The 288358-nt window shown below is 38.1% G+C and overlaps 2 protein-coding genes and 1 long non-coding RNA gene across 3 annotated transcripts in view; 2 read left to right on the forward strand and 1 right to left on the reverse strand.

Moving 5' to 3' along the window:
- The first annotated feature begins 27674 nt into the window (after nt 1–27674).
- Nucleotides 27675–206506, forward strand: csmd2 (CUB and Sushi multiple domains 2). The gene is made up of 72 exons (XM_088404647.1): nt 27675–28420; nt 46148–46364; nt 64093–64205; nt 82802–82996; nt 88002–88209; nt 110987–111099; nt 113738–113815; nt 114432–114519; nt 114640–114764; nt 117291–117412; nt 118243–118346; nt 118811–118923; nt 122143–122325; nt 123439–123629; nt 123701–123836; nt 125749–125943; nt 127609–127747; nt 130029–130216; nt 130775–130963; nt 131861–131977; nt 132310–132525; nt 132602–132790; nt 133385–133554; nt 133640–133796; nt 134913–135104; nt 136528–136654; nt 143461–143663; nt 143803–143994; nt 144656–144794; nt 145016–145203; nt 147597–147791; nt 148616–148732; nt 150156–150269; nt 153770–153865; nt 154556–154759; nt 155401–155525; nt 156523–156619; nt 157046–157150; nt 157248–157366; nt 157673–157742; nt 160315–160431; nt 161940–162149; nt 163654–163842; nt 164756–164933; nt 165882–166027; nt 167110–167190; nt 167275–167388; nt 174732–174920; nt 175977–176123; nt 179080–179268; nt 180082–180267; nt 180353–180547; nt 180614–180787; nt 180883–181056; nt 181132–181305; nt 184863–185051; nt 185179–185352; nt 187669–187851; nt 189987–190163; nt 191166–191345; nt 191429–191602; nt 191711–191884; nt 192967–193040; nt 193729–193840; nt 193953–194132; nt 196392–196457; nt 198145–198306; nt 198629–198741; nt 198941–199028; nt 202248–202380; nt 203726–203903; nt 204119–206506. The coding sequence occupies exons 1-71, from the start codon at nt 28264–28266 to the stop codon at nt 203883–203885; spliced, it is 10788 nt and encodes a 3595-aa protein (XP_088260773.1). The 5' UTR covers nt 27675–28263; the 3' UTR covers nt 203886–203903; nt 204119–206506.
- Nucleotides 206507–238382: 31876 nt separating this feature from the next.
- LOC148406221 (uncharacterized) lies at nt 238383–253598 on the forward strand. Its single transcript, XR_015863944.1, has 3 exons — nt 238383–238426; nt 250846–251069; nt 253331–253598. It is a non-coding gene; the product is annotated as an uncharacterized LOC148406221 (long non-coding RNA).
- Nucleotides 253599–270522: 16924 nt separating this feature from the next.
- angpt2b (angiopoietin 2b) overlaps nt 270523–288358 on the reverse strand; it is a 17860-nt gene continuing 24 nt past the window's right edge. The window contains exons 1-9 of the mRNA XM_088404949.1: nt 287754–288358; nt 281303–281458; nt 280972–281093; nt 278487–278719; nt 277441–277565; nt 275840–275941; nt 273555–273721; nt 271088–271218; nt 270523–270994 (exon numbers count right to left, since the gene is read on the reverse strand). The exon at nt 287754–288358 is cut by the window's right edge and continues 24 nt beyond it. Of these exons, the coding sequence (XP_088261075.1) occupies nt 270819–270994; nt 271088–271218; nt 273555–273721; nt 275840–275941; nt 277441–277565; nt 278487–278719; nt 280972–281093; nt 281303–281458; nt 287754–288059 (1518 nt within the window). The 5' untranslated portion in view covers nt 288060–288358 and the 3' untranslated portion in view covers nt 270523–270818. The remainder of the gene's footprint in view (nt 270995–271087; nt 271219–273554; nt 273722–275839; nt 275942–277440; nt 277566–278486; nt 278720–280971; nt 281094–281302; nt 281459–287753) is intronic.

The raw sequence follows: 288358 nt of genomic DNA on the forward strand, positions 1-288358 counted from the left end.
GCGGTTGGAAACAGGTGAAAAAGAAGAGACTGCTGTTTTAAAAAGAAGATTTTGTGCTATGAGAAGCTTTTGAGTGAAAAATGTTTGGGAGATAAGTGCAAAATGCAGTTTCAACTAAGGTTTTTTTTTTTTTTTAACCCCAAAAATGGATCTGGTCTCAAAATATGATTGTTTACACGACAATAAAAGTACAAAAAATACAAATAAAACATGGACAAATACCTCTCAGATTAAAGCGGTACTTTTCAAATAGAACATCGAAACTAGAAAACTAAAAAAAAAAAAAATGCTGCTTTAATGGATTGCCAATATCCTGCACCTACACAGAAGAGTCACAGATATTTCATTTTAATGGATTTTGAAAGTGAAGTTTTCGGCTCAGTTTTTGGCTTAGTTTGTTTATGGAAGTCAGCCAGGTTGAGGAAGTGTTTTTTTTTTTTTTTTTCTTGTGCAGAAAAGAAGATAGACGGCTAAAAACTCACATTGCCGGAATGGAAAAAAAAAATTGCCCTCCATGTTATTCCCTTTAATTGTTTTGTCTTAAGACTTGAATTAGAGGGGGAAAAAAAAAAGATGAACTGCCACAAACTTGTAGATGTCAGAGAGGTGCAATTACTTTGGGACATTTCCACACAGAGGACTGGATATTGCACCTGTGCAAACCTCCGTTGTCAGATGCTGTGTGATTTGTCTAATTTCCCAGGATGTCAAACTCAAAGCTCCGCAGAGGAAGCCTATAAGCCAGGGGCAGTTGACATGGCAACTGTCACTGTACAAAGTCTTACAAAATGAAACCCTGCTATTTTCTTGCCTGCGTTCAGACATTCACTGCAGAATAATGCATGTGAGCGAGTAAATAAAGACCGATGCTAGTAATGTTGTTTTGGTAAATGCCAAATAAATAACGCGACCTTCGTATTAGATTTTATTTAAAAAGTGGCTTTATAAGGGAAGCGAGAAATATTTTTCTTACTTTTGAAATGATAATAAAGAAGCTTATTAATGAGAAACGAAATCCAGAAAACACATTGTGTTTCTTTTATTAATTATTTAAAAAAAACAAAAAAAAAACTCTTTTCAAACTTCCAACCTAAGCTATTGAATTTGCTGAACATCTGCTTTTTTAAATAAACATTTCAACCTTCATTAAATATCTTCATAACGCTTTTTAATGAATAATCGACTTACAGCTGGTTGCTTCCGACATCCAAATTCTACATTGCCACGCAACAAACTCAAAAGTATGATGTATGTAATTAAAAAAAGTCCATTTTTCAAGCATTTAGGCTAATTGCATCATGTCCTCAAGTTTCTTAAATGTATATCTCGAGATTTGTAGTGACGAACGTCTGTGGCGTGGGCGAAGTTTTTCCAGGCTTATACTATGGCCCTCGCTTGGGACACGGGCAAATTCTTTTTTTTTTCCTTCTTTTTCCCCCATGTCTTTTCTCATCTACGATCTTGTGGCACTTCTTAACAAATACCAAGAAGCTGTTCCGTCGTGTACCCGTCTATTGGATTTTGTCTGTTTATTTTTCAGTGGTTCAAGCCCGTTATGTAACATTTTGTGTAAGGACAAAGAAACCTTGTAAGTTACTTTTTTTTAGCTAACTGAAATGAGTTGAATCTGTCGCTAATGTAGTTATTTTTACAGGGTAATGATTTCACACTCAAACAATTTTGTATCATAACTCATTCCAGCCCAAAGGTGTATTCTTACGTAAGAGTCTGCAACATTCAATCACAGGTTATTATTTTTGTTTGTTTGTTTGTTTATATGGCAAATAAATGGCCTTGAATGACTTAATATCACTCTAATATTTGGAGGACAAAAAAAAAAACAAACAAGTAAATTAGGAGGTGGCGTTGAATGTCTGGACTCTTTAAAGACGTATAAATACGTCTTTGGGATTGAATGAGGTAAGTTTGACAAGTCATCCACAGGCCCCGATAAATGAATGAAGAATCTTCTTTACGATCCCCCACAGCATTGAAATCATGTAAGCATAGAGTCTTGCCTCATTTGCACAACCTCTCTTTTTGTTCCATTACTCATCAGTGTTGTGATGCTTTGAAATCCTGAGGTGAGAAAAAAAAAAATCGTTTGATGCTGTTGCTCAACTTCAAAGCTTTGCATTTAATCGACCTTGAAGTAATTAGGTGCTGAATTGTTGATCCCGACATCATTTTTTTTTCTTTTTTTTTTTTTTTTTACATGACGAGGTCCTACTGCCTATTGTGTAGTTTGGAGTCATGCGACGAGCTAGCGGTTAGGCGAATCGCCGCCATAAAAGCGAAACAAACATTCTCTTGATGTAAGTTAAATCAAAGGTATATACGTGCGGAATAGCCATGAATATATATAGCGTATATACTGTTGTTTCCCATGTATGGAATCATTAAAGCGTGTGGAGAATTGTGTGGCGGCGGCGGTCTCAAAGTGCATCTCCTATTGAAGTAACTTCAGTGTCACTAATGAACCTCCGGGCGCAACGACAGGCGCTATCGCCCGCTGTTTTGTGCGCGGATCGCCGCGGCGGCCGCCGGTTTATACGAGGGGTCGCATCCAAGGCTGTAAGCGCCAGAGCTTTCCGCACGTGTCGATCCGTGTGCGGTAGCATCGCCTAGTACGGCCCGTGGGGGCTAAGGAGGCTGCGAGATGGCGATAGCGCCGGCCTCCGTTGTGCTCCAGTTAATCTAGTGAACTGCGAGGCGGGCGGCGAGGTCAAGGAGAGGTCTCGTCCTCTGGAGGAGCTCCGCACGGCGATCGAAATCGCTCCTGAACTTTGCGCCCTCCCCCTCCTCTTCTTCTTTGTCTTGGTCTCCAGCGCCGAGGCGCAAAAACATCGGGGCTCTAAAGCCAAATAAATACGGTGAACTTTTTCAGTAAGCACCATGCGGATAAATATTCCGCGCGCCCTTTCCGGAACCCGTTTTGTTTTCAGTGGTCGAAAACCATTAGGCCAAATGTGATTTTGAAAAGTTTCAAGATGGAAAGGGGTCACTCTCCTTGAAAAGTTAAAGACAACCGCAGCAGTTATCAGGAAGCAATCAAAATTTGGTCCACAGTGACCCTCACATATACTGTATGACTCACTGGTCTAAGTTTAGACAAGTTCTGATATCACAAAACGGTCGTAAACTTTTGCTTCCGCCCTTGACCCGACTACAGTTAATGCCTTTAGTCTCTTGAATATAAATATGAGCTTTATATCCCACTGAGAACCAGCCTTTTAATTTGTGTCCACTGTTGAGTCCGTTTTGTCTCAGCAAAGCAGAAAATGTAATTGTATCCCAAAAAAATACATGAGACATCGGAAAAGCCACTTTGTATGTATGTCCTCTACTAAGCACACCAGGACTTCATAGGGTAGTTTCAATGAATCAATATACAGTATATAGAACGAAAACAAATGTTCAGCGATAAAGAATAAAAAAATAACAGATAAAAGTCTTTATATATTAAATAATGAAAGAATAAATAATATTCCCTGGAATATAAATATGGTCTTTATATCCTGCTGAGAGCCAATCTATTAATTTGTGTCCCCCGTTGTGTCAAATTTGATTCAGCAAGGCAGCAGGTTTATCACCCTAACACATGAGACATCCGCAGAAAAGACGTTACAGTATGTCCTCTTCTAAGCACACCAGGACTTAGTCAGCTAGTTCCCAAGAATCAAAGGATAGAGATAAAAAACAAATGCCCACTGTAGTGAACACAAATGAATAAATAATAAAGTATAATGTGGTCTTTATATCCCTCTGAGTACCAGTCATTTGTGTCCACTGTTGTGTCCATTTTGTCTCATTCACTTTCAGTGAGTCCAACTTCCATCAACTGGGCTGATGGTGAATGAGTTAATAACGTCACAAGTACAGTATGTGGGGAAAAAAAGTATAGCGTTAATAAAAGTTTATATTACACAATTTGAATTTAAATTATACCAGCAAATTTAAGTTTTTTTTAAGAGATTTTCGAGTGATTTTGGGAGTGCATACACAAGTACAGTTCCTATAATCGCTGAATTGTGCACTTTTTAAATCCCGTTCAATTTCTTCCACCTTGCCAATAAAAAAAAATATATTTTTATCGTCCGCATGCGTCGAAAGATGAGGCATCAGAGGCGAGGATGAAATGAGTCAGAGAAAGACGCTTCTTGACCGTTTTCTGCGCCTGCAGTCATTTAAACGTCGGTAATTACATGTGTCTTGACCGGTGTGTACAAGAGAATGATAATGCTGTTAGCTAAAGGACACCTTCAATAAGACATGTTTGACTCCCCCACTGGTTTTAAGCAGGCAACCTCAACAATTTATGCACTTTCATCCAGCTTAAGCTGTATGGTACACGCATTTACTTTAATTATTCACCACGAGTGTGCGTAAACAGTACATCATTGTTGTAGTTAATTACAACGGCGGTTCTAAAATGGAGGGGCTAGAACCCCTAGGGGTACTTGAAGGAACTTCAGGGGGTACTTGAGATTTGAAATAAACATACATGCAAAAATCCTTTAAAAATAATTTTTCAATTATTGAATTCATTGTTTCAGGAAGATAGAAGGGCATTGAACATATTTTATGTTCAGTAAGTTAATTTCATTGTTGTAAAAAATTTGATTCTTCCTCTCGTTACCTGTCACGTTAATGATTTATTTTTGTGAATACATCTCTACTACGATCACACGAAGTAGAAATATTTTTCTGTGGGCAAATATGTATTTATTATTATTTATTTTTAAGAACAGGTCTGACTCTTTATGTTGATTTTTTTTTGAGGTGGGGGACAAATATTTATTATTAAATCAATAATCTATTTTTGTGAAGAGATCTCTACTGTAATCCTAAAACAGGTCACTTTATGTTGAACATTTTTCAGTGGACAAATTTATTTCATTTTTTTTTGTTGACAACCTGATCTGACACTTTATGGTGATTATTTTTGTGTAAAAAAAAACATATATAAATACATGTTGCTACAACCACGAAAACATTTTGGAACATTTTTGGAATCTTGAGTTTTTTTTGTTTATTTGTTTTTTTTAAAACATTTCTTGGATTGGACCGCATTAGACTCACCAGGTGGTCATAAAGTTGTTCTCAGCTTCCCGAAATATTCAAATTGAAATTATTACGCTTAATGCATCCTTGGAAACTGGTATGTCGCTGCCTTTTTAAACCTTCGCAAATCTATAAAGACGATGCAGAGACATGAAAAAGCCTTGATTGAAGAGTGGGAGCAAACACGGGCACGTTGCGAAGTAAAAGGCATTGTGTCAAAACTGCTTGTTTGTGTCAGGACACATTAAGATAGCGGTTAACGCGCAGGGCCCGCTTCTGTTGTCTGCAAAGCTAAAATTATCCCCAACAGCTGTGTACGTGCAGCGGGCCAACAAGCGCGTTCTTCTTAAGTCAAACTGACACAGCCAACGTCACGACGGCTGGTTATCGCGACGCAACATCATCGTCCTCCGCTTGCAGGGATTTCTTTGAGTGGCAACGCGGAAATCTTTGCAATCTTTTCACAATCTCGGCACGCAAACACATCATTTACATAATGTGCATATAATGTGCATCCATTTGGCACTATTGCAGGTGTGTGTACACTGAAATGACATTAGCATGTGCAATGTGATGATTAACTGACTTGTACACTAAATCCATATATATATATATATATATATATATATATATATATATATATATATATATAATGCTGGAATGAGCCTTGGTTAAATGTATTGATTACATGCCAATCATTGCAAGATCCTTTCATTGTACATGTCTTGTTGTGCGTGCCTGGAATAAAGAATTAGCTTTCACAGACAATTGTAATTGACTTTTCACATCACTTTCCATCACTTCTGCTGTCAACATGGTGCATCCATTAACACCATTCTTTGCACATTTCAATCCCTTTAACAGACCCACGTTCATGTATGAATAGCATTCTTTTTCTTTCCATGATTGCCTATTATAGTAGCGTTCAAATTACGTTGTTTTTTTCTGCGGCCCGTGCCATACAATAGAAATGACATTTGAAACGCCCATATGAACAATCCCGAAGTGACTATATCTGTCTATCTGTCTATCTGTCTATCTGTCTATCTATCTATCTATCTATCTATCTATCTATCTATCTATCTATCTATCTATCTATCTATCTATCTATCTATCTCTATCTCTATCTCTATCTCTATCTCTATCTCTATCTCTATCTCTATCTCTATCTCTCTATCTCTATCTCTATCTCTATCTCTCTTTCTCTCTCTATCTCTATCTCTTTCTCTCTTTCTCTCTCTATCTCTTTCTCTCTCTATCTCTTTCTCTCTCTATCTCTTTCTCTCTCTATCTGTCTATCTGTCTATCTGTCTATCTATCTATCTATCTATCTATCTATCTATCTATCTATCTATCTCTCTATCTCTCTATCTCTCTATCTCTCTATCTCTCTATCTCTATCTCTATCTCTTTCTCTCTCTATCTCTTTCTCTCTTTATCTCTTTCTCTCTTTATCTCTTTCTCTCTCTATCTCTTTCTCTCTCTATCTATCTCTCTATCTATCTATCTCTCTCTCTCTCTATCTCTCTGTATATCTCTTTCTCTTTCTATCTCTCTCTCTATCTCTCTCTATATATCTCTCTTTCTATCTATCTCTCTGTATATCTCTTTTTCTCTCTCTCTCTCTATTTATCTATCTATCTATTTATCTCTATCTATCTCTCTATCGCTCTATCTCTCTCTCTCTCTCTCTCTCTCTCTCTCTCTATCTATATCTACCCACCTACCCATCCATCCATTGCCTTAACCTTATGGCCCTTATAACCTGATGCACCTTACAGCCCGGTGCACCTTATAACCCAGGGGTCCAAAAGATGGAAACTTCCAAGTTCTTACATGTTCCATGAGCCTGCACCGTATAACCCGTTGTGCCCGACATATGGAAAGTTCTAAAAAAGCTCCTTCATGGAAATGAAACCTTATAAACCTACTGGCTTCGGGCAGTAGGCCTGGTTGCTAGCCAATCACACCTATCACGCACCCAATCATACCTAAGGACAATTTAGTATGTCCAATACACCTGCCACGAGCGCCTTGAGAGAACCCGCGCGGACTCAGGGAGAAAATCCAAACACCACAGAAGAAGAATAGAGTGAGGTGGATTTGAACTCTGTTCCCTGAACTGTGAGGCAGACATGCTAACCACTGCCCACCAAGCTACTTTCTGTGTAAATCATGTCTTTAATTTACATCGCATTATACTAATTTCCTGTATATTTAGAAGTTCTTATTCATGCTAATGTTTATTAGCTTCATGCTTTGAGGGGATAAAAGGAGCTCGTAAAGCTCCATTGTCACGGTATTGCCATTTTTCTTTTCTTTCTCTGATGCGCCATCGCCCTCTATGCCCTCACTTTCATCTCCCCAACGCCGCGTCGTCTCTATTTTTCTCTCCTGATTTCATTGCCTCCCTCCTACGCCTTTTTTTTCCTTTCCCCTCATTAGTATAATGTCCAGGTTCTGTGCAACAGAGGAACACGGGAAACATTTGAGCAGTGACCGACAGCAATTAATGGCGCTGACCCGCTGCGCCAAACTCTGCCCTTGACCAGATTTCAGCATGCTGCGCGGGGCATCGCAAACAAACAGCAGATGGAGACGAGATGTTCACCATTGCGCGTCATGCGCAAAGGTTAGCGTTTAACAACGTTTTCCCCCGATTTATTTGGGGAGCTTTAACGCACACGTGCACATAAGCGGACGTGTGCTCAATGGAAGTCGCGGAGCCACCAGCGTTGCATTAGCGAGCTGACAAAGCTCATTTAGGTCTGCGGGTGATGAAAGGAGTGCAGAGCCCCATCCCACTGAGCTTCATGAAAACGTTGTGACAACGCAGAGTGATCCACTTAAGAGGTGCATAGTGCCCCTGGGGGGGTGGTAGCCTTCTTTGGTCACTCTCCCATCCGCCGTGAATGTGTACGGGGCACTGAACACTTGAGCCGTGTCCCTCCGTGGTGCTCAAGGCTTAAATGGAGGACAACACTCTCTATAAGCTGAGGTTGAAGTGTGGTGACCGAACTCAGTGATGGTGGGGGGAGGCTGAAAGAGCATTAGCTATACATTTCATTTAATGCATGCTGTAACCCGCCATTATAAACAAACGGGAAAACTAGAGCACTTGTAGAAACCCGCAACTCCACGCCACCGCTTCTGTGGCATGCTTTTTGACCTTATCTCAGTAATATAGAACCTCTTCGGTAACTGGAAATGGAAGCATTTACAAAACAGCAATTTGGATTAATTACCTGAAGGAGTGCTCTTCAAACTGAATGCCTGTTGGAACTGGCTGATTGGTGGTTCATAATTAGGCCCGCTCGTTACAATGGCTTCTAATGGCTCATCACGATGACTTGAAGGCAAATTGCAGTCCTCGGTCTTAGTCATACGTTCAAACTTTGCCATCAAATAAAATGTATTTGCAAGCATGTAGGCATCAACACATTGTGCTGTTTTGAATTTATAGTCGTTTTTAACCTAGTGTTTTTTTTTTTTTTTAATGCGTTTAGTTAGACGTTTCTAGGTCAAAGGTCTCAAACTCCCGTTCTTGCAATGTTTCTGTCACATGATGCAAATTATTAGCTCATTAGCAAGCTCCGCAGGATCTTGAAAATGACCCTAAACATTTGAATCAGGTGTGTTTAATGCATCGAAAACGTGCAGGATCGCGGCCCTCGAGAACTGGAGTTTGAGACCTAGTAGGTTCTAGATCGCTGGCCCAAATCGGGTCGAAATAGACGCCAAGGGGTCAAAATGTGCACCTTTTCTAGTAATCCTTTATTTTCACACATTTATTTTTTTTTAAACTTTGAAACCCACGGCTGGTGTAAAATCAAAAAATTGTTATAAATTTTGTGAGTCTTAATCTCAAGGAGACATCTCATCACCTTGCATCTCTATTTTGTCCCATCCCTAATATACATACACACAAAACCCAGTACACTGTGTTTTCCACAAATACTGAACAATAGGAATATTTTTTGGGGGGAAGCAATGCTTGTCCTAAATGAGTACTCACACAATCTGGGTCAAGATGTTGCGCAGAAAAAAAAACTACCATCCTCGAAACACTTGGAATTGTTAAACTGCACAGTTCTCAAACCACTTAATTGCTTAATAACCAGAAACTTGCCCTCCATGATTAAATATATCTCGCTATATATTAATTGTCTTGGCGGCTACAGTAGCCGAACATCTACAGAGAAGATGCGGCGGTGTAAGAATCCGATTCTTGCCTCTGCTTCTTTCCCAGCCTCCATCTACTTTGTACCACGGGCTTTCAACCCCCTCACTTTATTCTCTCCGATTCATCTCCTCACTTGCGTCTCTGCTCTATCTGCGTCTTTCTGTATACACGCTATATGTACAGTAGCGTAGAGTTATGCCTGCATGCTTATTGAGCTTGTGTGTGGGTGTCACATTGCAACGGCGGAAAGCACTGAATTTATGTTTGTGCTTTAAAAAAGAAAATAAGGTTATATTCCTGGAAACTGGGCGAGTCGGTTTGAGAGTAATTTGAGTTCGTACTTTCATTATAATGAATAAAATCTTTGGCTTTTATTTTTGTCTCCTTTCCGTCACCAATATTAACACAGTCATCATCATGAAATCATGTTCTATTGCTCATGAACTCATTCAGTGCCTCGGATGAGATTTCTCATCTTTTAAAATAGTAATTACAGTAATAAATAATAAAATTCTGGTCAAATACATTTTTTTTATGGAGGGTAAATGACACCCTTGACTTTTGTTTATCGAATATTAGTCAATTGAGCACTGTAGTGCTAACCATTGGATGGCAGTGTTTCCACACTTACAACACAGCTATTACCTACATCATTTCTTACTGAGGAATGGAAGTCAATCTTTCATTTGGCAGCACCCATATTTACATAGAAATAGCATATAATATTTTGTTGGCCTTGAAAGGTCAGGTAAAATGCGAAATATACTGGCTCTCTTGAGATTTCCTTTTCCAATAATGTTTGGCATTGAAATAGTTAAGGACTATCAAAAAAAAAAACACAGACTTTGTATTCTATGATTCCTGCTAGCAGCTTGCAGCTAGCTAGTACATAAGAACCCATTCTTGTGCTCGGTACAAAGCCAACAGCAAGTTTACTGGTTCGTTGTCTTTTGTGACACACTTCAATGGGCGCCTCCTACACGCCGCTGCGAAATTGCGCTGTCTTCAAGTAACGTGAATATTAACGACTGTTTATGTGACCATCAAAAGCTTTCCTCCCTACAGGGCGATCTCCTCTGCATCAATTATCATCATGGCTTTCTTGATGTTCTTCTGTCTCCAGCCAGATAATTCTGACCCCCCCCATCTTTCCCCTCCTCACCGAGCAACATCGATCGCTTCGATTGCGGCAGACCATGGAAGAACGTTGTTTGCCATCAGGTATTTGTCCTATCTTTGGCGCAGCGATGAAATATCCTCTTCCACTCGCCTATTCGGTATTACTAGTGACGCGTCTCTGGAAATGTGTTTATCCAAAAATGGAAAATTGTGGAAAATTCATATTTTTTGCCAATAACTGCCAATAACTCACATAAATATAATTTGCCTTTTCTACACTCGTTGATCTAGTGTATCGTTTCATACAGTGATGAGACACCAGCAACCCAGTTTAAGTAATTTATTTGGAATTCTGTTTAAATTAATGACAGTTAAGGGTTGAATTATTGATGTCATCTCAAATAGCATTAACATTCTGAATGGTCAAACCCCAAAGTGCCTGTAGTTTATCAGTGTGGAAAGTCCAAGGAAATTCAAACATTTCTTCAACTTATTTACCATTCAATTAATAATGATTCTGCCTTTTTTCCTCAGACCATATTAAGCAAAGTTATTTTTTCCTTCAGTGCGATGAAAAAAAAAAAAAAAAATCTGAAAATGCTTCCACTTAATATTGTGCCTCAGGTCAATGTATTCAAGAAGTTTTCAGGCAGCATTGAAGCACTTTGCTCACTCCCAGTGGGAATGCTTAGTCTCTGCAAAGGGAGAATTTTTTTTGATTGTGAGTTTTGTAAGGTGATAAAAGATCCAATTCAGGAGATTGCAATAAAACAGGCACTGACAATATGAGCATAGTCTTCCCAGAGAGACATTTACTGACCAATAGTCAGGTGTACACATGCTGTACTTATATTTGATATGTAATAAGGATTAAAAGCATATTGTAATTGACAATTACTGTATTTTCAGCACTACAAGGCGCAACTAAAAGCCTTAATTTTTTGAAAAAAGCTGACGGTGTGCCTTATAATCAGGTGCGCCTTATAAATGGATCAATATTGAGATTGGGATTGGTAGATGGCGAATGAACTGATAAAGTCAGATTTACCAGGTTTTTTTTGTGTGTGTTTACAGTTGAACAAGGTTGCTCATATTGACATTGAGTTCTTATGCTATTGAGAGTTTAGAGTGATTATTTGAGTTATTATTGTTATTACTTTGAGTATTACTATATCGTGATTGAAAAAGTTGTAAAATATGTCATTAATTGAGAGTGCGCCTTATAATCCGGTGCGCCTTATAGTGCGGAAAATACGGTATGTCATTGATTTATCGAAAGGGCAGCTATGATGAATTTGAATGGATATTTCAAGGACTCGGCTAAAGGGCAGGAATTAGAAACCACATGCCCGCGCGAGCTCGAAGCATGTAAGCTGCCATTCAAACTCCAAACAGTGCACTTAGTTTCAGTACATGTGCAAAATAAATTGTTTTGCAGGGGAGAAATGCAGATTAGGTGAGTGTGACAGTCCCTTTGTGCTTCAAAATGTCACCGATGAACGTAATTAAATGCCAAGTTTTAAGAGGCTATTTCTAACCCCCATAGCCTGTAATACAGTACAAGGCACCTTGACACCAACAACCAGAAATCAATTTTGCAGGGTGTCAGCAAAGTTTTGAAAAGTCTGAGTGGTTTTAATATGGTTTTAATATCTTGCAAGATATTGGTCATTTACAGTAAAATTAAAAGTAATTTGCTAAAGTGCACACATTCACTGTGTATGTTTGTTTAAACATTTCCATTACTGACGTTTATTACAGATGTTTATATATAAAAACTTAATTCTAAGGTAGGGTAATGGGGCAAGAGAGTGGGTGGAAGCCGATGGAATCAGCCAATAGGGGTTAATTACAGCTGTTTTATTAGGTTGAACCACAGTATCATGAAAAGAAGCAAGCAGACCGAACCAATGTCTGAATCTATCCAAGTTCCAAGTTCAGAATACACAGATATACGCACAAAAATGTAATAATCGATAAATGCAGTCATTTGGCTGATCAGAAAGTAAAATTTGTGTTCATGAAAATAATCTTCCAGGTCAAGGGAAGGTCTCTTTAAAAAAAAAAAAAAAAAATCTCTTCTAAACTCTTTTCTAGTTACAGAACAAAATCCAACTTCCCCACAAATATGGATTTTAATGTTACGTGATTATCTAGGTCACCTAATTTTAGGATGATATCAGTCAACATTTCAAAAATATTTTTATTTCAGTGTCATGGTTATCCTAAGTTAGCGTTTCTGTGCCATTTCAACTTTCTCAGTTTTATGTCTCCATTGCACAAACCTCTCTCATTTGTCTCAACCACTTCACTAATTAGGCATTTGCTGCATGCATCATTTAGATAATTGACTGCTAACACATGATTATTTGTCAACATGCAATCACTAAAATGGAGTGAAAAATTGGTCGTGAGCTCGATACATAAGAGTGCCTTTGCAAATCACGCTAATTACCGGGCATTACGCCATTAAGCAACTCTGCTCTCAAAAGCCCTTTTCGCTCAGCTAAAATGCAGCATTTTTGAGGCCCTCTTAGTGTCTGAAAACGCTGCCTTGCGGCCGCAATGAAGGCATGACCCCAAATGAGAACAAAAAGCAGGTTGAATGTCGCGCTTGGTTGTCTCCCACACAATTATGTTCACGTCTGTTAATTGAGCGCTAAGCAACGGATCTCAGGTGACGGCGAACGTTATGAAAAATCAAGTTTGACGTGCCATAGACATTTTCTCTTTCGCATTGTCATAATTTCGTAAATGCGCAATGGGAGATTGTTTAATTGAAGCGGTGATTTTTCCTGAGAGTATATCGAAGGTGTTGGAGAAAGTTAATTGTGTTTTGAATGCACCATTTTCCGGCGACACGTTTCGAGCAAACAGTATTGTAAGAATGTTGTGTTTTGTTTTGTTTTTTGTCAGGATTTAGGTGAGGTCAGTCAAATATTCTGGAAAACAAGTTGTCTTTTCTTTGAAGCCTCAAATTTAAGTGAAAGTGTCTTTGTTTAGAAAGAAAAAATAACAGGTGGTCAATGAAAAACAAAATGATGAATTATGATGAATTTTTATTTTCCATGACATTCACTAATTGCCATTCAGTAATTGTAGCAGTTGAATATTTTCTGTTATAAATGATTACCGACGTTAGCTATCATATATATATATATATATATATATATATATATATATATGTGTATGTATGTATGTATGTATATTTGTGTATATATATATATATATATATATATATATATATATATATATATGTTTATATGTGTATATATATATATGTTTATATGTGTATATATATGTATATAATATATATATATATATATATATATATATATATATATATATATATATATAGTGTGTGTGTGTGTGTGTGCAGTCCATACCTTTACACTCAATTTGAAGACTTGTAAACACGTTTACGTTTTTGACAGAAAATATTTTATACATTCTAAACGTTCCTTTCCTGCTATCGAGTTGAACCGTTCCGCATGTTGAAACCAAGCGGCGAAATTTGGAATGAAATGCAACATTTTTTTTTTTAAATTAAATGTGTTTCTCTCCAAAGAAATTCAGGAGTTTGACTCAAACTCACAAAGTTGACTTCAGCGTTTGATCTCCTCTGATGTAAACGAAATAACTTGCAGCTATCCTGTCATTCAATACCAACCTCCCTTAAGCCAATTGTGACTTTTTTTTTTAAAGTTGCCAAAAGGGCTTCTATTTTCATACCAGTCGGGTAAAGTGATTAATTTCCCGGTGTTTACTCAGTTTTGTTTTGTTTTTCCCTAATGACGCAGTCTAATGAGATCCACGCCCTCTTCATTTCTGACCCAATGTCTCCACAAAAACTCTTTAAAACTATTTTTAAAAAAAATGTAGGCAAGGCAGCCTCTCGCTTGAAGTTTTCTAATTTCAGTCAAATTAGGTTGAACGCTCCAACCGGCATGAGCCCAGGCCTCCATTGAATCAATGAGCTGGGAGCCTCGCTAATGTCTCGCATTGATGCCTCACCTCATTGATCATTATGCCAGCATTAACTAATCAAACACAAGTGCAGTAAACAAACTAGCAAATAGAGACATCCCCAGAAGTTTGGTCCCTCAGGAGAGACCCAAAATGATGTGAGAAAAAAAAAAAATATATATATCAACTCAAATCCTCTTTGGAAGAGAATATCAAATCATAAGATTGCTTAATATTTCACTGGCTTGATGAAATATGCATTGTAGCCCAGAATGGAGAAGGGAGGAAAAATGCAATGATTTGGATGCATTATGTATGAGAGAGGTCCGCTGGCAAAAAAAAAAAGAAAAAAAAATGACACTGCACTGTTGAATAATCACTATTTCACTGCAGCACAGTGGGATGTTGTTGCGGTTGCGCATCACTCACTTTTTTTTTTATTGTATTGTATTTTTTCTTTTAAGAACTGCGCATTACGCACATCTCAGCTAACTTTCGAAAAATAACAAGTTGGAATTTGAAAGAATTCAGTTCAACCCCCGTGCGGTCATTTGTTCAATTTTATTGTCTTTACCTCAGAGGCATTTTATATGAAAGGGAAAGCATTGAAAGAAGACTAAAGGGAGCTGAAATTTCACCCAGATGGTGAGAGCGGGCCATCGTTCGACACGGCACGATTACTCAGTTGTCACACGGCCAAGAGTGTGCCATATTTTGTCTGAAATTTCGTGGAATTTTGGAAATAATCCGTCCAAAAATGGACGCAATACTGCACAACTGTTAAAGGGGCAAAATGATGAAGCAAAAAAAAAAAAGTATAACTTGCAGTGATGAAATTGGGACGGAAAGTAAAAATTGGCAAGTTCTTCATTCGTAGCCCAAACTTGGCTAGCATAGTCTTCAATTTTGTCTAAACATAATGGACAAGTGGTTATTAAAACTGGATGAAATTTTTCTGTTTTTTGTTTTTTCCTTCCCCTATAGGAAATGCATTAATTTTCCTCAAACTTTCAAATGAGTGCGTATCGATCGAATATATTAGTTACAACCTGCAGTAATTTCTCAGAGAAAATCGTACGACAAATACTTATTATATTTTTATTTGCAAGTTTTTTTTTTTTGTACCATAATATTCTGCACTACATTATTAGCACCATCGTCTGTGTTTGTTGTTTATTGCTATTTATTTATTGCTCAATTTTGGAATTTCGTCTGCTGCTCGTTGAAGTCAACAGAATAAGAATTTCATTGTATCTACAACTACACATATGACAATAAATCTCTAGAAGTTACCAACACGTTCTGAAGTAATGATACCACCGGTACCATCGATACATTACATTTCCTCCAAAAGCAAAGAATGATCATATCAATTATAGATTTCTATCACTATTTATATTGTCTTTACTTTTCAATTTGCAAAACGGCCACAAGAGGGCCGCGATCATTATCGACCACCGTCGCGCGAATCGATACCTCAGAACAAGTCCCGGTATCGGCTTGGCATCTATACCTAGTATGGGTCCCCGACCATCCCTGATATAAGTTAATTTCAAATCAAAGTGCAAAAAAAGTCAAATATGGATAGCTTTCCTTTAACGTGAACTGTAAAACCCAACGGCATCACACACACAAGACGTCAACGTCCTTGAAAATGTACACCGTTCCGATTGAACAAGATTGTAGCCTTCCTACATTCAGACCAGTAGTGATTACCAAAACCAATAATGCTGAGAGCGCAAACAAATGTTATTGAGGCTAAGCGCGGGGAGATGGAGCGTAATTCGATGGAGCAGGTCTTATCCTTAGGCAAGTCCGTTTTCCGGCACGCCTCTTCCTTTCCAACTACACGACTCAATGTTTTACAAGGGTGACTTTTCGACGTCTGATTTCAACTCCGCTGCCCCGACAGAGATGGATGAAGCAAAATGTTCGGACGTCACTTCCTGGTAGCCGGAGATGCCCGGAGAAATGGGATAAAAAAAACTGCAGGGCTGGCAAGGTGAACCTTCGTCTTTTCACACAATCGGAACACTTTTTCAACTGACCTTGAAGTAAGTGTAACTATTTTTTGTGAAGAAAAAAAACGGAATATGACGTTGCCCAGCTTTTGACCTTCAGACTCACACTCAAATAAGACGTAATGCATTGATTCGTAAGGCCAGTGCTGATTTTGTTGCGAATCTCCCATCCCAAAGGAAAGAAAAAACATTTCCCCAAACTCTCGCTAGGTTGATTTGAAATTAGATATTTAGTTCTGAAAATCTTACACCGGCACCTAAAATGTTATACTTTTTAACTTAATAAAAGAATCATCAATTCATAAATAAATAATGGTGTTTTTTTGCAGTGTTTATACAGGTTACAGGTCATTCTGAATCTGAATTAAAAAAAAAAGCTTAAAATGCATCAAAGTGCCTGAATTTAAAAACAAAAAAAAAATTGTCAATCCTTATTCAAACTACGGCTGCAGGATTATGGCCTGAATAATAATCACGGTCATTTTGGTCAATATAAAAAATCACAATTATTAATCACAATTATTCACCATGTTTGGTCAAACAAGTTTATTTAGTGCCCCTTTTTTATAGTATAGTATATAAACACAGCTTCAAGGCCTGATACTTACAAATAATAATAATAGACTAAAATAAATAAAGTAAATAATTCAAACAAAGACAGGGCAACAGAGTTAACTTACTTTCTGAGTGCAAACCAACAAAAAATGAAGCTTACAAGCACATTATTTACTTGAAAGCACATTTTAATCAATTAGCTGTCAAAATGTCATTTATGGTCATTTCAAACCCAAATTATTCCCGTTTTTTTATATTTTTCAAAATGTTACAGTTAGCATTGTGTATATTCGGGAATTAGGAGTTACTGCATGGATTCATAATTTCTCCTTCTTCCTGTCAAGTTCCCATTATTTAGAAGCCTAAACGTATACAAACGTAACTAATGACTTGGCCAGGGATAGTAATGCAATAGAAGATGAAAATGTTGCCATTTAGGAGTCAGACGTCACCTATTTTGATTTACGCTTTTCCAAAAAGTTAGCTCGTCTGTATAAGAACCACGCAAACTTGTGCTTCTGAGGGGAATTATTTCTGACTCATGTTCCGTGCCAGCTCTTTGACTGATCTTTTTTTCTGAATATAGTGATATGTGTGACATTAGCGGGGCTGAGATGTGCCTCATTGACATTCATGTATGCATTTGATGTCACACTGTCAAAAAATTTAAAACACTTGAGGGCAAAACGGAGGGGAAAAATGCGGGAGAAATGACAGGATGCGGGATTATTGATTGATTATCCTCACTGATGCCAATTTGCTTTGTAGTGTTATCCTGCAGCCACTTGTGCACATGTCTGTGGGAGTGATTAGCTCTGTGTACACTCTTGTGAGTCCATGCCTGGGGTGTGTGTGTGTGTGTGTGTGTGTGTGGCAACACATGGATTTGGATGACAGAGAAAAAGAGTGCAGCATCACTGGAATTCAAAAAAAACATAAAGTGAGGATTGCATTTGGAGAAAAAAAAAAATATTGGCCTGGAAGTGATGTGCCTTTTACGCTGTCAGTTTTATGGCCAAAAAATCAAATGAAAAAGAGCCCCTTCTTTGCACGTACTCAAAAAAAGTTAAACGTTTTTTTTTCATTATCAATAGGAAGTTTTTCTTTATTCTATAGTTAATTTGATTGCTGAAATATTTTTCACGTAAAATTAATACCTCTGGGGAAAATGTGGTCCCAACTCAGGTTATTAGATGTTTCTGATGTATCGAAGAGAAAGCTTACGAAAAAACACAAGGAGGATAAAATATTGGATAGGTTGTAAAAACATTTTGACTTTCAATATGCCGTTCTACGTCCCTCCTAATTGCTTCGAGAGGTACACCCTGAATGTCAAATATAGCCCATGTCGGGTTCTTTACTGCCATTAAAATTTGGAAATTTTGTCAAGTTTTCGACATATTGAAAACTTGATGTTTTATCATGTATTTCTCAGATTTTTGCATTAACTCTTTTAAAGGCAGCTCATGAACAGGGTGCAATAATATCAAGACCCTAAAACCACCGGGGGGCACTAGCGGACAATTTATGACATTTGTATCTCTTTCAATGACTTCATCGAGTGGCTTAGCCTGACTCACATAATGCAAGGTTCTTGCTATGCATCGTGGGACTTGAAGTTGACAAAAGCTTCAATCCAAGAACTAAATCTTGCTGCTTTTTTTTTTTTTTTTTTTTGCTGCAAGGAAGCTTTTTATTTCATGCAACATTATATCTGATTATTCAGCTGTTTTTCAGGTTTTTTTTCCTCAGTTTCTTTGACCCGAAACAGCCTTGGAATGAATATATATATATATATATATATATATATATATATATAATACATGGTGTAATAACAAGTCCTGGTTCAAGTGGCGAAATTACTTGAAATCCACATGAGACATCATTAGAACATCCATGTCGTCCTCAACCGAGGAGTAGTGAGTCACAACATATTGATCAAAAACAAATGTCCACAGCAGTGGACACAAATGAAAAGGGAGGGTTTCAAGAAGATTTTTATTCTATCTTCAATGCATGTGAATAGCAGCACTAAATTTCAGCCCACTGGTGTCATGACAACAACCTTGTTGCAGGGGAAGAAAAAAAACAGTAAAAAAAAAAAAATCAAAGCAAAATGGAGGCGCACTCATGGTTGATCTTTCGTCTGTCAGAACCAAGGTTCAATGCAAGATCCATCACATTGTGAACATGAAGTCAATTTATCAGACACCCATTCCACGCCATGATATGTGGTTATCTTTTTTTTTCCCTTTTAGAATGCAGAAATATGCACTGGCCTGTGGCAGTAAACTAACTGACACTGAATCAACTGTCTGCACTTGGATTTATTTCTTTCAAGACCACGAAATCCCTGTGCAGTACAGTAATTATTTGGGACCAGTTTCGTGTTTTGCAGGTCTCCTTTGAGGGAAACACTGTGACCAGAAAATCAGTAGAAGTGCACCACGTGAAAAGTGTCAGATGAAAAGAAGGTCAGCAGGTCTCCGGATGAGGCAACAGAAAAAAAGAGAGGACAGATTGAAAAGGGTCTAATGGTAGTAAAAGGGAAAAAAAAAAAAAAAAGCCCTGTCCACCTTATTCCCTTGTTGTGCTCCCAAAGTGGCACTACTGAACCAGAAAATGCCGCAACACTCACCTCGCACCCCAACACAGATCGGAGGAGTGCAATTTGACACAATCAGTCGCCCTTGCTTTGCTGTTGAGTTTGAATCATCACAGACTTCTTTTGCACCGATGCTCGCTTGGAAGAATTGCACAGCGAGCGTTGGGAGCCAATAGCAATTGCAATTCCTTCGGAAACGCCATGCCGTTGCCGAGCTGATGATAAACTGAGTTAATGCGTCACAGCGTAACATTGAAGTCATCATGTGCCGTAACACCATTTTGCCGTCAAAATTGGTTCCGAAAATCCTGGACGACAGCAGAGCAATTGTCGTGGACCTGGTAAGTACCATTCTGACATTTACGTAAAAATCACTCTGTAAATAGAAATATATCAATTAATATATCAATAACTATGTGTTAATATATCAATAACTATCTTTATATATGTCTAGATTTTAAACAATACATTTAGTTTGACGGCTAGCTATCTAGCTTGCTATTTATTTAGCTCGCTAGTTATCTAGCTAGCTAGCTAGATACATAGATATCCTGCGAGTTATCTCACCAGCTAGCTAGTTAGCAGGCTAGTTATAATCTCATTAGCTAGCAAGCTAGTTATCTAGCTCTCTACCTAGTTATTTAGCGAGTTGTCATCTAGCTAACGGAGTAGTTATCCAGCCAGCTACATGTCAAGCTAGTTTTCTAGCTCACTAACTCGGGAGGTATTTAATTATTGACCAAACGACACCGACCGACCGACTATATACTGTACGTGATTCTTAAAAAAAATTGTGAAAACAGCAAAATAGAAAAAAAAGATTGGAGACTATAAATTGTCTGAGCAGTGTGTACTAGTCGAATTTAATAAAAACAATGTAGATAACATGTATTATATGTTATAAGACGTTGTTTACATTTGCTTTTTATCGCCAAATTCACATTTATATGGAAATTAAAAAAGGTTGCCCCTTTTACTTATCTGTGAGTACTATGAGTCACTATGATTATTTGAGTGACTCATCTTCACTTCCAGACATTTTTTCCCTCAACAAACTTAATGCACTTTCATTTTGGAGTACTGCAAAAATGACAAATGAATGCCTTTTTCTTGCACAGTATAGATGTATTTGCTGTTAATTTTCCACTTTGCATGAACCCTTGAAGTGACGCACTTTTGGACTAAACTTTTTAAAAAGCCTTTTACTTTTGAGAGAGGATTAAATTCAACCGGCACAATGAAGGTGAAGATGCCTTTTTCACATTTTCTGGAGGGGAGGGGGTAGAAAATACTTTGGATAAGCATCAAGAGCAGAGGGACTGCATCTGATGAAGCGTCTTTTTTTCGTATCCTGAACGGCAAAGACCTTCTCTGACTTAACCTGCGCAAAAAAAATAAAATTTTGGTGAGCGATCCTGAATCCGAGAGTGAAACACTTAAATCAGCACAGGTGAAAAACTGAGCTCGTAGCTCACCTTTATTCTGTACCTTAAAATAATAAAAACTTTTTTTTTTTTTTTAATCTAATTGCTCAACACAGTTTTTTTTGCTTTGATTGATCTGTTTATTATATTGAGTGGTTTTAACAAAAATAATATTTAAACAATGATTACATAATTATACAGAAGTGCAATGATAGTGGAGTAAACTTTTTTTGACTGGCAAACATATTTGAATGTAAATACAAGCAGGGAGAACATTTTTAATGTTTATACATATTTAAAAAAAAATAAATGTACTTGCAAATACGTACACTTAAATAATTAAAGCAGATTTTGCTCATAATGCTACCATGTATGCGCATCAACATCCTGTGGCATTATGGGAACAAATTATGTCTTTTTAACATTTAGCCTATAAATACAACCATACATAGTCGGAAAATCCGGTATTGTATGTTAAAACGTTTTCAAATATGTTCGAACATATTTCACAATATTTTTGAATATACTTGTAGGCAATATATTTTGAAATGAGCTTGATTTTGATGTAAATTCCGAAAACCTTGCATTTAAACTTCTTATTCTCTCTCAAATTCAACACCTTGGTGGGTTTTTTTTTTTTTTTCAATTTTAACGATTCATTGGGGACTATAATCCAAAACGATTCCAAACTAATACATGCTTTTGTGTTTCTACTCACTCACACCACCATGTTTCACTTTCAGGAAGAGGAATGTGGAAAAACCAACAAGCTGCGCAGCCGAGGGAATACAATGATGGAGGCCAAGCCGACTGAGTGGGAGGAGAAGTGAAGAATGATCCCTGATTGAGCTTGTCTTATGAGGGGAATCCATCACTAGTGACACAGGGACAAATAATGTTTGTGCAACACATGTGAGACTTGCATTTAGCATGATTTTTTTTTTTTCATTTTCCAGAAATAGTTGAATCTCATACAATAAATTATATTACGCAGCAGTTGAGCGCCAATTGCAAGTTATTGAAATAAAAATAAAATCCAGTGGAGGATTGAGTCCCATCTGCACGAAAAAGAAACTCACATATTGGAAATGCCTGGAAAATTAACGCTGAGGTAAATGTGGCTTTTTATTGAATTTATGATGATAATGATGATTTGAAGAAAGAGATGCTTATCTAATGAATGCATTTTACAAATAAGCAAAAAGTCAAACATAAATCACATACCAATCTGCAAAAATGGGCTTTTGTCTGCGCTGAAGGCGTGACGGGTCGACAAATGACGAAAGCATTTTTGAAAAACAACGGACTAAAACAGAAGCAATAGTCGATTCCAAACATCATTTTAATCCTTTATTGTAATTGTCAATCAGATTTTTCAAAATGGGTCTCAATTAATTATATATTAGGAATCAGGGGAGAAAAGCAACGCCATTTCACACTGGTAAATAATATATAAGGGTGAGAAAAGCAGAAGCTTTTTCATGCAAACGTATGAAACATTGCCCCCTGGTGGTAACAAAGTGCTTGATTTGACATGTAGTTTCGACTTTTTAAAAGTCAATATCGCTGAGGATCGTCTTAATTAATCGTGGCCGCCAATATATGATTAATTATGTGGCCCTAATACATATATATATATTTTTTTCTTTTTTTTTTTTATGTTGAGAACTCTCCTAAAAGATTAACATCGATAAAGACGAGCACGGACAAGATTGCATTAAAGCAGGCTCTTTCTGCTGAAACGTTGTCCAAGTTACCCCTTCTTTCACGGATCGATTTTTGAAGACGAAGTTTCATGCTCCACTCTCGTAAAAAAACTTCATTTGATGAGCCGGTTCCTAATTTGACGGCCAGAAAAGATTAACTAGAGATTAGAAGGGTCAAAGTGATTGAACGTTTAGGAGACGCAGAAGGTGGGGAGAAAAAAATACAAGTAAGTAATTTTCCCAAGGAACAAAAATGCGCCAATCGATGCTTAGCTAGTTCAAAAAACAAGCGATTGTCCACGTGATGTATTTTGAAGGTATTCCTTTTCAAATTGCACGGGGGCTTGTGCAGAGGCAACCCCGATGAATAAATAAAGAGATGAGCTCCCTGGAACTGACTGCGTATTCAGATATAGAACGGAAGCAGAGTGCAAAAACCCAGTCATATTTCCAGGAAAATCCATTTGTGAAAATTGCTTTTGCCAAACACCTACACCGCAGTATTCATCGAAAAGTACCCTAACGCCAATTGTCATTCTGTCAGACCGCCGCGGGGGAGGGGTTTTGCCGTTTTCGTCGTCTCGTCGCTGCTATTTAAACCGTGCTATTCCTCTTATGGAGCCAAATTCGATTTGATCCAAAAAGCCACAATCTTCAACAGTTGGCAAGTCGCTGTTGACTCAGCGCTAATGCATGACAACTAATTCCCTCAAACAGATTATGATAATTTGTGCAGTCAAACTCCCTCTGCTTGTATCCAAAAATCTAACATCTGCTATTTTGTCTATTTTTTTTCCCCCCCGTTTGAAATATTAATGTGACATTTGAAATTGCCTAAGGCATCTCCTAACGCCTGCATGTGCCAAGGTTCAAATACGGTTTCTGAATAAAACTATTGATTCGTCGGCGGAGTCATCCGCAAAGTCATACCGTGCATCTTCCTCAAAACCAATCTTTCTCTAATTGTCTGATTGGTGCATTAAATTCTCACAAGGAACTATTTATGACATTTAATCGTTTATATGATTGTGTTATTACTTTAATGCTAAATGCTATTTTGGATGGAACAATGTTAGACTTAGCCATTGCTGCTCACTGCATTGAGAATTTGTTTAGATTTTTTTAGATTTCTTACTGTATGAGTGGTCGTTGAATGAATGAGTGCAGTACTCTCTTTTGTTTTGCCGATTGGGGGGGGGGGGTTGAAATGCCCATGATTTTTAGCTTACAATAAAAGGAAGTATTTCTACGTTTGATATGCCGCAAACACAAATGTCAAAGTAAACGTGTATTTATTTATTTTTTGCTAGTACAGTTCATTGTATGAGCAAAAAAAAAAACAAAACGGTACTTCTGTTCTCCTTTTATCAAGCCACCTACTTCACCATCTAGCTAGGAGTCCAGCAAGCTAGCGATCGATCTCTATCTTGGTAGCTAGCTAGCTAGCTAGCTACCATTCTATCAAGCTAGCTAGCAATCTGTATATCTGTATCTCGCTATCTATCAAGCTAGGTATTTACTGATTATAGCTAGTAGTATCACCAGCTAGCAAAATAGCTAATTGCCTAGCTCGTGAGCAATCTAGCTTGCTAGCTAGCGATCTGTCATAGGTATCCTAAAAGATTAGCGCATCAGAACAATAAACAGGATTGAATATGTTTTAATGTTTCTTTTCAACATAAATCCCCATCAATTGCACAAAATCTATTCCACCGGTGCAACATTCCAGTGTAGGATCACTGTTTTGTTTGGTATATGCATTAAAACCTCATCATCTAATGATGCTTAAAGCATTTCATACATCTTGCATATCTAGCTAGCAAGCTTCTAGCGTTCTATCTAGATCTCTACCAATCTCTCTAGCTAGCACTCTAGCTAGTTATTTTAGCGTGCTATATCTAGTTAATGTTCTCGCTAAGCAATCTGTGTTCCTAGTTATCATTTCATCTCTCGATGTATCAATATATCTAGCGAGCTTTCGATTTCTGATTCCTCTAATTCGATGTAGGCGCCATCATTTATGCTTGCTTCTGTATATTTTTTTTCATCACCTCTCTAAAAAAATGGCATCATTTTAATGTAGTGTTGAATAGCGATTGCAGTATGTGCCGTTGACGGAGTTCATCACGTTCAGTCGGTGTTTGAGTCAGTGACATCAATATTGAAGATCAACAAACACAAATATCAACACGGAGTCATTCGCCACCTGCTCGAGACCAAAAGAACCTTATGTAGCCTAGCAACAGCTCGCAGACCTGCGTTATTAGCACTGCGAAGAGAGATGAATGTCAAGAAGGAAGATATTTGGCCCATCGTCGCCACTTACTCATTTGCACAAGCAGACGTCAGAAACGACGTCGGCTCAGATGCACGAGTCCAATTTCTGCAAAGCGCCTCCGCTCACGTCCCCGAAAACGAGCTTCCTTTCTGACAGCCTTGCATTTGTAACAGCCCATCGATCAGGCGGCTTCACCAAACAATTTGGCCACTAGCTTGTGTCTTTCTGCCAAGGCTGGAACTTTTTCTTTAATTGTCAATTTGTTATTTGTCCTTTTTTCAATCATTTGGGGATGTTGAGGCATCCGTGTTGCCAGCTGATGTGCGCCAACATTACAGCGCCATGAAAACAGCTTTCTTTTTTTCTTTCCGGCCTTTCTTTCTCTGTTTGTTTTAATATAAAAGATCTAAATATTATACAGTGGACCCCCACTATTCGAAAATAATATATTCCGGGGTTGGGATCGTGAGGCAAAATTGTTGTATGGAGGGCAATAGAAACCTATGCTAAGTAGCTAATGCGTATAAAACCCCAGGTAAAAATGTCAAAATTGTATATACCTATTAAAAATTGGAAACAAGATAGTGCTGCTTATACTATATAATATACACAATTAAATAACATCATAAATTCTATTAAAAAAAACTATAAATGAAAATTGTATTCACCTTTGAGTGACGTTGATTTACGGCCATAATCCGTAGCAAGGGTAGCCTAGCTTAGCGTACCTTAGCCTAGCTTTCTTCGTATTGTATTTCTTGATTATCTCCGGCTTCATTTCCATTCTAATAATCATTTTTCTCCCTTTAACATCACTAACCAACTTCATGGCTAACCAACTTCAGTTTGAATTAAGCACAAAAATGCATAATAAATATGTTATCGTAAGCGCTCGCTCAAGATCGTCTTTAGCATTTGAGAACCGCCTACTATATTACGGATACGTATTTTTAATATTTTCATAAAAAAAAAAAACACATGTTCCCGTGAATTTATCTTTAGCGTTACTTGAAAAAAAAAAATTGAGTAAATGCAAGAAGTCGCAAAGTTGAATCCAGTGTTGTGGGACTGTTTATGATCACAGAGGTTGGAGGCCAGTGCACATTTCATTATCCCGCACGGCGCATTGCGGAAAACTAATCATAGCGGCCATATGCAAGAGATGGAAATGACATTCAGTTTCACCATTGGACGTTCCAGACTATTAAACACCAATTTCACGATTAGTGAACCAGACGTGAACACATCTATGTTAAACTGATTTGGATTGTGCTGACTGAATGATACATCGGTCATAGCCGGAGCCCCTAATATGATTTGGATGATCTTTTCCTTTTTATTATTATGGATGGAATAGAATTATCGCGTGGCGGAAACAACGACATTGACTCGTTTTTATTTTATAACATTACTTTTTCCTTGTTTGGGGTGGTCTGTATTTTTTTGGGGTTTCTCAATAATCACCTGCCAAACAGATTGCTGGGCCGCGCTGGATAAGACGATCATGTGTTGCGCGAGTGGCTTCCAACGTCACCGGGCCTAACTGCTTGTGACCGCTTTCTTTATAGAGCAAGGTTTATGTACCCTTTCTTTTTTTTTTTTTTTTTTTTTTGCAATCCTGAATCAGCTGAAAAATTGTACCACAGAAGCAATATGCATGAACACTCCGGATATGAGCTGGACGCGACTTGCAAAGTAAATGATACCGCACGAAACTGAACGAAACCATCCATCTTGGATTACGCCGTGGTGCGTTTGAGGGTATTGGATTTTACGACGGCAAGATTAATCGTCATCACGTTTTAGCACCCGGCCAGTTTACTCACGGCAAAACTAGATTTAATGTTAACGTTGAATTTTTTATCGCTTTAACAAAGTGTCAAGGGATTAGATCAAGGCTCAGGTAACGGCCAATCACGGCGCAGCATGCAAATGTCACATGACCACCTACTGAGCCCCGATTGGCTCCTTATTCTTCCACAAACATGATGTGAATCAAATTTCTGTTAGTTGATAAATACGAGGCCGTAAAGTTTGAATCTAATGACTATTTTAATAATTGATGGATCTGCCAATTAATTAATTCATCAATAATCTGATGTACAGTATTCAAACTTATTAAATACCATTGACAGCGATAGATATTAAAATTCCCATTTTTACTCGGCTGGTAATGAATTTGTTAAATATTTCCCTACCAATGATGACTTTTTTTTGTTGAAAATCCATTTTGACTGAGCTTGGAGTAAATGAGTTACCATAAATTGATAATTGGTTAGTTTTTGTTTGTTTGTTTTACTTCCCTTTGTTTTTGCTGCAAGTGAAGATTTTGAACGGCTTCTTCTTGCCCTCTGAAATTTTGCCCGCCTGAAAAATTGGTGGATATTTTCCACCAGCCAATCAGCCAAAACGAAATGATAGAATTTCTCTGGAACATTTCTTGCACTTTTTTTTTTCATTTTTCTATTGCTATGATGTAGATTCAAGTCAAATTTTCGGGCTCTCATTTTTGCCGCATCTTTTAAATATATTTAATAAAATGCATGGTTATTTAACATTCTTCCATAGTCGCTTATGAACTATTTTACTATTGAGAGACGCCGGTGGATACAGGGCAAGAGAAAAAAAAGAGAGAGAGCGAGAGAGAGAGAGAGAGAGAGCGAGCGAGAGGAGAGAGAAGGTCTGCAGTCTGATCTTGGCGTCACACAGAGCCGAGTCGACGCCGTCAGACGCCGCGTTGCCCATCCCGGGAATAACTACAAACTGCACATTTTTTCCCCCTCAACCCTCTTCTCATCATTTCTGCACGCAAATGCCGGTCCGAGAACTTTCCGCAACGGCTTTTATTCCAGCGTTCCCGGATCGCAGCCCTCCATCGGCTCATTTGTATGTGAACGTAGTTTAAGGTGGAATATCATGCCTGCAAATGGTGACTGTCTGGATGGAGATTTAGGAGCTGCGCGGCAAGCCGGAGGAGGAACGTTTTGGTTTTGACGGAGCAAGACGAGTGATTGGCGTGATTTTGACTTCCATTATTATTATATATATACATATATATATTTTTTTTTGCTCGTGAGGAGCTTCTTCTTGAAGCGTTTGGTTTGCAGGTCCCTCCTCCCTCCCCTTCCCCATCCCCGCGCACTCTCCTCTCCCCAGGTGTGAAATATATACCCCCGTTCAAACAGACTCTCGGCGCCTGCAAGACATGCTCCAATCCGGCTGCGGGATCCGGAGCTCCTCCATGCATTGGGATTTTTCTCAGCGCCGACACCGAGTCAATCATCCTTTTCTGACCGTCTGAGAACTATCGGCACAGCGTCGACCCGGAGAGGAAGCTTTGCCATGGACGCCGCTTCGAGCCGGGACGGGGCAACGGGATGCGCACGGAAGACGGGGGACACAATTGGGATTTGCGCTGTGGCGAGAGGGGGAGCGACGCGCCTGTGGAGCCGGGTGATGCTCGTGCTGTATTTGGGGCTGCTGAGCGCGTCAGTGAAGGGTGAGTCCCCCCCCCCACTATAGAAGAGCTCAAGTCGTGTGAAATGCGGCAGGCTACGCAAGCACCGAGTGAATGCAAATCAGACGCATAAGGATGCGCCTTGTGATCTCGCGACTATGAACGTATGAGGTGGCAGCTGCGTCGAGATTGGAACTGTTTGCGAGCACGGAAAATGCCTTGCAGTTAGAATGGAGGAGGTGGCTGCCGCTCTGGCTTTTTTTTTGTAACCGTTGAATCGCAACAAGAGGTTCCCTCTATAGCGAAGAGTGGCTGTTTTAAAATAAGTCAACTCGGGAAGGAGTTGTGCTGATTTGGAGGCTACAGCGTATGTGCGTGTGTGTTGTATGTGTGTGTGTGGGGGGGGGGTGCATTAAAAAGGAGTGCAAGCAGGCGTTTGGCATCCATAAGTGCGCATGCATGTGCATGTAGGTGGGGGTGTCTTGCTTTTGAATCCTCCTTAAGACGTCAACACCCCCCACAAAAGCACACACACACTTTCACACATTCAACAGATCGTTTACTTTTCAAATCCCCCTATAATCTCATTATCGCATGTTTTGACATATACAGTACATACTTTATTTTCACTAAAACACAGCCTATGTGTCAGATGAGATGCACTCTACTGAAAAGATTTCACACTTACTTGAATAGCTCGGATGAGTCAAACGATACACTCTAAATCAAGAGAGTTTAACCCTAATTATGAGTTTAAAAAAAGCAGCACAATATTTGGGTCAATGTGACCCACATTTCTGATTCGTTTGACACCAAACAACCCCCGACCTGGCTCGTGTTCCCTAGGACAACCTAAAATCTGGTTGTTTTGGCTAAAACAACCCAAAAAGTTGGGTTGAATTGACCAAACAATGTCTCGGTCCATGTTTCAACCATAACTTGGTTATTTTTAACCCAAAAACATATATATATATATATATATATATATATATATATATATATATATATATATAGCATCGATGGAGTGGATTTGAGAGCTCTTGCCCACTCAAACTTTTGACGCATCATCCACAAGTGAGTGGGAACGTACTTGAGTTTTAACAATATTTTCTAATTGAAACAATCGCCTACCAGGTGAGCCAACTTTTTTTTTTTTTTATGTTGCCGAATGTTGAGTTCCTCTGAGAGGAGCGGATATGGACAGAACGCCTCTGTCCGCGTGAACGCGCGGAGGTCAGCGAACGCCACACGCCGGCTTGGCGTTTCATATAGGAGGCACCGGCAGTTGCCCCATCCCCCCATTGAGGGGCACCAGAGCCCCACTCTCCGCCTATAGCTCACGCGCGGCGTCCCAACACGGACTCGAAACACAAAAGCTTCTTCATCTGCAGGCAACAGTCAACTCGCCTCGGGTGCAGCAAAAGGTATTCATTTGTCAAACAGCGTCTGACTTTAAAACAACATTGTCGTCTCCCGAGAGGTGTCAAGATAGAGACGTGTCAAAGGGAGCTCGGAGCGATCAAAAACAACCTTCCCGGAGGACCTGTCGCTCAATAAGCGGTAATCAAGCTCCCAACCCGCAGAGGAGAGAACCCGAGGGCGGAGTGGGACGCAGGGAGGTTGAGTGAGGATGACGTATGCAGACTGCTAGTGGAAGGAGAAGAGGCGTCTGATCACGCTGCTTTTTTTTTTTTTGTCACGCTGATGTGCTATGATGATGGTGGTGGTGATGCAACACGCAGTAACGCTATACATAGCGTCGCTTTATTTGCACAGTCATTGAGCAGATGGAATTTTTTTTTTTTTTTTTCAAGCTCAGACTTAATTGACAAATGAGGGATCGGATTGTGATTTTTACAAGGACAACATTGATTTGATTTTCTGGTATACCGCACCGGGTTTCTCTAGTTTTGAATTGTTCTTTGATAAAGTTTTTATTTCATGCTTTTTTTTTTAATTTTGGGAGTTTTAATTAGTTTTTGGAAGTTAATTCCTATTTATTACTTCCGATAACGTTTTGATTTTTTCTCAGCATTACCTTGATTGCCAAACAAAAATCACATTTTTTTTTTATTTACAAAAAGTCAACTCGAATTCTAAAAGGTCGTTACGAGTTTCTCGCAAAACGACGACATCCTTAGGCCTTCCTCGTAACTGCAAGCTTGATAGCTAATCACGTCCCGAGTTCCACTGATACCAAGTAGCGATACCACAAGCACTTTTGATACATACATTTTCCACAAAAAAACAACAGTGACTGGTCTAAAATTTCGACCACAACATGTTCTTTTAATTTTCATGAAATTATGATATATTGTTTTTATTCTACTAATTTGTAATTTCCAGTTTGTGATTGTGAAAATACTCAAAGCGCAACTGGTAATCTTTTTGTAGCCTAGCAACAGCTCGCAGACCTGCGGCCATTTTGAGTACCAGTACAACGAAATAAGGCCGTTATTTGGTATGGGGAACCTCCCATCCCAAATAATAATTTTTGTACAGAATTTAGTCATTCTAATACATATTTTCCAAGGAGTATTGACTCACTCATGGAGTTATAGTGTAACCAATATTTTTGTACTATTAATCCCCCAATTTCATATGCGACTAGGTTTTGATTAATTATTTTCAACATTTCACTTTTCCTACGTCCACTGTCATATTTATTGAAAATAATACGCATTATCTCAAAGTACGCCCATGAAACCCTAATACATGTGCAACTTTTTTTGTTTGTCAGGAACCATTTCCAAGTATAATTTTCACTGAAATATAGTTATTGTTAGTCATTTGTGTTGTTTGGAACTGATCATTTAAATGTACATTACTTCCAATGGAAAACAATGCTTCAGTTTTTGTGCACCTCAGTGGTATCAATTTGGTCGATTATTTGGTTGCAAAATGACTATTTTGCAGTGTTTCTTAAAAGTTGATGCATTTTGCATTGACATTGTTGTTGTCTTATTTTCAGGACCGCGGATAGCCTCAACAAAAATGTCAACTTGTCTTTTAGTCAGTCGGTCCCGTTTTCAGGACCATGGCTAGCGCCAGCACTTAATAAGCCCAGCAAAGCAGCTGCAACTCGCAGGATCACAAACTGGCTCTCAAAATTAGGATTTCTCCAATGTTTTCATGGCTTTGCACCCCCAATTAGACACAGTCACACTTTAGAAGCCTATCTGACAAGATCTGATCAGATTCCTGCGTCTAATTTCATACTAAATTAGGCAAATGCGACTCATTTAAATGGAGGTTACGTGTGAGCGGAAGTCCACTGAAGGCAAATCTCGGTCGGACTTGCTGATATACCGTACTTTCGCTACTATTATTAACTACTTACTTACTTTCATTAATCTTGCTGTATCAGCTTCATCAACAAAATATAATATTAACGTGACACTGACTGATTATTATAAACGTTGAGCAATTTCAAAGTCAATATTTCAATGCCGAAGTTAAAATCATACAGTGTGTGTGTGTGTGTGTGTCTAATATATATAAAGTGCAGCTAATATTGGCTCGTGTTAGCTTAAGTTGTTACAGCATCATTTTCAATAAAAGAAGCAATCAGACTGAACCAATGTTCGAGTCCATCCATCCATCCATCCATCCATCCATCCATATCTCTCTCTCTCTCTCTCTCTCTCTCGCTCTCTCTCTCTCTCTCTCTCTCTCTCTCTCTCTATTCCCGCTAATATTGGCTCGTGTTAGCTTAGGTTGTTACATCATTTTCAATAAAAGAAGCGAGCAGACTGAGCCAATGTTTGAGTCCATCCATCCACATTATCTATCTATCTATCTATCTATCTATCTATCTATCTATCTATCTATCTATCTATCTATCTATCTATCTATCTATCTATCTATCTATCTCTCTATCTCTCTATCTCTCTATCTATCTCTATCTATCTATCTCTATCTATCTCTCTATCCATCCATCCATCCATCTATCCATCCATCCATCCATCCAGACACTCCCTAGCTTTGAATAATTACGTTAGGTTAACCGTTTTCCGGCTTTCCTTCCTCCATTTATTGCTCGGTGCCAAATGTGGAGAGCAGATGGGAGATAGGAGGCAACAGAGCATGCGGCAGATTGGAGATTGAATGGAGCAGGAGGACAGGTGGGAGAGAGGTGAGATGAAGCAATGGCAGCGCTAAATGCAGCCGACATATGGGAGTGCTTGTCCAATGTTTGGGACAATATGTCATGCGGGAGGTCAAGAGTATATCCATTTAGGAGCCTGCTTCCAGGAGAATTGAGGTTTTGGACAAATATATATATATATACCTTTCCTAAATCCAGCCTGCTGACGTGTCAGCCCCGCTTTCTTCCTCGGCCGCCGCCCTCTCTGGCTCCTCCCTCCTCTGCTCCCACGTGTTTCCAGATGGTCCGAGCCGGGCGGCCCCGCTTTGTCACACTAATCTCGGCCACGACGGTGACTCACATACGCGCAGTCCCTTACTAATTCATGCACGCTCGCAGACTCTCTCCAAAATATTCATAAATGCATTCATGCATCCATTTGCAAGTATGCGCGGGCTCGTTGACTTTAAGCACACCTCCACAAACACACACACAAAGTTCAATCTTCTGAACTTAAAAGTCTGATGCCCTTTCGCAATTGAGCGATTACAGCGGCACTCACATAGATGGAGGGGACATCACTTACAAATTTTCCGTCAGACGTTTCCCCCATTAAGCCCTAAACGTTGGTATTTGACTTTAATGGCATTTGCGGTTAAAAAAAAACAAAAAAAATATTCTTATATAAAATATTATGCATAACACACTGAGAGCAGGCACTTTTCTGTCTGGAAGCAAGTCAGACAGTAATGGGAAACAAATGGAATAAAAGCTTTTTTTCTTGAGATGTTGCTTTAAGTAGGGCATTATTTTACATACATCAATCATACCCGAGAGAAATGTACTTGGTAGAACACGGACCACCGCCAAGACAGAACATGCCTAATTTGGATCAACACCAAACTGCTCTTCTGAACCAAGCTCTTGCATATGTATGCCCGTTCCCATTTGGAATCGGGATTCTTCGCTGGGAAATCATAAAAGACAGATGCGCCTTGAGATGCAAATTCATTTACGGGACCATGCTCGTATCTCAAATCACCTTTGCCAATTGTAATGAGTAGAATTTTTTTCCCTATTCCTTTCGCTAAAAAAAAAACAGCAAACGTTTGTGTAATATATGATGAAAGTACTGTGGTATTGAATTCCTAAAATAAATAATGAAGGGGCTGTGTTTTGGCCCTTGGCCTTTTTTGGGGTTTAGTGTCATGTCACAAAATAATTTGCCCCCAAAAAATGGTAAGATCATTATGCCCAATTTGTTAAATCCACACTTTTCACATCCTCAAATTACAACGCTAAATGTAACGCTAAACGCTAAATGTTACTCAATGTGAACAGGAGTCATCTGTTATGTGAAAGCTCATCATTGAGGTACTTTCACCAACAACAACAAGAAAAATGTGAGGCAGTGTTTATAAAATAGGGGCTCATCTCAAATCATCATATTTGCTAATAAGGAAGAACCGGAAGGACCTGATTTATGAAACATCTTTCAATGTTTTATCTTTGATTAAACTGACATTTTTTCCAATGCGAAATTTGCCATTTTCACATTCAAGTCAGAGTAAAAAAAAAAAATAAAATACAAAGGCTTACCATTTCCACTGTAAATTTGTCTCTTGCTTGCATCTCACAATTTGATTGGAGCTATTTTTTGTCCAATCCTGCTCTCAGTCACCCGGAGCCAAAATTTCATATGTGGCATTGTATTGCATGGTATTACATGACCTGAGTGCAATCACCTCTGTGTTCTCCTTTGTGCATTTGTACTGGAATTCTATGTTCACCTTTCTAGCACAATCTCCCAGTGGAGATGTTTGCTTGCTGCGGGCAGCTGGCTGATGTCAGCGCGTGCGACCGTTGCAACCGCTCTGCAACTCCTGTCACACTTTAGAAAATTAACTCTCTAGCTTAAGGTAAAAATAAATCAATAGGTACCTTACACTCACCGCACGAGTCAAGAAAGAACACCCAAAGACACCATTTTTTTTTTCTACTCTTTCTGTGCTGCAGTCACTGTCAGACAAGGGAATTTTCCTTAAGTCCTTCCATAGAGGACTGATGTAGATGCCCCGGCTGTCTCGTAAAGACGTAAAGCTCAGGGAAAAGGCTTTCATTGGTTTCCTGACTTTGCCTGGTCTTATCTGACTGCAACGATCCAGGAGATAAGAGATTAGATCCAGGGCGAGTAACTTGTCCTTGTTACTTTCCTCTGCTGTTTCTCTTTATATCCAAGATAGAGGTAATCTGTCTCAGGTCTTTTTTTTGGGTGGAATTGCGCAGTGTAATTGTGTAAAGGTGACTGGCGTTTGGCGGCTAGTTGCGGTACTTGAGACGTCCTATACCGAGACGGTGTCATTTTCTTATCTGTTTGGTGAAGCTACAACAGTTACTTTATAATTGATAAAATGTTTATTCAAAATTCTAAGGCCTTGTCCACATGTAGCAAGAGCTATTTAAACTAGGATAATTCTCCTAAAAAAAAAAAAAATCGGTCCCTATGGCTATGTTTAAGTTTTGTGTGGTACTTTGTCCAATCATTTGATCTTAATTGCACTTCAAATGGAAACATTGGAAAAAAAAGACACCATGGAGCTGAAATTTAACTAAAATACAGTGAGAATGGTTGAAAAAATAATGACCCAAAAATGACCAAATTAAGGCAAAGGGTTTTGCTATACAAATCCACATAGTGTGGTGTTGTTCATGTAATAGCATGCCAAGCCACTAGGTGGCAGTAGTTTTGCTAAATTCTGTCCAATCAGAAAGCTCTTCCATCTCTTAACGCCGATGGCTTCTATCACGGGAAATTGAGTGATGACATAAAATTCCGCTTTATGACTGCTGATTGGTAGACGCAAAGACAAATTCCAGAAAATTTGGGAAATCTCCAATTTGCTTGGAGTTTGTGGAATGCCTTCTTTTATGAGAAAAAATCCTCATACTCCGTCGAGGACATATTTGCCTTTCCAATGATGTCTCGTGTTTTGGTGGGATGCTAATGAGTTAGCTTGAATAAAATAAACACAACAGTGGACACAATTGTATAGAATTTTCCTAATCACTGAGAAAAACACTTGATAAATCAGATTTTCCTTTTGTGCGCTACTACGTACGAAATGGTCACGATTTGTATTCATCCTAGTCGCAAAGCATCTGTATATTTTCATAAAAATGTTTTTTTTTTAGATATCACACTTGGACTGACTCCCCTTTAAACATGTTAAGACATATTACACATATTGATTATGGACATTGTTAAAAAGAAAAAACATGAATTTTTCCGCTATTTACATAGAAATAGAGCTTGTTATTGTAACAAAATCTAGAAGAGAAAAATTGCATGGGTTCACACACGCACACACACACACACACACACACATGAGCCTTCTATTGAAGAATCGAAAGGTTAAAGTGATCCACACCAAGTTGGAGTGGAAGCTGATTGATCATGTGCTTTTGGTGATAGATGGAATGGCTCTGCCGGGCCGGACGACCTGGCCTTTGGATCTCATCTCACCTTTTGCGTTTAATATACATCAAGTACGAGAATGTCCCTGATTATCCTCTCCCCAATGCATTTGGAGTACGTATGTGCTCACAAATATGTGCCTGAAGCTTTTGGTCTCTACATTTGAAAATGATTTTTTTCTGCTTTTACTATGTGGTGTTACATAATTTCCTTTCTTTGTTTCCCATAATCCCACAGGGTACTTGTAACGTATGTTGGACAATCTTAGGATCTTTACATCGTAGGGAAAGTCTTGAAATAAGACATCAGGGATGTTAAGTCAAAAGTTAGATCAAGAAACAATGTCCATAATGTGTTTGTTAAATTCAATGTTTTGACGTCCGCATTCAAATTACTAAAAGAAATGTTAACTGCAATTGTTTTTTTTGAAATACTTGAACACAAAGTCTGGCATCAAATTGAGAAAAAATAGAGAAAAAAAGAGTGTTTACAGGAATAAATATGGCAAATAAGGGCCCGTCTCAAATCGACAGAGGTCAGTTGGAAAGTCACCTTTTATTGTTTTGTTATTATTTCTGCAGGTTCTGATTTCCACGCAGCATTGGCATGCACAAGTCACTGCCCCATGGCATTATGGGAAGAAAAACGTTTCTAGCATTTTGGTGATATTCTAAAAATATTCGTATTGGCAAATCCAGATGGCAGACTGGCCATGAACGAAATATGCGCGAGTCTCTCCCGATTGGCTGAACAGACATCGCTTTACGGTGGCATTTCCTGCGTCGTGTCGAATGATCCCCCTCTAAATAGAACCATAAATCTCCAAACTAAATTTAATGACGTGCCAAACCAAGACTTGATAGTAATGACTGAGACCATAAACTGCGATAGGAAAATGTTTAGTGCTGCAACAAATCAATTGCGCCTCGTGGTCACTTCCTCTTATAGACTTCCACGCAATTAGACCGCACTGAAAGAATTCTGCGTCAAAGCTCATCCGTGCATACAAATAATCTATGGATAGCCCAGAAGAAACCAAGCGCTCACATCGCCTTCTTTGAAGCTATCGGGAAGCTTCTTTAGCATTTTTTTTTTTTTTCCCCCTGATATTCCTTCCCGTTATCGCCGGCGTGATTACACTAAACGTGAGGAGGGTGAAAATGAGCTGCTAATTGACTTCCTCTTTTAACTCAGGTGTCACACCGAATTGGTGGCAGAGAGGAACACCAAACGGTCCGGAATGACGGAATGCGCATTTGCCGGCGCCAGATAAAGTGTTAAGGCGGACTGCGGCGATAATAAATAATTGAAAGAAGGGATTTGTCTTCATATGTGTTATCCGGCTTTTGGGTGCCGTTGCCACGGCAACAACATGCATCTTCAATGAAGGGAGCCGTTAATGAGGCTTCTTGAACCGCACCGTGCATTAAACCCGCGTGTGTGTGTTTTTTTTTTTCCCCTCCTTTTTTTTTCAAGTGGATTTACAATTTGTTAAAGTGATAAAAAAACACTCCCACAGAAAGCGGAGTCTTTGTGAAAGTGGAGGATCATCAAGTATAACGCGGCGTTGACTCTGAAAGGCGTGTTTTTTTTTTCTGTTCATCATCTTTAAGCTTGGCGCGTGGGCCGCCGAGGAGCGCCGTTCGTCTTGGCGCCGCAGAATAAACATGATGCCGCTCAAGTGGGATAATGAGCAGAAATAATAACGCCATTGACTCGTTTTCGCTCCTCAGAAGAATGCTTGAGGAAATTGAGAGATGGGCTGCTTGGCTGGTTAAGGATGACCCAGCTGGAAGCAACCACCAGCCTGCACCTCCCATCGCTGTTTTTTTTTTGTTTTTTTTTTCCCCTCTCTGTTTGAGGGAACACATGCTTCATTTGTGTGGCTTTTTTTTTTTTTTTAACCAGGCCAAACAACAGGGAGAAACGCGTGCAAGCTTTCATGTCACTAATTAATGCTCCTCTTCAAATGACTTTTCTTTAATGTTTGCCGTTTTGGCACACTCGAATGTTTGCGCGGAAGTGAATTTCTGTTATGCGCAAAAAAGAACACTGAAGGACTTTTTTCGGGAGGGCGGGGTATGCACTTAAAATCTTGTGCAGTATTTAGTAAGGATAATGACATTTTTAACCCTTAAGCTGTTTTTTGACCATTTTTGGGTCATTGCCTTCCACATCATTCTGGAAGGATTTTCATGCCACATCATTTTACGTTTCGGCATGATGTCACAATTTGGGCAACGTTTCAGCTACCTAGTGTTTTCTTTTAATGCTTTTCCGTTAAATATGGCTCCCGGCTAAATGTCAGTTTTTAAAACCACCCTTCACTTATGACAGATTTCTGGTTATTTGTGGAATGCTTTTTTAAATGTAATGTTGTTATGTAAACGACCAGTCGTGATTTATCCTGTTTTCTGAGTTTGGTCATGTGACATTCAGAAGATGAGGTGTGATTGGCAGTTACCGGATCAACTATGATTCTGGTTGGCATCATGTGACAAAACAGTAGGCTCTTGAAGTGGGGATTTAGCTGATTCATTCATATTCCACAATACGTCATTTTAATTAGAATATGGTGTAGAGACTAATGCGTTCAGATAGAACATATTACTGCAAGTTTTTTTATTTTTTAAGTTTTAGTTTCTGAGTGGGCATGATATTGATTAAATCTACAAATATGTGTTTGGTTTTTTTTTCGATTATTTACACAATTTTTGTGTTGCCGTTATTTATGAGTACCAATGCTGGTAAAGATAACAACTGAGGACAACAGAGGACTATAACACAGAGCATAGATCACGACCCCAAAATCTTACAAACAACATTTTGTCACATGTTTACTATTCAATTCCCTCCATCCATTTTGCCTTGAGGAATATTTGTTATCGTACAGTTGCGATGAAGTTCACCGAGTTCATTGACGGCACGGAATGCACGTTCTGATATTTATTCCGTCGATTGAACACCGAATCAGCTGTTATAGCAAAGTGGAAGTGTTTAGAAAAAAAAACCAGCAGTCCAATCTGGCATCAAGGGTGTGCACTGCGAAGATTATTGCTTTCCAAGCACAACGCCAAGTGTTGGATGCGTGCCGTCACTGGACTTCCAGTGGAAAGGTTGTTCTGCGGAGTGACAAATTATGCGTCTTTATTTGGCAGTCTAATGGACAAGTCTGGGCTTGGCCAGGAGGATGTTACCTGCCTGACTGCTTTGTGCCCGTTAAGTTTAGTGGGGAGATAAATGGCTGTTTTTGTGGGCTTCTCAATTTGATCCAGTGAAGGGAGACTCTTATGAAGACATTTTGTACGATTCAGTGGGTTTTTTTTTTTTTTTTTTGGAAACGTGTCCTCTATTCCGCTATAACAGGACTCCAATGCGCAAAGCAGGGCTTATAAAAGCATGCTTGGATGAGTTGGGTGTGCAAGAGATCTCAAACTGGGCAAACAGTGCTTACCTCAGACTTCACAACGATTTTTTTTATGAATGATTGCACAAAAGGTGCGGCGGAGTCACATCTCAACTCCACTCATCTTTATCCTGGTAGAACATCACAAGAGCCACTTTGGTACCAAAACAATGTACGCAGAATACAAAATAATAATAATACAAATATACATGACCATGTAACCGTTGTGCGGTGTTTTGTGCAATCCTTTGATATTTACGTCAAAGGAATTTCACATCAAAGAGAAAGCATTGAAAGAAGACATGGATACACAGAACATAAAAATGGATGCTAAAATTTTGATTGCTACCGTATTTCCCGCACTATAAGGCGCACCCTCAATCAATGACAAATATCAAAACCTTTTCCACATATAAGGCGCACCGGATTATAAGGCGCGCCCTCAATTAATGACATATTTGAAAACTTTTTTCAATCACAATATAGTAATACTCAAAATAATAATAGCTCAAATAATAACTCTAAACTCTCAATAGCATAATAACTCAATATGAGCAACCTTGTTCAACTGTAAACACACAAAAGAAACAAGTAAAGCTTACTTTATCACTTCATACCCCATCTACCAATTCCAATCTTAATATTGATCCATATATAAGGCACACCTGATTATAAGGTGCACCCTTTTTTTTTAAAAAAAAAAATAGGCTTTTAGGTGCGCCTTATAGTGCGGAAAATACGGTAATTATTTCATCTAAAAGCCTTCTAAAATGACTTCTTGACTGCGAGACTAAACTACACCAGGCCCCCAAAAAGGAACATAAAGCATATTAAAGTAATAAACGAGGCGCCGCAATAAATGGCAAAGGATTTTGTGTGTTTTGCCCTTATCGTAACATAACACGCATATCTGAGTGCAGTTATCTCCTTTACATCATCTTCAATACCTTCAATGGACCTTTAAGATTGAATCTCAAACAGCAGTCTTACTTCAAATACCACAGCGCTCACGTGCGACCTCAGCGGAGAAGGGCATCACCGTGCCGAAAATTCCTTTGTTTATGTTTTCTTCTTTCAGACTCATTTACTCTTGCCGGGCACCGCTCTCGCCCCCGTTGACCTTTCCGCACGCAGCCGCTGTCGTTCGCTTTCATTTCTTCCAGTCTGCCACTTTTTTATTGCCTCGAGATTGCTCTTCTCATTCAACTCTGTGGACTCCCGTCTCTTAAATTTCTTTTGCCGTTCTCCTCCGCCGCGTCTCTGCTTCGGCGTGTCCTGACGTAGTGCAGCGCGGCAATTGTAAATTCATCAAAGTGTCGCAGCACACCGCAAAAGCAAACACCGTAGCTCTTCTTGCGCACATAACAAACATACAAGTAAAGGCCTGGAGTGCTTCCTGGGCAAGGTCACATCGTTCCCTGTGCACTCATTTGGCAGCGCGCACACTGGAGATGTTTAGTGCCAGCCGCAGAGTAGCCCGCGGCGCACGCAGAGCCCAACGCTGTGAATGATGAACGCGACTATCTGTTGAAAGTTCACATTCACGCTGCAACGTTAACACTGGGATACAAAAAAAGAAAAGTCCTCCTTTGTCGCTAAAGCAGCGTTTTTGCAACCCGAGAAACTATGACGTTGTATTCGATATGATGTTTTTACACTTTATGTAGTTAACCACATGCATATGAAGTACATTTGGCGCATTTGAGTTTTATGGTACTGATATTTTTAACCGGGAAGTAAAGCGGCATACTTCTCGTGGCTGCCACGCCCTCTTTATGATGTCATCCAATTCCCTCGGCCGCGAACTATCCATCCACCCATCTTCTTGACGGCTTATCCTCATGAAAGTTGCAAAAACAGGCGTTTTACTGAACTTATTTCCTTCAGTCCCAAAGACGTCGTTATACTTTTTTTTTTGAGACATTTAATCACAGCTTCCTATTTATATATATTTTTCTATTTTTACTCCCCCAAGTGACTAAAGAACGGTCTAAAAATGGTTGCTACGCTTAACTCTTTCAGTTTGTTTTTGGACTGTATGCTTCCCTGTTATATAAGATGATCCAGTGAAAATGAGCAATTAAAAAAAAAATGTCACCAATAAGCCACACCAATAAGCCAGTTTGTAAGATCAGATATTTACACAGAAAAATGGCATAAGGAAGTTTTATACATATATTTTTTCTACTATTTTTTTCAATTGCCCACCTACAGCAACAGTGTGAACATATGAATACATTACACATGATTGGTATGTATTCATATTCATTTCTACAATCATACATGTATGAAATCACATATAAATGAAATTACATATCACAAACATTTAACCAAGATCTTTCTCATTTTATACATAATCCTGATCTTTTTAATACTGTATTTTATGCTCTTTGAAAACATCTTTTCAGTTATATTTCATCGTTGTTCACACATATTTGCTCTATTGGTGCACTGCCTCCTTGTGGCTAGCAAAAAAATAAAAAAATTGCGGATAAGCCACACTGGAGTATAAGCCGCAGGGCTCAAATGAGAAAAACATTGTGGTTTATAGAGTCAAAAATACAGTGTATTTGGATTTTTTACTTGTATTGCTGTGCAGTTAAAATTGATCTTTGCCTTCTATAATCATCAATGGAAGCGAACGAGTTAAAATGCCAAACAATGTCTATCTATAGCACTCAATCACACACATTCCTTCTATAAAACCCGTCCTCGAGGAACCCAGTATTCATAAAAAAAGTTCCGCCCACGGGTTACTGACATTGATTGTCCTGCTGCGTGTTCCCTAACACACATTTTTACCACTTCGATATCTTCTACAGTAAAACGCTGTAACATTGCTGTTTACATTGCTGACTCGATGCAAAATCTCTCCTCCTCATCTCCGGAACCAGATCAAAACTTAAAAACTTAGATAAGGCTCTTTCACGGGCGGTGAAGGTGAGGTTTAAATTTCTTCTGTCCTCATAAGCGTTTGTCACGTCATGTTTACCTGCTTGGGTGAGAGCGCAGATTAAGCAAAAAATGCATAGAAATGCATCGATTAAAATATCAATTTGGGTGTGTTTAGGGTGAAAAATCAACATTGTAGCATAGTTAAAATCTCCAAAAAGTTGACTTTACATGATAGGGTTCCTTTATCGGCATATTATAAGAGCTAACTGCTGGCTGGGTGCTCGCTTCCCTTTAAATCTGAATTGAGGGGCCTCCGTGTAGGTCAGTAGCCCCCAGCAGCTAATTTCATAATGCACCTTAGGTGAAGTTTCAATTATTCATCCGTGCCCCGAGCTGGTTCTGTTAATCAAAGGCTTTCATAGCGGGATAGATTACCATTGTTACGCCTCGGAAAAAGACCTTTTCTGAAGCATTTGAAATGAGCAGTGTGTTCATTCATTTATATTTTGAAGTTAGTTATCTCCCTTGTTATTGACCTATCAAATCAGAAAATCACTCAATGACGGCCTCAAGCAAGATGGCGGTGAGGATAATTACAGTCCACAGTATTTCACGCACCTTAAAGGAAGGCAGACTAATGTAGATATGAACACAAGTCCATATGTAAAATAAATTATGCTCGTATATTCATTTGCCCCAAATGGAAATTGAGATAAACAAAGGAGAAAACGAATTCCAAAACTGTATGTTATTAATTGTATGAAGGCCAAAAGACAGTCACACACGTTATTCCTGGTTTTTATGACATGGATCTCCTTCCAAATAATGCTTCCGACTCACGTAATTCTAATTTCAGTATATTCCAAAAATACCCACCAAGAGGGCTATTATTTTGATCATTTCAAAAATGTATGGTTTTTCCAAAATTCCGTTTTGCACAACTGTATCCATAACCCGTCAGCAATAGTTTGCAGTTTTGCTCATACGTTTTCATGCGTATGTGCACAAAACTTTATACAAGTAATAGTGAAAAAACAAATTGCAAAGTGACTATGTCATCGTATTAAAAAAAAAACACATTTTAAGAAGGCTACTAATTTTGTCCTTCCAAAATTACAGGCTTTCCCCAAAATCTCGCACCCCAAAATTTCCCATTCACCCTCAATGGGGCCAAGTTGTCCCCACAATTATGATTCACACCATTGGTATATTCAAAATTATACATTTACATTGTTCCTATCTGAAATGTTAAATTGCATTCTTCCATATTTTGCAAAACACCGTTGAATATTCTTCATAGGGCATGTCAGTCTTCAATCCAAAATTTCTCCAGAAATTGCAAATGTCTGGTGAAGCCCATTAACTCATTCAACGCCAGGGACGTATTTTCTCGTTTTTTAATCCCAGATACTTGAGAATGTACGTAAGCCGCATGCTTTTCTGTGCCACCCGTGGAAGCATCCCAAGTAATCTGTGTATTATTAAAGATAAACAAGCCTTATTTTCTTTTCTATCCACGTTTTGTCGCCGTTGATCAAGCGCTGACTTCCGAGCAGAGAATAAAGTTCCTTCTTTTCAGATAAGTGATCAAGCGGCCACTCCAAAAGCACTTACTCACTCTTTAAGCCAACATTGTGTGTCCGTATTGATTCTAAAATTGGCCACTTGGCACATGCTTTGAAATATCCTTACAGCGCTTGTTTAATATTTCTCAAGGACACATGTAGCCTAAATCCTTGACGTAGCAAATACACGTCCCTCTCTGGAATGTTACGGCTGCGTAATATTCATGACTTCTGATTAGAAATGCTTTCGCCTTCAGATCGAGGATGATCTTTTGTCATCGGCACCCCAATCTACTATTGACTGTTTACAAGGGGTTCGGCGCCTAGTCTGACCTCATTAGATCCTCCATCAGACTGCTTGTATGAGCAATTGATTGGTCCGACGGAAGGGAGCTTACGAACCTAACTGGGTGTATAGAAATAAGGTAGAGGTGGATGCGGGGCTTTTACGTGGATATTAGTATTGACCTGATGCTAATGGGAGGGTAGCTACTGACTTGCTGTGCCGATTTCAAAGCTTTAATGAAAAAGCACACGGTGCGTAATTGCTTTGGTCTTTTTTTCCCGGTTTAATAAGAAGCGGTTATATGAAGAGAAATCCGAGTTGCGCGGTTGTCCCGTGACTCTTCGCGGCCATAAAGCAAGAATCAAATCAGGGTCGGTTATTGTTAATTGCGTTTTATGTGAATAAATAGGCTTCCTGAGGAAATAATCGAAAGGGTATTACAGTGTGGCTTGGTACGCTTGGATCGCATTTCACGCACATTAGGCATCTTTCGGATGAGGTCGGACGCACACGCGTCGCCTCGAAGGAGGATCGCTGAGTGTCTCCTGCTTGTTCTTCTCACCCCAAAAAAAACAAACCCTGGGAATGGTATGATAGATCAATTTTAACAATAAGCTATTGTATTCTTCCAGATGCTCAAGCCCATGCGACTGTTTTCATAAAGTGGCTATTATTGCTTTTTTTGAGCATAAGTGGAAAATATTTTTCAAAATTTGGAAAGATCTGTCCGATAAAGTTTAAAGGAAAACACAGAACAGAAGAGCCTAGCGAGCATGTCCACTGTAAATACAGTAAATAGTTGTTTTTTTTATATATCAAAGTGTAGTTGCTCGGTGGTGTTTTGTTTTTATGCTGTCAAATCGTTTTGATATTTACGCACACTGCGTTTACGACAGACATGAGTGCAGGTTTTAGTGGAGCTTCAGAAGAAAGAAAACAGAAAGATCAAATCCGCATTTTGCCGTTTGCTTGAGCTTCTGCAGATAACAGACACCTTCCAGTTATTCTTATCTAATTCCATTTTATGCAGGCTTCATAGCTTTTATTTACATTATTTAGCTTCAGAAATCAAAGAGCTTTGAATTTTATTAATAGCTTGTTTCCTGCGTGGCTTTTATACGACTGCGTACGCTGCTTTCGATGGGCAGCCGTTAGACCGCAATTAAATGTAATTATGGTAAGACTTTGATGCTCTCTTGTTGACTTTGTTTAAAGCAAAAATCAAATTATGTTGAACTCTTGTGCAGTATTTACATCAAATGCATTTCACATCAAAGAGAAAGCGTTGAAAAAAAAGACTAGGGAGCTGAAATTTCACCCAGAAGGCGACAACATGGTTGATAAGGTTTAACATGGTTATCACACCACCAGGAATGCGCCATCCCTTTGCTAAGATACTGTGATAATGATGTGGAAGAAAATGACCCAAAAATGGTCAAAAAACTGCAATACTGGGTTAAAAATGTGCAATTGTATGTATTTTCATAGATAACATTTACCAAGTTAACTCATCACCGGACATTTTAGAACATTTTCAAGACCCACAGGATTGTGTGTTCAATCATATTCAAAATGCCGCATCTGCCATCTACTGGTGATTATGCGTCATTTAAGTCATTAACAAGATCGAAATTTCCTGCGGTGTTCCACGAGAATCTCACGTCCCTCATCGAAAAACATTTTTCTCGTCAGTGAAATGGTCATTATCATTTTCGCCCGTTATTTTTTTGACGCTCAAATACTCACTCGCTTCCTTGTATATCTCGCTCTCTTTTCTGCACCATGATCAGCTCTCTTCTCAATTTGCGCTCCGCATTATGGATATCCAATACTAATGTTGAAAGGCGTGTTGTTGAGCGAAGCTTTCAGATGGAAGTGTTATTATTTTGTTTGTATAATGAAGACCATTTTCCCTCACACTGCTCAGAAAAATGGATTTGGTCGCACATGAGGAATCATCGGCTGTCTTGAATTCTAACTAGTGACTTTGATGTGTTTTATGCGTTTCTCTTTCAACACGCATGCGATTAAAACTTATCCTTTTTCTCTTTGCAGCTCAGAACTGTAGCTACATACTACACGATCCCAACGGGACGATAGAGAGCCCCGGCTACCCTTACGGTTATCCCAACTACGCCAACTGCACGTGGGTGATCGTGGCAGCTGAGCACAACCGGATACAGCTGGTCTTTCAAGGCTTTGCCCTGGAGGAAGATTTTGACATCTTGTCCATTTACGATGGGCCATCCAGTCCTGGAAACCTGCGTACGAGGTAGGTGCAATCAAGAGATTCAAGAGTTTTATAATTATAATAATGGTAATGCCATTATTGCCCTATTAGCTCTACTGCCTACCTTATTATTTGCTCGATTATGGAACGTCGTCTGCTCGGGGGAGTAAACAGAATAAGGATTTCATTGCGTGGTATTACTATGTACGTGACAACATAGTAATACTACGCAATGAAATCCTTATTCTGTTTACTCCCCCGAGCAGACTGCGTTCCATAATCGAGCAAATAATAAGGTAGGCAATAGAGCTAATAGGGCAACAGTGGCATTATTGCCATTATTGTACATGACAACATAGTAATACCACACAATAAAATCCTTATTCTGTTTACTCCCTCGAGCAGACTACGTTCCATAATCGAGCAAATAATAAGGTAGGCAATAGAGCTAATAGGGCAATAATGGCATTACCATTATTATAATTATAATTATATAATTATATTATTATTATAAGAGTGATGTTTGAGAGCGTAAGGGATTTGTTTCCCCTTGTTTAGTGTATAATGATCAGAATCGGTGCTCATTTGAATTAAGTAATTAATTGACCTTTGGAAACAAACTCCAAGTCAGAATTCTCCCATCTGACTGAAATGCATCATGCAAGTCCAGGCCTTACAGCTTAGACACTTAAATTATTTAAAAAAGAAAATGTGGAAAATGATTCCAAAAGTGGCATTAACTCATACAGCATGTGATGAAAAGCTTGAATTCCAACCAAAACAATACATTATTAACAATGCATTTCCATGAACATCTGAACTCTATGCGTAGGTGTACGTAACTATCTTACAATGATGTTTTTCTTAATACCCTTTGAGACTTACTGTAATGACCCATGTGAATAAAAAATATTTGTTTTGTCAGGGAAGCATTGCATAAATAAGCAGATTACAATATCGGATCGGGTCTGCACTCGATGCTGAATGTGTCCCCCTATTGATGCTTGTTCCCGCATTTGCGTACATATTTTTTTTTTCATCTTTGAAATTTGAATAATGGTAACTGCAACTCGCAAGGTCGAAGAAAGTGAAACATGCGAAAGCGACCGAGAAACCAAGCTGCGTGCCAAACTCGGGTGTGCGGGTTCGCATTTGAATCATCATTACGCCCACAAGTTAAAAAGCCGACAAGCCCTTTGCAACATTACCTGTATTTTATTCACATTAGCTACAATTTAAGATGCACCCACGGATCTACTATTCACCGGCATACTAATGCTTTTTGGGCTGTTATTGCTTGCAGAACTGGCAGTACATCATGTTCATGCATTATCTCTAATTAGAGTCCGTTCCTTTTTTCTGATTAGCAGAAGCTATTTTAATGATTTATTTAATGCCTCTAATTCCTCTTAGTTTGGTGAAATATCGACCTTCTATGGTAACACCTCGTTATGATATAGTTCGTTATATGTGTGTTGCTTTCAAGTGATTTCAACAAGTAGTGGCTTTTTATACTGTAAGTCGCTTATAGAAGTTGCTCCAATTGTGATGTAGCCTTAAAAGATGACAAATGCCTTTAATAAAGGGACAGTGTGTATTACATGGGGGGGTGGCACTTCTCCGGTGGCAGCCATGTTTGTTAGCTATGGACAATGGTAAATGCAGCATCTACAGGACCTCCTGGTTTCCGTATTGAAAAACGGTCTAAATAAGTTGCTGCAATTGTGATTTACCCTTAAAAGATGACAAATGCCTTTAATAAAGGGACAGTGTGTAAGATTTGGACTGTTTTTCATTAAAAAGGAATACATAAATGATTCTAAATATCAAAAACTTGCACATGAATGTGTTCTTAATGACCAACGGTATATTTTAAATATAATCATAGGTCCAGTTATCATTAAATTATATTACATGGGGGGTGGCACTTCTCCGGTGGAAGCCATGTTTGTTAGCTATGGACAATGGTAAATGCAGCATCTGCAGGACCTCCTGGTTTCCGTAATGAAAAACGGTCTAAATAAGTTGCTACAACTGTGATGTACCCTTAAAAGATGACAAATGCCTTTATTAAAGGGACAGTGTGTAAGATTTGGACTGTGGCGGCCATGTTTGTTATAGCTACGGACAATGGTAAATGCAGCAGCTGCAGGACCTCCTGCTTACACACCATCCCTTTAAGAAACAGCGTCGACAATTTCTGTCATATTTTTTACTCTAGAAACAAAAAAAAAATGCACTTGGATTGAGTCTGAATTGTTTACTCCCTTCCAAGTTTTAAATTTGCTTTTAAAACAACATGATGAAACTTTTCAATCTTGGTAATACATTTTCAAATTTTTGCATTGGTTCTCAGTGAACCTCAGTGCCAATATTTCCCTGCACTGTTTCTCATTCCTCCTCTCACTCTGTACCACTGGTGCCCTTTGTTGGCTGGCTCTACAGGAACCCAAGAAATTTGAGAAGAAATACATTATGGATTTGTGTCGTGCTGTTGTCCTTCACAGCTTTTCGCTTTAGTCTTGTTTGTTGTTTATGGACACTCCAGTGGGACAAAGATTTCTGCAGTCTAAACAGCTTTGAAAGGTCTGCAGAATGAGGCACTCTGAACATAGATTTGGTCTGCAGAGACCGCTGGATTTTTTTTTCTTTTTTGGGCCATTGAACTTGTAGTCAGTCAGTTGCCTGCCCGCTGCTCTTGCCTTTGGCTTTTTGGTTTCAGTCTCGCCAAGGATGTCATGCTTTTTGTTGTACTCGTGCAACTTGTTAAGGTGAACTTAGCAGAGCGGAATTATGATTTCTAAAAAGCAAAATATTCTCAAATTGTACATGGCAGTAGTTCTTAAATGAGGGTAGTGAAAGTACTTTAAGAATTGTGTGAGATTTTTCTAGGGTTTCTGCAAGGACAAGAAAGCCTTTTTTTCATACACTGACAGAAACAGTAGTTTTATTTTCAAATTAAAAGCAAATTCATTGGAACATGAAACCACATGTTGCTGAATTGTTATAATCAATCATTTGCACAAATTTGTAAACATCTATGAGGATGCACAGTGACATTAGTAACACTTTTCTCACATGTAAGTGAGAAAATAAGCAGATGGTGTTACATTATCTGCGCTCGTTTCCTGTAAGTGCAACAAATTTTCTTTAAACATCGTCCATCACAATATGTCCTTCCCCCAGCTCGATTTGGGATCCCCGGAGGTACAGTTTTAGCATTGGAACGTTCAGACACAGAAATATGAATTTTATTTGGGGAAAAAAAATGCAGTCTAGTGTCGTAGGCCTCTGATCAAATTGCAGCGACAGAAGCTATCAGAGTCAAACAAAAGCCAGTGTTGCTAAAAAGACAAGGTCCCCGACACCTTTTATCAGTCACTTGAACTAAAACATCAGAGGTCCTGTCCCTCTGGCGACTTCACACCCAGTTACACTCTGACTACTGCGACCCTGACGTCTCACGTCAGGGCAAACGGAGGCAATGACTCATATTTGACATTTGTCCCCATAAGTGCTCATGACCCCCAGAAACCAAAGTCATTTTTAAGTCAGGCAAGAATTTTCAGGATTTTAGAGAAATCTAGGGGTACGTTCGAATTTAAGCCACGGTTGCTATTGATGCTTTCCGCAGTTTTGCCTGTTGAGAATATCGTCCGCTGTGCCCAGTAAAAGGGTTAAGGAAGCCAGATATGAATTTCTGCGCCGTTTTTTGTGTTCCCTGATGTGAGTTTTATCCTGGCCATGTGAGTCACACTCACTTCAGAAAACACACAAGTCAGTCTCATACAGAAAAGCTTCACCCAATTGATGTTGTTTTGTGTTTTGCTCTTTTTAGATACAGGTGGTGGGGCGGCCGTGTTCATGTGCACCAGGGATGCCCATTAAGCAGATTGTGAGAAACTAGAAGCTCACGAAGGAAATTTCGGCAGCTCTCATAAACTCAATAACCCTCAGCCCTCCCGGTGTTTTCTTATTGATGGAGCTGCTCTATGAAAAGCAGTGACGCATGTCCCAAGCAAAATACGGCTCCCGATCGTGACTATGCTGAAAAATACATGCTCAAACATATATATATATATATATATATATATATATATATATATATATATATATATATATATATATATATATACAGGTGTCCTTTTTTTAAACAAGCAGTGTTTAAACAAGGCTTCAAGGCTTGTTACTTAACAATAATAATAGTAATAAACCAAAACAGAGTAAAAACTAATTCAAACAAATGGCACACAAGGCAACAGAGCTAATTTACTTGCTGAGTGTAAACCAATGAAAAAAACAAAGCTTACTTAGAACCAAGCACATTATTTACTTGTAAGTACAGTTTTCCGCACTATAAGGCGCACCGGATTATAAGGCGCACTCTCAATTAATGAAATATTTTAAAACTTTTTCAATCACAAAATAGTAACACTCAACGTAATAACAATAATAACTCTAAACTCTCAATAGCATAATAACTCAATGTCAATATGATCAAACTTGTTCAACTGTAAACACACAAGAAATATTGATCCATATATAAGGCGCACCTGATTATAAGGCGCACCATCAGCTTTTTTAAAAAATAAGGCTTTTAAGTGCGCCTTATAGTGCGTAAAATACGGTAATTTGTCAAAATGTCATTTTCGGTCATTTTAAACTGAATTTATTCCAGTTTTTCGGAGTTTTCAAAATGGGTCTCAATTGACAGCTAGCACTGTATTTGTTAAGGATCAGGCGAGAAACTCAAAGCCATTTCATACTGGTAAATAATAGGGTGAGAAAAGCAGAAGCTTTTGCCATGCAAACATGTGTGGAGCATCGCCCCCTGGTGGTAGGATGGCAAAGTACTTGGTTTGACATGTACGGTAGCAGGATTTGTAACTGTTAATATCACAGAGAATCAGCTTAATTAATCGTGGCAGTCAATATGGTGATCGCAATTAAAATTCAATTAATTATGCAGCCCTAAACACAGCTGTCAAAATCAAATCCCTGGGGCCAACTTGCAAATTACCTTCAACTTTTAAAAGTTTTTTAGGGGAAAAACACAACCATTGTGTATTGTGTATTGAACAGTTTTTTACCGGCTTCTGATTTCAAAACTAGCCTGTGACAAAATTGAAAATCGATTTGAAATTTAAAAAAGCATATCTGCTGGCTGTCGTCTGGATCGGGCACGATGCCCTCAGTGTTGGCACGTGTTTTTTTTGGAATCTAGTGACAAAGCGGAAGAGCCTTGTCTGTTTGGTATGGGAAGCGGCAGAGGAGGCCACAGTGGCAGCAACATTGGAACTGACATATTTTTAGCCTGCAGACTGGATTGGACCTAAATAAGGAGGAGCATTGACACTCCAGTCAGCCTTATCAAGCTTTCCGCTGTCAGAAGAAGAGCATGTGGGAGAAATAGATACTATTTTTTTGTTTTTTTTGTCATGGTATCGCAGTCGAGGTTGCGGGCGTATTTTTTTTTTTTGATGATCTGAATCAGCCGATTCACATCTTCTAAGTGGATCGATCGTTTTTTTTTTTTTTTTTCTTTTTTCCCCACACGCACAAACGCCCCTCTAAAACAGCAGCCGAAATAACCAATCACACACGCGTTAAGACTCACACACAGACAATTGGATTTATGGTTCCTTTGAGCTCATGCTATTAATGGAGAGGCTACCACTTATCAACGCCAGCTTTAACAGCAGAGTGCGAAAAACAGAGAGGCGGGGAAGGAGCGATAGTTTGTTTTTCGGCATCTCGCAGCAGGGAAGACAATGCGGAATGATGCAGAGATTTGTGGCTGTCAGCACACGTGTGCGACGGAATTACTGGGCTCAGATTACAGAAATAATCAACTAGATGGACGTGAATTTTTTATAGCCGACGCAATCCTCGTGCGGCTCATCGGCGCATTCCTGTTTAGCGTCTTCACCTAAAACGGTGCTTCTCAATTTTATTTTGCAAAGCCACACCTTGGAAAGAGAAAACATTTCGCACCACCCCCACGCCATAAATAAGATGATTAGCGATAATAATCGTACATCGTACGTAAATTATTGAAAAAAAAACCTTTAAACAACTGTTAACTACTTTTTTTAACAGCAGTTAAACAGGTCAAATGTTTTCCTGAGCGAGCGGTGCCAAACATACGGCCCGGGGGCCAGTTCTGGCTCGCAAATGAGTTTAATCCGGCCTGCAAGATGGTTTTTTAAAGTAAAAAATGAGCTGACTTTTTTAATCAATTACAAACTCGCAATATATTATGATTATTAGTAATCTTAATGCCTTATGATTAACATGATGTTGTGCTTTTACTATTTTGGACAGTAACAAAAAATATGAACACATTTGAAGTTGTGGTTTTAAAAGTATACCATGCTTTTATTGGTCCAGCCCACTTGGGAAAATATTTTATTTCATAAGGCTTGCAAGCTAAAACGAGTTTTTCACAAAAAACAAAGTGCATCAAAAAATGCCAATCCTTATTTAATCACAATTACACTTCACATAGCAAAAACAAATCCTTTTCCCTGGGGTCATCCGCGCCCCCCCTGGCAGCGCCTCGTGCCCACTATTTTTTGAGAAACACTGACCTAAATACATGTGGCACAGGAGTTTTTTTTTTTTTTTATTAGGTCTTTCCAAACTTTTTTCCTGGTCCTGTTTATGCATACAGTAATAAAACACATTTTACTTTGTTACACTTTTATTTTTACATCTCAAAAATCATCTCAGGAGTCTTTGAACGATTTGCTTTTTCACAGGCCTTCATTTTTTCCAGCATGTCTTGCTTTTTTTATTTTTTTTCCTCCCCTTTGCACTGTAGCAGTCACATCATTCCCCTTTGATTTCAATCCTTCTGCCTTTGTGGGCTCTATGAGACATGAAGCATATCCCTCTAATTAGTGATCCAAACACCTTGTGAAATGTGATCATCTTTCAAGTATAATGGCTCTGCCAATACAGCCGCTAGCTTAAGTGTGGCTAAAGAAAATGTCCGGCATGTAATTAGGACACTTTTGGTGTGTCCAAGGTCAAGATCAACACGGCATTTTCTCTTCTAAACACAGCTAGGTATTTTGAAGAACTCCGCCACAAATACTTCAAAATCACACATATCCAGTTTGAGGACTAAAATAGATCAGATTATCTCGGGTAAGTCGCAAAAGTTGCGTTGTGCATGCAGTTTCAAGCTCCAAAGACTTGTTAATGAATGCAAAAGCATTGCATTTCTGTTTCCTTGTTTATTTTTTTTTTACTTATGGAAAAACGCCTGGCTCCTCTCCATCATCCTCATCCTTATCTTCTCCTCACGATTCCTTTGCTGTCTCCTTTTTTTTTTTTTTTTTCCTGCCGCTGTTTGATCAGCTATGCCCGCGGAACTAAAGAAGAGCTCCGCCGCCAAAGTAAATAGCGGCGCTCGGGCACTCCATCGGTCACTGTGTCCCTGTTATCCCCGCCGGATAATCGGATCTTATGGCCAACCTTGTTTGGAGTCTATTATTGGCGTCCCTCAGCGAAGTGAAACTCAACATCACAGCGTGCCGGGTTCCTTATGCTGGAATTCCAAATATCGATTCGTAGCAAGACATTCGCCGGCACATATGCAAACATGCTCTGATTTGATGTCGTACTGGCCAATAACGTTTGCTTCGTTGTTTGCTTATATGACTTTGACACTGAAATGCAAGACCGGGAAAGGGCGTTTGATAGCGAAATAAGATTTTGAAGACTAGAGCAGTGGTTCAACCTTTTTTCAGTGATGTACCCCCTGTGAAATATCTTTTCTGACAAGTACCCCTTAACCAGTGCAAAGCAGTTTTGGGTTAAAAACAATTTAAAAAAAAAATCTGAAAACATGCCATCAGTGTCTTATTTTTTAATTCTAGAGCCTTTCAAACTTAGTTTGTATTGGTCCACAAAAAATGTAATCAACTTAAAATGTCCTCTTTTGTATCAAAGGAGGAATCTTTTATCAAGAAAAAAAATAACCACAGGAAAAATATTATAAATAAATAAATGAATCATAAATATTAAAAAATTAAAATATGTATGATTGTTTATTATTATAAATACATTAATGAATCATAAATATTAAAAAATAAATATTTATTATTGTTTATTTATTTAAAAAATTGAAAAAAATATATTTATTTTGTGGTTACAGTAGATATCTTTTCACAAAAGAAAGCATTAACTAAATATTTGTCCAAAAATAAATAAATAAATACTACTACTACTAATAATAATAATTATAATAAAAATAAAATAAACAAATGTAAAACAAATAAAAGTATAAACATAAAGTGTCCTGTTTTGGGGTTACAGTAGAAATATGTTCACAAAAACAAATCATTAACTAAATATTTGTCCACAAAAAATAAATAACATAAAGTATCAGACCCGTTCTCGAAAAGAAATAGAAAATAGTGCAGTTTCTAGCACTCAAAGTTTCTTTGTTCATACATGAAAATCGGTTTGAGTGAGCCATTCAAATTGGTTTTGCCCACAAATTATAAAAATCACAAACCTGACCCAAAAAAGCCAAACATTTCACCAAAGCTTATCGCCCGACTCAAGAAACGCTCCTAGTCCCAAACAAGTGTCATTTCTTCACTCGCGCGTCTTGCCCGTCTCGCTTTTCATCTCGCCGGTTTTGTCTTAATTTTCACACCTCGCTCACTTGATGAATCATGACGTACGATCGGCGCTCTCCGCCGATGCGCCGACCGATACCCGGGCAATATTGAATAAACAGATGGCGCGTCTCTCGGCATATCTCTATCACAAGCTTTGCCACTTACCTGCTCATATGAGTCATGCGACATTCAATCAATGTTATTTCCTACTTAATTGTTTTCTCCCCAAAGATTATTACCGGGTAATTAGTGCGGAACAAGAGAGGTAGCGCTCCAGACATGCAAACGCCATCTCCTTTCATTTGCCAGACGTTATTTGTTTGCCGCATGATTAATTGATATGCCTGAACAAGGACGGACACGATCCAATGCAATTATTTGTTCAAAAGCTTCACTCCCAAATATCTCATCTTCATCATAACTGATTCCTTATTGACGGTGGATCATGTGTATTATTAGGATTAGTTATGTGTGTTTACCTTTTGACCTTAGCTTTTACCCCATATATACCGGATTTTCCGGACTATAAGACGCACTGGTGTATAAGCCGCAGCAGCAAAATATGTGCAAAGATTGTGTTTTTGTTGTAGATAAGCCGCATTGGACTATAAGCCGCAGGTAATAACATCAGCTCTTTATGCAAAAAGATGGTATATGAAGTTTTTAATGTTTATTTAATCAATTTTTTTGTAATTGTCTGCCAACAGCAACATACTCTCTTTAACAGAGTAAATGTCTGCAATTTTAGTTCTAACATATTTATAGAAAATAGATGTATGTATGTATGGATATCTGTTAGGTAAATAGCGGTTCAAAAATATTTTTTTTGCCTCCCTTTGTTTGATCGTTTATTTTAGTAAACTTAATTCTACATCACTCATATACAATTATAAATACAGAAATAAAATCCCATACACTGTGTACTGTATATAAAATTTACATGTCACAAATTTACCCAAAATTGTATACATTCTCTTATTAAATTTAGACACATTTTTTTTAAGTCCAGCCATTGATTCACATCTTTTCACTTCCATTTGATAGTTGCTCCATAAATTGACACCTCAAACAGATACACACTGCTGATGGCTAGCAAACAAAACAAAACAAACAAAAAAAACAGATAAGCCGCACTGTACTATAAGCCGCAGGGCTCAAAACATGAAGAAAAATTCGCTCGTGGCTTATAGTCCAAAAAATACGGTACCTTTCCCTTTTAATAGCTGGTTTTAGTTAGCCTTTTAATATTGGAGTCCGATGAGGTGAGCAATGGCACATTTGCAGTTGACAAGGCCACCCCCTCAAAACAGACCGAGTTCACTCGGGCTATAAAAACAGGGCGAGTATGCGGTAAATATGATCCCCGGGGTTTTTTGATTGCATGTTATTAAGACAAGTGGGAAGTGCACCATGTGTCACATTTAATAGTCTCCTTCAACTTATAGCATATGCGCTAAGTGTTGCCTTAAAGGCAAGTATAGTGCTGACCAAATGCAGCTGGCATCACGGCAATGCGACACACTGTTCATGGAGCGAAAACACCCCGAGAGGAAACGGCGTGCGACTCAGAGGCTGACCGGCTGACGCTCCGAATTTTATGCGCGTGGCAGTTATCTTCCATATAAATAATTCATTCTTGGGGATAATGCTCATTGTGATGGATGGATGGATGGATGGATGCATGGATGGTGGATGTACGGGTGGGATGAATAGATGGATGCATGGACGGTTGATCTATTAATTAATCAACTAATTAACATGATGGATGGATGAAAAAGATGAAAAAATTGATGGACGATGGATAGATACCGAATCCTTCAGTAAATCCAAATTTTCACATGCAACATCATCCCTCTCTAAAGAAATGTCAACGTCACGGTGATGGAAGCGGTCCACGATTCCAATTTTAATTTGAAAGAATTATGACGAGACAAAAGCAGTCATCTAATTAAAGACTCGCTGGAGAAGTTATCTGGAGTGAAGCCGCGCCATTTGCGCGCAGTCGTCTGTAACTCTTCCGCTCGTTCGCATGCATGCTTGAGTCCATTAATTCAGCCCTTGATGACTTTTACAATTCTGCTGAGCAAATGACAAATACTCAGTAGTGTGTGGGCCACATAGATGAACAGTGCAGATGATTCAGTCTTTTTTTTTTTTTCCCCGACGCAGCGTGCAGTTCACTTGTTGGTGAACTACACTTGTGCTAATTTCACACCTTGGCATGCTTTCTCTCACATGAGCCTTTGCTCAGTTTTTTTTTTTTTTTCCTCATCGTAGCAGCCCCTGACGCTCCCCGTCAATGTGGAGAACCCGGTTCATTAATGACTTCACTGCGGTTTGTCTCTCAGTGGGCGCTGAATGCGGTTGATTATCTCACCACTGACATGGGAGAAACCCGCTTGCCGCTCAACGGCGGTGCGAAAACACCTTATGTCACATAGTTATTTCTATTGACGATCTGCTGCGTGCCATAGTCAGATGTCTTGATGGAGGAAGAAAGGAAGTGCAATCCTTTTCTCAAAAGTTGTTGAAAACATTGATGAGTTATGGATGAAGCAGGGTGCAGAGTCACGCGTGATGTTTACAAATTCCTCCTGCCTCCAGCTACAGTCAAATTTGCCTTTTTTGTGTGAAGCGGATGCCCTCCAGACTTTCTCAATGTCATGATGAGTGGCACCAAACTTAAAACAAATATAAAAACAAAAACTTTTTAGTTCTAGATGAACAGGTCTAGTTTGGGAAATTTCCATACACGCATAGGGCACGCCGGGTTACGAGGTATTACAGGATGCAAGGGGCACTGGATTTTGATGCGTGCTGGTTAATAAGTTTGAGTCGTGAGCCGTCACCTTACCGTGGTGCAGGGGTATGCGTGTCCAAGTGATCCTAGGAGCAAAATTGTCCGGGGCTTTATGCATCCGGTAGGGTCACTCATGACAAACGGGTCCTAGGTGAGGGACCGGACTAAACACGGCTCACAGACCTTTATGATTAATATAAAATATTGGATTGCGTTTTCCCTCGCTTGAACGCAGGTAAGGAAAATGGATGGATAGGTTAAAACACGTATTAGATTATAAGGCACACCGATTTATGAGGTTTGCCAGGTTACAAGTTGCTCCTGGTTTTGAAGCATACCGGTTAATAATAAAATGCACAAAATTATAAGGCACACCAGATTATAAGGCCCGGAATAATGTAGGGTACACCGGGTTATGAGGTGCACCAGGTTAAAAGACACACGGGTTATAAGACATACAAGTTATAAGACACACCGGGTTATAAGGTACACCGGGTTATAAACCGCATGGGTTTTAAGGCACACTAGGTAATAAAGTTCATCAGCTTCGAAGGTGCACCGGGTTATAAGGTGTGCCAGTTTACAAGCCGACCAGGTTATGAAGGGTATCCGGTTATAAGGTACACAGGTTATAAGTCACACTAGGTTATGAGGTGTACCAGGTTAAAAGGCATGCCAGGGTACGAGGAGCTTCAGATTACAAAGCACATGTGTTATCAGGCACTCTGGGTCATACGGTGCATCGGATTATAAGGCGCACCTCTTATAAGGCATACTGCGTTATAAAGTACGTCAGGTCATGTGGAGCATTCGCCTTTAAGGTCCCCCGGGTTATAAGGCACATGGGTTATCAGAACACTAGGTTTCATGGTGCACCAGGTTAAAAAGCATGCCAAGTTATGTGGATTATCGCCACTGTGGGTGAAAAGGTAGACACGTTATAAGGCACACAGGTTATAATCCTGACCTCCATGCATAAGAAACACCTGACAAGGTGCATTGTCAAGGATTTTTTGCGTTTTAAAGACAAAAAATGCATGTCTCAAGACATCTGCTTTACTTAAGGATTCTATAGAAATGATTCTCACTTAAATCCCAACGGTTACATCAAAGCTAACGTCCCGGTCTTGACCAAAGTGACTTTCTACATTACAGTTGCCCTGCCGAAAAAAGATAAGAGGGGCGGAAAGAAAGGCAGTCTAATTGGTCCTGAATTTCTTCTTCTAAGCTGTAGGAATTAAGTTGCGCGAATTAAGCTCAACCTACAACAGCTCCAGTTCCAGTCAAGTGCGGGTCTTGTGATGAGTCACCCAAATGCACTCAAACTGAACTTCAGCTTGTTAAGTCTATGGATAAATCACATCATTTATTTTCCTTGCGTATATTGTCCGTCTGTATTATCTTGACTGAAGGTATGGCGTCCAGGTTACCAAATAAAAAAATGATTTCCCCAACAGGAAGACTAAAATATCTATCTGGCTATCGAACTATGGTTATTGGTCATGTAAAGCTCTGCCACTAAGTGTTTGTACATGGCGCAATACGCTAGTTTCTCCCGAGACAGCGAAAATCCATACCTGCGCACAAACACTCATCGGCAGAGAATACACACCATCTAACCTATCATATATTTGCGAATCCACTCGGCCATCGAAATCCCGCTGCTCTATCTTTTTTTTCTCGTTCCCCTTGCTGAACCTTGCCGGAAAATCAGCCGTTTCAGCACAATGTTCCTCTCTCTTCCATCCTGAGAGCACGCAAGCAGAACACACGCACGCACAGGATGAATGACCCCCTTCACTCTTTGTCTGTTTACAGCCGTTTACGTGCATACATTTACAAGGTAGATCACAAACACACTCGAACGGAGACGTTCCGATGAGTCACGGAAAGCGTGCTGGCGGGATTGAGAAGAGGCGTCGGAGCATGAATCTAAATAGCCGTGTTGCTTAATGAAGGAGATGATGATTCATCTCGCCGTGGCCGCGGCTTCTTTTGCATTCCTGTCCTCCAACTCGCTGCGGCCGTCGTTATTAACAGCTTCTTCCTCCACCGTGTCCTCTTGGTCCGTCTGTCTTGCCTCCATCTCAGGGGTAGCGGAGCGATAATTGCAAGCAGAGGCTCCTCATTGAGATGAAGCTGAAGCAAATCAGGTGGAAAGTTTCTCCTAATGGACTCTTCTTAAACACACATATTGATTGCAGTCATATGTTGCTGAATGGAAATGTCTGTGTATGAATGGAGGATTAGATTTATATATATATATATATATATATATATATATATATATATATATATATATATATATATATATGGACACCCATCCATTTTCTAGAGCCACTTATGCTCACAAGGGTCATAGGCTTGCAGGTGCCTATCCCAGCTGGCTTCAGGCAGTAGGCGAGGGATCTCACTTCGCTCTGGCCTTCCTGTGTGGAGTTTGCATGTTTTCCCCGAGCCTGTGTGGGTTTTCTCTGGGTACTAAGGTTTCCTCCCACTCTTCAAAAAACATAGCATGGCAGGTGTATTGGACATGCTAAAATGTCCTGAGGTGTGATTGGTCTTCTCTGTATGCCCCGCAATTGGCTGGCAACCAGTTCAGGGTGTCCCTTGCCTACTGCCTGAAGCCAGCTGGGATAGGCACCTGCAAGCCTGTGACCCATGTGAGCATAAGTGGCTCTAGAAAATGGATGGGTCTCCATATATATATATATATATATATATATATATATATATATATATATATATATATATATATATGTGCACACACACACACACACACACATAGTTGTACCTCTTCCGAAATTAGTTGTAGAGGTCATTTCGCAACATGATTTCTTATTTTATTTTTTTTTACAGTTGAAGCACTTTTCATGGATAGCATAACCCTTTAAAATAATAACAGAGTTCCAATAAATTAGCGTCAAAACATAGTGCAAATTTGCTACATTTAAACAGTGCAAATTTGCTACGTTTTGAAAAACGGTCAACGAACAATAACCACATATTACACCACTCATAAACTCATATTATAACCTTTCTTTCATCCTTTCCCCTTTTCCCAGTCTTTGATTCTGCAGCCATCTATTCACCAGACACTTGCGATAGCTGTGATCTAAAGCCATTGTTTTGTGTCTCTCGATGGCAATCATGCCGCACATCTCCACTTGGGTAGCAGGCAATCTGCAAGCATGTCCCATATGTCCACAATCCATGATCACATCGCAGTCTTTAATCTCCCTTCTCTTGTCGAGCCAGCTTCTTTGTGTTTTTACATCCACTTTCATTTGTTTTTTTTCGGCTGGAAATGATTCGGGGTCGGCGTCAAGCTCGGGCCGGATGATGGCGACTTTGATGCGGCTCCCTTTCAGTTTCCTCCAACGTTCTGTGTGTCAACATCCCCTCGCTTACCCCGCAGTGCGCCGCTGAATCAAGATGGCTGCCTTCCAATTCCATTTGTGGTCAGCAAAGGGGCTATTTGCATGAACACGTGTCCCATTATTTAGCCGCTGCACCCTACCGCGAGGAATCAAATTATGCATCTTTATGTCTTTTCGCTACTGATTCATCTTCCCCTACTTCCTTGGTGCACTCTTCCAATCCAAAGTGCTACTAAGTGAAACACTGGGGAACCTCGCTCAGCAAGACATAAAACAGGGGCGCTAAGAGATAGGGGACATATTTTCATGCCGACAAGGCAAGCTTGAGGAAACATAAAACGCTAATTTTAAGTAAACCCGGAAAAACGGCGGAAAATGGAGCTGAAAACTCAAATTTACTGGCGAATTGGACGGTGGAACCAAATGCACAATGGGCAAATACATCATACAACGATTTAGTGAGCGTTAGAATAAATCCATAAGCTGAATGCTAAAAACATAGACTTGCTCCCCAAATGCCATGAGATGTGTGTGTGTGTATATCCTGTATATATATATATATATATATATATATATATATATATATATATATATATATATATATATATATATAGATAGGTGCAATTATGGTAGACGGAAAGTATGCTCTGATCCCACAACAGTCATCATTTGGGAAACGATTTAGATAATATCCCAAGTAAGATGATCAGCAAATCATCAAACAAATTGAATGGGTCTGAAGATGACGATAGATGGATGGATGGATTGATGGATGGATGGATGGATAGATAGATTGCGTTTGTCCTGCACACATGAACACATGCATGTACATGTATATAAATAAATGATAAATACAAAATATTTGAAGATATAAATATAGATTATACGTATCTAGATGCAAGATATAGCTATATACATATAGATAGATACCACTTGCATACACTTACATACACCATGCATATATGTATGCTTGTGTTTATTTCTACATGCACATAAACACACACACACACACATATATATATATATATATATATATATATATATATATATATATATATATATGATGGCATATGTGTGTATGTGTGTGTACATGTATGACAAACTGTGCGGCGACCGTGTGAGTGCACGATGATGGGCGACGTGTCCACCTGTCATCCAAAGATGAGCGGTTTACGGTGAAAGGAGAAGAATGACGCCCCGCGCTGTTATTTATGACAGCAGAGCTGGTTGACTGTGTTTGAAAATGAGATCTGCCTTCCTGCGAAGAGGTTTGGGATGGATTGCCCATGATGGACCCCGGTTCGTTTGGGCGCCGAGCTCCCGCTCCTCCCCGAATAAAACGCGTCCGCATTTCGACCTTGCGAATGATGTCATGGATGCAGCTGGCATCACCGGCACAGATGCCGCTACCGCCTCCTTTCACAGTCGAGCTGTGTCATCAGGATAATGATGTGAATGTATCATAATATATCAGTTTAACACTGTATTGTAGCAGCAGCGTTTGCATTAAACATTTATGATATCACCATCTTGTCCAGTCTGTATCAATCTAAATAGAGGACAACCTGCTTTTAACTTCATATGAAAGGAACTTTGTTAGTAAACGCAATTGCCTTTCCAGTGCAATGCAACCTAATTAAAACTCATTATTGAAATTTAATATTCAATTTCTTCTTCCTAAATCACACGCAGTGGACACAAAGCACAACGAAGCAACGCACAATTCAATAAAAGCACAAAAAGTCATCAAGGACTCATAAATGTTATATACTTATTCTAGGAACACAAGGAAAACAAACAGGAATTAAAGATCTATTTTGTGTTGTTACAGCAGCCACATTTTAGTTTATGCTTTTATAATATCCTTTGAGACAAGGCAGCAATTATAAATGATGCTTTATTGTTTTTCACCTTGCAAGAGGCCCATTCATCATTTCGTGATATAATAATGAAATACCATATTTCTGCGGCCAAAAGACGCACTGTATTTATAGACGAGTGTTTTTTTTCAGTATTTAACTCACACAACGTGGGATGTCGAATGTGAGCGGCACCTCGTCCATGTTGGGCCATGTGTGCCTTATTTAAAATTATAAAAAAAGATGTGTATCCATTAATAACTATTGCCCCCTTTGTCACACACACACACACATATATATATATATATATATATATATATATATATATTATATTATATATATACATATATATATCGTAGTTTCCGCACTATAAGGCGCACCAGATTATAAGGCGCCCCCTCAATTAATGACATATTTTAAAACCTTTTCCATATATAAGGCGCACCGGATTATAAGGCACACCCTCAATTAATGACATATTTTAAATCTTTTTCAATCAAAATACAAATCCTACGAATCCCAATCTCAATATTGATCCAAATATAAGGCGCACCTGATTATAAGGCGCACCATCAGCTTTTTAAAAAAAAATTAAGCCTTTTAGGTACGCCTTATAGTGTGGAAAATACGGTAGATATATGTATATATATATATATATATATATATATATATATATATATATATATGTCCTCTGCTTACCTCCAAAATCACAAAGATATTTTCTATCCCAGCTAACTCCCGCATGGAAAAATGTTCTGCGTGGTTATTAGAGATGTTTGTTGACTCGGGGCCTGACACTTTTATGTTTGTCTCCTCAACTGTTTGCTCATTCTTACACGGTGTCTGATTCACTGCATGATTGCCGTCCCTCAGTCTGCGCTGGCGGAGAGAAAAAAAAAAAAAAAAAATCTATCGAGCCGCTCCGTCTTGAGGAATTGTCATTTGAAATTGCTTCCCGATGATTCAGGAGCTCATTAAAGAACCAAAAAGTTCGCCTTGAATGCGTCATGAAGCAGCTGGCCAAACCCGTGACCTTGCAGCGTTGTTGATTCTTCCCGTCTGATTGTTATTGTCCCTCTGTTCATTTGTTTTCAGGTTAACCGGTTTCCAACTGCCATCGCCCATCGTAAGCAGCGGCTCCAGGCTGACTTTGTGGCTGCTATCGGACTACGCGGTGAGCGGCCAGGGATTTAAAGCATCCTATGAAGGTAACATCCCTTCATTGTTTCCCATTAGAACATAAAATGATGCCGTATATCATCCAGGTGAACGTTTTAAAGAGATGGTGCTAAAAAGGAAAAAAAAAACGCTCCTCCAAGGGCGTTAAAAAAAAAAAGACTGTTATCTGAAGATGGCTTGTTAAGGAAAACATTAGGATGAAACGTCCTTGGTTCAAGAGGTTTTCCAGGATGACCTACATGACCGGGAAGATTCAGACGTAGAGTACCCACGTTGTTGCGCGCTTTCATTTAAAACCACTCCATCCGGCCAGGTTATTATCACTTTCTTCGCAGAGCGAGGCGTGAGGCTTCACGGGATACTTTATGACCCGCTCTCTAATGATATTAATGACTTGGCTGCTCAGGCCGGCTCGGGAAGAACCGGAGAGGGGATGGGGGAAATGAGTGAGTCCACTAATTAGGCTAATTACCTGACAGAGGGATTGTCGGTCTTTTCGAGGTACCGCAAATATCGGGATGTGGCTCAACGGAGCGGCGACGAGCCCCGTGGGAGGTTTTAAGACCACCGTGCGTGACGGCGTCAAAGTGAGGAGCCAGGAAGGCGGTGATTCCGCAGGGGCGCGACTTTGTTGTTGTTGCGGCAAAGAGTTTGTTTGGAAGAAAGACTAGAACGGGCGTATTTGTCGGAGCTGAACTCTTGTGCGGTATTTTGATCGTTTTTGGGTCAATTTCTTCTGCGTCGTGTGATAAATAAATGTTAAACTTTGACATCGCCATCTGGGTGAAATTTCAGCTCCCGACTGTCTTCTTTCAATGCTTTCCCTTTAATGTGACATACCTTTGATGTAAAGCTCAAATAATTGGACAAAACACAACACAAGGGTTTAAGAAACGTAAAATTTGAATTTGATATCACTTCGAAACATTTTAGACCCTACTTTAGCCAAACACTATTTTAGCCAGATTCAAAAGTCGGAATTCTTCAAAAATGTAAAAGAAAAAATAAAAACAAACACGTAATGGTATTTAATGACTTTCCAGCTAAGTACTTTAGTAATCTGTGATGATGAGTAGTAATGAATTGCATGAATACTACTGCATTACTTTAAGTAATTCAATAGTTTTTAATGTAATTCTTGCTTTAATTTTGATACAAGACATTTTCAAGAATTCTTCAGGCAAATACTTAAAGAATAAAATTTAAGAAAAAAAAAATACTTATGTAAATAATGTATACTTTAGGATTAAATGGCTTAATTACCTAAAATGATAGATTATTGGTGTTTAAAATGATAGATTGTTTGTGTTTACCGTACTTGTATTTGATCAAAAATGTTTAGGTACTAAAATATTCAAGTATTTCATTACTTTGGTGCTTAGTTACCTAAAGTAATTGGTTACTATCGGTTTTCTTTCAGTTATTACCAGCCGTTTTTAGACCCTTCTTTAGCCAAACGTTTGAAAAAAACAAATAGTCATCAAATACCTTAGTATACCATCATTTTTTTTTTTTTTTTTTTAAGAATTTGACCGGAATTTTGATTTCTTGGAAATTTAGCAACCACTTTTCCCTCTAAATAATTTCAGGACTAATTCATGTATTAAGTAGTCCAAATAGCAAGATCAATCAATCAGTATATCCCAAATAAATAAATAACACAGTTATTAATTTAATTAAGTTTTAATTTAACTGTTGTAGCTTGATTATTCATATAAAGACTTCACACCCTTTATGTATATCATACGTAACGTGCTGCAACTAGGCAGTGTAATTGATTAATTATTGACGCTGACGTGCATGTGTGAGCGTTTGCATAGTTTATTTTCTTACTCAAAAGATGACCGCAACGAAAAGTTTAGTCCACAACGAGTCATCCGATAGTTTGCCAAGTCACAGTATTTCAAATATAAATGAGTTTCTTCAGCATTTTATTTTTTCTCGGATAATCTATCATTCATTCATCTAGTCAAATGCTTTCATTTCATTATTGGTTCGAAGTCCTTCTTAAGGGGATGATTTATTCCGACGGGCAAAAGTGCATCACGGACTCGGTTATAACGCAGCCCGTCAAATTTCTTTTTTGATTGCGCGCATTTGAGCATTTGCATTTTTTGATGGATTGGGACACTCAAATAAAATATCCTCGTAATAATGTTTAGTCTCGGGGGGATTTTAAGGAAAGGGACTGGCGAAGGAGAATGCAGCCAGCACATTTATAATGTATGGTGGGTGATGAATAAAATGCATGGGCGACTTCATTTGTTGTTTTATTGTTATTAATTACATGTGTAGTCATGTACAATGCATATTTAAAAAGGTCTTGCAGGTCAGTGTCATCATTAGTAATTTTTGAAATGAGCGAATCTCCCTCAGGTTCATAATGGGGTTGTGTAGACCGTATGATAGGTTAAGCTTTTTTTTTTTTTTTACTCCTACGCTCGAGCCAGGACAAACTATAGTTTATGTATAACGTTAATGGAATATTTACATATATTTATTTTACTTAAGGGAGAATTAATATTTGCATAATGTACATTATAATGTAAATATATGTTTTGTGTAGGTGGGCATTAGATATAAATCGATAAAGTTTCGTTTAACTTTTATGAGTGTGCTTATCTGAATACTTTATACAACTATAAGTCTTATATAACCTTATAATAGTAACCATGAGTGAGCTGTTCCAAGGATTGTACTGGGTTTTTTTTTTTCTTTTTTTTTAACCCTTGTGGCATTATGTTAGAAATTATGGACATTTCTTTGTTGTTGTTGTTGTTGTTGTTTATATTATAAAAGAATCAATTGGGGAAAAACATACACGATTGAGCTGGAATTTCAAAATCCAACAATTCTGACATTTCTAAGCGATTGCAGCTGGACGTGCGAGGTTTTGTGTACAAAAATAATTCTTGTCCAAATTTTGGACCATATAAAACCATTATAATTACAGTTTTTGAGATGCATTTTAATAGGATTTACTCCATTGATTTTTCTGCAATTTTTGCAACATTCCGTCGAACTATATCAGCAAACAGAAAATTATTTGTTGACTGGTGTTTCACCTCAAAATTGGAGGGGGCGGTAGAAACCAGTTAATGGCTTTTTTTTTTGTCGTCATCAGTCAAAGACTACAATGACAGACCATACCATTTTTCAATTTTTTGTGGGTGTTAATAAATGCATGGATAGAACTCAAGCCACTGAGCAATTTGAGTGGTTGAAGGGGAAAAAATACTCTTAAATAAGGAAAAAAAATGTAATGTGTATAGTTTAAGTGTGTGCACAAGCGGTAAACTTGAATTTGAACATTTGTGACACCAACTCATTTGGCTAACAGTTTAGTGAAAACTCCTTTTGGATTGCAAGTCTGGTTCTAAATTTGTGGAAATGTGTTTTTCTGTTTTCACTGACTGTATGCTCCTTCATTCTCACAAATGAGCTAATTTCCTTTTTTTTTTCTGGCAAAGTCTTGCTTTGATTGTCTGCTTTCCAAGCACTATATTTTGTCGGAGCTCATTTAATCTATGTTACTTTCAGCCCACACATCAAGTAAGCCTGAGTGCCGCAATAGTAAACGACTCCCGCCCCAAAAAAAAAAAAAAAAATGTTTTTATTGGCCGAGCCCATTGGAAGTTCTCCTGTCACCATGACAACCTTCAGACTCCCTTTCCATGCGCTCCCAATTAACTGCAAGGCTTTTTTTTTGTCATTTATAAGAGCCATAATTTATTTTTTGAATCTTTTTCCCAAATTGTGCATGCATGCCATCTACTGGTGAGTGTGCATCAATAAAGTTATTTGCAAGGTTTAAATTTGCAGCATCTTTGTTGAAAAAGGTAATTGAGTAGTATACTAGTCAATGGCAGCAAATGAGCTCATGACTCTTTGTCCAAGTCCACTCTATTATTTTCCTTTCGCCTTTTCCTCTCACCTTGGGGCCTTTGATATAAGATTACTCTTTCCTAAACAGCGCTCCCTGAAGTAATGGCGTGATTATCTAGTTGTGCGTTGCAGACATTGTCTTTCGTCAGCTGCATAGATAAGGCGCCTCCCAAATGGGTCAGCCGAAGAGGAAATTGCATAAATAAACAAACATTGCAGCACAAAGGAAGCAGTCTACTGTATAATGAAGTCATTTTATGGTTTTTTTCAAACCCCTGATTTTGACTTTTGCTTCTGATTTGAAAAAATTGAAGCCTTATAAGTCATTTTCCAAGAAAATGTGTCAAGAAAATTGTCACTCAAAATATCAAAACTTAATTGATTATCTAGTTTCTTAAACGTGGGCACGATTTCTGAAATTTAAGAATTGGGGCTCTTAACAAATACACAATTATAAAAATCGCATGACTCAAATCAAATCCGATTTCTCTAAATTTCTCTATTTCATATTTTGCCGCATGGTGTAATCTCCTAAATGAGTGTATTTGCATAAAACACTGTTAACCATCAAAATCAAATGCGCACACTAGTTTGCAGCATGAAATATCATATTGATAAAAGACAGAAAGAATGAACAAATTACCATAATATATCCCAAAAGGTCAGTCAAGGCCCAGCAGCCATTTACCCTTTCATTGTGTCGTTCTGTAACAATGCACATACACGTTTGTTCTCAAATGTTATTGTCATTCAGAAGTCATATCTCCTGTCCTCACGCTCACTAGAATGTCACTTGCATGCTTGGTTGAATAATATATATATATATATATATATATATATATATATATATATATATATATATATATATATATATATATATATATATATATATATATATATAGGGGCCAACCATTTAATTTGGCCAATTATGACCATTCAAATATTAGCTCAAAATGCTATGAATCGGTATTGGAATTGGCCTTAAAAATTAAAAAAAAAAGAAAAAATGAATCTATTTGGTCAGCCCCTGATAAATATGGGATCTGGCGGAAAGTAAGATGTTATTTGTGTGGATGTTTGACCAGACTATTTGTTCATCTTTGTTTGGGCTTCTTCAATTTTTTACTCTTGCGTCTGGGCTTTTGTTTGTTTTCTGGGTGGGTGGACAGGGAGATAGAGATTTGTTGTTCCGCTCTGTAGCTAAGTACATGTCCACACTGCAGTTGCACCCAGAGCATGGGTTCAAAAAGTGAATGCTTGGCGTCTTGTGTCTAATACACAGTGGCATATGGACAAAAAAGGTCATTTTTTCCTACATGAACTTGTGACTTTGGACGACCAGGTTTGCAGCGCCAAGGGGCTGCGACCATGTCAGAAATGTAAACAGCATTCGCGCTAGGTGAGAACTTCTTCGTGGGATTTGATAGATTGAATGGGATTCAAGATCACGCCGGCTCGTTTTCACACACCGTGTGTGTTAGCGCAGGGGTGGGCAAAGGGTTGGAAAATATAACAAAAGAGCTGGGCCAGGAGCTGATGGGAGTGTTTTGATAATCCACCTCACGATTGGAAAAAAAAAAGAAAGAAAAAACAAGCCTTACACGTGTTCAAGTCCCATGTATTTACGTATTTAAATTACTCTTACAACAACTGAATATTAGAGGAACAAAGTCAAACTTCTTTTTAGTGCTGACATATACTGACCTCTAGAGGGCCTGTGTATTTAGCGTTTTCACTCATTTTTCAAGGCCAACAGAATATTGTGTGCTATGTCGATGTAAATATGGGTGCTGCCATTGAAAGATTGACTTCCATTCTTTAGTTACACTTGCATGTACTGTAGGTAACAGCTGTGTTGAAACATTGCCATCCAATGGTCACAGTTATCACTACAGTGTTCAATCGGCTTATATTAGGTAAGCATTAGTCAAGGGTGTCAGCTATCCTCCATAAAACAAACATATTTTATGACAATATTACTATTTATCATTGTTTTTGCTATTTTAAATGACAAGAATTCTCATCCATGGCACTGAAAGAGATAAAGCAATGATCGTTCCATTATCTTTCAAGATGTTAACATTATCTTTCTCGTCCAAATCTGATACTTGCTTCAATTTCAGCGGGCCGGGTTAAAAAGTTTAACGGGCCAAATCCAGCCCCTAGACCGTAGTTTTTCCAGGAGGGTATTAGGACCTCCACGCACCAAAGTGACATCAGTTTCGGGTTCATCACGAAGCTTTGGAAAAGGGTTTTGGGCCAATCCAGCACGTTAAATCGGGCCGAAGCATTCGGAGCAATCTTCTAGCTTTTTAGCTAGCGGATTAGCGCACAAGACGAGACGAGAACCAAAAGTGGCGAACCTTCGCTGTGTAGAGGTCTTTAGTCGCACAGTTCAGATCGAAACAAAAACGAGTGTCCGTTTGAGTTTTCGCTACTCCTGTAAAGTATGAGAGCCGGCTTTGATTGGCAAGCGAGAGCAGCGTGTTAGCATGCTGATTGTCTGAAAGCCACAAGCCTTTTCTTTAAATGCGATTCACCACACTGGGGTTTCTTCAATGCCGCGCTTTATTTTCGTGTCACTGAAAGGCGCTCCGTGCCACCTACTGTTCCCGTAATGACTCTCTGAGAGCACCTACCATGCCTGCATCCTAACAAAGGCGGAGGGAGGATGACGAGGGCATCAACCGGTGCAAAAGGGCAGAATGGAAAAGAAGGGTGAATAGTCGTTAGAATAATGGAGGTGTGAAAAGCTTACCGAAAGGTAGACAAGGGTGAGTCACTGTCGTGAGGCTATGCAGCTATGCGAAGAAGAGCAGCTTGGAAGCCCGGCGGCACAGTTCCTGCATCATTATTCCTGCGCAGTGCTCGCCATCCTCTGCAGCCATGCATTTTTTACTCATTCATCTCGCCGCAAAAAAAAGGCTCAAAATGTTCTCTCCTCGAAGCAGTTTCATAACTATCTATCTATCTATCTATCTATCTATCTATCTATCTATCTATCTATCTATCTATCTATCTATCTATCTATCTCTCTCTCGCTCTCTCTCTCTCTCTCTCTATCTATCTATCTATCTATCTATCTATCTATCTATCTATCCATCCATCCATCCATCCATCCATCCATCCATCCATCCATCCATCCATCCATCCATCCATCCATATCTTGTATATTTATGTTTTTTTTTTCATTTATGATCATGCATTTTTTAATTGATGGTTGATTTTTCTTGCAATTTACCTTTGTTGAATGTCAGATTAGTAAAAAGTAGCAATTTCGCTTTTTAATAAAAAAATATGCTACTTGCATATATTGCATGTTTACCTTACTTCGCTTGATATTTTTTCTCTCCTTGTAAGTCGGACCAGATAAAGGAAAGATATATTGCTTTTATTTATTCATTTTTGTAATCACATAAACAAATTTAAAAACAGAAAAAAATCAAAGAAAATGTTTTATATATATATATATATATATATATATATATATATATATATATATATATATATATATATATATATATATATATATGTGATGTATAAAGTAGATTGAACTTTTTCTTTGATCGTTTCAGATTATATTATTCTGAAAATAACAGTTGCACTCTGTAAAACCATTGTTTTTATACTATTTATTTAATTTATTCTTCATTTATTTAACCTGCACCAATCAGAGCAGCACTCCCATTTTCACTGTGTGCCACATGACATGTTTATATGAAAATAATAACATTTTATTCTATTCTAAAGGCGACACTTTCCACAGCTTAAGTTTGTTTCATCGTATCTTCCTGACATCTAAAAGTTTGCGTGTGAAAGTCAATTATTTTACGTGGCACCAATCCACAATATAAAATCTGCAACTTTACGTAAAGTTTTTAATTAACAATCTTGCTTGGCCTCTTGTAAATGTCAGCTTCCCACCCCTCAGTATTGTGGGCTTTGATGTAATTACAGCCCCCCGCCCATTCAATCTCCTTCCCCCATCCTTTCAACATTCCCCCCCATCAGCCATAATTATTTGAAAAATTGCCACCTCTTTTCAATTGTTCTTGCCTTGACTGATGGCCGGCTGCTGGTTACAGTACAGTTTTTGGAAAACGAGCAGCGGGTTTACTCGGATAACGTGATGTAATTGGCTCAAAATGTGATGAAGAAAAAAAAACAAGTTTGGCTCTGATACAACAAAGCACTAAGGAAATCTTGGGCAAACATTTCCCTCTTAGTGTAGTGTTTCAATTCACTTGTTTTGCGAAGAAGCAGTCTTTTTTAAATGACAGCGCAAATGAAGTTCATTATCACTATTGTTAAGCAACACCATGCTAATTTGCTTGAAAATACACTCCACTATCTGTCTCGGATAAAAAATGTTCACTCTTCTCGCCTCTCGCCCCTCAGGATATGGCCGCCTTTGCTCGTTAGCACACTAGCGCTTTTCTTTCACGTTTTCCACTTTGTCCAGATTTGCACAGTTTTGTGCGGATTAGTGGCCGCATTGTCTTCAGATTAGATTGTCATTGTTCCAGGATGGGATGATGTGGGAAGTTCCCACTGTTTATACACTAAGCCACTATTTTAATTGGTTTGTATGGGAAATGTTTCAAAGTAACCACGCCAAACTAAAGTTATTGTTGAATTAAATCCTGTCTGAGTGTCAGTCAATTTTAGTAGCATGTTGACGGGCATCTGCAGAACTCCGAATGATGAATTTGCTAATTAACTGGGTTAATAAGAAAGTATATGTATTAATTTTGAACCAGTCGCTTATGATTTTTTATCATTTTGTTACGTCTTGTGCTGTCGGCTGTCCAATGAAATTCATTTCATTACTATTTTACTTTAATATAAAATATATACGTGTATACAAAAATATATACAAAAGAATACCCAAATAAAATATGAACGGTGAATTTATGATAATGAAAATCTCAAACCTTTTGGAGGACAAGAAATTCAAGCTACTGACACTAGAAAATTTGCAAATTAAACGTTAAAAGTGATAAAAGTGATTCCAGGCCTGCAAAATATTATTTTACGTTAAAACTTTGAGCTTCTTTGACCTGAAAGTAGGGCTTTACGACTATGGCCAAAATAATAATCACTATTATTTTCGTCAATATTGTAATCACGATTGTCATGTTTGGTCAAACATTCCTATATATTGCCCTTTTTTTTAAACAAGCAGTATATAAACAAGGCTTCAGGGCTTGATACTTCCAAATAATACAAATAAATAAAGTACATTTAATTAAAAATCAGGTGATAAACTCAACGCCATTTCACACTGGTAAATAAAATATTACGGTGAATAAAGCGGAGATTTTTGTCTCTTGTGGGAAACATCGCCCCCTGGTTGTAGGACGAAAAGTACTAAATTTGATATGTGGTGTAGCTGGCTTTTTAAATGTCAATATTGCAAGAGGGTCATCTTAAATAATCGTGGTGGCCCGTATTATAGTCACGATTAAAAATGAATATATTTTTTTAATTATTCTTTTTATCCGATTCCAAATGTCTTCGTAGTCGAATCGTAGCTTCCTCAGACTGATTGGAATAGAAACCCATCAGCTGTATTCGGGAACAGCAGCGCAGGCGAATTTGGTAAACCCCTGTTTATAATTAAGCAGCGGCGCAATAAATCCAATTAAGATTTCAGCCGCGTTATCTTCTGTGATTAAATACCCAGACGGTTATGAACAGGAACGAGTGCATTTTCACCCAAGCTTTAATTGATATCAAGCAAGCGAGCTCCGACTTGGCCGCCGCGTTTAATCATTTACCCGCACGTGAGCTCGACTCTAATGTGCAGTCATTCGTCAGGAAAAAAGTTATCGATCAAGAGTCGCCTCGTGCCTTTCATTGATTCAAGGATAGTCACTTGTTAGCCGCCTAAATATCGGAGGTCGGTCATCGGGTCCTTGGAATGTTCTTTGACTTTTCACAACCGATAGAGAAATATATAACCTGCTAACGCAAAGGATTTCTATGACTCTATTGTTGCTTTTTCATTCGGAGTTTTCAATTCAGTGTGGCACGTATGTTTACAGATCGAAGCGGAAGTACCGTATTGAAGTAGACACAAACCGATGACTGTACAAGGCTGCATAGTAGATATAATATCGAGATAAAAGTTACCGGTTAATCGGCAAAAAAATGTCAAGTGAAATTTCCCACTGTAATCATTTGACATTAAGAAATACGCATTCAAACGAGCACTTTTTTGCCTCAGGAATTAATTGCAAACTTAAGGGAAAAGTAGCTTTGGGGGTTGAAGGTAAAGAACCATTTTTTGCCCGATTTGACCTCAGATATTTAAATGTTCAAACCTCAGATGATTTCCTTGCCTGCGATTGGAATTTACTCTACAGTGTTCGTTTAACACTTCCTTAAAGTTTCAGGTCAATATCCTTTTCCTATGGTACTGATTGCTATTGACATTTGAAAGATGAATGTGCCAAACACTTTAAATGTGTTTTCCTCCAAATTAAGGATTTCATCTTGGCAAAATTGCAAAAGTGCTATAAGTTTGTCAATATTTGAGGTACCTCCATGTATTATAAATTCATTATTTTATAAATAATGGTGTTTAGAATTAGATTACACCAATATTGAATTTTCATGTCGATTCTTATTTTGTTTATAATATATATATATATATATATATATATATATATATATATATATATATATATATATATATATATATATATATATATATAAATGATTTTTTTTTCTAAATCAATTTGGATTATTTTTCACTTTTTATTTTTTAATTTGTATATACATTTGAATTTTTTTTCTAAATCATTTGGATTTTTGGATCTTTTAATTTGTTATATATATATATATATATATATATATATATATATATATATATATATATATATATATATATATATATGTATGATTTTTTTTCTAAATCCATTTAGATTTTTTTCACTTATTATTTAATTTGTTTATACATATATATATATATATATATTTTTTTTTTTTCTCTCTTTCTCTCTCTCTCTCTCTTTCTCTCTCTCTCTCTATATATATATATATATATATATATATATATATATATATATATATATATATATGATTTTTTTTTAAATATATTTAGATTTTTTTCACTTATTATTTAATTTGTTTATATATATATATATATATATATATATATATATATATATATATATATATATATATATATATATATATATATATATATATAAATATATAAATGATTTTTTTTTCTAAATCAATTTGGATTTTTTTTCACTTTTTATTTTTTAATTTGTATATACATTTGAATTTTTTTTCTAAATCATTTGGATTTTTGGATCTTTTAATTTGTTTATATATATATACATATATATATATATATATATATATATATATATATATATATATATATGTATGATTTTTTTTCTAAATCCATTTAGATTTTTTTCACTTATTATTTAATTTGTTTATACATATATATATATATATATATATATATTTTTTTTTTTCTCTCTCTTTCTCTCTCTCTCTCTCTCTCTCTCTCTATATATATATATATATATATATATATATATATATATATATATATATATATATATATATGATTTTTTTTTAAATATATTTAGATTTTTTTCACTTATTTAATTTGTTTATATATATATATATATATATATATATATATATATATATATATATATATATATATATATATATATATATATATATAAATACACACGCAGTTTTTATGCAAAATACAAGACATAAAGGTAGCACAAGTCATCTCCGTCAAAAAATTGTACCTATCCAAGCTGTCAAAGATACCGCATAGGAACGAATGCTTTCCAAGCTGAGAATGAGTAAAATCAACCCGGTTGAAATTTTGAAATGCTTTTCTGACCGCCATAGCCGTCGACGGCAGTAAACGAGAACAGAGCAAACGAGCAGCGCGCCGTTCCGTCATCACCTCTGCCGACACCCAACCCTGCACGGCGCTCCAACGACCGTAAACAACATCACAATGTATTGCTCATCACTGATTCAAGAGCCAATACAAATTTAGCACAGTGACGCTTGCTAAGCCTCAATAATTCGCCGTAACATCCCCCCCAATAACAAATGCCAGCACAAATCAACAAGATTTAAGCGCGTACTCCGGACGCGGAAATTGACTCTGCTAAGCCACATTGGGGAGGGAAGCCGGGACGTGGGGATTTTAGGGGGGGGGGGGGGGGACAAGGTTGAGCCAAGGCATTGATCAGTCGTTCCTCTGTGCCTTTTCGACCTCAAGCCAGCGCTGCTTTTAACTTGATTAAGGAAAGCTAGCTAATACGATGTCTATTGACGTTCTTGTGTTTGTTAATGTGACAAAAGCAGGGACGGTGCCGTATCGCTAGGAAGGAGGACATCTTTTCATATTTATTTTAGTTCCCGATTTATAGATGGCCGAGAGAACGCCCTGAGCGATGATTGCATTTGCCGATTGAATCGCAGCAGTCGGCGCCACGTAGGTTTGAAAAGTTGACTTGAGTAAATAGGCGCATATTCCTTTTCCTCGCCACGTTTACGGTCTGGCACTTCCTGTTCACACGTTCCTCTCTGGTGTGCCTCGGCTGTTTCCAAGGCAACCCGGCGAGCGAGGGAGAGAAGTCTTACTGAGGGAGGGGTAACGCGGAATAGAATGTAAGGAAACAGGACAGACGTGATGCAGATTTCATACAAATATTTTGGGCTTCCTACAGTACAATTCGTATATCGTATTGAGAGTCGGCGTATTTATTTGTGTCCGCCGTTGTGTACGTTTTGTCTCAGCAAAGTTAATTGCATCCCACGTAGATGCTTGAGACATCACTGGAAAGGCCGGGATGTCCTCTACAAAGGACACTAGGACTTAAGACATTTGCTTGATTCTTTCAGTGCCAAGCGTAATCGGAAAAGGCAACCGCTAGGGGATTGCTTTGCTTCGAGTTGAATTACCATTTTTCCGTACTATAAGGCGTAACGAAAAGCCTTACGTTTCTTTAAAAGCTGCCACTGCGCCTTATAATGTGGTGCGCCTTATATATCGATCATACCATGCGCTTACTGTATAAACTGCTGATTTATCTGATCATTGAGTTGACATTGCCTTGAAGGCAGCTCCATCTAGTGGATACATAACAGAATGCAAATGTAGCCCAATTCATATTGTATTATTATATATATTTTATATTGTTTGTTTATTTATTTATTTTAAATAGGCCATTTGTTTAATGTGGTTTTATAATCCAGTGCGTGCAAAATACGGTGTTAATCAGTAATACGTTGAAACAAATAAATAACTTAAGCAGTTATAGGGAATGATATTCAACTATGTTGTACGTGATAGATGTTTTTATAATATTTTTGAACTTGTGTTAAACTAGTGTATCAGACGTCTGGGTCAGGTGCAAAATGGAAAAGTTGGATTACTGGCGTTCACATTGCGTGACGGCATGGTGTTATTGATTGCTGTTTTTTATAACCTATATAAATAGATGGCATCATATCAAGTGTTTTTCCTGTAAATCCCATCTCAAACAAAGTATTAGTTATTAGGTATTAGTTATATTGTATATAAATTACTCCTTTACGGGAGATGAAACACTGGCAAACATTTACATACACTTTCTTCCCCAACGTGATCAACATTGCCATCTAATGGTCACAGTTCCTCACTACAGTGCTCAATTGGTTTTATATTAAAATAAGCACTAGTCAAGGGTGTCAGCTACCCTTTCATAAAAAGAACGTATTTGACGAGAATTCTCCTCACGTGCACACAACGAGAGTATTTTAAAAGACGAAAATTCTCATCCATGGCACTGAAAGAGTTAAATGAGCAAACAACTAAAAACAAACAAATAGGGTTTGGTCTTAGAGAGGATAAAATTGATCGGAATTCCTTGTTTGTCAGTTTTTTTTGTTTTTTTTAATAATCTGATAAAGAATTCATTCCCACCCAGCGCAGATTATGTCAATGTATACCGTTGAAACCGCCTACACATACACATGATGATTTTTTTTTTTTTTTTAATACTTGAGTCTACGCTACACAGATGGTGCGATGATTGCGGCTTTCCTTCAGGCTTGCCTTTCTTCCACTATCAGTCGTAGCATATTGGATTGGACATGATTTCCTTGTACAAACATCATATCTGCATGATCTTTACGTCTCACCTCAGCAGCCCCGACACTGCAGCCTGCTGTTTTATTGAATTTGCTGTCAAATGCTTGGGAAATGAAAGGATTTGCCATACATTTCAAACCGCGTGTGTTTCTAGGCGCAATGTTGATGTAAACCTATCTTGAAAGCAGATTTATTATTATTTGTAATTGTCAGTTCATTAACTTGCATATTGAACATATCTTAATTACTATACAAATGAAATTAGCCTGTTTGCTAGCAATAAAACAGATATTCTCATTAGAGCCCGACCAATTAATCGACCAGTTGATTAAATGGTCCGGTTATGGCCCTTTAAACATCAGCAAAAAATAATCAGCCAGATTTATGGTATTTGACCATCATTTTACCGTTTTAATTTTATGTAGTCTGAGTAACACTGATATTATTCATGACTACACGTAAATCCATACTACAACCTTGTTAAATATGTTTAGCTAATACTGCAGACCTGGCATTCAAAATAAAGCAAGTATTAAATTTTACAAGGAATCATTTAACCGTTTTTTAATGTTGGGAGAACGTTTTATTTGCTGTTGGCTATTCAATTTCATTATTTTAAAAATCCAGATTTTCACTCATACTAGATTGGTTCAACCCAACTTGTTCACGTGCCACCGCTCGTTACCTGTCAAGGTAATGATTTATTTTCGTGAACACATTTCTACTATGATCCCAAAAGAGGACAATTTAAGTTACATAATTTTCTGTGGACAAATATGTACGTATAATTATTTGTTTATTCTTTAGAACAGATCTGACTCTTTATGTTGAATGTTTTTTTAGGTTAAATATTTATTCATTATTAATGACTTGTTTTTGTGAACAGATCTCAATGGTAATTTTTCTGTGGACACGTATTTATTCATAATTAATTCGTTTTGAGAACAGGTCTGACACTTAATGTTGATTTTTTTTATTTTGTGGACAAATATTTAGTCATAGTTAAGTTCATTAGGTATTTTCATGAAGAGTCTCTTCTGTAATCCCAAAAGAGGACAATTTATGGTTGATATATTTCTGTGGACTAATAATTATTTATCATTTCAGTTTGAGAAAAAGACGTTTTATGTTTTGTGAACAGATATTTTTTTAATATTATTTTAATGATAGTAGTAATAATAATAACTTCATGTTTTTTTTGGGGGGAGGGGGAGTTAAAAGGTTCTAAAGTTTATGAGATCAGACATTGATGGCATGTTTTAAGTCTTTTTTTTTTAATGTTTAGCTTTGCTTCACGGGTACTTGGCTGAAAACTAATTTCACAGGTGGTACATCACTGAAAAAAAAAGTTGAGAACCACTGCTGTAGACTTTTTTTTTTTGAATAATGAAAACAAGCCAGTCTGCTTCATGTCAACTTTCTTTGACTGTTCAACACTCCCCAAGGATGACCTGGAATTACATAAAATGTAACAATATAATCTTTGTCTGGAGCGTTAGAACTGCGCGTTGAGGAAAAAGGCCCAGATCTGTCATTGTACTTTATGGAACTTCAAAAGATGAAGCTCAGATGAAAATACACTTACTCCGCATAGTCACAAAGTGTTTCATTAATTACTTTCTAGATGAAACCAAAACGCCATCCAGCAATACCACGCTCGCAAAGGACACATTGAACCCCACTAACCTCTACCTATGACAGAAATCGGACAGAGAGAACCGAAACCTTTCAAAGACAGCCTGAAAGCCGCCATCGTTCTTGTAAAGTCCAGAGGTCATCCCGTGGGACCAGTTTCATGCTGTCCAAGTCACCAGAAATAAGAGCAAAATGGGAAGGAAAAGGGATAAAGAAGTGCAGCAGGTGTTGATGGATGGTGAGGTTCCTTTGCGGCGCTTCAGCACGTGGTCCGTGTGTGTACGCGTGTGTGTGCTGGCACCACTTTGTGGGCACTTGATCACCTTTGCATGGCCGCTCTGCGCCGGCTAGACAGGCAAGCCTTGATGGACGAGGAGCATCCTTTGCCGTCTCAGCAAGAGGAAGAGCGTAAAGCGTCTTGACCCCAGGGACGAGCCGTGTCACCCTCTCCCATCCTGGTGAATTATTGAGCTGCCGAGACACCTCCATTCCCCGACGGGGATGGTAGTTCGGGGGGGGGGGGTCGCTACGATTCAACTGCAAAGTTAGGCAATATTAAATGGTGCACTGGAAAGTGATTAATCGTGAAGAAGGTGTGCTCATTATCGTCAATGGTGGTTTTCTTTTTGTTTGGTTGCCGCACTTGCTTTAATTTAACCTCTCGGTACGGTAATTATTCATTAACCGTGGGTGTTGTAATTATGCTCCAATCTGTATGGTATGTTGTACTTCCGCCGCCAAAACTAACCGTCGTGTCACATTGTTTGTATGCTAACCACACAGCGTTCTTGTGTACATGCTAATCGTGACAAAAATGAAACCTTGTTTGGTCAAAGCATATATTGATCACATCTTTTTTTTTTTAAAATAAGGGCAATTTACAGTCTGAAAGATATCAGGACAGAATCCAACTACTATGAAATTAGCATTGCTACTAAACATCCTGTTATTTCAGCATATATCTAAAAGATGCATCCTTATCCAATTAAATGTCAACAACAGTTTTTTTTGTTTTTTTTGTTGTTTTTATCGCCTGAGACCCAGCCAATTCATATGTGTCCACTGTTGTGTCCAGTTTCTCTATGGAAAACAGCAAAGTGAATTGCATCCCATCCAAACACGCTGTTAGGACAGGATGTCATCTATTGAGGACACTAGGACTTCATAGGGTACTTCCTGAGTCAAAAGATGCAGACCTAAAACAAATGTCCTCTACAGTGGACACAAATTAGTCAGCTGGGTCTCAGGATGATAGCTGTCAATGGTGCATAGTAAAACTTGACATTTGACGTGTATAGACGTCAATGGCAGTGAAGGATATAATATGAATACAGTTGCAAGAAAATGTATGAAACCCTTTGGCGTTTTTGGATAAATTGGTCATAAAATGTGATTGATGCAGTTTATTTAAAGTAGGACTATGCACAATATGCTGTTTTCCCTCAACACATCATGCAAATAAGTACTAGATAAATGATGTTAGGGGGAGAGATGTGGGGCATGCAAATGGAGATGTTGAGCAAATATATTATTCATATCAAAGAAATTCAGTGAGTCCATATCAGTATGTAATTTATTACATATATTTGATTGTATATTTTAAATAACATCCTGAGACCCAGTCTATTCATTTGTGTCCACAAAAGTGGACATTTGTTTTTTTATCTTCATCTTTTGACTCATTGGAGCAAGGCAACTAAGTCCTGGCGTGCTCAGTCGAGGACATCCCTGGGATGTCCAGTGATGTTCAGGAGGGATGGATTTAACTTTTCAGAGACATAATGGACACAATAGTGGACCAAAATGAATGAGAATGAATATAATTAATATCTAAATATTATTGTGATGTGTTAAAGTTTATTTAAACAGACTATTTTAACAGTGATAAAATAGTTTTCGGTATTGTTTACTCTTCTCTAACTTTTACCTGTCCTTGTCAGCTACTTCTTGAGGACAATTGCTCGAGCGGAAAAAAAACCAATAAGCACCCCATAAGCTCCCATTCTCTATGTGGTAAATGTGAATCAATAACGTGAAATGGACAAGCAACAATTCCTTCATCTCTGAATCAAATCACAGCGCCGTTACAATAAAGACATTTAAACCTGATTTACAAGGAATCCAGCTGAATACATTTGAAAAAGGAAGTGAAGTGAGTATCGCCGTGGAGCATTGCCAGGAAACTGCGTTCCTGCATGAAAGCCATTCTGTCCTCTACCGAGTCCCTGCAGAGACACCGAGTTGCATCCAAAGTCCAGCACATGCTCTGGCCAGTGTGTTCACTTTGTGTGTAAAGCGCACAGAGCTTACAGCGTAAAGTCACAATACGCGCTTATGTGCACAGTGATTTATCCACGCACTCCAAAGACCTATTGTTCAAGACTCAGCGCCATCTTGCTACGAAAATAGCCTGTTTACCGGAGGCACATCCATTTCGCCTCGATTATGTATTCACTGAATGGTGGTTAGAAAGCTGCAGTCTGCGTTTTGTTTTGTTTTTTTCTCGATAATATAGCAGACGAATCCATAACAGGGCCGTCAAGCGCGCATTTCGACAGCTGAATTTGCAGGGAATCGCACGAATGTGAGAATAAATAAACGACGAAAAACGATTTTCTATTTGAGAAACCTGGAATTATATCAATTTGCACTACTGCAGTGCTTCTCAAAAAAGTGTGTGTGTGTGTGTGTGTGTGTGGGGGGGGGGGGGGGTGAAAGGCTCTTGCAATAAAAGAAGAATTTTCAACTTTTTTTTCAAGTTTCAGGCACTTTGATGCACGTTTTTCAGTTTTAGACTAAGCTGTAACTTCTATAAACGCGACAATATAAAGTGATTTATATTGCTTTGTTTCTTTTGTTAATTTTAGAAATGTAACTCGCGTACTTAATAGATGCTATTGTAAATTGTGTTCTCAACATATGATACCTTCCAAATGTTTTCACGTGAACTAAAATGGCTCCCGTTTCTTCTAGCTTTGCCCAGCTACACTTGTGGCAATCCCGGGCTGCTCCAAAACGGTCACCAGCAAGGCAGCACCTTCAACATCGGAGATAAAATCCGCTACAGCTGCAACCCGGGTTACGTGTTGGAGGGTCACACAACGCTGTCTTGTCTCGCCACTTCGGCGGGGACCGCCGCGTGGGATTTCCCCCTTCCCTACTGCAGAGGTACGTAACACAAAATCGTTTTATTTTGGTATACCAGAGCTGTGAAAAATTCACAGTCAGATTTCAATCCAATGGATGAATTTGAATAAACCAGGTAAGATGTTAATGTATTAATTAAAAAGCCATTTTAAAGACTCAGATAAAGCAAGGTGTTCTGGGAAATCAAGTGTTGTCATTCCATCTCACCCCCACCAAAAAAATCGGTATTTTTACACTTTTAGTGATAGGTTCAATATGTAAACTTGTTTAATTAAGAAAGTAATTACAGATCTTGACCATTTACTAAAATTCACCAGTCTGTGTGTTTTTCCAAGGAGATGGGCTCTCCTATCTCTGAGTTTGAAGTCACCGAGGTGGTCAGAAAGCTCCTCTGGGGCAGAGATTTGGATGTTGTGGCATTGTCCTGGTTCAACATTGTATGGGCATCAGTAAAAGTGGCTCTAACTTGGGATTCAGGGAGGAAGAGTGTGGTTTGGAACATTGGACAAGTTCTACATCCTCTGCGAGATCCCTGAGGGTGCATACGAGATCCCAGCCAGTCTACATGTGTTTTTTGTGGGCTTGGAGAAGGTGTTGGACCGTGTCCCTTAGGGATTTCTATAAGGGATGCTACGGGAGGATGGGATACAGACCCCCCTGATGCTTGCTTGGTCCCTGAACCATCGAAGTCAGAGTTTGGTTTGCATTGCTGGCAGTGAGTCAAATTTTAATCTCTGTCAAAAATTTGCATTTTTCATCAAAAACTGGAAACTAATCTCCACGACATACACAAGTCTGGTTTTATGAAAACGTTCACATATACTGTTAACCGTGATTGTTAACTATACAGTGGACCTACAGGTTACGGTGTCCCTAGCTTACGTTTTTTTCATGTTATGAAGTGGAATACGAAGTTTTTTCGCCCCCTTGTTACAGGATTTTTCCCACCTTACATGTTTTCCGTTTTTTTTTTCCCCAACACACCTGATTCAAATAATTAGCTCTGTGGGAGCTTCGAAATGATCCCAATCATTTGAATCAGGTGTTTTTGAGGGAAAAGGTTTGAAAACATGTAGGATACCGGCCCTCGAGGACTGGAGTTCGACACCTGTGATCTCAATGATACAGGAGAAAATGTGAGGCCATTAATGAAGAATAGACATGCAGTTTTCTGTTTTTTCTAGTTTGTGAGTTAGCTCGGAAAAAAAAAGTAATATTTCTGTTAGACATATTTGTTAATGTCCCAGATTTGGTAGAGATGTATACTACGTATTGTGTGTCTATTCTCCACTTTAAAAAAAAAACCCGCTGGTTAGCTCTCACACTGTGCTTATACTGATATCTTATTTAGCATGACAGGGCCTCATATGTTAGCTCCCAGTCAGGCGAACATGCCAGTTGCCCCTCCTCACAGTCAGACGTTACCCCTGCAGCAACACCTGCCAGTTTGGTCTCTCTGAGCCATTTTGACAGTTTCACTTTTTTCCTTTTTTAACACTATTCTTCCGCACCGCTATCCGTCATTATGTTAAAAAAATCGCCAAACGCACGCGCGATGTATGCGCGTTCAGCACGCAGGATTCACCTGAATGTTCGGCTTATGTCAGCGTGCCTGCCGAGCGAGGAGCTGAGACAGTGAGCCATCTGCATCCAGGCCAGGAGTCAGGAAGTCCACACATGAGCGAGCACACATGGCCCGACTCGTACACGCGCCAGAACATGCTGCTATACGCCCGGACCACGCCAAAATTAATATGCATGTATTTTAACGGGTGTTTGCCGCAGCGACTTTTATTTTTTACTCCTATTTTTTTTTGGGTCGCTGTTTATTATTCACCACCAGCTTGCCGTTTAGAACCCAAATCTGCTATTTCATTTTCCTCAACAATGCTCAGCCAGACTCCTCAGGCACTCAAGGATGTGATTCTGTCAGCTACCCAGCCAAAATTACATACAAGTTGTTGAGGCTGGCAATTTCCCTGGTGATTAATTCACATGAAATTCAACATGTACGCCCGCGGCCGTCTTCACAATGCATAAGAGATTTTTTAATGACACTCTAGTTACAGGCGGCGGCTGCCCATTTGCGATGGTGCAGAACTCGCAATCTGCTGTTTGTAGTGGCTGCCAAATGCTTCTTGCCCAATTCGGACAGTTGACCTTTAATTGAGGCTAAGCTATTGGCGGCGTTAAATGACTTGTGCTTTTGTAGCTTTTACTTTGTGTCTTTTTCTCACATGCGCTCAATGGATACTCCATTACCCACGATTGCTCAATTCAATTAGATGCTAAATGCTTTGGCTAGCAATGCTAAGTTAAGAAATGTCTTTTAAAAATGCTTTGTATTACTAATAATACTTAGCGGTCAACAAATAATCGTTCAGAATTTTAGGACTGCTCCAATATGCGTTTGAGCAAATGTCCTTGATTGATTCCAAGAAAACGATCAATTCGGCAGCTGTTATTCTCTTCTCTCGTTTTGATGTATTTTCCTGCTTGTTGTGCTGATCGTTTTGGCTGTTTTGTTTCACGTTTGCTTCTGCTGTCGTTTCGCTCTTGCTAGCGATACCATCAAATAATACCACCCCAAAAAATTGAAAAATAATAACACCGATTGTAAAAAACCTTGAAATCTTGATCGTGAGTTTGCATTTTGTAATTGGGAAAAGGCGGGAAAAATGCCGTAACGAGAGAACGAAAAAAATTCTTCTTCCGTTTTGTGACGTGAAATAAATGTAAGCTAGGGACGCCATAACCTGCGGGTGCACTGTATATATATATTTTTTGTATGTAGCCAAGCCAATCCTTCTCAATTAGTGGGAAATTGCATAATTTCTGCCATGTGAATTGTAATTCCAATAAAACTTGGCTTTTTTTCCAGGCACCGTAATGCACTTGTTTTTTTTTTAGTCTAAACCTTAACATGTGTAAAGGCTGTATAACAGGTGGCTTTGCAAAATCCAATTGCTAAGCAGTGAGCTAAGCAAACACAGCTGTGCGAACAAAAACATGTAGTGGTGCGTTTCTTCACGCTAGACAAAACTACAAAGTCACATCGACGTATCCTCGTGAGAAACCCTAGGTAGCATTCTCACTTGAGATTCCGGAGCGTCCAAAAGTTCCTGGGTATCACGAGGCTCACGGTGCCTCTTTCAGCTTCCTCGGTTTGCTAGCGGCAGATGCAGAACGGAGCAAACAATACAGAGGTGAAGTTTGGAGCCACATACTGCCCTTCAAGTGTGGAGAAGCCGCCTGGTGTGGAATTTCAATGCGCTCCCTTATCCACTGTCACTCCCACTGCAACGATCACCAATCACCCCCTCCCGCCATATCTGCCTTTCCTCATCCCCCAAGCCTTCACTTCTCCGCTCGTCACCTGTCTTCTCCTTCTCGGTGCCCTTCTGTCTTGGTTTCCCTCCTATTTAAGTTCACACCTCACAGGTTTCCGCTTGTCTGTACACTCCCTCGGCCTCCCTCGGGGGAGATGGCGTTGTGACAAGGAGATGGATGACGGGCAGCTCCACTTGGCCACCCATTGACGAGTCCCACAATAGACTCGCACGTAGGCGCGCGCTTAAAATCGGTGGGGGGTGTGTCATATTCACAGCTCGTTCATTTTGTGTCTTATTCTCACACGGGAACTGTAAATTTTACGTTTCAAGAAGCGATGAACTTATCAGGAGCTAGGCAGGAGCGCAAGCCATGCAACTTATTCGGAATGTTCTTCGGTATCCAAAATACTCTCGCTGTGACAAGAGCCGCTTTGATTAACATAAATATGAATTAATCAGGGTGTAATTATGTCTTCCCCAAGTTGCTTCACGTTGCATCATGGGCTCTACCCCCACTTGCACATTTTAAAATCAATGTCGTCGTCTCTGGCCTACATTGATCATTGAGGACAATGGAATCGCATGCTTACTGCATGCCTTTGTCTTTCCTTAGGATCCTTTCCAAGCAGACACAGAAAAAAACAAAAAAACAAACAAGGCATATCTTAAACCGCGTTGCTGAGCTTCATTCTTAAGCTACTTAATCAAATGTTTTATTTTAAAGTGTTACACACCCTAAAAAATAGGTTTATGTTAGGGATGTTCTTTCATACGTTCTACATTTAAGCAGATTGTTATTTTGCCTTTGCAGATTTGTAGTACTGTATATTTTTCAATGTATTATTGATTGATAAATCGGTAGCTGCCAGCCTTTGCCATTGGAATGGCATGGAATGTTTTTTTTAGCTCACAGTTGTGCGTTTTCAAGTTAGTCGTTTGAATTTCTTGAAGTTGTAATGTTTCAGACATGTCAAATTGAGGACTTTTCCCAAATTTGTCTCAAATTTGTCCCAATTTTTTTTAATGCAACCTTTGTCACGTCATATGTTTTGAAGTGACTAATTGTGCCCCGTAACCGTCAAAAGAATTATGTGGCACTTTATTTCAGACTGATAGAAACATAGTAACAGATAAAACCCAACTTCAGTACTCACTGATACCAAGTACCGATACTACTAATACCTTTGACGTGTTTCATTCTCTCGTCCATTTTATCCCTGTGATACAGTGAAGATAATTCAATTCGCGAAAGCACATGTGACAACATTGGGAAATGATAGGCTGAGCACGCTAGGACTTAATTAGCTTCCAAGATTGTTCCAAACGTTAGAGACAATGGACACAAATTAATAGTCTTTTTCATTGAAATTTTGCAAAATTATTGACAAATTTGTAGTTTTTCATTTAATATTTTCTCGTTTGTCACTTTCTAGTAAGAGTGTGTGGTCCATACGTATTTGTTCCTTTTTGACATCACCAATACCATGAAATAAGGCCTGGTATCGCCCCAATACTTATACTTGGTATTGATATTTGTCTGATCTTATTCTATCTTATTATATAATCAGATGTTATATTTACATAACATTTACATAACATAACAAGTTGTCTGCGACTTTGAAACCATCGTTTTATCCGTTTTTCCCAATTAAAGTGTATTTTTGGCCACAATGTTTCTCTCCTCCGCCCCGCAGCGGACGACGGGTGCGGCGGGACACTTCGAGGCCAGAGCGGAGTGATCACCTCTCCCAATTACCCCGCTGAGTACAACAATAATGCTGACTGTACGTGGACCGTCCTGGCCGAGCCGGGAGACACCATCGCCCTGGTGTTCTCCGACTTTCATCTGGAGGACGACTACGACCTGCTGGAGGTCAGCGGTACCGAGGGCTCGTCGCAGTGGTGAGTAGTCAGCGTTTTTTTTTTTTCTCTCGAAGGGATGCGGTGTGATTTTCAAGTAGGTTAGGGTGAAGTGCTGCAGATGAACAATGAAGTCGAATAAAGTCTCCGTTTCACACACGCACGCGGTTATCCTTTCAATTAGTCGGTTTACGACAACTCGCATTGTCTAACGATGAAGAGGTAGGACATGGTGATGTCAGCGAAGTCTTCTCGCCATCTGTGGCAGCTCCCACTTGCAATGACAAGTCTCTCAGCACAGGAAGTAATTAGCGAGCTCCACACACAAACATAAGCGTGCGGGCAGGAGGAGGGGTGTATACATGCCACCAGAAAACCCATATACACTATGTTAGAATAGGAGTGCGAATGCGTCATGGATTATGTAAGATTTGATCTGTTCTTTTAAACTTATTAATACTTTGGATTCAGAGCAGACAGTGGTGACATAAGGATAAATAAACTGCTAGTGGTGAATGGAAGTTAGTGGACTTTGATTACTTGGAGGTATTTATGTAATTTTCGAGGGATACTAATATATATATATATATATATATATATATATATATATATATATATATATATATATATATATATATTATTTTCCGCACTATAAGGCGCACCGGATTATAAGGCGCACCCTCAATTAATGACATATTTTTAAACCTTTTTCATATATAAGGCGCACCAGATTATAAGGCGCACCCTCAATTAATGACGTATTTTAAAACTTTTTCAATCACGATACAGTAATACTCATAGTAATAACAATAATAACTCAATAACTCTAAAATCTCAATAGCATAATAACTCAATGTCAATATGAGCAACCTTGTTCAAGTGTAAACACACAAAACAAATAGGTCAAGCTTACTTTAGCCGTCCAATCTCAATATTGATCCATATACAAGGCGCACCTGATTAAGGCACACCACCAGGCACACCACCAGCTTTTTTAAGAAAATAAAGCTTTTAGGTGTGCCTTATAGTGCGGAAAATACGGTAGACGTAGTGGATTTTGATTACTTGCGGGTATTTATGTAATGCGTTTATATCAATGATTTCCGAAGAATACTAATATATATATATATATATATATATATATATATATATATATATATATATATTGATTGGCAGTCTTGCAGTTATAATTCTGAAAGGACAGCATGGAAAAGATAACCTTGAAAGCTGCCTTCAGGAGCACAGATGTGCATGCTGATTAAATGTCACAGTGGAAAGTTATTGCAAGGAGAAGGAAAAAAAAAAACAATTCATCCTCCGCAAGGAATTAGGCTAATAAGTCTGGCAGTGTCTACTTGCTCATTGCTTAACAAATTCATTGTTTGCACGCGTATTGATTTTGCTTACACGTCACTGGGGATGCGATGGTAACCTACCAGATCGTCACTCGCCGAGGCTTTATATTGAATTTCTGTAAATAGCGATACAATTCTGCTCCAGTCATGCACATATGGCGAATGTTTTGAAAATTCCGAAAAGTGTTTGACTACAGAAGGGAAAATGACTACATGGCGCCAAGGTGCTTTGTGCAGAAAGTTAATTAAACCATGTCAAATGTGATCAAACACGGAACACGGCGACGCGTCGATCTGACAGACTTTGCGGCGTTTGATGTCTTTAAATCTACTGCTGCTACTCACAACAACAATAGAACAAGGAATTAGTCGCAGCTCATCAGGACACCCTCCTTTGGCATTTACTTTTTCAATATACAGCCTAAGTCAAAAGTTTAGAGACACTTTCATATTCAAATATGACAGGATAGCTTAATTGTCATCACACCTGCGCAAATGCAACGATAATCAATTAAACAGGCTGAAACTTTCCAAGAGACACGCGAAATAATTAACAACAGAAGAGTAAGGCCTGTCGGCATGCAGCGGCGCTCCGAGGCCTAAGATAAGAAGCGCAAAACACCAAGGGAAGATGAGAAGTTGGGAAAAAAGGCTTCTGCCATTTCCCAAGTAAGGTTTATAGCTTAAGCCTGGAAAAAAAAAAAAAGGTTGCATGTTCGCAGCTAATATAACCGCAGCTCTCTGTGAAACTAATGCCAAAGGGATGGGAAGGGATAACAGTACAGTTAGTGTATAGGGTTTAATAATTTAAGTTATACTGCTGTAGTTCGACATCCAAGGAGTGACCCTGGCAAGTGCATTTATAGTTAAGTCATCTGTCTGACATTTATTTAAAAAAATTGCACGAAATGAGGCACGTAGTACCGACTGAAAAAAAGAAAATCACCATTTTGGACTCTAAGCCGCACTGTTATATAAAATAAAGCAAAGAAACAAATTTTGTCACGGATAAGCCACATCAAACTATCAGTCGCAGGTTGTACCATCAGATTTATGCAAGCGATTTATTCGTGCGAAAAAAATGCTGATAAGAAACTTGATTATAAACCGCAAAGCTCAAATTATGAGAAAAATAAAGTGGTTTGTAGTCCCAAATTTACGGTCTATTTTAAAAAATATAGATAGTGAAAAAACATGCACTGTTTATGTGATGATTGGCTGATCTGAGGAACGAATCAGGGCACAAGTTATCCCTCTCCTTCTCTTACAGTTGTTTTCATTCATCAGTGCGTTTTTTTGGCAGTAATATTTTCCACAATGTTTACCTAAAAGGCTTTGTTTTTAATTACGTGTTTTTCTTACCTGTATCAATCCACATTCGAGCTTTACATTGAAATGCAGCTGGCATTCTCGCCTAAAGCTAACACTCACAATGCCCATTGTGCATTATAAGAGTTCTGTCCATAAAAAAACAAAAAAAAAAAACCACGGCACAAAAACACTTATGTATTTTCAGCATTTCAATAAGCCGCATGAGTGTTGGACTAGCGGGCAGCGGATACTTGTCGCAGATGCGTCTAAACGGCGGCGTCTGTGTGCTAGCGGATTGGGCGCGTACTCCCCGGGTTGACGTTTGTTACGCCGTGACCTGTTTCTCATAACGTCGACCGGCGGGATCGGGAGCGCTTTGCTTCAGAGCTTTGCTGGTAATTCAGTGCGGTATCAAAAGTCCGGTCACGTCTCCGAGGGCCGGACTGTAGCGTTACTCCCTCTCCGCCGCTCGCGCCCCCGTGTGCGAGTCATAAAACATTTGAACGGATCGTTTTGTCTGATTGGCTAATGAAATTCTATACACTTTCATTACATATTCTATAGTCATTTAGCCTAAGTGGTGCTCTCATCATAAAGGCAAACGAATCATCCGAGAAAAAAGTGAACTAATGGTGAGTTGCGTTTGATAAAGTTTTGCAGACTGCAGTCATAGTCTTGCTGGCGGCAGGCCAGTCAGATTTTGCTGAAGTTATTTATTTATTTTCAAAAATATACCGTAATTCCCCAAATATAAGACGACCCTTAATTTTGGGGTCCCGATTCTGGTATTTCTTTGTTACCATGTAAAAGACGTAGCATGATATTGTAAAAACTATAGCAAAACAGAATATCTCTTATATTTTGACAACTTGTCAGATTTTCTTGTGTTTATAATCATAAGTTATATATTTGTTGAGCGCTCTTCAGCGTTTATCAGATTTCCCACATTATGAGTGCTCAGTGAATGCCTCGCCAGGGTAATGTCAAACACGCTCGAAGCAATTGTCTTTCCTTTCCCTCGGGACACCGTACGAGTTCATTATACCATAAATATCCAACGTTAAGCAGCATCCGTGTTTCACGAAGTTTATGGTTGCGTGTATAAGCCAAACAACCGCAATCCAAAAAAAAGTCAGTGTTATCTAACCATTTGAATTGAATCAGCTCGAGAAGTCATAACTTTTAAGTGTTCCTCTTCGTTTTAGTAATTTTCCTGTGTGTGAACAAGGATGGACTCGGACCTTGGTTCAGTCTGCTCGCTTCTTTTATTGAACATAATGTCAGTTAATATGAGCTGCTGTTATCTGCAACAGGCACTAGCTGCTAACAAAACAACTGACGTCCACCAGCTAGCTCGTGCCGTTACGGTAATTATCATAAATACGAATTCGCGCGGCTTATGTGGCTGACAGATCAATTTTCCTCGAATATTGATGAAAAAAAGAAAATCAAATATTTGAGTTACAGTTTATAGAACGCACCTAGCATCATCTTGGAATATTAACCATGTAAAACAAGAATTTAACCTGCATTCTGTCAATGGATCAATAGCCGTCGTCACCGGTCCGCCAACCAATGCCCCTCCGAGCGCCATTTGTCTGAGTAAAGATTTATTAGCAGCAACTCTTGCTTGAAGACTCAATCTGCAATGTGTCATCAATCAACAATGCTATCTCCAAAACCTTGTGCCATGTTGCAGATTGGCTCATCTTAAACCTCCAACACTTTAATCCATCCTCCCCGTGTCCCATTGCTCAAGGGAAAAAACTGCAAGGTGATGTACAGTAGCGAAGCATTGGATGGTGATCAAGGTTAGCAAAATGAGTCAAAGCTTTTTGGTGTGTTCCATCATTTTGGGGGGGGAAAAAAAAAAAGTTGCTTCAGCTTGTTTCTCAAGGTGATGCCTTTCAGGCCATAATGAATGGCGAGGCGTGGAACTCCTGATTAACAACATTACATTACATTACAACATTACATTAGTAACCTAAATGACTAAATGAGTATCTAAAGTAATCGATTACTGTAGAAGTCATTGTCAGCATTTGTTCGAGTTCTTAATTAGATAAAGTGATCAGATACTACTCCTACTTCATTCCGTTTCGAGTATTTCAGTCCTTAATTAGATAAAGTAATCAATTACATTAGTAACCTGAATTACTTTGGTACTTAAAGTAATTGACTACTGTACAAGTTATTTTAATCCATTACTTTAGTTCCTAATTAGATAAATCAATGACCTTTCTACTATTACTTTACTACTTTACATTTTGATTACTCTAGACCTTCAGATAAAGTAAATAATACTTAATTACCTAAAGTAGTGGTTTAGAACTCCCTCTTGCCAAACATTTAAAAAATAAAATAATTTCTGGAAAACGTAAAAATACGTCTTTGGTATTGAATGAGTTAATGACTGTCATTTTTTTTTTTTTTTTTTTTTTTAGTAAGAGCAGGAGTGGCAGTTTACTCCCCAATATTTAGTCTAACAGGCAAACTAACTCCCTGGCGGCGTGCTGCCCGGATCGCAATGTGCCCGTGAAAGCATGTCTAGCCATGTGTTACGGCGCACCTTATTCCAGCGAGAGCAACAGAACACGCAGAGGTTAAAGGCAATGGGCCACATCGCTGCACCCTGACTGGGTGTCTTTTTAGTTGTGTTTACACGGCACCACTGGGAGCCAATCTGTCACTTTTAAAAGCCCCTCGGATGCACTATGAGCTTATGAGCTGTACACACAAATATATTTAAAGCGCACATACTGAAGCCGGGCGAATGACTGTTTGGGGGATTTGTGTTGCATTTGTGGGCACAAACTTTGCATAATCTCAGGAATCTTAATGTTAGGATGGACCCGAAACCAACCCGAGATTTCCCATGTTGTGGGAACTCTTAAAAAAAAATAGTACTGGTGACACTGGTACACAGTTTTGTTTTGCTCGTATTGCCTACCACATTTTCGGAGCAACTTTGTTAATGTTGAGATCAGTTTCTTGTTGTTATTAAAAGTTAAAAAAAATGAAATAGCATATTTTCTGTGCTATGGGATCTCTAGTGGTTTTATTCAGCAAAATCATGGCACATCATCTGTTGTATTTCCGGTCCCTCCTTTGGAAAATTGCGGCACTAAAGCGATGACAAAATAAAGATAAACAACATGTCACGAATGCGTCACTATATCACAATGAAAGATAACTTGATTCATGTTCTAATTAATTAGATCTTAATTTGAAAATGAAACTACATTCAAACACATAAATTTGTTGCTACCCGCATAAACTACTGTATATTCAAATATTACATACCAACATGTCACCCCAAGGGTACTCACACATCAATTTGAGAACCACTCTTCTCAATAATTTTCTAGTTTTGAATGCAAATGATAATGTATCCTTCTTGCGTACATTATCAGCAAACATGTCCGTCAAGCTACCATTCGTGGCAATTTAGGAAAATGGAACAAAAAGTAGAAAGAGATGAGGAAAAATACGGTGAAGTGAAAAGTACGGCTACTCCGTAGGAGACGAGCGCAGCGGTACAATAGTTAAAAGCGCCGAGTTGAAAAGCACACTAGGTAAACCTGCGTCCCATTGTTTTACAAGGTGTCTGTCATATTTCTAGCGTGTGGCAAAGATGAATAATAGCTCAATGAAAAATCTTTCACAGCTCTTTCGGGCTAGACGGATATGTGTTCAAATAAATGTTAACATGCTTTGGTGTGGCCATGCTGCAGTAACAACAGAACAGAACATCAACTTGCCACTTGCTACCCCTGAGTGAGCACAAAGATGTCACTATCTGATTCGGGTCACTGCTCAGCCACAACAAATTCCACCCAAAATGTTTTATTCTTCATTTTTCACACACACACACACAAAAATAAGCAAAAGCACACAGTGGTGTACAAGTCATGCAAAGTCGCCACTTTTGCTAAGGTAACCATCTTCCGCGTAATTTAACATGACAGCCACAGCCGAGAGCATCAGACTCGCCACCTTTATGCCAACTCAAATCACTTTTATTTACATTAATATACCGTATTTCTTTATAGGCCACACCGGTTTATAAGCTGCAGCAGAAGAAATTGAGCAAAAAAAAAAAAAACATCATGGAGAATTTGCACTGGACAGGCCGTAACATCAAATATTTACAGAAATCTTCATTCAGTTTCATTCTGCATTCTTCTAGCGTAGCTCCATCTAATGGATGCAATAACGCAACCCCAGCCACTGCTCTGGCTTCTATTCTATGCACCTTATAATGCGGTGCACCTTATATATGAGAAACAGTTTTAAAATAGGCCATTCGTTGTCATCATAATCCGATGCCCCCCATAGTGCAGAAAATAAAGCATATGATTTTTTTTTTTATCTTTTATTAATTACCTGTTCAGAGCAACATCCTGTTTTCGACAGATTGAACATGCGACCACATAAAATAAACCGCATTGGAATATCAGCCGCAGGGGCTCAAATCATGAGAAAAAAAATAGCGGCTTAAAGTGTGAATATCACGGTACGTTGCGATGAAGTTAGTTTAGCAGTGTGTGTTCGAGGACGATATAGCTTGCTCTGCGCTAAAGAAGATGGAGTCTATCAATCTTAAACTAATTTTAGTTTCAACTTTATTGATGACACAGTCTTGAGCGGACAGAAAATGAGTCATGTCTGCCTTTTGGGGCTACATGACTCACTGAGTGGATTCTCCCACACAGGCACACACCTGCTATTATTTATTAAATACCAAAGGATGTCCTTTGCTGCTTGCGTTAAAAAAAGAAAAAAAAAATCTGATCGTACTTCATAACTATACCACCGGACGTTCGTTGGGAATCGTGTGAAATCTTCCCACTCATCACTTTTTGTTATTTTTTATTTGAGGTGACTTTAAGGGCAACTGGAATATATTTACTGAGGAACCTTTATGAACTCGGTTGAACTTGCCATGACCAGCAATTACTGGAGCTGCAAAGGAATGTGCCTCCCATAAAAAAACTCTTTTCATCCGCATCAATAAAGGGGGGGAAACCCGAAGGTGACAACCGGGAGTGGCCCTCGCTGTGAAAAGTATCACTGGTGGGCTTCTAGATGGGAGGGTGTCTTGATTTTTAAAATTAATATTAGTTTGGAATGTAGGGAAATGTTCTTTATTTCTTTCATATCTCTATATCTCTGATAATCTCGTAAGATATCTTGTCTCGTGGAATTTGTATCTCGTCCCATGGCAAATGTATATACTGTGTATATATATATATATATATATATATATATATATATATATATGTGTGTGTGTTGTGTTGTGTTGTGTGTACTTATTCTTGTGTGCACATCCAGCGCTGGCCTTGTGTCAAAAGGATGAGCTCAACGGCTGATCCGTATCATCCATGTAAACAGCGCACTAATTAACCATGCTATGACAAATCACACAGCTTTTCCCCAGTTCACAGGACACCGCACCTTCCATAATCCTCCGCTATCACACAGTCTGGGAGCATGATAGTCAAGCTAATAACACCATGATATTAGCAATACCGATGTATAAAAAAGATATGAGCTAGCCAGCAATAATTCTGCCTGCGTGTGTCCCAGACTTAACTAATCCTTTTTTTTAATCAGCCTTCCCGCCACTGCCGGGGTACAAAGATTTTGGAAGGGTGTCATACAAACTTCAATTGCAAGCACATATATATATATATATATATATATATATATATATATATATATATATATATATATATATATATATATATATATATATATATATTCTAAGTATGCTTCTTCAAGGTTTCATTTTGCTTGTCAGGCTGTCTTGTCATTTTGTCTCAAGTTATACGTGAAAGGGAGGACTGTAAATCGATGAGGCTGACATCTTGTTGGCGTGTGAGAACAAATCTAAAGTGCAAAAGCTCTTTGAAATATGTTGCCATGGGTATCACCCCTGCTTGCTCATCAACTAAGTTAGTTCAGAGTTTGACTTTGTTTTTGTGACTTTGGAGAAGAAAAAATGTATATATATATATTAGGCATGGGATGAGATCTCGCAAGATCAAACGCCATAGGATTTCTTGTTCCAACATGCCACAAGATTATTTTCCTTTTCTCTTTTTCGGTAGAGTACGGCTTGTTGAGCCAGAAGTGCAATGGATAGGCGTGAGTGCTTCGCCCTTGCACAGTAGGTGGCGGTATTAAAATTTTGCAAAAATCTTGTCTTATCTCGTTCTCGTGGACTCAATCTCATGAGATATCTTGTCTCGTGGAATTTGCATCTCGTCCCATGGCAAATGCATATATATATATATATATATATATATATATATATATATATATATATATATATATATATATATATATATATATATATAAGCAATATCCACAAAAGGGTAACCAAAACAGCAGTGTTTTAAGCACTATATTAGAAGTAGATTTAATGAGGAAGGAAATTAATGGCTATCACGTATTAAGATTCCAGCAAGGTCAAGTTGTGTGTGTGTGTGTGTGTGTGTGTGTGCTGCAAGATCTCATTACCTCCACATCTTGTCAAATCTGATTGATCCCCCTCCCCACCCCAATTTAATGACACCAGTTGAGAGTGCGACTTACGGGAATTGATCTTGAAATTGGTTTAGCAAACGCTTGTTTCACCATCTTGCTAGTTAGTCCCATGGAGGATTGGTCGAATATGTAACATGGTTATTGAAGCGAGAGTCGTTTAATTATTGACAGTTTAACAATACACTCGTGGGCTTTACACAGTAGCATTTAGCTACTGAAATGCACCAAGCAAAAAATGTCCTCAGTAAAAAAGGAATGTTCCCATTAAGAGATTTGTACATCCCAATTATTTGTTGTTGGAAGAAAAAAACAAGTTTTTTAAAATGCAAGTGCTTTTTCTACATCGTTACAATATACTGTTTACTGGAAAGACATACTATTGTGGAATCGGCACTGCAGACTGCTAAAAGTCCGCCATATAATGGTTAGGGCGTTTGAGTACGAGCACTTGGCGAGGGCTTCATCAAGGAATGACTCATTTTGATGTGGAAGCAGAACGGTGCCCCATGGAAACAAAATTATGCTCTTGTGGCTTCATTGGGACTCCACAAATTTAATTAAACCATAGTTTGAAGAAATTCAAGTCAGCAGGGGGTAAAATAGAAGCAGAAAAAAAAATGGCGTTTGTTTTAATAGTCTCCAAACTCTTTCAAAGCACTTTACATACACATGAACTGCAGCAAACCTGCCAGGAGCAAAATGCACTTGATGCACAAAACTATTTTTGCACTCAGGAATCATGCACCATGAAATTAGTAAACTACATGCAGTGTGTTCTTATTTGAAGACAATTGAACTAACCTAAAAACGCTACTCATATATATATATATATATATATATATATATATATATATATATATATATATATGTGCAGTTTTTGAATGGATTTGCATTACTCTCTGGAAAAAACATATTTTTACTCCTTTTAATGTGTGTGTTAGAAACGTAGTGCTTTTCAGAGCATACTTGGAGTTGACAGTACCCCCACGCCCTCTCCCCTATTATTTTGCGTAAGAAAAACAAAGTATGATCTGAGGAAGCTCTCCTGTATGTACTGCTTTTATGATTATGTTTTAATCTCTAGGGTGTTGCAGCCTATAGTTAGTAGCCACCCTTCCTATAATGACATGCAGCATTATGGCATCATTAATCGAGACAGAGAAAGAATAGGGCTGGAGAAAATATGTCTGCTTATGTATTACAACCACAGCAATATTGTCCATGGCTCGATAGATTATATACACTAAATAACCTACATTAGAAATAAAAAAATGTCATTTTTACGTTCGCCGTTATTTTCCAAGTCTACCTCATGCCAGAAATGGTGTGATTTTTTTTTTTTTTTTTTTTCCTAATTTGAAAGTACATTGATTCTTAGATATCTTGAAGCTCTGCTCCTGCATGAATAATCGATATCAAAGAATATTTTTGGAATAAACTCCAAGACAGTACACACGGTCATCATCATCATCAAATTTAACAGAGTGCATTGGTGTTGTGTTCTGATTTCTAGTAGCGCAACCTATGAATTCATACTCAGATGTCAGATGTTTGGATGCTGACACTGAGACAAGACTGAGATTTTGGAGATTGGGTCCGTTTGAGACAGAGATGAGACCAAGACCTTTGGAGGTTTAGATCAGGATTTTGGGAGATTGAAGATGGATGTAATACCAAGACTTCTGATGGTCAAAATCAAGACAATAGCAATGCTTTTGGACACCAAGACTGAGACAAGACCAAAATGTTGGAGTTTATGATATTGACAATATCAAGACTCTTGGAGGTCAAGACTGAGACAAGACCAAGAATTTTGTAGATCGGGAAACTAAGACTAAGACTTTGGTAGGTTGAGACTCAGCTGAGACCAAGACCTTTGGAGTTTGAAGACAATATACAAGACCACAAGACACAAGACCTTTGATGGTCATGATTGAGACAGTAACAATACTTTTAGAGATCAAGTACACAATAACAATACTTTTAGAGATCAAGACTGAGATAAGATCATTTGAATTTAAATGATTTTAAAACTGTTTTTCATATACAAGGTGCACCGCATTATAAGGTGCATAGAATAGAAACCACACCAGTGGCTGAGGTTGCGTTATGCATCCACTAGATGGAGCTGCGCTAAAGGGAATGTCAACAAAACAAGACAAGACTAAGAACTTTGGAAATCGATACAGAGTAAGACTTTCAAGACAGAGAAGAGAACAAAACCTTTGAGGGTTGAATAAATAGACAAGAGTAATACTTTTGTAGATCAAGACTAAGACAAGACCAAATTGTAGGAGTTTGTGACATTGACAATAAAGACTCTTTGGAGGTTGAGACTGAGACAGGAGCAAAACAGTCGGAAGGTCAAGACCTAGACAATAGCAATACTTTTGGACATCAAGACCATCATTTTGGACGATGGGACAGTGAGAAGCTGTCCAAGCTTCTTGGAGGTCAAAGCTGAAGGGAATTTGAAACAGGCAAAACCAAAACTTTTGAAGGACAAGACAAGACCAAGATTTGGGAGACTGAGACGGAGACAAGACCAAGACTGCATATATCAGTGAGAAATCGCACAATGGGATGACTGTCAAATTTAAGCAAATATGTCCAAGAGGGAGTAAAAATACCTCTGATTGCGAGACGAGACCAGGACCAGAGACCAGGACCAATCAGATAAATCATTTGGCCGTTAAGTGGAGAATAATAGCCCACACAAAAGGAGGAGTCAGGCTGATTAAAACGTAAATTCAGACAAAGGGCTAGTGTACATAACACAGCTACGGATTTGTCTATCTTTTGTGCGTTTTTTCCCTTGAGCGCTTTTATGATGAAAGCGAATGCATGAACAATAGCAGGGCTGTGTCTGCGACCCCCTCACGCCAATTAAATTGAAACTAGATGGCGCTCTCTTGAAAGTGAGTGGGCAGCAGTGAATCATACAGATGATTTGTTGGAATTGGGATTTTGGAGTTTTTGATACCTGGCTGCCTTCAGTTGCTATGGAGCCTTGTCCCTTGTGTGATTTCTCTTGCGTCACGGCACGCTGTGACGTAAGTCTTCTGCTGCCATCTGTCTTTAAAGATGCTGCTTGTCACAGCTATCCTCAAACCGTCAGTGGGATCCACGGAAAAGGAAACTGCATGACATGGCTCGTATTGAGCGAGTTTATCATCATGCGGTGCATCCAGAATGTATCCACAGTGCTTCTTTTTTTCCCACGTTTTGTCGTCTATTAGCCTCCAAAAAAATGTCTTGACAATTTGTGAATACATCAACTCGTTCAGTGCCATGGACGAGAATTCTAGTCTTTTAAAATAGTCATAACAACACTAAATAATATATTGTTTTGTTTTAGTTTTATGGAGGGTAGCTAACACCCCTGACTAATGCTTACCTAATATAAGCACTGTAGTGATAACTGTGGCCATTGGATGGCAGTGTTTCCACACTTATAACACAGCTGTTACCTTCGTGCAAGTGTAACTGAAGAATGGATGTCAAACTTGCAATGGCAGCACCGGTATTTACATAGACGTAGCACACAATATTTTGTTCAAAAGGTGAACATGCTAAATATACTAATCCTCGAAAGGATTTTTCCAATAAGAGGACTTTTCCAATAACGCTTGGCACTGAAAGAGTTAAAAAAAATTCTGGTATACCTAAGTAAGGAATGGTAACATCAACAAAGGAATTTTAATCTGAATATTTGGCTGGAAATAGTTGTCATCTTGCTATTTCAAAATTTGCGTCTACCCTCACAATCAACCTGTTGATCGTGATCGATGTTTGAGTCTGAAATTCACCATTGGGGCTGCTAAAATTTCATCCAAAACATTGAATGTCGCTTTAAAACACAGATGTCGAACTCCGGTCCTCGAGGGATGGTATGCTGCATATTTTTTTAATTTTCTCTCTCAAACACACCTGATTCGAATGATTAGGATCGTTTTCAAGCTTCTGCAGAGCTTGCTAGTAAACCAATCATTTGAATCAGGTGTGTCGGGGAGGGAAAACTGGAAAACATGCAGGATACCGGCCCTCAAGGACTGGAGTTGGACAACTAGGCTTTGAATGCTAAATTAAATGGCAAATGACAGTTTGAATAGTTGTATTGTCCTCAAGTGAGTGACTGTACACAAACATTGGGTTATTATTGAGCGCCTAAGCTTCTTTGTGCTTGGTTCTGCTTTAGAATCCACCAATGAAAGTGTTATTTCAAATTGAAGTCACGAAAGGTCACCGAAAATCGTCACACAGTGGCAGAGCATTGAAATGTTTGTATTTTATGCTTTCCAATAGATAGACCAATTACTTTAAAAGTTTCCAAAAGTTTCCACAACTCCCACTTGCAGGCTTCCTTTCAAAATTCTATAATACAAACATGATTTAGCCCAAGCGCGATGAATTGTTCGTCGTACGGACCACCTCCCCACGCGCGCTCAACAGCTTAGTGGTTACCGACTAAATCTGCGCACAGTTGATTCAGCGGCGGTCAAGCAGAAAATCAAACAATAGACCGGCGAAAGCACGCCGTCTCCTTGGCGTAGGTGAAAAAAGTCCGAGTGGGAGCCGTGGACTAAAATCACATCAGTTCCTCTGAGCTAGTTGTTTTCACTGAGTCCACTTTCGTGTAGCACAAATATAAGCTCCTGATATGCTTTAAAGAGTGGAAATGATCCCCTTGTGACGCTGTGGCTGAGCGCAGTCAATAAAGTACTTCATGGTATTAGTCCTTGGAGTTAGAACTTTGTCAATATTTTGGCGTTATTTACTGACCAAATGTGTTTAAATAAACCACTTTATGTGCATTATAAGTTTTACTGAAACAAAAAGGACAACACAAATAGGCTGGGTATATACAGTGTATTCATATATATATATATATATATATATATATATATATATATATATAGAGAGAGAGAGAGAGAGAGAGAGAGAGAGAGAGAGAGAGAGAGAGAGAGAGAGAGAGAGAGAGAGAGAGAGAGAGAGAGTAATAAATGAAAAAGCATCAACAAGCACATTGGTGAAAATTGTAAAAGATGGATTTAATGAATGTAAACATTCTAATGAATGACAAAATACAATAAAAATGCATTTATGGTTTAATCAAATGAAACATTTATCATAAACACAAAACATTGAATAAATGTGACACGTATATAAGTGTGTATATATATATATATATATATATATATATATATATATATATATATATATATATATATATATATATATATATATATATACAGTAAATGAAGAAATTCTGCAATATTAAGAATGTACTGTATTTATAGTAAAGAAAAACATTTCTAAAAAAACAAAAAAATGATAAATTATGATACAAGAAAAAGCTTGATATGAAAATTCCCCAAATAAAAATGATGCATTTAAAAAACAGAGGAAAGCATATGTTAAAAAGCCTTTGTAATAAACAAAAAATCTTGTAAATTAAAAAAAAAATAAAAATAAAATAAATACATATATTATTTACTCCGCAGATAGATTTTATTGCAGTTAGTTTTTTGCATTTCTAGCCCACCCAGAATATACTCAGGGTAGGGACTGCATGAATATTTTTGGTATCATAGCATTTAGCGTGATTTAGAATACAACTAAAGCGGGCTTGTATCTCATAAACCAGCAAATTACGTCTGACTTCCAAGAATGAAAATGCTCAATTATAAGCACTTTCGGCTGATAAAAATTGATTACGGCCTCACTTATTTTCACACACCTTGCAGATTGTGGAGAAAAAGAAGAACATCTTGTTTCATTAATGAAAAACAGGATGAGAAATAGCCCTTGGAAAAAAAATGCCATTGATGGTTTAACTGGTAACCATCATTTTTTTTAGAGCGCTCACACCTGAAGTTTAATTAGCTTCTTCCGCGCATTATTTTGACCTTTTTATATTGTTCTACCGTTTAATGCGTTGGCATCCCTGTCAGGCCTCATTCTTTAAAAGGGAAACTTCTGACTCGGCACTATTTGTCCATTATAAAAAGTGCACATGAGCAGATTGTATGGCAACAGTTTTATATGCCATTTAGTTTTATGAATGTCAGTAAGTTACTGTTGCTAATGGGATGTTGTTAAATCAAGGGACGCATTTAACGATCGCGGGAACCTCCAAAAATGATTTTTTAAAAGATTCTCCCATATTTCTAGCCCTTGCAGAATTCTACAGCGGCCGCTCCCTCTACTGAGTCAGATATCAGTATGCACCGATACAGGGATGCCCCTACTTCGTTGTTAATGGGGGGTGCCACCCCCCCGTGAAGTCTGAAACCCGCGAAGTAGGGTATCAGTTCCTAGATTTCTATGTACGCCCCAATATAGCTGCAATAACTATAAACAATCATTTTTTTGTATTTTATTACCTTTCTCCTATTATTTAACATTGCATTATCCTTATTAACATTATTGTATATTTATTAAATAGCTAATATTACTTAGTTTGTTGAGAATTTGTTCTCAGGATTGGTTACCTGCACCAAGATTCCGGTGAAAGAGTACGCAAGTCATCACATTGAATTTCACATTTATTTTGGCTCATGTATGGCTTATCATGTAGTATCTGCTGAATAATAAATCAACAACAATTTTAAAAGTCAGTAAACTAACATATAAACACTTGCCGAACTTTAATCTATGAATTTACTGTATTTTTAGCCAACATTAGCGGGTTAGCAACAACTACTAACTATAAAGTGCAACCTCTACACAAACGAACACATAAAGAGAATAAACACTTACTAAACATAGGCAGTAGCGTGCGTTATTAACATAAATGATATTAAACTATAAATATGAGCTTATGGTCACCGTAAACAGTCGAATGACGCACAAACGTAAAACAGGAAACGGAAACGCAACGCGACTCGACAAATTAAAAGCATACATTTCAAAATAAGATAAAAAACGTCACGAACTCTAACGCTTGAAGAATTCTTAACATAGTTATTAACTAATATTAGTTATTTGATGAATATAGTACAGTATAATGTACTTTTTTTCTTTTTTCAATTTTTTTCCATTTTTGCCCATTTTTTATTTTTATTTTTTTATTTTGAAATAGTTTTAATTTTTCTTGGAAAAACCCGCGAAGTAGGCGGGATCACTGCATCAGTGTTTGTTACAAGTTGGAAAGTGACCAAACTCCTCACTTAATTTTCTTATCTCAGTAAAGATTTTCCTAATGGGTTTATTGTCTCAATTGCTTCGTTTTAAGTCCGTTCGCCGGTGCAGCGTGTTATTTATTTTCAAAATAACGGTTCCATTTAGAGGAATGCTGATAGTAGAGAAGGTATTTAAGAGGCGATTACGTTTGAATTTCGTCTCGGCCTTTTCTATAGCCGAATGGTTTCTTCCTTCGAATTGCATTCGTTTGTTTTTGCCATTTTGCAGCAAATGACCAAATGATGATTGTTGTTATGATCAGGTTTTCATATGATATCAAGGCAAAAATAGTCCCGGACAAACACGCTAAATATAAAGCATTAACCTTGGACGGCTTTAGTAGTGGATTTGTTTGCGTTGCGTGTTTTCATGGCGCGCCATTTTGTCGCTCCGGCTTTGTTTGTTCTTGATAAGCCGCCGGTTAAATATAAGGATGAGGACGAGGTAATCAGTCCTTGAAAATGACATTTGTTGAAAGTTATAGTCGGTGTTGGATAATGTACTTGAAATTGATGTTCGGGGTAAAAATGCATGCGCGTACCCGAACAAATGAATTACTTTGGTTATGAAATATTTACTATATTCAGTGCCGGGTTTTTTCAAGGTAGACGAAATATTGGGTGCTATATCTCTGCAAACCTGCCTGGTACGGCATGAACGATTAGATGCTATCTTCAGTCATGAAAAAAAATGTGTTTTTACCTTATTCCATCCCTTAGTAATCAATGTTTGAAAATAGGTACTGTATAATTCGGATTATGAACAGCTTTTTTTCTCAAACACCTCGTTGGTGACGCCTGGTACAAAACATAACAAAATAAAGCACAATAGCGCACTCTTCATGTTCTAGTTAATCTGCTCTTAATTTGAAAATATATTGTAAATATCAAGGCATTAGAAAAGCATTGAATCAGATTTGCCGCTACCTGCAGAAATCCTGTTCAAATCTCAAATAAAGCACAATAGCGCACTCTTCATGTTCCAGTTAATCTGCTCTTAATTTGAAAATATATTGTAAATATCAAGCCATTAGAAAAGCATTGAATCATGTTTGCCGCTACCTGCAGAAATCCTGTTCAAATCTCAAATAAAGCACAATAGCGCACTCTTCATGTTCCAGTTAATCTGCTCTTAATTTGAAAATATATTGTAAATATCAAGCCATTAGAAAAGCATTGAATCAGATTTGCCACTACCTGCAGAAATCCTGTTTAAATCTCAAATAAAAGCACAATAGCGCACTCTTCATGTTCCAGTTAATCTGCTCTTAAGTTGAAAATATATTGTAAATATCAAGCCATTAGAAAAGCATTGAATCAGATTTGCTGCTACCTGCAGAAATCCTGTTCAAATCTCAAATAAAGCACAATAGCGCACTCTTCATGTTCCAGTTAATCTGCTCTTAATTTGAAAATATATTGTAAATATCAAGCCATTAGAAAAGCATTGAATCAGATTTGCCGCTACCTGCAGAAATCCTGTTTAAATCTCAAATAAAAGCACAATAGCGCGCTCTTCATGTTCCAGTTAATCTGCTCTTAAATTGAAAATATATTGTAAATATCAAGGCATTAGAAAAGCATTGAATTAGATTTGCTGTTACCTGCAGAAATCCTGTTTAAATCTCATGTACCCCCCCCCCCCCCCCCCCTCACGGGTTCGGGGAGTGATTGGATTAATGACATGATAGTGCAACGTGTCCTCACACGACTGAATTATGCCCAGTCGTTCTATTCATCACCAATATGCACGGGAGCGTTTATCATGAATAGCTGGCAGATGGGATCAAACTAATTCCAGGAAAAGCCATGCATATTTCTTGTCATTGTATTTTATGCAAGCTGGTGGTTATCATTAATAACTTGCTGGAGTCTATCAAGTCTGCGCTGCGGGCATGTAGCTGCGTGCGAATCTATTCTATTGATGCATTTCTTTGACGCGAGCTGGCAGTTATTAATAACTGGCAAGGAATGCATTATAGTAAATGAGCTCACCTCTTCCAGGAGGAGGAGGAGTGAAGAAGAAGGTTGGGCGTGTATCTTGAAAACTTTATGGACATTTAAATGATTATTCATTCATTTTCATCTACCTAAGATGAGAATTGGTGCTGATGCTCATTTTCAGTAAAAGGAAAGTTTTTGGGATCCAAATGTATTTATTAATTTGTGTTTTTATTTATTTAGATGCGTTTTTGGACATTACGCATCATTGACAAAAAAAAACTCAGTCCTTGGGTCAGCAATATATCTTAAAACATTAAATGAACACTGTAAATGTACAACTTCAGGAAACTACTTTTTTCTCATGCTTTGAACCTTGCGGCTTACAGTCCAGTACGGTTTAGCTGCAATTTTTTTTAGAAGCCACTAGGGGGCAATCACCTGATAGGCAAAGCGAGACAGAAGAGGACACTATGAATCAAGTATTGATTTTGAGTTTGACCTGCTATCTGACTTGCCACCAGGTGGCACTCTCTGCTCTCTGTGCTACTATTGTGTTGATGCAGTATTCTAACAATCCACTTCCTGGATTAATAACAGATGTTACAACTTGTGGCTTATTGTTTGTTACGGCCTTGACATGACAAATAGATTTTCTCTTAAATCTTTGTTTGTGTGGCTTGTAATCCAGTATGCCTTATAGTCTGAAAATAAAGTAGTTACCTAGTCAAAATTTCAAAATAACACTTAAAATTCCACGTAGCTTTGAACTTCAATCAAAAACACATTTTAGCTATCATGTGAAGCAAAATCTCTTCCAAAGTCATCTGAAAATTCAAATAAATTGTTGCCTGAGATTAATACAGTTTTAAATCGATTTATTAGACGTTCGATATGTTTTAAAAAATCTAAATATATTCCAAAAATTCGTCAGATTCAGACTATCGACCGCGCTGATTGTTTGAACTGGTATTCATCAAATTCTGAATATCAGGGACAAGAATCGTCACGGCTCTTAGTCGATCTCTTGCTCCTTTAGATGTTTACAAGACTGAAACGTCCAATTTTCTGTAACACAAGTAAACAATCTCAATCTTGGATCCTCTGTGCGCATTTAAGCTAAAAACGAGATGCTGTGTTTTTGTACATAAAGATTTAAAAACCAGCTGGTTTCAACACACATCGTACAGATTTAACGAAACGTGACGTATTTGAAGAAGAGTCGTACGAAAGAAATGAAGCGAGACGACGACTGAGCCGTTGTTCTGTCCTGAAGGAAATTTCTTTCAATCGGCGTCCATATTATATGTTCAGTCGAGGCAGAAAATTAGTTTGAGAAGAGGAAGACGGGAATCCCTCTGAAGAATTTAACAAGACGCCCTGCTGGGACCAGCAATCTGCCTTTAAATTATACAGGAGCCGCTGAAATAGAAGAAGGGCTCTTCTCTTTGTTTGGGAGCGTGGAGGTGTAGCAAAGGAGAGCATGATGAAGTTTCCAACTCGCTTATCTCCAACGTTAGTGCCCCGAAGGCCCCGCGCAAAACTTTTATTAGTTGATGGTTTTTGTTCACGGTAAGGTGATTGTTTCCAGGAGCGATTGAACATTATTGCTGGTTACAGTATTAAAACCCCTAGTGTTTCCGCTCCATGTGAAGGTCAACACCGACGTCCTGCACCAGCAGACTTTCACACTGATTACTTTCACTTCAGAAGGGATTTCGGGTGACTTTCAGTGGCATATGGCCGTTTCAGCCTCCGCGTTTATACTTTGTCTGGCTTAGTCTGTCCTGCGCCGTATCACATCATTAAAATGGCCAAAGTTGAGTTTGGTGCTTTAAAGTCACTGCGACCCCCGAATCCACTGCACAGAACTTGCATACAGAGCAGACTTCCTGATTGATCTCCTAATGTAGCCGCAGTTATAAGCGGCGTCCCAGAATGGTCCGTCGACCTAACTAAGCGTAGAAAGCGACACGTGTGAACATGAGCTATGTTCATTAAGTGCAATCGTGCCTTAAAACTAGCATTTAATACGTTTGATCCTGCTGTGGAGTCAGCTACCTCTGACACGCAAACTCCACCCATTAATCGCTATGCGTATTGTAGCGATCGCCTCGAATACTGAACAGATGACGAAAAAATAATGAGGTGCCGGGAAAAGGACATTTGATGAAAGACATTCACCATTTACGGTGTTTTAACCTTTTTTCCCCCCTAAATATTACTATTTAAATGATTAAAAGCACTAAACACAATGTTAACTTTCTTATCAGTGATAAAATAAAATAAAAAATGATAGTATTATAGTAATTATACTTATAGCTAATTACATGTATTTTTTGTGTATGCATGTGCCTTGAGGCACAAGATTTTTTTTTTTTAATCAAAATTTAGTAGTCAACTGTGTTCAAATGTGTTCAATTATAATAGCAGGCTGAACACATCATACATATTATGTATCCCATAATAATCCACAGGGATGCACAAAGCATTATGGCAGAAAAATGCTGACCAAGCATTAATAAAATACAACAGTAATTTTCAAACAAATTGGTATTATGTTGGCCAGATGCCAATACTAATATAGTTATTGCTAACAATATATATTTGTATGCACAAATGAAAACCCTGTGGCACAACACTGGCCATATATATATATATATATATATATATATATATATATATATATATATATATATATATATATATATATATATATATATATATAGATATATATAGATAGATATATATATATATATAGATATATATAGATAGATATAGATAGATATATATAGAAGCTAATGTAATTGATTACTTTTTTCTTAGTTAAATAAAGTGATCATACTCATCAATAAGTAAGTTCGAACATACTGGCAAATATTATTATTGTTATTATGATTATTATTATTGTTATTATTATGTCCCGCTGCCCACCATAGAATGTCACCCTTCAATCAAAAACATCCTCCTGTTTCACCTTGGCCTGGCCAAAACACATTTTATTGGACGAGAAATCATTAAAAAAAAAAGTCTCTCAGACAGTGGCGCTCTGGGCCCGAGCAAAAGAAAACTGATTTAGTGTCATGCTCTCAAGACAATAATAAACTAATACGGGTAGGTGCAGTGGAACCGTAGAAAGCACAAAGCAGGCCGACATCCTTCAGAAGACCTCCAACAGTCTGCTCCGCACTAACTGCACTGCTCCCTGTAGTCCTCTTCGTTTTTTACACTTATGTTATGTGGAGGGAACTAGGGGAAATCTGGAAAGAAAGTGCCGAATTTGCTCCGTGTTATGGAGAGGTCAACAGTTTGTCATATATTTAATCATCACTGGCATTTTGATGGGTCTTTGTCAAGAGTCTTTGGTGTTTTATTTGAATATATTTTGTCACTGCCAAGAGACAAATAAAACTCTCATATTTTTACATGAAAAAAAACATATTTTACATCTATGTTGATATCTTGTTATCTGCATGTAGTCGGTGGGAATCTATCTGTCTATCTGTCCATCTATCTATCTATCAATCAAGATTTATAGCTAGTTAGCTAGCTAGCTGCCTAGCTAGCAAGATTTATAGCCAGTTAGCTAGCTAGCTGCCTAGCTAGCGACAGACTGATGTCTGACTCTATCAGACTCTATCTATCAAGATTTATAGCAAGTTAGCTAGCTAGCTGCCTAGATAGCAAGATTTATAGCCAGTTAGCTAACTAGCTGCCTAGCTAGCTACAGACTGATGGATCTATCTATCTCTCTCTCTCTCTCTCTCTCTCTCTCTCTCCCTCTCTTTCTCTCTCTCTCTCTCTCTCTCTCTAATCTATCAAGATTTCTAGCTAGCCAGCTGCCTAGCTAGCGACAGACTGATGGATCTATCTCTCTCTCTCTCTCTCTCTCTCTCTCTCTCTCTAATCTATCAAGATTTCTAGCTAGCCAGCTGCCTAGCTAGCGACAGACTGATGGATCTATCTATCCAATCACGTATCACCTATTTGGTGAGATTGGTCATGTGACCTTTGCACGCCGTGATTGGTTTTTACCTGAACCTCGTGCAACTTCAGTGTCATTGCCGAGTGGCAGCAAGCGACAAAATGGCCGCCAAAATTCTTTTGGCTAGTGGCTCTACTTAGAAGATATTCAAGAGGGCATTCAATGTCTCAATGCTTCATTTCGTGAAAATGTTGTTGGATTGCAGTAAAGCCTGAAAAATACTGACTGAATAAAAATACGGCCTTTTGTTTTCCGGAACACTTATCAAAGAAGTAATAAAACATACAAGAGGGAGAAAAGGCTCTATTTTGTACGAAATAAATTCATGCTTCAATATGTTTCCAAGAATCCCTGAAACCTTTTTTTGCTTGCCTTTTTTAAAGTGCGCTAATGAAGATGTGTTTTGTGTACAATCTCTTCACATGCGCATGCTAAAATGATCCTATCCTAATCATCACTCATTTCGATGCTCTCTGTTTTGATACTTCCAGGTTCACTGGCCCCAACCTTCCCTCCCCCATTATAAGCAGCAAGAACTGGCTTCGTCTGCATTTCATATCCGATGGCAACCACAAGCTGAAAGGTTTCAGCGCCCAATACCAAGGTACATCTCTTCAATTTAAATTTGAATTTACACGTATTTCATTTATCAGCCGGATTTCGTCAGAGTTATAAATCCTCCCGATGAATTCCTTTGTGGAGTAATTTAAAAGCAGGTTCAAGTTTTTTTTTTTTTTTTTTTTTTACAGTGTAATTTACAGGCACTTTATTTTTCCTCCATTTTTGGACACTCCCCAGCTGCTCGCCTTTCGAGCTTCACCCCGGGCGCAAAATCTGAACCCGTGAACTCGTGTCAAAAGATAATTCATAATATAAGAAGGCGACAAATCTGCTGAGCGCACTCATGTTCCCAGGGAAATAAAATGTTAATGACCTTACTTTTCATTTTGTTCCATTCTCAAGACGACAGCGAAGAGATGATGATGTCAATGCCTGTGGAGAAAAGATGATAGATCGAATGACAAGATGGTTTTTAATTTTTTTTTTTTGTTCCGTTTCACAGCAAATTCACAAAAATATAAAATTAACAAAAATGTAATATATATATATATATATATATATATATATATATATATATATATATATATATATGGGAAGTCATTGAGTTGTTTTGTTTTTCAAGTAAAAATTTGAAAAATGCTGCATTTTGTTAATTTTTTCCCATGACTTCCCATATATATATATATATATATATATGTATATATATATATATATATATATATATATATATATATATATATATATATACATATATATATATGGGAAGTCGTTGAGTTGTTTTGTTTTTCAAGTAAAATTTGAAAAATGCCGCATTTTTGTTAATTTTTTGTGTTGTTTATATTTTCCTCTACTTTTCCCAAAAATAAATAGGAAGCAGCTCGATAATCAGTTTGCACTTTTCTCCTGATACCCAGCATTTTCGTATGTGTGTCCACTGCTGTGTCCATTTGGTCTCTGCAAAACCGAAATGTCATAAGGTTTTCCTTATTAATGGTTATTTTCCTAAAAATTTCATGCATTTTTTTCCACTTCTCTCAATGGGACTGTCTCTGTAAGACAGAACTGTCCATTTCATCCCTCTCAAACACGAGACATTATTGAAAAGGCCGGGACGTCCTCTTTTGAGTACGATAGGACTTAGTTAGGTAGCTTCAACGAGTCAAAATGGATGGATGTATAATGTTTTTTTTTTTTCATCCATCTTTCCCATGGTGTCATTTAGTCCAAAAAACAAAGTCTTTGTTACACTGTTATTTGTAATTTTAACCTAATATTATTTTTGAATCCACCTTACAGTTTATGGACTTTATTCGACACGACACGGATGTTGACGCCCAAATACAAATCCCTCTTTTTATCATCACCATTTTTCATGCTATGACTCAGAGGTTCAAGGGCCGACCCATAGAAAAGAAGAGCTGCGAGAGATGGATTATTCCTCAAAAGAAAAAAAAAAAAATCGCTGCTCTCTAAAGATGTTTGGCTTTCATCGCCATTTGTAAAATACGGACAAATAAAGACGAAAGCAAGACAGTGAAAAGCGTTGCCTTGGGTTTACAGGTTCACTTATTTAGAAGATTTTTTTTTTTTAAATGACAACTTCATCCTTAGGTGTAATTAATGAGTCTGCTTTGTCATTCACCACACGCTACTGATCATTTGCATGTTGATAATTTTCATAAATCCACAGCAAGCCTTTACTAGAGAGATTATCGAGCTGTTGATGGAATGTTTGCTCTCATTAAGTCTCTTTTCTCAGTCCCTTTCTCGTTTTATGAGACTCTGCTAGCGGCACCGGATGTCTTTATTCTCCCTTTTTTTTCAGTGTTTGTCGAAAACAGACACTTTAATTGTCAGGAGCTGACAAAATAATCAAACTGAATTAGTAGAAAGGAGGGCAGAGATACTTTGAGTTTGCTTTTGAATTTCTGTGACAATTTTTGTGATTGACAGGATATGAGATTTTGTAAGCAATTAAAGAGGACACCAGGTAGCTGAAATTTCACCCAAATGTTGAAAACATGTCAAAGTTCAACACGGCATGACCGCTTAGTTATCGCACTACCGGGAGTGTGTCATCCATTGGTTAAAATGCTGCAAGAATGATGCGAAAAAATCTGAGCCCAAAAAGGTAAAAAAAGACTCCAGGGAGCTGAAATTTCACCCATATGGTGACAGCATATTGAACTTAATCATGGAACAACTTAGTTATGACAGTACTAGGAGCTTGCCATCCCTAGCCTAAAATACCTTGAGAATGATGTGGACGAAAATGACCCAAAATGGTCAAAATTCTGCAGAAAGGTTTATTTTATATTTCCACATCACCAATTTCAGGCAGCCTATTGATTTGTGTCCATTGTAATGGACATTTTTTTTGTTTATATCTTTTGACTCATTGGTGCTGCCCAACAAAGTCCTAGTGTCCTCGGAAGAGGACAGCCATGCTTTTCATTGATATCATGTATTTGGGCGGGATGCAATTAATTTTACTTTCTTGCTGAGACAAGTTGGACACAACAGGGGACACAAGTGAACAGGCTGTGGTCTCGGGGTTATAATTATCATATGCTGTTATTATTGAATAGTTTTGCAAATGTTCTCCACACTATATGAGATAATAGTTAAAATATTCCTTTCAAAAATGTATTTTATTCATCTATTATGTTTTTTCTCTCCAGTGAAGAAAATGACAGAACTGAAGTCTCGAGGTGTCAAGATGTTACCGAGCAAAGATAACTACCACAAGATATCAGTGTGTAAGTCAATAAAGATATTTTACATATAATAGGCAATAAAATGTTTTTAACTCAATCACTGCCGTTGACTTCTTTTGACGTCAAACATGCATTTGAATAATATGAATCACTGATTGACCACCAGCCCAGTGAAAACAAATCATTGGAATCAATAGAAATCAATGGCCGTGAATGAAAAATTTATCATTTACTAGTGTGATTTTTTGATGTTGCTTTTTCTATATCGCTTAATATTGCTTAATTCCTCTTAATCATGAGATTTTAGGGGACAACAAAAATGGCAATTTTTTTCAGTACATTTTAAAAGAGAAAAAGCAATTTTCCACACTTTAGATTGGTCATAGTTTGCCAAAATAAAATCTAGCAGAGTAATATTAACAAACAATTTATGCATTTATTCAATTCATATTTTTTTTTTTATGTATTTATATAGGAAATTTGAAAATCACCAAATCGCCATCTGGCATCATGCGTAACCCTCATAAGTCACATCTATGAGCATGATGCCAGCAAGATGTTGAATTGCAATGTTTCTGTGTTAAAAAAAATAAATAAATAATATTGATGATCATAATAACAGTGATAATGATTCAATTTATGCAAATTTTGACTGCAGTATCTCAAATGGGCGTGGCTCAAGGCCACAACATGTGTCCTGACCCCGGCATTCCCGACCGAGGCAAAAGAAAAGGCTCGGATTTCAGGTAAAAATCAAAGAGTCCCGTCAGGGTGTTGAGTATTGAGACGGCACCCTAAAATATATCAATAGAAACCGGTCTCGGCCTTCACGGTCTTCCCTCTGAACGTATGTCACCCGACCGCAGGCGAGGAGCCACGGTGCATTTCTCCTGCGACGAGGGTTACGAGCTGCAGGGCTCCAAGAGCATCAGTTGTCTGCGAGTGACTGACAGCTATGTGGGCTGGAGCGACGAGCGACCCATCTGCAGAGGCAAGTGTCGACACTCTGCTTCCACCGTGTTGCCATTCCACAAATGGAGGTCACCACAATACGTCTTACGTCATCTCTCTTACTACGCTCGTGTGATTTGAATGCAATTCCGCTTGTCACACGGCGCTCATATTTTATTTTATGTAGCGCACAAGATTTGGCAAAGCCTCCCTGCTTTCAGTATTCCAACCATTTGTTTCACCGGGGGAAAATAAGCCGACTCTGTAAATGTGAAAGCCAACCTCGCCAATTCATTATTTTGTGTTGAACTGATCCAATTACAGAACGCAGTCAGTGATGAAATAAGGGGCCAGTATCCAATTACTAAAAAAAAAATATCTGTAAAATATATTTTTGTTTGGTTCTCTGGCTTTAAAATGTTGGCAATATCTTCGGAGACGTAGCCCATTTATTCGAGTCCACTGTTGTGTCCGTTTTGTCTCAGCGAGACAGCAAAGTTAATTGCAAGGCAGCCAAACAAGACACATCATTGGAAAGGCTAGTATGTCCTCTATAGAGCACACTAGGACTTCATAGCCTAGCCTGTGTCTCTTTTTAGACACAATTTTTTTATTTTACAACACACAACATAAAGCTCACCAGAGCACGGTGAGCGGTCGCTAACTCCCCACAGACAAAGATCTTCATTTGCAACTGAATAACATTGAATGTTATAATTGTATAAAGTTTCCATATGGAATAATTGAAGACCTGTATTCCAAATTAGCGTTAGTTACCATTACAATGAAAGCATACAATGGGGAGTGTGTTTTTCAAAAGAATTAGTTCTCAATTATTTAATACGGTCTTTTTGGCGGTGTAATGTTGGACATGCTTTGCACTCTATTTTATATTTTATAATCAGGGTCACCTTCAGGGTCGGAACAACTATTATGAATTGTTTCGCGTCTCCAAGTGTTTAACCAGGACTCACATTCAGGTCCTTTTACATAATTTCAGGCACTCTAAGGTGCACGCGCATACTCACACACACTTCCCTTCAAGCGCTCATTGAAATTCTGCTTTAATTTGAAAGGATGTTTAACAGCTCCACCATGCAGATCCCCTCAGGCCTCGATAACAAAAGTCACATTGTCCTTTGAAGGATGGCTTGCTTCAAAGTTTTCACAGTCCCACTGCACTGAGGACCGATTGTTGTCCTAACAGATTGCGCCGTTGTCTACACATTAGTTCGGGTTGCTTATGAGTGTTTGTATTACTGGCTTCTGTACACAGAAATAAATGTCAGAGCTCCCTTCCGGATGAGATTTCCAGTTCTTTGCATTGCTGGTTACTGTAGTTATCGCGCTCGAATTTGACATGAAGACATGACGATGGAAGAGCGCGAGAGTCGGTGCGATGAATCGTCATTTTAACTAAAAAAATTGTGCCTTTGATAAAGGTATTCTTCTATGTAAAAATAACCTCGCTTACCACAGAAGCAGTTTAGACTACCGCATCAATGCAAAGCACCTAGGTGTGACAGTAGTCACGGCTAATGTAAGCAAAATAGAGTAGCGAGTCATGGCTAAGCTCTTAGCCAAAATATTGTTATTATTTTGGTAATCGCAGTAGTACCCATCATCATAGTCGTAGGGCTGGGTTTTTTGTGTTTACATTATCTGTTTTTATTTTATAGTCAGGGACACTACAATCAAGTTATAAACGAGGATGATAGTGTAGGAGTGTGACTTAAAACTTTCCTTCCAGATAACATTTCGCGGCATTCGCAGTTTAGATTTAATCTGCCAAACGAATATTTTTTCTCAGCATTCCGTAACTCGGTTTGCGCTATTTTTTAGTTGTAGTCAAATAGTGTTTATGGTTCTTTATGTATTTGTGTCATATATAATAGACCTCAAGCAACTATTTTTTTCTTCGATAAGAAATGATTCAACGCTGTGAGTACCCATCGCCACAGTGGTGCAAAACCTTGAAGCTCCATTTAGAAGCCTCACACTGTGAAGGGAAGCATCTTACTTGCGTCTGACGTAATATATGGGCGTCTAGCAGCTTTCACATAGTTTTATTTTTCAAACTTATGATTGTAATCATAAATCACAGTGGACTCCTTGGCATGGCTTCAAGGATTTCCACATAGACTGATAAAACAGACGCTGGATTTCCTGTAGTTTACAGATTTGTCCATCCTATATTAATATCAGTCAAACCAGAACATAAAGCTTTGTCATATAAATCGTATGTTTAAAAAAATAACCCCTGAAGGAGTCCATATGGAGCTGATTCAACTTAACCAAGAGAACCAGATAATGATGTAGTCATACGATTGTAAGAAATCCAATTTAGAAATGTGCCCTCAAGGCCTAACCACCAATGAAGGAACTGAAGGGTTTCATGATTAACTTTATCGAGGGCTGCGCTTGGGTCAGAAAGTATCGGAGTACAAACTTCAGGGATTTCTGGTCTAATGCTGATCGTTGCAGTTTCCACGGTGATAAACTGTGAATGTGCTCAGAATGTGTGTAATCAAAAGTAACCCCACCCCCCCAATCTGTCTTCTTTTAGCTCCAATGTGCGGAGGTCAATTGAGGGGTCCTAGTGGCGTCATGACTTCGCCAAACTACCCAGTCCAGTATGACAACAACGCTAACTGCACTTGGGTCATCACCGCGACAGACACGTCGAAGGTAGGGGACGATGAAGAAAATTTTCACTCACATTTCAAGGCCAACAGAATATTGTGTGCTATGTCTATGTAAGTTAATGGTAACATTTGAAAGATTGACTTTGATTCCCTACTTTGAATTGCATGTAGATAATAGCTGTGTTATAAGTGTGGAAACACTGCCATCCAATGGTCACAGTTATCACTACAGTGCTCAATTGTGTTACATTAGGTTAGCATTAGTCAAGGGTGACTGCTCCTCACCATAAAAAAAATGTATTTAACCAGAATTGTATTATTTATTATTGTTATTTATTGCTATTTTTTTACTGGTTTAAAAGACGAGAATTCTCGTCCATGGCACTGAATTAGTTAATAGAGCACGACTGAAAATGGTAAATGTTTCTTGCAGCTGTTCTTTTATCCTTGTGGTTCAGTTACGCAACTCTCAGATTTTGAGGACTTTGTAAGACCGTGATGTGCTTTTCCATCTGACAATATGATGACAGAAGGTAGACTGAACTTCAGGCTGTTAAAGCAAATCAAAGTTGTGACAGTTGTAGCAACCTTTCATTATGCAGACACTTTTTCTGGTATTGTAATTTTACATTTACTGGGTAGATGAATTTTCATTTGGAAAACTATTATTTGGATTACTTGGTCGGGGAAGAAGATTCATTCTTGCTTTCATTTTTAAACAGACAACAGTCTTTATAATATGTATATCCTTCTGAGACCCAGTCTATTCATTTGTGTCCACTAAAGCGGGAACACTTTTTTGATGTCTCGCTTTGACAAAATGGACACCGCAGTGTTTAAATGGGTCTCATCAATGTCCCCAATGCCATATAGGTGATCAAGCTGACGTTTGAGGATTTCGACCTGGAGCGAGGCTATGACACGCTGACAGTGGGGGATGGCGATGTGGTGGGGGACCAGAAGACCGTCTTTCATGTGTGAGTGACGGTTTTCATTTTAAGCATAAGATCTCTTCACATGTCCTTAAACAAATTCCTTGTATCTGTAATCCCGTTTCTCGTTGCCCCTTGGATTCTGTGAATCATGCAATCCAAAAGTATCACAGCCATTTACTGAAATTTGATGATAACTAGATTTTGGGAAATGACAGCACCTCCTCTATATTCCAAGAACCCTCCAATTACCATTATTAAAATCGGAACACTTAATCACTCACTTTTCACATTGGAATTCCAAACTAATTAGAATTGAGTGACATTACTATTACTACTTCCGTGCCACTGACTCATCTTGACGCAATTTCCCACTAACTTGGCCTCTTTTTTTTTTCCCCTTTCTTTCTCGCATCAGTTATTGACTTTGCTTTCTAGACTACTTGACTTTTATTTATATTGTCATATGATGAAAATAAGGAATGAAAATGAAGAAATTTTTGTATCAGCCTGTCAGGTACCACCACGCCGGACCTTGTGGTCAGTACCAGTCACCAGATGTGGCTCAATTTCAAAACAGATGACACCAGTGGCTCTCTGGGCTTCAAGGTGTCTTACGAAGGTAAGAGCGGCTTGAAAGGCGAACGTCTGTTTTTATAAGTGGGTTGTCTGCAAAAAAAAACAAAAAAAGCCGCCATTGTCTTATGGAAATGAAACTAGATCTCTTATTTTGCCATCCTCAAGAAAAGGGTGATCAAGGTCAAGTCTGTTGCTGACTGAATCCATTTACCTTTAGCTGCATTGCAAGTTGTCTCCCCGGCCCACAGATGCTTGTTTTGCATCAGTAAAAATAACACTGAAAGTGGAACAGCGTGCAGAAAGCAAATGTAATTAAAACAATGAGTTCTGCTTAATGAAGGGGAAGATATGCTTTGAATTCCTTCAACTCCGGAGTCTAATTTGCATCATCCCTTGTTTCGAAACCCTATCAATACTATTTACCAATGGCTTATAGAACAGGGGTGGAGCTGCTTGCCGGCTCTTGTCTCTAATAATAATAATAATAATAATAATAGCTGTGATTTTTTTTCCCTTTTGTGTCTTCATATTTACTTTAAATATTAATGTATATATATATATATATATATATATATATATATATATATATATATATATATATATATATTAGGGCTGGGCGTTAGGTCTTAAAAGTGCCTTGTGATTTATTGCGATACAGCAAAGTCATATTGTGATACATATTGCGATATATTGGGCAAGGTTTGCTTAAAAAAAAAAAACTGGCATATATACATTAAAATGACTGGAAGAAACAGAAGGAAATGGTTAAAATAGACAAATTCTATTTATTCTACATGTCCCTAGTAGTTGGAAATACTCTTTCTGATGACACTGATGTGGCAGAAATACAAACACTCTTATCGCGCACTACTTCATACTCTTCTTTTCCTGCCATTTTTGCTCTTCAACCGTAAACAAAACAGATCTGTGACATCACTTGTGGATGAAAAAAGTACAACAAAAGAAGCGCTTGGAATGATTTACATGTCCAACAGGATTGATAATATGACAAAAATCATGATGCAAACGCCACAATATGGCGTTGAAAAAGAATACACAATATATTGGAAACTGAACGTCATATTGCAATGTATCAATATTATCATCCAGCACTAATATATATATATATATATATATATATATATATATATATATATATATATATATATATATATATATATATATATATATATATATGAAAATCTGTTAGTCAGGTCTTGTTGCCTAAAATTGAATGCCATCTGCAGTTTTCATTTGAATCTAGGCCTAGCGAGTGCCGCATGCCCATTAAGACTCCCAGCCGGTATTTGGCAAATAAACCCCTTTGTCATTCTCTGCCTTATGAGATCGCATCAGTTTTGTTGTTGACAGTAATGTGAGTTGGAGAGGCCATTAGCACGCTCGGGTAGTTCCGTAAAGCCAAACAGACAGGGGTAACAAGCATGCCATTATGGCCCTTCCCTTATTCATAAGAAGCAAATATGGTGTGCACTTGACAGAATGTACACAAACCAACCCCGGGATTATACATTATCGCGGACAAACATATCGTCATTGAGGATATTTGTATTTGCGCTGGTCGCATTCTGTTTCTGCTTAAAAATCTACCGACTTTGCTTTTGAGTTACTTTGCTTATATGTAAATACAACACTGTCGTTTCATCTTGTCATCTTCTGAAAATGTCCTGCAAGCTCCTTGCCCCGCTTTGAGGTGACTCCCGTGTAAGACCAATACGCTGTTTGATAAATAAGGAAGCCTTGGGGCCGAGGGGGGGACACAGTATTCAATATGTCAACGAGAACATATTAACCGCAAAAGTTAGTAAACAATTATCATTATTACCAATGTGGTTTTTGAGCCAACCTCAACTCATTTTGTAATAATTACAGAGCAGACAATAATTTACTGGAGTGTTTTATTTCAATTATGTTTTATTTTCAGCCTACTACCCTCTTACGATAGCAAAGCATTTTTTCGCTAAAGGAATATCTGAATTTTGCTTGTGCTAAATTAGTAAATGTTCAGCCCAAAAGATGTATTTATATGTGGGCTTTTAGGTGCGCCCTATAGTGTGGAAAATACAGTACTTACATTAATGAATTACTTCAGATACATAAGTGCTAATTCATTACTTTACAGTACCTAAAGTAATCTATTCCTCTTAGACTTGAATACTTAAACTATTCAAATGCTAATCTCAAAGTAATCCATTACTTGAGTACCTAATTACTTTCGTATGTAATTATGTAAAGTTATCAATGCCTTTAATACAGTGTTTCTCAACTATATTTTGCCAGGCACCCTCTAGAAAAGAAAAAAACTTTTCGCGCCTCCCCCCCAGTCGATGCACTGAATATAACTAAGATTATTATTGATAAAAATTGTTTAAGTATACCTACACATTTAACATTAAAAACAGAAAAACGCAATATAAATCAACTTTCAACAACTGTTAATTATTTTTATCGTGTTTATACGGGTTACAGCTTAGTCTAAAACGGAAAAAAAAGAAGCAAATGCACCAAAGTGCCTGAAACTAAAATAAAATGATGAAAATTATTACTTTATTGCAATTAAATTCCACATGACAAAAACAAAGCCTTTTTCCTGGGATCATCCGCGTCCCCCCAGGGGGCCCACCCCACTATTTGAGAAGCGCTGCTTTAATACGTGATTATCTAAAAAATGTCTTTAGTACTCTCCGTTTTATTTCGTATACCCTGTTTTTTTTCGTAGTTGTAGAAATAGGCGTTTCTTTGCGCTCACAAGATTTAGCTTGGTCGTCACAAAAAAAAAAATCCAAGCACATGCATTTTTGGTTGATAGTCAAGAAAAAAATGAAAGAAAACCTTCACCGGTTGTGTGCTCACAAGAAAAAGAAAAGACTCATACTCACAAGCTTTAACTATTACGGATACGAATATGAGTATTTTACTGTGATCTTACTCCATTCACTTACCAATAGGGGTACCCGATTTGAAAACCGCTTTTTTTTCTTGCTAATAAGATACATGAGTCACGTGAGTTTCGATCATTGAGGCAGAACACGCGCGGTGTCCCATCTTAGCAAAATGTCAATGTCCCTCCAAAGCTCCAGGCAAATTTTCTAGACCATCGGCGATTATGCATTCAATGCACAGATTCAACATGTCAAACGAATACCGCATGCGTACATGCTGTCTCTTGAATATCAGAGTTCTGTCGCTCGATTGAGTCAGTATTCAATTCACCTTGATTTTTTTGGGTTAATTTTCCCACCAGAAATTGAGCAAGGCAGCTGCGGTGACCCCGGCATCCCCGCGTACGGTAAACGAGAGGGGACGGGTTTCCGTCACGGGGACAGGCTGTACTTTGAGTGTTTGCCTGCCTTCGAGCTGGTGGGCAAGAAAAACATCACCTGCCAGAAGAACAACCAGTGGTCGGCCAAGAAACCCAGCTGCGTTTGTAAGTTCCTCGCGCATGAACACAATGAGTTTGTGCACATTAATATGTATGACGGGTGCAAACGAGAGCAAGGTTGTTGCATAATAAATGGTCGGAATAGCTGCGCGGTTTTCCGAGAGCCGGTTTGGAAACAGTATGATGGTTTATTTTCTAATTATCACAAAGAACGTCAAACAGATGGGAATCAGGGAACAAAAGGCTGACCAAGCAAATTATTCTCTTTTTTTTTTGTATCGCTGATGATAGTTTGGTGGACAATCTGTGTTGTGGAGATAAGATTTGTAAACTAATTTGAGGAAACAAACACATGGTTTAATTCATCATATATATATACATATATATTTGTGTTTTGTTTTTGTTGTTGTTGTTTTTAATTGCCTCACAGCAGTGACAATGTCGATAAAATTAGCTTCGCAACGTCTTGTTTACAGCCCGAACTTTCTGAAGTGAATGCAGCAAGGGCGCCGTTTTGAAATTACCCAAATTAACAGTGACGGATCCTCATTTTCACCAGCGCACTTGCTATTTTAGGCAGCACACTGTTGGCATTTATGCCATAGAAGATTTTCTTTCCTTTGCAGACTTTCGCAAATGCGGTTTCTGTGGCAACATCTCTTCTCATCACACTTTGGTGTCGATGTCCAAATATTCATGTTTTATGTACACATAGTGAAATTACAGACGTGTGGAAATGCCAATATAAACTTGTTTGAATATATTTGTAGTATAAATACCAGGCATTTGTTATGGAGATTAGATTGGAGTTGTTGAGGCAAATTTCAAAATTTTCTTAAGATCTCAACTTTCCCTTCCCAGCATCCAAAAAGGTTCTGTAATTTTTCACTTCAATACCAAAAACGTTTTTTTCCACATCTGTCACTTCCACATTTGTGTGTGAAATCCTAATTAAATGATTAAAACAGTTGAATTGCCTTCTACTTTAGCAAATGACCTTCATAGCATCCACCGAATGAAATTATGCTTTCATTTCAGTCCACTTACCTTTTTAATACAGAAATTATTACGGACTGAATGGAATATATCTCAACTAATGTTATTACGCTTTCCAGCTTCCTAGGTTTGATTTTTTTTTTTCCTCACTTCACTCTGCAGTTTCCTGTTTCTTCAACTTCACCACCCCCTCAGGGGTGCTGTTGTCCCCAAACTACCCACAGGAATATGGCAACAACATGCACTGCGTTTGGCTGATCATCACCAACCCGGAGAGCCGAATTAATTTGGCCTTCAACGATCTGAGCATGGAGAAACAATTTGACTTCCTTTCCATTAAGGATGGAGGGAAGGTAATTCCAACTCCTAACTGTCCAATATTTTAATGCTTGTTTTTACACCTTTTCATTTGGTCTCTTGTCAGGCTGAGTCTCCCATTCTGGGCACCTTCTCCGGTGACGTTATCCCACCTCCCATTACCACCAGCGCCCACGTGGCCCGGCTGGAGTTCTTGACCGACCACACGTACACAAACCGGGGCTTTAATATCACTTTTACGAGTAAGTATCAAAGGATGATCGAGCGTATTAAAGCCTGGCCGGAATTCATATTTTGCTTTCTAAACGGTGTACGTATTTTGTGAATGTATCGTAAAAGAAGCTCATCAGTCAAGCGCCATAACAATGGGACACATATCTCCCTCAAACCTCCCCATATATATGCGAGATCGGTTTTCCACACTCACACCGCAATTGACTCCAAGGAAATGACAAACTCCCTGTTTTTTTGTCTATACAGAGGCTTGACATCTAAATAAATCTCGAACAAAGAGAAAGCATCCGTAGCTGACAAACACATTGCGGTAGTGCTCATTATATCCTATTCTGGGTCTCTGCTGACTTCTGAGGAAATTTCCAGATGGGTTTTGTCCACGCTGGTAAACCTGTTTTATGGATATACTGTACCATAGGGATGTTTTTTTTTTCTTCTCCAAGTTCGTTGCAGTTATTGAATATATGCAAGTGAGTGAGTGATGCGGCGAAACATTGAATAACAAAATACGGTACAATCTTGAAAATAAAATATACTAGTCATGGGATTTTTGGCCATGTTGTAAAAATATGTCAGTTTTGTCACATCATGTCATTTTCATTCATCTGACGTCTCAATGAAAACCTGCCCATTATTCTTCCAATTTGGCTTTGTCTTCGACACACCAATCCCACGTCGGTGGTCGAAATTCATCGTGCGGCGTCAGATTGGTGTTTGGAAACACCATCGGAACCCGGAAGTTTATCACAGGGTGTTGGAAAAGGGTTCCAGGCCGATAATCTGGTGGGGGCGGTCGGCATAATCTTCACTCTGAGTGTCTGTTTAGCTAGCCAATTAGCTCACAAGACGAGACGAGAACCGGAAGTGACGAACACGGTCATGCCTTACCTTCATGGAGAACAGCATAATTTCTCTCATTTTTAAACATCCCAACCTTGGCAGGAGATCCATCTTGAGTGAAATTGATAGCGGTCTGTTTATTTGCATATAAATCCACTCAAAGTCAGCTAGGATAGGCACCAGCAAGCCTGCGACCTTTGTGAGGATAAGCGGCTATAAAAAACGGATAAATGTATAAAGCGACGGAGGTGACATCAAGCATGCATCGATACATTTTATGAAACGTACACCACAGAAGGAACAGTGACTATCGCCGTCCATGCCGATCTGCCGACGTAATTGGCCGACGTTGCCGGGGGCTCGCATCGTCGGGTTGGTGTGCGGAGGGCCTTACCGTTCAATTTTACGACGCGCAAAGCATCTGCTCGATGTTGATTATAAGATTTAAAGTTACTGTATATTTCCTAACAATCATTTCAAAAGCATTCTGACCTTAACAAAAGGAACACAAATCAGCCTTCCCAGAAAGGGATCCCCAATGGAACGCCATTGTGAGAAGCACATGGCGGCTCCTGCATTATAATGAGAAAGTTGTAAGGGGTGAATATATAACTAATACCGGCTGGTGACAGGAGCTGTCAATTGAAGGTGCCGCTTAGTTCCAGAGGACAATGTCGGCTGACTACAAGACATTTTCCTTTTTTTTTTCTCCCATCATTCACGTTAATTAAGGAAGCGGCAAACTGCTATGAGACCATTTTAGGTGTGTTAATAAATAACAGCGTGATGGATGATGTGTGGCTCACACTCTGTTTGGGTTCAATGGATCCATGTGGGGGATTCATCAACACCTACGTGTCACCTAGCTGTGTGTTTGTCGAAGAGTTAGTGTGGAAGTAGTCCAAGGTGATGTATCGCTTGACTTGCCTTTGTTCCGGGGTTTTGATTTTACTGACTGCTTGTATCTCTGGTTAACATACTGGGTCTGCTCGGATTTATTTCAAAACATCACAGCAAATCTTTATTTGGAGACGGGACTTTTGCAACATCATCAACCAATATGTTCTTCTCTTATTTTAGCGTTCCGCCACAATGAGTGTCCCGATCCAGGAGTCCCGGTGAACGGGAAGCGCTTTGGTGAAAGTCTTCAGCTGGGGAGTTCCATCTCATTTCTGTGTGAGGAGGGATTTGTGAAGACGCATGGCTCACAAACCGTGTCCTGCATCCTCAAAGACGGCAACGTGGTGTGGGACAATGCGGTTCCACGATGTGAAGGTGAGATTTATAAGATCGAAATTCTGTTATTGAGAAGACATTGAACTTGAAGGTTTACGATGCCGAAGTACAAGTATGGAACATCTGATTTTAATGAGTTGATTTTAAAGTGTTATAAATTTGGTCAATGGTAGTTACACCATTGTCAGAAGTCGGATTATGGAGTCCGGTTAGTTTATAAAACATCGTTGTGACGTTAAAGTAGTAGTAGCAGGGTAGTGAGAGGGCGTTTTTGGCAAATTCAACATGGTGAATTGGCGCCGGACCATCGTGACATTAAATCAGTCAAGAACGCAAATGTCGTGTGGGACAATGCGGTTGTACGATGTAAAGGTAAGAATTCTATTCTAAAAATTCTCGTATTTACAAAAACACATTGAATTACGATATACTTTAATATAGGTTTCGAATACAAGAAAATAAAGTACAATATTAAAGAATTTAACATGGCGTGTATTTTGAGCTTTGAACAAATTATGCAATTTACATGTGAAATGTGATTCACTATAAGTGGATCCTAATGATTCAGGATACAAATTCATATCTAGAGGTTCCAAATACAAGAAGATACAATATTGTAAAATTTAACATGGTCTGTATTTTGAGCTTTGAACAAATTATACAATTTACATGTGAAATGTGATTCACTATAAGTGGATCTAATGATTCAGGATACAAATTCATATCTAGAGGTTCCGCTGTACATGGCAAAGTACCATAGTCTTTATGTTTATCCTCCCAATAAATCTTCTCATACTTACCGTAATTGCTGTATTTGTCGCAAATAATTGTTTTATTTGGGGAAATTTCTGAAAAATGTCACAATGGGGTAAATGGCACCCCTGATTATTAGACTGTACATTCATTTATTAATTTAATGAACATGATTATCAACGCGCCTCATATTCGGAAAAAAATACTGTACAGTATGTTCCCAGCTAGTAAAGCCACCGCTGCAGAATTTCGAGAATATTACAGCAAGCCATTTGATCTTGTTTTCTTTCTTTTTTTTATTTTTCGAGTGTCTCTGAGTGTAGCAGAGTTGGAGTGTTAATCAGTCAAGCGTGAGAATACCGAAGAGGCTCAAACTCGATAATGTTCACGATTCATAACACACAAAGGAGAGTGCATTATTAAATCATGGAACTTCCCATCTGAGTACCGGAGGAGCTATACTTTCCCTAGTGGACCTCGATCATCGTATGAATTATATAGATGTCCTTCACCATATTAGGGCGACTGTTTAAAAAACTTTATTTCTAAAACCGCAGTATCGCCTGTTTTCTCGCGCCGTGATTATGGACGAGCAGTGAGACAGGAAGTGTCAGCATCTTAGAGAATGGAGTACTGTTCTCTGATTGATTCTGGTGAGGAGCATTTGCAGACTTATTTAAGGACGGGGACATATGCAAACACGTGGATGTGTCACACCTGCACCTGTGATATAGGAATACATTTAATAGGGTTACATTCCGGAGAGAAATTGTTAACCTTCAAGTGAACTATCGCCGATTTACATTTGCAGTAAAAGAAATGGGATGAGCTGGGATTTGATGCATGGGCTCATCTATGGACCTTGTCGTATGTCATCTGGCAAAGACGTAGTGTACCTGATTCCACGGCAATCTGCTTGGGCTTGTCTTTTTTTTTTTCTTCTTCTTCTAGCCCCCTGTGGAGGAGAACTGAAAGCTCCCAGTGGGATCATCCTCTCTCCCGGCTGGCCGGAACTTTATAAGGAGGCTCTTAACTGTGAATGGATCATTGAAGCTCCTCCAGGCTACCCCATCAAGATCATCTTTGACAAGTGAGTCTCCTATATAGCGGACCTTGACATTTCATCTTTTGTTTTATTCCTAGCTTATTATTTCCTAGTGAATTGTGGAACTGACAACGCGTAGTAAACACTTGAGATTTGTTACTACGTATTTGCTAACTTGTTCAAACATACTTAAGTATGTTTCAATGTATTTGCATGTATGAGTCAATGCATTGAAAAAAATAGGGGAAAGTCAGTCACATGTGCACGTTAATGTATAACACCCTCAACTAGGATGACATGTTTTATTATATTATTATTATTATTATTATATACCATATTTTCCACACTACAAGGCGCACCTAAAAGCCTTATTTTTTTAAAAAAGCTGATAGTGCGCCTTAAAATCAGGTGCGCCTTATATATGGATCAATTTTGCGATTGGGATTCATAGATGGGGAATAAGTAGCTTTACCTGTTTCTTTTGTGTGTTTACATTTTAACAAGGTTGGTCATATTGACATTGAGTTATTATGCTATTGAGAGTTTAGAGTTATTATTTGAGTTATTATTGTTTTTACTTTGAGTATTACTATATTGTGATTGAAAAAGTTTTCAAATGTTTCATTAATTGAGGGTGCGCCTTATAATCCGGTGCGCCTTGTATATGGAAAAAAATTTAAGACATGTCATTAATTGAGGGTGCGCCTTATAATCCGGTGCGCCTTATAGTGCGGAAAATACGGTAATTTTACAAAAATGACGGACTGACGATGACAGAAAGATGGAAATAACAGACCAGCAAAAAAAAAAAAAAATATTGGAAACTCAGTCACATATGCCTGTTAATATATACCACCCTCAACTAGGACAGCATGTTTTATTGAAAAAGCCCTCCTAAGTATTTGATCCTTTATATTATACTCGACCCCCGAGGAACGGTTACACTAACAGGAATCCGCATGCACACAAAGAAGCCTGTCAAGACACGCAAGTAGTCGTGCATGCATTTTCTATGCAAGTATCTATCAGGGGACGCGGCAAAGATGGGGGATGTAATCCTCCGCGATGGTCGTGTGTGAGAGTGAGAGACAGCGACAGTGTGCGAGAGTGAGACGGGGAGTTGTCGGATCAAACGCAACATTCGCCAAGGCTCGTCCTCATGTCCTCATCCCTCGCCTTGATAGCACGCCATGAAAAATGAATCCAACATAAATGTTTGTTCGTCTATCATTTTTATGTTGCATCAATAAAATATCACAAAACACTTCATTTAGATAACACAGCTCCGAGTCAGAGCAATTTATTCGGATCTTTTGAAGATGAAGTGCCTCGACTTGCAAAAGCTCGGCGATGTGCGCACGCAGAGTCGCACGCACACTCAGGGAAACATGCCAAATACCGTAAAGTCAATCGGAAAATTGTGAATAATTCAACTCTTCCAGCTGCTTTATTTTTCCAAATCAAGCTTATATGACTGCTTACAGTACGTATTTTTAGACAGATGCTTTCAAGCTCTTTTTAATATTCACTCAAAAAATGATTTTGATTGGTAGTTTATATATTCGCGTGGATAAAACTGGATTTATTCAACCCGAGCCTACCGGAGAATAATAGAAACTACACACTTTTATAGGGTCTTTTTTCCAACATTCTTATCCACTCTTATCCTTTTCCTTATGCTCAGTAGGTTATTTCAATTTTCAATTTTCAATTTTTATTATTGTAATAAGCCAGATTCTCCCCCATACTTGTCAAATGGTTTGGCCCAATTTGTCATGTGCGACCTCTCGTTACCTGTCAAAAGAATGCTTTATTTTTTAGGACACTTCTCTACTACGATTCCAAAAGTTGAATATTTTTCTGTGGACAAATATTTATTCGTAATTATTTCTTCTTGAGATTCTTTTATTTTTTTGGGCGGGGGGGAGGGGGGGGCAAATGTGTATTAATAATTAAGATAATGATTTATTTTTGTGAACAGATCTCTATTCTAATCCCAAAACAGGATGTTTTATGTTTGATATTTTTCTGTGGACAGATAATTACTTGTAATTAGTATTTTTTAGAACAGTTCTGACAATATATTTATTACTTTTTGTGGGAAAAAATATTTATTAATAATAAGTTATTTCTTTTTTAAAAGAGGTTTCTTTTATGATTTAAAAGAGGACATTTTAGTTTGATTATTGTTTTGCAAATGAAGTTTCTTTCAGTTAGAAAGATCAATTAGATGGGCATGGCATTTTTGTCACTTTTATTTATTTTAAAAAGCGTTCTTGACTCAAACGTTTTTCTGAGATTTTAAAAGCCATTTCCTCACCCTCAGGTTCCGCACCGAGGTCAACTACGATGTCCTTGAGGTCCGTGACGGCCGTTTCCCCTCATCGCCTCTGATCGGAAGTTACCAGGGCACTCAAGTTCCTCAGTTCCTCATCAGCACCTCCAGTTTCCTCTATCTTCTCTTCTCCACTGACAAAAGTCACTCTGACATCGGCTTCCGTATCCGCTACGAAAGTAAGAACTGTTAAACTTAGGGTAAAAAGTTGACGCCTTAACATCATATGAACCCTGAGAGGACCTCATTTGCCTTAGGCGAACCCAAATTAGATCCCAGCCGCAGTAAGAGGTGAACATAGTCCCCGGGTTGTTAAATACACCAAGAAGTTCCTGTCGGAAGAGTTAGCAAAGTACACGATCTGATAAATCAGTCAAATATACTCTTCTACACTTCCGCAATTGGCCACCAGATTCTCTTAATTTCATCGTGTTGGGCTCACAGCAATCTCCCTTTGCAGTCCTCTGTAGGTAAATCTTTGCAAATCATGAATAATTTACTTTGAGCCCAGCTTGTGCGGAAACATGCGGAGTGGAAGAGAGGACTAAAACTTCCCATTCGTTTGTCGAAAAAGGATGCTCTGTTAAATACTTAATCAGGGCTTCTTGAAAAAAAAATGCTGCGTTGAAATATTCTTTGCCCCCTGATTGACCTAATCATATCAAGCGAACGAGCCCAGTTGTCTCAATATTTGATTGTATTATTATTTTTTGCTCTTTTGCACCTTTGCTCTGCAGCCTTGCAGCTGCAGTCGGATCACTGCGTGGATCCGGGCATACCCGTCAACGGACTGCGGCACGGAAATGACTTCTACGTGGGCGCTCTGGTGACATTTAGCTGTGACGCCGGCTATACGCTCAGCGATCCAGAACCTCTGGAATGTGAACCCAATTTTCAATGGAGCCGCCCACTGCCCAGCTGCGATGGTATGCTCCAGAATGTCACCATATATATATATATATATATATATATATATATATATATATACCGCACTATAAGGCGCACCTAAAAGCTGTATATTTTTTAAAAAGCTGATGGTGCACCTTATAATTGGGTGCGCCTTATACAGTATATGGATCGATATTGAGATTGGGATTGAGTTATTATGCTATTGAGAGTTTAGAGTTATTATTTGAGTTATTATTGTTTTTACTTTGAGTATTACTATATTGTGATTGAAAAAGTTTAAAAATATGTAATTTATTGAGGGTGCACCTTATAATCCGGTGCACCTTATATATAGAAAAAGTTTTAAAATATGTCATTAAATGAGGGTGCGCCTTATAAACCGGTGCACCTTATATGTGGAAAAAGTTTTAAAATATGTCATTAATTGAGGGGACGCCTTATAATCTGGTGCGCCTTATAGTGCGGAAACTACGGTATATATATATATATATATATATATATATATATATATATATATATATATATATATATATATATATATATATATATATATATATATGGATGTAATGCAGAAAAACTATAGTATCGTTTTTGTAAAAAAATGCACTAAATGAGTTGTGTTATTCAGCAGTTTTGTGCCATCCTTAAATGCTAATGTTTATGCGAGAGAGCCCTTGCCACTGAGATGTTTTTGGATTCGGGAAGTGGATCTTTTATTCATGCATTGAGAAACGTATTAAGAAAATGAAATATATTCAGAGCATGTATTCTGCCTGTATGCAGGTATTTTGTTGGTCCGTCTTTTATTGCACTTGCAATTTTTAACGTTCATCTACCTTGCTCGTTTTTTTTTTTACCACCTACCTGTCCGTTTTCATTCCTCTTCACCGTGCGCGTTCTCTTCTCGACACCAGCGCTGTGCGGGGGTTACATCCAGGGCAACTTTGGCACCATCCTTTCTCCCGGCTTCCCGGACTTTTACCCGCACAACCTCAACTGCACTTGGATCATCGAGACCTCCCATGGCAAAGGTGAGCGGGCGAATTCCGTGTCGACATGTTGGAGCAGTCAGAATCCATTTACTTTACAATGTCATCTACCTCCCATCTTAAGTGGCCTTTATGCGTCGCCGAACAAGCTGTCATTATGTAAGGGAGCGGTACTGATAGGCTGGCCTAAGGCTACGGCGCCCGGGGATGGCTCAGCAGTCATGTCACCGGTAGAACAGAATTTTTTTTTTTTTTTCATGCTGGTGGCTATCATTTAAAAAGAAAAAAATCCATTGGAGAATCTGCTCATGCGGAATCTGCTCACGGTAAAGTCAAACACAAACAAAGACTTTTTTTTTTTCATGCGTCTTAAGGGGTCCAGTTTAACTTCCACACATTCCATCTGGAGAGCCCTCACGACCACTTGTTGGTGACGGAGAATGGAAGCTTCTCACAGCCGCTCTGGAGGCTGACCGGCTCCACCTTGCCTCCACCTCTGAGCGCTGGGCTATTTGGGAACTACACGGCTCAGATTCGCTTCCTGTCGGACTTCTCCGTTTCCTACGAGGGATTTAACATCACATTCACAGGTGAATGTGACTTCATATATATATATATCTTTTTCTGTAGGTGCCTCTGTGTTGACCTTTTTGTGTGTTTTTCCAGAATATGATCTGGAACCATGTGAAGATCCAGGAATCCCGCCCTACAGTACCAGGAAGGGCCTCCAATACGGAGTGGGAGATGCTCTCATCTTTTCCTGTTTCCCAGGTTACAGACTCGAAGGTCCTGCGAGAGTGGTGTGCTTAGGTGGCAGGAGGCGGGTCTGGAGCTCCCCTCTGCCAAGGTGTGTTGGTAGGTGCTCACGTACTTTATTTTAGATTCCGTCATCCCCTCGCATCTTTACATTGTTGTGGCGCTACAAAATGCCATTATCACACTGTAAAAAATATCTGGTTCAATAACGCACGTTTTTGTGAGCCAGGAAGTGAAGTCTCACTTCTTCTCATACGTTGAAGGAAATAAAGTCAGGAGGATCTCTTTGTAGACGTTAATGGTGGTGTCCTGGAACTTTTCCGACATCAGCATTGGACTAATTCTCAGATGTATCATCACTCTTGAAATGATTCAAAACCCAATTCTTGCATTCTTTCCTTTTATCTACGATTGGACTAGAAATGTGAGGTTTTTCAGCTCAAATGAGTGTTAATAATCAGATTGCACAGCGATTATGTTGATGCTCCTCTCAGCATTCCATCAGAGCCTCCGACCGAATTCCTCATCTCATCCAGCTCCACTCCTTTCCCTATGCATGAGAGAATACATCCTTCCAGTATGTGCTGAGTTCCACTCACATAGCGGTTGACGTGTCCTCTCCTCTCACAAAAATCATCACCTTCCCCTTTCCGCCGTCCTGGCGCTCTCCCCATCGCCTCTCTTTCTCTCTAGCTGAATGCGGCTCCTCCGTGACTGGCATGCAAGGGGTGCTTCTCTCACCCAACTACCCGGGTTACTATGGTAACAACCACGAGTGCATCTACTCCATCCAGACGCAGCCGGGGAAAGGCATTCAGCTCCGGGCGCGAGACTTCCGACTGGAGGAGGACGATAAACTCAAAGTGAGGGTCTGGAAGGAGTTTCCTCCCTCGTAGCGCAGATCATCCGAATAAAGATTCGCCCCTCCCCGTTTCGGTCGTTTTTCAGGTGTTTGATGGCAGCAGCAATTCGGCTCGTCTGCTTGGAGTGTTCTCAGGCAATGAAATGCTCGACACAACCCTCAACTCCACCTCCAGCTCCATGTGGCTGGAGTTTATCACCAATGACGATAATACCAGTAAAGGCTTTGAGCTACACTTCACTAGTGAGTAACAATCTCTCGTTCACATTCAAATGCGTTTCTAGAGGTGAAGAAAATGTCGTATGGAATAAAGAAAATAGCTCATTCGTTTGTGTCCACTGGTGTGTCCATTTGGTCTCAGAAAGACAGCAAAGTTCATTGCATCCCAGCTAAGCACGAGACATCATTGGAAAGGACAAGATGTCCTCTACTGAGGACACAAGGACTTAACAGGGTAGCTCCAATAAGATAATGATATCCTCTAGGGCTGCATAATTAATTGAATTTCGGAATTAATCACAATATTGGCTGCCACGATGAATTTAGCTGATCGTTAGCGATAACAACATTTAAAAAGCCAGCTACCGCATATGTCAAATCAAGCACTTTGTCATCCTACCACCAGGGGCAATGTTTCCCACTTGTTTGCATGACAAATCTCTCTCCTTTTCTCCCCTAACATATTATTTACCAGCGTGATTGTTTTTATTCTATTCTATATTGGTGAGGGCTTGTGACTAGCTATAATTAACAATCAGCGAGAGGGAGTTCACGTGTCATATTCTACTAAATTTGCTCTCAATTTGAAAAGAAAAATGCACTGTACCTGTCTCCAAGTTACAACATAAAATGCAAATGTCACCTTAGTGGCAGAAAATTTCACTCAACCCTCATTTCATTTTTGTAGCTTGTATTTGTATTTGTTTTAAGTTCCAATAGCTGTAATTGGATCAGTGAACTCAAACCTCTCACCACATTTGTATTAGGTAAACACTTATGTATTATTTATCGCTGTACAATAGCCATTATTTGTGTTTGGATGCAATAGGACACAGGCATTAAATTTGTTTTACTGTAAGTTGCAATTAGAGCTAAATTAAAATGCATTAAAATATATTTGCTGATATCCGCAGAAACCCTGAGACATAAATGTTCTCACCTAATGTTTTTCACGTTTCTCATGTATCGAGGTGACAAATAGTGTCATCTCTTTGGAAATGGATTGCTCCAGGCTAGAAGATAATGTCGCACGAGGATACTTACTCTGGTCATGTTTCATATCCCACACACTCAACTTCCATAATGACCTCCATATCTTCTTCTGCCTATTCCTTTTTTATTTTATTTTTCTCCCAAAAGGCTTTGAGCTAGTGAAATGCGAAGATCCTGGCATCCCGCAATTTGGCTACAAGAGAGAAGACAAGGGCCATTTTGCAGGGAGCACCGTTTCGTATAGCTGTGACCCAGGCTACACCCTGAAAGGCCCTGAAGTGCTCACTTGCCTGCGGGGGGAGAGGAGGGCTTGGGACAGCCCTCTGCCACTTTGTGTCGGTGAGCATGACCATCATTCGTCCCGCTTGAAAATGTTTGTCTCGCGATGCCAAAATGTGCAGCTGCTGATCCCCAGGCAAAGGTCCGGTTATAATTCCATGATCGGGGGTTATAAAATGCTTGATTTTGGGCGTTAGTGCACTCTGGAATAGAGTGCTAAGGCCGAGCATGCATGCATAATCGGTTTTCATTCAATTAGGTTCACAGACAGTTCACATTGTGCATCATTTACCTAACTTTTGTTTCCAGTCGCAGAAAACAAATCTGAGAATGCGACATGGTTATGTTTACTATATGTTTGTTTTTGAAAAGTACAGGCAGTCCTCCGGTTATGCGGTACTCGATTTACGCTGTTTCGACTTCACAACGTTTGAGTCTAGCCCGCCATTTTGTCTCCAGGAGCCCATCAGTGTTGAGTGTCTATTTGTGCTCCGTAATTTTCTTGGTATTCTCGCCGGTTTTACCCTTTTTTTTTTCCACATCATGGCCCCGAAAAACAGAATCGTGTAGCGATGCTGGTTCAGCCAAGGGTAACCCATTACAATGGAAACAAAGATGAAGATGTGAAACGACGCTGATGTGTATTTGGATATTTGTTTAGACACTTAAGGGGTATTTCGGGGTATTAATGGGTTGATTTTGATTGTGATAACGGAATTTGTTGGTCAACCAAGGACTGCCTCTAATCAAATTCAATCAAATCAAATTTTATTTATATAGCGCTGAATCACCGACGTCTCAAAGGGCTTCACAGATAAAAAGAGGTCATGTCGAGACTTCTTTCGAAAAAAGAAGTCATACAGAGACCGGTGTAAGGTATACAACAGCCTCCCCTGTCAAAGCTCCCAGAAAGGGAAGGAAAAACTCAAAAACCCCAATTTGGGGAAAATCAGAAACCTTCAGAAGGGACCACATGTGGGAGGAGCCCTCTTCCAGGCCCACAGGTTGAAGTGGAGGCTGCTTGTACCAAATATAGACAAATAGATACACATTACAGACAAATACAAAAAGGTATTCGTATCTAATTGCATTAACTAATTTATAAGCATGTATTTCTCTCTCAGTGTAATGCTCCTTCACTGTTATATATTCATATACATTCATTTTTGTCCACCAAACAAATGTCCACCACAGTGGACACAAATGAAAAGGCTGTGTCTCAGGAGAATATCGTTATCTTAGCATCACCGTGGGGCCTCTTTATTACAGTCTTTACGTCTCGATCATGGCTTGGCTGCTGCATTTCCGTGGAATTGTCCTGTTCTCATATCATAATTGTTATAATTCTTCATTCGCCATTTGTGTTCAGTCTGAAGGAGCTATTATGCTGTCAGAGGAACAACAATTGTATTCCTCTTGTCAGATGTGATATGAACAAAGTGCTTGCAATTTTAAACCCACAAATGTTTCCCTCTCTTTGTAGCTGAATGCGGAGGCACCATTAAAGAGGAGCCCAGCGGTCGGATCCTGTCCCCAGGGTACCCGGCGCCGTACGAACACAACCTGCACTGCGTGTGGACCATCGAGGCCGCTCCAGGAAGCACGATTAGGTTTGAACAATGCTCTTTTGTTTTCCTTTGGCGGACTTGCTACTAGTTTGATTACCTTCTTGGCTTCCGTTCAATGTACTTCCATTTGTGCGCCGCTACGCATCGCTCACATGGACGCTCATCAATCACCTGTGAGCTGATATTGGCCTGTAGTTGACTTCCTTTTAGGTGGTGCGAATGCCACCTTGGATTGCTTGTCTAGGGGTTTTTATATATGTGTAGATCAGGGGTCACCAAGGTGGCGCCCACCTGTTCTGCGGATCGTTTACAAATGATAAAACGACACTTTTTAGGAATGATACGAACGATTAAGCATATATTCCATATACATTGCATCTTACACTTTATTTACATATTTACTACAGCTGTTTCTTAATTGTTGTGAGAAATCATTAACATGACGAGGACCCTCACATGAACTGGTAGCCCTTCGTATTACTTAGTACCAAAGAAGTAGCTCTCGGTTTCAAAAAGGTTACCACAGATGATGTTGTGAAACTATGCAATAATACTGTTGTATAGAGAGATTAATATGCATTTGTAATTGACGGTGGTTAGTGTCAGGGTATATTTACCGGAATTACATAATTACCCTATTTCATGTGAAATAAATATACGACTCATTTCACCATGGTACTTTGTCTTGCGTACAATGCAGCTGATGTTTGTGCAGGTGTACGCTATTACATATTCTCAGGAAATATTAATTTATGTTGAACCGATTGCATATTGCTATAATGTTGAGGTAGCTTTTGCATTGGCTTGTATCGCATTCGTTACGATTCATTAGTGAGTTTGCTACCTCCAGTTCCTTGGCATTCCCGTGTCATACATACTGTACATGCCTTTGATCCTGCCCACATAATTCATTATTGAGGAAAATATGCATGAAATCGTCAAGGGGTTCCTCATGGGCAAATGGCATAAATGAAGGTAGCACGCTAGGCAAACATTTCTGGGTCGGGGAGAAAATCAAGTCCCTTTCAAAAGCTTTCTCACTTGATGGAGACGAGAATCCTGATGAAAATCACGATACAGTACCGAAGAAATAAACTATCATTGAAGCAACAGACCTTCGGTGAGCTATTTTGTCGATTACTGTCATCGGGGAAGAAGGTGTAATTTAGTGTCTTACCCTTTGGTTTCCGAAATATTGTCTGTGTGATTGCAAACATCTTCTCACAGCATGGTGGTTCTGGAGTGCGGTTTTATGTGCTCAGAGCGGTTTACAAGACACCTTTACTACAGTTACTAACTACCTAACTCTTTTAGGTCCAGACATATTCTGATCCTCCTTTACGCTAACACTTGAAAATAAAATAAAGAAAAGAACAAACAAACAAAGAAATACTTACTCATGAAAGATGCGAAAAATATGTTTTGGGGATTGAATGCGTTAGTTTTGACATTTAAGCAAATTATGCACATGCTATTGACAGATCTGACAGAAGTCTGCTTAAGTCGCTATCGAGAAGAAATTGTTCTGGTTCTCACTACCTATATTCTAAGGCACCTGTCCAACTTAAGTAAAATAACTTATTGGGTAACCTTTTGAGACGAGCTTTAGATGATATGGTGCCTTTTTCAAAATAGCTTCTCCTCTAAAAGATCTTTGGACTTGGAATGACCAGGACAGGGTTTAGTTATCTTCTACAACCACCTTGACACGTTTTATACACACAAGCATCAGTGAGTAACTATTTCACCTCTAATCTAGCAGTACCGATGTTATGGGTTAATTTGTTCATGGTGGATAATTTATTAGGAATGACAAAATAGAGACTACGATGCTTTTTATTTGGTTTAATTGCGAAGCATATAGTAATATGTGCATTCAAACAATACAATGGCTGGGCAGTGTCATGTACATTTGACATGAAATGAATAATTCATGCAATAATATGTTAAGTGTATGTTAAAACTGATGTGAAATCGGTTCCATGTGATTTTTTCGAACGAATCAAACCATTAAATAAATGTTTATTGGGGTTTATTAAATCAATTAAAATCCTAATAATCCAAAATGACTGGTGAAAATTGATATTTCATTTTCAGGCCATATCGCCCAGCCAGACAGGTAAACGATAAAACACAGGCCAATGTGTTCGCCATTCCCCATTAGATAATCCGATAAAACAGATGGGAACATTAAAATTCCATCAGTAAGGACACGGTCAAAATTCTGCATAATTTTGTCCTGAAGTTATGCTTTTTTTTTTCTTTTTTTTTTAAACTCCCCAATCTTAGAATCTCATTTACAACCCGATCCACCCAGACTGGCTAATCAAACTCGCTACATCTCATTCTTAACGTGTTTATAGTTAACAGTGACTTAACATCTATTAATTCTCCTTCCACACTCACACATGTTTGTATATTGTCCTACAATTAATCATCTGCACACACACACACCTAGAGAGGCTCCCCATAGAATTTGCGATTGCAGCTTGACTATTTTGTATTCATGGCGCTCTCCAATTCTCTCTGTTTCTCTCATATGAATACAAAACAGTTCGCGCCGAATCAAAAGAGAGCCAATAAATTGCATCCTGCCCTATCTCTTCTTTTTCGTGTCAACGCATGACACTTGATTGACCTGTTTTATCATACTAAGAGGTGGACAAGAGGAGAAGGATGAAACCCTAACGCTATATGGCTTCATTATGAAGTATTCTATTCATGTAGCATTTGCACATGGGATGACAAATCTTTTTTTTCTTCCAGAGGGATGTACATCCCATTATGTATGTCCAGAGCAAACATTTACATTAAGCAGGAGGCTTCATGTTTTGTTTTTTTTTTTCATAAAAAAGGTATATTGCGGAAAAACATGCTGTGAAGATTCCCTGCATGTCAAACAGACGAGTTGACTGTAAACGCACGTGACATGGGCAATCCTCGGACGTCAAACTACTGTGGGGCACAAATTTAAACTAAGGAGGAAAACAATAAATGTTTTGTAAAAGCACATATACTCTAAACCCAGTTGGGTGAAAAATAAAACAGATATGTATAAAACAACACGATTTTTGAAGTTGCTTTGGACAAAACCACCCGTTTTGAGTAGTTGCTTTCAGCCTAAATAGTTTTAGAGTTTTCTTAGGCTTAGGAATTGAAATTATAGCATATTTAAATAAATACATCTATATAAACCTAATTAATCAAGAAGAAAATATATATGTAGAAATAACGTACCATATTTTCGGGACTATAAGCCGCACTGGTATATAAACCTCAGCAGCAAAAATTAAGCAAAAAACATCTTTTGCCACGGATAAGCCGTACTGGACTATAAGCCGCAGGACTCATGATCAAAAAAGTTGCGGCTTATAGTCCGAAAAATACGGTGTATATATTTGTATATTTCCTTTTTAATAGTCTGAGGTTACTCTGCACCCTTGGTTTGTTCATAAAAATATTTGATAAGCTCCACGTCTCTTCCTTTAGGCTTTAAGCATCAGCAAGTTCAATCACGTAAATGGCTTTGTAGGGCAAGCAAAGAAGTCCCATTTTATTTGATTATTCTCTCTTTAGTCCTAGCAAGCATCCCAAGATGCTTTTCTAATTCACATCCAATCTTATTTTTGTGGAGAGCCACTCAACCTGCATTCATTTTTTACTGATGTAGAGGTAGAATGTAAACAGCCTCAGTCCACAGTCAATGCTAAGATTCGGGGTGCAATTAGAAAGGGAAAATGATACGCGCTTTACTCGGTTATTGATGTATCCGTGGCGTCATAATTCCTTTATTTTATTGAACTGCGTTGGCATTAATGTTACTGTGTTTCCTGAATATTTTCTTTAATGCTACTTACGTTTGTGCGCGTATGCAATCTCCTTTTTGTGTATTTTTTGTTTCACGTGTAGTTCACAACCATGGCAACTTGACAAATCGGCGACGTGCCGTATTGGCCTTCGCAGAACATCGCCGAATAGCCTCTGGCTGCCGCCCGTGCCTCATACGCCGCGGAAATCCGATTCTGACACCAATTATGCTAACGCGGCAGGAAGTTGTTCCGAAACGTCAACATATCAGCGGGTTGCTGTTTTTCCTATGCATCATTTGAAGCTCAAAGACGCAGCGGAGCTCCTATGTGCCGCGGGGGCTTGTTTTTGTGGATGATTTTAAAATTACACTTTGTATTCTTACAAAAGGTATGCCGGACTATTAAGTAGCCCAACTTTCAAGCAAGCATGGAGTACTTTTGAATTTGCAAAGTATACCGGATTACACTTTTACTATATATATATATATATATATATATATATACATATATATATATATATATATATATATATATATATATATATATATATATATATATATATATATTAGGGCATATTATGGCCAAAATAATAATCACGATATATATATATATATATATATATATATATATATATATATATATATATATATATATATATATATATATATACACACACACACACACACACCACACTGGATTATGCAGGGCATAAATGATGAGAAAAATGTGTGGCATTTAGAATTTTTTGTTATATTAAACTTTGGACCTCCTTTTGCAGTGGTGTCGAAACGATTTTATCACATCATCTGCTTTATTATTGGCTGGTTGTTTGACTAATGACAACGCTTATCCCTACTCAGCTAAACAAAATAAAAACACCACACTGCAATTAGTAATAATTAATAAAATGAGTAAAATTAGTAAATTAGTGAAATTATTAGTCATACTACAAGTAATAATTGTCTTCATGTTCCATTTAATTTTCTCTTCATTGGAAAATATTTTTCTCTCATAGCATTAAAATCCAATTATTATTGATTATTTATTTTGCTACATGAAATCCTGCTATCTTTTCATTCGCATGACGTCGTGTATTCGGCATTCAAATGCCTTCGCCATGAACCAGACGTTCCTGCTGGTTTAATTCTAGTTAATAATATTTGGAATTGTTGACGCGACGCCTCTCCACAAAATGCCGCATAACCCCAGTAGAGCATTGTGTCATCTTGACTGGCATTTCATTTACATCTAGCAGACAAGCTCAACATAATTTGCCTGCGCCTCCTCGTCTCATCCCAGGACAGCTCTTTTTTTTTTTTATTATTATTTTGTGTTTATTGATTTCTTTTCAAAGGAGTGAGTCAGCGCGGGGGTGCAGTGATTGTTATCAAGACTGACAAGCTGTATATATTCTGAAAAAAAAAATCCAACTTTTATCCTTAAGTAGGTGTGAACACGGAATATCGACAGCCTGTTTGCATAAAACATCTTGAAGACTGCGAGCGTTGAGAATTCGCTGCATTGAGACTGGCCTACTTTTTTGCACGCTCAAACACGCACGTTCACATGGAGCCGGCTTGGAACATCCAGCTGGATGATAGCTGTCTTTGGTGAAAGTGAAGACTACATATTTTGACAGCAACATCTTTCTGATGTAGAGGCTGAAAATTAAATGTTGGGGCTCAAGTAACTACTTGACTGACACTGCAAAACATCCATTGAATGCACCGCGTCTGCTGTTGGTGATTATATTTAAAATGGCGTTTGTCCCACTGCTTGGTTCTCAACCTTTTCTTTTAAGGGTTTGGTTCTTGATGTTATTTTAAACACTTTTGATGCATTGATCAGTGTACTTTCATATACAATCATTTATAGTATCAAACTCTAATATATATATATATATATATATATATATATATATATATATATATATATATATATATATATATAAATTTTTCATCTTGAAACTGTTCAAATTCTCTGATTTTAGTCTTTCAACTGTAATTACTTTATTTGTCCCGAATGAAATCAGACTGACCTGTGACTGAGTCACCTTTTTAAAAGTTGCTCGGTAGGTTACACGATCAGTTTCTTTTACGAAACAATATCAAATAATCGAAAACGAACAGTTTGCAAAGTTTGACTGACTTCTACAATTGTTTTGTTCACTTTAGTGCAGCTCCATGTAGTGGATGCATGACAAAACTCCCGCTATTACAGTAGCTTCTATTCTATGCACCTTATAATGTGGTGCTCCTTATATATGAAAACAGTTTAAAAATAGACCATTCATTGAAGCTTTGCCTTATGATTAAATGTGCCTTATATTGCGGAAAAAAAGTAATAATTGGTTCATAAACTCATGAACAGATCGGTCTGAAATGTTAATTCAAGTAATACAAGTATTGGCCCAATACTATTGGTACTCTCCTATCCTGACTATAAATATTTGATACAGACAGCTCCAATATTAACAATTATACAAAGTATACTCCCGCTATTACTGTAGCTTCTATTCGATGCACCTTATAATGTGGTGCTCCTTATATATGAAAACAGTTTAAAAATAGGCCATTCATTGAAGATTTGCCTTATGATTAAATGTGACTTATATTGCGTAAAAAAATAATAATTGGTTCATAAACTCATGAACAGATAGGTTTGCAATATTGTTACAAGTAATACAAGTATTGGCCCAACACTATTGGTACTCTCCTATCCTGACTATAAATATTTGATACAGACAGCTCCAATATTAACAATTATACAAAGTATACTGTAGTTTTGTCAAAAAAATAATCCTTCATGGAGATAACAAAGCACTGTTTTGCTCGTCATGATTTTATTTTATTTTTTATTGCATTATGTATGATGCTGGTCCAAGCGCATTGCATTATACTGAGAGCTGTTTCTGTTTTTGTAATGGCTCTCACTGGATTGTGTAGGTGTAGCTATAATGTCCCGTATAAGTAACAGCAGAAAGATTTTCCCTTTGTTTCCCGACTATTAAGATGAACTTTGCGTCTTGTCTTTTACCAGTCTGCATTTCCTGGTTTTCCACACCGAAGAGGTCCACGACGTGCTTCGGATTTGGGATGGGCCCCAAGATGGAGGGGTGCTGCTAAGAGAATTGAGCGGCTCGGCGTTGCCGCCGGATGCTCACAGCACCTTCAACACCATCAGCCTGCAATTCACCACGGACTTCTTCACAAGCAAGCAAGGCTTTGCGGTGCAGTTCTCCGGTGAGGATCACGACTCTCCAGATTGCGATGAAAGGATTTTGCTAGTTTTGCTGGAAGAAGAGAATATGAATTCTCCCAGCTTAGCATTTCTATAGCGGCGACGCTTTCATCTCAGTCGGGTTCCTTTTTGATTCTTCAGTGTCTACCGCCACCTCTTGCAATGACCCGGGCATGCCGACTAATGGGACCCGCAGCGGTGACAGCAGGGAACCAGGGGACCATGTGGTTTTTCAGTGTGACCCCGGCTACATCCTGCAGGGTGCCAACAGAATCACCTGCACTGAAATCAATGGCCGCTACTTCTGGCAGCCAGAACCACCTACTTGCACAGGTACAAAGCGGTTCAAGCGCAGCGTGCGACCTGACCCGTGGCTTATAATCACATAAGAGGGATGATTAGCTACTTCGAGACTTCATCATCTTCCATAAGATTGGACTGCTGTCATATAACGGCGACTACTACAAAGCCTCTGTTGTTTGTTTGCCTGCTGTAAAGGTTAGATCACAAAACTCCCTCAAAGGCTGAATTGAAATTGGCAAGTATGAATGAGTATTTAGTATTCTAGACCAGTGGTTCTCAACTGGTATATGAAATTCTAAATATGAATAAATGCACACTTAATACATTTTAAGATGATGTACAATATATTAAAGGAGCTTCCAAATTGACAGAAGTTTCAACGTTGCCAAATTGGAATCCTTAATTTTAAGAAAAATGCCATGTTTTGGCACGTTCATCTTTTCAACGTGCGCATTTTCTACTCATACCTTTTTAAACATGTAATTTTGTATTTTGGTCAATAATTTTTGCAAAACCAGGTTTATGTTGCCGAGATTATTTTGAGTTATTGGCGAAAATATTAATTTTTGACAGATGTCCATTTTGGGATTTTTAACAAACCCAACCGCCTTAAGGTCTAACTTTATTACGTTTTATTACTTCAGTTTAATCTTCTGATTGACTTAATTTTTGAATTTGTGCCTCTTCCAAGCTCCGTGCGGAGGCAACCTGAGCGGCCCAAGTGGGCTCATCCTTTCCCCGGATTATCCAGAACCGTATCCCCATGGGAGGGAGTGCGACTGGACCGTTACCGTCACCGAAGACTATGTCATCGCTTTGAGCTTCAACCAGTAAGATTAAACGTCTTTTAAATGTCAATATTATTCTGGCTCACAATAGCGCCATTGATAACACCAAGAAACAGTTCTAGCATTCAGTTCTGCGCTATGGATGAGGAATCTAGCATAAAAAGTTGCAGAACTGAGCACATTAGTGGAATTTTCTTTCTTTTGGTATATATATATATATATAATTATTCATATAAGTATTATGATCTCTCTCATTCAACCAGGTTCAGTTTGGAACCCAGTTATGACTTCTTACATATCTACGACGGGCCAGACTCGCTAAGTCCGTTGCTGGGGAGCTTCTATGGGACAGATGTTCCCGATCGGATCGAGAGCAGCTCCAACACGCTTTTCCTGGCCTTCCGGAGCGATGCCTCCCTCAGCAGCAATGGATTTGTGCTTCAGTACACAGGTTTGCATTTTGTTTCTTCTCATTTTTCGGACTCGTTTTGGGTGAGCGGGATTCCTCGGAAGGAATTATTGATCAATGCCTTCCTTTGGGGCTGATTAAATCGATGAATCGAGAAGACGAAAAGGTGGCTGCAAGTAGTGCTTCAGCTCTTTTTTTGTTGTTTGCTTCGCTTACAACAGTGCATACAAGATTTTACGGTTTCAGAGCTTGGCTTTTTTTTTACGTACTATTTAATTGGATAAGTGCCCGCAGTAAAATGAATTATTGTCGTCTATAATCGTGAACGGCGGTGAATGATTTAATAGACAGGGGACAAATGTCATCGCTGAGCGAAACTTTTGCAGTTTGTAAATAAACAAAAGTTTTTATTAACTAAGTTTTTCCGAAATTAACACACTCAGTAGGTCCTTTATCCCTTGTTTGAATATCATAAATGTTTTTTTTTTTTGTTATTATTCTTGATTGGGCAATAATTTTATTTCCCTTTCTTCTGGCAAACACATCTCCAGTTACGTATTTACAACATGCGATAAAATGGGTCGTAATGTACTGCCACCCGGTGAGGAAGTTGGACCCGGTATGAGGCTCCTAAAAGTCCCGGTTTTGCCACTTCTATGATTTAACAATATACAGATGAAATATGAATTAGCTCTCCAGTTTAGAAAAAAAACAGCATGGTAGAAAATCGTTAGGAAGTAGGCCCAGTCAGTGTTTGGTCAGGCTGCAATTGAAAATTGCAAAATCTGCCCGAGGTGCTGTCAGTGTGTTTACCAAGTAATCTTTTTTGTTTCCATGTCTCCGCTCGTGTCTGATGGGGCTCTCCGGGGAAATATGTAGGCAAAATTCTTCCATGGCCGGACGACATTTGAATAACGCGCTCTGACATCAACAGACATGCAGCAAAACAAGCATGGCAACTCTTGTGTCTGTCTCATCCAATGCCTTCATTCACTTTTGGGCTCATTTTCACTTCAGCTCACATCACATCACATAGTCTTTTTTTTATATGTTTTTATTTATTTTTTTAGATATAATGTCAAACTCTGATATGCCTTTATTCCTAAATGTATAAAGCAGGTGTTTGACATACTTCCAGTTTAAAGTCAACATTTTTGACTGGCACGTATAATAATATAAATATTGAAATATTCACACATATTTATAAGTATGTTTGAATGTGTTTTCACGTAGCTTCAAAAGTACTTGCAAATCTGTTTGAAATCTATTTTTTTCGTAGCATTAGCGGAAAAAATGCTATGTTTTTAGCATTTAGCTTACATCTTTAAAATCTGTTTACATATATTTGCAAGCGAGAGAAGTAACCACAACGGCAAAGATACGCTTTTCGTAACCTTTTAAAGCCATCCATGGCGCCCATGTCACGCTAGCTTGCGAGCGCCAAGCTAGCAAACGACATTTTTCTGCGATACAATGTCCAAGTTCGCAAACTTCCTTTGTGTTAGCAAAACCCAAGAGGCCAAAAGGGAAGACGACATCGACACAGTAGGTGGTCTTAATTAATTGATAGCCTAGCAGTTTAATCTAATGCTCTCTAAAACATGCTTATTCCAAAATTTCATCCTTATTTTTTTGGGTTCATACGCACACACGACGTTTTTCTTCTTTATCAACTGTTGCCGGATTGATTTATAGCCTTAATAATAACATTTGCGTCAGTAGACGGTTAGGGATGCCAATAGTATTTGCTTTGGGGACAATCCAACGGTTGAGATCCAAGTTACGTGAATGATTTACATATGATTTAATGAATCGAATTAACTTCATTATACACAACAGGAGGAGCTAACTGAACCACAGGTGGTGAAACAAGAGGAAATTGTAGCAGAATCCCCGCTAAGAAACAGAATCCATGCCAGGGCCTCGGGCATGATTTGCTTACGCACACACGGGGGGTGTTAGTCAGAGCTGGAAGTGAATTGTGTTTAAGACTGAGATCTGGGGGTGTGAATTATACGGAGAAGTCTTGCGGCCTCTCAAACTGGTCTTCTGCACCTTATGTAACAGATTGAGCAATACGTCTTTCTCACACCCTTATAAGCGGTGACTTATGTGCGCATGTGTACACGCATTGTCTTCTCCGCTCGGATGCACATCAAAGTTGTGCGAGAGAAGCGGTTGTATGCAGTCAGCAGACCTTGGCCCTGACCACTGCCACTCTCAATCAGTTGCCTGTCTATCTCCAAAGACATACATATACCTTCAGCTAGAATAGATGAGACGGTGCTGTCAAGGGCCGGAGAGAAAAGTCAAGCGCTGGGATAGATTTACTAAAAACGCGTAGGAGGCTACCAAAGGAAGCTAGCATGAGTCCAATCCTTTCATTGACTGTTAAACATGGCGGATTTTCCACCTTGTTACCCCTTTCCTCACAGAGAACCCGAGGGAGTCTTGCTTCGAGCCGGGCGCGGTGCGCAACGGTTCGCGGGTGGGGACGGAACTCAAGCTGGGCTCCGTCGTCACCTACCACTGCGACAGTGGCTACACACTAGAGGGAGAGCAAATCCTCACATGCATCATGGGCGCAGATGGCAAGCCAAGCTGGAACAAACCCAAACCCATCTGCACTGGTAAACACTGACATCTGGAGACAGGCTCTAGCAAACATGCACACATTCCATACCGATGCTTATAGATTTATCTTAGGTACACACACACACTTAAGATGGCGCTTTGTGTGGTTTGTTGTGACAAGGGGTGTAATGGTACACCGAAAAGTAGGAAAAACCTACGATTATTGTTTTTGTTGATAGGAAGAGACAAACATATGTATTTATTATCAGAATAAGAAGAAATATAATGCCAAAACCTCACATTTCTGTGGCATTTTTGTTCATTGTTGCTGTTACAAATTACTGACAAATTTTTGATTATTGCTCGCTAACTTTTGTTTGCTAACTTTCACAACGCAGTGGTAATAGTTGTACAAATTTTTGGGTCACCTGAAAACTCATAATTTTGGAGATACTTCGATTTTGCCCAACAACAGCGATAGGTACAATATACCACAGAGGAAGCATTTAAATGTTCAATAATATGGGACCAAGTATTGAACCCTGTGGGACTCCACATTCCACGGTGCATTCTCTAATGTCCAAAATCTTCAACTGTGATCAATATTTGCACATCTTTCGACAAATGCTGCACCCTCAAACAGCCGTTCAACCCGGAAAAGCCAAAACGGCCTTTCAAAAACACATATCCGTTTCACTCTGACAAATACGAGTGACATTTTACACCCAAAGCCCAATCAGACAAGAAAACTAAAAGAGTGATGGGCAAGCAGAGAGAAAATCAATCAAACATTACAAGCCGGGGGATATTTATTCTGTCCTTGCCATATCCTTGTTGGCCTTTTGCCGATCTTTTCTAATGACTCTGTGTGTCGTTTTAGCACTCTGTGGTGGGCAGTACTCTGGTTTGGAAGGAGTGGTCCTGTCTCCTGGTTACCCTGGAAACTACAGCAGTGCAAGGATATGTCTTTACTCGGTGGTAGTTCCCCAAGATTATGGTATGACAAGGAATATTTGGAATTATTGTTTGCGTTGGTCCTAGCATATTTTGTTCAAAATACTCAGACAGATTGGGCCGTTATTGTTTTCTTTTTAAACCTTAAGACAGTCAGGTCTTTGGCAGTGTTTTCCGAAAACATGTCTCCATTATATGAAGTGGCATCTGATGCAAAAAATACTGGGGTCAAATTTATACAAGTCCTTTTTTCGCAATCTATCCTCTGCAATGTTCTTTCGGGGATTACTACTGTCACTTTTCTACCTTTTAATTCCCATCTGACTTTTCTAAAACTTTTAAGGGATTATTTTTCAATTCAGGAAGTGAGAACCCTGCAGTAATAGAAACACTGCCGCCTGTAAAAAATATCACCTTCTAAAAGCTGGTCATCTACGGTTTCTGTCACTGGAGCAATTTAATCAGTATTTTACATATCCTGCAATGAAAATATTTGACCTATAATTGGTATCGGGTTTTGTTCTAACATTGTGTGTATATATATATATATATATATATATATATATATATATATATATATATATATATATATATATATATATATATATATTAGTGTTGTCAATTATAATTTTTTTACGCAAAATCATAAATGTATTAACAATTTTCTATGACAATTACTTGAAGTGAATTAACATAAAACACACAAAAACACACTAAATAATTTATTCCAATGACTTTTGTACTGTAATAGCTTTCTTTGACGTTTGAATTCTCATGAAAACAATTTTCTATTGGCTGCGGAACACCTTTTTCAGGGTAATCTACATAAATGTCCATCTTTGACCGTGTGTCATTGGAAAGAAATAGTACTGAATTGATTTATATGAATTAATTGTATTCCCAGAAGAGAAAAGCAGATTTCAGTGCTGTTCATCTCTGACGATATCCATGACAAAAGCAAAGCACATTTGCAAATCCAAATATTGAATACTACCGGTATTCATTGGACCAGAGATTATGTATGATTTAATCCATCGATGTAGGCCTGTTAATGGGAACTGCTGAAGTCCGATTATTACATCGCAGTTAAGGTCAGCCAGCTGATGAAAGGCACTGACCCCTGTCGCCCTTTCACTCGCCTCCACTTTCCTGTATCCACTTTGTTCTTTCACTTGTAAAGCTGGCACAGATTAGATCGGAAAGGTTAAATATGTCGGGTTGGTTTCAAGGATGATGTTGACTGTACGTTGATATATGGGTTGTCACTGCGAGAAAATCTTTCGTCTGCTGAAAAACCATCAAGACAAATTAATTTTCCCCTTTTGTTGTCCCTTCTGGTGACATCTGCCACCGTGCATACATTCAGAGATGATCTTCTAACTGGAATAGCTGTTGATAGACTTTTTCTGTAATACACGTACTGGCGTGTGATTTCTATTTCCAACACCTGTCTTTTGTTTTTCTAGTGGTCTTCAGCCAATTTGCATTCTTCCAGACGGCTCTGAATGATGTCGTGGAGGTTTTCGATGGGCCGGCGCAGTCCTCCCGTGTTCTTAGCTCATTGTCTGGAGCGCACACAGGTAACATTTTGCATAAATGACGCTGTCAACACGCTCTCTCGCAAGCTGTAATCAAGAATTTGAAATGCTCAAGATTGCATGCAAATTCACTTGTATTTGTGTGACACAAACATGTGTTTGTGCAAGCAGTTCTATTGGTAAAAAAAAACAACATTTACTCAGCGCACATATGGACTAACACATTGCCAGGTGGTAGGAAATTTTGATGTTAAAAATGTTCAAATCTACTACTTATTATTTCTTTCTGTTGGCCATGTTTTATTGCGTGGTCACGATTATAGACGGGTGGACGAATGGATGTTTTACTGCTTTTTATATGTTCTTGAGAAAATATTCTGCTCCAGTTTTAATGCCACTTTTGGCGAAATGGTCTTTTTGCACAAAATTCCCATTGGTATTAAATTTCCCAAAATAGTGTAAAGGCATACAAAAATGCTCAAGGAAGTCACTTTGATGGAGTATCATAATAACGAATAAGATAACAGTCTATATTGTCCCAGCCTATCTATCGTCCTGTTACCCAGCCTATCTATCTATCTATCTATCTATCTATCTATCTATCTATCTATCTATCTATCTATCTATCTATCTATCTATCTATCTATCTATCTATCTATCTATCTATCTATCTATCTAGCTAGCTAGCTAGCTAGCTAGCTAGCTAGCTAGCTAACTATCTATCTAACTAGATAACTAGCTAGCTAGCTAGCTTATTTAAACATCAATAAAATAAGCTAGCTAGCTAGCTAGCTTATTTAAACATCAATGTTTAAATAAATAATAATACCGGTAATAATAATAAAGTTAGAATCAGTATTTACCAGAAATGTTTGAAGACTGGCCTAAAAACTATATTGAAACACCACATATATTTCTTCTTACAAGACAACATCAAAATGTTAGTAAAGGCAGAAAATGTTTTTCGTGTTCATATTATAAAGCAAAAGAAGGACAAATTTGACCAATCCCTACAAAAGATGTTCATCGGCTTGTTTGAAGGAAGGAAGTTTTCAAATCAAAGCATCGCCTGTATCTCGGTCAGCAAATGATCATTCCTTTGTGTCCGTTCCAAGCTGGAGGGATGAAAAACAAAAAAATATATCTAGTTTACTGCTAGACACCATATTATCTGGGGACTCCGACTGGCCAAACCAGAACTCACAAAGCAGACAGAACTCACGTTGCGTCTGGCAAAGGAAAATAGACGTTAGGTCCGCAAAGGTTGTTCCTCCAAAGAATACAATTATCGCAGAAATGTGTTCCACGCATTCTTACATATTCCAAATGTGTATGGATACTTTTTCCGGCATTTCCTGGCGCTTTTAGAAGTCCTCTAAGCGTCTTCCGCTCTGTCCTTTTCCTTGAAACCGGTTTATTGCCGAACAGCTGGAGAAGCATTAATCTCCGCTGTAACTGCTGCATCTAAACCGACTAACACCATCAACGCCTTTTGGCAAACGGCCGCCCTTCAAACCGGTGCCGACAAGCCGTAAACGGGTGACCCGGTCCGCAGCTGGAATCTGACCAGAGGCGCGATAAGCGACACGCTGACACATGTCCGACCAGTTGAGGTTGAACAAATTCCCAGCGCAGCGAATTAGGAAGCGGTCGCCATGACAGCGCCTTCTTGCAATTAACTACCCAGCATGCCCCGGGGTCTCAGCTGCGCCACTCGTGACCATGACTCTTGTAGGGATGAGTTCTCTTATGATGCAACAGCTTACAGGAACAGATATATTAAACACATATGCCGGGGAAAATGACTGTGGAGTTTGGGGACGTACGTAGACACACACGTGGCGTGATGTTTCCTCGGGGGGTTAAGCATGTCTGCCTCCCCGCTACAGTGTGACAGCAAGCAGACACGGTGTAATGAGATCGTCCGCCGAGAGGCAGTCGGCGGCTCGAGTACCAAAGACGGAGAAGCGGAGATGCGCCGGCGTGATAGCATGTTCTGCGCCTCCCTTCTCTGTAGAAATATCACAGGGGTTTAATTAGGATGTTGGGAGCCCTTGGAGATACGGTCATTCTAAAAATGCACGTTTTTTTTTCTTTATAAAAACAATGTTGAAATTCATGCATATGTGCTATAAAGTCTGCAATGTTTTTGAATGTTTTATTACAATATTTGAAGTGTATTGTTGTGTATGAAATTCACTATGAATCAGATGTTTTGTATTTGGTTTATTTAAACCCAGAGTAATGCCTGGTTGCCAGTTAACTCCTAGATAATCTGCTTTTTATTTTATTTTTTGTTTTATACCCTCCACCCACCACAATTTGGGATTTTTTTTTTAAATGTACGCTACTTTATTTATAGATTTATATGCATGTTTATATATATATATATATATATATATATATATATATATATATATACTAGAGAGAGAGAGAGAGAGAGAGAGAGAGCAATAAAATAGTTAATACACTTATAAATTTGCCTAAATTCTAATCACTTGACAACACTAATATATATATATATATATATATATATATATATATATATATATATATATATATATATATATATAGAGAGAGAGAGAGAGAGAGAGAGAGAGAGAGAGAGAGAGAGAGAGAGAGAGAGAGAGAGCAAAAAAATAGTTAATACACTTATAATTTTGCCTAAATTATAATCACTTGACAACACTAATATATATATATATATATATATATATATATATATATATATATATATATATATAGAGAGAGAGAGAGAGAGAGAGTAAAAAAATTGTTAATACACTTATAATTTTGCCTAAATTATAATCACTTGACAACACTAATATATATATATATATATATATATATATATATATATATATATATATATGGACTTATTTTGTTTATAGACTTTTTTTCAACCACTTTGTAGTACATCCTCTTCCACTGTTTTTTTTTTACGTTTTTTTTTTAGGCCCCTGATATTATATTTGCACCAACTTTTAAATGTTATTGTTTTTTTTGTTTTTGTTTTTTTTCGTTTAGTATTTTCAATTAAAACCCCGGTACAATACATATAGAATGTTACGCCGCCATTTTTTAAGAAAGCATTTTTCATTTTAGAGTTCATCGTATTTTACATTTTGTATAGTTGTGTTTTCACGTCAACAAAGAAACACGGTAGCTGAAATTCATCGACGTTGAAGTTTTGCAAATGAAACCTCAAGACAGCCCCGCTAATCGTCACAATCGAATCTGGACTCGGCCTGTACGATTTTGAACATGAGGCCCGCTGCTGAGCCGTGGCTTCAGGTGACATTCAAAGCCCTCTTGAAAAGTGCGGCGCGTCCTTTAAGTAATGTCTACATGGCCCGCGGCCCAGCGCGGTATAGGCGATAAACCCCCAGCATGAATTCCATTCTGTATTTCACACTCAACCGAGTGAAGCCGGGAGAGATGAGAGCTCGCCGTGCCCACGCGTGTACAATATGCACTCAGGGCGCTTAGTTTATAACATCGCCAATTGTTTTTTTTTTTGTTTTTTTCACTTTCTATCTCAGGCGAGTCATTGCCGTTGGCGACAAGCAACCAAATCCTGATACGCTTCACCTCCAAAGGCCAATCCAGCTCGAGGGGATTCCACCTGGTCTACCAGGGTGAGTGAGTACATATGTCGCATGCGCATACACAAATGAAATTTCAGATTTTGAAAACGTCCATTTGCTCTTCCAGCGATTTTCGAATGATGACTTCAGTCTCATTTGAAGAATTTTTTGCAATTCAACATCTAAGAGCTCATAATTTAGTTTGAAGTTTATTTTCGGTAACCGTATTTCATATGTCATCACACCCGTAACTCATTCAATCCATTTTTCGGACGTTGAATCCCACAGAATTCCTCGGAATACATATACGTATTTTTTTTCCAAATTTTTCAGGTGTTTGGCTAAAACAGTGTCTAAAAATGGCGAGAATGATAGTACTCATTATTTTATGTAAATAAGGGCTAAAACAATCAATAACTGTAGTAATTACTTTTGTTCTCCTCTGTTTTCAATCCATTTTAATTTAGTGGCAAATTAATTAACTAGGTTAGGTAATTCAGTAATGAGGCAATGGATTACTTGGGTGCATTACTAGTAAGTCAATTGATTACTTTAATAATTGAGTACTTTAGTACTCAACTACTTAAGGAAATAGTTTTCTTACAGTGTATTTATATATATATATATATATATATATATATATATATACACACACACACACACACACACACACACACACACAGCATGTTTTCTGTAATATGATGTAACATGATTGAACGTTCCGCCTTTTGCTTCCTAAAGCTGTGCCACGGACCAGCGCAACCCAGTGCAGCTCAGTCCCCGAGCCGCGAAATGGCCGCCGAATGGGCAACAATTTTGCTGTTGGCGCCGTGATTCGCTTTGAGTGCAGCCCAGGTTATGTGCTCGAGGGATCCTCCGCCATTGAATGTTTGACAGTGCCCAATGCGCTGGCGCAGTGGAACAGCTCCATCCCCAGCTGCATAGGTAGGACATGGATCCTGTCCACACACACACACACACACACACACACACACACACACTGCTTTTCATCTTTATTTCATTCTCTCCTTGAAACAAGTTGCAATGTGTGTGTGCCTTGTGCTAAACTGACACAGATTTATACCGCAAGCCGTTGCCTGTAGATCCGATATTCAGCCACGCAGTGTGCAGGTGGCAGTTGGTCCATAAGTAAACCTCAGCAGAAAAATATTGAGAAGTCCACATGTTCAAAAATGGAGCATACCTCCCGCACACAAAAACACAGGAAGCGCAAACAGATGTGCTTAGCAGATGTTTGTTTGGAGACGAGGCGGGATGTGATTTGACACATTTGCGAGTAACGTACATCCTGTATAGCGAGGTAGTGGCCCAGCGTCCAAATTTGCAACTCTGTCCGTGTAGTGAATAACTAAAACGGCATTTCACACTGCCTGGATGGCCTTTATTGACTGATAACTTAACAGCTTAATATAGAAATCATTAGCCTTCTAAAATATGCACAAACATGTCCTATTATGCGTTTCAGTCGAATGGGAAAATTCTGATTTATTGCTATAATTCCAACATCCCAATATACAACCCCCAAATAGAGCTTGAGATGCTTAATATCCTTCTTTCCTCCACAGTTCCATGTGGGGCTAATCTTACCCATCGTACCGGGACCATTTTATCACCTGGGTTTCCAGAACCGTACCTCAACAGCCTCAACTGTGTCTGGAAGATTACAGTTCCAGAGGGATCAGGAATCCAGGTTTGTATTTATATCAGTGCACCGGATTATAAGGCGCACCCTTGATTAATGACATATTTTAAAAGTTTCCATATATAAGGCCCACTGGATTATAAGGCGCACCCTCAATCAATGACATATTTGAAAACTTTTTCAATCACAATATAGTAATAATCAAAGTAATAACAATAATAACTCAAATAATAACTCTAAACCCTCAATATTATAATAACTCAATGTCAATTTGACCAACCTTGTTCAACTGTAAACACACGAAAGAAACAGGTAAAGCTTAATTTATCACTTCTTTCCCCATCTACGAATCCCAATCTCAATATTGAGCCATATATAAGGCGCGCCTGATTATAAGGCGCACCATTAACGCTTTAAAAAAAGCTTTTAGGATTTAGCTTACCAAGCATCATTTAACAGTTGATTAGCATTATTTCAATGGTAATCCTATAATGTAAAAAAAGGAGTAGGATTAATACACTTCCACAAGCCCATTTTGCAAATAGGAGTGTTGGATTGCATTAGATTGCACCTGTGATAAATGTGCTTTCAGGTTTCTCTTCACTTTAGTCGTCTTTGCGGGAGTTTGTCAACGGGGTCCTCGGGGAGGTGCCAGATGGAAAGTTTCCTGGTGTACAATTTAGCTTCTGTGGCTAATGACCTCAGTGCTGTCCCTTAGCTATTAGCTCCTGCCACCCTAGCTGAAGGTCCAAAATATGACAGACCAGCCTTAATACCAATGTACGACACACATTAGATGTGTGTGTCAGCTTTTCAAAAATTTACCATCCGCAGGCACACATTTTGCTCACGACATTGAAAAGGTGACGTGCCAATTTTGCTATTGTCTTTATGTTTTTATGGTTTTAAGAGACACGCAAAATAAGTGGATTCATATATATATATATATATATATATATATATATATATATATATATATATATATATATTTTTTTTTTTTTTTTAATCTCACACGCTATTACCTTCTCGTATGCTTCCCTCTCAGATCCAAGTCATTAGCTTTGTCACGGAACAGAACTGGGACTCGTTAGAGGTGTTTGACGGAGGAGACAATACTGACACCTTGCTTGGGAGTTTCTCAGGTTTGACTTGTGTTCTCTTCTGGCCAATTTGTCCATTTCACTGATGTATTTTCAATAATAATATCAATTTCGTGACTTATACAAAGTACTTTACCGTTTTTGTAAAATATTTGTAAAATCTTATCTTTAAACAAAAATATTTTACTATTCAATACCAAAGACGTATTTTTATGGTGTTGTTGTAGTTTTTTAAATTGTATTTTTCTTAAAGAGTCCAAATTTTCAAGGTTTCCAGGTACTTATCAGTATTTCTACTTTGCAACTTATCCTCAGTAGGTCCACAAGTGTGCTGCCATCTTTGGGCAGTAGGTGCAATGTTAGCAAAGCAGTATTTTCGCGATTTGTACGCAACTCAAGCAGTTAGTCATGGTCAGCCTCAGCCAGAGATAGGATCACTAAATACCTGCAATTTCTTTTCTCCCCTAGGCACAACAGTTCCAGCTCTCCTCAACAGTACTTCCAACCAACTATACCTTCACTTTTTCTCCGATATTAGCGTGTCTGCCGCTGGATTCAGGCTGGAATACAAAAGTAAGTGGGAAATAATCATTTATATACATATCAGATATCCGTGACGTACCATCGAAACTTCTACTGATGAATTTCTTGTCATCTTTTATCCCGTCAGCTGTGTCTCTGACCAGCTGCCCCGAACCGGTCATTCCCATGAATTCCATCAAGATTGGGGAACGTCTTCAAATGAATAATGTGGTGTCTTTCCAGTGTGAACCTGGATATGCGCTACAGGTAATATCATGAGTTTAACTGCCTACAAAATATTACAAGATTGCGGCATTTGAAATGCGCGGTTATTGGTAAGTGAAACCTCATTCTAATCATCCTTTTGTTTTAATATGGTTGTAGGTCTGTTTCTGTATCGATCGTTGTCACTTTCGATAGATTTGGTCATTTTGTCGCTGCATGAAGTCTTTTGGAGACAACAGGCAGCTGCTAGGAACAATTAAAGCACCAGATGTTAGGGAGTCCAAATTAATTCATGGCCAGTTTGTTTATATTTTCCATATTTCTCTCTGCACACGGTTTAACTCGAAGGGGAATTCGCATATCACCTGTATGCCCGGGACGGTCCGAAGATGGAACTACCCTCCACCTCTATGTATCGGTAAGAATGTTTTTTTCAGATTTGCTTCTACGTTCTTACTCTTGTCCTTCCGGCTTTGTTTTAAGGTTTGACAACTTGTCCCGAGGGATCGTTCAAACCCTTTGTTGCCAAGATGATAGTCAAGTCACGATAAGGCCAAGAGCTCAGTTTTAAAATCTAGCTTTACGTTGACGTTTCAAATTCAAGGGGAACAAGTTTTTTGTTTTAAGGCGGATCCCTCAGGGGAAGTGCAAATCGATAGTTGATGCTCTTTTTACCCCAGAAGATAAACTAACGGACTGATTTAGGACATTTGAGGTTGTTAAATCCAGTCAGTGGTGATCACCCTTTGTAGCTCAAATTCCCTGCAGAAAAATCTGGAGGAGATCAATCAGTTTCAAATCTGGGCTCTTACTGTGCCACTTCAGAACATTCACGGAGTTGTTCTAAAGTCATTTATTTCAAATCTTGGCTGTGTCCATTTTTTTTTCTTGCTAAAAAATAAACCGTCACCCCAGTCTGAGGTCAGGAGTGAACTGGAGCAGGTTTTCATTCAGTTTTCAGTTTTCCTTCGAGCCTGACTAGTCTGCCGCTTCCTGCTGATACAAAACATCCCCATACCATGATGCTGCCACCACAATGCTTCACTGTAGGAACGGTATCGGCCGGGTGATAAGCGATGCCTGGTTTCTTGCAAACATGACGTTCTCATCAAAGAGTTTCAGTTTTTGTCTCATCGGACCAAAGAATGTTGTTTCTCATAGAGTGGCTTTCGTCTACCATACAGACCGGATTGGTCGATTGCTATAGAGATGCTTGTCCCCCACCGAGAAACATTAGCACTCTTAACAGTGACCATCGGGTCCTTGGTCACCTCAAAACTTAGAAGTATTTTCTCCAAACTAGAGATTTCAACCCGGCAACATTTGGTTTAACCCGCTCATAGTTAACATGAGCAAATATTCACACCCCAGTTCTTATCATCGACTGAAAATCTGTGCTGATCTTGAATCCATAGGTGGTAATGATTATTTAATCCGATGGCTCATCTGGGATGGCTTTGGTAATTAAAATCCATTGTGGCAGTGATTGCTTCAAGTCTGGGAAAATTCATACGCCCGCATATCCAGTTTGAAACTTTTTATACCGCACACAAGCCGATGATTTATTCCTGAGAGAAAAATAATGGTATATCACCCACATTTTTTTTTTTCCTCTGGGGTGACTCCCTTCTCTGTCTTAAGTAGGCTGTTTTTCTCATTTCTTTCCCCTTTCCTCCTCACAATTCTTTTTTTTTTACTCCACTTTCAGGACCTCTCACTGTTTTGTGCTTTAGTCAGCTGATGCTTTAACATCAGTTTAACGTCCTTTCATCTTTTTTTGCATCTTATTTCAGGGCTTTTCTCTTTTCATCTTTCTTGATACCATCATCACTTTTATTTCTAACTATTTTGAGTCCTCGTCCTGGATTTCAGTCAAGAAAATTGTATCCACCGGTGGTTTAAGATGAAAGGAACACTGACAAAATAGCAAAGATATGCTAGATATGTGCTGCCGTGACATCAGATTAAAAAAAAAAAAATGAATGTGTGCAAAATATAACGCTTAATTTAGTAGGCCACCCAATGTGAACTGTATTTTTTTTCTTTTTTTAAAATGAAAATGACTGATTTTTCTTTATTTAAAAAATATTGGCTGTTATGCTTGATTGATATAAACTCATTCAATCCCAAAGACATATTTTTATGAATTTTTTTTGCTATCTTTTTTGTTTTTTAACTTCAGACAGTGAAACACATATAATTATTTGGATTTTTTTTATTTTGTTTTTTTTGTGCCACCATTTTGGTTAATGTTGTGTATAATAATAGCTGGTGGGTAACTAAAATATCTTCATAAATCAAAGTAATCAATTACTTTAGTAATTTAGTACTCATGTAATTGATTACTTTGTGTACTAAGGTAATTGATTTCTATGGTTTGAATACCAAAGTAATCAATTACTTCAGTGCTTTTAGTATATTTTTCTGAAGTTTGTAATGCAATCAACTACTTTTGAACTTTCAGTACCTAAATTAATCCGTTATTTTAATACAATTTGTTCCTCAAGTCATCAAATATTTTAGCGCTTAAGTACCTTCAGTATTCAATTATTGTAGACCCTAAAAAAGAATCAAGTACCTGGGATTCAATCTCTGGACTCTTAAAAAAAAAAAAAAAAAAATCCATGTTTGGGATTGAATGAGTTAATATTTGACAAGGATATTGATAATTTGATATTACTGTCTCATATTTGGACCTTTAAAAGGTGAATTCAGGTTGATAATCCAAAAATGCATCCACACATTTTTTAAAAAATGTGGAATATAGACTGTATTACTAATAAAAGTGTTCACATTAAAAACTTTATAATCCTGGATGAGGAAAATAGTTTGTTTTCATGTGTTTTAATTTTTACCATGAAGTGATGTTTACAAAATAACCAATGAGCTCCAACTCTGTATATTATATATACTACATTGGGTTTTATTTAAAAAAAATATCTATTTTTCATGACCCTCACTGATGTAATGGTGTTACTGGTTCCCACTAGCCCAATGTGGAGGAATTCGGGAGGAGATGGAGGGCATGATACTCAGCCCTGGTTTCCCTGGCAACTATCCTAGCAACAGTGACTGCACATGGAGAATCTACCTGCCTGTTGGTTACGGTAAGAATCCGACGCTTCTAGTAGCTTTGAAAATGGCAAAACGCTTTAAATGTGTACTAAAATTTCGTTTGGCCCCAAGTGTAGCGAGCCCAGTTTTCTTGGCCGGTTTTCAAGGCATTTGCCCTTTTTAATGACTTTCCTCTTTCCTTTCCAATTGCAACAGTCAGACTTCAGCTTCATTGATGAGTCTGTAATCTGAATTAAAGAAAAAAATAAAGACACTGGGGGTCAATCAACAGACCATTACTGTTATATGCACATTCGTTTTCCTAATTGCCCCGAGACAATGATGATGAGCAGAAGCAGTAATTAGGTCTTTTTTTTTTTTTTTGTCTGACTACAAATGGCATGGATCCAGTTTCTGCGCTTCAAATTGTGTGGGATTCAATGATTATCTTTAATTTTCATATGTAGGCTTTGGTTTTAGTGGGGCTGTCAGATTAGCCCAATCACTGTGATCAATTAATTACAGTCCTAGTTTAAGCGTTATTTTTTTTAATCACATTAATCTAATCACTAATTTAGATTATTTGGATCGGTTTTTATGCATCATGGTTATTACTGGTTGTAATACAAAGGTCAATCGTACCATGAAATGGACACTGATTGGCTGTCAGTGTTTGGCATCACCTGATAGGCTCCTGTGGTGGCAAAATGAAAACAGAAGAGCATGTTAGGGTTATTTGTCCGATCAAGGGTAAATTTAATTTTCACACATGCCCCAACGGAACCTTTGGTAGAGTGAACATTTTTGTAAGAAGGAGCTTGCCACAAAAGCAGATCAGGTTTAGCTAACCGCATCAATGCAAAGCAACTAGCAGCGACTGAAACAGCTAATGATGGCAACAAAGTTGCTAATGTGGAGAGCCATAGCAAAGTAAGAGATTACTGAAATGAAAATATATTTTTACAGTTTATTTTTAAGAGCCCGGACTTTAAAAACCAGGGACTTCACTTTACTATCATTTTAATTTATTTTTTCAAGTCTTTCTCTAAAATAGTATCTAAAAATGGCTGGTACTAAATTACTTTTGGTAATTCGGTACTGAATTCATCAATTATTTCATACTTTAATATAATCAACTGCTTCAGATACTTTGAGAGACAATTAAGTACTACTAAAGTAATTAGTCTAGGTACATTAGTGTTGAAGTAATTAATTAATGTATTTAATTAAGCACTAAAAATGGATTACTTTAACACTTGAGTAACTTATCAAATTGATTACTGTAGTACTTATTACCACAATTAACTGATTACTTTAATAATAATCAGCGTACAAAACCACTTTTCAGACCTAAATATTACTTCAGGACCTTATTCACGAATTTTCACTCGGTATTATTAGACCCTCTTTTGGCCAAACACCTAAAACACTGAAATACCAATGCCAATAATTTTTTATTTTCCCGTTATCACCACCGAATCAACCATTGACGTCATTGCAGTTGCTTTCTGGAGGTCGTTTCAAAACGAAGAACATAAATGTGTTCTCTTCTTGTTGCTAGGAGCCCACATCCAGTTTCTCAATTTCTCCACTGAAGCCAACCACGATTTCCTGGAAATACGCAACGGACCCCTGGACACGAGCGCCGTCATCGGACGATTCAGCGGGCAGGACGTTCCATCCTCGCTTCTCACCACCTCGCATGAGACCACCGTTTATTTCCACAGTGACCATTCACAGAACAAACCAGGTTTCAGGTTTGAGTACCAAGGTAGGTGACCTGGATGTTTACGAATTTTCACTTAGCCTTGGCATTTTTTTCCAAACGGTCTGCAGTTTGCATTATAATTGTTATAATCACCAGGGGTAATTTTCAGTTAAATTCTTCTGCGGAACTTGATGTAACCCATAATCACTTCAGTGTAGTTTATATATAATATATTGAGCTATTTGCCTGGAAAATCATAAAATTGTCATAAAAATGAGAGACAATGATGAATAATGGCTTGTAAAATACTATATCATAATATCTCTTCCCTCATTCCATCAAGTTAATTCACCAACTAACAGTGTTGGATGAGGTGTGCATTATAGCTTTTTAATCACTTTCAAACTCTTGTCCCATCCATTTATTCATTCTCTATAGTCGCTTATCCTCACAAGGGTCACAGGCTTGCTGGTGCCTATCCCAGCTGACTTCAGGCAGTAGGCGGAGACACCTTGAACTGGTTGCCAGCCAATTGCAAGGCGCACTGGGACAAACAAGCATTCACGCACCCAAACGTACCGAAGGACAATTTAATGCATAGGTGTCAAACTGCAGTCCTCGAGGGCCGGTATCCTGCAGGTTTACAGGTTTTCTCAACCCAACACACCCGATTCAAAGGATAAGCTTATTAGCAAGCTCTGCTGGAGCTTGAAAAAGATTCTAATCATTTAAATCAGGTGTGTTTGAGAAAGAAGTTTCAAAAACATGCAGGATACCGGCCCTCGTGGCCTGAACTTCGACACCTGTGATTTAGTGTGTCCAGTACACATGCCGTGCATATTTTTGGAGTTTGGGAGGAAGCCGGCGTGCCCGGAGAGAACCCACACGGGCTCGGGGAGAACATGCAAACTCAAACTCGGGTCCCTTAATAGTGCCAAATTCTTGATCATATATTGTAAAATATCTCTCTATTATGGCTAAGGAAAGTTTAAAAGTTATTACCATAGAGGAAACTGCAACAGGCACCACACACTTTTTTTTTTTGGCGAATGGGGAAAAATAGCATTTACATAATTATATGCAAACTACCATATAAATCACAGATTATATTTGCAAATGTCCCCGTTTGCTGCATTTGCAAGAGTTCTCTCCTGCAATACAGCGTCTGCGATCCATAGAAATCAATTACTTCCATCATATTTACATCCCGGCTCAGATCCTGCTCCTCATTTTTATCCAAAGTTGGAAAAGGGGGCTGTTTACTTCCGATTAATTAAACACGCGATTAATTTGTCGATTAATCAATCAATCAGAATGCTATTGTGAGCCGTTTGCTAGTTCGGGGTGGAACGGATCAGGAAATTGGCTTATCGAAATTGTCTTATTTTGATTTGTTAGAAATCGTATTCTGCTTTTACACAGGATTGAAGAAATCAGAAATTTGAAGCAATTAGACTATTTTACAAAATAAAATGTTGCTGAAAATCATACAAAATAAAAAATAACTCATTTTACTGAACTTTTTGGACTGATACCTGTTTCCATCATATGTTTACCTTGCCTGCAGCCTACGAACTCCAGGAGTGCCCAGATCCAGAACCCTTCCGCTATGGTGTGGTAGTGGGTGCCGGCTACAACGTGGGCCAGTCCATATCCTTCGAGTGTCTGCCAGGATACCAACTGGTTGGACATTCCATCCTCACCTGCGAACACGGCACAACCCGTAATTGGGATAACCCTTTCCCTCGCTGCGAAGGTAGGTTCCTAAAATAGGAACATACAGCAAAGGAATCACTATAACATCATTTAGCTGTGGGTTTATTCATGTTATAGTTAATTTGCTCTTAATTTGAAAAAAAAACACAACGGATTGGAATTGGGCCCCTAATTTTAACTTGAGTGACTGATTTCTACAGAAATCTTGTTAATATATCACGCACCCCCTAAAGTGCCATCACTTATCCCAATTTGAGAGCGGCTAACACACTATCTCTAACTGTCAATCATAAGCAGCTTGGTTAAAATCTCTAGCGCAGAGCAATTCTATGACGTGTCCAGCTTTTAATCAGTCTGATCGATAACTCATCTGAGTAGATGAGACGCTAGCTTAGGGGCGTCTGCTATTACACATCAGGTAGCTAAATAACACACGGACACTCTAGCTTCAGCGCCTCTGAGAAACAGATCAAAAAGCAATCTTAGCTTTGGGAATGATTGTATACAAGTCGGCGTTCGAGGGTGTGTCATTAATCTGAACTGCTTGTCACGGCTGCTTGAGAAGTGTAAACGACGGGGATTACTGTGAGAACTCCTCCTTCATGCTTGCAGTGCTGGTGAATATGAGGTGTTCTTGTCAGAGGGAATCTGAGCTGCATGGAAAACATCCTCATATATATATATATATATATATAATTACCCTATTGGTTTTTTATTGCCTACTTTATTATTATGTCTATTGTGTGGAATGTAACTGTTCAGGGAAGTGAACAGAATAATATATATATATATATATATATATATATATATATATATATATATATATATATATATATGAATAATACATTTACTTTTAATACTACTACTACTAAAAATACTACTTTTAATAAACAAATTTACTCATTGAAATTATGAAGAAATTTTGAAATTTTGTTAACTGTCGGTTATCGCAGTGCCTTGCGGTGGAAACATCACATCAGACAACGGGACCATCTTCTCTCCACGCTACCCAGAAGAATACCTCAACTCGGCTGATTGCTCCTGGTTGATTACGGTGGCCCCTGGCTTCGGAATCAAGCTCAACTTTACTCTACTTCACGTTCACGGTCCACACGATTTCATAACCGTTTGGTACGGAAACACTACCATGACTATTTTGATTATTAGATGAAGAGAAAATCAACAACAGTTGCATGTGTTTGTTTTTGAATGTGCCATTGAAGGGTCCCCTCATCAGAGAATAAATATATTAATAAAGTTGATACCTATTGGATGTCTGACAAAATGCCGAAAATTGGCACAGGTCATAGTGTCGATATCGACACTATTATGTTATGTTATGTTATGTTATGTTAGGCTATGCTATGCTGTGCTGTGCTATGCTATGCTATGCTATGCTATGTTATGTTATGTTATGTTATGTTATGTTATATATTGACAGTCCTAATACTGTAGATTCTGGTACATTTTCCAAACATACTGACTCAACCGCTCACCAGTTGTGAGACCATGTCGATTTTACGTCAACTGAGCTTTATTTGCCGCGAAATTGTCCGTCAAAAAAATGAGAAAACGATCCTTATTTCCATTATGCGACCATTTTTTGAAAAGAATGGCCCTACTGGATTGATGTTTCCCAACAAGCTCCGATCGAGCCAAGACGCGGACTATCATGTTTCCCAGTTTAGACTCGGCACCTCTGCGTATCTCGCCACTGAACTAGCGAGCCAAGAAAACGGGCCCCATAACGGTAACTTGGCCAGAGCGCAGTCAGGCGGCGGTCTCTAGCCGGCCATTTCCAGAGCCGCTTGTAATCTCCCATGCCCACTCTGACAGCCAAAGACAGATGGTTTTTAAGCCGAATGCACGGGGTATAATTCTGGGAGCCGGCTTAATCGGCCATCCTTACATCGAGGGACGGCCGGGATCGGGCCGCGGCTTTCGAAGCAATCCCGGAGGATGCGAGTTAGTATCCGCGGCCCAATCCCGATCGGTCGTTCCGCGCTCAGATGCCGTGTTTACCTTCCTGTCGAGCGTTGTGATATTTCACACACTCTGATTCGGCTTTGTTGTCTTTAGGGATGGCCCGCAAGAAACGGCCAGGAAACTAGGTGTGTTCACTCATGGAGAACCCAACGACCCCCCTAGGAGTACATCGAATCAGGTCCTGATTCGTTTTCGGAGTAACACAGAGAAAGGGGGCTTGTTTCAAATCGACTATCAAGGTAAGTCACTGTTTTTGCGACTCACAATCATGAGATCCATCTGTTTTATTTGCGTCCACTGTGGCATGCGATTTTTTTTCTTTTTTCCTGTTTGTTTTTTTTTTTACTCATTGGAACTACCTTACTAAGTCCTAGTGTGCTCAGTAGAGGACATCCTTGCATTTCCTACGACGTCTCGTGTGTTTGGATGGGATGCTATTAACAGTGACGTGAAAATACGTCAACGGAAACCCTACCATGGAGCACCATTGATGTGATTGTATTTTTTTGTTTTTGTTTGTTTTAACCCTTGTGAAATATTTGGACCATTTATGGGCCGTTTTCTTCCACATCATTCTCACAAGATTTTATCCAAGGGATTGCAAACTTCTGATAATGTGATAACTATGTGATTGTGCCGTGTTGGTCATTGACATGTAGTCACCATTGGATGAAATTTCAGCTCCTTGTGTCTTGTTTCAATACTTTCCCTTTGGTGTGAAATGCCTTTGGTGTAAAGACCAAAGGACTGGATGAAATAGCACACAAGGATTAAGATAATGGACATAGAGTCCTAACGTGCTCAAGGAAGGACATCCCATTGCATCCAAAGTTGTACTTTTTCTTCACTGCCTTTCTGAGACACAACTGTGGACTAAAATTAACTATTTTAGTGCCAAACGTTATCGGAAAAGGAAACCTCTAGAGGGGGTGTATATTTAGCATTATAACTCATCTTTCAAGGCCAACTGAATATTGTGCGGGATGTCTGTAAATATGGGTGGTAACATTTGAAAGATTGATTTTCATTCCTTACTTTGAATTGCATGTAGGTGATATGTGTCGTAAGTGTGGAAACACTGCCATCCAGTGGTCGGAGTTATCACTACTGTGTTCAATTGGCTTTATAGTAAAATAAGCATTAGTCAAGGGTGTCAGCTACCCTCAATAAAAAAATCTATTTGACTAGAATGTTCTTATTTATTATTGTTATGACTATTCTAAAATGCGAGAATTCACGTCCATGGCACTGAAAGATTTAACAGGCTGTGTGTCAGTAGGTTCTGTTTAGCTCATATTCTTTTTTTTTCCCTTCAATTAAGCTTACCGGCTGCAGTACTGTCTGCCTCCAACTATCATCCCCAATGCTGAGATTCTGATGGCAAGCAAAGAGTTTAAAATAGGTAATCCAACTTAATTTCGCAAATCGCCTATTTGTTCAATAAGGCCCCCTCAATTGAAGTCACCCTCCATTTTTCTCTCCCTAGGTGACATCGTGCGCTATAGGTGTATCCCAGGCTACCAGCTAAGCGGCAACGATATCCTCACATGCCGTTTAGGGGCACACTTAGAGTTTCAAGGGCCTCCACCTTCCTGCGATGGTGAGTAGGTCAGAGATGCTAAAAGCTGGTACATGAATAAACTATATTGGCTTTTATTTCACTTTATTAAATTTATGCAATATGAGTTCAAAGGAATCCTCGTTTTGCAGAGTAAAATATTCATGCTCCTTGCAAACTATCTGGCATGGTGCCATCTACTGTAGTCTATGTGTAATTACAAGTTATTGCAATTGTATTTATTGTCTATACATACATATATATATATATATATATATATATATATATATATATATATATATATATATATATATATATATATATATATATACATACATAATAAATAAACTATTCATGCTCCTTGCAAACTATCTGGCATGGTGCCATCTACTGTAGTCTATGTGTAATTACAAGTTATTGTAATTGTATTTATTGTCTATATATATATATATATATATATATATATATATATATATATATATATATATATATATATAAATTCTACACTATACAGAAAAACACACACGCATAGGTTTTGTTTTGGTTTTTGTTGTTTTTTTCGGCACTTCCAGCCGGGCCAAATTTCCGCCCCCCACGGGCTTTGCACAGGCCTGCAGTCATAGTGGCAAAGCTTCCCATCGGTATGGCGGAAGCTTTCATCTCCATGGATGACGCCCGGTTCCCGCGAGACCGCGAACGGCTGCGGTGTGGCTCTTTTGGCGCTGGAAACGATCCTCCCAAAGGACCTAATAGTTCCGCTTTTCCCAACACGCCGCACCCTTATCATGCAGAATGTTGCGCTGGACGCTTTTCCTCGGGGTAATAGAAAACTGGTGCACGGAGAGGTCCCTCCTTTTCACTCTACTCTCAATTATTATGAGCACATTTTTTTTTTTTAATACCCTGCCTTTATTCTACACTGCAACCTTGTCATTTTGTTTCTCACACAACGGATTTTCCAGTGGGTTAGCATAATTTGTTGAGTGTGACTAATTTGCAATACTAAATAAGGAAAAATATGTAAATGATGTCAGAACAGGATGAGAAAAGAAGGATGAAATAGTTGAGGTAAAGAACAAAGAGCAACGGGAATTTATGTGCGCTAAAACAAAGTTACGCGACTAAAGTCTCAAAAAGTGTGAAAATAGAACAATGATAATGCAATCATAATAATTAAATGTTTATGTCCAACTGGACTTTATCAGGAAAAGATTACGTACTTGAAAGGTCTGCAGATGGTGTTTTAATGTCAATATGAATGTCAACCAATGAAAAAAAAGACAAAAAAACAAAATGTTTTCAATCACGCAAACTAGAGTCGATGTTAAAATTAACTACGAATAACTCTCATTAAAACAAAAATGCCTTTCATTTATGTCAATTATCACGTCATGTGCTTTCAAAGTTAATCGTAAAAGTATTTGTTTTTTGATTACTACTTGATGTGCAAAGAAAAGAATGCTAAACTTTCATTCGGGAATTATGGTTTATTTTATTACTTTCTGTATTTTATTTAGTGACCTACAGTATGTTGTTTCATGTAATTTGCTCTTAATTTGAAAAGTGAAATTGCTACTGTCACAGCATTAAAAAGCATTACATTGAATTCCCTTGCTGAGAAGGTATGTTTAAAAATATGTAAACCTTGATGAAATAGAAGCATATGATTGTCAAAATCATCACAATTTTGCACAGACATGCTTCATTTTCCAAATAATTTGCTCTTAATTTGAAAAAAATGTTGTATTCCTGTCACAGCATTACAAAACTATTAACTCAAATTACCTCATTGTGAAGGTATGTTAAAACAATGTAAACCTTGGCAAAAAAATGCATATATTTTACAGAGGAATCTTTCACAATGTTTAAGATATTAAAATTCCAGATCGATTCATATTTTTTTTTTTTTTAAAACGTTGACGTTCAGGATCAAACAGTCACGAATAATCTTTCAACTCGGTTAGTGCAAAATAACAAGTTTAGAAGGTAGTTACGGCTTAAACCGAGTCGAAGGATGATTGAGAGCGGGACGGGAGTTAAAAGCCGGGGCGAGCAAGGAGAGGACAAGGAGAGACTGAGGTTGGAATGCGAAGCTCATTGAAATGCGCGGGACATGCCGGCTGCAGCTGCACCTATCAAATCATCGCTTCTGGCTCTCGTGAACGCAACCCTCGGCGCGCATCAAATCGCCGCTGCACGTGTGCGCGCATCAACGGCCAAGTCGGCTTCCCGAGTGGTGGACCATGTGACGACGAGAATTTGCGAGATCCTGTTTTGCGGTGGGTTTTTTTTGCACCTCGGTATCGTCACTCATCCTCTGCATTGCCTGTGACTGCAGCCCCCCCCCCCCCCCCACACACACACACACACACTTCCCCCAGCGTCACACTTTTTGATGATTCTTTCGCAAGGCACCTGTTAGGCAAAGTCTACACCGGCGGTCCCCCATGACCGCTCCGAGGATCAACCGGTATCGGACGGCAAAGGCCTCACCCGAAATCCCGAATTATTTCCGTTTGATGTATTATCCGCGTCTGAAAGCTATTTGACTTGAAAAAAATCATTTTGAAAACTTGCCGGATTCTCTGGAATGACTCGATCATTTGAGCGTCCAAATTTCGCTCGCAAATAAGTTCAATGAGAAACAGAAGGGGAGAAAGACCCAACGGAGTGACAGGTGACAGCTTACAACTTCGAAAAAAAAAAAAGACAATCCCAGGAGTCCTACTGGAAATAATGACTTTTTGCCAGAAGGTCTTTGAGCGCTGCTTCATAACCTAAAAGAACCCACAAACTGAAAAGGAGCGGATTCCCCACTTTTTTTCTTACCGAACTTGACGGAAGCCTCAAACGAGACACCCGACATCCCACCCGCGTGAAGAGAGAAACAAGCTGAAGGCTCCCATTAGTTTGACATATTTTATACGCACTTTAAAATCGTAAGCGATAACCGGGGAAAGGTGACGAAAAAGGTCGGGGACCCCCGGTTTAAAGTCCAGTCCTCGACGGCCGGTATCCTGCATGTTTTCAATTGCTCTCTCTAAAACGGTGGTTTTCAAATGAGGGTACTTGAAGGAACTTCAGGGGGTGCTCGAGATGTTAAATAAAACAAACAAACATGCACAAATCCTTTAAAAATAATAATGGATTTAATGACATGTTTCAGGAAAATATAAGTTCAAAACATGAATTTTATGTTTAGCTGGTTATTCATTGACATTATTTTAAAAAGCCAGATTCTCCCCCATATTCGAATGGCTCGACCCAATTTGTCACGTGCCACCTCTCGTTACCTGTCGTTATTTTTGTAAACACGTCTCGACTATGATGCCAAAAAAGGACACTTTAAGTTGAATATTTTCTGCGTGCAAATGTTTTTTTTTAATTTCCACATGTAAATACCCCATGGCATTATGGGTGGAAATGTAGTTTTTAGCATGCTGCCTACAAATACATTGAAACATATTGTACAATATCATACATCGAAGCTAAATGCTAAAATGGTAGCATTTTTGTACCATGATGCCACCAGTTATTGATTTGCGCGTGCCTATATTGTGATAAATTCAATAAAATAGACATTAGACGCAATAATAAATCCACAAAAATATATTTAACGTTCAAATGCATTGATATATTATAGTTTTTTTGTCTATCTCATGGCATTAAGAGAAAAATACAACATGTATTTTTTTTTTCCATTTAGCTTACAAGTATGTTCAAACGTTTTTCTTTCACAGCTTAGTTTTTTTTTTTCATATACACCCTACCTTTGCCTTCATTTTAAGCTCTTTTTTTCTTTCAGAGATTATTCTTTTTTTCAGCCATGCCGCCTTTTTTGACATCCCAGAGAAAGGATTACAGCCGCCCCTGATTCAAGGCGTTATTGTCATCCCTTGACTTCTTTGACTAGTTCGATCCTGATTCATGCTAATACGTGTGCAGTGGACCATTTCCTTCAATCAGCTCTTCATCACCTTTCTGATTATGATAATTACATTCCAGAAAAGGATGGATGGTACTAAAAAAAAAAAAAAAAAGCTTTATATATCCATGATTTCTGGATGCCTGAGCTCATTCGGTACGGTGAAGCTATAAATATACAAACTGCAGTTTGCTTGCTTGCAGAAGTGAGAAGATGAATGAATTTTGTGCAGAGCAATTATTCAAAGATAGTTGAAATTTTGAGGGCTGTGATCTTGCTTTCATCAAATGCAGAAGTGCTGCCTTTCAAATTGTGTCATTTTTAGAAGAAGTGGGCTATACGTAGATAAGAGCAGGCTGAAGACAGTTTTGAAGATTTTTGGAAAGGTCGCTAAGAGCACTTTAGCAGCTTTCCTGCACTGTGCAGGATTTGTAAGGTGCATGTGTGCATCCGGTAAAGTGACTTGTGCTGAGGGAGATTTCTCTGGATGGCCTCCTAAAAAACTCATTTTTTTTAAATGGCTGGTCTTAAAAATTTACGATCTCGTTGGGACACGATGGACACAACAGTGGACACAAATTCATTCATTGCGTTCAATCATAGGTCATTATTTGTTTATTTATTGAGCCATATATCCAAGACAGATAAATAAACACATAATAAATGTTTATTGTTGAGAGGTTGAAATTCCAAGGAATCAAACAATATTAAATGAAAACAAGTATCAATTGTCTTATTTCATACCACCCTCCTTTACTCGAACATAAAAAAAAAATAAGTCTAGGGAAAAAAAAAAACGTAAAAATGCGTCTTTGGCATTGAATGAGTTAACAGACTGAGTCTCAGTAGCCTATAACATTTTGCGAAGGACTCACTATCACACAATTTAGCAATGACATGTTTAATGTCCCAAATAATTTGCTCTTAATTTGAAAAGTAAAAAAAAAGAACTATTTTTAACATTAAAAATCAAACAATCAAACAATATTAAATGAAAACAAGTATCAATTGTCTTATTTCATACCACCCTCCTTTACTCGAACATAAAAAAAAAAATAAGTCTAGGGAAAAAAAAAAAACGTAAAAATGCGTCTTTGGCATTGAATGAGTTAACAGACTGAGTCTCAGTAGCCTATAACATTTTGCGAAGGACTCACTATCACACAATTTAGCAATGACATGTTTTATGTCCCAAATAATTTGCTCTCAATTTGAAAAGTAAAAAAAAAAGAACTATTTTTAACATTAAAAAGCTTTCGCTTTAATTTACTGATACTTTCTTGTCCCCCTTTTGTGAATCGTTGGCCTAAAGAAAAAAAAAAGTATAATTGTTATGACTCATAATAACATTTCCTACACACAATTATTATTTATTTATTCATGTATTTATTGATTTTTCCCCAATCTGGCTCCGCCAATGTAACCGCTTCAATACTATTCTTCGGAGTGGCAAATAAATATCGACAAATATTCTGATCTCCTTGCTCGGATTGTACTGGGAGATCCTAATTGACTCAACTTGGATTCTGTAAATGTGCCTTTTTCCCTCGGAGCTTTTGAGACAGGCAGGATGGGAATTGAATTCCGCTACGGTATTGGTACACATGGATTTCCATCATGTTTTATACATATCACAGCCTGCACACTTCAAACATACATGGAGGGACCATTTGCATAATTTATGATAATCTTCGTGTGTTTTTCTGGTTTGAGATTTTCACCTATTGAGTATTCAACATAAACCGCTGGAACTTATTTGCAATTCATTGAACGCCACACTTGACATTGTAAGATTTCCTCATGCAATAAATCCCACTTAGTTTGCACGCCGGGAATGATCAGAACCAACATTTTTAATCATTTGTAAACACGTTTTAACTCAGGCTGTCGGCCACTTTAATCAGTGCGTGTGTTTGAAAGTAAACACGAGGGTAAACATGCTAACGTGGGGTGAAGGTGGTCCATATGCGCAAACGGGGACACCGCACCTCAAAGCAATGAGAAAATGGACGTCAGCTATCCCAACGTAGATATTTATCCAAGACATGTTTGAGATGTGTAGCACATTTAAAGTTGGCAAATAAAAGAAATTCTATGTGCCGTATTTTCTGCACTATAAGGCGCACCTAAAAGCCTTAAAAAGCTGATGATGCGCCTTATAATCAGGTGCGCCTTATATATAGATCGATATTGAGATTGGGATTCGAAGATGGGGAATGAAGTGATAAAGTAAGCTTTACTTGTTTTTCTTTTGGTGTTTACAGTTGAACAAGGTTGCTCGTATCAAGTTATTATGCCATTGAGCGTTTAGAGTTATTGTTTGAATTATTATTGTTATTACTTTGAGTATTACTATATTGTGATTGAAAAAGTTTTCAAATATGTCATTAATTGAGGGTGCGCCTTATAATCCGGTGCGCCTTGTATATGGAAATTTTTTTAAAATATGTCATTAGTTGAGGGTGCGCCTTATGATCCGGAAAATACGGTATTTATTTTTAAATTGGCTAGTGGTGAACAATTGATTTAGCGTTTGTGATCGTGCTCAAATTAGGATTTTAAGCAACATTTGGTGATAATTATGTGATGGTACCACTCGATTTAGTGTTTTGGGATATTAATCGTGAAAAGAAAGAGGATAAATTAGGTTCGTAAATACCGTAAACAATAAGACTATAAACTGCCGTAGCAAAAATGAAGCATGGATGGATACGCAACTGTTACCTACAGGTCGTAACATCAGGTATGAAATCAGAAAGATGGTACAGTATTTTCCGCACTAAAAGTCTCATCTAAAAGCCTTCAATTTTCTCAGAAGTTTACAGAGCGCCTTATAATTCCGGTGCGCCCTATTCGAAAAAATAAGATGACTTAATTACCATGTAAATTCTTCCATTTTTACCGCTCTATTTATGAATGTATTTTTACAAATAATTGGTTTCATAGCACACTGTTTGAATTTTGATATTCTATATATGACCCAATTTTGAAGCCTTTTTTCAGATGAAATAATCTTTCTTCTTAATTTCTCATTGTCTTAATTATAATAATGTCCTTGACTGTCTCATCTGATTGTTTTGTTGACATTCTCTTGAGTGTAGCGCCATATAGTAGATGCTTAACTCAACCCCGTCCACTACTGTAGCTTCTATTCTATGCGCCTTATAATGTGGTGTGCCTTATACATAAAAAACTTTTTAAAATAGGCCATCCACTGAAGGTGTGCCTTATAATCTGGTGCGCCTTATAGTGCGGAATATACTGTACATAGAAGGATTTTTTTTTTCCTGTGTTAAACAGCAATTTATCCTCAAGATAACACTGCATGTATGCAGCATTGAATTATGAGCTGTAGGGCTCAAAAAAGTTGTGGCCCATAGTAAAAAAAATTACGACATTTGACAAATTAGCATTCTGCTGCCGATAATTTTGTTGTTGTTTTCTTTTCTTTGCTTAACAGTGACATGTCCCATGAATGAAGTATTGACGGCATCCACAGGCGTCATCATGAGCCAATCGCCGGGCACCGGCTTCCCTCACTTTGAATCGTGCTCCTGGATCGTCAAAGTGGAGCCCGGATACAATATCACTTTTACCATCGAGCATTTCCAGACCAGCCGTCAATTTGATGAGCTTGAAATCTTTGATGGTGAGAGCCTGTTTTTTTTTTTTTCCTTCCTAGGATCAACATATGTACTTGCAATGTTTAGCAAAACAAATAGCAGCATGCACAATTAAAGCTTAAAATGGAGCAAAGCACCACACATGGTTTTTTCCTCCGCTTCTGCTTTGTGCATTTTGCATGTAATTACAGAGGCAGTCAGCAAGCCTGGCAGGCTTCTCGCAGTAAATGCTGGTCGTATACGCAAGACTTGCTGATTAGTGCATTTTTTTATTTTTTTTTTATTTTTTTTCCCAAAGCAAAAATCAGCAGACATTCCCTAACCTTGAGGCTGCCAAAACCAATTACTGCATGTACTTTCAGGTTTTCGGCTATTCAATTAGGTGAAGAGGGATTTTTTGATTTTTTTTTTTTCCAAGTGAAACTAAAAGCAGACTTTTACACATAACTGGGCAAAATTGTGGGAATTATGCGATCCTGTTCTGATGAAAATATAGTAGAATTGAGGATAACTCGTAATTCTCAGCGAACTAGGAGGGTGATTGAAGGAAATTCAGGGGGCACTCGAGAATTTAAATAAAACAAACATGCAAAAATCCTTTGAAAATAATTATTGTAAATTAGTAATTGTTTCAGGAAAACATCAGTTCATATAACCAATTTTATATTCAGTCGGTTATTCAATTTAATTATTATAAAAACTCCCCTTCTCCCCCATTCTAGAATGGTTCGACCCAACTTATGTGCCACCTCTCGTTACCTGTCAAGTTAATGATTTCTTCTATCCTATGATCCCAAAAAAGGACACTTTAAGTTGAATATTTTTCTGTGGACAATTTATAATTATTTCTTATTGAAAACAGGTCTGCACTTTTTGCACCAAAAATGCTCAAAATACTGCACAAGTTTGCAAAAACTAGCTAACAGGCTATATAGCAAGCTAACCCTACTCAAGCTAACTGGAGCAGGGACAAATGTCATGAAATTTCGCCTTCTGGGTGAATTATAAAATAAGAAAAAAGCATTTTTGTTTTTTGACATCTTCAGTATATGAAACGTTCTTGTAATTGTCTCTTCAATCAGGTCCATCAAGACAGAGTCCTCTTCTAATCACACTAAGTGGGAACTATTCAAGCCCACTCAGCATCACCAGCTCCAGTAACAAAGTCTACCTGCACTGGTCATTCGACCACACTACCAGCCACAAAGGTTTCCGGATACGCTACTCAGGTAAGCGGTGCCTTTAGGCTAAATTGTGTCCATGTGATTCTCAATTCTCAGCAGTTCCCAAATGAGGTTACTTGCATACATGAAAATGTATTTATTTATTTTCAAGTATCCATTTTTTTTAACAGGACGGTTTTATTTAAAATCAGAGGAATACTAAAATTATTGATTTTTATTATTACTAGTAGTAGTAGTAGTAGTAATAGTAGTAGCATTAGTATTAAATTTTAGGAATACTAATATTATTAAATGATTTTTCATGAATAAAAAAAACAGACAAAATATTAAAATATATATATTCTTTTTTAAAATATGGTGGCTGACAGACCAAATGCTACGAACATAAGAACATAGGCAAAAAACACAAAAACTGCTGGCAAAATACAAATGAAAATGGTGGAAAAAATGCAATCACAATCATAGAATGGAAGCAAACTTTCAATGAAAGAAATGCATAAAAACTAGAGATTAAAACAGCTGCAGAAATAAAAACGAATGCTGCAGGGAAGGATACAAAAAACAAAAAAGACTTGAACAAAAGTTGGAAGAGAAAACTAACCCATGAAGAAAAAAGGACACCATATCTTGAAAATTATTAGTAGAGTATTATGGACAAACATTTTATTTATATTAATTCAATCCAAGTTTTTTTTTTTTTGAATTTCAGTATCATTTTCGATTTGAAAATTAGTTCCAGAGTTCCAAACGGTGTTCATCAGACTGAGGGCGAAGCCGTTTTAAGTCGTATTTATTTATTTATTTGAACATGCTTTTAACTTGTTAGGGGTTCTTTGAAAAGAAAGCACTGCTCTAGTTGAGCTAATGAATCCAACTCCATCACGTCTGATCTATCGCCATGACAACCAAACGAGAGCGGAGCACATCCGCGGCACGTGGCGGGGAATCGTTTCAATCCGAGAAGTGCCGCTACCTATTCGTCATTTCCGTCCGCGGATCTATCATTGTACTGATGTGACACCTGCATAACCGCTAATGAATAATGACGTCTTAAATATTTAAAAGCCCCCCCAGCACTTTATCAACACTCTTCTCCCAGATTGACGAATCATTTTTTTTCCCCGGTGCTCAGTGAGCTATCCGGCTCCCCGACGGGGCGTCGTTGCCTCCGTCGCTTGGTCTTTCGCTTTCTCCTCACCGGTGATTGAGTTTGCCATGGCGGAGTACATGACAGATGGGTAGATTGATTGCCAAGAACCCGCAATTTGCAACGGTCAACATGAAAGTACCGTGGCGGCGAGGGAGAAACAGATGGCGACAGCAGATAGGGCGCGCGTCGTCGTTTTTTTGCATCAGCAAGCGGCAAACATCTCCTCCGGCGCTTTCCCATCATGGCCCCTCATTCTTAACGTGCCACCTTTCATTGTGTGACACCCGTGCTTCATAATGCGCCTCTGACTATCTCCCCTCTTATCTCTTTTTGCGCTTCATATCCTTCCCTTTGTGGCACCCGCCTCCTTATTACCTATTCCTATCCTCTCACCTGCCCGCGTCGATCGGAGTCTTTTGAGCCGCCGGGCCGATTGAAACGAGACAAGAAACGTTCTCGGAGGCGAAAGGGAGAGAGGTGGAGTAAGGATAACAGGAAGGCAAGGCAAATGAGATTGACACTGATTGAAGCGAAGAGTTTAAATAAGATTCCGAGGTGTCACTCAGGGTGAGTGACGGGAGAGAGAGGGTGGCCGGATGTAACGGGCGGTAAGCTGGGCTATATTTTGATTATCAATCCTGGTAAATAGTACATTTGTTTGGCATGTTAAGTATACTACGTTGGACCCTTGCCGTACGACATTAATACGTTCCGGAGTTGGGATCATAAGGCGAAATTGTTGTATGGCGGGCGATAAAAGTCTATGGTAATGAGCTAATGCGTGCAAAATTCCAGATAAAAACATCAACATTTTATTGACATATTAAAAATGAGTAACATAGCATAGTAAGTACAGTGGACCCCCGTGTAACGACATTAATCCGTTCCTTGGTTGGAGTATCCAACCAAACCCAAATCCAATCCAAACCCATGTTAAATAGCTAAAGCGTTTAGAACCCAAGGTAAAAACATCAAAATTGTACATCCATCTTAAAAATTGGAAGCAAAATAGAATACTAAGTGCTACATATATATATATATATATATATATATATGTAGTAATATGCAATAGCAGAAAACCATCTCCGTGAGGAGACGGCAATCAATGGCAGATCAGCATTGTAGTGACGCTTTGCATGGAGGCACTGAAAATAAGTGCAATTACCTAAAAACGCCTGCAGATGGAGACAAAGCAACACAAATACAGCCAACCACCTAGGGTCATGACAGTTTTTTTTGTTGCTAAACAAAAAAACTCAGTAACAAAAAAAAAACCTCAGTATTCCACATCGCAACATGAAAAAACGTAAGCCAGTGACGCTGTAACACCGGGGTCCACTGTACTACTTTTTTTTTTTTTATTTTTTTTTTTTACCTAATTTGTTAATGACTGGACAATATAATGAACTGATTGATTACAAAAAGCTAGTGAGAGCCCAGTTTAGAATGACGCACTATAATTGCAGCCACCGATAGAGGAAAATCAAACAAACGCAGATACAGTATGCTGCTTCAATTATTGTGATTGCATTTTTAAAATCCTTCTCTTGCATGTATTGACAAAAATCCAAATCGATTTTTTTTTTTCTCAGCTGCACATCCTTCCAATACAATTTCCTCATTTATCCTCTTTTGCTCACCAGCCAGTGACAACAGATGCAAAAGAAATCCGGGGATTTTTCCGACGAATAGCGCATTAATCCGTTACCCCCTTAACAACCACTTGCATCATTTTACATCGGTATTGGGATTATACGCTTATCTGTATCAGTATATGTGTAAAGCACACGTTTGTATTGTGTGCTTTGTCTTTTCATTCCTTTTTTTTTTTTTAATTATTATTCTCCACAGCGGCCTACTGCAGCCCGCCCAACAACCCCGTCAACGGCACAGTGCACAGTCTGACTGGCACCAAGCTGGGAAGCACTTTGCGGTTCAGCTGTGACCAAGGCTTCCGACTCATTGGCCAGAGCAGCGCCACGTGCACTCGCACCGCCCAGGGGATCTATCAGTGGAATGCACCAGTGCCACTTTGCCAAGGTAGGGATCCAACTAGCTGATTAAGTAGATTTGGTAATCACACAGAAATATGACTAAAGGATTCAAACGTTGCCGTTCTGATGCCTTGTTGGATTTTTGAGAATGTAAATGTCATGGACGAATAAGAGATTCTGACGGTACCACAGTTTAATAGTATGGAAATCTGATCTAATCTTTTTTTTTAAAAAAAAAATTGGAATATCTGATACATGAACGCACGAATAATGTAAAGCTTTAATAACAATTAAAACATTTCTGTTTAGTTTGGACTCTTCGTAGGAAGTCAAACTGTCACACTACTGCTGAGCTAGTTTTCTAACAGAGCCCCATGGATTTGGTTTTGATGGTTGTATCAAAGCAAGCTTTAAAAAGCTGCTGAAACATATTTTGTGAGACCTCGTGGGCAGTCAAGTTTTCATGAAGGGAGGGGAGCAGTGTTTGTTTGGCTTTCTAGTGAGAAAAAGATCAGTCAATAGCAACTGGATGGTGTAAGTGACGGCCCAAATAACGAGCCACTAATGCTCCTCTATAACGAGACACAGAAGGTCAATTTTAAGGAGTTTTCAGCCAATGTTCATAAAGAATATCACTGGTATTGGTGCCAAAACCTCAACAGTCCCATTTTTGTAAATTTCATATTTTTCACGGTTGTTAATTTGGATAACTAATGGCCGATCTGAAGTGTTGAAACTGGCTTGCTCTCGTTCGCGATGCAATCCTAAAAGCTTGAACAAACTTTGAAAACTTATTTTGGAGATACGAGGATCCGCCCGTTCGATCACATCGATCACGTGTTCCCTCTTCCCATGCCAGTTACGTCCTGTGGAATGCCAGTGCTTCCTGTCAACGGTAGCATCGTGGGCCAGGACTTTTCTTTAGGAGCCAGGGCTACTTACCGGTGCAATCCTGGATTCCGACTTGCGGGGCCTGTCACCACCACGATGGTCTGTCAGGAATCGGGAAGGTGGAGTCCTATCGAGGCCCCTCCCAGATGCGTCCGTAAGTATATCGCCGAAGTTTCTTTCAAGGTTGTGCTCAAATAACCAACGCTGTTTTTGATTTCTTCTTATATTTAACAACACAGCGGTGACCTGCCCCGATATCGGCCACTCTGCAGTCGAACACGGGCGATGGAGATTAATCTACGGAACCCAGAACCAATACGACGCTATAATGATGCTCATATGTGACCCGGGGTATTACTACAGGGGTCAAAGGGTCATTCAGTGTCAAGCCAATAGCACTTGGAACTACCCAGATCCACGGCCTGTCTGCGATAGTAAGTGCGGATATTCTCCTGGGTCCAAAAGTTTCAATTCTAAAAGCGTTTTGTTTCTGTTTCAAGTCATTTCCTGCGGGGACCTCGGGACCCCACCAAATGGCAACAAGATAGGAACGCTGACTGTGTACGGAGCCACCGCCATTTTTTCTTGCAATACGGGCTACACTTTAGTCGGCTCCCGCGTACGAGAGTGCATGTCTAACGGACTTTGGAGCGGAACACAAGTCCAGTGTCTGGGTGAGTCCTCTGACAAAGCGCCTCTGCGCGAAGCTAATTGCTTAAAGAACTATGAGGGTGGGTCTTCACGCAACGCAAATGCATTTTTTCCATAGCCGGCCACTGCGGCGGCCCTGAGCCTATTGTGAATGGCCAAATCAACGGGGAGAATTACAATTACAGAGGCAGCGTTGTATACCAGTGTAACCCTGGATTTCGTCTCATCGGGGTGTCGGTGCGCATCTGTGAACAGGATCATCGCTGGTCAGGACAAACGCCAGTCTGTGTTCGTAAGTAGGAATAAATTAAAGTAAGATGTTGGAAATTAGCGCGTATGAAACGATTTATTTTGTTTTTCCTTTCAGCTATTACATGTGGTCATCCTGGGAATCCCACTTTCGGTACGACGCAAGGAACCCAGTTTAGCCTGAACGACGGGGTCCGCTTCGTCTGCAACACGGGATATGTTCTCCAGGGAGCTGTTAAGTCAACGTGCCAGGCAAACGGGCAATGGAGTCATCCTCTCCCTCGATGTAAAAGTGAGTAACAAGTGCGAAGACGGGATTGTCGCATGAATCTCGAGAGGTGGGCAATCCGTCGGAAAAACGACTGGTCGCGTCCGCATTTTCGGTGTGTGCTTTATGATGTGAAGCCTTGAAAAAAAAAATACACTGACTGAGCAGCGACTGAAGTAGGTTTATATTTGTTCATCGGGTTAGGACAAATGGTCCTTCTTCGTGCGTGTAATTTTAGGTCTCTGCAACTCACATATGCAAGAGAGTATTGTTGTCAATCCAAAACAAAATAAAATGGCGCATGGGTGATCCATACAAATTTCGGTTGCAATGTATACTGTATTTTAAGCGTAATTCTTGGGTGTAATATATATTTAAAAAAAATGTTTTTAAATGTAAAATGTACTGTCATTTATGGACCAATTAGTTGGTGTAAATTTGAAAATTTGTAATTACTTGACCATTATCAAGTGCAATATTTGTATTTTAAGATATTCCATATTTTACAAACAAATATTGTGAGTATTAGAAAATATATATGTATTTAGATAGATAGATTATATTTAGAATAAAAGCAAGCTAGCAAGATAGCTAGCTAGCTAGATAGGTAGCTAGATAGCTAGCTAGATAGATAGATAGATAGATAGATAGATAGATAGATAGATAGATAGATAGATAGATAGATAGATAGATAGATAGATAGATAGATAGATAGATAGATAGATAGATAATTTTTTTCAAGTACATTGTTAGGTACAGAAAATAAGAAAATGAGCAAAAAACCAGGAGGAAAGTTAGATTTCATTATTGCTGTCATTTTGGCGCTGCATTATGTGTATTGGTTTTTTGACTATGAGTGATTATGGTAATTTTACAGGGAAACCATTTTCTTTTTTTTAATTAATTAAATTAATGAAAATTAAGCACTGGTCAATTAAGTTTGTCTATTTATGTAATGATCAGAGCTTCAAATGATGATGAATAATTAGAGATTTAAAGCTTCATTGTGAGTAACAAGGCCAGCTTCCTTTTGGAAACCACATCCTGGTTATTATCAAATCATATAATTTATTTTTTTACTTTATGCGGGCAAAACAAGGATGTTTAATCAGATAGCATTATGCATAAAGGATAATTCTACAAACTGAAAGCTTCTTGGCAAGCATGAAGGGCTCATTGTGCGTTGAGGCCCAAAATGTGCTTCAGTAAATGAAGGACAAACTTTAATGATTGCAATAGTTTTTCTCAGGATGAAAAAAAATGTTTTCAGACATTTATGAAAGCGTAAAAATCTGTGGATTGCTTCTTTATTGTGAGATGAAAAAGAAGGTGCAAGGAACATGGTGTCCAGCAAGTGGCTGTTAGTAGTCCGTGACCCTCATCTCCCCGCGTGGGTGGAGGCCATGTGACTCAGGTCCAACTTGAAATGATTCAAATCACACACAGTGGGAGATCTAAAAAAGGGGGAAAGCTCAAGCCGCCGCCCACAGCAATCCAGCGAGATTGCTTCAGAAACAAGTTTTCCACTCTGCAGTATGATGTGCATCTAGCTGTGAATAACATATTTTCCGCACTATAAGGCGCATCAAAAAGCCTTATTTTTTTTCCAAAGCTGATGGTGCGCCTTATAATCAGGTGCGCTTTATATATGGATCGATATTGAGATTGGGATTGGATAATGGGGAAAAAGTAAGCTTTACCTGTTTCTTTTGTGTGTTTACAGTTGAACAGCGTTGCTCATATTGACAATGAGTTCTTATGCTATTGAGAGTTTAGAGTTATTATTTGAGTTATTATTTTTATTACTTTGAGTATTACTATATTGTGATTGAAAACGTTTGAAAATATGTCATTAATTGAGGGTGCGCCTTATAATCCGGTGTGCCTTATATATGGAAAAAAATTGAAAATATGTCGTTAATTGGGGGTCCGCCTTATAATCCGGTGCGTTTTATAGTGCGGAAACTACGTGGATGATTCCAATATGTCCGACCCATTTGATGATCAGTTGCATGCTCACAGCCGAACGTTGTTAATCTTTGAATTTTAATCATTGCCTGGAGCTTTCTGCTCTATTTTTTGAGTTTGAGGTGTGCCACATTGTGTAATGGTGGAATGTGATGTTTCGTTTTGTGCGCTGAGTATGTGGCTCTAAGTAGATTAGAGGTCCCTCTGCAAATTAGATTTATCACATTAATTACAAAATTGCAGGCATATTTAGTGACTGCGCTCCCGACCATTGCCTTGCAGTGAGAATGAAAAAAAAAAAAGTTCAGCGGTGATTTAGTCCTCCTCAGCTTACACGATGAACCCTGAGCCTTTTCTTTTCCGTGTGGTGGAGTAAGAGCCAGTTAGACAAAAGATAATGACTTCCGCTGGCTATAAGCGTCTGCGAGCTCATTCGTAACACACCGAGCTCTTGCTAATCGTAAGCAATTTGAGTCCTGACTACAAAGCCACAACATCACCTGCCTTTGGGCTGCTCCTATTTAGTCGTTGTTGATTAATAGAAGGTGAGCAAGATGAGAAGGTGACATTCAGTTTACTATGATGTAGATGGTACTTGTTGATTTGGAAAGACTTTCAGTTTATGATTTGGAATGTATATAATGTGTTAATTTTGTGAGTGTTCCTTTATGACCTGAAATGATATTCAGTAAATTAGGGTTTGCATGATGCGCCATGGTTTTCATTTCATTATGATACGGATGTTTTCTGACCTGTAATGAACTTCAGTTCTTTCCGATTTGTATGATGTTGGGATACTATTCAGTTCATTATGATATGGATTATGCTTTATTACCTGAAATTACGTTATGATTTGGAATGTATTTAATTTCTTCGTTTTATGAGTGTTCCTTTATGACCTGAAATGATATTCAGTAAATTAAGATTTGCATGATGCTTCATGGTTTTCATTTCATTATGATACGGATGATGTTGTCCGACCTGTAATGACTTTCAGTTCTTTCAGATTTTTATGATGTAGTATGATCTGGGATACTATTCAGTTCATTATGATGTAGATTATGCTTTATGACTTGAAATTACTTTCAGTTCTTTCTGATTTTTATGATGTTGTATGATCTGGGTGGGATACTATTCAGTTCATTATGATATAGATTGTGCTTTATGACCTGAAATTACTTTCAGTTATTTTAGATGTTTATGGTGCTTTATGTTCTGGGGTTTCATTTAGCTCATTATGATGCAGATGATGCTTTATGACGTGGAATGATTATCAGTTCTTTTTGATGCTTATGATGTTCCCATGATCCGGGATGCCATTCGGTTCATTGTGATGTAGATGATGTGTTATGGCGTGGAATAACTTTCAGTTCTTTTTAATGCAAATGATCCTATATGACTTGGAATGATTTCTATTCACAAAAGTGCATTTTCTCATGGTAATATCTTGAATTTCATGAGCCCTCAATGTGTTTGAGACCATTTGCATTTAAAGGTAGTTCCAAACTTTGGACTGACATTGTACACAATGAGAATTAAGTTACATATTTGAACTGAAACTGTATGAAAAACAAACAGAAGTTCTATTCCCTTATCCTCCATTTTGCCCCTAGCTGTAAACTGCACAGAGCCAGGTCATGTCGAGAACAGCGTGAGGCAAGTTCTACCCAGTGGGCCCCATCGCTACAGCTTCCAGACCACCGTGTCATACCGCTGCAGCCCGGGCTACTACCTGCTAGGAACTAGTTCAATTTCCTGTCAAGGCGACGGTACCTGGGACCGTTCCCTGCCCAAGTGCCTTTGTGAGTACCATTTGGGGGAAGTAAAACTCGCAATATCTCAGTCAAAAATCTTCTGGTTGATATATTTTGTTTCATTCAACATTTCCAAGTTAACCGGTTCTTTCCTTTCTCCGCTTGGTTTGAACAGTGGTGTTGTGCGACCGCCCCAGCATCCCTCCTTACGCCCAGATCTCCGGCGACCGCCGGACGGTGGGCTCAGTCATCCGCTACAGCTGCATCGGCCAGCGTAGCATCATTGGCAACACGACGCGCATGTGCCAGCTGGATGCGCAATGGAGCGGCTCGCCGCCACATTGCTCCGGTACCGACTACGCCCAGCTCGACCAACTTTGGAAGCTTAGGCGTCCAAACTTAAAATTGGAGATCAAATTTCCTTCCAAAAATTGCATACGGAAATTCCCCTAATACAAGATGGCACTTGTTTTTCTTAAAAAATGATGGCCTAGAAAGGGTAACTTGAAAATTATTATTTTTTCTTTTTTAATTCAACATCATTCAAGTAAGATTGATCCGTTAGCAACTTAAGCCGAGTTTTGTCGCACAGATATGCATTTTTGTATCAGCCATATTCTTGCTTAAAATAATTACCGTAACGGGACACGCTAGGAGGCGGACGTCAGTTATCTGTTAGCAGCCAGTGCCTTTTGCAGCTAACTATAGCTCGCGTTAGCTGAGGTTATTACGGCATTAATTTCAATTGGAGAAGCGAGCAGGCTGAACCAACGTCCGAGTCCGTCCTTGTTCACACACAGGAATAATACTAAAACGGAGAGGATCATGGCAAAATTATTCAATTAAGTTTGCACCATTTGACTAATTGCGGTCTTTTGGCATTTACACACACACAATCATAAATTTGGTGGAACACGGTTGGTGCGCAATTTTGTTTATTTATGGCAAAAAAACTCAGGCCGCTTCACGAGGAAAAAGAAAACTTACGAGCGAATTCAACGTTACACCGGTGAGACGTTCACTGAGAATAAAGGAATTTTACCCTAAAATTAATGGTGCATCCGATACACAGATGCATTCTTTATTTTTACGTCATTAATTTATTTTGAGGATATCCCAATAAATGCTTAATTTGGGGGAGTCGATTTTTGGACAACATCGAAGTAAATGGACGAAAACAGCGGCAGTCTTTCTGTTTCCGAGGCCTCAAGGGCAAAAAGAGTGTCCTCCATAAAACCGCTTTATTCAACTCATATTACGTGGAGGAGCCAAGATGCCTACAACCTAGCTTGTTTATGAAGCTCAATAAAAGATCTTGGCCCGTGCACTCACACTTTCCTTCGTCATTTACTTGTAAACTCGCACGTGGAACAACATATGGATGTTCTCTTAGAATCTATAGATGTCAACATGCCACCAGAGATGTAGCCATAAAATACATAAACAAAGTCCGATCAAGATGAATTACAACCTGTCGCTTCTACATCACCGTTACGACGCCCATGAGTACCGGGCTGATGAATGCTTTGACGTTTTGTCGTGGTTTCAAAAAGTTTAGATTCCGATTACTGATACGTCTGTCAACGACAATGAGTGCTATCTTTTTTGAGGGAATGTCGAAACAACGCTCTACGATTGGCTGCTATCTATCTATCTATCTATCTATCTATCTATCTATCTTTCTATCTATCTATCTATCTATCTATCTATCTATCTATCTATCTATCTATCTATCTATCTATCTATCTATCGAGCAAGCTAGCTAGCTAGCTAGCTAGCTGGCTAGCTGTCTTGCTAGCTAGCTATCTTGCTAGCTTGCTTTATTCTAAATGTAAGGGGATACTTTAGTACTTTTTTTTTCAACAGTAACCATTTTGTATATCAATTTGCGAACAAAACTTTTTTGATGCACATTTATTAACTTTAATGTCACATGACCAAAGGTAGTAAACAGGTGAGATGTGATTGGTCCTTACCAGAGTTGTGATTTCATTTTGTGTGTATTAACTGTAGATGAAACTTTATTTAGTTGCCAAGTTAATTCTTATATATTGTAACTTTTTACTGCTAAATGTGGCAAGATAAGTAAAGTATCATTTTAACACGGTATATGTTTCTCAAAGCGCAAAATAGTAATTTTTGAGATGTAAAAAATACTGTTTGTATTGGCATTAAGGAACTTTAATTATCAGTCTGTGATGATGGGATATTTTCACTCCAGGTTATCGTACCATTTGAATCTAATATCAAGCCATGCCTGGTCATGTGCAACCGTGCGGTTTCTCATTTTCCCCAAGTAGGCAATAAATACAACAACACTATTAGGATTCGTGAAACTTTTGCGGCAGCGTTGAAATGGCACAAATGTGAACATTGTGAAATCGGATCGTGCGCACAATTAGCACTTTTGCGAAATCGATAGTCATTTTAAAAGTAGGATATCGAGTGGATACAAGGTTGTTTCCTCCACGTTAAACAAATGACTGTAATGAATGATAATTTGTTTCGGAGGCATGTCTAATGGAGGCAGAGAAGTACTCTTGTGTTATTCTCTAATGGGAAAATATCCATCATTGAAAACAATTCTGCAAAGGTTCGAGTCGTCAAATCTTTCTTTCCTTTTCTCATTAGCCCGTTTTTTTAATCTTTTCTATTTGCTTCCAAGGTGAATCGGCAGGTCTTTGTGGGGATCCTGGTGTTCCTGTGCATGGCATCCGCTTGGGGGATGAATTCACTGTGGCCAGCGCGGTGCGCTTCAGCTGTGAGCCAGGTTACACGCTGAAAGGTTCTCCGGAGCGAACGTGCTTGGCCAATGGGACTTGGCTGGGAACCCAACCTGAGTGCCATGGTATGGAATGCACATATTTCACTCCTTCGATCCCAAAGACGTATTTTTACGTTTTTTTGTTTGTTTTTTTAAGCAGACATTCAAGGGGATATATTTTTTCAAATATGAGTACCTTAAGCCTTACTATACATACTGTATATATATATATATATATATATATATATATATATATATATATATATATATATATATACAGTAAATACTGTAAAAAAAGAAAGTAGTAAACAGCTGTTGAAAGTTTTTTATATTGCTTTTTTATTGTGCCATTGTCAGAAAGGATAAAGTTTTGGGTATACTTAGACCATTTTTATAGATACCGTATTTTCCGCACTATAAGGCGCACCAAACTACAAGTAATGACATATTATAAAACGTTTTCTATATATAAGGCGCACCGGATTATAAGGCACACCCTCAATTAATGACATATTTTCAAACTTTTTCAATCACAATATAATAATACTCAAAGTAATAACAATAATTACTCAAATAATAACTCTAAACTCTCAATAGCATAATAACTCAATGTCAATATGAACAACCTTGTTCAATTGTAAACACACAAAAGAAACAGATAAAGCATCTACGTATCCCAATCGCAATATTGATCCATATATAAGGCGCACCTGATTATAAGGCGCACCATCAGCTTTAAAAAAAATTAAGGCTTTTAGGTGCGCCTTATTGTGCGGAAAATACGGTAATAATCTTTTTAATGGTGGGCTTGGCAAGTGTGGAGTGGACACAAAATGTTTTCTCTTTGCAAAATATAATTGAAAAGCATTGGACTACTGTACAACAACGTTGTTGACTAATCATATAGTTTCATACACACTGACTACAATTTTGATACCTTAAAAAAAAGTTGTAAAACTTCACGTTTTCGAATTTGGTTGTTTGAGTTAATTTGGAATTCTGATACCACTGGAAAGTGGAAAAGGATATCTCAGAGTCTGGAGCAGAACAAACTTCCTTTTTTGCACCCAAAGCAGACACTGGAGGTCGATATCCAATCTGCTCAGGATGCATTCCTGCATGCACTGCAAAGATATTCTGGACACATCTGACTTGAGACCCAGGGGCAGACCAAAAAAAAAAAAAAACGATAGAAAGGGATTACACAGCCCAACTGGCCAGGAAATGCCTCGGGATTCGAAATGAAGAACTGGAGGACACTGATGGCATGGAGGGAAAAAAATGACTACTTGAATTGCAATCACCGCACTGCAGATATTGACAAGTGGCGTAAAATTAAATGAATGCGTCTGACGGAGAAGTAGTCATTAATGAGCAGGATATCTGACAGAAACGCTTGGGAGTTGATTCGGGGTTATTGGAGTTGAAAATGATATTTGCAGAATTCCTTATGCAATATAAATAAGCGAAATTAAAGTAATATTTCCTCTTTGAAGTGGATTACATCGCCGGTATTTCATCACGAAAATGTTGAGCTCGAGAAAAATCATCTTAACTCTTCGATTTGAATTTCTTACATCGACCATTTCCAGCTCAATCACTCCTAAAAACGTTTATATATGTTGTTTTATATGTATATTTTTTTGGGCTTGAGGGGGTTGTGAAATAGGCTGGTAGCGATTGAGTAAAACAACAAACGAATCTGTGCTCATGCCTCAATCACTCCCAAAAACGTTTATATATGTTGTTTTATATGTATATTTTTTGGGGGTTGAGGGGGTTGTGAAATAGGCTGGTAGCGATTGAGTAAAACAACAAACGAATCTGTGCTCATGCCACCACCTCTCTGCCGGTCCGCCCTTTGGCTCATTCCCCTTTTTGGTGTGTGTACATGCGAGCCGGCGTCACCCACCTGTTCTTAACTGGCACCGGCTTCAAAGGCCGGACCACATCTGGTCATTACGGAGGACCTATACCCTCGGGGCCACCGGGAGTCTGATGCAAGCTGGTGACTGCCATGCAAAGAACTTCTGTTCCAGCCTGATAGTCAAAGTTCAAGACACACATCACATTTTATATTAACTCATTCCCTGCCAGCAAGGTCAAAACGGAATTTTGGACCTCGATAGTCGTCAGTGGCAGTAAATGAAATGGCGTCGTTTGCCCAGTAAGCAAAACCTGCCAAAACTAAAACAAACTGTCTCCTTTTCTGATTCCAGTCATCTCCTGTGGGAACCCCGGAACTCCTCGAAATGCTCAGATTCTGATCCACGACGGCCTAACGTTTTCTAGATCCATTACCTACGCCTGCAGAGATGGTTACTATTCTACTGGCCTCCTCACCCGACACTGTACAATAAATGGCACCTGGACTGGAAACATGCCTGAGTGTTCTGGTAATTAGCCACCATGACTTGGAGTCAATCTATTCGTTGTGCTTTTGTGTTTATGGTATCTGGACTTATTAGTGTAAGTACAAAAACTAACAAGGAAGTTCTAGCAAATGAGACAATACGGTAATAATAAAAATAATAATAAAAATAATGCTCATACATTTTTCCAAAGAAGTCCATGTCCAATATGTAAGTTCTATTACTTTTTTTTTTAACTGAATGAGAATTGTTGTCTTTTAAAATAGGAATATTAAATAATAAAATCCTGGTCAAATACGTTTTTTTTTTTTTATGGAGGGTACCTGACACCCTTGTCTTATGCTTTCGTAATATATGCCAGTTGAGCAATGTAGTGCTAACCGTCACCAATGGATGGCAGTGTTTCCACACTTGCAACGCAGATATTACTTACATCAATTCCAACTGAAGAATGGAAGTCAATCTTTCAAATGACAGCGCTCATATTTACATAGACATAGCACACAATATTCTGTTGGCCTTGAAAGGTGCTTTTTGTTTGTTGTTTGATCTATACTTTTCTGTTATTATGCTGTACAGTAGGTCGTTTCATGTTTATATATATATATATATATATATATATATATATATATATATATATATATATATATATATATATATATATATATATATATATATAGTCTTTCCGTTTTTTTTATTATTTTTCCTTTATTAAGTATGTTTTTCCATTAACCATATTCGCTTCAAGGCTATTAAACCTCTCAACGCACATGTAATACATTTTTCTCACGCAGGTGTTAACATTTTCTCACATTTCCCTTTATTTAAAGACTCTCAAAGTTCAAGAATGTTGTCAAAAAAAAAGTCTCAGAAAAATATGTGAAACAGCGAGGCTGCAAAACATTCAACACTGAAAAAAATGTTCATTCTTTGACACTTACTACAAAACAAACTGTAAAACTATAGCATTAAATAAATGATTTCTTCCTTTATTTTCTTTCCATTTTTACTGTTGTCCCCATGTAGTAATCAACTGCGGTGACCCTGGAGTGCCAGCAAACGGCGTAAGGTTGGGTAACGATTTTACCTACAACCGTACCGTTAGCTTCCAGTGTTCCCCCGGTTTCACCATGGACGCCGACCGCGCCTCCACCCTCATCTGCACCAAGGCTCGCACCTGGAATGGCACCAAGCCTCTGTGCAAAGGTAATATTGGATCCCCTAATTCCATCCGCAGGAAAAATCCGTCAAAGAGAGATGTTGTTTTTTTTTTTTTTTTCTGCTTGTAGCAATTGTGTGCGGCCCTCCGCCAGTCATCCCTAATGGGCAGGTTGTCGGTAGCGATTTCAACTGGGGCTCCAGCATCAGCTACTCCTGTAACCAAGGTTACCAACTGTCATTGCCCACTGTGTTAACTTGCCAAGGCAATGGCAATTGGAGCGGGGAGAAACCGCAGTGCTTCCGTGAGTGGCGCACTACCATACATTTCGTATATGTCTCCTCTTATTGGACGTTTCATTCCTCTGGGGACATACGTGAATGTTTTGCTGCGTTCTTGTGTCTTTGTGCAGCTGTGTTCTGTGGCGATCCGGGCTCGCCCGCTCAAGGGAAGAGGGAAGACCGAGGTTTCACCTACCTTTCCTCCGTCTCCTTTTCGTGCTATCCCCCTCTTATCTTGGTGGGCTCAACCAGGAGGTATTGCCAATATGACGGAACCTGGAGTGGAACGCAGCCCTCTTGTATAGGTTGGTGGCTTTTTAGTGGGTGTATGACGTGACGCGCTATCAGGCAGAGTGCTACTTGTTGTATTTTCCACACTATAAGGCGCACCTAAAAGCTTGAAGCTGGCAGTGCGCCTTATGATGCAGAGCATAAACCTCGAGTTTTCATTTTTGAGGGCTGATAAATAACTTAATCATTTGTAAATTCTTAAAATTTTACCCCTGTATTTCAGTTATAATTGCATTTTTTACAATTCATGTTTTTTTTTTTTTTTATAACACACAGTTTGAAATTTTGATATGCTATAAATTCTCCAATTTTGAAGCAATTTATATGAGGACAAGGTTTTTGTAAAAGAAATCACAATTGTATAAAATGAATCCTGAAATGTTTTTTTAAACAGAACATATTTTAAGGTTTTTGGGTGCAATTTGGTTAAAAAAGATTCCGTTTAATATTCAATTGAATCATAATTATACTCTTTTAAGCTCTTGATTCATTTTGGCATCGATCGAAACAGTCTTTTGATGTAATCAATAGGTATTTTTTTCCCATTCTTCAGATAGTACTTTCCGCAAATAATCTTTATTATTAATTCCTGATTGTCTTAATCATCATCATTATCATAATGTTTTTGACTGACTTATCTGATTGTTTTGTTGACAATCCCTTTATCTTAGTTCCATCTAGTGCCTGATTAACGCAACCCCAGTCACTACTGTAGCTTCTATTCTATGCACCTTATAATGTGGTACACCTTATATGGAAAAAAAATAGTCCATTAATTGAAGGTGCGCCTTATAATCTTCAATTTAGTGTAGTTTACACAAATAGTGGATTTTATAGACCTATAACCCCCTTTTTTCTTTTTTCTTTTTCTTTTTCCCTAGTGTGCAACTAAATTGGAAGAAAGTATTTTTGGGAAAAGTGAAGTAAAAATATCTGAAATAATGTATTTGCACAACTGTGCGCACCCTCAAAAATGGGGATGCGGTGTTTTTCAGTGAGAATAGCAGACAGTATTTCACACAAAGTTGAAAATTGATAAATAGTTTGTCATTTGTGTTCTGAATATTGAATAAGGCTAACTTGATATTTTTTACAGATCCCACTCACACCACCTGCACAGACCCAGGCACCCCCCTTTTTGGCAATCAGAACAACAGTCAAGGCTATCAGGTACACGCTCCATAATTTATTTACTGAGGAATCAAAGCAAACTAAAACAAAACACACTTAGTGTTTAAAGTTTAACATCTTTATTGTAAAGCCATCTGAGAAAGATGAACATTTGCTGCCAATTTACACAAAATACACAGTAGCAATCATTCTCTCCAATTATCCATAACAATGCTTTTGTAATGGTTGTACTTCCTTTTTATTGAGTGAAGACGCAGGAAAAAAGACTAAAAACCAATTTGCATCGCCAAAGAATGACATTCATTATAACGTCACTTTGTTTGCCAGTCGCTAAATTACAATGCTAGTTTAAAGTCATGTTTCCCCCCAATACAATTTGTGTTATTTAAATGATGAAATCTCGACGGGAGAATCCGATTTGAACCGCTCTGTTACGGTTATTAGCGATCCAACAAACTGTCAGAATTAACATTTGTTTTGCGCTAACTTAAATGACATTTGGCAGCGGTACTCAGACTTCATTTAAGTGTTAAAAAAAACTCACTCTGTCTTACCTATAAAAAAGCAATTGACTGTTGCTTTATAGCCTCCTGTGAAGGAATAACAACATTTACGGTCAGCGTTTAAAAAAACAAAGTGTACTTTATGTGGCAGTTATTGTACATTATTTGGAACATCTGCCTCCTATCCAAAATGGACTCGCGTTCTTGTGTGTTGCTGCTTCCAGATCAGTAGCACGGTTTTCTTCAGCTGCAGAAAAGGTTACTTACTACAGGGGTCCATTTCTCGCACATGTCTGCCCAACCTCACTTGGAGCGGATTTCAGCCAGAGTGCATTGGTAAGCTCATGTGAAAAAAAAAAAAAATAAGTCATGTCGGTGGTCAAGTTTTGAGAAGACGCTTTCTTGTGCCTCGCTACCTTCAAATGCCTTATCTGCATCTTTTCCGCAGCTCACCACTGCAGCCAGCCCGAGCTGCCAGCCCAATCGGACGTGCGAGCCATCGAGCTGCCATCCCTTGGCTACACGCTGATCTATACGTGCCAGCCCGGATTTTACTTGGCCGGAGGATCAGAGCACAGGACCTGCAAGTCTGATGGGAGCTGGACGGGGAAAGCGCCTCTCTGTGCAGGTAGAAATAGTCTCATGATTTTTTCCATTAGGGAGCACTTCGGATTTCTACTTGAGTATGCAAAGGTTTCATAAGCTTTTGATGTGGGCACGTGACATGGAAAGCACATGGGCGAAACTTACCGAACGATTCCCCTCGTAGACTGTTCGGTCCCCGAAAAATATCTGCAGTAGGTGAAACCTGTGAAGTTGAGGATGATTTTGTTTTTTTTACTTGTATATTTCTTTTTCCTTGACTTTTTACATTATTAGGCAGTACGTTTGTTATTTTCACTACAGAATTTTTTCTTCATCATAAATGATGTTTGTTTATTATTTGTTGCATTTTCACAAAACATATATATATATATATATATATATATATATATATATATATATATATATATATATATTAGGGCTGATTATGGCCAAAATAATAATCACGATGTCATGTTTGGTGTGTATTTATCAGATTTTTTTAAAAATGGGTCTCAATTGGTAGCATGGTATATATTAGGGATCAGGTGAGAAACTCAACGCCATTTCACACTGGTAAATAAAGTAATAGGAAAAGCACATATTTTTGTCACAAACATGTAGGAAATATTGTCCCCAGGTGGTAGGATGACGATGTGCTTTATTTGACATGTACTGTAGCAGGCTTTTTAAATGTTAATATCCCCGAGGAGCAGCTTAAATTATTACTGCAGCCAATATATATTTCCAAACATTCACACTGCGTATTAGACTGAGTCCACAGAAGAAATAGTGGTCTTCTTCGTTTGTGATTTCCAACACAGCATTGTTAAAAAGAAAAAAATAAATAACTGAACCACATTATAGCGAGGGATCGTTGTATTTCTGAACATATACTTTCCATGAAGTCTATTTCGTCCCAGCAGTATTATAGGGTGAAGCAGCAGCTTCTCCTAATGTTGATAAATACCACAGTTAACAGCTGCTTATAGTCAGACTCATGCCAGGGTAGGAAGGTCGATCCATCACACAATTAAACCCTACACACCTGCACACACACTCACAATGCGCGCAAAGCAAGCTTAGCAACATTAACAAGAGGACATAACCTGATAAGCACAATGCCTGCTATTGATTTGCTTAGCGGTAGTGCCATTTATATTTCTTCAGGCTGTTAACAAGTTCTATCAGACACAATGACGGCCTAAGTGTTTGCCTAAATGCGTTTAAGGAAAAATAAGAACCATTGACACTTGGTAGTAATAATCCTGTCTAGATGATGGCTACTTTCAATTAAAAGACTTTGCCAAGTGAAATTAGAGAGTTGCTCTTAATGATGTTATGCATGTTGGAAAATAACTGCGGAAAACATGTACGAAGACTATGTAGGAGTGAATTTGCAAGATCAGTCTTTCTGATTTTTTTTGGGGGGCGAGACACTCCTGGGCGTATAAAGAATCTAAATCGTACAATAATTGTGTGATTTATATTATGCAGTCCTCCTCACATACTGCATAATTTCTTATATTCGTTATTCTCCAATTAGCACTATGCCTACGCTTTAAAATGCACGGTTATGTGTCGTTTTTTTTAATTTCCAAGCAAAGAGATGATATCACGGAAGACCCTGCTACCTGTGAAATGTGCAAAAAAAAAAAAAAAAAAAGTTTGGGAAGCCTGTTAGCTCACAAGCTAGCTGCTAACTCGTAACTCAAAAATCCTAGCGCGGATTTGATGCCACCTAATTTAATGTAAGTAAAATAATGATAATTTAAACATGAAAAATGTACCATTAGGTGGAAATGTGTTGGATTTTCTACTGTGTTCCGCTTTAAATTCGTCCGTGATGGACTGGCAGATCAAATAGCGGCAGGTAATAAAGAAAAAAAGGCCGAAGGAGTTTGCGCTTCATAGCGGCCATGTTTACTCAAGACGTTATTGTTCGTAAACTTCTGTCTGTATACCTGTCCGTGTATAGCGATTTCGTCTTTGTTTGACTTTGTGAGCGCTTATGTTGACTTCTCCTGAGGCCCTTTTAAGTGCTGAGACCTTTATTGAAATGTCTCTCGGTGCCGCTGTACTGTTTGTCTAACGGATCCGGAGTTCAGCGGGGACTTTTTTTTGATGCTTTGCTCGGGTCCAGTCGCAAGTTATAGGCGCTAGCTCAATGCGCCACTTGGGTACCTTAATAGTCTCGTTTTCGCCCTTATGTTTTCAAAGTCAGATTATCCTGGCACAAAACGCACATGCCCTGTTTACAAAAAAACGTCTTTCTCAGTAGATATTATGTTGTTATGCTCCCCAGCTGATAACCGTCCGAGTGGGAAGAGCCCCGTGGGAACCGTGCAGGAGCCTCCTTCCAAATTACCAGGTAAGACAAGCTGTCTTCTGGTTTGTAAGATAAGTTTTTTTTGGTATTGTTTTTGGAGTATATACTGTCATTCCCACAATATAAGACACAATTTTCACCCAAAAATGGTGGCCAAAAGTATGTGCGCATCCTATAAACCAGGGCCACCAACATGGTGCGCGCGGGCACCAGGTTGCATCCAAAGATCACATGATAAACCCGCAGGCCTGTTCTGCAATAGTTTACAAGTGATAGAATATTGAGATTTTCTAGGAAAATTACAAACAATTATACATAAATTATACTTCCTTGACATATTACATTTGATTTACATATTTACTACAGCTGGTCCTTACCTTTTCGGCGAAATCATCAACATAATCGGTGTCTTCACATAAACCGGTAGCCCTTTGTATTACTCAGTACCAAATAAGTAGCTCTCGGTTTCACAAAGGTTGCTGACCCCTACTATAAACTGTTACTTAAAAATTAAACTTTTTTTCTAGTCGCAGTCTTGATACTTACAATAATTTACGTATTTTTACTTATAATTACCGTAACGGTTTGAGCTAGAGGGTTTATGTCAGTTAGCTATTAGCAGCCAGTGCCTGTTGCAGCTAATAGCAGCTTGTGTTAGCTGAGGTTGTTACGGCATTATTTTCAATCAAAGAAGCGAGCACAATGAACCAACATCCGAGTCCGTCCTTGTTCACAAGTATTTATAGTAAAGTGAACTCGAGCTGTGAAAAACAATTGGTTCGTATTCAACGTTAAACTGGTGAGGCGTTTGCTGTCCCCTCACAATGTGGGAAATCGCAAACACCCTTAACGCAAAACTTATACATAACTTATGGACATGAACATAAGAATATCTGAAGAGTTGAGGAAGATAAAATGTATTCTGTTTTACTGTAGTTTTTACATTCTAATTTGTCTACGGTAACAAAAAATACCAGATACCAAATACCAAATGTACTGTACAAATTGTAACAGCCTAGTTCATGTCAAAGAGGATTTGGGCAATTCCAAATGAAAATTTAATGTGATTAATCAACTATCAAATAGTTATTGATTAATTTGATAATAGATTTGTAGCTCCGTCAATCTTTTTCAGAGTGAAAAAAATTAGGACATTATTTACACTGCTTACTTCACGTTAATATGTTAAATGTAATAATGATGCTCATGTGTTAATGATACATATAAATGTACATGTATTATATGTTTAATGTGCATTATTAAAATGAATATTTGTATTATTATTTAAATTAAATATTATTAAATATTATTTAATTATAATTATATATATATTATAATTTATAATTATATTTGAATATATTTATAAATATAATTATATTAAACTTTAAATAATTATAATTATTGAAAGGTTTTTTTTCAGCATCAAACAGTTGGTCAAAATTTAATTTTAAATAAGGTCCTTTAAAAAAAATTCATGTAGTTTAAGGTTTTTTTTTTCAGTTTCAGACTAGCATGTAACTCGTCTGAAAAGTAGAGTTAAAATCTGTTGAAAGTTGAATCATGCGGCATAATGCATTTTTTCTTTAGTTGCAATTTTTGTAATTCATTTGTATCTATTTTCCACTGTGGAGTTTTTATTATTACCGACTATCTTGACATTCCATCCAAGAAAAAATCAGTTCTAACGATAACTTTGTCGCTTCCTTTTGGACCGGACCTTCCTGTCCAGTACCCGGTGGAGTCTTTGCAAAGAACTCTCTGTGGAGGGGATCCTATGAGTATTTGGGGAAGAAGCAGCCAGCTATGCTCAGCATCACTGCCTTTGAGTCTTTTAGCAACCGGGTGAACGGAACGCTGCTTGACCACAGCGGCGTGGAGCTCAAACTCGCAGGTCGGTACTCCGGAAAAAACAAACAAATAAAAAGACCGCCATTCATAACTCTTACTCGACATCCCGACTTTCGCATAACGAACTCACTGACCCCCCTCACCGGGATGTATCGTAACAGACGGATCCCGTCGTTTCATGTGACGACATATTTTTTTTTTTTTTTTTTTTTTTAGTGTATACTGTATATATATATATATATATATATATATATATATATATATATATATGGTATAGGAAGAACTACTCTAATAGACTACTGTTTGGTGCGGTGAAATTTCTGTGAATCAATTATTGTGTAATCCTTAATCTCATATCATTGAAGGTACCTACAAAAGAGAAGAAGCTCAGCTGCTGCTTCAGGTTCACCAGATCCGAGGCCCTGTGGAGATATTCGTCAACAAGTTCAAAATCGACAACTGGGCTCTCGATGGACATGTAAGCGACCATCAGGGCGAGGATGAGGCTTTCGCAAAGGCTTTTGTCTTGAATTCAAATTCCCTTTACATGTCCCCCACCCCCCTTTCAACATATTTCATCTTCCGCCTGCACCAGAAGCTGAAACTTTGATAGTCTCTTTTTGCGGCGCTCTGATACGATTGGATGTTTCTGTCTTGCTTTCCTTCTCCCTCGGTAGGTGTCCTACATCTCTTCATCCAACTCCTTTGTGTACCAAGGATTTGTCCGTGGTAAAGGCTTTGGACAGTTTGGTCTGCAGAGATTGGGTAAGTGAGCTTCCCGCTTCTAAAACAAACAAACAATCAGTATGTTGTGTGTATTTGAGTCGCGGTCACACAACATATCTGCGCAAAATGACTCGGGGGGGTTAGTCCGGTTTCTGCTTTGTAATCTTTTTCAGCGTCGCTGTAAATAGAGTTTTGAGGCTCAAGGTGAAGATGGGCTTTCTCCCCTAAATCGCGTATTCTCTTCGATGTCCGCGACCTAAAATACTCGGAGACTTGTTTTTTTGCAGCAACAAATCCTTCCGGCCCCACTCCATTAATCTGGAAGCCTGCTACCTCCGTGCAACGTGTACACAAGGAAGATTTATTTCTCCGGTCCCTCCCACACTCCTTGTTAGTTCCTTGAGCACATTAAAGGGATGAAGAGAGCTGAACTTCAAAAAGAGTAATAAATAAATCAATATATACATTGAGAATTTTTTTACATTATTTCAAGAAGTGCCATGCAAAATATATTTTTTAAAGTGGGTGATTAATATTTGTAACTAATTGATCTCCGTGATTTTTTTTTTTAATCTGATCTATTTTTTTTAAACCTCTCAGGCTCATATTAAATTTTAGTTATTTTTTGTGTATGAATAAAATGACTCATACAATATTCATGTGGAATACTTACGGGATTTTCATCTAATTGTTTCAAATTGAAAAGGGTGAAATTATGTTGTATTATTTCCATTTTTTATCCTGCAATATAAATTAACTCTCAAAACGAGTGAACTACTTTTTACAATGCTTATACGGATTACAGGTTAGTTTAAATCTGAAAAAAAATAACCATTTTGCATCAAATGACGCCAATCGGTGTTTTATTGCAAAAACACTTCACAGTTGCTTCGCAGTTGGGTGCTTTGCATTGATGCGGTAGGCTAAACTTGAGCTGCTTCTGCGGCAAACAAGCTGCTTCTTCTTGCAGTCACTCTGCCTTTTTTCAAGGTGTGTTTGAGCAAGTTTTTAAAGTTAAAATTACATTTCTCAGACTTACAACTCTCACAAACGACGCATGACAATCAATCTAATCAGCATATGGAAAACAAAGTTGGACATTAAAATTTGAAAACATGACACTTTATACAATTAACTGACTTAAATGCATCTGTTGTTTTGACAACCCTAATTATAATATCTATTTTATTGTTAGGATACATTCGAAATGAAGCCCATTTGTTCTTTTTTTTCTGAATGTGTGAAAAAATGCTGACTAAAATTACACAAGAGAAAACACACCTGATTAACTCTAATCTACTGTACAGTATATCCACAGTGATGTGATCTTTAGCCTAGCATAAATTTGAAAATGAATATTTAATTCTGCTCTCAATTATTCATGTAACCATTGACTCAGAACACATCCCAGTTGCCAAACTTTCCTCAGGCAGGTATGCAACAAAAAAGGCTTACAGAAGTTGTATTCCCTCCGTGATAATGGGACATTGATACAAATTTGTCCGTCCCTTCTGAGACCCATTTTATTCATTTGTATTCACTGTAGTGGCCAATAGTTTTTGGTCTACAGTGTTCCCTCATTTTTATTGGTTAATAGGGACAGAAAATATCTATTTTATTGAACCCTTGGACATTGTACATACATAAATACAGTGTATAAATTGTGTTTAATAAAACCTTGCCTACCTCTCTTCCCCAGTGATTTCCATAGTATGGGGGCTAGACAAGCACCATTTTTTTTGGGAGCACAAACTCTATTTTATTTTACAACAAACAACATTCAGTGCGCCAGAGCATTGCAAAAGTGGCCCCTGACTTTTCCCGTGTTTTCACACCCCCACGCCATAGGGAAACACGACACGGATTCGACGCAAAAACAACCCTCGTACAGGCTGCACTGGACTATTAGCCGCAGGGCTCAAATCATGAGAAAAAAGTTGCGGCTTATAGTCCGAAAAATACAGCATATATTTTTGAACAAAAGGGAAGCATTAAAGCCACAAAAAGTGAAGCACAAAGTGGCGAGGGAACACTGTATTTTTTGACTCATTCGAGCTGACCTACAATGTCCTAGTGTCCTCAGCAGGGGACATTGTGACCTTTCAAATGATTTCTCAAAAAACAGCATGTTTTTGTTTTGTTTTTTAACGAAAGGGACACATTAAAGCCACAAAAAGTGAAGCACAAAGTGACGAGGGAACACTGTATTTTTTGACTCATTCGAGCTGACCTACAATGTCCTAGTGTCCTCAGCAGGGGACATTGTGACCTTTCCAATGATTTCTCTTTGCAAAAATGGAAACATCAAATAAACAGGATCGGTTTTAGGATCGCATCCCCTCATTCAGCGCCAAACTTTTTTTATTTTTGACGTCTATCGCCGTCAATGGCAGCGTATGAGTGGAAACAGAGAGACAGGATAGAATTGTGAATTTTTGCTGTCTTTGGTGAATGAGCCGAGGAATATGCCGGCGTTTCCGTCGATTATCTGTCCGGTCTGAGCAAAACAAAGTGAAAACTGCTGTAATGAGATGTGTGATTGGTTGAACAGCAGGCGCCATCTTGCTCTACCTCCACCTGCCGCCACAGCAAATGGCTCCTTATTAATAAACGTGAAACACGGACATCGGCTTGCGCATTCGCAGCTTTGCGTTCTCGCTGAAAGGAAACGGCTTACACAATTTTATTAAGAGTCACCCGCGGACAAACGGCCGACGCGGGCGCGTGTTTGTGTGTGGCGAAGAGATGATTGGCAAGTACAACAAAACCCACTAATTGAATTCCTTCCCAACTGTCACCTGTTTTTATTGGAGCTTTATTTGGGAACGCGGCTGAATGGCAAACAGGTGGGCTGTCATTCTGCTGGCGTGGCCACGGACGCACACGCTCACGCACACGCCTTTCTAAATTAGAAAATGCCTTACAAGTAGCTGTTGCCTGTAACCAAGAGTGATTTTTACGACAATGGCTTTTGACGTCCCCAAAGGGGGGAAAATTAAAGTAAAGCACCAGGATAAACTTTGAAAGGTCACTCGTCTGCGCAACCTATTATGTAAATTCCACATTGCTGGCAGGGCCCTTCAACCATAATAATCACCATATTTCTTTCTTTTTGGTTTATTGCCCTTGAATTTTTTTGACTGAAGCTATTGGCAAAGTTTGTGGAGGATAATCCCCCTGCTTCCTTTGGATTTCTTTCAATTCGCAGGCGGTTTGTCCAATAGGAATGAATGACACTATGTTATCGTTTCTTTGCAGAGAGTTTAGATCCCAACAGAGACAACACAGCCTACAACTTTGCCTCCAACAGCAGTTCAGTGGCAGCAGCCATCCTAGTGCCTTTTATAGCCATGATCATTGCAGGCTTCGCCCTGTACCTCTACAAGCATAGGTAAGATTTTTTTTTTTTGGTCGAACTCATGCTAGTTTACAGCCACTGGTTTATTGTGAAGGCATGAAGTATGTCTTCAGACCTGAAAGCATATTTGGTACAATGAACTTACATTTTAGTCTCCAAAATATTTATGAATTACTTGTGTAGTAGTTCCACCCAAAACAATCAATGACAAAAGGAAATAAGAAGACTCAATGAAAAATTTAAACATAACAGATCAGGGTTGGATACATCTGGCCCACAATTCTAAATGGCCCGGTTATTTTCTCCTCTAAAAAGAAAACATTGAAAATATTTTGACATTTGTTATGCTTTCCATTCATAGTGGACCCCCGTGTTACGGCGTCCCTTGCTTACGTTTTTTTCAAATTACGAAGTGGAATACAGTGGGCCCCCGGTTTACGAGATTAATCCGTTCCGCGGTTGGGATCGTAAGGCGAATTCGCCGTATGGCGGGCAATTCAAATCTATTTTAATCAGCTAATGTGTGTAAAACCCCAGGTAAAAGCATAAAAAATGTATATACATGTTAAAAATTGGTAACAAAATAGTATCGTAAAATTTATGTGTATATAATAATCATGTGTACATTCAGAAAACATCATAAATAAAAAAATATAGGAAGGATTTATTTACCTTTGAGTGGCGTTTGTTGTGGCCATATTCCCAAGCCTAGGCTAGGCTAGCTTAGCTTTCTTCGCATTTCTTGATGATCTCCAGCTTCATTGCCATATAAATCATCTTCTTACTTCTTTCTCTAACATCACTAGCAACCTTGGGACATGGATAACCAATTCAAGTTTGAATCAAGCACCAAAATGCATAATAAATACGATATTGAAAGCACTCTCACATGAGATCAAGTCTTTAGGAAGCCATTTTTATGACCCCGTGCGCTGACCAAGAGCAGACCAGCATCTTCGTGACCCCATCACGCTGACCAATAGTAGACCAGTATCTTAGGGAGTTGACACGCCAAAGAATAGTAGAGCAGCATTGTAGTGAACGTTGCAGCGGAGGCAGTTTGACGCCAACAGAAAACAAAAAGCAATCAGAATCAACTACCCGACATTAATGGGCCAGACAGCGATTCTTACTTGCATGCTTTGAGAAATGAAATGAAAAATATAATTTCGATCGAGCAAATATTTTGCATGATTCCACCTATTTTCTTCACGTTTAAAACGACGTTTTTGGTCGTACATCGATTAATACGCGTGTGGTTCAGTAGGAGCAATGAAAAAGGAATAAATTTCCCTTCCCTGCAATCAAATAGAAGCAGCTTACCTCATTCATCAAATTATTTAAGGTTTTAAACTGAATTTTGTAATCATTGGTTCAGAAGAAGACCCAACGTCCCTTTCAACGGCTACGTGGGCCATGAGAATACCAACGGACGGGCCACCTTCGAGAATCCCATGTACGATCGCAACATACAGCCTACTGACATCATGGCCAACGAGACCGAGTTCACAGTCAGCACAGTGTGCACAGCCGTATAACGATAGCTTCGACTCAAGGTAGGAAACTTTTTTTTTTGCCGCAAACGCTGACAAGATACTCAGAAATTTCCGAAGTCTAACGTTTCCTATCTCTCTTTTGTTATCATGTCTTTGCTATCATTTCTCAAAATCTCCCCTGTTCATTTTTTTTTCCACGTCCTTATCCCAACTATATTTCCATTTGCCCATTCCGTTCTTTTTTTTTTTTCAATTTTTTTGCGTCAATCTTCCAGTCAAAGGGAGAAGAGGTGCGCCCCATCTTCGAGGTCATCTCTCCGTATTTCCTTGACCAAGGGGAAAAGACAAAATTCATTGTATTCACTGAAAAAAAAAAGTCAGGAAGCAACTCCAGCGGGGAATTACGCTCCTATAAAAGAACCGACGCCGCAACCTTCAACGACAATATGCTTTTTTTTTTTTTTTGTGGCGGGATAACGTCTTATCACATCTGGAGGAAATGTTTGCACCTGAAAGTCATGCCGGAAGCAAAGCTGTGACCGCTTTCTTTACCGCCGAAACCCAAAGGGAATTTTTTGCGCTGAAGACTTGAACTTGTTGCTACCAGTGTTGACATGCAAGCATTTTCATGATTTGCTACGGTTTGCAATTGTTTGTTGATATTTGCCTTCACCCTGCTTGGGTACTGCATTCGTCCTTGACCGTCTCTGAGACGGTTAAAATGCTTTCATACGTTCATCGGAGAGAAAATTTTGCCCCCTTCCTGTGTTTTTTTTTTTTTTAAGCTGGTTTGACTTTTGTGTTGAAATCACCATGCTGAGTTTCCAACGGATGGCTTTGAGGGTGTATAGAGCTGCAGAAAAAAGCACTTAGTGATCCGAAGTTGTTTTTTCCAAGCTGACCCCTTTGTTTGATTTCATCCCATTGACTATGACTCAATCGTCACTTTATTTTTATTCCTCTCATTCTTCTGTTTCTGAAGCTCTAATGCTGCAGCAGCATTATTACGATAATTTCATTTTTCTGACTAAAACAAAATGGGTCAAAATTTCGCTATAATTCCTCATTTGGCCCCATCCACTGCCAATGACGACTATAGACGTCAAAAATCCATTGCAACTGGCTTGTCGGGGAATGAGATTCATTGGAAGAAATAATTTCTTTCTGATTCAAATTCAGTGTTGAATTGAAAGTCCTTGCGGACGTAACTCCAATTCCTACAGCTGATGTCATTTATTTTGTGAGACCATATACTCGTTGAAATAGCGCCTCGACTGGTTGCAGCCAAAAGGTGCACTTCCTTTCAAATTGAAATTAATCAACAATCGCAACAAAATGGATTTAGTGTCGAAAAACTGCATTTTATGAGGACAATATACATTATCATGTTTCTGCATTTTTTTAATGCATTTTGCAGCGAGTCACTACTGGGTTTAGGAATGCACACCAAGCTGGTGAAATAGACTTAAAATTCCTGAGGAAAACTGAATCTGAAGTGTTCCGACCTCTCGATTTGTTCAGCAAAAGACATTTCAGTGTGCTGAGCTAATGAAAAAAATGAAAAGCTTCGTTCCCTTGGAAAAACGGCAGATTTGCTTTCAAAATAATATGTTGTTCTCAAATTATCGAAAAAATAACATCTATGAAGGAATATATTTTGATAACTAAAGAACCCCGAGTCTGATGCTTGTTTTGAGAAGGTCACGGTTTATGCGAGAAGCAAATGGTAAACTGGATTATCTCTGTGTTGACTTGTCTGGGTATTTTACCCTGCTCCTGGAAATTCACATTTTAGCAATCTTACGCATGTGCGCATGCTGCTGAAAGGAAATTTTAATACAGCAAACTCCATGCACTTTTAGTTTTGCCTTGCCAAAATAATACATATAGATATAATGTCTGTAAGGTACTTTTTACTAAATCGGTCTTATATCTCTGAAATTGGAGCAATTGATATAATCTAATTCCCTTTAAAACGGTATATAATACATTAAGGTACCTCGAAATTTGGTGGTTACCACATTCAATGTTGCCAAGTTGAAACCCCTGCAGTATTTTGAGAAAAACACACTGAAACGTTTTGCACATCATGTATTAAGCCTTTATTTTCATACTTTGAAATGAACTCTCCCAAAATTTCAATGAGCACCTTTAAGTAATCTTCAAAATTAAATGATTAAGTTTGATGCGGTGCTACGGTTCAAATGCTTCTTTTGTTATATTCTTTTGTGTATATATATATATATATATATATATATATATATATATATATATATATATACACACACCGTATTTTCCACACTATAATGCGCACCGGATTATAAGGCGCACCATCAATTAATGACATATTTTAAAACTTTTTCAATCACAATATAGTAATTCTCAATGTAATAACAATTATAACTCAAATAATAACTCTAAACTCTCAATACCATAATAAGTCAATGTCAATATGACCACCTTGTTCAACTGTAAACACACAAAAGAAACAGGTAAAGCTTACTTTATCAGTTCGTTCCCCATCTACCAATCCCAATCTCAATATTGATCCATATATAAGGCGCACTTGATTATAAGGCGCACCATCAGCTTTTTTTAAGAAAATAGGGCTTTTACTGCGCCTTATAGTGCTGAAAATACGGTATATATATATATATATATATATATATATATATATATATATATATATATATATATATATATATATATATATATATATATATATATATATATATATATATGGTGTTATTCACCGTTTAATGGTGTTTATAATCAGCCACATACATAGTTCCACTCAAAAGTTTCGTCCGTTGAAACCAATCACTATAATGTTCCTTGAATCAGCGCGGCAGTGGGCCGGTAATTGCTTTTACCATGTTATTACTTTTACAGCCCTCACTTATCGCAACGCCACAGATAGAATATTGCCCCTTGCCAGGTCTGCTCGTGAATTGATGGAAAAGGAAACAATTGAATTACCTTAGAGATTTCACAGGCAGCGGAGAACCCTCGTTATCTAACCGGGCATTGCTGTTCCGTTCTCAGTTGGACAGGGACTTCATTTATTATTTTCCTCTTCTAATATTGTTCTATTTCTCGCGGCGCGGATGTTTGCATTCATTCGTATTGGTTTTAATTGAGTTTTCCCCCAAATTTCTTCCGTAAAATAGTTAAGAGATAATAATGCCCTTTCATAGGCTTAATTGAGTTTGTACTCTACTTTCTGGATAACGTGCACTCCGGATTGACGTTTGCTTGGCAGTACTTAAATCAGTTGCGTCAACAAGAAGATCATACAGATTGCTTGCGTGTAAACACAAGGGCTCGGTCTCAAAGATCAGACTCGAAGCTCCGCCCTCCGTATTTTCCTACACTCTCCTCTTTCCAATAAGCACTTTATGTTCAACATAGTGCCTTGTCATGACCTCATTCTTGTGGTTTGATGGCTCCACTTGGTTTAATTCGAAATTGCGTAGACAGGGAGTCTTTTATTACTCTCAGAACATACTGTGCGTGAGAAACGGTAAGTTCTTCGTAGAACTTCCTTGTGCGATGTGACTGTTTTCGATTTTTGGGTCATTTGTAGGGTCTTCGCGAGCGGATCTATTTATTTTCGTTCGCTGTTGTGGCCGTTTCGTCTCGGTAATTGCACGAGACGAGATTGGTAAGGATCGGGTTACGTGGTCAAAAGGTACAAACCGAAAGCGGACACAACCAGGTTTGATCGTAGAATGATTTGGGGAGATTATAAATGATCAACCAAAGAACATGATCATGATTAGCTTTTTTTTTTTTTTTTTCCTTTAAATAGGGGCTAAGAAATTGGGCCAGAAATTGGACTTTCACAGATCTACGGTATGTATTGAGGACTATGTTGTAACATTGTAGGTTTTTCCGCAAAGTTTTCTCAAAGTACACTGGAGGTTATATGAGGAGTTGGAGTTATGGTTTAAGAGCTATCTGGCACTATCCTGGTTCTCTTTGCATATTTAAAGACATAGACTGGGTCCATCCTTGACACATTTTTGTTATCAGCAAGGCACAGCTCTCTCCAGCTCACCATCTCGTCTATTATGAAACAGAGCCTCTGCTCTACTTCCCGTAGAGTTCGCTAAATTTCATGTCAGTCGGGGATGCGATTAAGAGCTCTCCGTTTTTTTGTTGCTTATTCTAATGCAACAGTTTGTACGCTTTGCGCCAAACAATTCATCAGCCATGCAATGCAACATGGTTGAGGGTCATTGTTGTTTTGTTATTCGGTCTCGTTCGACACAATCGTAAATGTTTGGTGATTCCAGCTTCGAGGGATGAAAGAGATGCGGGGGTGCTTTACTGTTCGGAAAATGGACTTGTTGAAGGAGCGGATTTTTGTTTGAGTGTTTTTGATTGCCAATTTGTTGATTACGAAGAGTTTGAAAGCCGCTGTTTGCCGATATTGATAATTCTGTGTGCTCTCCTTTGCAACCGGCCAAAAACATGTTTGTTTGTTTTTTTTTTTGTCCTTTTTACAAAAGTGATGAAAATATTTGAACTGGTCAACGAATGAGGCTAACACTCGAGGCAACTCAGTATTTGTGAGCTCCACGTGGCTCTTGAACAGTCAAAGACGGATTAGCTTAAAACTCAATGAAAGAAACATGGACAGAAGTGAACTGTGCAGTGTGGCTTAAAAAAGAGAATATTAACAAATGAAAAAATACATTTTTGTACAGAGATATATTTTTCTGAAAATACATTTGTAATATAAAATGCAAAAATATGAAATTGACACGTAATTTTCCCATTATTGTAGTAGACATGCTATAGTGGGGAGTCTATGGAAATTATATAAATAAAGCTATTATATAAATATATACAAAGAAAATAAAAACAAGGCTTTTGTATATGTAAAAAGAGTGTACATAAAAGTTTACATAAGTATTGTACATATGTAAGACTCACCATGGCTTGTCTGCAATATATAAAATGTATTTTATTCGTCTGTATATGATGCTTTGCATTGTGACTAAGCTTATTCTACTTTCTTGAACTTGAAACTTATTTTGAAGGTTTTTGGAATAAAACATAAAAAACTACTTTTTATCTGAGTATTTTTTTTGTATTCAGGGTTGAATGGTACAAATGCATATACCTTCGTGGCGTATCAACTGAGAATTTGTATGATTTATTCGGAAGTTGCAATTTTTGACCGGCAACCTCATTCAAACGTGTTCAAGTACTTCCAAACATATTAGCAAATGTATTCAATGTATGCCGATTGGATTGTTGAAATTTGATCTCAAATGCTAGCTCGCACTGTAAATATTAGGAATCAGGTGAGAAACTCAACGCCATTTCACACTGGTAAATAACATATTTGTGTGAGAAAAGCGGAGGCTTTCGTCATGCAAACATGTGGGAAACATCGCCCTCTGGTGGTAGGATGACAAAGTGCTTGATTTGACATTTACTGTAGTGTAGCCAGCTTTTTAAATGTCAATATCGCAGAGGATCGGCTTAATTAACCGTGGCAGCCAATATCTTGATCACGATTAAAATTCGATTAATTGTGCAGCCCTAAGTTTACCTAAATATATATCCTTTTAAACAGAAAAAAAACGGAATAAATCAACTTTCAACAACGTTTGACTATTTTTTTCAGCATTTATATGGATTACAGCTTCGTCTAAAGCTGAAAAAAGTGCATCAAAGGGCCTAAAAAAAAATAAGATACTACAAATGACAAAAACAAAGCCTTTTAATTCCGCACCCCCCCCCCCCCCTGCCATCGCTCCACTATATGAGAATATATGAGAATAAATCAACTTTCAACAAATATTGAGTATTTTTACAGCATTTACATGGATTACATCTTAGTCTAAAGATGAAAAAAGTGCATCAAAGGGCCTAAATAAAATAAGATACTACAAATTACGCTTCACATGACAAAAACAAAGCCTTTTAATTCTGCACCCCCCGGCATCGCTCCGCTAAATAAAAATATATGAGAATAAATCAACTTTCAACAAATGTTGAGTATTTTTACAGCATTTATATGGATTACAGCTTCGTCTAAAGCTGAAAAAAAGTGCATCAAAGGGCCTGATAAAAATAAAATACTACAAATTACACCTCACTTGACAAAAACAAAGCCTTTTAATTCCGCACCCCCCCGGCATCGCTCCACTATATGAGAAGCTCTGACCTAAGCAAAGTTAAACGTGCCATCGGTACAGTTATGGTAGTAGTTTCCGTAGTTCTTCCAGTGTCACCTTCCACACCCAGAAAAAAAGTGTCCGCCACCCAGAATGAGCTCCGTTTCGAGCCTCCGGTCAATTATAGTGAACCATCGCCCCGGACTCAGCGCTAAAAACAGAAAGCATGGGTAAACCCGACAAGGTAATTGCCACGGCTCTTGCACGTCTCACCCGCCATAACTGATGCAAGCTTATATATTGCTCTTGTTATACAGAAGATCAAGTTTACACGAATACCTGATAAGCAGAACAAGAGGAGGTTGTTGCCGGAGCCGTTAACAATAATGCGCACAACATCAAATAAGGGAGAAGCCCTCCTCTGCATTTTTGCTCCTTAAGTGCTCATGAAAGCTGCTCAGGGACCTAAGTCGTGATCTGCCCTCGGTTAGCTGCAACGATGCGCCAGCTCCGCCCCCCAGAAGGAAACGTAAACCTTTTCAGGATGGTGCTTTTGAGAAATGACGTTTTTTTGGAGTGAATTAATGTGTAATTTGCTGTTTTCTGCATCTTGTCTATGGATGTCGTCTTTTTTTTTTTTTTTATAGTGCTCAATTACCCTTCAATTATCCGTCCGCCATCCAAATTTTCACACCTTGCCTTTGCCACTGTGCTTAGAGCAGGAAGATTCACCGAATAATACTTTTTCCGCCAACTTGATGATGCACAAAAAGAAGTTATCGATTTCATCTCCAAGCAGATACATTAAACATGCAGAGCTATCTCCGAAACACAAGATGCTCTCTGTAATTGCTTCTTCATCAGATTAGAGTCCGATGTTGCCTAAATGCACTTTGTGATGGTTTCTCCTCAGCGAGGGCCTTTTGCGAGATCACGGTAAGGGTGCATTTGTATGTTGGAGATTTTGAGTGCCTTGTGGACTGTGTGGATGTTGCTCGCAGGAGGGACATTGTAATCCGACATTTAAATTTCCGGTGTTGAAAACTGTTACCTTTTATAAACGAATGTACTGTATGTTGCTTTTGAATTGGGCCGAATTCTTATACAGTATTTCCAAAAGTATCCATTTAAGGAGACTCCAAAAACGGCAAGATTGTTTCGCCATTAACATTGATCGCATTATGAAATTGAGCAAGTCATTTTCAACGTTATAAATTGGTTGGTAATTTGTTGAAAAAAAAGATTAAAAAAAAAGAGTGACTATGTCCAATATTATCATTTTTGGAAAAAAAATATGAAATGCCTGTCCCTTAAAAAAAAGAAAAAAAAATGTAGGATTTAGTAGACTAAAATCATGGAATTAATTGTTAATTGTGTCATTAATATATTAAATATGGAATGAAATAAATCAGATTCATTAATTGTTAATGAAATGATTGTTTTTATTTATTTATATATATATATATATATATATATATATATATATATGTGTGTATATGTATATATATGTATATGTGTATATGTATATATATGTATATGTGTATATGTATATGTATATATATATATATATATATATATATATATATGTATATATATATATATAAATATATATATATATATATATATATATATATATATATATATATATATATATATATATATATATATATAATTTAATTTAATTTAATTAGTACATATTATTACTTATATTAAATTCAATTATTGGCAATTGAATGACTTGAGAAGACATTTACTTAATTGCTAAAACATTTAATTAATTAACAACAGTTAACGCAAAATGGATTTATTTAATTTCATATTTAATGAATTCAACATTGATATCATCCATGGCACACTTAATTAACATCAATTTTTTTATCATTATTTAATGTTACATTTATTAATGACATTACATGAATTCATCTAAGCTCGGAACTTTTGGTCCTCCATATTCATCGTGCTGCAGATTTTCTTATGAATCAATTTGACCACTTATTTATCGAACGGCCTTTGTTCAATGTAGCTGAGAAGGAAAGGAGGGGTGAAAAAAATGCTCCATCCGCCCTTTGTCTGAGACTTGTGGCGTTATTACCCTCTCATACTAGCAAGTGCTGACAGTTCCCTATTAAATGTTGTCCTTTTCTTTTAAGCCATCCTTGCTAATTGGAGACTCGTAGTTGACTCATCATAGGTTCCGATTGTTCTTTTGACTCGTTCATTAGCTCAGATAATGAAGTTTCCATCTCCCGTCTAGCAGGCTCATTATCCATCATTAATGCTTATTTCTCTGATATGTTACACCGCGTTATTCAGGAGGAGTTGGAAGCGGCCATTTCTCCCCCAGTTTGAAGCTGTGCAGCAAAATGGATTTCAATAGGGAATGATTGGCGCTGATTTATCAAACGCTTCATGCGATCCGCCATAAAGAACAGAGCCAAAAGCTCGGTCGCAATAAAGCGAAGCCCGGTCCGGACTTGTTTATTTGTAATCATAACAAGTTGGGTCCCCGGGAAGTACGGCCGATCCCGGCTGACAAATTCAACTGACAGCGCAAATATATACTTAGTCTCATCAGACGATCCCTTCATCCGTGGTCCAATGTCTTCTGGGAACGCCGGATGGATTTTCTCCGATATTAGCCGGCGCCCAGGCTAGCCTGCTAGAGGGGATTAGGAAGGGTAACCTTCAGCTTTGATGTCTCTTTCCATGTCTGAGAGCTCCGCGGTAGAAGAAGGGATACCGAAGAAACAAATCGATCTAAAAGAAGCGCGGTTTGCGACTTTGGTGACAACCAAAACTCTGTGGAAAAAAATTACAGAGCAGTAAGCCATAAATAATAATTGCAATCACTCAACATTTATAAAATGTTTTTTAAATCTAAACTATACAGTAACCTATATTTTATCTGGGCTGGCAGTCAATGGCTTAATAACGGCCTGTCAACGTTGCCTTTTTAGTCCCGTTTTCACCTTTTTATCAGTTGGACAAAACAACAAGAACAAAAAGAAAATATATTGGCTAACTGTCAGTAAAATGACACAAGCAAAGAATTGTGACTCTGAAAAAGGCTCACGGACAAAACTGGCATTTAGCTTGTAAACAACCTTAAAAAGCAGTCAGTGTTGCTGTAAGAGTTTTGATTAATGCCGCATTCTTTTGATCTGTCATATTTTGCAAGTTGGAAATGTATTACCGTATTTTCCGCACTATAAGGCGCACCGGATTATAAGGCGCACCCTCAATTAATGACATTTTTTTTACAACTTTTTTCCATATATAAGGCACACCGGATTATAAGGCGCACCCTCAATTAATGACATATTTTCAAACTTTTTCAATCACAATATAATAATACTATTATATATAAAGTAATAACAATAATAACTCAAATGATAACTCTAAACTCTCAATAGCATAATAACTCAATATGAGCAACCTTGTTCAGGTGTAAACACACAAAATAAACAGATAAAGATTACTTTATCACTTCATTCCCCATCTACGAATCCCAATCTCAATATTGATCCATATATAAGGCGCACCTGAATATAAGGCGCACCATCGGCTTTTAAAAAAAAATAAAGCTTTTAGGTGCACCTAATATTGCGGAAAATACGGTACTTTTTTATACCAAATGAATGAATGCGTGACATATAGCTGTCTAGATAAAATGGATAATTATCGTCTATACTCGTCAATCATAAATCCTCTTGCATAAATTGGCGGTTAGCTCGTAGTCCTCCATATTGCTTGGTATTATAGATGTAAATGACCGCACACTTTGATGCTGTTGCTACTGATCACTTTTTAACGTCCCAAAAAGCCATCACTTTTTCTGTTGGAAAGTTTGCATCTTTTTGACCCAAAAATACGGTGTGTAATTTTATACAATTTGCTACTTATGTCAAACTTTGCATCATCATTGAACACAGCATGAATAAAATTACCCCTGGAAGCTATAATTTCCTGCTGGCTCATCCCAAAAAAATGTTAATTACGTGCTACCTAGCAACCATAATCTCCTCTCTTATTTTCCTTTTGTATTCACATCACATAAAGGCAAGTGCTTAAAAGCGCTAAAAAAAGATTGCAAACTCAGCAGGCGCCCGCCGCCTATACTTGTACTGAACTTTTTCACCATCACTTGAGAATGTTGAGTAGCTTCAGCACCATCTCAACCAGTAGAACCTTTTTTTTTTTTTTTCGAGGCACAGTGAGAGCCGGTCCTTTCACACAGGTAATAAGCACTCGGTAGGGAGCCACCAGCTACGCCCCACTTCACCGCAGCAGCTCCACAACAATTTGAGAAGCTGCGTTGCCATGGTAACAAATACACTGGCATCTATTGCCCCAATCTCAATCAAATAGTATCAGCAATTTCAAATGACACATGTGCCTCAGTGCAATTGTTCTCAATCTTTTTTACATTGATGTACCACTTGTAAAATATGTTTTTTTTTTAGCCAAGTAAGCAGTGCAAAGCATTTTTAAATTAAAATATGCCATCAGTGTCTGATTTATTACACTTTAGATGCTTTCAAACTTCATTTGTATTACTCCACAACAAATCTGGCTCATAGAAGAAATCTGTTAAAAAAATAATTATTAATAAATATTTTCCACAAAAAAAAACAATCAATAAAAAGTGCCGGAGCTGTTATAAAAAGTATATATACTGTAAATAAATATTTTCCCACGAAAAATTTTAAACTTAAAGTGCCCTGTGTTGGGGTTACAGTAGAGATTTGTTCACAAAAATAAATCATTAACTGAATTATTAATAAGTATTTGTCATCAACTTAAATTGCCAGACCATTTTAAAAAATGAATAAATAATTATGAATAAATATTTGTCCGCAGAAAAATATGTCACTTAAATTGTCCTCTTTTGGGATCATAGTAGACATGTGTTCACAAAAACAAATCATGAAATTGACAGGTAACGAGAGGTGGCACGTGACAAGTTGGGTCGAACCAAGTATGGGGGAGAATCTGGGTACACATAAAATATTTTATTTTTCTAAAACATTTAATTAATTCAATAATTATCTTAAAGGATTGTTGCATATTTGTTTTAATTAAAATCTCCAGTACCCCCAGAAAATCCTTCAATTACTAGTACCCCAATTTGAGAACCACTGGCCAAGTGAAAAATGTCACATTTAAAAAAAAAAAAAAAGGAAATTTACCCGATCAAGTCCTAGTGTCCTCAGTAGAGGACACCATGCCCTTTCCAATGATGTCTCATGTGTTTGGGTGGCATGCAGTTCATTTTGCTGAGACAAAATGGACATCACGGTGGACACAAATAAATAAGAGGATATGGAAGCAAGGGGGTCTTGATCACATGACCACAGCTTTTTTTTTTTTTTTCTTGAGAGAAAATTCTCAGCATTTGCTCAAGTTCTTGGAAGATAAATTATGGATAATCATTCATAAAACATACCCTTATTTATGTATATTTAGAGGGGTATTTAAGACATGCCTAATTAAATTCAGCTGATCTGGAGTATTTGGGAAAGACTTTCCCTGAAGCAAAGACTTTATTCTGTGATTGCAATAAAACAAGGGCAGCAGGGGATGATTAAAAGAAAGTAAAAGAAGTCAGTGCGCATATTTAAAAATATAAAAATGAAAAAATAAAAGTGATCTCCTCCGGTGTTGTAATAGCCTTTCGATGACCTGGTGTTGTTTTGTCCTCAGGAAATATAACGCCACTTTTGTACTAATGTACTTGAACTGAGTACAAAGAGAAATTACAGTGAGCGTAAACAAAAATGTTTGTGCTGCCGTTGCTTATCGCAGAAATGTATTTCATTACTTTGGATTGTTAAGCCTTAAGTCATGAAATGTTTTTGCTTTTTTTTTTTTTTTTAACTCAATCAATGCCAGGGATGTATTTTCACGTTTTCTTTTTGTTTGTTTTATTTTAGCGTGCGGACATTCAGTATCAATACTACTTAAGTATATGGAAATTTAATGTCCCCAATGTTCGTGAACGTGAAAATACACCTCTGGCATTGAATGAGATAACAAAATATTCTCAATCACGTTATTCTTTATATATATATATATATATATATTTTTTTTTTTAATCATGATCACGGTATTGACTGCCACGATTAAGATAATCTTCTGTGATATTAAATGTTCAAAGGCTGCCTAATGTATGTATGTCAAATCAAAGCACTTTGTCATCCAACCACCAGGGGGCAATATTTTACACATACACATATTTGCATTCTCACACTAATACATTATTTACCAGTGTGAAATGGCGTTTAGTTTCTCACCTGATTCCTAATATATACAGTGCATGGTTTAGATTGAGACCCATTTTATCCTATCAAAAAATTTGAATACATTTTGACTTGAAATGACCGATAATGACATATTGACTGCTAATTGATTAAAATTTACTTAAAAATAATAAGGTGCTTGGTTCCAAGTAGGCTTATATTCTTCATTGGTTTGCACTTTAAAGAAAATAAGTTAGCTGTATTCCAATGAATAAAAAAGGGCAATAAATCGACATGTTTGACCAAACATGATGAATAACGCCGATTAATAATCGTGATTGACCAATATAATCCTGATCAATATTTTGGCCACACTCTTACTTGTACTGTAACCACAAGCATAACCTCCCAAAAATGTTTATTTGACATTTTCTAGAAATTTCGTCAAGGTGTGGGAGTAGTTATAAAAAAAAAAATAGCCTGTTGGACCGACAAATTGAAAGCTTCTTGAAAGGCCGTATGGACATTTACTGGAGCGCAGAGTGATGACTTTGAGGGACATCCTCACTCCTTTTAGACACTAAGCTGAGTGTTTGAGAAAATACAATCTGCTTCACTCACTGTAATGAAAAAAAAAAATTAAGAAAACACTGGCAGTCAGCTTTTTACGGGGGCTGCCGATATCAATCCCAGGGGGACGTCACACCCGTCGGATCCGCCGCTTTGTTGGCGCTCCTCAGGTATTTTGTCAAATCAAACAGTCAATCAGTCCCTCCGCTTCAATCTCCGATCCAAGCGGCGGGGGGTCGGCTCCGCCGTCAGAACCGCAGTAGCTTTCGCAGCGGCGGGGCTCCCGCTTGGATCCGATAGAAGTTATCATGCGGGAGAACCCACTCACCCATTAAAAGGCCAATACATTATCAATTTTATTATGGGTATTTAATTTGCGTTCTTTAGTCCACGTAGAACTAATTTCAGGTGGAAGCTTTGAATCATCTACTTGTTTTTTATTTTTTTTTCTCAATTTGTATTAGGTCATTTAGATGCTGCAGGATGAATTGATCAAGGATTTTTTTTTTTACCCATCCAACCCCAAAGACATTTTTTGTAGGGTTTTTATCACAAGTACTTTATTATTATTATTATTAGGATTATTATTATTCATGATTTTTTAATGGGTTGTTTTTATTTATTTAAAAGTATTTTGCTAAAGAAGGGTGAAAAATGGCCGGTACTAAAACGAGTTAAGTAATTAATTACTTTTGATGAATAAGTACTAAATTAATTGATATTTTAAGTAATTAGGTACCAAAGTCATCAATTATTTTAGGTACTAAAGGCGGTAATTACTTGAAGCAATTGAACACTAAATTCATTTTTAAACCCTCCTTTTGCCAAAAACATTAGATTGGGATTAAATGTTTATAAACGTGTAAAATATAAATATATCTGGGATTTTTTAAATATTTTTAATGGTCAGACTAAAAATTTTAAAAAATCCTTACATTTCCTGGTTATTAGGGACACAAAAAACAAAAAAAATCATGTAAAAAAAAAAAAAAAAGTATGAACCTAAACAATAGCTCAAAAATGTTTTGCTTCACTTTATCTTTTTTTTTTCTTCGTACACATACATTTGTTTGTGCGGGCAACATCCGGTGTCAGCTTTATTTTGGAGGTGCAGTCAGGAAGTTGATGTGTGTAATGATAGCATGTAGGCCATATTCATTCTGTTGAACCCTGTCGAAAGTCTTTAAGTCAGTAATTGTTTTTTTTTTTTTTTTTACGTGGTTTGACGCCTGCTAGCTCCAAACCCCTTTCATACACATCATACTCTTGCCAACGATCTAATTAGCATATGAAAAGATCGCGACCATGCAAATTAGCATGGCAATATCCAACGTTAGCATCGCAATAGCTAACATTAGCATCGCAATAGCTAACGTTAGCATCGCAATAGCTAACGTTAGCATCGATGCTAACGCACGAGTTATTTGTGGCACATTTGTTTGTTTAGCAATGGCTAATGATTATTTCGTTTATATTTTTAGTTTCACTGTGCATGTTCATGAAGTTTAGTTCACTAAATTGAATAAAGTAGCAAAACACGAAGCTTCATGGCTCATTTTGTTTGGCTTGCTGTTGACCACTGCTCACACTCACTAACAGCACAATTATATATTTATCATATGAAATGATCAATTTGTTAGGCTCATCCAAATATAGGTCGCACTGTTAGCTTTTGAGAAAATAAGGCTTTTAGGTGTGCTTTATAGAGTGGAAAACATATTTAGGAAATGTGTGACTTGACCCTGTTGTTTTCTTCCAACTCTCCTTGAACCAGATGTTTTATTTCACAGTGAGAATGAATTTGGCACACGGTCAGATTGTTGTACACGAGTCCATCCAAGCTCCTCTGCGGACCATCCAGGAAAAGAAGCTTCATCACTATCTCAGGTGATGGATTGGAAATCAAAGTTTTAATCATATGCTCGACGTTGTTGCCTGGCAACAGGGCTCCCTTGCCCAACTTGTCTGGCGGCAACGGAGAGGCTAAGACGAGAAAAAGATGATGAGCCAAACCCGCCGAGTGTCTTGAAATGTAGTATTAAAAAATCGCAAAAATGTGAAAGGTTACAAAGACTACAGGGTGTTCTATATTTAGTAACCTAGAAAAGCGGAGAAGTACTTTTCAAAATATGGGGCTTAGCATTTTCTCAAGTTTTGTATTTTGGGATATAATCCTAATGTGTGTGAACTTTAGGAAACTTTTTTTCACTTTGCTGACGTCTTTTTGGAATGGATTTGATTAAATAGAAAGAATCATTCATTTTTGGGGTTCTTTTCTCAAAAAAGACCCCCCCCCCCAAAAAAAAAAAAAAACAACCCTGAGATATTTTGCGTGATTTTAGTGTGCCAACTTAATTTCTTGCTTGATCGGTGAATCTCGGCTCTCCGCATGTGCTGATATTTCCTCCGCATGAGGAGTTGTCGTTTTTCTCCAAATCTGTTGCTGAAATTGAAAACTGATTTTATGTGACTGTCATCCTCCGCGTGGATGATTTTTTTACACCGAGATGCTCCCGATATGCTGCCAGATCTCAATTTTTAAATCGATTATGCACTTCATTTTCCTGCAATTTTTTGCCATAAATTGCTCTGTTTGGCAATGTTTGTCTTTGTTTTTTCCAAAGCCGACATTATTTCCCTTTTTCCCATCATGTAATATCTCCCATTTAACTTTATGAGGTTGTTTTTTAAAATTTGAATGAAATACTAATCAGAAACTTCAGACTCAATATAAACGTTGGGGAATAAAATGGAAATACTTAACTAATAATACATGTTTGCGCCATATAAATCTAATGTTAATTTTGGTTGAGCAAACTGATTGATTCAAACTATTGATTCAAAAGGTGGACTTGTTTTCAGTTAGTTTTCATGAGAAATCGGCTACGGGCCAATAGAATCGAAAAATCTGTAAAATTTTCGATTTTCAGGTTTTGTGTTTTTTTTTTTTATTGCACAAAAAGAAACAATGTCCTGAAAACTCAAGGTTGATTTTTTTTTTTTTTTTGCACCCCCTAAAGTGCCTTCATTACCCATTTGGGAATTGATATCCAACATTATATATTTTACACAATTGTGTACGTAGAGGTAGCACTGTATTTAAAAATATCAGTATACACACAGCAGTTTTGTCTCAGTTAAATGTTCACAAAGCAGATGGGCAAAATGATGGATCAAACCTGCCCAGACTTGAACCCGTCCAACTTATCTCCCTTGCCAGGTTGAGCAAACCATGCGAGTTTGACCTCTTCCCTCTCTGAGGAGAGCTTCTGGGCAGGGTGGCAAATAAATCTGTGGACAGTTGGTAACAGAGGTCACCAAGTGGTCGCCGTCCTGCGGCGAGCCAGTGCAAGATCCAATCTGCTGTTTGCTTTGTCACATTTGGAAATTAAATTGACAAAAACCCAACAACAACGAAAATGGATGAGGAAAAAGAATTCTATGCACAAAAACCAGTTTGGGTTTGGAGATGTTACTTAGGCTGGTTCAGTTGCTTGTAAGCCATATTTTGGGGCAGCTATGAGCATTAAAGAACTGGTGGAATATTCATAAATAAATATATAATACGCCCCTCTAAAATGGGATTTCATGCCAATTTTGGGTACTGCCTGCTCTGCTTCTCAGCAGATTTGGGGCAGTAGAGGATAGAGGAAGTAGTTTTGCCCCGTTCTCACGTTTTTTTTTTTTTTTTTTTTTTTTCCTGGCAGTGCTGCACTTAAAGCACTTTTCGTGGCTGCCTTGGACCTAACAACACTTCAAAAATTTCATTTCATGCTATTTCGGGGTCTTGCTGAAGTGCCAAACATAATCAAATTGGCTAAATCGTTCAACGAAAATGGGAATTGATGATTGGTGGCTTGCTGTGGGCTTGGAAAATTACCATTGAAGGTCATGAATTTGTTTGTGATTTTTCCAGTCATGAAATCCAAGTGCGAATTTGTCTCGGTACAGTTTACAGGCAGGGTTTCACAAAAAAAAAAAAAAAAAAAAAATGGAAAGGAAGGAACATAGTAGCTTATCCCCGACGAGTCAAAAATATAGACCAAACAAAATCTTCACCACAGTGGACACTGTTCTGTCCAGTTTGTCTCTCAAGAAGGGACTTTTTCGGTGCTAACCTACTGAGTTTTAGTATCGTCGGTAGATGACATCATGACCTTTCTAATAATGTCTCGTTTTTGAGTGAGATGCAGTTTGCAGGTACAGATTGGACGCGAAAATGTTCACAGTAGTAGACATTTGATTTTCATTCAAATTTTGGGACTTTTCGACGCTAACCTACTGAGTCTTAGTATCGTCGGTAGATGACATCATGGCCTTTCTAATAATGTCTCGTTTTTGAGTGAGATGCAGTTTTCAGGGACAGATTGGACGCGAAAATGTTCACAGTAGTAGACATTTGATTTTCATTAAAATTTTGGGACTTTTCGGCGCTAACCTACTGAGTCTGAGTATCGTCGGTAGATGACATCATGGCCTTTCTAATAATGTCTCGTTTTTGAGTGAGATGCAGTTTGCAGGGACAAATTGAACACAAATGTTTCTACTGTAGTGGACATTTGTTTTTTGGATAATTATTTTTATTTTTTTTTACTCTTTGGAGCTAGCCTACTGAGTCTTAGTTTCTTCACTAGAGGACATCCTGGACTTTCTATTGTTGTCTCGTCTTTGTATTTGACTCTATTAACGTTGCTAATTTTCTGAGACAAAATGGACACTGGCTCTATGGAGGACATTGGGTTAAGATTTGCTCGTTTTCATGTAGCAGTTGCTACCGCCAGATTTTATTCTCGCCAGTGAACCTACACAAAAGACTCTTAGTCACAAATGAGAAATGTATGCAATCAATTCGAATGATTGACAATAATTACAAAAAAAAATAATGATAGCACACCTAACTTCAGACTTGGAAAGTTTGCGATATCAAAAACAATGTGTTCAATTATTTTTTTCATATTCCCTCAAAGTTCAGCCGCATATTACACGGAGCGCCTTGACATCTTGAACATCTACAAATGAAGTTTGGGAATCCAACAGGAACACCGGATTATAAAGAGGAAGGAAAAGGTCAGGCAATTCATCAGCCGCACACCTGGTCATTACCGCAACACCAATTGGAACCTGTGACAAATGAACCCTTCTCACTTTAATGGACTTGGCCTTCCGCGATTGCGAGTACAGCCCGCAGAGTGACTGGGAGTCAACAAGGCCCGTTGGCTCGTTTGGAGAGTTCCGGTAAAGCTCTCGTAAGCTCTTCAGCCAAGACCCGGGAATTAACAAGCACCCGCTTACAAGCCGAGTGTACGCGGGCTAATGGGTGGAAACGTGGGAGGAAGTGGATCATCTCGCTTTACGACGTGGTAGATAATGAGAAAATTGCGGGTTTTCAATTTGCACAATTTGTGTGTAGAATTCGCAGAATCTGACTACCTTTCTTAAAGAGACACTGTGTGAGATTTGACAGGTTTTCATTACGGGCATTTACCCTCGTCAAGTCCATTTTATTTATAAAGCACTTTTAAAAAGACCATAGTCAAACAAAGTGCTGTACAGTCAAAATAAAAGTGCAAAATAGAAACCTGAAAGCTACAACAAACACGCTAGCCTCCGGAGAAGTGCTCCCCCCACATGTAATATCATTTCATGATGACAAGATTATATTTAAAACATACTGTCGGTCGTTAACACATTTAATTGCGAGTTTTTGAAATTTATAATGTATTCCTTTGAATGAGAAATGGTCTAAATCCTACACAGTGTCCCTTTAATACTTTCATTTCAAAAGTTATCAGTCATTTTAATACATAAAGTAATCAAGTACTTTAGCAGTTTGTGTAATTAATTACTTAACTGTAAACATTAATTACTTTAGTACTTTATTCACAAATTACCACAAATGGTTGGACTCTTAAAAATGTCATCATATGGGTGAAATTTCAGCTCCCCGATGTCTTTCAGTGATTTCCTTGAGTAGAAAGGCTGAACATCTAGTTAGGTCCCTCGCTCTGCAGGCCCGAGGATTTTAGCCAACATTTGGCATGAACAGAATGTTTTAAAAGTGAGACTTTGGACTAATGACTTTTTTCACTCGTGCTGAGACGAGTCCGTCACGACAAGTAACAAAACAGTGGGAAAATATAAATACGCTTTGCATATTAATGGTTTTCTCATTAAAATTCATGTTTCCATGGTAGAGTCTGAACTACTGTTTCATAAAGTGGTCAGTCATAAATAATGGGTTTAAAAGCAAAGTTGGAGTTCAGTTTGTAACCTTTTTTTTCTTCAATCCTGCATCTGTACTTTTTTCTTTTCAGTCAAGTACCCCTTAATAACTAAAATCATTTTTGGAAGGAAAAATGATGTAAATCAGATGAAAAAAAAATGCTTTGCGCTCGTTAGGGGGTACTTGGCTGAAAAAGAAAATCAAATACATTTGAAGATATATAAAATGTATCTGTACAGTATGGGCCTATCTGCTGTATTTTTTGACACCCTATTTTTCGCATCGTATTATAAGGTGCACATTCAAGAATGGCCTATTGTAAAATTGTTTTCATATATAGGGCGCACCGCATTATAAGGCGCATAGATTAGAAGCTGCAGGAGTGGCTGGGGTTGCGTAATGCATCCACTAGATGGAGCTGCGCTAAAGGGAATGTCAACAAAACAATCAAATGTCAGTCAAATTTTTATTAGTAGACAATCAGAATTTAAGAACAAAGATGAACAAAAATGAAAACGTGCGATTTATGCACAGCAGATTACACTTTCAGATTTTGAGAAAAATTAAAGGCTTTTAGGTGTGCCTTATAGCAGAGAAAATATGGTACACTGCAGATTATTAATATTATTTTTTTGTCGTTGCAAATATGGTACACTACAGATGTTTGGAAAATTACTTTGGAAAACTAATGCATGCAATAATGGTGCTTTTATAATAATTATCTTGGCTGTACAGACATTCGCTTTTCGTTTGCTGTAAATATATGTGCGTGTGTTGTGAGTGCTCCAAAAAAAAAACTAATCAAACTGCAGACAGCTATTTGCCCCTCTTCTGTTTTAATTTGACATTTTTGAAAGACCTACAGGCATACGAGAAAGGCCAAGGATTATACTCAGTCACTTGAATACACGCGGGAGTCAGAATGTGCACCATGTTGTGTGTGTGTGTGTGTGTGTGTGTGTGTGCGGGCGCCCATGTGTGTGCCCATACGTGACTCATACTATGTTGTGTCGCAGTCCAGAAAGTTTGAAGCTAAACTAATGAGGGAAAGCACTTTGAAAAGGGCTTATTATCGTGAACAACCTTTTCCATTTCTTTGATTGAAATTTTGGTTGAAGTGAATGGGAATGGCATTTCTGATAAAACGCACGAACAAAAAAAAAACGTTGCAATCAGTTTTACTGTTCACGTAGCTGATGCTAATCATTACGACCTTAGACGGCAAATTTGGCACGTGTGTGTTTGTGTGTGTATATATATATGTATGTATAAACTAAAAAAACTTTTGACAATCGGTTTTATGAAGTATTGAGAAATCTGCTCAAATTCACTGTGCCAGCTTTATTGATTATTCCGCATTGAATTGTTCACCACTCGCCCTTCCGATTTGCCCCACCCATCCTCGCGATTTTAACGATGACAGACTTATGCGTCGCTCAGGCGCATGTAGTGTAATTATGAGGAAATGAATTTGGAGGATGCACAGCCCATTGATCAGCATATTGAGTTTGACTGCCACCACAAGCAATTAACCTTAAAGCTCTTAAGCATCTTGGAAAGCCGGCACTTTTTTTTTTTTTTTTTTTTATGACCGCTTGCACAACTACCACCACACGCATCCAAAACAGATGCAAGGTCATTACAGAACAGTTAGTCAGCCTTTTTTCCCCAATTGGCTCCTAATAGCAAAGAGGCTGATGTGATCTTGGCCCCTCCCACTCAGGAGTTTACACACACACACACACACAGTTCCACTCTCCTGCCCATTACATGCAGTCAAGTGGGCAACGGGGATATAATCCATCTGTCCGACCATTTCATTCAGCCATTTTTCTTTTCTTGACTCAAATGTGGGAGGAGTAAGAATTCAGGCAGTCCAGTGAAGTGAAGCTCTAACTCCCTAAAGTCATGCCATATAATTTGATGTATATATTATGCTAATACATTTCTACAAAGAGCGCATGCGGAATATGTACGGGTTTGCTGTATATCGCAGACTATATCCTCTTTTTTTTTTTTTTTCCGCGTCTCCTGAAGTTTGGACGAGCGCCAGAACGAGGCAGCAATGTTAATGCTGCAAGTATAATATCTCCGTATTCTTGGGCGGTAGGTCGCAACTGAGAGAATAATCACGTTCGCCGAGTAATTAAAGTGGGTGCCTTCACTAAAGGAGCTCTTAATTGATTACCCTTGATTCTCTCTGAAATACTGTAGGTCATATTCTTCGCCTAAAATGAGGCCCATTAGTCTCTGGCGTACTATTTATATTCCCCTCTTGCGTTTCGCCGGCGTTCCACAGGCACTGATGGTTGGGATTAAATCGCTTTATTGTACTTTGCTATAGAGCAGCAGCGCCACTCTTTACAGAAACATTTACTAGACCTAATAATATAATATTGGTACTATGTTAATCTTGTTGAAATGCTATACATGGCTTGTCCTTTGCAAGAAAAATATGTAAATAAAAAGATGTGTGTTATTAAAACACTCATTTGAGGAATGGAGTCTAACCGAGCTATTCTTTGAAGATATGCACTTTTACTTACTTACTTACTTTACTTACTTACTTACTTTACTGTTTTACTTTTACTTACTTTTACTCTAACCAAGATATTCTTTGAAGATATGCGCTTTTACTTACTTACTTACTTTACTTACTTACTTTACTTACTTTACTTACTTACTTTACTTTTTTACTTTTACTTACTTTTACTCTAACAAGATATTCTTTGAAGATATGCACTTTTACTTACTTACTTACTTTACTTACTTACTTACTTTACTTACTTACTTTTACTTACTTTTACTCTAACCAAGATATTCTTTGAAGATATGCACTTTTACTTACCTCCATCTTCTTTTGAAACCTGAAGTGCACCACAGAGGCGGATTATAAAAACCTCAGCTACTATGCCTTAAGATCATTTAGCCGAGCGGAGGAAAATGGAGAGGATGGAATCGAGGAACCTAAAAGAAAAAAAAAAACAAGTCGGTGGAGAGATTTAGATTCAGTTATGACAAACAGGCAGACCGATGGTGAGTCATGTTTCGGAAGTTATAGGAATTTTAATGTAGTAAACTCCCTAGAAAATAAATAAAATAAATGTACAATACAATCTAGAACATAGTGTGGCTCCAAGGAAAGTAAAACCTCCTAGCGGTAATGTTATTACAAGATTCGGCTACTTTGAAGCACCTCATACCCAGGTGTTGAGGCCACAAAGAAAGAGAGAAGAAATAAAAAAAAGAAGGTGGGAAGAGAGGAAAAAAAAAAGAGGTTATAAGAACCCGGGGTTTCCCCACTGGTCAGGCTTCTTTGAAGTATCTCAATCTCAGGTGTGATTCTGCCAACGCCGCAGAGGAAATGAAGGCCATCTTTCTTCATGTAGCTACACAGCCTTGTTTATATTCATCATGGATACAGCTTGCCCAAAATAGTCCAACATCGTTGACGCAGTAAGCATTGCTCTATGTGAAAAGACTAGGTTGCACACTGATTTGACAGTTTGATTTTGTTTTTTATACTATGCAGCATTTTGGAGCACAAATATATATATATATATATATATATATATATATATATATATATATATATATATATATATATATATATATATATATATATATATATATATATAGTTTGTGAACTTGGGTTCAACTTGAATTCAAAAATTGCAATCATTATATTATTATTACAGTAATAAATACAAAGCCGGTGCTTTGCATCCGTATTGTTTAAAAACGTGCCTCTGATAAACAGGCGTGTTAAAAAGCATTAAGTAGTAATGCACCATTAAGTGAAAACTCTCAGTGCCAAAGGCTACCTAAAGGGATTTGAGGTATTTAGAAGAGAAAATGCAGAGTAAATTGTCTTGTCAATGTATTTAAATCAAGAGTGTTTTTTCTTTATTACCCTTGCTCATCATCCATCCATTTTCTAGAGCCACTTATCCTCACAAGGCTTGCTGGTGCCTATCCCAGCTGTCTATGAGCAGTAGGCGGGGGACAGCTTGAACTGGCTGCCAGCCAATCGCAGTGCACGCAGAGATCCATCGCGCACCTGCATGCATGGTTTTGGCGTCTTGGAGGAAGTACCCATAGAGGACCCACACAGGCATGGGGACAACATGCAAACTCCACGTAGGAACACTCGGAGCCAGGTGGATTTGAATTCTGTGAGGCGGATTTGATATTCGCTTCCCCTTGCTCATCATCCTAATGAAAAATGAAATGAAATGACAAATGTAACCGTTTCCGCAATTCTCTCACGGGATGCCAACTTGTCAAGTTAATTGTGTGCAGGCAGAGAAATGAGTTGATTTATTGGTGGTAAATTCCAATGGAATTGACTTATTTCGCTATCGTAACCTCGCTTCTCTTTGAATCCTGTGAGGGATGACCTTTGTGCAGTCGGAACAACCTTCAGAATTCCCAACTGAGAGAGTCATAGATTTGACGAGTCGGCAAGCCAACCGAGTACATTAATCTTTCCGGAATGGGCCGTAACAACAACATTTCTGAATCAGCAATTTGACATGAAATATATATTTTTTTTTCTCAACCTTCCCACTCTGGGGATCAATTATACATAATGTTGTGTCTCGGAACGATGAGACAGGGGGTGGGCCTCCTGTTTACTGCTTGAAGCCGTCTCTTAGTACTTAAATCCGATTTTCCTACTCATAAGACTCTGTAATGCAACCGAATAAAAACGGTCAATATCATTGATCGAATTTGAGAATGACAAGGGATTCCTTTTGGGGTTGGTGTGAAGCTGGCTGAGGAGAGATGTTTCTGGGCCAAAGCAAGCAAATGGGGTCTTTGTTTCTGAGCCGGTTCCAGACGTGATTTTAGGGGAGGCAAAGCGAAGCTCTGATGCAAGTTTTTCTGACGGCTGGAATTCTGAGATTTTTTTTTTTTTTGATACTTTGTGTTTTCTCTTACAGATGCAATCATAACCATTTATCTTCTGCTGTATTTGAGAAGAATACCAAGTGCTAGCTGCAATCTCTAGTTACAACTATCAGAACAAATTTTTCGATTTTCTTGGGTCGGTTGCCAAATAATTTGAAATTTACAAAAAAACGTCAATCCTGTTCATCGCAGACTTGCCCAGATGCGTTCAGCTACATTAGCATCTTTGTTGCTTTCATTAGCTGTGTGCTTTGCATTTATGTAGTAAGCTAAACTTAAGCTGTTTCTGTGTTTAGCAAACACCTGTCAGATTAATCTGACAATGACATCAACCCACGATGACTATCAAATGATACATTGCTGAACAGCACATAAACCGATCAAATGTTTTTTGTTGTTGTTTTATCCAACCTAATGTGAGCACACTCAAGTCGTGGAAGCCAAATAAACCAAAGCGAAGACGGACAGGAAAAAAAAAAACAGGTGTGCAGGGAACACCATGGGCCCCGGGGTTTGGCTCGGGAGTGAGAGACACAAACCAGGTTGTGTAACAAAAAGATGAGCTTCACTGCTAATGACTCCCACGGGGTGGACCAGCTGCTTAGTTAACTGGCACGTGTGCAACCCCCCCTGCCATTCGATTGACATGGACCAAGGAGCCGCAGATATCAGGTAATAGGAACACATAAAAAATATCTCTTTTAAAATTTTCCTCGTCTTTATGGTATTTATTTATGGACAGAAAATTGCACACGAATATGCTCCATTCCTGAAGGATGCAATAGTGGACGAGTTTTAAACAAACCACTCCTGGCTGCAACAATGTGGAATTCTGTTCGGCAAAGCATGTGAGCCCTCTAGTGTCAAGTCCATCTAGTTTCAAGGGCTGCGGAAACCCACATAAGGTTTAATGCCTATGTAGTTTTTTTTTTTTCTCTCTCAATAAGAATGTCAATTGGAAAATTCAATTTTAGCCCCTTTTAAAGTCATTTGGAAAAGGATAAAAGCCTCAATGTCCTCGATGTTCAACATACATATTACCACTCCGACACTTAGCGTCCACCGAGATTCTTTCAAGAGGCGAAAAATATCATCCACTAAAGAAAATATTATAGTCGTTGGTCATTATACACGGAATCGTTTAGCTGGAAATTGAGATGGCATTTTATACCGGGCTTAACTATCATGGGCTTGATTGAAGGAGGCGTTAATAGAAATCCAGAATGATCGTGCGGGCCGCTGAGAATGCTCGGCATGGTTCTTCTTGTTTTTTGAATTTAGATTGAAAAAGTAATATGGAGTTCCGATGGAATTTATTTTCATATTTTTGCTGTACTTGAAAAATGTCATGAAGGTGAAAAAGTGCAAAAGTGATTTTTTTAATTGACAGTATTCAAATAGTTTATTCTCTTGAGTTTGTTCTCGCACTTCACTATGTTTTGCTTAGCTGACTCTGAGAATATAAAAAGGCGAGCTGTTTAGAATTTTTTTTTTTTTTTTATAACCCTTCCACCAAGACTTTCACGTGACCAAAGCATGACCATCAAACCGCATGAAAAATCTATGTTGTCAAAGCCAAATAGTTGGCATAGCTCCGTAGTTAGCATGGATTAGCATTAGCAATAGCGTATCTTTCATTAACCGGCACCTACTAATCGCATTTAAAGATCAATACCTAGCTTATTTTTTTCCACCATGTCACCCTGCATTATAAGGTGCATTCTCCATTATGGGGTCTATTTCTGTACTTCTTCTTACGTAAGTGGAAACATTTTATTCTTTATTTGACAGACCAATATAAAAACAGCCGTATGTCAACTTAAGTCGCAGGGGAAGGGGACACAATTTTGAGTACTCCAGCACAATGCCAGGACCAAGCAATAAAGTTTAAATCATGGAGAGCGCTGGTGGCTGTCTAAGATAGCATTTAGCATTAGCTAAAGTAATATACCACAAGCACCAGTCACAGAACAACCAGCGATTAAATTTGTTGTGGTTCCTGTTTGGATTTAATCGCGTATTTCATTTTCAGCAAACTTGCCACGTCCCACTTTTTATTTTTGGAGAATCTCGCCACCAATCGTCCCGGTGTGAGCAAGCAGTGGTCTTAAAAGCAGCCATGCTTGAATCGGGCTTTCTCGCTCCGAGGCGACATATGTGTGTGGGCTGCCAGCGCAAGGTTGAATCGCATCCTATACTGTAGATGATTGAACCCACTCAAACCCGATCATTAATCATTTTCTACAAAAATGTGTGGATGCGCCTGAAAACGCGAGAGAATGCCCTTCTGGCATCGCCGATCCTGTATTCTACACAGTATAAATGAGTTTGAAGAAGAAAAAAAAGTGGCGTTATTGATGAATCGAATAAAAGGTCACAATGCAAGGGCACGGTGGGCCTGTCCTGGTGAGAGATCATTTCACCTCGGTATGTCTCCACCACTGACATGCCATTAGTCACGTTGACTTAATTTTAAAATAGCGCGCAAGATGAATGTTGTCCTGCTCGCCGAGATTAAAGACAATAATTTATCATATTTTCTTGTTAACTGGATTTGAATACAAAGAAAATTAGCTTAAGTAAATGAGGTACGTTTCATATCTCTCGCATTACCTAATTAAAACGTTTTATTTTTCTAGGAAGTCAGTATCTGTCCGCAAACACTGTTGTTAATGAGTTTCACGTGACATAGGCTACCTTGTAGAAAATTGAGCATTTTTTCCCCCATCTTCACCAGAATTTTCTTCATGTTCCCCTCCATCAGGGACATAATGGTGCGATCCGTTAGCTGGTAATAGCGGTCTGATCCGGAGGTCATCCGGCTCCAAGCCAGAGCGAAACCGCCTCTCTCATGGCCCATTACGGTCTGCTTAATGACCACGCTGATGACCCAAAGTCTGTGGCAAGCGGTCTGTTTAAAACAACATTTCACCGTCCTTGCCAAAACTCAACACTCATCAAACTGGTCAATTAAAATCCTGGAAATCTTTGTCATACGGTTGCTATTTAGATTATTGAGTGAAATGATTGATTTCTAATAATTAATGTGTTCAGTATTCTTTATACAGTGCATCCAGAAAGTATTCATAACGCTTCACTTTTTTCATTTTTTGTCATGTGACAGCCTCATTCCAAACCGGTTTTATACATTTTAGTTGATACTTTGCTGATCCATCTTTGGCAGCAATTCATCAACTCTTCATCAACTCTTTTTCCTCTTTTGATTTCCAAAAGCTTAGCACGTATCCAATTCTTTGCGTAATTCACATGCTCCATCAGGTTGTGTGGGAAACGTCTGTTCACGGCCATTTTCAGGTCTGTCTAGAGATGTTTATATTAAATTCAAGTCCTTTCGCCACAGTCTGAGGTCAAGAGCGCTCTGCTGCAGGTTTTCATCCAGGATTCAGTCTTCCTTCTTGTCTTACTAGTCTGCCAGTTCCTGCTGCTAAAAAAACATCCCCATAGCATGATGCTGCTTCCACCATGCTTCACTATAGGGATGGGATTGGCCTGGTGATGTGGTGCTTGCCTTCCTCTAAACATGACCCCTGATTTTTTTTTCTTATGGTTTGAGAGTCATTCAGTTTCCTTTTGGCAAATTTAAGACAGGCAGCCATGTTCCTTTTACTCAGGAATGGCTTTTTTTCTGGATAATCTGATGAATCGAATCAACCCCGATTGGTTGATTGCTGCAGAGATAATTGTCCTTCTGGAACGCCTTTCTCTGTCCAAAGTGGAATGCCAGAGATTTGACGGAGTGACCATTGGGGTTTTGGTCACCTCTCAGCCCTTCTTCTCAGATCGCTCAGTTCAGACACCTGAACAGCTCTAGAAATTTCCAAATGTAGAATTTTGAGGTAAGAGATTCATTGAATACATTTTGAATGAGGCTAAAATGTGGAAAAAGTGAAGCACTGTGAAAACCTTCCGGATGCACTGTAGATTTTCTCACACTTCATTTGGTTTGTGTCTAATTTTGTGAGCGGTGAGTGTCTACGGAATATCCCTTGCCTCTGTCTTGTTGTGATATGTGGCCATGTTTCACAGTGACTAGAAATGACAGATGATCCACAAGAATGAGTAATACAATCAGAGCCAAGGGGCACTGGAGAGTTGACAGACGAGAGAATGCTAGCATGAGAGTGTGAGTGGAATCCATCAACTGGAGACACGACACTGAATCTGGCTTCCATAATTCACTCAGCTGTAATTAAAATTCTGTTTGCTATTTTTCCCCTCGCTGCCTAACAATTTCACATTGTCGAGGATGGGAAATTTAAAATTTGGGTGAAGTCTACAATTTAGGCTCGTCGCAAACCCCGAAACCCTTTTCTTTTTTTTGGAATAGGGGTGTTTTTAAACATGCTAACACCAGTAAGTCAAGCAATTAGGGCTTTACCATTTGCAAATCAGAAAATTGTCCAATGAATATCCTTAGACATTTTTAAAGAGTATTTAAAAAGTTACTAGTTGGCGTTTGTAATTTTTGCGTTTAAGCAACACCAATACCTTCCCTCTTACTTAAAGAAAATTGGAGGGCGGGCAAATAGCCCTTAGGCCTTAGTCTGGACACTTCTGCACTATATTCTGTATAAAGCAAGATCGAACATGTCGTCATAACTGCGGCGGCGGGGGGGCTGCAGATCTTGATAAAGAATTTAAGATGAGTGAATTTTCGCTCCACATTCACCACTGATGTTTGCTCTCCTCTCCCAGAATGTGACTTCTCAAGTGTAGTTAGCCACCCTTTTCAATTTAATGACTGCAATTCCGCTATTATTCCAATTCTAGCTACCATTTATCCAATTTGCATATTTAAGCTGAAATTTAGAGCAGTTTTTCCGAGCGCTTTCCTCAGTACTTTGATTGCAATTTAACCCCAGACAAGAGTTTAAAATCCTTAGAGGAAACAATACACTGTGTTTGTTTCTCTCTGACTTTCCCGATGGAAATGTTAAATGTTAGCATTATCTTTTCAATTACATTGGCCAGAAGCAATTTTAAGAATTACCGTGAAAATTGGTATTAGCGTCAGTTATCCCAAAGGGATGTGACCTAATTAACTTATCATCTTGCCTTCTTAAATTAAAGCTCAATAACACACAAGAGATTCCTACTTGCGCAGGTAAATGTCAAACATATTTGATTTTTTTTTTTTTTTCAGCAAATGATGTGTACGCGTAACCTAGTTAATTTAACAAAGCCATGTCAGGGGGGCCTACAGTCTGCGGGCTCTGAGTTTAAATCTTGACTTCAGTGATGGACAACTTGCAGAGGTGAAGGGAAATCCTGTTAATCCATTCTAGGGAAAAAAAACAAAAAAAAAAACAATTGCAGCTATGCAAGCAAAAACCGTCTGCCTTATATGGGAGGCAGCAAAACAGGAACTTTTTGGGGCCCGAAAATTTTTTTCTCACTTTTCTGGAGGGGTCAGAAATATGAATTGTGTTAGCATTTTTGTTGTAAATACTATCTTTGTATGCCCATAAATGATTAATAATTTCAATGTATTATTATTAGTAGTAGTATATATAAATATATAGGAATATAACCCAAAGCACCCGTGTGAAAATTATTTCAAAAATCTTTTGTTTGTTTACCTGCTTCCCAGTTTTGCTTTTTTCTACGGTGACAAACTTAATTCTCCATATGAGATGACTTGATCTGCGCAGTAGCATGCCCTATAATTAAGTGGCACAGAAGAACTGTCAGGAGCTATCACTGAGAGAAAAGGTGGACAAGCAAAGTTCGAACCAGAGACAGATTGTGGTTTACAAGATTATTTCTGGGCTCAATCTTATCACCGTCAGAGACATATTCTGGAGGGAAGCTTTGGCTTTGTGACTCGCGCCAGTGCTTAATGGAATTGATGGCTTGGTATCAACTTTAGTGGAGGAGAGGTGGATCGGAGCCAAGCCAAAAATGGAAACCTTATTGAGATACTTTGAGGCAGTGATAGAAGTTTTTGAAGTTATGTGCTCACGTGTCAATTTTTCGTAAGTAGAGGTGCTTTTTTTGCATACAAAAGCCTAATCCGTTCCAATCCAGTTTTGATCAATTAGAAAAATGCATAAAAACGGCAACAAATGCATAGCAGAGCTACATTAGTGCATAATAATCATGAAATTCAAAAATAAAAAGTATGTCAGAAAACAATTCATTGGGCATTCATCGTTGAAAAACAGGTTATTGAGACCAGCAGCCAATCCTTCCAATGAAATAAAAAGTGACTGATATTTCAGTGGATATTACTGAAAGTGAAGACACGCCACTCTTAGTGCATAATACTTCTTTTCCAGCAGTAGTCATGCGTCTCGCCAAGCCCACATGTCCCCAGCAGTGCATGAAAAGGGGGATATTATCTTGTCTCCCCTCAGTCATGGAAAGTGGAGAAAAAAAATAAGCCGGAGCGGGTGAGTGGCAAGCATTAAGTCGGACAGCATCGAAAATTGATGGCTTTAGATTTGGAGGCCTGGCCCTTTTCCTCCTAAAGTTAAGATTTATAGAAATACATCCAATATGAAATTTGATCGAGGCCTATGCTACCACTATCGCTTCCTGCGATTCATTTCTGCTTGACATTGAAGAAGAATACAACTTATAAATATATATATATATATATATATATATATATATATATATATATATATATATATATATATATATATATATATATATATATATATATATATATATATATATATATATATGTGTATATATATATATATATATATATATATATATATATATATATATATATATATATATATGTATTTGGGCGGGATGCAATTAACTTTGCTGTTAACTTTGCCAATAAAGCAATATAACGTAAGTAAAATGGAGTGCAATTATATAGCGCTTTATCTATTCCATATGATGCCCAATGCGCTTTAAAAAAGCCTCACTGCAAATGCTCGGTTTCTAATTGCGTCATACTGTGATGTTTGTATTTTTTACAAGCCTACTTAACTACATGAGAGAGGCTTAAACTCATGACGCAATGCCGCTGCTACACCATAAGCTAAAACTGCCAAAATGAGAAGATTGTTATTCCAGTCCAAATATGTGATATATAATCCTTTCCAATTGTATCTATTATTTTTTTCATTTTTTGGGGGGAGGGATCCGTAACACCGTTTTTCATCACTTGCCTTGCATGAAAGGATTTATTTGCAGTACATGCTTCTCGCCAAAGCAGATACTCCTTACAAGAACCTGTGGCTACGGGCAAAAAAAAAAAAAAGGTGTTTGAATCCATGTTGAGATCAGACTCCTCCTCTGGTCAGCATTTTGAGAAATCCAATTAAAGCCCCCAGGTCCACTCTCATCACATTCCTTGACTTTTGCACATAATCCACTAAAGGGAATACTTGGCAAGTGCTTGGAGCTTCGCACTATGACTCCTCTGATCACTCCGAACACAAAAAGTGTATTTTCACGACTTACCCCTAGGTAGTGTCAGCTTTTTAAAAGTAACCTGACGATTTATTCAAATGATTTTCATTAGCCAAGATCGCATCGGTTTGGTGCGATAATTCCCACTTATGATCGCAGTTTGAATTCACTTCTGAGGGGAAAAAATGCATTATTCAGGGTTTGGGGAGTTGTATTTCTTGGAGGGGAAAAAAAAAAAAACTGAATTCCAGCTAGGGAGGAAAGTGAGGAGTTAAAAAGACTGGGCAAGGCCACCGAATTATTATGAGCCGCGGAGAAGGGACATCACACAAAATGCTTTGACAGCTAGGTGCGAAAGTATTTCCATTAAAAGCTCTTGAGATGGAACATGTAAATGTTCGAAGTAAGTAAGTAATGGAGCAAATTTTTACAATATTAAAGCTACATTTTTGTTGCTTTGCCAACACGAGTAACACGGTGTCCCTGGACAATGAGGCAGGATCCTGAATTAGATATGGAGGATTAATAATGGATGGAGCAATAGCTTGTTAGACACAAGGAGGACACCCACACACTCATGTGTTAGGTGCAGAAGAATCAGACAAGAGGTTGTTGAAAACCCTTGTGCATTTTTTTTTTTTTTAATGATTTTTGGGTCTTTTTTTTTTTTTCCACATCATTCTCATAGAATTATTGTAAAGGGATGGCATACTCCTGGTAGTGTGAAAATTTGACATGTTGTCACCATCTGGGTGAAATTTCACCTCACTACTGTCTTCTTTTGTGCGAGTACTTTGGCAACGATGTAAAAACTATAGCAAAACAGAATAAATCATCTTCATAAACGCTTCATATTTTCTTATGTTCATATCCACGAGTTACATATTTGTTACGTGTAAAGTTACATCGTTTTTATTATTTCTAGTGAATAAGCTCTAATGATATTTCAGTGTTTTAACAAGGATGAACTCGGACTGTGGTTCAGTCTGCTTGCTTCTTTTATTGAAAATAATGTTGTAACTACCACAGCGAACATAAGCTGTTGTTAACTGCACCTTCACCTTCTAGCTTGTACCGTTGCAGTAATTATTCTAAGAATACGGCCAGAAACTTAATGCTCTCCCTTTGATGAGAAATGCCTTTAAGAGCAAAGGATTGAACAAAATACCACATAAGTGTTAAATTTGAACAAATTTGAGCAGCTACGAATTTGTGATCCAATTGGCCAGCCGTTCCTGAATTCATCCCAAGTACTTTACCGCTTACGGTAGGGCCACATCATGGCCTCACTTCCCCCATATTGTCTTTGTATTAGCGCATGTGAAGGGATTTTTTTTTTTTTTCCAGACTTGAGCCATGCCTTCTTTTTGGGGCATGGCCTCAGACCTTTTTTTTTCTCCTCCATCCTCCTCCCATGCGTAACCTTATCTCCGCTAAGATTTGGGAGAGCTCAGCGTAGCGCATCTCTGGAAGAAAAACAAAGCCCTGTAAAATAATATATTTAAAAAAGCTGTTTCCAACCTGGATTTTTTCCAATTTTTTCGTTGTTCGTTTTTCTTCGTTTTTCTACTTTGTTTGCGCTGTTTCACCAAGTTTACTTTGAAAATTGAGCTCCACTACTTGGCCCGAGTCCTAACGGTTTAAAATTCAATATGTTTTTTTTATTTATCCAAAACATCGAGTGATTTACAGACCAGTAGCCGAATTTTAACATGTATTGTACTGCTAACTGGGACCTTTCGAATTGTAGCTACCGTTTATAATCCGGAACGACATGAGTACGGTTTTACGATACAAAATTAGCACAACAGATGTACACCACAACATTTACATTACCAATACTCGATTTCCATTCTGGAGACGATTCACTCCATGTGTTTAGCGCCCGATCAAAAGTAGGTGAAATTTAGTCGCCCGTCGTTTACCCGGCTCGGCATGTCATAACTTCCCGTGAAGATTTTTCGACAGACAAAGCTGCTGTCATCGCAGCTCAGACATTCGCTGACTGATCGGGCTTGACTTGATGGAGTACTTTGCATGGCATTCAATCAGATAAAATGGCCATCAGTTGGGCCACATCGCGCTATAAATCTCTCCTGAGATGGCGAGGATTATGTATTCTCTTCTCACATGAATCATGGTCATACCTCATTTAAGAGTCAATTATTGTAGTTGAAGAAAAACAAGGTTCAGGAATAACCTTGGGGATTTCGCCACCCGCTCCAGATAGCAACTCAATTTTCTATATTCGGCTTTGTGAAGTCTTTTAGTTGGACTTTAAAAAGATGCTAGTAAAACTGATTTAATATGACTGGGTCATATTTTGGTTCATATTTTTGTCAGCTTTGAAGAGTAAATGGATGCTTGGGTGTCATTAATTATGATTTTTTCAGTATTTTACGGCCTGATGAAGGTCATTTATTTTGTGATGAAATTTCAGCCCACATGTGTTGCGCGTCATGTGTCATGTGTCATGTTTTGCCCTTGATCAAAGGACGTTTTTCAATAACACTGTGTACAATTTCGGAAAGCACAATTCAACTAAACTTTTCCTCACTAGGATCGCAGACGTGCTGGGGCCAATCTGGAAACCGGAGTACCTGAAGAAATCCCACGCAGGCATGGGGAGAACACGCAAACTCCACGCATGAAGCCCGTTTTTACAGCGAGTAGTATGTGCTAACCGTTCAGTCTTCATGCTAATTTTTAAATATTCTATTTTACATCCATTTTTAGAGCGTACTCCTTGACAGGAAGTCTTCAGATTGCATAGTCTTTGGAATGCTCTTTTCATTTTTTTTATCTTCACCAAGGGATGTTTATCACTGATTGTAGACCACACCTTAGAATCAAGGTCAGCCGTCCAATCTCTCGACACTCCTCTTTCCTCTCAATCCAGCCGCCATAATTTCAAAGCTGGCTTCTCCAGCATGTTATTTGAGCAAACCACAAATTGACTCCTATCACTCTTCCAGAACATGCGAAGTACAGTGGAACGGTTCTCCAAGTGTGTGTGTATTACAGATGGATGTGCCCGGCCTGAGAGCACGTCGTGGTGTAGGAGAGAGAAGAAGGAGTCGTAGGGTCAATGTGTTGTGGATCAGTGAGGTGAGAAATTGCAGGCGGTACAGATGGCACACACTCACCTTCATCAAGTTCTCACTTCATCAGTCTTCTTCTCCAGCAATGTTGCCGCTTTACCGATCCAATGGATGTGTTCTTTATCTGAATCATCTATCGTTGTTTACATATAGAGCAATTAAAACGTTCAATTGACCGACCCTAATATATATATATATATATATATATATATATATATATATATATATATATATATATATATATATATATATATATATATATATATATATATTAGGGTCGGCCAATTGAACGTATATATGTGAGATACTTGTATATTCCAGGCTCGGCTTGTTGAACAGGAGGGTGATATTTAATTCATGCAATTACATTCCTTCAAAGTCCTGAGTACATATATTATGGACTCAGGATGACATGAATGTAAACTGCAACTTGATGTGTTGGCGGAGGCCTCCAACAACACGGCAGTAATTCTACTTTTAGCATGTCTTGCTCCGCGAGAAAAACAGATGTGCAGGCAGCGGCAAAGTAGCAGCTGATTGTGTTTGGGATGTTTATTGCTTCATTGACTGGCCAAGATTTACAGTGAATATCTCTTTTTATTGCTTACACTGAGCTCTGCATTTTACACCACTGCACCAGTCTCTTCTGATACCACAGGCCGCTAACAAATGACCTGGAATACAGCTCGTTTCATTCACCTCACTCTGTCATCTCATTAACTCTTTTAATGACAACCTTTGAAGAATAAAAAAAAATAAAAACAAAAAAAAAAACGGATCCTGTAGTCATATAAATGTGGGCCACCCAAATCACCCATTTTGGACCAAAAAAAAAAAAAAGATTTTTTTTTTTTTTTGGTCCAAAATGGGTGATTTGGGTGGCCCACATTTATTTTACTACAGGATCAGTTTTTTTGTTTTTACTACAGGATCAGTTTTTCTGGGTCTTTTTTTTTTTTTAAATATTTTTTTTGGGGGGATGTCATATTTTAACGCTGACTTTTTTTTTTGCTTTAATGAATCATCTGGACAGTACTTTTATATTATAAAGTACCAAGAATAGAAATGAAAAGTATGCTTTGGACCTGTTTAATATATGGTGACCTTATACACAAAACAAGTTGAAGATTGCTGGCTATATTTAGTTGTTTTTTTTTCCCCTCTTTAGTGATCAAACTTCCTTAGAACTCAATCTTATTAAATATAGAATATAAAATATTGAAACCAATTCCACAACAAAGGTTACATCTGATATTCTTAGCCTTACCCTACTTGGTCAACTTTTTCCCAGCTCGAGATCAAACGAGAGCTCTCCAAACGCTTTCCCAAAAATAAGTAAGTAAATAAATAAGAGTAGTTGAAGTTGAGGGCGCTCAAAGATTTAGCTTCGCATTGTAAACTCTTACCTATTTTTCCATTTTGGTTTTACCAAGCCTTGTGGGCCCACCACACTGAATTGTCTTTTATTGGCAGCTAAAATGCAGCTTTCGCACCTCTGTCTGGAAGCAAAACTCAAATTTACCATGTTAGCCGGAACTCATATGGAAAAAAAGATATATCAATGGATTTTTTAATTTTAGCGTTTTTTTTTGTACCTATCCCCCTGACATTGTCCTGTCAGCCACTCATTTGTCATCACTTCTGGAACATTGTTTGGGGGCGGGGCTGCACATGTAAGACGGCTCAGAGCGGAAGAGATGTGATTAGATTTGTTGATGCAGGAAAGGAGTTGATGTGATGGAGGGCCAGACTGATTAAAGGATGCAGGAGAGGATGTGTTGGAATGGGGGCCGACTGAAGTCTGGGTCAAGTGTTGAACTCTAAAAGCGCCCATTTGATCGCCGCATGTCAAGGATGCGCGCCGACAGATGCGAGCTGGAGAGAAAGTTGGCAAACAGTGAATGCACATCATTTGGCACTAGATGGAGTGATCCGTTTCAGTAATTGGGATGTGGGATGTCCGGAGCATCCATGTCCCTCCTGACGCGTTGGCGGTGTTTTTCTGAGGCCCGAGGATTTAACAGACGCCACACCGGCGAGATAAATCGATCGGAGAGGTTTCGCAGGTGGCGTTCGGGAGGGGGGTTTGGCTAGGCCATTTGAATGTCACAGACGGAAGAGATCGTAGATGGTATCATGCAATCTCACAAGCTGAGACCCCGGTGTGAAGGAAGAAGTCTGGGCCATCCATCTTTGGCATTGCTCTCAGCCTGCAAGGACATTAAGCCAGAGGGATAAGAGTCTGTCTGGGAGTGTTTAGAGCTACGGCTGGTTATCTCTCTGCAGGAAGCACGAGACTAAGGGCAAGCGTCGCAACCTAGGCAGATGGGCTTTCGTTCTACTTTGAAGTCAGTCAACTGTTCTCTCCTTTTACCCTTTTGCGGTATTTTGACCGTTTTTGGTCATTTTCTTCCACGTCGTTCTCGCATTGTTCTAGACAAGGGGTGAAGCATCCCTGGTAGTGTGATGTTGACATCATGTCACCAGCTGGGTAAAATTTCAGCTCCCTAGGTTTCCCTTTGATGGGATGTACCTTTGATGTCAAGATCAAAGGATTGGACAAACCGCTGCACAAGGGTTATGAAAGATTCCTGTTCCATTTTGAATCAGCACCTTGTGTTTTTATTTTAAAATTTGGACAAAAAAAGCAGCCTATATGAAAACCCTCAAATACTGCATGTTATTTATCCGTCATCTAGTTACACACCGATGAATGTGCACTTGACGCCATCTTTGTGTCCTTAAAGCTACATTTTTACATATATATATATATATATATATATATATATATACAGTATATATATATATATATATATATATATATGTATATATATATATATATATATATATATATATATATATATATATGTGTATATATATATATATATATATATATATATATATATATATATATATATATATATATATATATATATATATATATATATATATATGTGTGTGTGTGTACAGGATAAATAGTCAGTTTAGAAGGGTTTTTTTTTTTAAACAAGGAAAATCCATCCAAACAGATGCTGATTCGGGATTAATTTTTGCGTATAAAAGTTGAAATGCAACAGAGAGCAGATGACCAATTTTATTTTGCCAACAATGAAAGTGCAGCAGGATATAATTAGCCTGTTTTGCATAGATGACTAAAATGCACCGATGAAATGAACAGAATGTTTATTTTAAGTGCCCATCTGGTATTAGATTGGGAATTCTTGCGATAATCTTTTTTTTTTTTTTTCCTGTCTGTGATTTGACATAAAGCCATCGTTGATCTCACACAAAGGAGAATGAGTTTGCATTTGCATCCTTCTGCAATACATTTAAATAATGTTCGCTCAACCAAAGCATTACAAGTTATTATGATTGACCAGGTTGGACCGATGTGACTGGAGCGATTAAAAAAAAAAAAAAAAAAAATCAATCAAGCTCTAATTCTGTTGTTATTACAATGATTCATCAATAGCCCCATTTTAACGGGCAAACGTTTTTCAAGCTTTCATCTATGGGGAAATGAAAGTCCATATTTGCACTAATTGCGGTATTTGTCATTGTCAAGTCAGACTCACGGAGTGGACTGATGATTAGGTGACGGAAATCTAGATTCGCAGATGACGAAGATTTTACACGTAGGTCACCATGGAGGGTCACCAATTCATTTTAAAGCGTAATGGTCTCTTCCAGACTGAGTGTGCAATCAGGGAATACCATCAACATACATTTTGATGATGTACCACAGCGAGAATATTGAAATTAGCAAGTTGGTTACATTTACTGTCGGTCATTCCATCAAACTGATGCGTATGTCTAAATTTAATTCAAATTATGAAAGGTCCGCTGCGGTTCTTTAAAGTTGCTTACAGGCGGCTTTGCAGATTTAATCTTCTGATTCGGAGCAGCCTTACAATTATTGTATTCACATATTTATTTTTACATTTAGACTCAATGTTAGGGAAATTCTTAGTGGAAAATATGAGAGTCTTTTTTTATGAAAACGCCGGTGTGACAATGTTTCTTTGGGACCTACAAATGACAGCCGTTGAGCAAAACCTTGAATTATAAGTTTTATTGATCATTTATTACGCTGTAAAAGATGGGCTTTTTTATACAATGAAATTCAAACAGGCAAGATTACGCAACCACTTCTTCCTGTGCTGGATAACCATTAGTACGTTATTCTCGGATACCACAAAATTGCCCAAATTTACGGAAACATGTCGATGAAACATTTTTGACTGGAAAACTCAATAAAACGCACTTTGAAGTACGTTTAAATGTATTTATGTATATATGTGTTTGAGTGTATTTTCAAGCATGTTTGAATGTGTTTTCAAATACATGACAACATCATTTCAAATACATTCAAACATACTTACTAATATTTTACTTTTTTGCTAAATGCTAAAAACATAGCGTGTGTACCCATCTTTTTTCTTTTTAACAGTCTTTGGCAAACTACAGTACATGTAAATACAGTCATAAATGCTTGGCGCACAAACTGTACAGACGATTCTCCTTGAGGAGTTCAAATGTCACCCAGCAGCACTTTTGCCGCATGCAAATCATTTCACTCCGCCATTGTGGCTGTGTTGTAGAGTCTCTCTTGCTACGCCAGTCAAGGAGGAGGCTGTTTGCGACTTCAAAGCGCAAGAAAGTAGTTCAGCAGCAGCCTCAGTCCCTCGCCAGGCAGGTTCACCTGTAAAAGCCTCTTAAAGACTTAATCCGGTTAATTCACAATGTAAATCTGTTTGCACATTTCTCATCTACAACTACAAGTTCATCCTTCTCAGAGTTAGTTTGCAACATCCGCAGTTGGAAACGGTTTCACGCTCCAAAATGACTTGACACTGCTACTATGGGGAAAACTGTATGTAAATGTAATAAATATTACTACTGTAATTCCCCAAAAATAAGATGCATTTGTGTATAAGATGCAGTCCTAATTTTGGGGTCAAGTTATGATATTTTCTATGTTACGGTGTATAAGATGCACCAACACTTTGGAAACTATGTAAAAACTATGGCAAATCATCTTCATAAAAGCTTCATATTTTCTTGCGTTCATATCCATGAGTTAGATATTTGTTGCCTGTAACGTTACATTGTTATTATTATTTTTATTGAATAAGCTCTCATGATATTTCAGTGTTTTAACAAGGATGAACTCGGACTGTGGTTCAGTCTGCTCGCTTCTTTTATTGAAAATAATGGTGTAACTACCACAGCTAACATAAGCTGTTGTTAACTGCTAGCTTGTACCGTTGCAGTAATTATTCTAAGAATACGCCCAATATAAACATGCACTGGCGTTAAAAAAAAAAAAAAATATATATATTTTTTTAAATATCGTTTATAGTATGACACTTTTGGCCTTCATTTTGGGAAAAAAAGGTGCATCTTATAGTATTTGGGGAATTATGGTAATTCAGAGGTTGGGGTACTCCCACAGAATTTGTGATTTGTTTTTTAAACCCGAAACAATTCTGCTGGATTTCTCAGCACTTTTTTCGTCAAAGCACTGAACCGTCTCGAAAACTCAGCTCAAAGGCGTAGTCACCCCGCGCCTTCCATCACAGTGACATCTCACTTCAGAAGTTAGATGCATTTGTGAGGTCTGTGTCTCTCTGCGGTGCGCACCAAAAAAATTGAATTTCCCCTCCAGGGATCTTAATCAGTATCAAAAATATAAATAAATAAGCCAGCTGTTTTCAAAAGGGAAGGCACATTCCAGTGGGGAGCTAGAGGACTGAAGTTGAACGCAAGCTAACTTCATATTTTCATATCTTCCTGAGAAGATATTATTAATTGTATCCCACCTAAACACAGTAATAGAGGAAATACAAGCGAGCAAAAAGAAGGGACGGTTCCCTCTAGAAAATGAAAGCTAAATAGATATCGAAATTTTTAAACTTCTTAAAAATGTACTTATAAAATATGTTCCAATACATTTGAAAATACTTGCAAATATGTTGGAAAATTCCGACTGGATGAATTTTAAAAATAGCATTTTCTCCCTATGAGAACTAATGTTACTGTATGTTTTTAGCATCTTGCTCTCAAGTATGTTCGAACATATTTGCAAAGCTAGCTAGCCCCATTTTGTGAAAAGATATAGACCGATAGGCTAGGATAGTGAACAAAAATATGAACACAACACTTGCTTTTGCTCTGTTTTTCGTAAGCTCAAATCCTGTTTTATTTATTTATTTATTTATGTATTTATTGTAGTAGTGGTAAGAAGAGCTGAGATACAGAAAGGGGGGGGGGGGGCTACTTCACACCCCACTTTAAGTGGATCTCCTGGTGACTGACGCACTTGAAAAGTTCATGATGTTCGTTTTTTTTCTCTAGTCGTCATTGTGCTCCATCATTGTGAAAAAAGCACAAGCACTACTTGAGCACCATTGACGCCAAAAGGCAAGAACATAGCGTACATATTACATGTGCATCCGAGTGCCAGAGTAATCTTGGTCCACATTGGTAGTGAGTGATGCTAAATTCACTTTTACTTATTTGTAGTCGTGGTTTCCATTATTTGTAAATGGATTAGGAAAGCCTAGAAGGACAACCAGCAATTCACCAATCAGGCCTGAATGAAAAGACACACGGCAGTCCATCTGGAATTTGCCAAAGGGCGCCTCGCAGACCATGAGAAACAAAATTCTCTCGTCTGATGAGAAAAAGATCGAACTTGATGGCGTGAATGCTTGGCATCACGTTTGGAAGAAAACGGGCACTGCCCATCACCAGGCCAATGCCATCCCTGCAATGAAGAATGGTGGTGGCAGCATCATGCTATGGGGCTGTTTTTCAGCAACAGTATTTATTATTAGCAGTTACAATTTATATTTTAGTTACAGTAAACTAAAGTATTTTTCACACACCAGTTATCTCTTTAAAAACACACTTTTCCCCTTGCGGCCGACTGAAAATGTCATCTATACTCAAGGCTCGAGGAATGACCAATCCTGACCCACCTGTTGGTCACGTGACATACTCAGTGTGAAAATCGCTGAAAAATCATTACTATTTAGGATTTTTTGTTTGGAATTATTGTTTTCTGGAATCTAATCACATTCAAAGAGTAATTCAATAATCCAATTACCTTTTGAGGAAAGTTAACCTTTTTTTTTTTTTTTAATGAATTTTCCCAGCACCGGTCCGAGCCATTCGTAATCCTTCCCCTATTTCCTAACTGCACCCCAGCCGTCCCCTCGGTGAGTTATGACAGTCTGTGTTTTATTGAACGATTGTGATGAGGTTATGAGTGAGCCAAGGACAAAGTTATCTCTCCAACAGAAACACAGTTTATTAGCCTTCACAGCAGTGAAACCCTTTTCTCCATCTAATCCTTCGTTGGTGCACTCCAACCCTCCGCTGTCAGATTACATAGCAGGGCGAGACAGGAAGAGGAAACGAGAAAAATGAAAAGATGAAACTCCAATCCATTACGTCGGTGCTTTGACTCGTGGAGCTTATATTGTGTTATTAATCTTGATGCTTGTTCAACTCAAAATAGGCCTATTTACAGAGTTCCATTACAGAGGGATGGTGTGAGCTCGAGGTGCGCGTGTGCGAATTATTCCGCGGAGACTCAATTCCACAACGTTTTTAATTAAATGACTGCAATGACATGGTCCACCCCTGCTATTATCTCCTGTGAAAAGAAGGCCAGTGAGTGACTGTGGGAGAATCTTTTCGTGAAGCCTGAGGCGGATTCATAATAAGGACGTCCTGTAAGTGCCTGTCGAGGTACATCTGTATTTGAGTCAATGGAAAATGCTGCTTAGACTTCACATGCGTATCGGGATAATATAGAACTGTATTGTCAAAAAAGTTCTTTGCCGTCATAATCTTACATATAACCTCCTTAGAACCAGCTTTATTCATTTTTATTCGCTTTTTTTCGTCTTTGTTGGTGGACTCATCGGAGAAACTCGACTAAATTCAAGAGTTTTATTGCCATATGCATGGTAATACCACGCAATTAAATTCTTATTCCGTTCAGGTCACCGAGCAGACTACATAATCGAGCTAATAATAAGGTAGGCGATAAACAAAAACAGACAAAAAAAACAGTAATAGAACAATAAGAACAGTAATAATGAACCACTAATACATAGGAAGATAGTGCACATTATCACGTATTTAGCTAGTGTGCTCTATAGAGGACATTCTGACCTTGCCATTGATGTCTCTTGTTGATTTGAATGGAATACAATTATCAGACAAAATGGACATGCCTGTGGACACAAATGAATAGGATAAGTGTGGGTGAAAGTGAAATAAATGCAGACTTTTTTGTCTTTTTTTTGTGGTTTCGGAGGGTTAAGGTTATGACTATGGATTTTATAATTGATACTACCAGTCAAAAGTTTGGAAACACGTTGAAATTGGTCTCCGGAAAACTGAACTGAAATTCGCGAGACCGTATCCACATGAAAACACCAACAACATAAAAAGAAAGATATGCAAAGCTGTTTTTGTCCAAATATATCTATAAAACTATTCTCTTTGAACTTTTTTTAAATGATCAAATAATTCCACCAATAATTCTTCAAAACTAATCACCTATTCAGATTACAAAAAAAAGTAATGATAAAAAACACCATGAGAGTGTGTATTTCTGAATAACATTGTTGATATGTGAACTCACAAATGCGGCCTCAAATGATATAAAAATCTATATCACCGTCTTACTGGCTTTTATGATAGTACAGTATATGTGTTTTATTCCGGAATAGTGACTTTGTCTGGCGAGCATGTAGTCTCTCGGTTGAAGTGGTGTGAAATTAGCTAGAGCTCACCCGTGACCCTAATAAGACTAGCACTACAGAAAAAGGATGAAGATACACCTTCTCTATACATGTTCCACTTTCCCCCTACTGCTTTCTCTCTTTGACTCACACACTGTCCTCTGGTGTCTTTTTTATGAAGTCATCTGTTTGCCGCAGACAGCCTGGAAATGAGCACATTTATTGTGTGTAGCGCTACGGCCACATAGCCCATGTAATTAATCTGCTGTCTAATTTGCCCCCGGTGCTCCTGGTGTCACTCGGTAACATCGCTTGTCATGAAAGACGGCTCCCGGGAGCTTCATTTTTTTCACTTCTCGCGCAGATCTCCGGACGGCGACACTCCGGCGTTGGACGCGGTTTGCTACAAAAGCGCGAAATCGAAGTAGACGACACGATATTCGCCTTTTTTGTTTGGTGATGGAGAAGCCGGCTTGTTTTGGTCCGCCCAATGTGTCACTGTGAACGGTCAGTATACTCCACCCACAGAAAGCGGGACTTGTCGCCGTGGCGACAGCCAGGGATCAATAATGCATCAGCCAACAGATGGCTGACTGCCTCTGCTATCATTTATTACATCTCCTACTTATTTTCCCGGCTCAAGTATTAGCGAAGAAAAGGTTAAAGGGTTTGGAAAGAGTCACTTGAAGACTACTTTGGTGTCAGGATGCTCCCTTTTCTTTTTTATGTTTGATTTGATTATATCCGTTGGGTGAACTACTAGCCATCAATGGAAATAGTGAGTTATCTTCAAAGAACGTACAAGCCCCAAGAGCTGATGTTGTAGATGTTCTCAAACCTTTGGAAGAACAAAGGCAGAATGTTGCAAAGGAAAGGGGGGGTTATTTGATTTCATTTTTATTTGTTCTCCCTACGGCTGCAGGACTTGGTTTATTTTTTAACTGGACTCGTTGTTGTTTATTATTAAAGAAAGAAGAGTGCGAAACTGTCAAGCTTCCTTTATCTTGAGTTAAAATGCAGATGTATGTTTTATTGTTTTCATTAAAACGATTTGGAGCGAGATTATCTCTACGGGAAGATTGGAAGTGCCGTTTTTGACTGCAGAACGTGTTCAAACGTACTTGCTAATATGTCCGTTCAAGTTTTTAAGCTCAGTGCAAAAAGTGCTTAGCATTTGACCTATATTATAGCAATACTTTTAAAAGCTAAGTAAACATTGTTAATTCATAACTTTCATACACTTACCATGTGCTATTATGGGCAAAAATGCCAGAGATAAAAATTACTCAACCATACCGTATTTTCCGCAATATAAGGCACACCTAAAAGCCTTAATTTTTTTTTTTTTAAAGCTGATGGTGCGCCTTATATATGGATCAATATTGAGATTGGGATTGGTAGATGGGGAAGGGACTGATAAAGTAAGTTGGTCATATTTACATTGAGTTATTATGCTATTGAGAGTTTAGAGTTATTATTTGAGTTATTATTGTTATTACTTTGAGTATTACTATATTGTGACAGAAAAAGTTTTAAAATATGTCATTAATCAAGGGTGCGCCTTATATATGGAAAACGTTTTAAAATATGCCATTAATTGAGGGTGCGCCTTATAATCCGGTGCGCCTTATAGTGTGGAAAATATGGTAATTTTATTTTTGTGCACACATCAATATTGTGGCATTATTGGCGAAATGTGTGACAGTTTATCTTTTAACAGCAAGGTATAACATGTAGTGCAACATTTTTCCTCCAGTGCAATCACGATATATTAATACTCAAAGTAATAACAATAATCATTCAAATAATAACTCTAAACTCTCAATAGCATAATAACTCAATGTCGATATGAGCAACTGATTGTTCAACTGTAAACACACAAAAGAAACAGGTAAATTACTTAATCCCCATCTACGAATCCCAATCTCAATATTGATCAATATATAAGGCGCACCGGATTATAAGGCGCACAATCAGCTTTTTTTTAAATAAGGCTTTTAGTGCGGAAAATACAGTAAATGTTTTCCCGAATGTTTGATAAAACAAGCTTCAGTTTTTCCTGCTGATTTGGAAAACCACTGCGCAGCATCTTCGAAATACCCTCAAATAAATAACAAAATGAGTCATATATTCCAAAGTTAAGTTACTGAGAAGGATGGCAATGCACCCATTTCAATTCTTCAAGCCGTACCTTCAAATGCGTTCCGCCGCCGGCGCTGACAGTCTTATAGGTCTGATTTAGTATACGTATACGCCGAGCGCCCCGTCGTCTGGGTTTCATCAGTTTTTCCTCTTCTGATACCTGTCTTACTCCATCTTCCTCCGCCTTCTTTTTCCTCCCACTCGTTCTGCCTCCGCTGATGACTCTCCCCTCCTTCCTTCACTCACCACAAGGCAAAGTTAATGTAATTCAATTGCTGCTGCCAGTTGCTTCGTCAGAGAGCTTTAACATATCAAAGGTGCCGCGCCGGTAAGAAAGCGCCTCGTTATCCCCGCGGATGACATCAAGCGTTGATACTTTGCAAATCGCAAGGGATGTTGAGGTCGCAGTCAACACGCAATTAAAGACTTTTGGAGAATATTCCATGAAAGCCTTTGGAATCCATTTTTTTTGGTCCCGATTGTTCTTTTCCGCACCTTTCCATCAACCGCTTCACCTTTTTCACCGTTTACAAAATCTCACTGTGATCTGAGGATAAGCACGATTTCATCAATGCCGCGCATTAGTAAACAAATGAGGCGTCTGTTAGCTCGCCATGACGCCCAATTAGGCTGCGGGTTATGCATTTGAGCGTTCCTACGGAAGGATGGCGGAAGGGAGCGCGGAATAAAAAATAAATAAGGCCAAATCTTCAAATGAGAAGCGATGGAAGGGAATGGAAAGCTCGGCGCAAAACGACTTGCCGTTTTTGCGATAAATGATGCCTTATGCTCATCTTGCTGTGAGGGGAAACGCTTCTCGCCACTGCGATCTGTTTCTTGTCGTCGCCAGTTCTCCAAATAATTGCCCCGTTTGTCACATACACCGTTGCTTGCTGTGCTTTCACGTCGTTCGGTTGCACGACCGCAACAGCGATAGATTATTCGGTACATTTCTTCAATCCTGACATGTCCTACCTTAGCCCAAGCGAGATCCCATTCGGAGCTCTGTTTATTTAGAAAGTGAATTTTAAGGCGATACTTGGCGCCCCCTAGAATCCACAGGTCGTCTAAAACAGTGGTGTCGAACAAATTTTTATTTTGGGCCGCATTGTAGTGATAGTTTCTGTAAGAGGGCCGGAATGACTGTGAATTCAAATCCATTTTAAGTGTGTTGATCAGAAATTTACCAAGATTTGATATCAGAAGCCGGCAAAAACTGTTCAAAAGAGTTTTGGAGGATAAGAAAATGTTTGTTTTTCTTCCCCCAAATTTTTAAACGTTAAAGACAACTTGCAAGTTTGGTATTTTAGTCAGAAAACTGAAGTCAAATCAGCATTTCAAGGGCCACAAAAAGTGAGGTGGTGGGCCGGATCTGGCCCCCGGGCCTTGACTTTGACACCCGTGGTGTAAAACATCGCCGATGGAATTGCGCTTCCTGTGATTGATGTGTGCTGCAAACGCGCGCACACAAAATGTGTTTGCTTTGACATGGCTTGTCTCACACTCTTCTTTTTCCCTCCAGATGCATCAACTCCCGAATCTTGACCTCCCAATGCTCTCCACTTCAGCACCGCATCTGTAACTCACGCCAGTTTGAAAGGCTTGCCCGCCGAGTACATCTGCCCGCACCCCCCCCCCCCCCCACCCCCCGACGCGCCGTTTGCGAGACGGGCCTTGTCTCACGAGCTGACAAGCTTTCGGCAGAGATTCCATCTTTTCCACCGCTACGCAAAATGAGCCCGTCCGGTAAGGCTGCCAGATTCTGCCTGTCACAAAATTGCAAAAAGCCTGTGGAAGTAATGTAATTCCTACGTATAAGAAGCATTAAAAAAAAAAAGAAAATTATGGACGTTTCTTATGTACGCTGACTTAGATTTTTTTTTTTTTCCCAGGAAAATTGCACCTGTCAGCCACATAAGCCGAGTTTTAACATATAGATGCATATTTTTATATCTGGCGTATTCTTACAATAATTTTTTATATATTCTCACATAAACATTTAATCGCACTTGCTATTGCAGTTAAATGCACTTGTAGGCTAAATGCTAACATTGTAGCATGTAAAAATAACTAGTTAAAATCAATGCTTTTTTTTTTAGCAATTTTCCTGCATTACACCAAAACGTTTGGAGAAGTTATTTGTATTTTTTAATCATATCTTTTTTTTTGGTGCATGTGCAAGTCAAAACCCCATGGAATTATGGGGGGGAACTCGTTTAGCACATATCCTACGCTTATTATTGAAACGTAATGGCAAATTCATACGGTCCATGTGAATACACTTTGTGTCATTGAGGCAAAAGTTACTTTGATCGTATTTTCAAAACCAGCAAAAATGTTCCCAACAAACGTAAACGATGAGTGTACCTCGCCCGTCCAAAGCGGGGTGAAATTTTTAAGTGGTGTCTTACTCGCGGAGACATTGACAAGTTTTTCATGGCCCAGTGACCTGATCTCAATTGGCCTATCGGAACACTTTGTCTAAATTTGTCACCGTGGCCACCAAGGTTGGCACCAATGGATGGATCACTGAGCGGGGTCCCCATCTCCCATATCAATTTTCCCCAAAGCCTAAAAATATACACAATTCCGCAGAAGCACTGTTGGTGTCCACGGTGCATATATATCTTTGACGTCAATGTGACACGGTGTTCTATAAAGAATCTCAAATAAGTGACTAAAAAAAGACGACGCGAGTTCCAGAAATATTTGGCATATTGAAACAAACATAAATCCATAATATTAGCCTTAGTAGAATTGATATGTCAGAAAAAAATCCTGTATATTCTTCATTTTTTTTCCCCACAAAAAAAGTCCGAAATGTTATGTCAAACTGAAGGCTTTAAAAGAAAAAACTTAAAAGCATATATGGTGAGGCTTATTTTTTTCCCAAAAATGACCATATATAGTAAGGATTTTTTTTTTTCATAAAACAACACAACCATTTTGTCTGAAAAAATGACCTTGTATATTAATTTTTTTCCTTAAAAAAACTACCATGTATATGTAGGTATTTGTAACAAAATATGACCAGAGGGCTTCTTTTTTTTTTTAACAAAATGACCAAAATGTCATGTCAAAATCAAAGCTTGAAAAAAGAACATGTGGTAAGATTTTTTTTTTTTTAGGGGGGGGTAATAAAAAACAACCATGGATAATAAAGCTTTTTTTTTTTTCGCAGAAAATGACCATTTATAGTCATGTTTTTTTTTTTTTTTTCTGGAAAAAAAACGACCATGTTTAGTAAGGCTTTTACTTTCAAAAACAATCATGTACAGTAATGTTTTTTTTGTTTTGTTTTGTTTGAAAAAAAAAAACAAAAACTCCCCGAAAAAATACAAAAAAAACATTACACCATTTTCCCTTATAAATCCACCTTAAGGCGAGTTTTATTTCGCCAAAAAAAAAAAGACCATAATGTTATTTTATGCACAAAATAAACAACCATTATTGTAAGGTGCAAAAATATAGGACCACCTTCTTAACTGACGTCATTTCACACCATTGGCGCTCAGCGTTAATCCCCTTTTTCGCATTTTTTTTGGGTACATTCCTCAGCTCAGAAATAAAATTCATAAAACAAACATTTCAACCAAAACAATCCCACACATCCCCTTCTGTGACACTTTGGGAAATATTTAAATAAAAAAACAGAATGTTAGAACACCAATATATATGTATACGTGTCACATTCTATCGTTAATCATTCTGTAGTCATCACTCGACTCAATTCGTTATCGGTTCGCAAGTGCCATCGCTACTAATCGCTTCAAAAAAAAAAAAAAAAAGTCGGGGAGCTTGATGATATGTTTAATCATCGTAAAGTTTTATCGCCTGGCAACAGCAGGAGTCAATTACGTGGGTGAGGAAAAATGGCGGGGCCGCACCCTGCTGGGGGCAGAAGTTGATTAAGGGCGCTGAAGGCTTTCGACACTTGGATGCTTAAGTAAATAAACTGAGCGATAATTAAGAAGTGGCGCAATTTCCTCTCCCGTCTTGCGTTTCAGCTTGGATTCTCCTCGCGGTGCGGCTGCTTCCCGTTTGATGTCGATGGAGGAGCTCAATGGAGGCGGGCTTTGAGGACTCACCTGAATAGGACCCAAGAAGAAGGTGGCATTCCTTTTTCTGATTGGTGTATTCCAAATCGAAGGATTCAGAAGTCAACTAGGCGAACAATCACGCGATTTTTTGTGCGATGGATCGAGTGTCAAAATGGATTGAACAGGTGTGCATTCAAATGTTATTTCTTGTGTTGTCTGTGTCGTTACTTATGAATCTTTTGGCAGAAAAATGACTATATATTATAGTAACGATATATAAGTACAGTAAAGATTTTTTTGCAAAAACGACAGTCTATAGTAAGTCTTTTTTTCACAAAAAATGACAGTCTATAGTGAAGCTTTTTTGCAAAAAAACCGACAGTCTATAGTAAGTGTTTTTTCGCAAAAAAATGACAGTTTTTTCATAAAAAAACAACAGCCTATAGTAAGGCTTTTTTTCATAAAAACCGACAGTCTATAGCAAGGCTTTTTTCGCAAAAAACGACAGTCTATAGTGAAGCTTTTTTGCAAAAAAACGACAGTCTTTTTTCATAAAAAACAACAGCCTATAGTAAGGCTTTTTTTCATAAAAAACAACAGCCTATAGTAAGGCTTTTTTTCATAAAAAACGACAGTCTATAGCAAGGCTTTTTTCGCAAAAAACGACAGTCTATTGTGAAGCTTTTTTTGCAAAAAAAAACGACAGTCTATAGTAAGTGTTTTTTTGCAAAAAATCGACAGTCTTTTTTCATAAAAAACAACAGCCTATAGTAAGGCTTTTTTTCAGAAAAAACGACAGTCTATAGTAAGGCTTTTTTTCATTAAAAACGACAGTCTATAGCAAGGCTTTTTTCGCAAAAAACGACAGTCTATAGTGAAGCTTTTTTTGCAAAAAAAAACGACAGTATAGTAAGTGTTTTTTTGCAAAAAATCGACAGTCTTTTTTCATAAAAAACAACAGCCTATAGTAAGGCTTTTTTTCAGAAAAAACGACAGTCTATAGTAAGGCTTTTTTTCATTAAAAACGACAGGCTATAGTCATGCTTTTTTTTGCAAAAAAACAACAGTAAGGCTTTTTGTTCATAAAAAACGACAGTCTATAGTAAGGCTTTTTTTATTCTCGCAAATGAATGATTGTTAAAAGTAAGGTTTTTCATAAAAAACGACTGTCAATATGACAGTAAGCTGGTAAGGTTTCCTTCACAAAAACGACATTCTATAATAAGGCTTTTTCACAGTAAAAACAAAACCTAAAAACTAATACAAAAAAAAAAATCTTTTGGGATGAGCATACTCGTCCATCAGATGTCCCATTTGTGTCTGAGAACAAAGTCCCGAAGAAAAACAAATAGTCAGCGGATGGAGAGGACGGATGCCCTGGCTCGGAAGCGGCACGGTGAGCGATGTGGTGCTGAGCATGCTGGATCCGTCACTTGCCTTTTGTTTTGCTCGCCCGCAACGCTTGCTGCAAATAGGCAAACACCGGAGCACAGTCCATTGTCATTTACGAATAATGACGCATCTGCCGAAGTATAATTCCATTTTTGCATCTCGTAGTCAGCACAATTGGGTGGAAATTGAACCTTAAGATCTGCTCTTGACGTCCGCTCGCGGTCTGCAAAAAGTCAAAAAGGTAAATGTCACAGTCTCAGGTTTGTTCAAACACGGGATCCCAAACCGTTTTTGAACTTGTTTCCCTAAGTGGACTTTTAACCTTGGCAAAGTATTATGTGTGTTAATGGAAAATGCAGCGTGATAAGTAAGCCCTTGAAACTCAATCTTCTCAAGTGGAAATATCAGGTGTTTCTTCAGAGACATTGCTAGCCCATTTCAAATGCCAAACGATGTGTCATTTTTTTAAAGGGGAGCACATTTAAAAAAAAAAAACAGAACATGGCTGTCTTTTTATAAGTGGCCTTTCACAGAAAAATGACCATTTTGCTCAAATTTCTTGAATATCTTTGTAAAATCATGGATAAAAAAAACACTTGGGAGATTAAATGTCCTGCAGATGAATAAAATCAGTAGAATGGTCAAAATGGCACCATGCTTTCATCTAAAATCTGTTGCAGCTGGGTCTATGGTGTTGAGCTTGCGTATGACCAAAAATTAACAATTTTAGTCACATAGAAACGCCATTAAAATGTTCATTTTTACATGTATTATTAACGGATCAATTTTTTTTGCTTTTCCTGACATTTTTGTGCCAGGGTTTTGAGCATCGGTTGAGAGGTCAACAAAGTGTTTTTTTTGTTTTGTTTTTTTACAAAAAGACAGTGTTTTTTTTTTTTAATTCCTTTATTTTTTAGAAAAAAAACACCATACCATTGTCATTATTTTTGGGTAAAGAAACAAAACAAAAATTGACCATTTTTTGTAATTGACAATATTTGCCGAAAGTCGATTTAACGTCTTTCTTCCTTTGACTTAGGAGGACAAACAAGGGCGCTTGATAAAGAGCTTCCTGTATCCTGACAACCAATTTTCTCCAAGTTTATCCATCAGCCATGTTGATTTTATCCGCGAGGATTTGACAGCGAGCACCGGCGCTTTACGATGAAGAAAAAGGCCCGTGTGACTTAAGCAGGAAAAATGAATGGTCTATTTTCCTCATCAAGGTTTCTTTTTCTGATCATTTTTGAAATAAAGTAAACACTAACGAAAAAGAGCTAAATTGAATACGATGACAATGCCAGTGAGAATGAAGTTGACAGCGGCATTAATGGGAGTATTAAGAGCGTTGTTGTGGCTCGGCCTGAAGTGGGTCAAAACCTTAATGCGGTCTTTGTGAATGTGACAAACAGTCCTGTCGCCCTTCTTCCTCTGCATGCCATTATAAATCCACGACTGAAATTCAATTCCCAAGAAACTGCTCGGAAAATACCGCTTATGGCACGACAGCATTATGGGTTAATGTAATACCCCTTCTCAATATTTCCAGGAAGAGAATGTGGTTGTTGTTTATCTTCAAAAAAAATACAAGCTCATGTTTCCAACTTGGTTTCTTTGCCCTTCTGGGATTACCGTATTTTCCGCACTATAAGGCGCACCTAAACGCTGATGGTGTGCCTTATAATCAGGTGCGCCTTACATATGGATCAATATTGAGATTGGGATTGGTAGATGGGGAATGAACTGATAAAATAAGCTTTACTTGTTTCTTTTGTGTGTTTACACTTGAACTAGGTTGCTCATATTGAGTTATTATGCTATTGAGAGTTATTATTTGAGTTATTATAGTTATTACTTTGAGTATTACTGTATTGTGATTGAAAAAGTTTTCAAATATGTCATTAATTGAGGGTGCACCTTATAATCTGGTGCGCCTTACATATGGAATTTTTTTTTAAATATGTCATCAATTGAGGGTGCGTCTTGTAATCTGGTGCGCCCTATAGTGCGGAAAATACGGTAATTGACCAGAATTGGGCTATTCATTATTGTTATAACTGTATTTTCCGCACTATAGAGTGCACCTAAAAGCCTTAATTTTTTTCAAAAGCTATTGGTGCGCCTTATAATCAGGTGCGCCTTATGTGGATCAAGATTTAGATTGGGATTCGTACAGTTAGTTAGTTCGTGAGTTATTATGCTATTGGGAGTTATTATTTGAGTTATTATAGTTATTACTTTGAGTATTTCTATATTGTGATTGAAAAAGTTTTCAAATATGTCATTAATTGAGGGTGCGCCTCATATATGGAAAAAGGTTTGAAAATATGTCATCAATTGAGGGTACGCATTATAATCTGATGCGCCTTATAGTGCGTAAAATACAGTATTTGTTCGAAAACTGAGACTAGGATAAGATTTTGTTGAGTGATGGAATTTCTTTAACTAGCTGAGAGGTGACTCCAGACCGCAGGCATGGGCCTTCTTGGTGTCAGTTGATGGGAAACTATTTTTAAGGCTGTTCCTTCCCCAAATATTTTATGCAAGCACAGTGTGACATAAACGGAATGTCGAAGTTGAGAAAGAGAGACACGGTGAAACGTGTATCCGGTTAAAAAGATACACCAAGTGTGGGATAATGGCTTGGCGTGTGTGATAATGAACACAGTGATTGGGATTAATGACCTTGCGGGATCCTAAAGTGGGTATAATGAGCTGGAAAAAGGAATATTCTAAATCAAGCTGGTAGAATGGTAAAGGAACAAACTGTGAAGGCAAAGGGAAAGGCAGTGCTAAATTTAAACCTGACAGATTTGATATCTGTGAAGATGCCTGTTGTTGCATTTGTCCCGACTATCCCTCGAGCAATTATTGTTGGGTGGTATAAATACAGAATACTAGGTTTGTTTAGTTTTTTTTTTTGTAATTCAACTGCTCTTTTTCCTTTTTTAATGACGTACCCCCCATGAAATACTTTTTCAGTAACCAGTGCAAAGCAATTTTAGATGAAAAAAAAAGATTAAAATAAACACAATAATGTATAATAATAATATTACAATAAATGTAACAAAAATGAGGGCATACAACATTTTGCATGAGTCATTATAAAAATGTAATAATTGGTTGTTTCATGTTCCAATTAATTTGCTCTCAATTTGAAAGGTAAGTAATACTGTTCCTGCCCTGGCGTTAAAAGCATGAAATATGTTTTGCTTTTCCTAAGAGAATTCTTGTTAAAATTGTACATATATGAAAAACTTTCACATACATAATTATATATATATATATATATGTTTAAGAAATCCATTACAGATTGTAACAAAATGCTCTTTAATCGAGAGCTTGCTGAAAAGATTATAACGTAATGAAACTATGACATGAGTGTGACTTGGATTTAATTGAGTGATGCGTTCGAATGTGCCACCCAAGACAAAATGGACGCCTGAACAAAAGTAATGAGCTACCAGTCTAAAAGCAAGGGCAGAGAGGTCAACAAACATAAATCAAATAACATTCTCCGAAGTTGACCTGGAATGGAATTGATATGTGTACAAAAAAAGAACTCAATTAAAATGTCAAGGTTACTTTTTCGAAATGAATGGTTTAGGAAATGGAAAATAAAACTTTAGTATGTACAACTCAGTGCAGAGATTCTATCTGTAGATTTGGAGAGTTGGAGGCCACGGCTTTTAAGGAACTTCAGGCGGTACTAAATAAAACAAACATGCAAAAATCCTTTCAAATAATTATTCAATTAATTAATTGTTTCAGGAAATTATAAGTTCATAAAACACATAAACACATAAAACCCTTTTTTATAGGTTATTCAATTTCATTATAGTAAAAAGCCAGATTCTCCCCCGCACTAGAATGGTTCGACCCAACTCGTCAAGTAGCACCTCTCGTTACCTGTCAAGTTAATGAGGACACTTGAAGTTTAATATTTTTCTGTGGACAAATATTTGTATTTATTATTTTATAATTTTTCATTATATATATATATATATATATATATATATATATATATATATATATATATATATATATATATATATATATATATATATATATATATATATATAATTTTTTTTTTTTTTTTTTTTTTTTTTTAATTGGGGGGAGGTAACGTGGCTAACAGTTTATATTGATTATTTTGGGAGAAAAAAGTTTTCTACGATCCGAAAGATGACACTTTTATGTTGTTTGACAAGGTGTAAAGTTTAAAAAATTAAAGACTGATGGCATGCTTTAAGGTCTGTTTTTTTTTTTTTTTTTTTCAAAAATGCTTTGCACTGGTTATGGGTAAATTTCCACTCCAATCAGTCAAAACATATAGCTCAAAAATAAATGTCCACTGCAGCGGACAACAGAAGAAGTTGGCTATGATGAATTTCCTAGTTCTAGATTTGCTGAAAAGTTTGAAAACTCACTCTCACCAGATGCCTTCTTTGATTAGTTCCGTCCTTTCCTCTCTTTGCGCTTCCGGCTTGAGGGACAGATGTCTCCGATGGTCAGGAACACTTTGCCTCAGCGGCAGTTTAGCCATGTGGAGGAGAAAGCAGCTGTAGAATTACAGTAAGCGAAGGGTATAAAACTGAGCCTCTGGCGGCTTTACCTGTTTGGAGCGATGTGGTCCTTGGGCCGAGGGGAAATGAGGATGGCGGGGTGGCGGGGCGGAAGTGAAATGAAGGGTGAGGAGAATGAAATGAAGCAAAGAAGTTGGATTCTGGGGAACATGTGTCATGCGCAGCTGCTGTCCCGCTACCTCCGGGCGTTGCTCGAGGCCTCCGCTGTGGACGCAGTTCGGTCCGCAGAGGGTCAGTCAAGATATGCTGGGAAGAAAGTTATTTCGCAGTGAATGTGGCATCCATTTGAATGTGGTGGAGGGGCAACATGGATGAATGGAGCAGTGTTAGCAAACAGCTCGGTGATGAGGAATTTTACTTTTTAATGGATTTGACCACTGTGGGACCACAAAGATAGGGTTCATAGATTTGTCCTTTAACTTATTCAACCCCAAAGACATATTACAGTAGCTTTATTGTCATTATACTTGCACAAATTTGTTAATCAGTTAACAGGCTCGAACTGTCCAAGAAACGCACAAAAAACATTAATAAACAGGCCGATAACGAACAGGAAAGGCTGCCGACATGCAGCCGCAGGTCAGAGGTCAAGAAAACAAAACATAGGGGGAATAGGAGGGACAAAACAAAGTCTTCCCCTATTCCCCTAGCAAGGGGTATAGCAAAAGCCCGGGAAAAAAAATAAGAAAAAAAACTATACACACATATATATATATATATATATATATATATATATATATATATATATATATATATATATATATATATATATATATATATATATATATATATTTTCCACACTAAGGCGCACCGCCAATTAATTACAGTACATATTTTACAGTACAACATTTTTCAAGCACAATATAGTAATACTCAAAGTAATAACAATAATAACTCAAATAATAACTATAAACTCTCAATAGCATAATAACTCAATGTCAATATGACCAACACAAAAAAAACAGGTAAAACTTACTTTATTAATTCATTCCCCATCTACGAATCCCAATCTAAATATTGATCAAGAAATAAGGTGCACCTGATTATAAGGCGCACCATCAGCTTTTTAAAAAAAATTAAGGCATTAAGGTGCACCTTATAGTGCGGAAAATACGATGTATATATATATATATATATATATATATATATATATATATATATATATATATATATATATATATATAGCAGTAGAAGTCTAGCAGCAATGCTTCAGTGAGTTACGCGTTCCTGTTTTGAAGCGGAAGCACAGTTGAGTGCATGGAAATATAATAAACAAACATTTCACATGCTCATTGTGTTGACAAGCTTGATTGGATTCGGCGCGAGTGTGGATCTCATAATCGTTTGGCAATCCAAGTTAAACACGCGGCGTCTGTTTCGGTCTCTCCGGTGGTTTGTTTGGGCCCTGGGCGAAAGCCACCGTTTTTGTCGACGTCATTTCACCAAGCGCTTGATCCCAGCATGCAGACGAGTTGGAGCTGAGACGTTTGGGTACTCGGTGTGTGTTGCTGACCCAGTTTTGCGCGGTGCAAAAGTTTTTTTTTTTTTTTTCCTTCTCTGCCTACTCTAGTCTTCTGCCTTGGCATTTTGAGGATGTAGATGTGGCTCTGCCAAAACTTGATGTACTGTCACTTTGTCTCAAGGTAATTTTGCACTTTTAGTTTTATTTTTAAGTGTGAGATAAAATGAAGCTCATAATCATGGCATAATTTATGATGCCATTTTTGTATTTTTTGTAGCTTTTTTTTGCAGGTTTATCCGATCATCAATAATAATAATAATAATAATAATAATAATATTATTATTATTATTATTATTATTATTATTAAACCATTTTCGTATTTTTTGTAGCTTTTTTTGCAGGTTTAGCCCATTATTATTATTATTAAACCATTTTCATATATTTTTTAGCTTTTTTTGCAGGTTTTTCCCATTATTATTATTAAACCGTTTTCGTATTTTTTGTAGCATTTTTGCAGGTTTATTCTATTATTATTAAACCATTTTCGTATTTTTTGCAGCTTTTTTTGCAGGTTAATCCCATTATTCTTATTATTGTTATTGTTTGTTTTTTCGTGACTATTATTGTTAGGTTCAGGCAACCTAGAATCTTTAATGAACAAAAAAAAAAAAAACACAAAGGAAGATAACTAGGTTCTTTTTCTCACGAGGACAGCAGACAGAACCTGACTTTCTCAGATCCCTTTCCAGTCTGGTTACAAATCCTTTCCGCTCCTCAGTTATTATTAATCATTAATCCGCAATATTCAGTCCAGTTCAAAGGCCGAGGAGCAAAACGGGATTAATTTTGCATGCCTTTTTTTTTTGAGAGTGACTGAAGACCAGTTGCGAAGAGAAAGCAATCAGGGGACTACGGCAAAAGCTGTTTGGACCACTGCGCCGTTAAGTACTGATGTTGCTGTGCCGTTGACTCCCGATTCCAAGATAAGAACATCCTGTGGCTCTCCTCCCTTTTGAATGCATGTGTGTGTGTATACCTACTATCTCTTTGGCACATTCCCGCAGCTCCTGCCCCGGCTATTTGAAAGCGAGCACTCCTGGCAAAGACAGAAGGGCTTTTGGGACCTGCAGCCGTATGAATTTTTCATTCACTTCCCTTCCCTCGCCCGCTGACACATATTGTCTCGCGCTCAGTCTGCACACCTTTTACCTTCACAGGCAGACGGAAGCAAGGCAAACACCCACGCACAAACACACATTCGCGTAGCCTGAAGACAGATTAAAAAGCTCCTCGCCAATGATTTTTTTTTTTTACACTTTTCAATGTTTGTGTATGTGTTTGTTTGTTTGTTTCTGCAGCCTGCACTTGGGTCCCTTCGGGCTTTTTTTTTGTTGTTGTTGAGAAAGGCCAAATGAATGCCTTCTGCTTGCAAAAAATAATAAAAAAAAGGTTTCTGTTTAGCTAAGAAACAAAAGAGCCTGGAAATAAACTTTCTGCTAACCCGCGCATCACTTTTGCATCCAAACGAAAGGGGGAGCTTGATTGACCGAGACAAGATGACATGTCCTTTTCACGGGCCACAAAATACAGTTGTCAAGTGGCGGCGGCACACTCGTTGAACCTGGACGGATTTCTCCAGTCAAATTGCTCATCAGAGAGCACTTGAACCCTTGGGGCATGACATTTGAGAGCTCAGCTCTTGAGACATTTCACTTCTCAGGAGATGACAGGTTACCTTGGCCGGTTATTTTCTGCCACGTGTATAATCTGCCAACGCCGACAGACGCGACTAAATAGGCTGTGTCTCAGGACGATATATTGGTGTTTAAAATATACCTGTGACGCTGAAAAGCAAAAATAAGTACGGTTGATCAAGAATTATTGTATGTTTTTCTTTTCACTGGTTGCAAGCTTATAAAGGCTGGGGAAACCTATTTGTTGAGACGACATTCAGATAGGGATGTTGAGGCTGTGGGTCTCAAGAGGATATATTGGTGTTTAAAGTATACCTGTGATGCTGAAAAGCAAAAATAAGTTGGTTAATCGAGAATTATTGTATGTTTTTTCTTTCACTGGTTGCAAGCTTATAAAGGCTGGCGAAACCTATTTGTTGAGACGACATTCAGATAGGGATGTTGAGGCTGTGGGTCTCAGGAGGATATATTGGTGTTTAAAGTATACCTGTGATGCTGAAAAGCAAAAATAAGTATGGTTAATCGAGAATTATTGTATGTTTTTCCTTTCACTGCTTGCGAGCTTATAAAGGCTGGGGAAACCTATTTGTTGAGACGACATTCAGATAGGGATGTTGAGGCTGTGGGTCTCAGGAGGATATATTGGTGTTTAAAGTATACCTGTGACGCTGAAAAGCAAAAATAAGTTAGTTAATCGAGAATTATTGTATGTTTTTTCTTTCACTGCTTGCGAGCTTATAAAGGCTGGGGAAACCTATTTGTTGAGACGACATTCAGATAGGGATGTTGAGGCTGTGGGTCTCAGGAGGATATATTGGTGTTTAAAGTATACCTGTGACGCTGAAAAGCAAAAATAAGTTAGTTAATCGAGAATTATTGTATGTTTTTTCTTTCACTGCTTGCGAGCTTATAAAGGCTGGGGAAACCTATTTGTTGAGACGACATTCAGATAGGGATGTTGAGGCTGTGGGTCTCAGGAGGATATATTGGTGTTTAAAGTATACCTGTGACGCTGAAAAGCAAAAATAAGTTAGTTAATCGAGAATTATTGTATGTTTTTTCTTTCACTGCTTGCGAGCTTATAAAGGCTGGGGAAACCTATTTGTTGAGACGACATTCAGATAGGGATGTTGAGGCTGTGGGTCTCAGGAGGATATATTGGTGTTTAAAGTATACCTGTGACGCTGAAAAGCAAAAATAAGTTAGTTAATCGAGAATTATTGTATGTTTTTTCTTTCACTGCTTGCGAGCTTATAAAGGCTGGGGAAACCTATTTGTTGAGACGACATTCAGATAGGGATGTTGAGGCTGTGGGTGGTTCTGCTTTTTTTAGGAGGCGTTTGCGTGTTCTCTCCGCTCCAGCCTGAGATTTCTAGAGGTAGGCCGGATTTTTTCTTTGGCGGATTTTGAGCTCATTACATTGAGCAGGCGTACCTTGTGTCGTGGCCAGCGAGTACTGCATTCCTTTGCATGAATATTATTAAGTGCGGTGATGTATTGTGGGAATAGATCCCTCAAGATTTACATGACACCCACCCTCTTAATAGTAAGAAGTATTCCTTTTGATCATATATAGATGAAGCCCATTGCAATGCTTGGAGCAAAGTATGTATTGTTATTAATGAGCCCATGTGTTTGAGAATGTGTTGAAGGGAGATGAGAGGGAGAAGACAAACTCGTGCAAAAAGTCAGGCGTGTTCAAACGAACCTACGGAAAGCAATTTTTTTTATGGTCTATTTCTGGTTATTTTAGGTTTTTTATTTATAACTGTGTGATGAGTTCTTCTGTTTGAAGTTGAACGGATCCATGTATTAATTTTGTCTCCATTTGTGTCATTATTTGTTTAACGGTAATCAATTTCACCCATGTGCGCTATTTTTTTTTCCGATCTTTGGGGTTTACATCAGAGGTATTTTACATAAAGGGAAAGAAGACACGAGGGAGCTGAAATTTCAACCAGATAGTGACAACATGTCAAAGTCCAAAATAGTAGGACCACTTACTTCTTACTCTACCAAAAGTGTGCCATAATACTGACAGATTTATGTGGAAAATGAACCCAAAATGATCAAATTACTGCAAAGGCAAAAACACAGTACTTATTTGAAGGATTCTTGTCTTTTAAAATAGTATTGTTGCGTGCCAATGACGAAATATCTCATCGAATACGTTTTTCAAGGCAGGGTAGCTGACACCCTTTACTAGTGCTTAATTTAATATTAAGCCAATTTAGCATTGTAGTGATGAACTGTGACCATTAGATGGCAGTGTTACTGAATACATACTGCACATACATTGCAAATTTTCCAAGTAAGGAATGGAAATCAATCTTTCATGTGATAGCACCTGTGTTTACAAAAACATAGCACACAATATTGTCGGAGCTGGCACTGAAATAGTTAAGTAGCAGCCATTTTAGATCATCCTTTTAGTCAATAGTCAAAAGAAAATATAAATAATTACATGTGATTTCATGTATGGAAAAATGTGTCTTTGGGAGTGAATGGGTTAACAGAAAGATCATAACTTTTTTGGCACCCTTTTGCCATTTTCTGTGTATTCATGATTATTTCAAACAAAAACGTGTCTATTTCCAACAACGGGTGCTACTGTACTACTTGCCCGAGTCGAAAAAGACAAAACAAACAAGAAGCTGACAGCATAAAGCCACAGAATCCATTATTACCATAATGGTACCATAATGGGCACGTCTGTTTCCCTCAAGTACTGATTCAACCTCCCCCAGGGAGCTTTTCCCATTCTGACTTTGATATCATCACACAGTTCCTGCAAATATTAACTGGAGTATTAATACATTTGATGGATCATTATCGTGCATCCATACAAAAACGGTGATGATAACCGCGTGGAGATATTTGTTGCGCAAAATGACATTTCTTCGGGACAAGAAGCAAATTCTTTATATCCAATACGTCCCGTGACGCCCTTTGTTTAGGTTGCATATCCGAGTTATCCATCGCCAGAATTGCTTCTGTCAGGCTATGCTATATTTGGTTGTCTCCCTAATGGGAAAAAAAAACTCTGATTTTTTTTTTTTAATGCTAAAACTAGTTTACCTGCATCAAGGGTGACTTAAATCTCACGTTGCACCTGTTGGAATACCGAGCGGAAAATCAAGTGAGCCTCTCCGCTCTGTCTTGGCTGCTTTACATCTTGTTTACACGCCGCTGAGGCTGGGAGGGTAAACTGTACATATCAACATGATGTATGAATCGACGCTTTCCGGTACAAGCGAGCTGCTATGAGCAGAATTATTGTCAGGCATTTAAACTGGACCGAAGGGAGTCAACGATTTGAAATATATTTTTCCCATTGACACGTTATACGTGTGAGCTTTAGCATTATATTAGCCGAGCTTTCGCCCTCTCACACCAATAAGAAGAGTCAAGACCGGAATGAAATCTTTAAAAAAAATAAAGGATAAATTGTATGCGCTGGTAAGAGAAACATTTGCCGGAGATGCTAACGAAGCTAACAAATTTAACTTCATCATGCAGCAAGGTAACAACCCAAAATGCTCCGCCAAAACAGTAAGAGTTTAATTGTAGTAAGAAGCAAAAGTTTCTTGACCGGCAAACTCAATCCCCAGATCTGTACCCTATAGAACAGGCATTTTTACTAAGAGGTTTTTCAACTAACACCAGGAAACCCGTAAAACCATAAACATAAAGGTCACATAAACAGGCATGTATTTATTTCAAGTATAAACATACACGATGGTTAAGATATAGCAACGGATGGATGGATGGATGGATGGATGGATGGATGGATGGATGGATGGATGGATGGATAGATAGATAGATAGATAGATAGATAGATAGATAGATAGATAGATAGATAGATAGATAGATAGATAGATAGATAGATAGATAGATAGATAGATAGATAGATAGATAGATAGATAGATAGATAGATAGATAGAATGCAAATTGAGGAACTTTGGTTCTTTCCAAACTGATGCAATACATAGAATGCAAAATGAGCAACTTTTGTTGATGCTATTGAATTATTGTTTTATATCCTGTTCTTTGTTTACCACATATAAGTTGAAAGCGCGTGGGGAAGAGGCATTAATAAACGCACAGTGCATTTTCATACCTGCGGTGGTTTTCCAAGGAGATTCTCTGTGCATCAGCGCCCCCAAGCGGCGGTATGTCCTTTTGCACGCTTTCTCCTCCACAATTGCAGTGTCGCTTTGCTTTTTGTCTAAAGGGGGGAAAAAAACCTCCCAAGAAATAGTAGGTGATGTATTGCAAGTGGCAGGCTGATATATGGGCGGTATTGCTTTTTCGATGACCACAGGTAAATGCTCTGCATGCTGACACAGTAAACCACACAGCACAGATGACTAGGACAAATCAGTCCCGAGCACTTCCTCTTTTTGCACGCCTGCCAACGCATACCTGGGCCCGGCCCCGGCCAGGCAAAATACCAGTTATGAATCAAAGAGGAGGGCGACATAGACTTATGAGAGCTTGGCGTGACCAAGGCACCTTTTCTCAGTCCAGATGAAAGTGCTCATGCAACACCTACCAATGAATACACAATCAATATATATATATATATATATATATATATATATATATATATATGTGTATATACATACACATATATATGTGTATATGTATATATTTATATTACATATATTATATATATATTTGGAACTGTTCTTAAATTCCATTAAATAGCACCTAAAAAAAAAAAAAACACTTAAAAAGTAAATGACAATTTGGGAATTGGATTAGATTAAATTAGATTAATTTATATGGTCCAATAGAGAAAAAAAAATGGATGCATTATGATCTCTAATGTGTAATGTTTAAACTTTTTGTGGATCAGTAAGCGTCTTAAATTGTATTTAATTTGTTTTGATTGATAACAAATTTACACTAAAGTCATTTATTTATTTATTTATTTTATTTATTTATAAATTTATTTATGTATTTTATTAATGTGAGAGGTAGGCCTCACTATAAATCTCTGTTGTCACAAGTCTGTTGTCTGTTGTCACATTTAAAAAAAAATGTTATGATTAATGCATTTTTTTATTTAAATAGAAAAAGAAAATGTAAAATGAAAAAAGAAAATAGAAAATGTATAGTCCTTTGAAAATAATCCAAAATTAAAACTAATGGTGAATTTCTTTAAATATGAATCCAGCCTCATGATTTTCTAGAGGTGCATAAAAAAATGACTGTATTGTTTTTGTTGTGTTACTGCAAAATAATAAGTTAGAAAATAACAATGCTTAGCCTTTTGCAGCGTATTCATAATTATATTGTGTATTATTATATAACATTATTGGTGCTATTTCAATACTAACCTAATTTGCTGCAAACATTTCAATTTGATCGTGTCTAATTGTGAAAATCTTCTGAGAATTCATACAACGCGAAGAAGAATTTGACCGTGACAATTTCCGAAACATTTTGCGATATTTCACGTCTCGTGCGCCCCTGATCGGAAAATCTCGCCACACACTTTTCCTGCACTTCAGCCTCCCCATCAAATAAACCGTCTAAACAAACTGGGATCGGGTCAAATCGCGAGTTTGATCTTCTCCCCCGGACCCGAACGTAAGCGTTTCATCTGTCGAGCCGCTCGGCCAAATCTGGACTTTATTAAAGTCGCTTTGATGGATTCATTCTCGGCTTTCCCCCGTTGTGATCTATCGCCTGTCCGATCCTCGGAGGCGCTAATAAACTAACAAAGCGATGCGGTCACTTGATCCGAGCACCGCGTGCGTTGCCGCAATCGTTGCGACCGCAACATCCCCTCGTGATGATATGCGGCGCGTCGTTTTTCTATACATGCGATTTTATCGCGCATTTATACTCAGGAGTGTATTAAGACGGGCTTTGGGTGATTTAATAGTGCTGCATTGTTCAGACTGTGCTGAGCATCTTCCCTAATAGAGTAGTAAATCACAGACGGTTAAGGCTGCTTGAGTCCTTCACGGGTTCACCGAAGCCTCGCGAGGAAAGGCAATTTGCAAAGGAATTCAACGGTCGGAACATATTTTGACGTTACCAGCAAATAGATGTTTCAAATAAAAACAGCAATGGAGTAAATGGCTGGATGTCATCTAGAACAGCGGTCCCCAACCACCGGTCCCGGTCCGTGGATCAACTGGTACCGGGCCGCGTGGGCTGCACCCGAAATAATGTTTTGGAGATGATTTAGTTTAACAGTTCGTACGTTTGTGCTTGATCTTTGTTTTTTGGCGCCGCCTCTGGCCGTTGTTGGTATTACATACATAGTGAGAAGGATGATGTGGTTGTCCCCCCCATGGAGGACTGAAAGTGCCAAAATTCAATAAATAAATGTACCATTCAATCATTAAATATACATGTCATTAAATAATTGAATGTGTCATTGATTAATTAAAAGTGTCATTCATTAAATAAATGTTTTATTAATTAATTAAATTGATAATAATTTATTTAATTGATAACAGATTGAATTATTAAAATTGAAATTAAAATTGAATTATTTAAGGACACTTTTATTTCATTAATGACACATTTAATCAATTAATGACACATTTATTAATGAAACATTTATTTAATTAATGAAAATTTTCATTTAAATAATAACAAATTTACTTATTTAAGGATGCTTTTATTTCAATAATGACTCATTTAATTATTTAATGACACATTTATTTAATGAAACATTTATTTAATTAATGAAACATTTATTTAATTATTGACACTTTTATTTAAGTATTGACACTTTTATTTAAATATTGACACTTTTATTTAATGACACGCTGTTCCGACGTTTCAAGCTTTGCTTATCCATCAAGATCGCTCGTCAAAGTTTGATGGGCGGGCCCTGACACCTTGATTGGTTACCCTGCTCTTCAAGCCTAATTAATCAAACATTTATTTAATTAATGACACTTTTAATTAATTAATGACACATTTAATTATTTAATGACATTTATATTTAATGATTGAATGGTACATTTATTTATTGAATTTTGGCACTTTTTGTCCTCCATACTCCCCCCCCCCCCCCCCCTCTGCAATATAAATCTAGAGAAATATTACACTTGCTTATTTAATTGTAAAATGTCAATGTTTTGTCCGTAATACTTTTAAGCCTTTTGTAGTTTGTCCAATCCTTTGATCTGTAAACCAAAGTCATTTTACATTAAAGGGAAAGAGTTTAAAAAAAGGACACCAGGGAGCTGAAATTTCACCCAGTTGGTAACGGCATGTCAGAGTTCAACAAGCCACGACCACTTAGTTAACACACTACCAGGAGTCTGCCATCCCTTGGCGAAAATACTGTGAGAATGATGGGGAAGAAAATGACCCAAAATGGTCAAAATACTGCACAAGGGGTAAAAATACGTTTTTCTATTCAACTGGAAATGGCATCACTTTTACTCAGTCGGCAATTTAATTATTAATAATTTTCAGTCGACAGCAAGCGTCAAAATGGCCGCCACCCGCCACAATTAAAAACATGTGGATTTTGCTGCTTAATTCCTATCGCGCAAACAATATTACCGTACACACTAATGTGGTTAGAACAAACTGTAGCATTGAGCATTGAACGTATTGTAAAATGAATATTTTTTCCGGGGTATTGAGTTCCCCTTTTAAGAAGCACATGCACATGTGAAATCCTGAACAGTCCATGTCAAAATGATCAGACCTTATCCTCCTCTGTGACCACGCTCTGTGTGCACAGCTGAGACAGGTGGAAAACATTTGCACGCTAATAGGAACTGCAGGGACTGCTGCTACTGGATAATTTATCCCAACAGCTGTGCAAGTCAAGTGTGACGCCGCTCTAACAACAGAAAATACACGTGCTATATTCCTTTTAACCGTCCCAAGATGTTAAAACAAATGTTTTATTTGTATCATAAATCACCAGCAGTACGGATGTATAATGTGCTTTTATGAGCAAAATCACTCAGAAATGAATATTTCATGAGCGCCAGGACAGGAAAGAACTGGAATGTTTCATTGGGTGGAACCCATGTGGAAGGGCAAAGTCGTTTATTATGGCTCTTCTTGTTTTAGTGACGTTATAACATTGTTAAGGAAGTTCATGTTGTCATATTGTGAAATGCCAAAATAAATCTTAAAAAAAATGCCTACAGCAGTCAAAATGTTAAAAACACTCTAATTTAGTAGCTTTTTTGATTTTGAGGCATCTACACGGAAAATATTTTTGGGGTAGCGCAAAATCGTATTAGGCCTCAGTTGAACTGGATCCACCATTTTGGATTCGAGTCTCTAATTATGTGGTGTCCATGATGGATGAAGACAGTCTGACCTTAAACAAACAGACTTGAGAAATTTGCTGGGCGCACCATCATGGTTGCCATGGTAGCCATCAGATTTGGTCCTTTCCAATAGTACCATTTAATGCCATTGTAGCGAACCACGCTGGATGAGCCTGGGTAGTACACGCCGTTCAGGTTGGACGGTCCGCACGCCTCGAACCACCAACCTAAGGTGACGGAGAAAGTTTGGGCTTTGTGAAGTATGGGCCGGAATGTAAACATATACAGGATATATATATATATATATTTGTCTCTTTCACCTCCAGACGCAAGCTGCGCGCATTTGCAGGTGCAACGGTCATTATCTCTGTCCTTGGTGCTGAAGTCGGTACCGCTGTTGGCCATGCTGTCGGTCCGTCCAGCTGTCCCACTGAAGCCCTCAACGTGAAGGCTGTAGTCAAAAACATTGAAATGAAATTAATTTGAATCAGCAAATACTACGTATTGTTAAAGAACCCAATTTTCAGCATTCATATTTCATATTTTGTCTATAACTATATTGATAACTCTTCTAATAACTTATGAACTATTTTTGCTGTGTTTGGTCATGAAATTCACAAGCTGAGCAGTGATTGGATGTTACCTTAGCCATGTGATGTTATTAACTTTTTCTACATACCCACCTTTTTACCTATTTACCTACTCATCGACCTACCTACCTACCTTTTTACCTATTTACCCACCTTTTTACCTATTTACCTACTCATCGACCTACCTACCTTTTTACCTACTTACCTACCTTTTTACCTATTTACCTACCTTTTTACCTATTTACCCACCTTTTTACCTATTTACCTACTCATCGACCTACCTACCTTTTTACCTACTTACCTACCTTTTTACCTATTTACCTACCTTTTTACCTATTTACCCACCTTTTGACCTATTTACCTACTCATCGACCTACCTACCTTTTTATCTACTTACCTACCTTTTTACCTATTTCCCTACCTTTTTACCTATTTACCCACCTTTTTACCTATTTACCTACTCATCGACCTACCTACCTTTTTACCTACTTACCTACCTTTTTACCTATTTACCTACCTTTTTTACCTATTTACCCACCTTTTTACCTATTTACCTACTCATTGACCTACCTACCTACCTACCTACCTTCCTACCCATTCATCCATTCATATATACGCATAACATAATTGGCAAAAAAAAAGACAAATGTATTGCTAGGCTTCTTAAATGACATCGTAACAAAATAATTGAAATATAACGACGTGGCTGACGTCGCCGGTCAAATATCACCAGTCTTCCAGAACGCAACGCTTCATAATCAGCAATAAAAAAAATGTCTCAGGAGCTTCTTCATTTCACCCTCTAGGCCGAGTTGTGAACAGACGCATTAGTTCCGCTAATTGAGTGGAACAAACTGAACTAAATAGAATTATGTGCACCGCCGACGATCTTGGATTACGACTTGTCATCTGACAGAGAGCAACCTTCTCCACGTACAGTCAGAAACAAATAAATTGAAAGTGATGTGATACATAACCGCCGCTATTTGTAATAGCAGCGCTCCTGCGCTTGATCGTGTCAGTCAGTTCAACTTTATTGGCGTTGCCGTTGCTTCCATACTCACGTAATAGAAGTTAATCGACTCTTCAGTCCCGTGGTATTATCAACGGCAGCACTAACCGAATTGATGGGAAAATAAGTAAAGTATGCCCACTTGTGTGTAGAACGTATAGTAGTGTGGCTCCAATGGTTCTAAAGATATAAACCAAAGATAAATCTCCTCTAAATAGGACACAAATATATAGGGAGGATCTCAGGAGGATTGCTTCAAATACCGTATTATTAAAGCGCACCCTCAATTAATGACATATTTTAAAACTTTTTCCATATATAAGGCGCATCCGATTATAAGGCACACCCTCAATTAATGACATTTTAAATCTTTTTCCATATTATAAGGCGCACCCTCAATTAATGACATTTTAAAACTGTTTCCATATTATAAGGCGCACCCTCAATTATTGACATTTTAAAACTATTTCCATATTATAAGGCACACCCTCAATTAATGACATTCTAAAACGTTTTCCATTTATAAGGCGCACCGGATTATAAGGCGCACCCTCAATTAATGACATTTTAAAACGTTTTCCATATTATAAGGCGTACCCTCATTAATGACATTTTAAACCTTTTTCCATATTATAAGGCGCACCCTCAATTAATGACATATTTGAAAAATTTTCCATATCATATGTCGCACCCTCAATTAATGATATTTTAAAACTTTTTTCCATATTATAAGGCGCACCCTCAATTAATGACATTCTAAAACTTTTTCCATATATAAGGCACATCAGATTATAAAGCGCACCCTCAATTAATGACATATTTGAAAACTTTTTCCATATTATATAACACACCCTCAATTCATGACATATTTGAAAACTTTTTCAATCACAATATGGCAATACTCAAAGTAATAACAATAATAACTCAAATAATAACTCTAAACTCTCAATAGCATAATAAGTCAATGTCAATAAGACCAACCTTGTTCAAGTGTAAAAACACAAAAGAAACAGATAAAGCCTACTTTATCAGTTCAATCCCCGTCTACGAATCCCAATCTCAATATTGATCCATATATAAGGCTCACCTGATTATAAGGCGCATTGAAAAAAATGAAGGCTTTTTTTTCGTGCGGAAAATACGGTACTTATTTTTTCGCCCCAAAATAATCAAACATCACCTTACCTATAATTGCGCTCTTCCCCCTCTATGTAGAAGTGTTCATAGTGTGAGTAGGCCTCATTGCCGTCTCTGTCCTTCAACCGGACATGCAGGCTATACTCCCCGGATCCGGTCAGCTCATGGATGATGTCATTGCCCAACCAGTGTTCCCCTGAAGGCTCTCCAAATCCCTGCATTGGCCACAAAGACAAAGAGGCTAATGAGCGTACAGTTTTTGCCGAGGATCCGCCAAGCGCGTTTGCAGTTAATACGATAATGCAACTAAATTTAAGAGTTACATGAATCATTCAGATGGCAGGAGACTTTGCGAAGCTAAATACTCGGTTCTGGAAGTGGCCCTAGCGATGAGTCAGTTGGAGGCTTAAATTTGCTTTAATGTGCTTTGAGTGCACTGTCCTGGATCTCAACACTTATATAATTGCTTCATGGGTACAATCAGTGTCGATACAGACAAGGACGTCTGACTCACTTTTAATGGCAAAAAAATGAAGATAATAATGATGGTGATGAGGAAGGAACTGTTGCATGATGCATGAATACTCTTGAACTATGAAACACTTATATAAACCGCCAGAGTAATCAGCGGTAATGAAAAATACATCTATTCATCCTCTGTCGCTTTCATTGTGCTCCCGTTGGTTAGACATCGGGCGCAATTAATAGAGATGAAGAATCAACTTGTTTCTTTATGATATATCAATTTACGTCGTTAAGACAAGCTGAAAAAGTAAGTCACCGGCAGAGACAGAGAAATTTATGTAGTTTTACTTTCAAAAGTTGCGTGACGGGTCAGAATATATAATCCGCGTGTTGTAAAACTAAGGTTAAAATAAGCGTACTAGCTAAACATCTGTAAATGGAAACAGAGTATGTTTTCTTATTTGAAAATTTGAGGTTAATTGCAAGATTTTACTCAAGTAATATAAAAATATAAAATAAATAAAATATATAAAATTTGTATAAAGTTGGTATGTGTTTAATCATGATTAAAGAGTTGCAAGTAGATTAGTTACATATATATATATATATATATATATATATATATATATATATATATATATATATATATATATATATATATATATATATATATATATACACAGTATATATATGTATAAAACGTGTATGTCTTTACTTTATTTTACTTCTTTATTTTATCCATTATGCTGCTTTTGACCTCCATTGGAAAATGAAAATCCAGAGCAGTTTTTATTCTTTTTTTTTTAATTAATAAAAATTGAAGGGCATTTAGCAATATAAAATAAATGAAATATATATAATATGTAAAACATATGATCAAAAAAAAAATGTTTATACATATATATATATATATATATATATATATATATATATATATATATATATATATATATATATATATATATATATATATATATATATAAATCTTTTCTTTTTCATTTAACATACTTAAGGCCCTTTTTTACTTAAGTAAAATGTGAAAACAAAGCTAGAAAATTGATTACAATTGTAGACTGACAAAAATCAATGAGACCGTGATTTTACATAGAGCCAAAGAAAATAAACATTCTTAACAAAATACAAAAAAAAACTAAACGTTTGAGTCACTTCGTCTCTGTCTCACAAGAGATTGCTCTGAAGCAAGAGCAAGTATATAGTGGATTAGGTAAGAGCCCAGTTTCATTTATCATGTGACCTGCAGGCCTGTGCACAACAGTTTAGTGATATTGATTGCAGTCAGTGGGATTAGAAGCGGAGACCCGCATCAAATAATATATGTTATCTGCCACCGGCAGAGGCTGGGTGCTCCCATGCTTCAACTGGAGATAAATATTTACCATCAACTTGTAAAAATATTGTTCTTAAAGATCTTCACGTTGTTTTTTGATTTATTTCGCTTTTTTAATCTCCTTCAATCTCTGAAGAATTTCCCTGCCGCTGCAATTCGTATGTTTTCGTATTTACTATTTCTCTAATATTTTTTCCTTATTGAGACATGGAGTGTATCGACAAAATTTTTAGATCTTAAAATAAAAGCGATCTTTCCTTACGGGTCGTTGAAAAACACACATGGGTGTGTGTATATGTCTTGTATGGACGTGTATGTTTGGCTGCGTGGGAGTGTGACAGGGAGAGTGAGCAGGAGCAGGTGCAATAACAAGGGAGGTGGTAGAAAACACCAGGGCTGCCAAACATAACAGCCGCAGGTCACCTGGGATCACAGTTTGGTGGCGAGCCCACGCCTGGACATGCCAAAACACATACAACTCATTGCTTAATGATAAGCCCTGACCCTCCAATGGACTTACCGATTTGTAGTCCTCCCATCCACGATGGAAATCCACCGAGCCGTTTCTGCGATGCTGGAACACGGTCCACCCTCCGCCTCGGGTCTCCATGTCACAGAAAACCTTAAGGAAGGTCATTTGTGATTTTAGGAGTAAAATGCAGCAACGTGCAAGCTTTGCGGGTTGGAAATGTGTAGATTTAAAGTTAAAAGTGTCAAACATTGAATAATAGCATTATATCCATCTATCTATCTATCTATCTATCTATCTATCTATCTATCTATCTATCTATCTATCTATCTATCTATCTATCTATCTATCTATCTATCTATCTATCTATCTATCTATCTATCTATCTATCTATCTATCTATCTATCTATCTATCTATCTAACAACTAACTCACAAATTATCTAGGAATCTATCTATCTGGTGATTTATGTAGCTATACAGCCAATGGTCTAACTAGCTAGCTAGCAAGATAGCTAACAATGGCGTTATCGTTTCAGCAAGCTAGCATTCACGCTAACTAGCTATTGATCTAGCTAGTATTGGATTTAATTAGCAATCTATCTATCTATCTATCTATCTATCTATCTATCTATCTATCTATCTATCTATCTATCTATCTATCTGGCGAGCTATGTAGCTATATAGCTAACGATCTAACTAGCTAGCTAACGAGCTATCTAGTAATCGAGTTATCTTTTCAGCTAGCTAGCTAACAATCGATCTAACTAACTCGTGATCTATCGGGTATTCTATTTAACTAGCGATCTAGTTATCTATTCTAGCCAATTATCGAGCTATCTAGCTATTTGTTCGTTTAGTTATTTATCTATCTAGTTATAAATTGATCTAGTAAGGGTTCTATCTATCTATCTATCTATCTATCTATCTATCTATCTATCTATCTATCTATCTATCTATCTATCTATTTATCTATCTATCTATCTATCTATCTATCTATCTATCTATCACTACACTTACACTACAACTAAATTTCACTTTAGCTTTTCAAATGCGGGTCTTCGCTGAAGCCACTGCTAATGAGACACATTTATGACTTTCGGTTCATGTCCAAGCGAGAACTCAAAGCGTCTGAAAAATAGAACAAAACTACATCTGCCCCACTTTATTGCCGCCACCCAGCTTGCCGGCCTCATTCGTGGCATAGAATGAAAGCAGCAGTGAATTGGGTTCTAATAACTCGCACGAGCGGGAACCGAGATTGGCCCCCGTTGACAGGAAACACATGGCACGACAAGCTAACACCTGGCTGTTTCGCCCACAGGAGTTGAGGAAAAATGGGCGCAGAAGCTGCCCACGAGGTGCCAGCAAGCAAACTTAAGTCAAAGCGATGAATAAAAAATGTGAAAGCAGACAGTGAGGACACCAGCCACCAGCGGGTTGAATTAACAAGGCCTAACGTCGACAGCGAGCTCCCAAGTTATTCTGGCATCACATCGGAGAACATATGACCTTTGGGGGATAATAAGAAACCAAAACAGCATGACATTTACACCAACACATACGAGATACATCTTTAAAAAAAAGACATGCTGTCACAGTCATTTAGGTGATATTTACTAGGGAAGATCAATGACCTTTACGGTTGCATTACCTTGACGGAGTGGGTGGAGTTTTTCAGGCGGATGTTGTAGATCCCGCTCGCTGTTTGGCCAGAATTTAGAATCTCTGCACAGTCTCTGAAACTCGGTGGCTTCTGGATAGGCACGTGGGAGATTTCTGGGGAGTGGGGGTAGAGATTTATTCAATCGATCTACAGTAAGTAAACACCTATATGGGAAAAAAAAAATCATGATTTCCTTGATGGGCTGGATCAAATTTGATGAAAGATACTAATGGTATTGGTATACAGGTAAAGTTAAAACGCAAATTAGTGTAAAATGTTTTTCATACATGTGATAGTAAAACATTTAACAGATGGTTTAAACCCTGTGCAATATTCGATTAATTTTGAGTCATTTTCGTTCTGACATTTTATTCGATGGTTGATACACTCCTGGTAGTGCCACGTTAAACTTTCAGTTTTTCTCAATTTTCAATTTTTTTTTACGTTATTCAAAAGGATATAGAATTTACTGTACAAATTGAAAGGAATATAACATATTTATGAAACTGAGATTAATGTTCTGCCACTAGATGGCAATAACATTTAATTTTCGAATTACGGTTTAATTAATTGGAACAGGAAGCTCAACATAAATATATTTATATTATAATAATAACAATTGGAGCAACAAACACAACATAGTAAAAATCATTTGCATGAGTTTTAAGCATGTATAACAGTTTGCCCACAAATGTTTTGATTTTTTTTTTTAAATGCCTCTGATCATAATATTTAACCCTTGTGCAAAATTTTGACAACTTCCGGGTCCTTTTCTTCCATATCATCCTAGAATCCTGCTAACGTGATAACTAAGTGCTTGTGCCATGTTGAATTTGACATTTTGTCCCCAGCTGGGTGAAATTTCATCTCCCTACCGTCTTATCAAAAACACCGCACAAGGTAAGTGCATTACTAATCGAGGCCTTCAGAATTCGCACCGGGAGCGAAACGGCCTTTTTCCAAGCGAGGAATAGACGTCGGCGGCGTGTTGGAAAATATGTATGGGTTTGTTTGGGTCTTGCGTCAGGTCTTACCGTGACAGCGGTGGACCAACGGCAGGAGCTGCTCAAGGGTGTCAGCTAGCCGCGCTTGCTGTCTTTGCAGCAAGGTGTTGTTGAAAGTTGCGCCGGCCAGTTGGCCCCGGAGCTGGCCGACCAGCCCGCTCTGCTTTTGCATCACTTCCCGCAAACGCCGCTTTTCTCTTTGCAGGCCCCGAAGCTCCGTTCCGTAACGAGCCTCCAGCGACAACAGTCTCTGCTCCAGAAAACTGGGGATGGGGTTGAAAATCATTTTTTTTAAGCTTTATTGGTCATGAATGTTGTTTTTGGAATATTTTAATGAAATGGGGAAATATTTGTCAATTTAGAAAAAAAATGGGTCAGCCCAGAATTGGATGGCATTTTACATACCGACCATGAAAATTTAAGAAATTCACATATAAAATACTACAGTGGTGTTAGTACCCCTGGGGTACTTGGAGGAACTTAAGGGGTTCTCTAGATTTTAAATAAAGCAACAAACATCGTTTCAGCAAAATGTGTGTTCGTAAAAACAAATTTTATGCTCAGCTAGCTTCTCCCCCATACTAGAATGGTTCCACCCAACTTGTCACCACTCGTTACCTGTCAAGTTAATGATTTAATTCTGTGAACACAATACTATGATCCCAAAAGTTGTATATTTTTTTGTAGACAAATACTAGTTTATAATTATTATCAAGAAGAGGTCTGAAACTTTATGTTGAATAATTTTTGGGAGACAAATACTTTTTATTAATTAAGTTAATGATTTATTCTTGCGAAGAGATCTCTACTGTTATCCCAAACAGGATGCTTTATGTTGAATATTTTTTCTGTGAACATTTATTTATTTATAGTAATTTCTTTTTGAGAAGAGGCCTGACAACTGTTGGAGTTGATTGTTTTTTGTGGACAAAAAATGTATTAATAAATGAAAGATTTATTTTCGTGAACAGATCTCTACTGTAATCTGAAAAGATCACGCTTTGAAATTAATATTTTTCGGTGGACAAATATTTATTCCTAGTTATTTTTTTAGGAGAGGTTTTACACTTTATAATGATTATTTTTTGTGGAAAAATATGCATAATAATTGTTATTTCTTTTTGATCACAGATTTTTTTTTAATGATTCAAAAAAGGACACATTAGGTTGATTATTTTATGTGAACAAATGAAGTTTGAAAGGGTCTAAAGTTTAGACTGATGGCATATTTTACGTTTTTTATTGATTTATTTATGACTTAACTGAAAATATATTTCACAGGGGGTACATAACTGAAAAAACTTTGAGTGCCACTGTACTAAAACATGCAGTTTCTGAGCAAAGAACTGTGACAATTCTTGAAATCTGGCGTTTGGTGAAAATAATGAAAAGGAATGAAAAACAACCCTCACACTAGGACAAAAGAACCCGCGTCTTTTCATGCTGACTGTTGACCCGCCTATAACCCGCGCTGACCAAAATCTGACCTCGTGTTCCTGTCTTTCTAGTAAAAAGAATAGGAAACCCCTCCTAGCGAGCGCTGCCATTTTGCACTTCCACATGCTGTCACAATGCTTATTATACTGTGAATGCCATGTTTGCTCACATTGGATTTGCGCTGAGAGAATTTGCCACTTTTTACAGTTACCACCCAGTTTATGAAAACCTGCATATGAAAATTGGGTGTGATTGTGCTCCAGTTCTATCTATTCATATCTAGGTTAAATGTATAAACACCCGCAAAAAATTGAAAAATCATACGGTCTATATTTGTAGCCTGTGAAGTGACTGTGACACTTTAAGACATAGGAATTAACTGGTCTCTACCGCCACCTACTGTCTTGAGGTGAAACACGTCAACAAAGAATTTTCTGTTTGCTGACATAGTTTCAACGGAGCGTTGCAAAAATCGCAGGAAAATAATGTCATAAATCCTATTAAAACGCATCTCAAAAATTGTGATTATAATGGTTTTATATGGTACAAAATTTGGACGCTGATTATTTGTGTACACAAAATCTCGCATGCCCAGCTGCAATCTCATAGAAATGTCAGAATGGTTGCATTTAGAAATTATGCTGCTGGAAATTTCAGCTCCCTCGTGTTTTTCCCCCATTGATACTTTAATATCTTTAAAAAAAAATCAAAGAAATGTTTATAATTTGTAACATACTGCCACTAGGGTTAAAGGCATTCAAAGGTTTTTTACAAGTAGGTTTGAATGTATTCGTTATTTGAAGGTACATACGAATATCGCTAAGCTAAGTGCTAAAAACACATCATTTGCTAACATAATGCTACATGTGCTGTGATGCCCATACGCATTACGAAAACATGTTTTAGCATTTAGCTTAAAAGTATGTTCAAACATATTTGCAAGTATGTGAAAAAATGCTATGTTTTTAGCATTTAGCTTGTAAGAATGTTTGAATGTATTTGCGAGACATTCAAATGTATTTTCAAGTCCCACCAAATGTAATGAAAATATATTATAAAGATGCTTAAGTGTGTTCACCTGTTTTTGTCACCGAGACGTGAGATCTCTTGAGTCTGCAGGAGTATGTGCTTCTCCAGACGGTTGGTAAAAAGCGAGTACTCCAGGAGCTGGATTTCCAGGCGACTCGTCTGGTTTAATACCTCCAAGTGTGTAGAAAAAGACAGTATGCCGTATATTCTGATGTGTAAAATGTACGCCATCATTTAAAATGGTTATTTCAAATGAAAACTATTAAAAAAAAAAAAAAAACTGATTTTTGCAGCCTTGGTTCATTCACTGCCATTGACGGCTATACACGTCAAAAGAGACATTTTTATACTGGACTGGTGATGAATGTTAGTCGACTTACCTGAGTTTCAACATCCGTCAATTTGCGGGTTTGCTCCGCTGACTGACTAAGGAAGTTGGTCCCCATCTCCAATATGGCGGCCGTCTGAGTTTGCATGGACGTTCTCTTCATTTCCTCCAGGCCGGTGCGAACATTCTCTTGGATGAAGTTTTCCAACTGAGGAAAGAAATTGCTTTCTTCCATGACATTGGACATGGCTTCTTCTTACAATTATTTTTTTCTCAAGTTGAAATGAAAAATGAATTATTCCTTGCACCAAAAAAAAAAGTATTACATAGGCTAATACCTGCAGAACCTAATAACTCCATTAGGGAACCACTTCCTTATACGATGAACTAATGACAAATATTGGACAAGAAAACATGTATGTAATATTTTCTTGGGAGTAATCATCAGATTTCATGTTCTGAACAGCAGTGCAATGAGAAAAAATAAGTCTCAGAAGAGAAAGTCTTTTTTTTATATTAAATCCCGATGCAACTTTTGTATTGTGTGGAAACGGTATTATGATAATGCACTACCAAAAATGGCTCAATATTCTATGAAGTATTTATGGTGGCTGTCAGGGGAAGCTAAAAACAGCAAAATGCTGCAAACGCAGGAATGATACAAACAATCAAAATCGAAAACACTTACACGCAAATGCGATAGGGCAGCAAATAAAGATTATTTTTATGATAGATCGTGTTTGATGATTAATCCGAATTTGATTTAAAAAAATACAATTTTCATGCTTTTGTTGAGAAACATGACATTTTTGTATTCAGAGTCAAATTCAACTGTTTTATTTTCATTTAACTGCGCCTTGCACCTTATATCCCACTGCGATTTATCTGTTTTTTTTTCTAACCACCAGGGGGCAACCCGCTGGTAAAGTGTCAATTTAGGGAACAAATGTGTAATAGAATTGAAAATATATGAATCAATGGCTGGGCCCACAATGAGTTTTAAAATATAGTAACAAAAATATAAAAAATATGTATAAAAATATATAAAAAATCTAAAAATGAAGTTTAAATTAATTAAGATCTTGTACATCTTGTTTTATTGTTGAAAATATCCATCCATTTTTATGAAAATGTTGGTGCTAAATTGTTGGTGTCTAAATTTAATATATGATTGTGAATTGTATATATTTATGGTTGTATATATGAATCATGTGTAATGTGTTGTTTATGTTTTGTTTTATTGTTGAAAATATCCATTTTTATGAAAATGTTGGTGCTAAATTGTTGGTGTCTAAATTTAATATATGATTGTGAATTGTATATATTTATGGTTGTATATATGAATCATGTGTAATGTGTTGTTTATGTTTTGTTTTATTGTTGAAAATATCCATCCATTTTTATGAAAATGTTGGTGCTAAATTGTTGTTGTCTAAATTTTATATATGATTGTGAATTGTATATATTTATGGTTGTATATATGAATCATGTGTAATGTGTTGTTTATGTTTTGTTTTATTGTTGAAAATATCCATCCATTTTTATGAAAATGTTGGTGCTAAATTGTTGGTGTCTAAATTTTATACATGATAGATATATGATATGATATATATGTATTTGTGAATTGTATATATTTATGGTTGTATATATGAATCATGTGTAATGTGTTGTTTATGTTTTGTTTTATTGTTGAAAATATCCATCCATTTTTATGAAAATGTTGGTGCTCAATATTTGGTGTCTAAATTTAATATATGATATATATATGATATGATATATATGTATTTGTGAATTGTATATATTTATGGTTGTATATATGAATCATGTGTAATGTGTTGTTTTTGTTTTTTTTTATTGTTGAAAATATCCATCCATTTTTATGAAAATGTTGGTGCTAACCAATTAAAAAAAAGTTAAATGAAGCTATAAATAAATTGAAAAAACCCCCACCTTCCATTTACCATGTTTTTGCATAAATATCTGATTATGACCTTATGACCTGTGCTTTATAGTCCGGTGCGACTTATTCGTGACAGTTTATTTATTTCTTTTTTTGCTCATTTTTTCTGCTGCGGCTTATATACTGATGCGGCGGCTTATATGCGGAAAATAGAGGAATAAGTGAAGGCAAATCAATATTTTCTAAGAATTCATCTCTCTTTTGGAGGAACTTCAGATTTTCGGCTCACACGTGGAAACTACCCACCGGTAATGGAGCTCCATTCAAAGTTCCCCCCCCCCCCCTCCACTAATTGCTGCTTTTCAACACACTGCAGCCAGAAAATCACATTCGGGACGAAGCGTAATTCTCCTCTAATGTATCTAAAAGGCATAGATGAAGGGAAAGCAGATGAATGTGTGTATTACTCGCCGAACCATTACCCTCATTTGTTCACGTAATGACAGCGGCGGAGAAACACCGGGGTGCTTATCTGGGATGTTTGGGTCATAATTGATGTCCCAATCAAAGTCGCCACTGTTTCGCGCGTCTTCATGGACGTTAAAACATTTTTGGATGGAGTATACGAGGAATACGATGGCGAATTGGGGCAGACGGAATTTCACCAGCGTGGGGTGTCACGCGCCCCCCTGCATCTGTGTAGAATATTTCCGCATTTGCATAAGCCGCTCAGGCTATTAATAGAAAAACAAAAGCGGGCTCACATCTCCTCTGCCGAAAGTCCCCCAAGGCAGCGGGCGCGGCGAGGAAAAAGGGGACCGCGCGGGAGGTCGAGTTGGGGCCTCGGACAAATGAAAACAAACATGTTTCTTTTTAGAAAACGCAAGGGAGGAATTTGGAGGATTGATGTCGGCGCCCGTGCACTCGTTCACTTTGTGCTTCGGATGGGGAACACGTGCGAGGTGATTTTTGGCTTATGAAATTGTAGATTGGGTTTTGCCTGTTGAGTGGCTGAATGCGTATAATTTAAAGACTATTTGTTGTTTTTCAAAAATACAGCCATTTGAAAATTAGGGGTACGAGTGCCACTTGAGGTACTTAAAAGCACTTGAGGAGATGGGTGAGATTTTAATAATTTAATGCTTTTCAATTCTACTTTTGATGCAACTTAAAACGTTGTATGTTAAATGCTGGTGTCAGAAACAGTACACTACCTTTTTCAAAGTAAGGGCAAATTAACTGGAAAATGAAGCAATGATTTAGAATCCCCCACAAAACCAAAAATATATTTTTCTTATGTGATATACTGTGTGTGTATATATATATATATATATATATATATATATATATATATATATATATATATATATATATATATATATGTGTGTGTGTGTGTGTGTGTGTATGTATTTATGTTTTTTCAGCATCTGTTAACCTCTGAATTATATTGTTTCCATGTAGGATTTAGGAAGTCAGCAAAAATATAAAATATACATGAATATGATGTTTTTCTATGTAAAAATCCATAAAAAAAATGTATATATGTACATATGTACTACATTTTTTTTAAATGTCCATGTATTTGTTTATTTTTTTTACCAGATGAAAATTATCCTGATATATATATATATATATATATATATATATATATATATATATATATATATATATATATATATATATATATATATATATATATATATATATAGCAATTTAATGCAATTTAATGCAATTTAATGCAATTTTCTGGCGGATGAGCCAGAAATAAAACAGATACTGTTATTTAATCATAACTAAATTATGCTTAGAAGTAAAACTAGAAAAGCAGTCCTAATGTTTAATGAATCAAGCACTAATGGCACTGGGTTTTTTTTTTTTTTTTTTTTTTTAATCCCTTAATGTTTTGTGCCGGTAGGTGGTACTCGGCTTATAAAACATTTCAAAGGGTGTACATCACCGCCAAAAGGTTGAGAAGCACACGCAATGGAAGACGGAGTTGCGCCGGGTGGTACTTTTGTATTCTACCTTATAGCCATTTTCTCAAAAGAACAACGGCTTTCTTTCCATCCGTGCCTTTTTTTGGATCTCTCAGACTCAAGCAGGCTGCGAGATCTCAAGGGGGACGCTCGCCGTGGAAGCGAGGTCCTCGGTTCACAGACTCCAGCTTCAGGCAGCGCGCGCGGGGGAATTCTGGGAAGCCCGTGTGTGTGTTTTGCCGCGTGTGTGTTTTCATATATGGATTTGCGGATTCTGCATGCCCAAAAAAATTGCAAAGATTGTGAGAGGAGATCTGATGGTTGACAAGTCAAGGTGTGAGATGAGGAGCATATATCGTGGAAGTTGTTTGTGGTGAGAATGTTTAGCTTTAGTATTCATAATATTCTATTTTAAAATCCCAGAGCATGATTGTGTTTGCTTTGGATCAAAATGAAGACCGGCCGAGGGCTGAATGAATCCATACTATAAATATTGAGAGGACCACAGATAAGAATAGAGAGACGGCCGGAGAAGATCGGTGTGGATACGACACAATAGGCCGATGCGTCCCGTGGATTTCAAACTTCAGTGGTATTGGTCCATAAAAAAAAAGAAAAATCAACATAAAGTGTCCTCTTTTCGATGGAAGAGATCTGTTATAAAAAAAAAGAATAATAATGATTCAAATGAATACTTTTTTCATATTTGGCCATAAAAAATAATCAACATAAAGTGTCAGACCTGTTCTCAAAAATAAATAAATATTTTTCGAAGGAAAATATTAAACATAGAGTGTCTTTTTGGGGATCATATTAGCGATAAATAAAATTAAAATAAATGATCAACCTCATTATTAGTGAATACATGCAGTATTTGTCCACAAAAAAAAATCAACAGTTAAGTGTCAGGCCTGTTCTCAAAAACAAATAATTTAAAATAAATATTTATCCACAGAAAAATATATAAAGAGTCCTTTTTGGGGATCATATTAGTGATAAATAAAATTAAAATAAAAGGTCAACTAGGTGACTATTTGTTCACAAAAAATCATCAACAGTCAAGTGTCAAGCCTTTAGTCAAAAAAAAATAATTATAAATAAATATTTCTCCACAGAAAAATATATTGTGTCCTTTTGGGATTTATGTTCAGAATAATAAATCATTAACTTAGTTTCTAAGAAATATTTGTCTATATAATAAATCAACATAAATTTTCAGACATGTTCTCAAAAATAACTAAATTTAATATAATATTTGTCCACGGAAAAATATTCAACTTTTGGACTCATGGTAGAAATGTGTTCAAAAAATAATCAACATAAAGTGTCAGACCTTTTCTTGAAAAGAAATAATTTTAAATACATATTTTTCCACAGAAAAACATTAAACATAAAGTGTCCTCTTTTGGGATCATAGTAAAGATCTGTTCATAAAATTAAATCATCAAATTGACAGGTAACGAGTAGGAGGTGGAAAGTTGGGTTGAACAATCTGTCTTTTTAAAAAAATGAAATTGAATATTATTTTATCCTTCCTGAAACATTTACTTACATCAATTTTTTTAAAGGATTTTCTTATGATTAATTGTTTCATTTCAAACCTGGAGTACCTCTTGGAGTACCCTCAAGTACCCCCAGGGTTACCCGTATCCCCATTTTTAAACACATCTCCAGGAGAACCGAGCAGCCCCGCTAAAATGGATTTTTGACGTCTATAGCCGTCAATGGTAGTGAATGAGTTCACCATGATCCATGTTTGGCAAAATCCCATTTTAGAAAGCTTGAGTTCTGGCACCCATGTGGTATGGACAAAATACAGATCCAGATATCGACGTTGTGCCAGAAATACTGTACATGCGGCAAGAAATCTCAGTTAAGCCCACCATTTATCACTAATCAACACTTGTCAACAGATGCTGTCATCTTTGGATTTACTGTGATGCTTTCTACATCTTGTTTTGGCTTCATAGCTAAAACAGAAAATGCGAAAGCTCTGCGAAAGTACAGATCACTGCCAAGGATTAAACATGTCACTTGCGAAAATTGTAGCGGGAAAAAAAAAAATGCATCTGAATTTAGAGAATGCTCCGATTTGAGCATTTAACTCGCGTGCATATATGTTACCAATTTGGGACTTTTTCAATGATTGTGCAGTTCAAAAACTTGCAACTGAATGTGTTCTTAATAACCAACAGGATGTTTTAAATATTGGTCTAGATATCATTAAATTATATTATATGAGGGTGGCACGTCTCTGGAGGCGGCCATGTTTGTTCTAACTATGGACAATGGTAAATGCAGCACCTCCTGCTGTCCGTAATAAAAAATACGACACCTGGGCAGTGTTTTGTCCAATTCTTTGATTTTTACACCAAAATTAATGTGAAATAAGTGAAAAGAAAAACCACTAGGGAGCTGAAATTTCAACCAGATGGCGACAACACGCTTTGACATGTTCACATTGTCGTGTTCCCTTAGTTATCGCACGGTTTGCCATCTTTTGGCTAAAATAATGCTAGAACTATGCATGGATGAAAAAAATCCCAAAAAATGATGAAAATCCTGTTGTTTGAAGCACTTTTTGAAAGCTAAACATGCAATAAATATTAATTTCTTGGCGTCTGTACCTTGTACAACCACAGAGTATTATTCTCAGTTGCACTTTCCAGATTCTCCAGCCTAATTTCCTGCCAAGAGGACTTGTCTTTCCGGGTCCTGCCGAGAGTGGCGGATTTGAGCTGATCCGGTGAGTCCCTCTGAAGTGTGTTGGAGACCTCAAAGTTCTTCTGGGACTGGCAATGTTGCACCTCGGGGAGGATGAAAGTGTACCTGCAAGGCCCGTGCTGCACGTGGTGCTGCTGCCGCTCCGCGCCCAACGCGCAAGCCGCCAAGTGGGCCACGTAGGCTAACGTCAGGCTCAGCATGCGTCCCATCTCCGGGAAATGGTCTCGGCTTTTTTAATCCACTGCTCTTCTGGTTGCTCTTCCATCCAGATGTTTTACTCTTCTGGTGCGGTTCCTTGTGGGGACCTCAAAGAAGACAAAAACACGCATCCGTTTTTATCCCTTGATGGAAATGATTTCGTCCATCCAGAATAGAATTTGAGTTGCTTCTGTCCATGTGTTGGAGAAAAGAGCAGAGACCAAGTTAAGAGTTCTTCTTGGGATCCTGGCTGTAAAGCTTGAGAGGATTGTTTCTTTTTCCCACTCCACACAAACACACACACTCGATG

Source organism: Hippichthys cyanospilos, chromosome 21 (assembly GCF_059441005.1).
Source record: "Hippichthys cyanospilos isolate Australia breed blue-spotted pipefish chromosome 21, RoL_Hcya_1.0, whole genome shotgun sequence".
Taxonomy (NCBI): Eukaryota; Metazoa; Chordata; class Actinopteri; order Syngnathiformes; family Syngnathidae; genus Hippichthys; species Hippichthys cyanospilos.

Bases quoted from the DNA above. Each gene is read 5' to 3' on its own strand.
- csmd2 (XM_088404647.1), top strand. From the start codon at position 28,264: ATGGACGCCGCTTCGAGCCGGGACGGGGCAACGGGATGCGCACGGAAG. The intron at 118,347-118,810 runs GTGAGTGACGGT...TTTTTGTATCAG, and splicing joins CAGAAGACCGTCTTTCATGT to CCTGTCAGGTACCACCACGC. The intron at 118,924-122,142 runs GTAAGAGCGGCT...TTTTCCCACCAG, and splicing joins CTTCAAGGTGTCTTACGAAG to AAATTGAGCAAGGCAGCTGC.